This window comes from Clupea harengus, chromosome 15, assembly GCF_900700415.2.
Source record: "Clupea harengus chromosome 15, Ch_v2.0.2, whole genome shotgun sequence".
Lineage (NCBI taxonomy): Eukaryota > Metazoa > Chordata > Actinopteri > Clupeiformes > Clupeidae > Clupea > Clupea harengus.
The window spans coordinates 9,728,033-10,015,345 of NC_045166.1; the positions used below are offsets into that span (position 1 = coordinate 9,728,033).

The 287,313-nt window shown below is 43.0% G+C and overlaps 15 protein-coding genes and 3 long non-coding RNA genes across 31 annotated transcripts; 9 read left to right on the forward strand and 9 right to left on the reverse strand.

The window, feature by feature from the left end:
• The first annotated feature begins 4,385 nt into the window (after positions 1 to 4,385).
• On the forward strand, positions 4,386 to 6,942 carry actc2 (actin, alpha, cardiac muscle 2). The gene is made up of 6 exons (XM_012819298.3): positions 4,386 to 5,053; positions 5,175 to 5,499; positions 5,589 to 5,750; positions 5,866 to 6,057; positions 6,332 to 6,513; positions 6,623 to 6,942. Exons 1-6 carry the CDS (start codon positions 4,925 to 4,927, stop codon positions 6,764 to 6,766), a joined length of 1,134 nt encoding a protein of 377 aa, XP_012674752.1. The 5' UTR covers positions 4,386 to 4,924; the 3' UTR covers positions 6,767 to 6,942.
• Positions 6,943 to 7,955: 1,013 nt separating this feature from the next.
• gjd2b (gap junction protein delta 2b) lies at positions 7,956 to 10,762 on the forward strand. The gene is made up of 2 exons (XM_012819299.3): positions 7,956 to 8,277; positions 8,771 to 10,762. Exons 1-2 carry the CDS (start codon positions 8,201 to 8,203, stop codon positions 9,612 to 9,614), a joined length of 921 nt encoding a protein of 306 aa, XP_012674753.2. The 5' UTR covers positions 7,956 to 8,200; the 3' UTR covers positions 9,615 to 10,762.
• Positions 10,763 to 40,976: 30,214 nt separating this feature from the next.
• stxbp6l (syntaxin binding protein 6 (amisyn), like) lies at positions 40,977 to 47,907 on the reverse strand. Of its 2 annotated transcripts, XM_012819276.3 has the most exons (7): positions 47,680 to 47,907; positions 47,021 to 47,252; positions 46,677 to 46,807; positions 46,055 to 46,301; positions 45,763 to 45,873; positions 44,101 to 44,279; positions 40,977 to 43,144 (listed from the first exon to the last, which is right to left on the reverse strand). In XM_012819276.3, the coding sequence occupies exons 2-7, from the start codon at positions 47,172 to 47,174 to the stop codon at positions 43,121 to 43,123; spliced, it is 846 nt and encodes a 281-aa protein (XP_012674730.1). In that variant the 5' UTR covers positions 47,175 to 47,252; positions 47,680 to 47,907; the 3' UTR covers positions 40,977 to 43,120. The 2 variants fall into 2 exon arrangements, with proteins under 2 accessions (XP_012674730.1, XP_031437629.1); XM_031581769.2 differs by lacking the exon at positions 40,977 to 43,144 and having other exon boundaries at positions 43,802 to 44,279.
• A 343-nt stretch (positions 47,908 to 48,250) lies between these two features.
• Positions 48,251 to 61,551, reverse strand: ddhd1b (DDHD domain containing 1b). The gene is made up of 13 exons (XM_012819300.3): positions 60,420 to 61,551; positions 59,951 to 60,127; positions 59,214 to 59,342; positions 58,658 to 58,805; positions 58,381 to 58,490; positions 58,157 to 58,263; positions 57,720 to 57,976; positions 55,817 to 55,892; positions 55,013 to 55,162; positions 54,861 to 54,925; positions 53,706 to 53,884; positions 50,772 to 51,020; positions 48,251 to 50,620 (listed from the first exon to the last, which is right to left on the reverse strand). The coding sequence occupies exons 1-13, from the start codon at positions 61,192 to 61,194 to the stop codon at positions 50,436 to 50,438; spliced, it is 2,607 nt and encodes an 868-aa protein (XP_012674754.1). The 5' UTR covers positions 61,195 to 61,551; the 3' UTR covers positions 48,251 to 50,435.
• Positions 61,552 to 61,558: 7 nt separating this feature from the next.
• cgrrf1 (cell growth regulator with ring finger domain 1) lies at positions 61,559 to 64,861 on the forward strand. Its single transcript, XM_031581767.2, has 6 exons — positions 61,559 to 61,773; positions 62,261 to 62,397; positions 62,574 to 62,751; positions 63,152 to 63,299; positions 63,715 to 63,822; positions 64,067 to 64,861. Exons 1-6 carry the CDS (start codon positions 61,670 to 61,672, stop codon positions 64,427 to 64,429), a joined length of 1,038 nt encoding a protein of 345 aa, XP_031437627.1. The 5' UTR covers positions 61,559 to 61,669; the 3' UTR covers positions 64,430 to 64,861.
• Positions 64,862 to 64,911: 50 nt separating this feature from the next.
• On the reverse strand, positions 64,912 to 69,630 carry psmc6 (proteasome 26S subunit, ATPase 6). The gene is made up of 14 exons (XM_012819301.3): positions 69,502 to 69,630; positions 68,645 to 68,724; positions 68,482 to 68,521; positions 68,322 to 68,374; positions 68,166 to 68,233; positions 67,965 to 68,079; positions 67,772 to 67,859; positions 67,344 to 67,405; positions 67,136 to 67,259; positions 66,782 to 66,843; positions 66,396 to 66,516; positions 65,865 to 65,945; positions 65,684 to 65,755; positions 64,912 to 65,479 (listed from the first exon to the last, which is right to left on the reverse strand). Exons 1-14 carry the CDS (start codon positions 69,584 to 69,586, stop codon positions 65,361 to 65,363), a joined length of 1,170 nt encoding a protein of 389 aa, XP_012674755.1. The 5' UTR covers positions 69,587 to 69,630; the 3' UTR covers positions 64,912 to 65,360.
• Positions 69,631 to 70,199: 569 nt separating this feature from the next.
• Positions 70,200 to 88,874, forward strand: dnajc5ga (DnaJ (Hsp40) homolog, subfamily C, member 5 gamma a). 6 transcript variants are annotated; one of them, XM_031581771.2, is made up of 6 exons: positions 77,305 to 78,975; positions 79,096 to 79,309; positions 80,577 to 80,736; positions 83,668 to 83,753; positions 85,754 to 85,796; positions 86,298 to 86,412. In XM_031581771.2, the coding sequence occupies exons 1-4, from the start codon at positions 78,809 to 78,811 to the stop codon at positions 83,748 to 83,750; spliced, it is 624 nt and encodes a 207-aa protein (XP_031437631.1). In that variant the 5' UTR covers positions 77,305 to 78,808; the 3' UTR covers positions 83,751 to 83,753; positions 85,754 to 85,796; positions 86,298 to 86,412. The 6 variants fall into 6 exon arrangements, with proteins under 6 accessions (XP_012674757.1, XP_012674758.1, XP_031437631.1 ...); XM_012819303.3 differs by lacking the exons at positions 83,668 to 83,753; positions 85,754 to 85,796 and adding an exon at positions 70,200 to 70,428 and having other exon boundaries at positions 78,854 to 78,975; positions 86,298 to 88,874; XM_012819304.3 differs by lacking the exons at positions 83,668 to 83,753; positions 85,754 to 85,796 and adding an exon at positions 70,200 to 70,428 and having other exon boundaries at positions 78,857 to 78,975; positions 86,298 to 88,874.
• Positions 88,875 to 94,408: 5,534 nt separating this feature from the next.
• trim54 (tripartite motif containing 54) lies at positions 94,409 to 109,235 on the forward strand. 2 transcript variants are annotated; one of them, XM_012819280.3, is made up of 9 exons: positions 94,409 to 94,878; positions 95,760 to 95,932; positions 98,806 to 98,983; positions 100,628 to 100,723; positions 101,443 to 101,676; positions 102,906 to 102,928; positions 103,695 to 103,819; positions 104,612 to 104,713; positions 108,636 to 109,235. In XM_012819280.3, the coding sequence occupies exons 1-8, from the start codon at positions 94,711 to 94,713 to the stop codon at positions 104,692 to 104,694; spliced, it is 1,080 nt and encodes a 359-aa protein (XP_012674734.1). In that variant the 5' UTR covers positions 94,409 to 94,710; the 3' UTR covers positions 104,695 to 104,713; positions 108,636 to 109,235. The 2 variants fall into 2 exon arrangements, with proteins under 2 accessions (XP_012674734.1, XP_012674733.1); XM_012819279.3 differs by having other exon boundaries at positions 94,410 to 94,878; positions 104,612 to 104,737.
• A 429-nt stretch (positions 109,236 to 109,664) lies between these two features.
• uts1 (urotensin 1) lies at positions 109,665 to 112,495 on the reverse strand. The gene is made up of 2 exons (XM_031581989.2): positions 111,894 to 112,495; positions 109,665 to 111,544 (listed from the first exon to the last, which is right to left on the reverse strand). The coding sequence occupies exons 1-2, from the start codon at positions 112,034 to 112,036 to the stop codon at positions 111,028 to 111,030; spliced, it is 660 nt and encodes a 219-aa protein (XP_031437849.1). The 5' UTR covers positions 112,037 to 112,495; the 3' UTR covers positions 109,665 to 111,027.
• A 453-nt stretch (positions 112,496 to 112,948) lies between these two features.
• Positions 112,949 to 135,802, reverse strand: mpv17 (mitochondrial inner membrane protein MPV17). Of its 2 annotated transcripts, none has more exons than XM_031581988.1 (8): positions 135,697 to 135,802; positions 134,626 to 134,706; positions 122,365 to 122,480; positions 119,096 to 119,188; positions 117,032 to 117,127; positions 114,409 to 114,441; positions 114,233 to 114,285; positions 112,949 to 113,565 (listed from the first exon to the last, which is right to left on the reverse strand). In XM_031581988.1, exons 2-8 carry the CDS (start codon positions 134,696 to 134,698, stop codon positions 113,496 to 113,498), a joined length of 534 nt encoding a protein of 177 aa, XP_031437848.1. In that variant the 5' UTR covers positions 134,699 to 134,706; positions 135,697 to 135,802; the 3' UTR covers positions 112,949 to 113,495. The 2 variants fall into 2 exon arrangements, with proteins under 2 accessions (XP_031437848.1, XP_012674739.2); XM_012819285.3 differs by lacking the exon at positions 135,697 to 135,802 and adding an exon at positions 135,030 to 135,219.
• A 256-nt stretch (positions 135,803 to 136,058) lies between these two features.
• On the reverse strand, positions 136,059 to 155,192 carry si:ch211-243j20.2 (uridine-cytidine kinase-like 1). Of its 2 annotated transcripts, none has more exons than XM_031581987.2 (15): positions 155,049 to 155,192; positions 153,659 to 153,861; positions 152,364 to 152,470; positions 151,519 to 151,689; positions 149,984 to 150,055; positions 147,148 to 147,337; positions 146,963 to 147,024; positions 143,672 to 143,691; positions 142,518 to 142,616; positions 141,585 to 141,678; positions 141,172 to 141,234; positions 140,765 to 140,887; positions 139,573 to 139,680; positions 138,726 to 138,882; positions 136,059 to 138,396 (listed from the first exon to the last, which is right to left on the reverse strand). In XM_031581987.2, the coding sequence occupies exons 1-15, from the start codon at positions 155,135 to 155,137 to the stop codon at positions 138,320 to 138,322; spliced, it is 1,635 nt and encodes a 544-aa protein (XP_031437847.1). In that variant the 5' UTR covers positions 155,138 to 155,192; the 3' UTR covers positions 136,059 to 138,319. The 2 variants fall into 2 exon arrangements, with proteins under 2 accessions (XP_031437847.1, XP_012674771.1); XM_012819317.3 differs by lacking the exon at positions 143,672 to 143,691 and adding an exon at positions 144,810 to 144,826 and having other exon boundaries at positions 155,049 to 155,191.
• A 413-nt stretch (positions 155,193 to 155,605) lies between these two features.
• On the forward strand, positions 155,606 to 177,462 carry slc30a2 (solute carrier family 30 member 2). The gene is made up of 8 exons (XM_012819277.3): positions 155,606 to 156,547; positions 170,439 to 170,647; positions 171,715 to 171,861; positions 172,218 to 172,371; positions 172,966 to 173,191; positions 173,932 to 174,037; positions 174,425 to 174,559; positions 174,821 to 177,462. Exons 1-8 carry the CDS (start codon positions 156,468 to 156,470, stop codon positions 174,964 to 174,966), a joined length of 1,203 nt encoding a protein of 400 aa, XP_012674731.2. The 5' UTR covers positions 155,606 to 156,467; the 3' UTR covers positions 174,967 to 177,462.
• A 1,006-nt stretch (positions 177,463 to 178,468) lies between these two features.
• On the reverse strand, positions 178,469 to 209,514 carry gtf3c2 (general transcription factor IIIC, polypeptide 2, beta). 2 transcript variants are annotated; one of them, XM_031581352.2, is made up of 19 exons: positions 209,386 to 209,514; positions 208,317 to 208,636; positions 207,818 to 208,124; positions 206,767 to 207,118; positions 205,827 to 205,909; positions 205,180 to 205,257; positions 204,983 to 205,081; positions 204,331 to 204,558; positions 203,672 to 203,783; positions 202,478 to 202,595; positions 197,202 to 197,233; positions 196,721 to 196,835; positions 195,024 to 195,168; positions 187,731 to 187,892; positions 187,041 to 187,128; positions 186,555 to 186,683; positions 185,629 to 185,796; positions 183,542 to 183,649; positions 178,469 to 179,262 (listed from the first exon to the last, which is right to left on the reverse strand). In XM_031581352.2, exons 2-19 carry the CDS (start codon positions 208,576 to 208,578, stop codon positions 179,041 to 179,043), a joined length of 2,808 nt encoding a protein of 935 aa, XP_031437212.1. In that variant the 5' UTR covers positions 208,579 to 208,636; positions 209,386 to 209,514; the 3' UTR covers positions 178,469 to 179,040. The 2 variants fall into 2 exon arrangements, with proteins under 2 accessions (XP_031437212.1, XP_012674732.2); XM_012819278.3 differs by having other exon boundaries at positions 208,308 to 208,636.
• Positions 209,515 to 209,657: 143 nt separating this feature from the next.
• Positions 209,658 to 219,894, reverse strand: znf512 (zinc finger protein 512). The gene is made up of 16 exons (XM_012819314.3): positions 219,606 to 219,894; positions 218,972 to 219,072; positions 218,620 to 218,672; positions 218,278 to 218,333; positions 217,876 to 218,081; positions 215,933 to 216,016; positions 215,672 to 215,776; positions 215,441 to 215,565; positions 214,873 to 214,959; positions 214,684 to 214,782; positions 214,350 to 214,517; positions 213,842 to 214,036; positions 212,091 to 212,192; positions 211,919 to 211,981; positions 211,546 to 211,644; positions 209,658 to 211,313 (listed from the first exon to the last, which is right to left on the reverse strand). The coding sequence occupies exons 2-16, from the start codon at positions 219,057 to 219,059 to the stop codon at positions 210,831 to 210,833; spliced, it is 2,013 nt and encodes a 670-aa protein (XP_012674768.2). The 5' UTR covers positions 219,060 to 219,072; positions 219,606 to 219,894; the 3' UTR covers positions 209,658 to 210,830.
• Positions 219,895 to 223,609: 3,715 nt separating this feature from the next.
• On the forward strand, positions 223,610 to 244,559 carry LOC116223811. 4 transcript variants are annotated; one of them, XM_031581842.2, is made up of 13 exons: positions 223,612 to 223,920; positions 224,587 to 224,690; positions 225,983 to 226,051; positions 226,345 to 226,539; positions 226,698 to 226,897; positions 227,171 to 227,258; positions 231,520 to 231,594; positions 233,327 to 233,422; positions 236,752 to 236,826; positions 237,579 to 237,674; positions 242,385 to 242,516; positions 243,259 to 243,357; positions 243,798 to 244,559. In XM_031581842.2, coding segments are annotated over exons 2-13 (1,155 nt in total). In that variant the 5' UTR covers positions 223,612 to 223,920; positions 224,587 to 224,689; the 3' UTR covers positions 243,827 to 244,559. The 4 variants fall into 4 exon arrangements, with proteins under 4 accessions (XP_031437705.1, XP_031437702.1, XP_031437703.1 ...); XM_031581843.2 differs by lacking the exon at positions 227,171 to 227,258 and adding an exon at positions 227,029 to 227,104 and having other exon boundaries at positions 223,614 to 223,920; XM_031581844.2 differs by lacking the exons at positions 227,171 to 227,258; positions 231,520 to 231,594 and adding an exon at positions 227,029 to 227,104 and having other exon boundaries at positions 223,614 to 223,920.
• Positions 229,125 to 230,475, reverse strand: LOC116223813. Its single transcript, XR_004165279.2, has 2 exons — positions 229,956 to 230,475; positions 229,125 to 229,564 (listed from the first exon to the last, which is right to left on the reverse strand). It is a non-coding gene; the product is annotated as an uncharacterized LOC116223813 (long non-coding RNA).
• A 15,387-nt stretch (positions 244,560 to 259,946) lies between the features above and the next one.
• On the forward strand, positions 259,947 to 263,366 carry LOC116223779. The gene is made up of 4 exons (XR_006152838.1): positions 259,947 to 261,540; positions 261,690 to 261,731; positions 261,863 to 261,913; positions 262,962 to 263,366. It is a non-coding gene; the product is annotated as an uncharacterized LOC116223779 (long non-coding RNA).
• A 9,480-nt stretch (positions 263,367 to 272,846) lies between these two features.
• LOC122133546 lies at positions 272,847 to 275,883 on the forward strand. The gene is made up of 3 exons (XR_006152857.1): positions 272,847 to 273,566; positions 275,108 to 275,308; positions 275,835 to 275,883. It is a non-coding gene; the product is annotated as an uncharacterized LOC122133546 (long non-coding RNA).
• Positions 275,884 to 287,313: the final 11,430 nt, after the last annotated feature.

The window sequence follows — 287,313 nt, forward strand, 5'->3', positions numbered from 1 at the left end:
TGACCACACAGACAAATGTTTGCATACCAAAGACCAGTGCACCCCTCGTATCAGAACAAACAATTTTTCCTTTCTTACACTTCTCAGTGTGCATCTTTGCATACACATGGTTGTCTTTTGAACAAAATGTTTTCTTTTTTCCATGAAAAATAGTCAAGTTAACCTCCTGTAAAGTGAATCTGGGACACAGAGTACATCTTTATCTTGACGAGTGTGCTTCTCTGCCGTGCTGTAACATATGCTGAGCACACATGCGTCAACACGGGAGCAGTCAGTAGCAACAGCTGATGATTCATTATCTCAGTGCAGTCTGCTCCAAAAACCAATTGGTGGAGCCGAAGTTTTCATTTCACAGCTGAACTACACAGGGAGTTTTATTCAAAATAGTTTCCATTTCACCTTAAGGTCCTTTTCTTGTATAAACTTCCTTTCTTTGCTGATTTAAAAAAAAAAAACTTTAATGCTATTTCAAAAATGTCTCTGTAAATATATATTTCCATTGCTGAATTTACTTTTGTTCTTGTCACCTGTTCAAATGACTGAGTGCTGTCTTATGTAAGCACGCAAGTGTGTTTGTTTGTATCTAAAACTGAGCCTTGAAGGGTTTGTGTAAGCAAGGGAGAGAAAGAGAGAGGGGGAGAGAGAGAAGAGGGGAAATGACATGCAGTCTCCTCAGTTATTCTGGTATGAGCTCCTTGGCCCCCTACCTCTTCCTGCAGACAGATATAAGATTATCCGCCTGGCTGCTACCCAACATTCCCACACCACTATGACACACCGGTTCCCTGGACCTGCAGCCTGAGCCACACACCTCACATTTCTCCCTCTTGTACATATTTTCCGTCTTTTTTCACTTTTTGGAGCAAATTTCTGACATGATCTTTTTTTCACTGTAATTTCAATGTTCATTTCTAAAACATCTATTTTCAAACATTGTTTTCCCCCTGATAACTAGGCTATTATTGGAATAATTTAGTGTGGAAAGTCCTTTGCTCGTACAAGACACCAATATGATACACTTTCTAAAACCTCTCTCTATTTTAAACATAAGCGACCAATGGCCTGTGAAGTAATACAATTCAAATTGACAGACTCTTAAACGATGGTGATCAATCTGGCCTACTTTATATTTACAGGGAGGCAAGCCGATGCCAGAGCAGCAGAGTGCTGAGATCAATGTCTCTTCCTGCTTTAGGGTAAGAGGGTTTTCCCACCAGCTAAAAGTGCAGCACAGGTAAAAAAAAAAAAAAAATGGCAAAGCGTTTGTTGTGTTCCATTATTTAGAGACTCAGAACTCGCTTACAGGATTCTCTCCGCTATCAAAGGCATCGTCTGGAAGCAATGCAAGGGGGCTGCTGTGAGGAAGAGAGGGAGGCTGAAACACCAGAGAAATGGCTCTGTGTGTCTGAACAGCAGCAATGGACAGTATTTCCAAATGTATCCCAAACAGTGGAGAATGCTAAAACGGATCTGGCCCTGTTCTTTGCCAGAAGTGGACCAAATCCTTTCCAGAATCCAGCCATAGGTAGTTATTAATCCAGCTATATGGATTAATACTGCACTTAATACGTCATATTGTGGTGTAGTATTGAATATGCAGAAACATACTGTGCATTTTAATGTGTGACGTGATAAATTACATTAAGACTTAAATGATATGAGAAAGAGAGGGAATCAGAGGGTTTTGGGAGAAAAACACACACCTACACACACACACACACCTTCCTGACAGTCTTTGTTTCGTGTTTCTAAGAATGCACCGAATGTCTTTTGTCTTCCCACTCAGTTTTCCCCATCATACTTCATGAATATGCATGTGGGTGAGAAATGTATTCATTTATTCACAGTCATCAGTATTTAAGAAACAAATGGTCCTTGAGCTGATAGGGCTCCTCTGTAAAAGCCAAACATCTTTCTTGGTTACAGTTCCTCAGCCTTGATTAAACAGACGTGGAAACAAAGCGCCCTCACTCTGAGCATATTATAATGTTAATCGATTGAATTAACCCTGACATAATACTACGTGGGTGGATCAAAGGGATTTTTTATGGGTCTAGTGAAAATCAGAAAAACGCTTTCAGCTACACAGTTCTGCAATTTTTGGATCAAATGTTAAAATTGTGCTGATCTGTAACTGGTCATTTCTGTGTTTTTTCCTGTGTGTGTTTTTCTTTTTTCTTTTTTTTGTCAAATAGTTCATTTACACAACTGCAGAGACAGAAAGTATTCCATTCTATTCTATTTGTGTAACATTGTGCTTGAAGTAGAGGCTCTGATGCTCTCATCTTTCTGTGCATATGCAAAACCCTATAGACCTTACGGGTTTGCAGTAATACTTGCGTACACTACCATAAAAGTTCATGCCGAGGCCATTTACATACTCTAAACGTCTGTGACGGATTAAGAAGAGTTTGAGCTGAGTAAAGAAGATTATCGAAGTGAGGAAGAGCATGACACTGTTGCTAACATTCATAAGTTACTAAAAGGACACGATATACTGAAACAAGTATGGTCTAAATGGAAAGTTCAAAATCAATGCAACTTGAATTGTTTTATTGCAATCTTTTATTACAGGTTATCGTATTAACCATATTTACAGAGTATCACAATTCAGGCGTGAGCACTTATTTATTTTCACTATAGATATTACTTGTAATATAACAAAGAGCTTGAAAAGCCATCTGTAAGTAAAATATGACAGAACAAAATGGAAGCTTTTTAAATTCCCTTATTTATAAGCTCCTGGCTGAGGGTCAAAACTGCTGGACGGCAGCAGCTGATTACTGACAACTGTGTCACCCCCCTCTGCCTCCTGGTGCCCCAAAGACAATTCTTTAACAAACGGCAGCTATTTCTGTGTGCCCACTACCATCCCCCTCCCCCATCAGTGTCCAGTGTTTGCTCACAAGAAACCCTAGCCAACTGACAGATGCTCAGACAGTGAATGTGGGGATTATGTGTTAAAGCACTGGTGGTGACTCGTTACATCATCTGCCCGGTCCATCACGTGACATCCGTGAGCCCACCCCCACCCCCCAACTCCAACCCCCCCACTGTCCACCACAAGTCCCCCTATATGACCAGCAGAAGCAGCCTTTGAAGCAGAGTGAGGCCACATATCACATCCTGACATGGGCAAAAGGAAATATTAGCATTCCGGTGGCAAGCGGTCATCCACCAGCATAGCCTACCTGTGACCAATGCATGTCAACTGTCTCTTATCCTCGAGACCATGTTGTGGAAAGGGACATGGTTATGTTTTCCAGTTATGGTTATGTTCAGTTACTGAATAGACTTCAGGCATTTAGAGAAACTCTACAACGTCATGATTAATGTGGAACAGGCTAGGCTTTAAAATAAATAACACAAATTAACAGTATGTTTTCTTATCCATAAACATTTCGTAAACACACAACACTTTAATCACCTCACTTCTGTGCTTGTTCTGTCATTCTGCCCATGATGATCTGCCCATGAAGTAATGCCTTTCCGATACTGAAATACCAACTAATAAATATGTGCCTATACTCACACAGATGTTCAGAACTCAAGTTAACCTCAGTTAATTTCCTTGACCTCCGGAGGTTCAAATTGAAGTCTAAGTACAACAGAGATCCTGCTAAATACAGCGCTGAGAGAATGTATAGCTGCCTTGAACTCCGACACTCTTGATTGCTTGTCAAGTTGACAAAGTTTACGAATATAGAACACATGACCCAAGGGTCTGGAGATACAGTTCCGCAATAACGCCAGACATTTAAATGGATACAATGAACAAACGTGTCGACCATGCTCCGTCAAAGAAATGTAAGACCATCATCATTTAACATGGATTGGTGACACGGTCCCTCAGGCATCAACTCTGTCTTTTATGACATAATCTGGCATGACTGTACCTATTACTCACAAGAAATGAAACTCAGTCAGAAATGCGTGAACTAATCATAGACCGTGGTATTAACATGGCATACAATCCATATCAGGTAACTGCGCTAGTTTAATAAGCGCAATAATTCTTAACCATTTTTATTTTCAACCCGAATGACTGGAGGGGCATACATATTTACTTAAAATAATGTTTAAGCGGGTCAGAGAAGGTCTTTGACATGAGCCTCGGTAGTAATGTACAGCTGCCCTGCCCTTCTGATGCGATGAAAACACAGGAATCCCGCTACGCGCCCCCGCTGAGATGGCTGGGCTTCTCCCGCCCTCCTTCCTTACATGGCGTCAGTCCAGGCTGTCTCGGTGGGGCTCTTCGCTTCGGGCCCTTCCATTAATGGCCACTTTACTCTCAATGGCGCAGGAGCTACCAAATAAGGAGAAGGAGGTACACAAGTGGCGAGCCACTTGTTGAGTATATATTGGAGTGGGCCCCTTGCACTTCTACCACAGTTTACCCTCAGGAACCAGCTCTTGGTGCTGAATTGGTGAGTAAATAGACCTGATGTTTCAGAGACGTCGGCTTGGTCACCGGAAGCCAATTACAAGACTAATAGACATGACTGGATTTGCTTACAAGATACTCAGAGGGAATACTGGCTTATTCGCAGTGAACGTCTTAAAGAATACTACTTTTGGAGGCACCTATGACACTGACACGTTTACCTAATTTCATCTCGTAAACTTAATATTTTAAATGTATCCAATTGCCGGGCTGTAAAGTTGTAGTGTAGACTGCATTGTTTTACGTTTATGAGCGTTTTGGAGAAGACAGCACTGTCATGAAGGCAGTAAAGACAATTGTGGAACAATCAATATAAATTATCTTGTTAAAAAAACTTTTCTCTGTGCGAAGAAAAAATGCAAACATTGCTCTAATGTGGATCAGGGTGTCTGACAACAGCAACTCTATTTTCTGCTCATTTACTCGCCATTTGTTCAAACAGCTGTACTCTCTGTTGACATTAGATCCCCATCCGACACCATGTGTGACGACGACGAGACTACCGCTCTTGTGTGCGACAACGGCTCCGGTCTGGTGAAGGCCGGCTTTGCTGGAGACGATGCTCCCCGCGCTGTCTTCCCCTCAATCGTTGGTCGTCCTCGCCACCAGGTAATACTCGCGAGATTTCTGTGTCGCAACAACACACTGCTTAGACTGCAAATATGAACAACGACAACAGTTGAGTTCTATGCATGCTTTTATTTAATTATTTTTTCAATTTGTTCTCTAGGGTGTGATGGTGGGCATGGGTCAGAAAGACTCCTACGTGGGTGACGAGGCCCAGAGCAAGAGGGGTATCCTCACCCTGAAGTACCCCATCGAGCACGGCATCATCACCAACTGGGATGACATGGAGAAGATCTGGCACCACACCTTCTACAACGAGCTGCGTGTGGCCCCCGAGGAGCACCCCACCCTGCTCACAGAGGCCCCACTGAACCCTAAGGCCAACAGGGAAAAGATGACACAAATCATGTTTGAGACCTTCAACGTCCCCGCCATGTATGTGGCTATACAGGCTGTGCTGTCCTTGTACGCCTCTGGTCGTACCACTGGTGAGTATCTATGAGACTGGTGTGATTTTTGTCTATTTTTATTTAGGTCCTCTTAATTATTAACTGTGACATTATTTTATCCTAATTAGGTATCGTGCTGGACTCTGGTGATGGTGTGACCCACAATGTCCCCATCTATGAGGGTTACGCTCTCCCCCACGCCATCATGCGTCTGGATCTCGCTGGTAGAGATCTGACTGACTACCTGATGAAAATCCTGACTGAGCGTGGCTACTCTTTCGTTACGACTGGTAGGTCAGACACACACAAATACTTTGTTTTACAGTCGGCAAGTAGCAATTTAATTTTCCACACATCGTAGTTTCAGTCCTCATCGATTTATCATCGAATAATTTAACTTGACAGCTGAGCGTGAGATTGTGCGGGACATCAAGGAGAAGCTGTGCTACGTCGCTCTGGACTTCGAGAATGAGATGGCCACCGCTGCCTCCTCCTCCTCCCTGGAGAAATCTTACGAGTTGCCTGACGGCCAGGTCATCACCATTGGCAACGAGCGTTTCCGCTGCCCTGAGACCCTCTTCCAGCCTTCATTCATTGGTGAGTTTTGTCAACAACAGACGGGGACACTGTATGTCAAACCTAGACGGTAATGTAAAGATATAGTGATAATAAGTGTAACGTTAACAAATGCAACAAAGTCGCTCAAAATATTAAATTAAAACGGAAGTTATTCATTTATTTACATTTTATTCACTATGACCTGAAAAGATGCAGTGTATTTGGAGCTGCCCAATTCAGCACCACTTGTACTTTGTTGAAACTGTGTGCACAGCTCAGTCTCTCTGACCTCACTCTGACCTAATTCCAACAGGTATGGAATCTGCCGGTATCCATGAGACGACCTACAACAGCATCATGAAGTGCGACATTGACATCCGCAAGGACCTGTACGCCAACAACGTTCTGTCTGGTGGTACCACCATGTACCCTGGTATTGCTGACCGTATGCAGAAGGAAATCACTGCTCTGGCCCCCAGCACCATGAAGATCAAGGTGAGCGTCGTCTGTCAGTTCAACAATGGCTAATGTGTTTTATTGTTAATGAGTATTTCTGGAAAGCAAAAACATGATACTGACTATAGCGATACCATTTATCCTCTAGATCATTGCTCCCCCTGAGCGTAAGTACTCCGTCTGGATCGGCGGCTCCATCCTGGCTTCCCTGTCCACCTTCCAGCAGATGTGGATCAGCAAGCAGGAGTACGACGAGGCTGGCCCCTCCATCGTTCACAGGAAGTGCTTCTAAACCACTCGACGCCGCTGGTCTTCACCGCTTACGAATGCCAAAAACTCGCACCATTACCTCCGTCTGTTGTTCCTCAGGCAGCCCTCCGTTGCTTGTTGTTCTTGTACAGTATGTTTACACCCAAGTGCAATTTATATGTGGTTATTTTCTGGTTCATAAATGAATTTATATGTGGATATTTATTGCTTTGTAAAATAAACAAGACCCGGGACTTGTAACACAATGTGTTTCTTTAAATGTGTTGTGCTTGAATGTGAAATCACATCAGCGCATTTCATACCTCCGGTTCTAACGGCTGAACTGAGGAAGTAACGACACCTGGAACAGAGCCCACACTCCACTGATTCAATTAGCACCAGTTCTAAAAATAGATACTTTCTAGGAGTCGGTGGAAACCAATGTGAGCATACGAAATGTAAATGAGGAGGGCACAGTTTGAATTTGGAAAATGTGGCATTACATAAAAATTGCAATTTAGCAAACAACGGAACGCATGCACTTGTGCTCAGCACGCTACAGGAGATAGTCAAACGAGTTGTTTCTATTTTTGAAAGCACTCGGGCAGCCCTGTAAAGCGATTACTCACTTTGGAGACTACTCTCACTAAGACACGTTTATCTAAGGAATTATCGCGGGTCCCCTAGACAATACGTGTTTACTTCAGGAAAAGACAGCTGTTTAGTCAGGAAAGATACTAAAGTCTGAAATATAAAAACCAAGGCTATACCGGATGGGAGATTGTTGTCTAAGCAGTCGTGGAACACCACCAGGCTCATCACGAGATGAAACCTAAATCCATACATGTATCAATAGAGAATGTTTTCAATTCAATCACACCCACAAACGGACTCTCTCGGTGTTTTCTGTGTGTTTGTGCGAGAGAGAGAGAGAGAGAGAGAGACTTTGACTTTAATCTGTCTCAGAAACCGTGCTGTCATCGGTTTGTCATGGTCTTGCGTGTGCAGCGGGTGTTGAACCTCCGTAGTGATTTGGCTTCATCACCACTAATTTTGTTACCGATTAATCTGGTGCAGTTTGGCACATTCGGAGAATAAAGAAACCGTGAAATCCTAGTGCTCTGGTTAGCTCTCCAACAACCTGTCTGCGCGTGACGCGAGGGAGGGGCGGTCTACTTAAAGCAGGATTAGCGCAAGCCAAACATTATACTGAAGTCCCCGTTCATTCAGGCTCCGCGCAAACTATCGTCCTGCACGGCAAATCGAACATAGGAGGGCTTTTTACTAATCAGCATTCAGTCTTGAGCGAACAAAAGTGCTGGGTCGTCGTGCAAGCCTCTGTTGGAAGCGCGAGAGACAAGGGGGCAGCATCCGCGCGTGATCAATGCATTCGCCAAAAACAATAAGAGCGTGTGGAGAAGAGGACGGGGAACAAGAGTAGAAATATTCATTTTGCAGGGAATTTTACAGCTTCCGAATGACAATGGGGGAATGGACCATACTAGAGCGGCTTTTAGAGGCTGCTGTGCAGCAGCACTCTACTATGATCGGAAGGTAAGAGGAAAAACTGGAAAGACGCGTAAGACACCACTATAGAAACACCTGGGCAAGCCTAGCACATAGTACACCTTCAAATACAGAGCTTTACCTTGCAGCGCCTCGAAGTAAAACACACAACCTCCAGTCTTTATGGATATTACAGTTTTTACATTTGGTGTTGCCAATCTTGTTGGATGAAGTGTATTGGTAGTTTGGGCATTTTACTATTTATAATGAGAGACTAAAGCATTTTTCAAGCATTTGAGTGCACGTTGCAAGCATTTATGAAGCATGTTGCTTACGACTGAGGTTAGAGCTGTACTTCTGAGTGCTCTCAAGATGAGGTTCTTTTCAGCACTGGACAGCTCCTATCACTGATTTATTGTTAGCGTAAGGCGTCTGTTAGATTACTTCCAGCAAAGAGTGTAAATTGTACATATGTTTTGAGATGCCATACCATATCCAAATGATGAACTGACTGTTATAATCCTTGTTTGTTCACTTTTAGGATCCTACTAACAGTAGTGGTGATCTTCCGGATTCTAATAGTCGCTATAGTGGGGGAGACGGTGTACGACGACGAGCAGTCTATGTTCGTGTGTAACACGCTACAGCCTGGCTGCAACCAGGCTTGTTATGATAAAGCATTCCCAATTTCCCACATCAGATACTGGGTGTTCCAGATCATCATGGTGTGCACCCCCAGCCTCTGTTTCATTACCTACTCCGTGCACCAGTCAGCGAAGCAGAAAGAGCGGAGGTTCTCGACTGTTTACCTTTCCCTGGACAAGGATCAGGATTCTATGAAAAGAGATGACAGTAAAAAGATCAAGAACACAATTGTGAACGGAGTACTACAGAACACGGAGAACTCAACCAAAGAATCCGAGACAGATTGTCTTGAAGTGAAGGAGATGCCTAGTTCAGCCATGAGAAATACCAAGTCTAAAATGAGACGGCAGGAAGGCATATCAAGATTCTACATCATCCAGGTCGTTTTCCGAAACGCGCTAGAGATAGGGTTTTTAGTGGGTCAATACTTCCTCTATGGATTCAATGTCCCTGCCGTGTATGAATGTGATCGATATCCCTGCATCAAAGATGTTGAGTGCTACGTTTCAAGACCAACGGAGAAGACCGTGTTTCTGGTCTTCATGTTCGCCGTCAGTGGGATATGCGTGGTTCTGAACCTCGCGGAACTCAACCACCTTGGCTGGAGGAAAATTAAAACAGCCGTGAGAGGTGTGCAGGCTAGGAGAAAGTCAATTTACGAGATCAGGAACAAAGACTTGCCGCGTATGAGCATGCCCAATTTCGGTCGCACTCAGTCGAGTGACTCCGCCTATGTGTAGCGCCCATCAGGTTGCTGGGGTCAGGCATGGTGGATAACATCTGTATTGAGACAAAGCAGAAATAATGATGTGTTGGATAGTTAATCTCACCGATTTCGTTTGAAGTGGGTGGGGTAGATCCATTTTATTTGTCTTTTATGGACAAAAAAAAACAAAAAACGAACGGACCAAACGTTTGTTTGTCATATTTATGAAAAAAGGCACTGATGCAACTTTTTGGTATGGTTTATATTTTGTAATGTCTAAGATGGAGAGCCTATGATTTACGTGTCCACCTTTGTCCACGTCATCAGCTGAACGTGGGGGTAAATACGTATTGCACTAAATATGACGAGCCAAACGTACCTGATTTATGAGAAGAAGGTATTCTTACAGTGATACCACCGGTTTTGATCATCCACTAGTGACACAAACCACTCACACCATACACGTTTTCGTGACTTCTTATTTAACGAATTTCCATTTGGTATCAAATTTACAGTAGCTTACATATATAGTAGCTTATTTTCATTCTCTATGTTTTTTGGTTGCCTGTGCTCACACCATCGACCTTAACATAAGTTTCACTCCATTGCTTTAAAGCCGAGTGGCAGAACGGTAGCTGGGAGACACACTGCACATGCTAACGTCTGTGACTTGTTAATTTTATTTTATTTTAATTTTTTTATACCAAAGCGTCCATTTTGCTTCCATTTGTGAAAAAATATGTTATGTTGTTTTTGTGTATTCAAGTGCCATATATGTACATAGATATATACATATTATATAGAGAGAATATACTATTCATCATGAAAGATACAGTCCATGAGTGAATGGCAACAGATGCTATCTTCTTTCCCTTTAATTTATATTGACATGGGTAAAACGGAAATGGTAAGCTAATATTCATATTTTATTTGTATAACTGAAGAAGCCATAATCTTTATGCGTTCTACAAGTATATCTATGAAAATTGAACTCGAAAAGAAAACAGCACAATTTAAATCTGATTAAGTATTTAGGTAAAGGGGACCGGGTGATACACCCCTGGTGCTACCATTTTCCAGAAAAAAAGAGTAATGCAAACTGTTGATGTGAAAAGAAACAGAACACAAAAAAAACATATATTAATGTCCAAAAATAAAAAGAAGTGGAATTCATGTACCCAACTTTGGTGTGGCGTGTGTTGCCTTTCATTCCACACCTGTGCTTGACAAGCTCTCTCCCTTTAGTTTGCCCAAGTCGTGTTAAGTATCACCACCTCTCCTTCCCGCACATCAGGTCATAAACCAATGACCAGACATTCTGACTCCTCAGTGCATTGCTCCTGAGCACACCCACACCTCAAAAGATAAAACACCCTCCGGCACATGCCGTCAGTCTGCAGCACCAACCCTTTTCGCATATTATTCGTCTCGCATTTCCGCCAGGAGCTTAAAAAGCTTAGATCCCCTCCTGGCTTTCTCCAGCGTCAGCAGCGGAGGGGATGAACCTGATACAGGTACAGAAAGCCGTGCCTTTCATGGCTGTCCGTGCCGCATGTAGCTGACACTGTGTTTATGACAGCACCATCCGCTGGGGGAGGTGAAGGAAGAGGAGGAGGAAGAGGAGGAGGAGGCAGAGCCCAGGGCTACATTCTCCTCTGGGGTGATCCTGTCACTTGGCCTAGGATGCATCCGCCAACCCCACCCTCTCCTCTCCACCCTTTCACTCCTCCGCACCCCCTGCTCTGCTATGTTCCCCAACCCCACCCTCGAAGGTGAGGCGACGAGCGAGGCCTGCGCCTCGGCAAGGTCAGGGACAAAAGTGCTGAAGGCTGCACCCCGCAGCCCCCCGGCAGCGTTCTAAAAACCCCACCCTCACCCACCCACCCGTCACCTCCAAACGCTTCTCCTCCCTCTCACCAACCCCACACCCTCTCCCCTCCCCTACCCTCTCGGGACACCAAGATGACTCTGCAAAGAGCAAGCAGGAGCAGAAGCGGGAGGAGGAGGAGGAAGAGAATGAGGAAGGCAGGGGGGAGACAGAGAAGAAAATCGAAGCGCACGCGCAAGAGGCCTTGACAGATCAATCTAGAATTCAGCAGGGACCTCTAGCTCCACGCTGACGCCAGGCGAGCACGACAAAGTCCACCCTGAAAGACGCACACAGAACACACACGTACTCCACCTTTTCTTTCCATCAGCCATCCCTATCTGACCTACACAGGACTACCTGTGTAAACTGCGCTGTGTAGAACTGATTTCCCAAATCAGGGACTCATGTTCACTGAAAGAGGCAGTTACTCTACTGAATAAAGTATTTGACCAGGACACAATGAGAAGATTGAGCCTATACAAACATACAAACTATCTTTTGGGTTTTCAGGTCATGACCGTTATGGCTCACTTTTCTAAGGCTTTCAGCAGTTTCAACAGCCTTGAGTATAAAAGTCTTCAAAGGACATGTAAAACTGATGTTACATTAATAAACTATTCAATGCCCCACGTGGCTGCCTATAATGCTCCAGATACATTATGGATCATATATATTTACTGCAGAAAGCCCACTTTTCTCTTTTTCTTACTCTTTTGTGCCCTCATCTCTCTCTTGTCTCCCTCCCTCCCTCACTCTCTCTCTCTCTTTCTCTGTCTCTCTCTACCTCCCTCATTCTCTCTCTCTCTCTATCTCTCTGAGCAAAGAGAAGGCAGTTATACATATATACATACATTTACACTCATCATAAATATTCATGCTACACATGCTGTGGGCTGGCTGAAGGCCAGTGAGTTGTCTCTCAAGTCGCCCTCACAAATATTTGATGCATCGCTTTTGAACAGAACCCAGCATCCTAGTAGCCCTTCATGTACACTATAAGGCATAAAGCATTAGCCACACCTGATGGCTAAATGCTGTATTTTCATGCTGTTGATTGGAACCATTAACATAAGACTTGAATGTTGATTAACACATTAAGGTTTTCGTGGTTTTTGGCTTTTGATTAATGTATCCAAATGCTCCTGAGTTTATTTATAGTCTCTGGTCTCTCGCTCTCCACTGGAACAACATACAACTGTCTTGAGAGCTTTTTGTATAATTGAGTGCTTGACTGGCATGTATTTATTTTTTCAAGCATGGACTAGAACAGCATCAAAGAGGATGTTAAAAGCCCCTTTCCCCTGCATGCAGCTCTGTGCGTCTATTCTCCTGGAGCTCAATATGACTGTATTGTGTCTCTGTATGTGTGCCTGGGTGTGTGTCTGTGTGTGTGTGTGTCTGAGTGTGTGTGTGTGTCTGTGTGTGTGTGTGTGTCTGTGTGTGTGTGTGTGTCTCTGTGTGTGTGTGTGTGTCTCTGTGTGTGTGTGTGTGTGTGTGTCTGTGTGTGTATGCGTGTGTGTGTGTGTGTAGGGGGGCTTTACTATGGTATGGCAGATTAAGGAATCAAAGCACCCGGCGGTGGATGGGAGAGACGTGGGCCCCAGCTCTCAATCCCACACGGCTTTGTCCTCCATCCTCCGACAAACCTGCAACACAATGACAATGTGAGGAACTTCAAAACGATCAAAATACCTCTATGGTACGTGTCATTTATTTGATGAAATATGTTTCCTTGAGGGGTTTTGCAGTAGAGCTCAGGTATTTGAGACACTGGCCATATAGAGGGAAGTATACAAACATCACATTGACATATTTTGTGTTCTTTAAGCTCAACTGGTACAATACGGTGGCAATAACAACACTGTCATGGATTTAAAACACAAATGCATATGCATATGCTAACAGTATTGTCAGTCACTTTGGACTAAAGCATCTTGTAAATATCATGTAAAATATATTTGCTGGATACAGACTGTGAGGTCCTCTTCGGCACCTCGAGTCATCTCCGTACAAAGATTAGCGTGGTGACAAGCAAAAGGAGCAATAAGTGGTGTTCACCACACGGGCATCGTGCCTGCGGGAGTCCTCAGTGCCAGCTGGGCACCATGCCCAGGAGATTTCAGGGGTTTCGAGGTCGGAGGGACCCACTGTGACGCAGATTTATAGCTGGAGCAGCAACAAAATTACAACTCATGGCTTCCTGTAATACTGTGGGTGATAACACTGGACCACGCCCAGCGCTCTAAGGGAACCACACGCATATGGATCGCCAGTATCACTGCCAGGCATCAGTCAGGGAAAATTCTCCTCAGGTGAACAGAATCAGAATATATTGGACAGAACTAGGCTGCAAACCTCAGCAACCACAGGTCTCCTTGTCAGCATTTTACAAGTGCTTTCAGTTTTACAATGCTATATTTGCTAAAATTGGTATATTTTGATCTACAGTTACATGTCCAAGAACTCATCTCTTAACAGTGTGTGTTAGGGAGGGCTTCACACAAACACACTGCAGAGCGCACTCCCTGTGAAAGCCTGGAATTACCTCAACGCTCGCTCATTGTTAGTGTCAGTTTCAGTGACATCTGTTATTCTACAACTGAGTGTCCCAGCGCACCTTCAGCAGGTGCCAGCCCTGGCTAGCAATGGCTAATTAAAAGCCTATAAAGCTCATGTGAGCCAAGAGCCTGAGCTTGAATCACCTGCCAGTGGACTCCTACTCCTGCCTTCTCTGCCAGCACCCCCTGCGGGATTAGGAAGCCCTGCTGGGTGGAGAGGCCCCCCCCATGGGGTTCATTCTTTTCCTCCTCCGTTGGTTTTTCAAGAGCTGAGGGCTCTGTTTGAAGTGTAGCCTCAAAAGGCAGCAGCCATTTGCCACACTGCCGAGGCTTAATCTGTGTTGTGAGTCCTATCATTAGCATTAGCTTTTTTTTCATAGCGGCAAGCAGTAGCAACATCAAAAGGTGTTGATGAGAATGGCAGAAAAGCTTTGGGCTCCATCAGCTCAAACAGCTCAACAATTGTTATGCAATGCCTTTTCCCCTTACTTGTGTGCTTACGAAATGTGAGATATAGCACTTAAGTGCATGTCTTATGAGGTAAATGTGAGAGCCTGCACTGATGCTGGATTTACAGACATAATCTGCCTAGCTAATCTAGCCCAGCATCCATCCCGATTCTCCTACTCCTAAGGTCATCAGTAACTCATCAGGGTAATTGCCTTGTAGTGAGTCATTGCCTAATTTAGAGAGAGGCCATTAGGGCATTTTGGATCACACTAAAAATCTGTTTCGTGGTTAGGTTCCATTGCTAGGGGAGAAAAGTTATAACAGCTAAATTTAGAAGCAGTGTATCCAAGAGACAAGGAAACATGCTGAGGTCTACAGGGATGGGAATAAAGCAGAGAAAGGCACAGAGAGAGAGAGAGAGGAGACTGAGAGATTGACACTGAGCATGTGCATTGACACTTTTGCCCCCTAAGAATCTTGGCGTTTCAGAATTCTGAGAGCAGTGCAGTGCAGTTTAGATATCTGAAGCCAATGTGGACGCGAAGAACAGGTGTGATCCTAGCGGGCGGGAAGTTGCTAATGAATAGCTACCTCCACTGTATCTGTCAAAACGTGTCCTTACGAGTTGCGAGCGTTGCTGGTGGGACAAAAAAAAAAAAGCCCAGCGTTGTTCCATCTGCACAAAGGACTCCAAACAGCATGCGACTGCGGAGAAGAAGCGTAATTTTCTCCTTCTGGTTGGCCCAGTACCTGTCACATATGTCAAGATCATTTGCTGCTGTTTTTTTCTCACCTTTAACACATGCTGTGGCAAAGAACCACATTGCGTCTTGACAAAATAGGTCCTTGTGTTGTAGCTTTATAGGTGAGAGGAATGGTTTTTTTCCGCCACCGCCCCCCCTCAATTGGGGCACTCTGCTATTTTGAGAGAAATGTTTGTCTTTGAAGCCCATCAGCATGAAAAGACATAATTGTATATTAACAGAACAAGCTTTGTCTTTGTTCCATTACACAACATCATTAGCCTTATCACGGAGCTGGGTCAGAGTCTTTTAAATGCACTGATGCAGAAAAAAAGACCTGGACTGATGAAACAGAAACATTTCTCACTTCAATTGAAACTGTTCATTTTCTGCTACATTGCTCTCAATAAAGATCAATAACAGAATTGATGTACATTCATGTGCTCTCTCTCTCTCTCTCTAAATCCATAACTAATGCCCAGCATGTTAAGCATCCAATTTAAGGAGCCTATAGAGCCACACCAGGGCTCCATTTTGCCCCGGTGACAGATGATGGCTGGCTGGCACAGATTGCTCGTGCCCCTAGTTTGGCATGGACACACTGGCCACTTCCTCTTCCCAGTGACATTTCCACGGCAGTAATTCCCTGAGCTGGGAGCAATAGGCAGGCAGGCCCAGGCTATCCTGGAACAGCTGTGCATTCTTGTCCTGTCATTCACCCCCCATTTCCTGTGTAATCCCTGCCACATGCCACTATAGTGCATCTGATCACACGACTCCCTACTTTATCTCTGTGTCTCATAGTATGCGTGTGTACATGCTTGGGGGGTGGGATTGGATATATGCAAATACTGTATGTGTGTATGTATATACTGTGAATCCGTAATATTTTTGTTCCACCTCATACACACACCAGTATGTATGTACAGTATGCTTGTATGTAGATATATACTGTATATATACTATATGTATGTGTGTGTGTGTATTTGTGCGTATGTGTGTAAGTGTGTTACATACATGGGATATTTTTTCCTCCTCATGCTCCTAGGTGCTGTAACAGTGGCTCCTATTAGCAGTAGCATCCTCATCCCTGTCCTTCTCTATGTCTAGCCCTTTCGTTTAGAGCCCTCCTTAACACTGCCACAGCCTGAAGTCTGAGTAAATCTCTCCCATGGTCACCCCCCACCCCCCAACACACACACACAGCACCCCACAATCTCCACTCCCTTGGGTCCCTACACTTTGCTTACTGTCAGAGCTGCCACAAATATAGTTGCAGTCTCTGGGCCGCGGGTCGGGCAGCTCTTGCGTCCCCGCTGCGCAGCTTGATAGATTCGTCCCTGAGGCTGAATGAAGATTGATCTCCACTGTGCAGGGATGGAGGGATGGAGGGGCCGCCCGCTCCGGCCTCGGTGTCGGGGGAGAGAGAGAGAGAGAGAGAGAGAGAGAGAGCACCTGGTGTCTGATTTCCTCACCGGTGTCTTATTACCTGGCCGCTGTGGCTTTCACGACCTCTCATTGCTCACACCCACACGCAACCACTGTGTGGTGTGTGTTGGTAGGTGTATGTGCACATCCTCTGACACACATCACACATACCCTCAGACACACACACACACACACTGATGTGCAAACATACCAACACAGTAAGCACACAATTTTACACAAATTAAAATAAGTGTGCACACATGCACACATGGTGCACACACTGATCCTCATACAAGCATGTGTATATGATTTAATACAAAGCCACACACACACACACACACACACACACACACACACACACACACACACACACACCACTGACCAGCAAAGACACCCACATCAAAAAGAAACATGCAGATAACAGAAACTACAACCTTCATGCCCCTCACCTCCATTTCATACACAGAGGATGTACACAGGTCGTGCACATGTCGTACACAGGAAGTACGGGGGGCTGTATTGATGATGGGGAATATTACCGTAATACTTCCCAGCAGCCTATTTATAGCCATGGGTATCTGATAACAGTAGGAAATTAAAATGTAAGCAGCCCTTTAGTCACTGGTGTTGTTACAGGCAAATTACACAATTACATTATCTCTTTATCCATCTCCCCAAGCACAAAACACACACACATACACACACACACACGTACATTAGCAGGACAGTAGTCTGGTCACATGAGGACAGGTAGTTCCCTGTACAGAGCCAAGAAAAGATCAGGCACATGCTAATCTCCATTGGGCTCCACATGTAAGTGGATTATTAATTACTGCGTCACCACGCTGCAGAGGTCTCTCACACTCTCTCACACATATTAGGACACTGCATCATAAACAAACAAACGTGCTACTCATTTGGAGACATGTGAATGTATGTGTGTGCAGAAGACAAAACAAAATGTATAGGCAACACACACAGACACACACATAATTCTTCTCTGTGTCCATACGTATTGTCACACAGTAAGCAGAGTTGATGAGAGATGGGCACAGTAATAACTAAATCCCTGGATAATGAACATGATTATGTTAGGTCACTGTTTCCTCAGTGACGCCTGGCTTTGTGAACACGCTGTGTGCTTTTGCGTCATGCATGCTTTGCATGCGTTATGCATGTTTTACACTGTCCATACTGTATACATGGGAGTGTCTGCATGTTTTACACTGTACATACTGTATACATGTGAGTGTCTGTGTGTGTGTGTGTGTGTGTAAGTGTTTGTGTTTCAGTGTGTTTGTGCACCTCTGGGTGTGCTACATCATTTATTTGTTTGTTTGTGCATGTGTGTGTGTGTATGAGTGTGTGTTATTATGTTATATGTTGTATGTACTACATGTGTGCTCCTATACAGTGTATATATTATCTCTTTACAGTCTCGCAGTGGGGCGTTGGCATCTCAACTGCTCCTCTCAAGTGCCTGGATCATAGAAGCCGAGTGGAGGGCTAAAGAAGTCACACTTTATCACCTTTATTGGGTCATATATTTCCCACACACCCCTGGGGCTGGTGACGGAAAAGCACATTTTTTATACCCCATTTGTGCTCGTTGGCGTGGTAATCTCTATGGTGAGAGATGCTACTTTTGCTATGTCTTTTCCGCTCTGAGGACCAACATCATAAGAAAATAAATATAAAATAAATACGGTTATTAAAACATTTAAATTAGCGTATGATGTCCGCCATTTTCAACAAAGCATTCCTTTTTCACACCAGCGTGCAGCGTGGGCATGACCACGGCTGGTTCGACCTGGGCTGTCCAGTGTGTGAGTTATGGCCTGAAGGCCACTTGGGCCAAGATTTATGGGTGATTTCCAAGGCCCCTTCACTATACAGCTCTGATGAGAATGAGCAATCAATAAGATAATGGTGGCCAAAATAGTAGACAGGCGGAATTTATTTTATTGGGGAGCGCCGTAACTCCTGCCGCGCTTGAACGTGACATACTGTAACGTCACTGACCTTCACTGGTACACCGCTACTGTATAACAGAATCCTTCCACAAAAAATTTCAAAATTAAAGTGCCCTGCGTAGGTAAGCACATCAGGTACTGTAAAGACAATGAGGTCAAAATGAATATGCAGTGACAGTAAGGCTGCCGTGACAACACATTCCAATTGGACTGATGAATCTCTGGAATGTTGACAGGAGCCGTACAGGAGCTCATGCATAATGGCACAGGAATGTCAGATGCGATAAAGTGTTCTAATGTAGTGCACTTAGCAGGGTAGTAGCCTATGTCAGGCCAGTCTAAAAAAGCTAGAATTAGGTTAAAGCTTCTCCACACATTGTGTCTCTCACTTATGGTAGCTGGTTAGGTTAGGCTAGGCTAGGTCTACTTTAGCTCTAGCATTTACACTGACTTAATACTACCTTTGATGAGCTTAGAGGATTACATGCAGGCATATATAAGGACTATGGCATACGTGGTATGAATGCGTATACTATTAGTTTGCTCTAAAATGTATATTTGCATGTGTGTTTGAAGACAGGCTTTCATTAAATGAAGACAAGCTCTTACACAGGTATTCTTGGAAAGATAGAGCCTTCAGATTATCTAGTACAGTGACAATGAAACATAATGTCACTGTCAAACAACTATGACCCCCTTAATGACTTACGAGCTGGTCACTAATCCAGATTTAGAGGGTTAACACTGGCAGAGATTGTCTGGCTAGGGTTGTCTGTCTCAGCAAGAGGGGCAACAAGTTCTTATGGACACATTCCTCTGATTATACCAGACTTCCTCAGGGTCACTGTAATGTAGATGGATAAACAAACCTAAAGCCTCACACACTGTTGTCCCATATTGACCTATGGTAGTTCCTCTGATTTTCTTTCTTTCTTTTTCTCTCTCCAGTCCTTCTTTTTTCTCTTCCATGAAATAAGGCCATTGACATATTTTGCCGTCTCCCCTTCCCTCTGCCTGATACTGCACTTAAGGCGGATAGAGCAGGTCCATACCCCCACCCTAGTTGCTGGAGGAATGCTGGATCAGCTGGGAAAGATAAAAAGATAAAAGCTGGAGGGGTAAAAGGGGGTGGGGTGGGGGGCGGTGGGAGAATGTGAAAAGAAAAGTACATGGAGAGAGAACTCCTCTCGGAACAGAATTCCAACTGCAGACCCCCTGACAAAGACACACACAACTATGCTGTACGTCCACTCAACCTATTACAACACACTACACCCCACTGATGCCTCTTAAGGCTCTGGCTGTTCTCTTTCCTCTGTCATTATTGTCCTGTGTACTCCTCTTCTCTTCTCTCCTCTCCTCTCCTCCTCTCCTCTCCTCCGCTCCCTGGGGTGAGATCAGAGGGAGGGAGCCAGGCAGCTCATCTTACCTGAATCCTGCATTCATCCTCTTAGGCAGAGACAAGGTGTCTGGGGTGACCACGGCTCTCTTCAGGATCCCCCGCGGTGCCCGACTCACAGCGAGGACATCAGGGTAATGGGAGCTGGATTAATGGCATTGAGCTGTCGGGTCTTTGATACATGGAAGCACTAATCACTTACAGCCCAGCTGGGTAGCAACAGTGCACATACTGTTTAGTGGCATAGTACATGCTATCTAGTTATGGACAGAACTGTTGTCTTTAATACCAAACAAAACTTTACACTGAAGGAAATGTGGCCCCCTGGAACTTGATTTTTGATGTTCCTATCCATCCTTCAGAGTTTTTTTGTGAAGTCATGACCATGTCAACAGCTAAGGGAACCCAAACTCAGCGTTCATCTTTACTAGCAAGCAAAAATCGTACCCTGAAGCAAAGCTGGTTGTCTGCAATGACACGGCTGTGAAGCTCAGATGCTGTATGTCCTCCAAAAGGTTTAGAGCAAGGTCATTGTCGTTTCCAAAACATGACAACCTCCCGGTTCAGCTTTTACTTATGGTGCAAGCAAAACAATCACACCAAAGAGAATGTTGTTGGGGGTCACATCTTGGCATCTGACGTGGCTGCATGCGTGACGCAGGGTCTGTCCTCACCCACCGCCGTCCGAACGAACGTCCGCGCCCATGTGCCGTGCCTCATCCCCCAGACCCGACCTGCTGACGCGCAGAGCTTTTGAGGGGCAGCGGTGTGACGGGGCATCCTGTCACCGCGACAAATATCCGCTCTGACATCCTATAGTTTAATGTGCTGACACCTGAGTGTGCCCGACGCCGTTACCCACGATGCACCGGGATGGACAGTGAGGGCCTGTCAAGCTGGCGTCAGTCACAGAGCGAAAGAGAGAGAGAGAGAGAGAGGCCAGGAACATGATGATGTGCGCAGAGTGAGCAGAGTGTACCTCTCTGTTGTCTCTGGAGACTAGCGCTGACTGATTCATCTTTTTACTTGTCAACTTGTGATTATTCACTCTGTGCACCTTTGCCTGAATGAAACATGGATACACTAGTATTTTCTCTGTCAAAACATTCTGAACATAGGTAGCTATGAAGAACTACTCAGGCATCCAAATGGGTCCTTGTAGAAATGAACTTAGGAGACCCATTTTATACTAAGAATATTTCACTGACAGCAGTACAATTCTATTGAATAGAAATGAGCTTTAGAGTGGGTTCCAAAAGTATTCTGAAAATCAGCGGGTTCAAAGTACTACAGCCATTAACGGTTAATCTTTTCATTCATGAATTATGACTAAAATGATCCAGATTTTTTAAAGAATGCAACAGAGAAGTAAACAGAAGGCTATGAATCCACAACTGGCAAAAAGGGAGGTCATGTCTTTTTAAGCTGATGTTGAATAGAAATACGATATGTCTGTGTATGCATGTGTAAAGGTTGAATTTAATGGAATACTGTGATATTCTGTGTTACTGTTGTTAATTTGTTTGTTTATTGTCTGTTTAATTGTAATATAAACTAATTTAAATCATCTTTGAACAAATACAATAGATATAATAGCAGACTACACAAGGAAGACTTAATACAGTCCACTTAATGAGTCCACTGTTGCATGACGTCCACATACATGGACAGTTGGTTTTTGAAGTATAAAGCCTACATTTTACTTTCACTTTACTACATTTGTTTACCTGAGTTGACCTCTTTGAATGGAAGTTTTTGACAGATTTTGACAGGCTACCACTATCTGCCATCTTGGATTGAGAGTGTCAGCAATCAAATATTTTTTGGAACAGAAGACAGTGCTAGTGTTGCAACATTGCTATAGATCTACTGACACCTACTGACTTCATCATGATAAACTAACCCAAAATGGAGTTAAATGTGGACACCATGCATGAAAGGGTTAAAGGACCATTTCACCATTTTCCACAGTCATTTCTTAGCCCTTTAAATTCAGCACCTGGTTCTGTGGTGCAGAAGCTTGAAAGCCTGCTGCTGTCTGAGCCTCAGCATGGTTCCTGGGCTGAGGTTTCAGGGCATGCTTTGACTCCAGCAGGAGGGAGGTAGGGAGGGAGGGAAGATGCCTCCGTCCTTTCATCCATGAGCACGCTGGAAGGAAGGTGTGGATGTCTAATTATGCTTTCACCCAACCTGTGAATAGATTCTGTTTGTCTCATTCTTTTACACCCCCCCCCCGCTCTCTTCCTCTCTCTCTATCTTCCTCCCCTTCTTTCTCTCTCTCTCCCCCTCTCTCGTTTTCTCTCTCACTCTCTCTCTTTCTCTCTCACTCTCACTTTCTGTCCATTTTATCTCCACTTCCTCTCTAGATTTTAGCTTTTGTTTACCTCATCCTCTGACACTCTCTCTTTCTCTCTCTCTCTCTCCCCCCATTTCTCTTTTTCTCTCCACACACTATTTGTCATTTCTCGCTCTTTTTCATGCTTTCGCACTTCTTGTTCATTCCTCTGTTCTCGCTCCAGACTCTTTTATTTCACTTTTATTTCCCTATCCCTGCCTCTCTATCCTTCTCCCTCTCTCTCCCTGCCTCTCTATTCCTCTCTCTCTCCCTTTCCCTCTCTTCCTGTCTCTCTCTCTCTCCCTGCCTCTCTACCTCTCTCTCCCTCTCTCTCTCCCTCTCTCTGTCTCTCTCAGATAAAAAGCAGCCCTGCATTTAGCCCCATGAGTATGGCATGGCAGCGGCGTTGGCGTTGGCGTTGGCAGAGAGAGATGAGCTCTGCCTGCGGGCTAACACACACACGCCTGGCATGCAGACACACGAGCCACAAGCCCTCCGGCCCTCGCAAGGCTCACTTTACAGCGCGCCAGCCAGCCAGCAGACGTCTTCTTCGTGATGAGTCTGAATAGTCAAGGAGCTGTTATTCAGACTCCTGCTCAAGAGGTTCCTTTTAAGTGCATGGAGTCCCACTCATCTGTGCTGTTCAGCTAACACAGTAAGCAAGCGTCTTGTTGGCTCGCCCTCTGAGCAACACAGATGGAGGAGGCCAGCTTTTGAAGATGCTTGATCAACAGTAGCGGTACACATATGCCGCTTTGCCGCTTTGCAGACTGTTTTCTTTACTCTTTTCTTCTACTGAGTGCAAATGAACTGTGAGATTTCATAAAAGAACCTTTTGCCACATATTTTCTGTTTTGGGCATACTGGAGATTCTTTTTCATGCATATTTTACTGTGCACGTGTCTAGTGTGCTTTGAACATGTTTGTTCATGACACAAAGTATGTTGCTAGGCTAGAACATACCACTGAACCAACTGCACCGTTTCCACTGCGCCCTTACATATGTTAGGTACAGTACGGGTGGCGGAACAGTAAACAGGGAGAAAATCTCTCCAGTCTTGTCCTCTAATATCCACTCCAAGCTGATTTAGTCATATCAGAATATTTTGCTCCACTTTCATCCCATTTTCCCTCTCTCTCTCTCTCTCTCTCTCTCTCTCTCTCTCTCTGCATGTGAGTCCATTAGGAGTGTTTGGGCTTTGTCGTTATTTAAAATCGAGTGCATTATTCCAGCGCGGCTTTTTAATCATCTCGGGCCCAGAATGGGTGGATTATGAGATTTGTGGCCTCTTCTTCCGCCCTATTGTTTTGCAGGTGAAGTAGGCCAGTGGTTTGGGGACGGGTCTACGGGACGGGGCAAAAAAAAATAAAGAGAAAAAAAAAACTGAAAAAACACCCTCCTGCCTCAGATGAACCCAGGGTCCTACCCACAATGCACTACCACCAGCACTTTGTCCCTCCTGTGGGAGCCTGAAGCCCAGGCATCGTGCATTGTAAGGACGAGTTCCCCCTCTCTTCATCTCTCTCTCTCTCTCTCTCTCTCTCTCTCTCTCTATCTCTCTCTTGCTCTCTCTCTTGCTCTCTCTCTTAGCGCAACGCATAATTAATGTAGGGGTGGGGTGGGGGCATGACGGGGGTCCAGGGGGGGAGAGGATGTTGATTCATGTCTGATGGGCTCCAAAAATCTTTTGGCAAAGTCATGACGGTTGGGGGGAGAAGTTCTAAAAGCACTTCAGGTATGAGTGCCTGACTCACTTTTTTCTTGCTCAAAGTGCACTGATTGAAATGCAGGTAAATGTATGAATTCGGGTTTTTGTGTGTGTGTGTGTGTGTATGGAGGGTGTGTGTGTGTGTGTGTGTGTGTGTGTGCACAGGGCATGTGTTTGAAAGCTTCCAGCATCTCTGTGATTCTGCAGTTTCAGGCAGAGCAGCCAAAGCCAAATCACGCTGTGCCCCGCAAACTGCTGCAGAGAGGGCACTCTGGAAGCTCCAAACTCAACTTCCACAATGACCTCGGAAACTTTTTGTGCAGGCAAAAACAAAACAAAAAGGAAAATACAAAAAGGGGCAAAAAGATTTATAAGTTGGGAATGGCAAACAATTTAATAATAGGAAGCAAACTCGCTGAGCGTTTGGAGTTTCAAATCAGTTGAGATCAATTAGAGACGACAAACACAGCCTGCGGCTCTGAAAGATGTTGAGAAACAGCTTGTGAGAAGAGACAAATGTTGCTAATGCCCCTGAGACAGAGCTTCCGAGAGAGAGAGAGAGAGAGAGAGAGAGGGAGGGTGAGAGAGAGAAGAAGAAGAAGAAGAAGAAGAAGAAGAAGAAGAAGAAGAAGAAAGAGAGACCAGCCGTTTTCTGTTCATTGAGTTTTTGTTTCATAAATAAAGCAGCACATGCAATTGAAAGTTGATACGTTATGAAATATTAAACGAGCAATGCTAATAACCACATGGCCGAGAAAGCATTCTGTCTCGTTCACAAGCTTGTGTGTCATTTCATTCAACTATTACAGGGCCATTAAATGGCTCCAAGAGTAATCACAGCATCATTTGCAGTCATTACGCAAACCATTTTACATGCAAGATCTATGGCTGAATTAGCAAAAGAAAGTCATTGACATGACAGAGGGTGAGTAGAAAATGAGGAAAAGTGTTTTTCAGGTTCACAGGTTCTTGTTTGTCTGTGATGGGACAGGAAAACAGGAGAGACAGAGATGGAGAGAGAGTGAAAGAGGAAAAGAAAGAGAGAATGAGAAATAAAAAACAAATCCCCAAAATCCAAGATTAAATTTTCATCTTCAATCCATTTATGTCTGCCTGGCACACCTGTACTAATCCGTTTCTAAACTGTATGAGTGCATGTCTACCAGGGTGTTTCTGACAGATGGCGATATTCTGGAGCATTTCTAAACAAGGTCAGCCACTCCAGGGCAAGGCTCACATTACGCTTTACATTCGAGGTCGCTCCGGGAGAAAAGGTTCACGGTACAAAGGTTCTTGTTTTAGTTTTGGACCCCCAGACGACAGGTCGATGGTAGTGGAACCTTTCTGGTGCTTTTCTTGTCAGCTTCTCTCTAACTCTCTCCAACTGTAAAGAACCCATCTGGAACAAAGAACATTTTTACCAAATGAAGGGTTTTTTGTCTGGAACAGCCCCTGTGTAAGATGGTTAGCATTTTGAAACCCTCTGACAAAGACTAAATGCAGAGTTTTTAAGACCCTTAGTTATATCCACTCACAAACTAGAATGCTGAGAATGAGAAGGTAAATGAACACCTTACAGACCCATCGTGTTTCAGAGTCTCTGTGAGTCCTTAGGTTGATGATGAGTTTAGAACCCAAGATGGCTGACATCCACCCCCCCCCCCCCCCCCTTCCTTCTTCCTGCCGTCCTGGAACCTCATTATGCACAAAGTCACTGCATCTTAATCAAAGACTGCAACAGAACATAGCAGGCCAATTCCCTGTGGGCCTGTGTGCACTGGGGTGGAACTGGACATGATTCTCTTGCTCTATCTCTATCTCTCTCTTCCTTTCTCTCTCTCTCCTGCTCTCACTCTCAATCGTGCTTTCTTTTCAATTAAATAAGGACAAAACAGAGATTATTGTGTTTGGCAATAAAGAGAAGAGAAGTAGTACTCTTGGGTCTCGGGCTCTACAAACCAAAGGCCAAGTCCAAAACAGCCTTTCTATTATCTTAAAAATAAAGCCAAAATCAAGGATTTGGTGTCCTAAAAAGACCAAGAGAAGCTCATCCATGCTTTTATCTCCAGTAGGGTGGACTACTGTAATGGTCTCTTCACTGGACTTCCGAAACAGACCATTAAACATCAGCTCATTCAGAATGCTGCTTCTAGAATCTAGAGTGTTATCCAGGACCAAGAGAACGGAGCACATTACTCCAGTTCTAAACTCTATACACTGGCGTCCAGTTACTTACAGAATAGATTTTACTGGTCTATAAATCACTATATGGTTTAGGCCCAGAATACATCTGATTTAAAGAATATAAACCAACTTGATCTATGGACTCAAGTCAGCTATTAGAGCCCAAACTAAACATGCCAGAAGATCTGAGATGTGCCCCAAATGTAGCAATTTTTAAATCCAGGTTAAATACATTTCTCTTTTCATGTGCCTATGACTGAGCTCTAAAACGTGCACCCTATTCTAACTGCACTTTAATTCTGGAAGTAGACCTCTAGTCACTCCCCGGCAGGGAGTTGATATCTCAGGCTTATGGCAGAGCTCTATTGGCGGGCCTATTTTTAGGCCCTATTCTCTGGCTAAGCTTTTTGGGCCTCTCTCTGAAAATGGGCTCTATTGCGGACCCTATCAAGGGTGCTGTTTTAGCTCTTGCTCTATGGTTCTCTATTTGTTGTACTGAAAGAGGTAAACACACATTTGAGGCTACTTCCATTATGTTTTTATTCTACTTTATATGTTATTTGTACTTTCTTTTAACTATAGGACTTAGTGTTTTACTTTTACTTACTACTTTATGTGCTTTGTACTTTTTTTTTGTTAATATTTTAATCTTTAATTTAGTTTTTTCTTTACTTTTAAGCACTTTTTCTTTGTTTTTCCCTTTGGATGTCCCTTTTGCTTTCATTTATGTAAAGCACATTTAATTGCTTTTGAGTGTGAAATGTGCTATATAAATAAACCTGCCTCCTCTGTGCTGTGTTGGTTACAGAGTGAGGATTTGAACTACTCCGCTCTACTATGCCCCCCCACCCCCACCCCCACCCCCACACACGCACACACACAGCCGTGCACGCAAACACACTCACATTCGCTCACAGTCTTAATGCAGCACAATAACTGCAGATGCAGAGAGTGGATGGCATAGCATGACAGGAACTGAAAAAGAAAAAAAAACACAAACTGCACATCCACACGTGGATCAGCTTACCAGTGGTGAGTAGTATTGCAATGGAGGCGCAGCAGCAGAGTAGCACGCGATTCCCACAGAGACACAGAGAGGGGGAAAAACAGTGAGCTGGTGGTAATGTAAGCCTGGATCATAGCCCAATGACGCCATTGACCCAGCCACCCCCTGAGCACAGAGATCCTGCAAAGTGTGATCAAGTACGCAATGCAACCCCTCAGAGAGGAGAGTGAAGTGATCTACTGAACACTGATCAACACATGCAACTTCTTCATTCTAATGTCCCTGAAGTAGGGTACCTTACTTGCAGGCAGTGTTGTCTCTTCTCTTCTCAGATTTGCAGGTACTTTGCACATTATGGTTCTGTGTTTGGAGAAGTAGCCTTGTATTACTGACGTAAAATGTTGTGATGCCTGATGCTTGTCCAATCTAATGCATGCATTTATGCGTAGTTGGTGGTCCGGTAGTAATATTCTTTTGTAAGATTTAGGGAAAGGACCAATACACCTGCACTGCTGAAAGTAACTTGTACATACACCTGATCTGGGATTAGTCATGCCGACTCTGACGAAAGGCCAAAGCGCCACACAAAAAACACGCACGTGCCCCACCGAAAATACACCGCCAGTGCGCCTCGTGCTGGAGGTGGCCGACAGGTCGGCAGGTCCTTCTCTGCACACGTTGGCAGAAATCGCCACACCATACCATACCGTGCCCTCCCATTCACCCGCCCTCCCTGCCGGCCGGCCTGCCAGCCGACTCACCCACACCGCACAGCATCACTCTGTCCCATCCGCCCCTTGCACCAGATAAATCAATGTCACCCAGACAGGATTACGCTGGCATCCGGTAAACACACAGGAGACCTGACCGCTGGCCCCAGCCTCCCGGGGGTGGGGGTGGTGATGTGGTGGTGGTGGTTCAGGGGGAGGCGGGCGTTGGGACTGGACAGAAGGGAAAAGTAAAAGACGAGGCGTCTGCTGAGTCGTTGCTAGCGGATACCCTCCTCTGTCCGTCCGGTCACATGGACCCCAAGTGTCGGGTGCAGTATATGAAGGATATGGACATCAATATGATCTCCACATCCACTAGTGTGTACAGATGGGCACACACATACAGTACATGTGTACACACACACAAACCTACACACACACACACACACACACACACACACACACACATACACACACACACACACACACACACACACACACATAAACCGATGGGTTGAGTGAGACACATGCAGACCCACGTAAACATTAACAACCACGATACTTTAGACAGATGGGGACACACTCACATACGAAATCAAACAATCACACATAGATTATCACAGACCACCATCCACACATCCAAACACACACACATTTTTTAACAAGTCGCCCGCCAAAATCCCAAATCCTGCATGTTGCATCCACTCTACCACAGCCATCAAACAGGGTGGGCGGTTAATTCGATTTCAAAGATTAAGGCCGTCTTCAAGAGAACATTAAACACCAAACTCCTTTCATTGCTATCTGTTCAAACTCACTGGAGCAATTGATGCAACACATACATGACTGAATCTAAATCACTAAGCTAAACATGTCGAGGGCTGGCTGGATGGCTGGTAGGCAAGCATCCTAGCTTCATAGAACAGAAAACATGCCCTGAGATTTAGAGTAATGACTGGTGGATTACACCAGCTATAAATAGAAGGGGAGGAAGCACAATACCCTGACATATGACGGGCTGATTGAGAATCCAAAGTGCATGTGATCTTTGTGTGTAAGTGTGTGTGTGTGTGTGTGTGTGTGTGTGTATGTATGTGTGTGCGTGTGTGTGTGTGTGTGTGTGTTTGTGTATGTGTGTATGTGTGTGTATGTGTGTATGAGAAGAGAGAGATAGGGAGAGGGAGAGGGAGAGGGAGAGGGATACAGAGGGAGAGAGTGAACATGTGTGTCTTGTTTTTCATATCATGTAGATTGATGGTGTATTTACGTCAAAGCCTTGATTGCAGATGCGATGTCAATTAGCGACATTGCCTCCTGAGCATCATTAATGCAATCATTATCATTATCATGCTCAACAGCAGACCACTGTTTTTATGTCGAAAAAAATATATTTTTTTCTTCTTTTGTTCACATTTCTATTTAGTATAACTATGGTCAGTTGTGCCATTGCCTTGCAACACTTGTTTGTCACCAGTTTACACACATCAGTATATTCACACATTCTCCACACATTTAGGTCACAAGGAAGTGGTTGAAGGAAGAAATCAAATTAATGCTTTTTTAGACCTGAAGGGTTGAACTAAACATAGTAGGAGAATCAATAAGACCAATCATGGCTTAGTTTTTTTAAACTGTATCCAACATGGGTAAGATGTGCATACCCATCTTTGAAAATAACAGAAACAAAACATGGCTGAGCTAACAGCTAAAACATGAGGTCCTTGAGAATAAAACATTACACTTTTCATCAATTTTTACGATATTTTCTTCACATTACCCAAGCTGTCAATCCAGTGTGTGCCCTCAAACAAACTCTGGTGTTCCTAGACAGCCCTGGCTCTGTAAATGGGAAACAAACCAAGGGGAAGGGAGGGGTGTAATAAACCGGCTGATGAGCTCAAATATCAACAACCTTTCACCAGGATTGAGGCCTGCACCTTTAAAGCTTCTATTTGTATTACCATATTGTCCATTTTGTCGGCCAGGCTGCACAGCTTCACCTGAAAGGCTCCCTGTCTCCTGGTTTGATCCACGCATCTCATCTCATCACATCACGACAGCTGAGCAAATAACAGTGGGGACAGGACAGGGAGACTGAACTGAACTTGTGTGTTGTTAGTGTGCACACGCACACATACACACACACACACACACACACACACACACACAGACATACAAACAGATATACCCCCACGCATACACACACACACACAAACACACAAACAGACACACACACAGATATACCCCCACGCATACACACACACACAAACATATTCGCACACACAAACCTATGCACACATAACGCACAACAACCATACACGTACACACACACACAGGCATACCCAAACACAGAAGACAACAGTCTTGCACCCATACACACACACACACACACACACACACACACACACACACACAGACACAGACACAAACACGCACACACACACACACACACACACGCACACACACACACACACACAATACATAATTTAACACATACCTCAGCACATATGCACACAAATGACACTCACACACACACACACACATACACACACACACACACACATCAGCAGCGTGCCTCTTTCAATAGGGGCCGAGGGCAAGTGCATTGAGTGCATGTGAGGTAGGATCTCACCCAAATGAGAAACATTTCATCATAATCCCACGGGTTAGGACAGGTACGGCAGCGCTAAACTAAGCCATGCCAAGCATCACTCATTGAGGTGTCAGACAGACAGGCTCGCAGGCAGGCAGGGAAGGACATGGATTTCAGACACACTACATGTCAAAACCTGCAGAATGTGTCTCATCAAACAGATATTTCTATGCTACAAATACGCTACTTAGAAAGGGTGTCTGTTTTTTGGGCCACTGGAGCATTTCTGCTGTTGCCAGGATCATGGTTTGAAGAAAATAAAAAATGCTCATTCCGGCTGTGGATTCTCCATCTTGCAGTCATACATGTGCAGCAGATCAGATATCATGCCAACATGCTACCGAGCTTCATCCAGCCAAGGTTCATCCGTGCCATGCATGGAACATTTTATAAATGGTTCTTGTGTGTAGAAGCTTGACCCCAGTGACTCCCATGTACATGGTGATCTTGGCTGGGGTTGCGGAGAGGTGGAGAGGCGTCAGCACTGTCCCCTGGGTCACAGCGGACAGGGACACAGTGGACACGGACACGGGGACAAGGGGGCTCTGACGTCAGGTGGCCCTGAGCTTGGAGAGTCTGCCCGCCCGCTCAGCCGTGCTTCAATTCCCAGTGTTATAAGTCACGCCCAGAGATCATGCCTGACTGGGGGATGGTGGAGGGGGAGGGGAAGGGTCGCGATCATCATAGACCACCATCCCCCACTTCCATGTTGTCTGAGGCTTTTACACATACCCACATCTCCATTGCACGTTACAGCCTAAAATATATGTTTATGTATGTATGTATATATGCATGTATCTATGTCTGTATGTATGTATGTATGTATGTATGTATCTATGTATCTATGCATGTATGTAGGTATATGTGTACGTATGTATGTATGCATGCATGTACAGTATGTGTCTAACCATTTTTAATTGGTGGGTAATTAAGTAAGGAACAGGTGAAAGTAGTCTTTGGGATTAGTGTGGCATCGTAACGGTGTTAATTATCGGACGGCGTGTGTTATCGGCAAACGTTTGCGTTGTCATGTTAACCCATTATTAAACTGAGCATATCGATTGTTAATCCATTATTAAACGTAGCATTTTGATTGTTTAACAGAATTGCCGACACTGTCCGATAACTGACATAGCTACGCTACTGTTATTAAATGTGTTTTTACACTGAGCAGCACCAGGATGCATCTGTACCTCCATTCACAGTCAGAGAGTTAATGATGGGCTGTTGAAGACCCAGAAAGAGCATAGTTTTACTCTAGCACTGCAAGAGTGTTGCATCTCATTCATTTTTTACCTCCAATTATGGGCTCTCTGGCCATCTCTTTTTCACATTCTGTCTTACCATCTGTCTCTCTCCCTTTCTCTCTCTCCCTCTCTCTTTCTCTTTCTCTCTCTCTCTCTCTCTCTCTCTCTCTCTCTCTCTCTATCTCTCTGTGCATATCTCACCCCACATCTCTGCATCTTTGTGTTTGTATCGCTCATCCCTCTCTCCCTTTGTCTCAAGCACAATGCACATTTTGGCTACAGGGAGAGCTGAGGGCTGTTGTAGCGATGGGGGAAAGTCAAGCAGAAACACCAGCTTAATTTGGTGCTGTTACCAAACATCTGCTCAAAGCAGTGCAAAGACTGAGCCACATGAGAGAGAGCGAGGGAGGCAGAGAGAACATGGAGAGAGAGAGAGAGAGAGAGAGAGAAAGAGAGAGGGAGGGAGAGAGAGGGAGGGGGGAGAGGGAGAGAGAGAGAGAGGAAGGGAGAGAGGGAGAGAGAGAGAGAGTTGGAGGGAGAGAGAGGGAGGGAGAACATGGAGAGAGAGAGAGAGGGAGGGAGAGAGAGGGAGAGAGAGAGAGAGAGAGAGAGGGAGGGAGAACATGGAGAGAGAGAGGGGGGAGGGAGAGAGAGGGAGAGAGGGAGAACATGGAGAGAGAGAATGAGAGAAAGAGAGGGAGGGATAGGGAGACAGAGAGAGAGAAAGGGAGAGGAGAGGAGAGAGGGAAGGTGCAGTAGAGAGAGAGGGGGAGAGAAAGAAATTGAGAAAGGGAGAGAGGGAAGGATAAAGACGGAATAAGACGGCAGGAGAGAGGGGGGAAAGCAAGAGGACAGACACACACACACACACACACACAGAGGGAGAAAACATTCAAACCCTTTTGAGACCACACACACACATTCTAGTCACACTGTTTTCTGAAAATGTTAACTTTTTCTCCCCAGAGTGCCCTGCGTGCTTCTGCCAGGCTGGCGATTAAAACTGCTCCTACTCACCCTCGCCTACTCACCCTCGCTGTGGTCCTGCTAGGCTGGCGATTAAAACTGCTCCTACTCACCCTCGTTGTGGTCCTCGCACATAATAACAAGATGGGCCATGAGGAGTGGTCCTTCTGGGGCTGAGAGACAGCAGGCTTGGGACTGGGAGAGGGCCGGCGGTCTTTAAGAAAGCAATCACTCAGAACTAACGCCATGGATGTTTCATGAGTGTAGCTGCCATACACAGCAACACACACACACACACACACACACACACACACACACACACACACACACACACACACACACACACACACACACACACACACACACACACACACACACACATAAACACAGTCATCAATCTTCCACATAACCCACTGCCCACACATGCACATGCACATGCACATGCACATGCACACACACATAAACACACAAAACACAGACAAGCACACACACACACACACACACACACACATAAACACACAAAACACAGACAAGCACACACACACACACACAAACACACACACACACACACACACACACACACACACACACACACACACACACACACACACACACACACACACACACACACACACCTCTCACTGTAATCCACTCTTATGTCCTCATGTTGGCACATACCACGTCTCACCCTCCGTCTATACCCTGGCCCTCCCCCACCCAATCATATACTATCATGGCAACCGGCTCACATGCCCCCAGCTCGGTAATAACTCAAAAAACCTGATAGGCTCTTTTCTCCCCTGCACAGCCGCCACCTCAGAATGAAAGACGAGCCCAGTGTAAAACGGTCCAGCATTCTCTGTCTCTATCACTGCCGTTCACATGTCTCAGAAGGTCACTGCATCTCCCTCATCAGATGGAGGATAGTGGAAAATAGCGAAGCCAGCAGCACGAAAATACACTTAGGATTCTTTTTCATTTGTCCAGTTAACTGGATGGAGAAAACCTGTATGACACCTGTGTTACATGTTACTAAGATCAGTGACATGTTATTTATGTTTTTCTGTTATAATATATATATATATATATATATTAAGTTTTTTGAATAAATAAAAATCTCTGACACATGTTTTTTTTTTTATCAAAAAACATTTTCTATTAAGAACCCATTGTGTTTTTAGCATCTAGAGTACTTTAAATATCAGATATACAGTAACCTGGCAACCAACACATCAAATTGTTATTTTGTGTTCCTGATCTTAATTTTATCACAGCACAGCACAAAGTGTAGAGTATTGAAAATGAGAACCTGTCATGCAAGTCTGTTAGAATAAACAGATACTTGTCCTCCAAGCGAAGATAGTCTGACAGTGTATTTCACAGACTTTAACAGGCCATATCTATGCATGCCCTGCCATTTCCTGTGTTCAGTGTGCTGCAATCAAGGCTACAGAAGCTAGCGGTGGGATGGTTTAGGATAGGGCCGGGGGGCGTGAAGTCATCCCCCTGTGGGCGTGACGGCCCCAGTCACCTGGGTAATGACAGCGAGGCTGACCTCTGCCTGCGGGCGGCCTTGTCTGGTCGTCTGTCTGCTTCTCAATCTCTGAACAGCATTCCCTGGCCATGAACCCACTGTGACAGACGCACACCAACACGCAAACACACACCCCACACCCACTTAGCCAAACAGATATACTGGCACAGATGCAGGCATGATTACACACACACGCACACGCACACGTGCACACACACACACACACGCACACACACAAATGCATTGGGAGATGCAGGCACACTTGTATACTTGTGTACACATACACACATATACACACGCAAACACACATCCCACCCTGCCCAGATATGCTGACATAGATGTAAGCAGGCTTGCAAATAACAAATACACACACACACACACACACACACTCACACACACACACACACACACACAAACAAACACACACACACACACACACGCACACATATCCCACCCGCCTAAATATAATGGCATAGGCACAAGGAGGCTTGCACATGACAAATACACAAACACACACACATGCACGCAAACTCGTGCACACACATGCCCGCACGCACGCACACACCTACAGTCTAATAAATCAGCAGCTGGGAGATTACGGGGCGGGATCTTCAAAGGAGCTTAAGAGGGGCTGTTATTTACCTAAGGCGCCCTCTGGCTCCAGTGCCCAGGGAGAGAGGGGCAAACAACAACTACAGCAAAAAAAAAAAAAAGATTAAATGCACCAACTAAAAGTGTGATGTTTTGCCCAGATACAGTACTCTTGTATTCCAGGGTTACAGTGCAATTACTCTAGTGGCCACGGGTGAAGGGATGGGGGATGGAGGGTGAGGAGCCAGAGATAGTGAGACAATGTGAGAGAGAGAGAGGGACAGAGAGAGAGAAAGAGAGAGAGGGAGAGAGAGAGAAAAAAAAGGGAAAGAGTGAGCAAGAGAGAGCTGGAGAGTGAAAGAGAGAATGTGCATGTTTGTGAGAGACGAGATTAAGAGAGAGGGAGGGGGCAGGGGAACAGGGCGAGAAACATGCATTTTCCTGGAGAAAATGGACGGAGGGAGGGAGAGATAGGAGAACAAACAGAAAAGAAATTAAGGAGAAATGAGAGAGGGAGGTATAGGGAAAGAAAACAGAAGAGTAAGAGGACTACGGCCAGACAATGAGATCCCCAGGGGGGGAGGCAGCCGGGCGCTGGGAGGCTGAAGGTGACCAGAGGTGCTGGCTGGACAGGGAGCAGGAAGCTGGAGCAGAGAGAGGAACATATGGCCCCGCAGCAAGGGGCCAAGAGAGACGGAGAGAGAGAGAGAGAGAGAGAGAGAGAGAGAGCGAGAGGGAGAGAAAAGGAGGGAGAGAGAGAGCGAGAGAGAGAGGGAGGGAGAGAGGGAAAGAGAGCGAGAGGGAGAGAGAAAGCGAGAGAGAGAGAGGGAGAGGGAGGGAGAGAGAGGGGAAGAGAGAGAGGGAGAGAGAGAGAGAGGTGAGAGAGAGGGGAGAGGGAGAGAGAGAAGGGGTTAGAGGTTAGATGTATGAGAGAGGGATTGATAGAGATAATGAAAGGAAAGAGAGATGAGAGAGATGTTTAGGGGGGACGTCAGAGTGAGGGATTGAGAGAGAGAGAGGAGAAAGGAAAGGAGTGAGGAGAGAGTAGGAGTGAGAGAGGAAATATATGAGGGACAGAGGTAAGAAGACAGATTGAGAGTGTGAATGCAAACATTGGAGAGGAGAGAGTGAAGAAAAAGAGAGAAAGAGTCTGCCAGCCAGAGCCATCAGACTAACAGAAAGCAGCCATGCTTACCATCCATATTCACCTCAGCCAGGTTTCACTGTGTGAGCCCTTCTTTCCACCATCCAGGGTGACATTTCTCTCCATCCTTTCCTCTCCTCGTCTTCATCTTCATCCTCTCTCCACACGTTAGCACCTCGTCCACGCTAACGCAGCCATCTCCTAATGGTCTCCCTCTCTCTCTCTCCCTCTGTCTCTCTCTCTCTTTCCCTTTCCCTCTCTCTCTTTCCCTCTCTCTCTCTCTCATCCCCCACAGCTCTGGAGCCACTGAATGAATACCACCAATTACCTAGAGGGATTAATTAAAGTGTGGGGGTGGGCTGACACAATTGTGTTAGTGTGGGAAGGTAATGGACTGCTGATGGTGGTCCATGGCTGAGGGGGTCGTTCGTAATGAAGGTGTGTGTGTGTGTGTGTGTGTGGAGTGTGTGTAGAGGAAAGGTTAGAGGGATGAAGATCTCACCTTCTGATTCATGATGAATTCCGCTATGAGGCACACCTCAGCACGAGGTCCATGAGTCAGTGTCACATTAACACTGACAGGTCATTGTTACCTCATCTCAACCAGCCCCAGCGATCTTTATTTATTTACGTTGATTTTTCCACTAATATATGTTATAATTATATCAAATTTATATTATTTCGTAGATTGACTAAGACACCTCTACTCTTTTTCAGCTACACCCTGCCATTGCTCAGTCTAAACCTGTGAGGCAGGTTCCTCTGTCATACAGACCAGGAATATACAGAAAGTGATACCTACAAAAAGATACCTTTTTTTATCCCGTTCACACAGAGCCGTGTCAAGAAAAAATTGCGTTTACACGAAAATGCTAGAGCGGAGTGGAGTCGTTGAATCTTCTGTAAAGACGTCATGGAGCATGCGCATAAAGTGACAGAAGACAGATGTCGAGATCCAACTAGCAATCTTCCGATTTCTGAACAACTTCTCTACCACCTGAAATCACTGTTACCACAGCACTCAAACAGGACTAGTTAGAACCGCGCACTTCGCCATAACCCTCGTTTGTGTAAGCTACCATTTTGAAACTTCCAACTATAATAAAAATCTTTTTACGTCAGATTTGCTCATATAGGCTATTGCTGACACTTTTAAAAAACGGTTTTGAACAATGGTCTGATGCAAATAGATTTAACAGTGATAGATTAAAGTGTGGCTTGTTAATGTCATCCCTTTCCTAACCAGCTTCTTAACAACAGTGACCCAAAACCCTCCGGGTTCGTGTAAACGAGAGGCCGATCCAGAAACATTTCTTTCCGGATTCAGGCAATCCAGGCTCCGTTTAAACGGCCCTTTACTTGGTGGTCAAAAGCAGCATTCAATTCTTTCCTGTTCTGTCTCACATACTTATTAATAATAATAATAATAATAATAATAATAATAATAATCGGAAAATATGACATTACTGGAATTACTGTATGTGAGCCTGTATGAGAGGACAGTAGAAACAAGAAAAGAGCAACGAAATAATCCTCCATGAAATGTCAGGTTAGTGTTTTAGGGAGTGGAGAATTGGGTGGCAAATCAAGCTGGACCCTGTCTATCCCGGCCGGCCCCGACGGACGGAGCGTCCAGCTCTTAAATGGCATTCCTTCAGCACCCTGCCACTATCTTGACAGTGATCGGAGACAGGCTCAGCGAGCAGTTCTCTCAGACTCACCGTCTCTCTGCCTGTCACCATGGGGAGGGAGAGGAGAGAGGGTGGGGGGAGGGAGAGAGGGGGTGAGGGGGGAGTGGGGTAAGGGGATTAGCCTGTCCCTCTGTGGGGTCTGTCCCACATCAGCTCCAAAAAAAGACAACACCAGGATGCAGGAGTGGCAGCGGTTTGAAACGGGCGAGGAGGGGGGAGAGAGGGAGGGAGAGAGGGAGAGAGAGAGAGAGAGAGAGAGGAAGAAAGGGAGGGAGGGAGGGAGGTGGAGCTGTGACGGGGGTCGTGGACACAGATAGGGACAGACATGCTCCCGTTCCACTTCTAGTCCCTGCTTAACAAGTGTGTGTGTCCATAAGTGTGTGTGTGTGTGTGTAGAGAGAGAGAGAGAGAAAGTGAGTGTGTGTGTATGTGTGACATGTGTGCGAGAGAAAGAGTGTATGAGTGTGTGTATGTGTTTGTGTGACAGAGAGATCAAGTGTGTGTGTGTGTGTGTGTAGAGAGAGAAAGAGAGTGTGTGTGTATGTGTTTGTGTGACAGAGGGATCGAGTGTGTGTGTTTGTGTTTCTGTGACAGAGAGATCGAGTGTGTGTGTGTGTATGTGAGACAGAGATTGATAGAGTGTGAGTGTATGTGTGAGAAAGAGTATGTGTATCTGTATGAGTGTGCATTGAAGAGAGATTGAGTGTGTGTGTGTGTGAGAGAGAAAGAGAGGTAGTATGTTGTATGTGTGTGAGAGCGAGACAGAAAGAGAGGTAGTATGTGTGTGTGTGTGTGTGTGTGTTTGTATGTATGTGTGTGTGAGAGCGAGAAAGAGAGCGGTAGTGTGTGTGTGTGAGAGCTAGAGAGAAAGAGAGAAGTAGTATGTGTGTGTGTGTGTGTGTGTGTGTGAGAGTGTGAGAGAGAGGTAGTGTGTGTGTGTGTGTGAGAGTGTGTGTGAATGTGTGTGTTTCCTAGCATCTGGCCTTAATCCAGGACCTGCCGGTGAGACGGAGATGAGGCACACCCATGTTTTCCCCCTTCATCCCAGCTGCATATGGGATTTTTTTCATTTTCCGTTACTGACCAACAGCAGTCTGGGACACGACTGTGGCCTCTCTCTCTCTCACACACACACATACACACACAGCAGCGCTCCGGGGACGCCGATGAGGGCGGCATCTGCTCTGCTCCACCGTTTTTTCTAGGTCTTTGTTTTTCGCTTTTTTTGTCATCACAAAACACACAAGAGCTTATCTGAATCGAGGATATTAGAGAGGCGTTTTGTGGTCGTACTTTCTGCAGTGATTCACTGACCTGATTTCTAGTTGACTGCATGTCTAGAGCCACATACCTCTAAAAAAACTGATCTACCTGACAGTTAGGAGGTAAATTTGATTTTGTGGCCAAGACCTAGTAAATCAGCTATTGATCCTCCAGCGGGTATGAGAAGTATTTGAAATATGGCACTACAAATCAATAGTGGATTTGCACTAAAAGTTCACCTAACATGTGGATATTTAGTATTTTATCTAATGATTCATTCCCAGTTTTACTATATGTTTAATTCAGAGTCAATTCCTGGAGCTGCATTTCTTCTCAAGATTAAAATCTCTCTTCCAGAAGAGAACTGTAAGAGCCAAACCACACTGAATCACAGCACCTTTTTCTGGTGGGCCAGCCGTGAAAAAAGCAAAAGCCCTCCTCAAACACTGGAAGCAGCACTCATCTGACCAGCCTCGCCATCAGGTGGCCTACTAATAATTACTAGACAGGAAATAAAACTAGCTATAGGCTGAGGTGATGGGTCGGCTCCAGGGTAATCTCGTAAAGGTCAGTCACAGGCACATCTGCCTTAACCTCTTCCAGCTTACTGTGTGTGTGTCTGTCTCTCTCTCTCTCTCTCTCTCTCTCTCTCTCTCTCTCTCTCTCTCTCTGTGTGTGTGAGGGAGCCAGGGATGGGCCTAGTGTTAAAACCCGTGGATGCATAGGATCAATGGAGGATTTATGTGTTCAGATTATAGCCGTCCAGCAACAAAGTCACAGGGTGGCCTTCTGGTCTGCTCCTCTGCAACCTCACCAACTCCGGCTGTGCACTCATGAATGCTAAACGCCTCCATCAGCAGCAATCATGCGTGGCTGATGGAGAAATCATGTCACAATCTGTGGAGAAATGTAAGCACTGGGGCAAGGGGGCAGGGGGTGTGTGGGGGTTATAGGTGTGAGGTTGTGGAGGGGTGGGGTGGGGCTTGGGGACGGTGGAATGGGGGACAAAATCTGTGATTTTTTTTCCACGCATGAGATCTACACGCATTTACAATATCTGCCATTCAACCCCTTGTGGTGATGAATGATGGGTTTCGACCTTCATTTCGTACGAGACTCCCCACACCACCGTCACCAACCACCCCAAAACGAATAACGCATAATCCCCCAGAATGCCTAGTGAATGCTGATGGTGCATGCTATACATCAACCAGCTGGGTCATGCGCTGGAGCCAGATCACCCCCCCCCCCCCCCGACACACACACATACACACCTCACTCACACACAGCTTGTCAGCATCCACATGAGGCAGCACTTTGACAAGACAGAGCGCCCCGGATGGCGCTCTGCATGCATTAAAAAGGTCAGGGATGAAGAGATGATGAGCTGTGTGTTTTTTCCTTCTTCTCCTCCTCCTCCTCCTCCTATTCTCCTCCTTCTTCCTCTTCCTCCTCCCTGATGGCAGACACAGATGACCGTTTTGAAGGTGGACAATCACCTTGAGACGCATGATGGTGGAGATGATGATGATGATGAACATGAAACCCAACTCTGAAGAATAGATTAAAGCACAAGAGCTGCACCTACGCCGAGGGTGAACCAGAACGTGAGATTTCATACAGAAGTATGTCGGACTGGTCAAACAGAAAGCAATCAATCACCTCTAGCCTTTGAGCATTTTTTTCTTAGACACATAGACATGAAAGCATAAGAAGCCATAGATGTCCATGTAAAATGTGCATTTGACAGATTTCAGAGTCATGCAATGTCGCAATATGCTTTCTTATTGTCATTGGAGTAAGTTTCTTCTATAGGAACATGTAGAGCAGCGCCCTCTACTGTGATGTGAGAGTTATTACAGGTATATGAGATCAACCCCATGTCCCTCACTACAAATCCCAGAGCTAAACTGACTAACAAAGAAACACACAGAACACTGGATGGGTCCCGTTTCATTTACTTCACAGAAAGAGGAGTGTTAACAGCTTTAGTAGTAACAAATACAAGTACAAGAAATACAAAACTGTAGCCAAACTCATAATGAATACAGACTAAGACAGGGAAGGTCAAAAAGTTCACTGTGCATGGCTTGACTCTCACCAGCATATTTCATTAACAATTGAAAACAGCTTCTAGCTTCTTAGCTGTAATTGGTCACTTCCACTGTCAATCACAAACAAATACATCAGTGAACATAATTGGTGTACATTGTAATACAATAGGCTTAGGTTGTCAGAGTGACAAGAAACATAATCAGTTACTGTAAAACATGAACTGAAAAAGTGACTATACAGAAAAAAATGAACAGAGATTTAGACATTTGTTCAGTGTATCATTTGTAGCAGAGAGTATACACAGGCTTCTCTTTAACACAAAAGAGGTTAAGCCACCAGGCACAGCTGGGTACTTTCAGTCAGAAGACTCACTGAACACACACACACACACACACAAACACACAGTGGACTGACATTTGAAGTGACAAACACATGTCGTGCTAGTAGGTGAAAACACTGAAGTGACAAGGACCGCATACATGTTTCGACTTCAGCTCACAGTTCCTATCCACACATTTCACCACCTGGGCTACACTCGCGTACTTTCTGTCACCTATAGACACACTTTAATAACCACAAACCCGACCTTCCTTCATGCTACCACTCACCTCTTTGAAATGGGACCAACATATAAAAACTGAATGTAGTAATGACATCATATAGACATTCACATTATGTCAGCAGATGTTTAAAAATACATTAAAAAATAAAAGATAAAAGGCCTTGTCAAAGCATGACAGTGTGAGTATAACCCAATGAGCATGCACGAGCCACTGGCCACATATAAGCTCCTTAAAAAGGCTTACTGTATACACACAATACAAAATTAACTTCTTCTAAAAACGCATTAGACACGCAGTATGTTAGAGCCATCACAAGGGCCTTATGACAAGGCAATACATTACTGTGTGAAGAGGCCAATGTTCTCGTATAAATGACAGTTGTTAAGAGATACTGCACATACAAAGCTTTCAGGCCCTCCCTATTCATATGGTCAATCATACACTGGCAAAAGTCTGGCAAAGAGTCTAAATGAATGGGACAAATTGAAGAAAGTCCTAGAATGCAGAGAAACTATAGGTATATATATATATATATATATATATATATATATTGCTGTTGTGACCTACACCACTGTGTCATCATATGTCCTCGTGAAATTAAATAACCCAAAGATAATACCTGACTTCAAAACTCACATCAGCTTAACCCTCGTACCACACTAGATTGCTCCTTCATCCCAAAAAACTCACACAAACTACAAGCAGAACAAGACAGCAACCCAATAACCACACACATTTAAAGTAAAGTGTTCCAGTTCCTGCTTCAGTTGATCTATTCATAGCACAAATAACTATTTAGTAAACATGTATTGGATGGGAATATAGTCCCTGCAAGAGCTCTGTTGTCACACCAGTACTCCTTTCTACATGAACAACACACTGCCAAACCAGTGCATGTTTGGACCATTCAAGCGTGCATTAATCCAAAGAGAACAGATTTTAGGGTAATTTAGACCTAAACATACTTTTTTCAGATACAGATCATTTGGCTTGTCTAATAACCTTTGGTATTCCCTTTAAAAGATCATTCAAAAGTCCCCATGCCTTTAGTGGGAAACAAACTCCCTCAACCAACACCGGAGAGAGAGTAAGAGCATTGTGGCTCACTGGCGCCATCTAGTGTCTCAGGCCACCTTGTGGTCACAATCCTGCAAATCATGTGATCCTCCTCTTGCTCTGGCCAGCTGAGGAGAAGTCATGCTTTTAGCTGGGGGGTGATGGTGGCACTCTTTGTCGTCTGTGCTGCCTACTGGGGACAGTTCTATGCACTGATGCACTGATTCAAGTGACACAAAGAGGAGCAGTTCATGCACGGCCTGTTGACAGCCACACTAGGAAAATATTAAAATAATACAGAGCACAGCCACTCCTACAGCCAAAATTAGTGATATTGTAGATATTACAGAATTATACACACAGAGGATGGCCAGCATGTGTAATGGTAAGCCCTTCTCCAACACTCTCCCTGTCAGCAGCTGTACTTCAAAGCCAGCTGGAGAGGGGGGAGAGGGGATAGAAAGAAGGCATTTAAACAAATCATCCGCTCTGCAGTCTTTCCAAAATCCATTAAAGGTTTTTGGTACAGAGGCCGACTTGTAAAATACTATTAATAATAATTGATAAGGAAGACATGGAGGATGAGAGAATAGTAATTTATAGCTGTAGAGCCTCATCCATTACATACATACAGGCAGTGAAGAGTCAAGTAGACATTATGGGAAAATAATGTCCTCTCCAAAAAGCTCCATGGAGCACAGGCCAGCGGCTTACTTCAGGTCCAAAGGCTTGACTTGGCAGTAAAGCAGACGAATTACAAGATAATTACACATTAGAATTCCAATTGGCTCAATAATGTCATGCCGTTGTAAAGGTCTGTGTTGAGCGGTAGGGTCGCTTTTAAACGATACAGGAGGAGAACAATATATTCCCATCACAGGTTGTGAATGGCCTTCTCAATGTGGGCGTGATGAGAGCTAAAGAATACTCAATTCTGACAATGAGTTCACATAGACTCTGAACTAGATAAGGGAACAGGCATTATCTTAAATAGGTTTGATGGACAATAGGCATGCTATTAAAATATGACTGCCTTTCATTGCAAGGAAGGAAATTAGTAACTTTATATTATGACCTGACAAAGTTTTTTCAATACCTAGCCTATCCAAAGGTACCAACCTATAGAGCAACATGTTATTTCCCCAAATATCTTAATTCTTATCATTTCTTTTCCCAAAGCCCTGAGGTTAGTGTGTACTTCAGTGTCAGAAGAGAGGAGAGAAAATCAGTACAAAGACACCAATTCAGTGCAAGAGCTTAGAATAATTTAAGTGATTTAAAAAGAAAAGAGGCATTTTGGTGAGAAACAGCCACAAAAGCAAAATGGTGCTTATCAATGAAGCTACTGGAAAAGGGTGACATGAGGAGTTCCTACACCGTGCGTGTCCTAACCTTGTTTGCAGTGTCAGAAAAGAGCCTGGCACGGTCCTTCATGTGGGCAGTCTTGTCCTCGGCGCGCAACAGACGGTCCCCTCGTTCGCCCAGTGCCTGGCTAGCCCTGCGGACGGCTTTTTTCATGCTGCCACTCCGAGCAGGCCGCGCTGGGGACGGTGTCCTGGATTTGACCCCGGCTGTGTGTTTGGTGGCCGTGGGGGGGGGGGGATAGGAATAGTAATGGAATAGGAAAACAACTCAATTAAACAAAAAAAATTCACATGATTATTGAGCTCCTGTTTGCAAGGTATAACATGGATATATATATCTATATTCAGCCCCCTTCATCAGCAAGACAATGTTCCCAGTGTCTGAACTGTTTTCTCTTCCTAGTTCCTTTTTCAATAATTGCTGTCTGTTATTTTCATCCCTGGGGACAGATTCAGCATCAAGGGATCAAACTCTTTTAGTCGAGTGTCTCACGTTCTCATTTTTCTCATTTTACAACACATTAATACCATACCTTCAAGTCTCACCAGGGACCTGCCATATTGATTTTATTTCACTTTGTTCCATGTTTGCTCATGGTACAATCCAACAAGAGTGTTTGAGTGTTTGGAGCCTCCTTAAAATGATGAAACTGTGTGACGCCTGCCAAAGAGAGGAATTTCTACGTGGCCATGGTTCCCTTAATGCTGTTAATCAGGTGCAGGGTTTAAGAAATTCCAGCGGCTGAGAGTAAAATAAGCAGCACAACTATATAGAACATAATACTTCTGCAAGCCTGTAATCCGCTTTGGAGGAACACGTCTGAATGTGGGAATGTTGCACTACTGAAAACAGGTCACAACATCTCAAAAGAAAAAGAGGTACCGTATGGAACTAACACATCCCATATTATCATTGATCATTCTTGATATATAGCCCTATAATAAATGGCATTGTCGACGTACCACAATGGGACGCACAGTTCTATTAGAATCTGCCACTGTTTTACCCTCTGCTTTTCTCTATCTTTCCACCAACCTCTTCATCCCTCTTCCTCCCTCTCTCTCTCTCTCTACCCTTCTCTCCCACACTCTTTCTCTATCAATATCCCTCTCTATCAATATCCCTCTCTCTCTACCCCTCTCTGCCTCCCACTTTCTCCTTCTCTCTTTGTCCTTCAATCTCTCTCACTCTCTTCCTCCCTCTATACACCCCCACTCTCTCCACCCTTCTCTCTATCCCCAATTCTCCCCTCGCCTTCCACACTCCTGCTACAGCCTGGCACCTCCCCGGCGCATTACAACATCCTGGTCAGTCAGTTCCCTTTGTTAAGTGTGGTGCCATTGCACGCGGCACGGCTCCTGCCTGCGTCCTCAAGGCCAGCCTTTGTAACGCTGCTACCCCCTCCCTGCCTCCACCAGAACAAAGTCCCCTGTGATTTCACCGCCTCGCCCCAAAAAAGGGCCCATTCTCCAACACCAGCGCCATCAGCGCCACAGAGATCCATCAGCGTCTGACCATAACAAATGGCTGCCCTGAAAATGATCCGCTTTTGCCTCAGTCACATGGCTTTCAGGAAGAAAATAATGGTTTCTACTTGGAAATCCATAATGGACTACCAAGCAGGGTGGGTAGGATATTCTACGATGGGTGGAAAACACCCAAGAGCACATACGCTGGGGGAGTTTGTACCTGACTTCCCTTGAGCCGCAGGGCGACGCCGTGGAGGAGGTAGCATGCTGCATTTCATTCGGTTCAGGAAGATCTTACAGCGGTAGATAACCATGTTCATCGAGCAGGCATCTTAGAAGTAGAAAATAAATCAGTTTTATAAAAGGAGCAAAAATGTCTCATTTCCCATATTGGAATTTCTCAAAAAAAGCTATGTTGATCACAAAGAGAATACAAAGGATACCACCCATAGATTGAAGCCTGTGCGTTTCAGCAGTCACACAAACCCCTTCTCCAAAAAACACAGCCTTACCTTCCATCAGTTTGGACTGGCAGTTGATGAAGTTTGTCCGTGGGACGGCTGGTCCCTTGCGGCCCTCTGATCCCCCAGGTTTCTGTGGGTCTCTGACCTCACCTGGATTGGCTGGGCCTTCCTTGCACATCCAGTTGTTCTGACAGGCATGGTAGAGGACCTGGATGAACATGCACTTCTCGGCATCAGACCCAGCCACCCACTGGTCGAAGGAGCGGTCGAAGACCAGATCAAACTCAGGGCAATCCTGGAGAAAGGGATGTTTGGGATAGGTCAAATGCAGCCACCCTTCCACAATGTTCCATGACACTGCACAATGCAGAACACTTCCAATGCCTCTGATGACAGCTGTACAATTATCAAAAGTACATTTATTCGTCCATTTTCATTCCACACATGCTTTTATCAAGTGTATCGACTTGTAGTACATATATATATATATATATATATATATATATATTGTCAGTATATCTGCCTTCTGAGAGCCCAACCCATTTCTTTAGGTGCTGTTAGCAACTTGCTAAAAGACGGAGTTACATAAACACTCCATCCCCTATGTCATCCATGAGATTAAGGCAAAGGGAGGACATAGCTGTAGTAACAGAGAGGGAGTAAGGCTCACTTTGTTGGGGTTGATGCCATTGACCTGACGGAGCTGCTCCACAGTCCACTGGGACCTCTTGGCGAAGCGAGGGGAGCCCTCAAACTGCTTCACCTTTGTGATGAAGAGCTGAGCAGGGAGCTTGTTAGTCGCTGAGTGAGCAGAATAAAGGCCATAGAGAAAGTCATTAGTCCTTCAATAATTAGTGATGTATGCTAGCAAAAGAGTGCTCCAGAATAGCCAAATCATATGAACATCACTCTTTCACTAGTTTGCACCAAACTCAGAAAACAATTTCTGTCAGTTCAGCATATTAAATGTAACAGGTCCTTTGAAAACTGAGACAAAGGTAGAACGAACATTACCTGACAAGCAGATAAATGTGGCATACTTCCCCTTGCGGGATGCAGATAGAAATGGGAGTTTTCTCTTGTTCCTTCTTCTGACCTCAATGGAAACCAACAACTTCTGATCACTGGGGGCAAAGATCTCTTTGTTGATGATGGACTGGATACTCATGCTTGAGCTTTGATGAAGCTGATGTGGTTTCAGTATAAGACAGCAGGTGTTGAGGTTGTCTTTATATGCAAATGGTTCCTGTCAAATTAAATGTAGGCTATTTAACTTTTTAAATGCTCTTAACATGTAAGCAAGATATTTAGGAGAGTTTGTTATTTAGAGGTTACACAAAAAGTTGGTCATGGATTTGTTCACAGCCTCATTTAATTTCATAACATACGTTGGTTGAGCAAATCGTTTTGGTCAGCGACATTTCAGAATTATTTTTACCCAGGATAAAAAATGCAGTTAGGACAAATTGCACCAATAGCTTCATAAATAAACTGGATGTGTACATGTCATATTGGCAGACAAACAATTTAAAACTACTGTCCAGTTTTATCCGTACATCTCCTTGGCGACCACTGAAACAATACAATCACATCTGTTTAAGTCAACATAGCAATACAGGTGAAATACTGGAGAAAGTTCCGTCTAAAATCAATGACAGTGAGCATGAATTTACCTGTTTGGTGTAGATTCCTCACCACACAAAGTTGTTATTGGTTGATTGCTGTTATCTAGCCTACTCGAGTGACTTTTAGACCTCTGACAAAGCTTGTAAGTTTAGTATATCCGTTTATGGCTGATCAAGTCATTTTTGCGAATGAAGCAGTAAGGTTAGATCGCAAGTTATCCGAAACACCGAAATGCACCCGCTTTTACTGAAGAGCTTGTTAGTTGTAAGATACACTATTCACTACCTCGAGCCTTCTTGTGGTCACGTGGGTTGTATACCCCGTGCACTTGCCCTGAATTAACCCTAAGTAATGGTAGCCAGTCAGAAGTCCTGACAACGACCTACACTTTCCAAAAGTTTATGTATAAACGCTATTACTGCACATAATTAGTCTGCCTTCATATTTGTCATCTTTAAAACAATTCATACCTGGGCAATCGTGAATAATGAGATTTGACCAATAACTGTTGCTTGACTAAACCTGCGTTCACTCGACTGACTTGACAAAACAAGGCCATGATATATCTGACACCTGCTGTCGTGGAGATCCATTTCAGTGTAAAAGAGGCACACCAAGTTTCGTAAAAGTGGACTTACCACAGCATTTATTTGGTGAAGGAACATAACATGTGGAATCCATAAAAACGGTAAACAATACACGGTTTGATATGATGGGGAATGTCAACATAAAGACAAAAGTTTCCTTGTATGCTATGCAGGCAGGAAGGAAGGCAGAACTGAGGGAGCCCACAGTCTCGCTCCTCTCAGCTTTGTGTACTGTGCTCCATTGTCAAGCATCTAAAATGGAGGCTCATTTTAAATCGTTGGCACATTCAAAGGTGAGTCATTATCAAGGTGAGGTAAGGGCAAGGTAAGTGCTTTTTTTCTTGGTTGATTTTTTTTGAAGGCATAAGCATGGTGTTATTTTTTACAAAAAAAGGGACAAAAGAAATGATATTGCATTCTAATAAACACCACTGCATGAAACTGAACGCTTTTCTATTAGGCATGGATCCATTTGGAAAGGTGATGGGTGATTTAAGTGATTTTCACATATATAATCGATAAATCGATATTTCTTTCTCTCTCTCATATATCAATATATTTAAAATCTTTTGCAAGTTTTAACATCAGCCTTGGGAGAAGAGTTAAATTGTCTAAAGCTGATGTCAAAAATAGCCTGTCAAACATCTGACAACATTTCCTGTAGGGATGATTTCCCCTGGAACATGCCTAGTGCTCAAAGCACATTGCATCTAATATTATGGTGCAGGTTGCCTTAAAAGACTATTCATTCAAATTGCATCATGCCCAACTGATGAAATGCAAAATCTATTTAATATTATAAAAAAAAAGAAAAGCATTGGGTCAGTCCCAAACCAGAAGACCAAAAACTCTATATGCTTTAAGGTCTTCAGGTGGATATGTATGTATCAGCCATTCTGCATTACACATAATCAGTCATAATCAATCTCTTAAAAGAAGCCTATTTGGCAAACTGTTGGAATCTGACATTCCAAATGGTAAACAATTATGGCGGTGACCACCTTTCCCCACCTTTATCTCAGCGTCACAGCTATTGTAAACAGAAATAGCGATGACAGGCCAAGTACCCGTGACCTTATCAGATGATCACAACTGATCACAAAAATTGACACTATTTTTTGTAGTGCAAGGACTTCTGGAGGAAATAGTGTTTTGGGACGTGTCCAGATAGTACCTGTCCCAATGTCCACACCTGATCCACACAGAAACATTTAGGCTTAGCATAGAACACCAGTGTGTCCTGCTTCTAAATCAAGCCAAAAGTAGAATGTGCTTGATATCTACTTCCTCTGCATTTATGCTAAGACCACTGTACGTTGACACACAATGCAACAAATAAAATGCATCACCAAAGCATTTAGGTACCTGAACAGGCTCCTCTAAAGTGTGCACACTGAGGCAGGCTCTCATGTTACAGTTAAAAATGTAGCACTTTCATTTAACAAAGCTCAGCTACCTCAGGATCAGAACCTACCAAATGTAACGCAAAGCCTGCTTGAATAGTCAAACAGGTATTAGAAAAATCTTTTGATTTCATTTTCTGTGCTCCTCGAGTCAAGGAGTGGATGGAACATGTCTTAGACTACGCTTTTGTTCTTCACTGACTAACCCAACTGCAAGTATGGTTTTCAAGTGTTCCTGTCAAAATGAGTTTAAATTTGATGGAATCTGACATTCCTCTCTTGAGTGGTAGCAGAGGCACCTTGAGGAGCACAGGGTTGGCTCTGGACTTTGGACTCGTTTGGAGACGGATGAGAACACACTGCTCAATTTTCAACAAGAGAAACCGTGACTTTGAGAGATCCCACAGGATGTGCGAATGTATGGTAACCTTTAAAATGAAACAAGTGTCTTTGTCAGTCATGTTTGTTAAATGACTGCTGGTCGAGGGCAATGGAGTGGGGAGTGTGTGTGTGTGGGGGTAACAGTCTTCATACGAACCACTAAGGAGTTATGGCACGATGTGGAGTCTGGATGAGAGGTGAGGCTCCTTCAGCAGATTTGTGTGTGTGTGTGTGTTTTTTTTTTTTAAGGTGAACTCCACAGGATAAGGAGGAAAGGCTCTTGGATGCACAGTGAGCAGGGTCTGTCTTGCCAGTGGGCAATGTGTCAGAAGTGCACAGGGAATCCCGGGTAGAGTCAGTGAAAGGGGGAGAGTGGGAGAGTGAAGTAGGAGGAGGAGCAGGAGGAGAAAGGGGAGAAGTTTTTACTGAGGGTTAAGACTCGGCATTGGAGTCATCGGCAGGCTCCTCCATCTCATTCGGCCTGTACATGAAAGTCAGAAGGAAGAGAGCCACGTCCAGGGAACACCAGTAGGCCGTGTGGGATGTCACCGCTGACCAGTACCGGCTCTCCACCATACCTTCCCGTAACTCAAAGTCAATGCGCTCCTCCAGTTCCACTAGAATAAAGAGGAAGTAAATCTGTAACACATGCACTTTTAAATAATGCAGCAAATAGTGAGCACTGGAAAGATGTGAAGACCTTACTTTCTTACACTTCAAGTCCTATGCACAAAAGAGCCTGGAAGATGGCTAAATGTAAATGCTTACATGTAGCGCTGTCCATGATTACAGAGGTGGACTGGGACATGGTGGGTTCCTCTTTGATGGCGGCTGACTCTTTCTTCTCCTCCATCTTCTCTTCTTCTTCATTTTCCCCGCCTTCCTCTCCAGGCGCCACGATATCTGACTCAGATGCCCCGCCCTCAGAGTCCAATGGCTCCTCCTCCGCTTGGCCACTTGAGCGTGAGAACCGAGAGAAGAGAATCTCACCCAGTCCCTTCCCAATGCTGGCCGCTCCTGATGAACAAGAGAAAAGGCTCATTCACACGGACTCATATGAAGACACATATAGACACATAGCAGAAAGACACTAACCAGGCCCCCAGGATTTCGCAGGCCTTTTTTGTGATAATTGCGGCCTAAAATTCCTGATTTTGCGGGAGCTTTTCCAAAAAGTTGCAGTGTTTTTTAGGTGTTTGTTGCGATGAAATTGCGGGAGCAAGTGAAAGTTGTGATAAAAAGTTGCGAATTTCCCTCTTTGTAATTATAATTGAGTTATTTGTTGAAAAATAAGTTATTAATAAACAAACTTTCATTAAAGAACAAAACCATTGAGAAATGGTCCTCTAAATAACCTCACCAACATGCCAAACAAAAGATTACCGGGACTACAAAAATGTAGCAAAATAGGCTGTTCTGCCATCTGCTTATTCAGGTCAGCAAATGTGTATTGCTTGTATTGTTATTATGGAAACGAACACAGTAAGGTATTGGACTTTTACTTTGACATCATTCAAATGTTCGTCTCGTGGGAATGGCAACAGCTGTTAGACAGTTATCTAGAAACATAGTTATGCTATGTTATGCTAAACACGTAGCGGGAACAGTACACAGGCTCCACAACGTAGTGCACCTCTTGGTATTACTAAAGGACCACCAGTAAGACTGAATAAAATGTTATGAATATCCCAGCCTTCACATATAACGAAAAAAAAACAACTGTGTCACTGTGATCTGTCTCGTCGTCTGACGTCCTGCCTGCCTTTCTGCCGTTCTCATTCTATGCTTAGCAATCTGTTTTGCTATCCTTGTTGATTTATTTTATCCGTATAGGTGTTTATGTTGTTATCATATATTCATTTAAAGTCGTCCAATTTCAAGTAACTCATTCTTCAACACTATCTGCTACCTTATCTTCAAACAGAAAGTAACGTTAAATCTCCATTGCAACAGCTTTCGAGGGTTTGGGAAATAATCGGATTTATTACTTCCTTCATTATTCACAGCAAAATATATAATTTTCATTACATTTCATAGATCTATTACCAGACTATATGTAAAAAGGGCCACGCACACCTTGCAGAAAATTATAAAAATTGAAGCCAGATCTATTTCGGAATCTTCCGTGCGGACATTTCAGGCTTTCCGTTTCCACGTCTGGTGTAGCCATTCTCATGGTTTACAACGGATTAGAACTCTGCTAGTGTCTGCACTGTGTGCGGGAAAGTTGCGGTGATGTGTTAAAATTGCAACGTCCCGCTGAATTTGCGGGGAATCGTTGAATTTCCGTTAATAGTTGCGATCGCGAAATCCTGGAGGGTCTGACTAACACACGCACACTTTGAAGTATTTTAACACACATACAAACACAGCATTCACACATAACGTTACTCACAAAAAAACATAGCCTACACACGCACACGCACACTAAATTGTACACACACAAACACATTGAAGCATTTAGACATAACGTTACTCACAAAAACACATAGTCTACCGTAATTTCCGGACTATTGAACGCACCTGAATATAAGCCTCACCCACTGATTTTTTTTTAAATAATTATTTTTAACATAAATAAGCCGCACATGTCTATAAGCCGCAGGTGCCTACCGGTACATTGAAACAAATTAACTTTACACAGGCTAAAATGAATATCAAAAGTAATACAATAGTGATGCATTTTATTCGTTTTGCCAGTTACGATAAGTGCACTGTTGCTTTAAGAGAGCACAGTTGCAAGAGTCAATCAGAAGCTAGAACGTTAGATTGAAGACAGCGAGATAGAAGAAAGACGCTAGTTTGAAACCAGTGAGCTAAAGAACTTGAAAAGACTGGATTTGTATTGTTGTAAACTTTTTTTAAATTTTCTAAAGTGTTTTGAGTTGTGTTCTGTCTACGCCGGTAGACTGTGGTTATTTTGACATTAGTTAAGTTATTGAGAGATACTGAGAAATCGCGTGGAGCTAAGCATCCATGCGGCTGCATCCATGCTAGCATCCTAGCTCCACAAAGCCACTGTAAACACAAAGCCACCGTATACGGTCACAGGTATCATAATCCATAAATTAGCCGCGTCATTGTTTAAGCCGCGAGGTTCAAAGCGTGGGAAAAAAGTAGCGGCTTATAGTCCGGAAATTACGGTACACACACACACACTAAATTGTACACACACAAACACATTGAAGCATTTAGACATAACGTTACTCACAAAAACACATAGTCTACACACACACACACACACACTAAAGTGTACGCAAACACACGCACAAATACATGGAAGCATTCCAATACACACATACACACGCAAACATGCACAAAAATGACTGACTCTTCCCTACTACCAGAATATCACTGTGACGAAACCAAAGTGGCTTCTATTGATCTGTTTGGACTGGATGTGCTGAGTGGCGTCTGGCTCTATGCTTTCATATCCATTATATGTCACGCTTTCTCTGTCTGTCTCAGTTTCTGTTTTTCTCCCCCCATCTCTGTCAACTCTTCTTCTCTTTCTCTCCCCTTATACCGATTATAATATTCTTGCCCTTTTTCTTTCTCTCTCTCTCTCTACCGTCCTTCAGTCTCGCTACCCTCTGTTGGTCTCTCTATCCTCTCTCTCTTTTTCTTTCTCTATATACGTATATATACAGTATATCTATCCAACCATCCATCCATCCATCCATCTCTCTCTCTCTCTCTCACCCATGAAGCTGGCCTTGCCCAGGTTGGTGATGGACTCTCCGTAGTGTCTGCGGGGTTGCGGGGGAGAGGTGCCGGGACTGGGGATGCTCTCTGTGTCGGACACCGAGGCGCTCTCCTTCAGAGGGTTCAGCAGCGCTGGACGGATATGGTCATACCGCGTGGGGCTGGTTGTGTTGTACCTGACAGGAAAGAGAAAAACAATCATTAAAGGACCAGTTGTTATGAATGCTTTGTGCGAAACGACCCTTGAGAATACGCAGAAACTTTACCACTGCACTACATTTAGTATTTACTGCAATGCTTCATTGTGGAGGACACCTATACACAATATGACTTACTCAAACCCAACATCTGGAGTGGGAGGGGGAGAAATCAGGGAGGGACTCGGAGCAGCTGAACATTGTGGCGTGTTATTTATGAGGCTAGGTATATAATCCACTGGTTTAGGAAAGGGGGAAGTCAGGGGGAACTAAAGAAATAAAGTAAGTGTATATCTTCCAACTAGGGCATAAATTCCCCGAAGGGCCCTTAAGACTTTTCTGCTGCGAAGCACATCTGCTCCTTCCTCCTTCTTGAGTCTGTTCCAGGATTTGCACAGGAACGGTACCTCTGAACTTACAAGTCATTTTACTGCGTGGAGGCAAGAAAGTCTTTCAGAGACTTGTCTGAAGTCCAGGCTTCGCCATGCAGTGATCAAGGGCTCGAGCCAAAATTAACTAGAATATATCTGCATGATTATGTTTTCACTTTAACCTTGAACTTCCGTGATGTGGTTTAAAAAAATTGATGGATAGATAGATCGATAGATCAATAGACAGACAGACAAACAGACACACACACATAGATACATACATACTTACACACATACATACATTAATTAATTCATTCATTCATTCATACATACATACATACTTACACACAAGCATACATACATACAAACATACATACATACTTACATACAAACATACATACATACTTACATACATAGTTTTAACACCTATGTTCAGCCTCAGAAGTACTTTATTCTAACAGCTGAAGAAGGACATTTGTCTATGTTTAAGTTTAACTGTTAAACTTCCTGATTAACTGGGAGTTTTTCCTTGCCCCTGTCGCCATTGTTCAGGCCCTGACCTGGCAATAACTTTACTTACTCACCAGTGTATCTGGACAGGGGAAATATTACTGTAATGCTTCAGGATGAGGGGCTCCAACCTGTATGCCTACAGACAAACACAAAGCAATTACCGTTTTAGTCACAAAATGTAAATCAGCTAGTTTCATGACGTTTTCTTTTCTGTGAGGCTCACCACAGGGTCAGTTGGGTGGAAGATGTTGAAAAGGCGCTGGCAGATAGATGTAGGTAGTATGTGGTCCTGGATTCCATTGGCTCCAGGTCTAATCCCCCTTAGCGCTAGAAAAACTGCCAATGGAGAACCCATGCAGAAAAAGTTCTCGACCTGAAATCCAACCGAAAACACTTAGCTTACAGCTTAAGTACATCAAAAAGATGGAAATACATCCAAATTATACAGATTTGATTCACTATTCTGATTATTACACCTATAAATATATACAAAAATATGAGCTGTTATTTGTTTTTTTAACATGTGCACACTGCACACCTAATTTATGTGCCCATATAAGCAACACAGGCCACTTACATTTACATTTAGTCATTTAGCAGATGCTTTTATAGTGGAGCAATGGAGGCAGGAAGGAGAGGGCATAGAAATGTGTGAGTTGTATGGAGATTTATTTTTACATACAAATTTCTTAGTTGTATGGGGAGCTAATAGAGGGGGCCCTAATTTCATTGATGCATAACTGGCAACAAGCAAAGCAACTAGCAATGAGCAAATTAAGCTGCGCATGAACTACAGCTAATTTAATGACTTGGCAAAATCAATGTAATACCATGAGCTCCCACACGCCACACGATACCTGTAGTTCATGCACAACAGACTTTGCTTATTGCTTTGCTCATTGGCAGTCACTGAAATTAAGGCCCAGGAAATTCATATGACTGTGTTAACACCCAAAAAGTATGTTAGGGACAGGGTTAGCAATCATGCTAACTTTCTGAACGTCTCAGGGGCAAAACATGAGCCTACCTTAAATTTTAGAGCTGGAATAGCCTCTGAAGACGAGGTCTGCAGACCTAGAAATTGGTCCTCCAGATCTCTCAATCTGCAGACAGCCATGCAATCTATTACAGTCAGTCATTTAAATATATAACCATTATAAAAGGGGGGATTCCATAGAGCCGTCGTCCTCTTATGTAACAATATATATATTCCCCCCACAACTATTGGTTTGTAAAGATGAGTAGAAACGGTAAAAAAAGTAATTTTATTCTGAGAAAAAAGTCCCTCATAAAGAAATAATAATTTTTCAACAATAATATGTGCCACTATTCTTGGTACTCCTACATTCTTATAAACATAATGTAACAGAAGCTTTTGTTTTTGTTGTTGATACGAGTGTTAAGGAATGTTCACGCAGTAATCCATAACTTCCTGTTTCACTGGGGTATAAATACACACAGAGTCCAAATTCCCTTAGTCATTCTTCAACATGGGAAAGATAAGAGAACATTCAAGTCAAATGATGTAGAACTGTGTTGACCTTCATAAGTCAGGGAATAGTTATACAAAAATAGCCATATTCCCATATCTACTATTAGGGGAATAAGCAAAAAGTTCAAATCAATTGAAACTTGCTTGGAAGAGGACTTAAGAGTTACAGAAAAAGTAGTATCTTCACCAAGTCTCCAAAATCACCATCAGACTCCTTCTCTGTGGCAACACATTATTTGAAAACCTTTCCTGTCATTTAACCACAAGCGTAAGCACCTGGACTTAATGCGACTGGGACTTTGACTGGAACCTTGTTCTATGGTCAGATGAAACAAAAATGTAGCAACAAACACTCAAGGTGGGTTTGATATATAAAGAGGGATGGCTACCGTTATACTGAAAAAAACCTTATCCTCACTGTTAAGTATGGTGGAGGGTTTTTCCTCTAAAGGCCCTGGGAACCTCGTTAGGGTACATGGCATAATGGACTCCATGAAATGCCTTCATTTTTTCACAAAATCTGGCTAGCTCTGCCAAGAAACTAAAACTGGGTCGTAGTTGGATCTTCCAGCAGGACATTGATCCAAAACACATGTCCAGATCAACAGCAAAAAAAGTTTTACTGAACACAAAATTAGGCTTCTGCAATGGCCATCTCAGTCCCCTGACCTAAACTAGGTGAGCTAAAGAGGAGAGTGTACAAGAGATGACCTAGGAATAGTTGTGGCACATGTGGTTTTATTAAAAACAATATTTTTTTTTAAATAAATTCAATTTTAGTTTCTCAGAAAAAATTCAAGGTTGGATTTTTTTTTCATTTTTTCCAATGTGAGACTAAGATAATTCACCAAAAGGGTGAATATTAAAGTCCCCTCCATAATTATCGGGACTCCTGGTAAAGATGAGTAGAAAGGGTTATAAAAAAATATTCACATGCATTCTATTTATACTATTCCCATCATATCATGACAGTTTTTTGCTCTACGTATGGCAAATCGCTTTAAAGGGAAGCATTGAGGATGTAGATCTGATTTAGCCACATAATCTCAGATCAACATAGCAGTACGCAGTAAGCAGTTTTAAAAATGCTTCATATCAACCATGAAATGTCATCTGACGGTACCCAGTCAGTCACTATCTTGGTAAGACACTGACCTTTGGCTTGTAACTGAAGGTACACTTTCTTCTATCAGCCTAATAAAGTGGCATTCCTTAGATACAATGAATTCACCTCACAGAGATAGCAATGAATGCTATCAGGAATTGATCTTAGACCTAAACAGGCTCACATTTATCCCAGGGTTGCTGCCATCAAACCAACCTTTGACTTGTGATCAGAGGTACTGCGGGTTTGTCCCCCCCCCCCCCCCAACCTGACGTCAAAGCCATTGCAAAATGCCTGATGTCAAGCAATAAGATCTTCTTAGAGATAACGTACTTGAGCCGGGTGAGACGCAGTTGCTCGAGCAGTCGCCGCTCCTCGAGGCCCGGCCTGCCCATCTCCAGCTCCTCGGGGTCCGGCGTGACCATGTGGTGGAACCGCACCGGGTCCCAGCCCGTCATGATGTCAAAGGTGATGACACAACCCAGGGAGTGTGACACTATGGAGACCTTTCCCTTCTCTTCAAACGAGGGGTTCCGCTTGCAGAACAGCATGTAGAGCCTGTTCAGCTCCTTGGTAAGACCCCTAGTGATCTAAGGTTGAAGCAACCAGTAAAACATTGGTGTGTGCTTTTAGTTTTCTACAGTAGTGCATATGCTTTAATCATAGGCTTTGATTTTTTTTATATATAGATAGATATATATGTGTGTGTGTGTGTGTGTGTGTGTGTGTGTGTGTGTGTGTGTGTGTGTGCATGGCTGTGCATGGCTGACCTCATCTCGGTATAAAGGGCTGGTGTAGTACATGATGTCCATGGCACTGCTGTTTAGCATGTCTCTTAGTCCTCTCACTTTGTCTGGGGTGATGGAGTCCACAGTGTCTGAATCACAACGAAAGACCACATAAAAAATGACACTTCATCTGATGACTTTCACACAAATATCCTACAACAGTCTTGATGTCCATGAGTACAGTTATGGTAGTTGTTGTTCAGTACCTCCATCCAGGCTCAGTTTGGACCTCCACTCAACAGGTAAGAATTCCACATGCTCATTGGTGCGATCCGAGAAATGCTTCTCTTCCATCTTGCGGGCTGCATCGCGCATCCTTGAAGTGAACAAACATACACACAATTATTTGCCAAAAAATACACCTACAAACACACACACACATACACACATACGCACGGACACAAACAAATCACTCATGTTAACTACAGTTATCAGCCTTGCGCTCGTCTCTTTACAGGTCTCAGCCGCAGTAAGAGAACTCACATGCTGGTGTTCCTGATGATGCGACCCTGGTCCATCTTCTGGCCAATGCCGTGCACCACGAACACAATGTGAGTCGTCTCAGGGGGCGTGTCCTCGGGGGCCGCTTCCTCCACATATCCGCGGTGAAGTCGCGTTCCGCTGCTCGAGGCTAGAGAGATATATATATATACAAGCTCAGCCAAGTGAACATAAAGGCTTAATAGCACTCTCGCCTTTCACTGACTTACACAGCAGCCCTACTTGATGTCAGAGCATTTGAAGACAGTAAATAAAAAACAGATTATCTGATTCTAGAATGACCTTAGCCTGAACTGAAATCAACCTTCCAGGTCATTGATGCCTCAACACCGTACCTGCCCTCTGCTGTAAGTGATGTAAATACATGTTATGTGAATGTGCAGCACTGAATCATATCTGACCCCAAAGACACCAGCAGTAATCCATCACTGGGTTACAAGCAAAGAAGTGATTTACACAGCGTCAGGCAGGCCTGTCCTGCTTTGATAGGGGGGTCAATAAAAATCTGCCAGTCTCTGCCAGAGCTGACTACACAGACCTTTGGAGAATCCCAGCCTTTGAGTGACAGTGCGTGAAATCTTGGAGGTGATGGCGTCACTGTAGAGGTACACCTCGTCTATGCTGTGCCAGTCCACATGGCTCCTGCTCAGCTTCAGGCTTTGGAGGGCTGAGGGAAAGAGAGAGAGAGAGAGAGATGGCTCAGGACGAGGAGTTTTAATGAGTTTCATTGATTGGGTTCCCCCTGTGAGAGGAAGATGCGTTGTCAGACAGAGTAAGACAAAACTTGTCAGGTTGCTGCGTGTGTATGAAAGAGATTGAAAGCACGTGTAAGAGAGAGTGAGTGTGTGTGTGTGCCCATATTCTCCTACTGCAGCTACTCCGTCTGTTTAGCATTTATACCCTGTACAGCCTTTTATGTTTAATAAGAACATAAATAAATGTGCTCATGTAGACATACTCTCTCTCTCACACACACACAAACACAAACACAAACACACACACACACACACACACACACTCTTTCTCTCCCTGTCACACTGAGACCACATAAGCAAGCTCGCATGTGCATGTTGAAGGCCCATATAGCGTTCAGCTGAACTCAGCTCTTAACACGGCACACCCTGACCCTCATTGTGTTCCTGACCCTGGCTCTGAATCACAATGCCAGCCCCCTGACCCTTTGCCCCGGCCGTTCACTAAATGCCCCTTCACCACGACCCTACCTCGCTCCACCCCACCACACCCTCATCACCACTGACTGACTGTGGACTTTACCGTCCTTGATGTCCACCGTTGTGGTCACCACTTCCGTCTCAAAAGAGTCCCTCATCTGCTGACCCCGGAAGCGGGCCAGGTGCTCCAGTTCAATGAGGTCGCTGTCCTCCTCCTCCAGGGGTAGCCAGGTGCCATCAGTGAACCACTGCCCTCGCATCACCGGTATGCGGTCTTGCTCTGTGAACAACATGAGGAAACCAACTTATGGCGGCTCCAAGTAGGCTACAGCTATATCATAATAACTGTACTGATGTGAAGAAATGTTTGCAATTCAGGACATGGTGTAAAACAGGCATTTGCTTGTCCTTCATAATCACTGCAGAACATAATTTAGCTGATGCCCTGCATTTAAATGGTTAGTATTGCAAATCGAGCTTTATATAAGGTGCCCATATGTCAGCAACAACTTAGCGCAGAATCATCGCAATAACGGACAAGTGCAGATCAAGGGCCTTGGGAGCTTACTTACGATTCCAATAGACCGGGTAGCATTCTTTCTCTTTAATGTCAACTTCATATAGTCCCCCTCTGACACATACGGCGTCCACATCAACGTCTATGCTGTCCAGATCTACAGTAGAACACGCGCTGTCCCCTCTGTCACTGACGGACAGCCTGTCCGCATCGGAGACTCGTCTCTCAGTTTCACCCCCCGCTGGCTCAGACCCCCCAGTCGACCCAGTTATATCCTCTGATTCAGACGGTCCCCGGCGTCTGACCTTGTCCGGATTAAGTTCGCAGAATTTTCGATAAACGACCTCGATTTTCAGAGAGTCGTGTCCAACGAATGGTTTCCAGGTCCTTTTGTCTTCCTTGTAGAACCACCGCACTTCCTCTGGTCCAAGATCCGTGACAACCTCCCCGCGGTGTCTGGAACTATTGGAGCGATTTCGCTTTTTCGTTGTGATGCTGCCATCACTTTCGCTGTAATTTGGGTCGCCAGTGATTTCCAGATACCCTGTTCCAGGATCAGAACTAAGTCGAACATGATAGTCGGAGTAGGCTTCCTCCAGGCCTAAAATCATGCCGTCCTGGGATAGCCCACGTCGGTCTATTAGTAGCGGCAAATGTCTATCCATACCCGGCTGCACCGAGTCCATTCCACCGTGTATAGCATCGCCCATCGGCTGTTCGTAGCAAGACACAAACACATCACTTGCCATATCCCAGTCACTACCGCTCACACTGTTGTCCGCGCTTTCAGGTGGAGTGTTAAAGGACTGTTTGTCCCTAAAACTGCTCATTATTGCAAATTAGAGAGCCAAAATATTAGTGTTATTAGTGTTATTTCCCTAATTAGCTAGCGATGATAATAAAAGTAACGGTTTAACGTTACAAACCTCTCCCTCCACCTTGCCTACCGCAGTCAGGTGAACTGCCCACCGGACCTCAAGGGGTCTTTTCTTACCTCAGTTCTGTCGCATTCTTGCCTTCAATTAAGTTATTCGAAGGTAGCCTACCTGTTCACCTATAGTCTAAAATATATTCCACTTCTAGCCTAATGCTTGCGAATCTTGCTTGGGTGACAGCAGTGCAGTGGTTGCTCCTCCCAAATGCGTGCCAGCGAGCGCATGTACCTTTCAGCCACCGTACTTGAAAAGCGGAAGTGTACAGAATCATGCGGACGTGATCGAAGCTGGGAGCTAAGCTACTGAAGTTTTGTAGTGTTATGTATTTAATTGCTATTGTTTTGACATGTGAACAGAACCTTGACTTAAAATGGCTGCAGTGTTTTTAGTTATGTTATATGAATATTCTCCACTGTTCTACATCAGCGTGATATCACTGTGTTTCATCATTACCGCCGCCATGGTGTTGGGCTGGTAGGTGAACTGTCAACAAAAACTGTTAGAGAAATGTCACCACTGCGATGATCAAAAGGATTACGAACATTATGAAAGATTTGAAGCAAAAACAATGTCTGTCTGTTTTCGATTAAATAGGCGAATGAAATGAAATCCAATGTTTGCAAGTGGTTTCAGTTCCAGCTTTCTGTCGTTCCATTGTTAAACCTCTTCTCGAAGATCGTGTTTTTACTTACCCTGTCACGGGAGAGATGATGTCATTAAATAATGTGTCGTTTCATGTTTACAACTGCGTCATCATGTCCATTTACACTGACACATCGTCTATGAAACGCCTCCGATGTCCTGTATATAACCAGTCAAGCTTATTGTGTTTGTAGCATGGCAAACAGGTTTTATCTGAGGATATTAGAGCATGACTGGATATTTGTACCTCTTAGGCTAAACTTAAAATGTCTACGATGATTTCAACACGTCCTATACTGATCTCTCATGCCTTTGACAGGTTCGGTTTTGATGTTCCCGTCATTCTGCGAAGTTCTGACGAGGCAGAACCGTTTTCAACTGCACCAGAAAAGAGGATGGTCCAGGTGACGAATCCTTTTTCGCTGGAGTTGGGGACCACAACAGCCTTAGTTACTGGTGAGTACCATCACTACATATCCCTTTATTAGTACCAAGTTCTTGATTCATTAACTGAACGCTCCAGCACAAGAGGAGGGGCGGTTACATTTGATTAGACTCCCAACATATTTTTAACAACAATGGAGATGATGAGATTGCAATGACTTGTTTTCTCTTCGTGGGCTTGGTTTTAGAGGGCGTCACGCTGCGCCCAGAATGCTTGGAAGAGTGCGTCCTGACCTGCTTCTGGGGCTGTGGCATCCAGGCACTGCAGCTGGCAATGCAGAGTCACCAGCATGGGCCCAGGCTCACCACCCCACAGCTGCTCCAGGAGGCCCTTCACTTCCAGTACTACCACTGTCAGAGCTTCATGTATCCTTTCTTTCAGTAGAGTCAGACACATACACAGTGCAAACACTTGGCGTTTTGTTTTCTACCTCTGACAGGTGGTAGGAGGAAAGTTTATTGATCCACAAGGAAATTTCAAAATTGATCTTTTGAGGAAAAATGCTCACGTAATGGACAATCAGTAATGCTGTTAGATGCAGTAACTGCTTCCAGTATGTGAAAACAACACTAGTCATTGGACCTGAGGTCCAGAGTTTTCCTTTTCATCATAATATTAAAAGACAAATGCAAGCAGCAATCATTGAGGTTTATGTACTGAAGTAAAGCCACTGATTCAATTGCTGTGTATGTCAGATTTATTATCCCTCTGGCTCTGAGTCCTAATGCCCTCGGAGAGTTTGGTATCCTTCACTCCAGGTCTCAGCATAGACAAAGAGAACAAAGATGAGCAGTTTACCCAGATCCCTGCGGACCTGGGTATTACAGACTTCGGGCCAATGCCACGGGAACGCTACCCTCTGGTGGCTGTGTTGACTCTTGCAGAGCCTGAAGCCAGGGAGACTTACAACATTGTAAGTACTACAGGAACTGTGCTGTAGCTCATTTAGTACTCGAAAGAGGAGAGGCCATAAACAACAGGGTTCACAGCATTATGTTCAGATGGAGTGAATGATTAAGTCAAGCTAGATTAATTAATTAATAGGATGCTCCTGCTCGCTTGTGTTGTAGATGAGTGCAATAGTGCAGAATGCTTTTAAGGCCTTGTCAGCCATTTTTATTTCAGTATCTTCACTGAGCAACATGTACTGTGTACTTTCTCCCTAGAGTTTAGCATTAAAATTAGCACATCCTATAACACACATCCATTGATGCTCAGTAATATAGAAGTGCAGTGGAATAATGTACTCTAAGTGCTAATCAGCTTTCAAATGCCTTATCCTGCCTGCATCATGACCTCAGCACATCCTTGTTCATTCACCCCCTCAGGTTGCTAATGTCACCGTAGTTCACGTTCCTGACGACAAGAACAGGCTCTCAGCGCGGGTCCTGTTTCAGTACCTCCTCACCGCACAAGGGAGCATGTATGAGTTGAAGGTATCACTGGGGATATTTGTTTACCCTCTAAAATTCAGTTTAACCTTAGTACTCATTTTGAAAAGAACCTTGGTTCACCCAGTCCTCTGCCTGACTTTAAATAATGCTTAGCAAGTCAAGTCAATGGCTGTCCTCTGAGAGAAGCTGCAGTAATTATGCAAAGTTAAATGTGCCAGGGCCTTGTTTGAAAAGGAGGTATCCAGAGGAGTTTGAAGACTAAACAGTGTCCGCTGCTTCCCCACAGCCTCTCTTCATGTCAACCGAGAATGAGGGGTCGTCCGATGCAACTGACTCACCCTCCGGCGGAGGAGAAGGTTCCGAGGCACAGGCCCAGGGACCCGGAGAGGAAGCGGAGGAGGATCCGGAGTTGGAAGACGAGTGGTTGGAGGTGCAAGGGAAGGACTGCGTGGTGTGCCAGAACGCACCCCTGAACCGCGTGCTGCTGCCCTGCCGTCACGCGTGTGTGTGCGACGGCTGCATGCCCCGACTCCAGCACTGCCCCATGTGCCGTGCTTTTGTCATGGAGTCCTTCGTCTTGTCCCAGAGGCCACCAGCAGAGGAGGAAGAGGAGCAGGAAGAATACAATGAAGAAGTAGGAGATGAGTGATTTAGGTCTGACCTGGAGGTGATGCCACCTCACTGTAGTCCCTGTGGGATACTGAAGGAATTCAGATACTGGACAGCAAGATTGATTGTATTTCATCAAGGTTTGCAAATAAGTTGTAGTCAAGAACTCTATTTTATATAGTTCTAGATCTTTTATGTAGATATGGCAGGGGTTGTAAGGCATGGTGTTATTTCAGTGGATTGCTTTGTTATGCATTTTTCTTGCATTCCTTACCTAACCCTAGGTTTGAAGTATTAGAGGACTAAATCTCCTCCTTTTATTTGTGCAAATGTAGACGATTCCTATTTTCTTTTGGAAACATGTCCTGTAACATATGTCAATGTGTCCTAGGTCTATTTATTTGTCTACAAGCTGTGCCATACAATGAAGTGTATAATGAAAGTGCTAAAATGAGTAAACATTTACAGCAGAGATGTTTCAAATGTGTGGTGGGAATAAACTTACCCGAGACTCAAAACCTCTCCGGTATCACAAACTTTTAATGACATAGTAAGACGCAAGCCAGGCACACTGTTTTTCATATGCTCAAGAGGGGTAAAAGTTTTCAATTTTTGGGGGAATAGAATAGCTCTAAATACTTGGCCCATGGGCAAAATAATGATGATAAATGTGAATAGCAATCTATTAACATGTCTGCTACTGTATGAGGTAACTTGATGGTAACTGCAGAAAGAGCATGTCTCTACAACTTGCTAAACTGGGGACGCAGAGGATGATGCCTACCGCTTAACATGCTAAGGAAGCAGAAACAAAATGCCAAAAAATAAACAAATAAAGAGAAGAAAAAATAAAAATAAAAAATACACTGGATCAATAGATCTATGATGGTGACATTTCGTAGTTATGATACAGTACAACTCTGGCAACCTGTTGAGGTTTTCTACAGGTGGTTGGACAGAAATTGGTTTTCTTATACAGGCTTGTAGTCCAGCTTGGACTCCAGTTTCTTGGAGTCGGCCACCTTGCGGACAGCCTTCATGAAGTCCTCCTGAGTGACATACTCATGGTCCGCACGGATCGCAAACATACCTGCAAAGCCAAACCAGGAATTTCACTGCACTATACTGACAGGCATTGAACTTGCCACTAATTACAGATCTGCCCACATAGACTTGTAAAAGTGAGGAAAGGACCTTTATTTGTTCTTTGACTCGTGATAACGTTAGACAAACTATCTGTATAAAATGGTGGTGGTGCTTATCAAAACACACAGGCGTTACGTGGAGTTCTCACCTGCTTCTGTGCACACATTTCTTAAATCAGCTCCATTGAATCCATCAGAGAGCTTCACGATGGCTTCGTAATCTGAAACCAAAAACATCACGATGAACCACAGAGCTGGTTGAGTTACAGGTCCATTTAGAAAACCCACATATTTAAAAACAGACTTCTTCAGGACAATCATCAGACAAACCCATGTCTCCATGCTTGGTGATAGGACCAGAGTGGATCTTCAGGATGTCCAAACGAGCCTGCTCATTGGGCAGCTCTATGTCTGTTGGGGGATAAAGCCCAGTTTTGTTACACAAGTTAAGTAATTTTTACCATTGTGGGTATGACTCAAATGTACGAATAAGGCTTGGAGAAACATTCCACATTTCCCGCTGCAGTGATATAGGCAATATATACATAAACACTGTTCATTGAGTAACTTTACTGGAATACTCTGACCAAAACATTTTGCAGGGTTAAGAGAAATAAGCACGTTTCAATTATGCTAGGGAATTTGATTTATAACTAGATGGCATCTACTGTCAACATTAGAACTAGTACATACTACATTAGTTTGTCTTGTGACGCTTCACTGATTTTCAATAAACAATGATTTTTTATCTCGCCCAAGTTACAAACCAAAACCAAAGCTTGAGAATGCCTCAAATGGCATTATAAACGAGCACAACACCACTCTTTAAAACAACTTAACAACTTAAGCAAAGGGACATACGAATCTTCCTATCCAGCCTTCCAGGGCGAAGCAAGGCAGGGTCCAGGGTGTCTGGCCGGTTGGTGGCCATGATCATCTTGACCCTGTGCAGGGTGTCAAAACCATCCATCTGATTCAGCAGCTAGAGGACAGAGGGACAAACACAGATATGAATTTGTAATGTCAGAGGAACACTGTCCAGTGCCTTAAAGAAGAGGGCTCACATTATTGTACTTTTTACCAACAATTTAACTGTTTTAAAATACATAGAGCCCCCTTCCTTTCATGATTATGCTCCACTTCAGCAACACACCAACATCCAGGGATCTTTTGAGAGGCTTTTTATGATGCTTATGCATAAAGTTGTATTCCAAAGATCATAAGATACGTGTGTGTACTGTGCTTACCTCCATCAGTGTCCTCTGAATCTCTCTGTCAGCAGAGGTTCCCTCAGAGAACCGACGACCCCCTGAGGTACATAAACATATGTGTCAGGAAAAGGGCCGTGGCCAGACGAGGTTATCAATGGTTTGTTTCACCATCTATATAGACGCAAAGACTGAATGTGCCACGATTAGGCAACTGATAGTTCATCATCCTATGTTCAGCTACTAGATTTCAGAAAAATAGGTTGATTATTTATAAGACATACACCAACTCTCAGACTGAATGCACAAAGTTGAGGGTAAATAATCTTCTGATTCTTCGATCTAAAGTTGAGCACATGGTGTGATCTCTACAAAAAACATCCTTATAGTTACCAATGGCGTCAATCTCGTCCATGAAGATAATGCAAGGCTGGTGGTCCCTTGCATAGTTGAACATCTCCCTGATGAGACGGGCACTCTCACCAATGTACTTATCCACAATGGAACTGGACACCACCTGTTTGAGGAAAGACTATTAGGTCATCACGGTACCAAAACACACATTCTCCACAACAACTTTCGTATAGAGAAGAAACCTAACCTTGAGGAAGTTGCAGTCAAGCTGGCTGGCCACTGCTCGGGCCAAGAGGGTCTTGCCAGTGCCTGAGTAAACAGACTTTAGGTTACACATGTAGACCAGAAAAATAACACTGCAGTCTCATATGTATCAAATGATCAAATGATATTTCCATACACCCATTCATGTTAGAAGTGGCTCAAGAATCACACATTGTTGATGTCTGACATCTACAAATACATAGTTAAAAATGCATAAATATTTTCACTTAATACCTGTGTCATGTTTCTTAAAATGTTTACATTTGAATGTCAGAGGTGGGAACACTGTAACTCAACATACTGAGAAATATGGATGACTAATTATTGCAAATGAATGCCATCCACCTATCTGAACATCACATATCTGTGTTTATGAAGAGACTGTGCAAATCCTAACAGTAAAACCCTCACCTGGGGGCCCATAGAGCAGACAGCCTTTGGGAGGGATGATGCCCACCCTCAGGAAGAGCTCAGGATTGGTCAGAGGCAACTCAATCACCTACAATGGCAAACCAACATCCAATCATATTCATCTCTATGTCACAGGAGAATGGTATGGCTATGCCAATTACTCAAGTTTTCAAGTTTACACAACCTAGCTTACCTCTCTAAGTTCCCTGATCTGCTCAGAGAGTCCACCAATCTCTGAGTATGACACGCTGCCTGGGTCTTCATGAGACATGTTGTATACCAGAGGATCCACCTCTCTGGGAAGGTACCTTTGAAAGAGACGTGGAACAGGTTTCAATTAATCAGTCAAACAAAACTGTGGGATTAAAAGACCACTTCCAAAGGCCTTATTTACCTCATGATGGTCAAAGTGGTCATATCCAGAGCCACTCTTGTGCCAGGTTTCAGCTTAGTTTTATCCAGCTATATAACACACACAGAGGTATTATACATCCTAAAAATATCAAATGAAGCAATTCACAGATGAGACAATCTTGATAAGGGTGCATACCTGCCTGCGGCATCCCACCACATAACGAGGCCCATTGGTTGCCTTCACAATGACTGAAAACAAAGACTTAATTAATATGAGGACATACACTACTTACAAGTACATTCAATACAGAAGATTTCATGTAAAATAGAGCAGGCAGGTCAAAGATCAAACTTACATTTCTCTTCAGTCAGTTGCTTGAGAACCTCACCAACAATCTGTGAGAAAGATGCAGTTATACATTTGTACACATTTAACTTGTATACAGATAGACTTTTCCAAGATATGAGCCAATTGCAAGTCAGTCACTTTAGCAATAGGGCATGAGAATTATTTCATACCTGCCCAACACTCTGCAAGGCCTTTAAGTCATTCTCGGACTTTTCGTACTGCTTAGTCAGCTCTTTTAGCTGTTCCCTCACTGTAAATGATGGAAAAAATTCAAGGGTGAGTAGGATTTCGTGAAAAGAGCAACCAGCCGCACCACCTAGATAGACCATGATACTTTCCTTACTTATGAGCTCGATTACTCAAACCCTAACTTGTTTTGTTTAACTCCTTAACTCCATTGGCATTGAGCCTGGTTGCATCCAAATTAATATATGGAGACTAATATACATTACATAACATATACCTCAACATTACCTTAAAAAAAGGCTAATCAACCGGCTACCTGTGTATTTTCGTATAAGAACTAATCTTAAATTGAGGTGTAAATTGAAGTTAACAAATGCTTCAGCTAACAGAGCTTCAAGTCAACAACCGACAGCTAACGTTAGTGTTAGCCTCCAAACAGTCTAACGTTAGTCATTGGTCGTCAACCAACTTCATTTGGAGGCTAACTATTAGCTAACGTTAACTGTTAGTTGCTCCAGTTCAGTTCAATACCAGGCCCTAAGGGGAACTAATATCGCCAATTCTATAACTCGCCACAACTGCTTACTAGGCTAAATGTAGTCAATTTGTTGATTTGTTGATCTAGATATAGCCACAACCTTGCTAGAGTAATTCGGCTAGCCGAATGCAATGCTAGCTAACTTTCTTCTCGATAACATAACTAGAGCATGACAAAGCGTCTTGCGTTTTAGCCTGTTAGCTAGTTCTCTAGCACCCAATTTTCAGTTAAAATGACAGAATCGGAATTCAGGATACAATTTTTTACAACATCCTCCAGTTACAGTTTTAAATTCCAACTTACACTCTTTTAAACGTCCATCAATTTCCTTGTGTTCCAACAATTTTTTCCTATAGTCTTGCAAACCCTTCTCTCTAGTGTCAGCCATGTTTCCCTACTGAATGAACCACAGAATATCTGGGTTTGACGTTATGTTGTAGCTAGAGGACTAAGCACAAACGTACTGCCCTCACTAGGTCTGGCGGACAGGAAGGATGTCATCCAAAATATAATGTCATTGCATTATGTCTGTGATCACGCATCGCTGAACAATAATAGTGATTTTTGCTTTCTTCAATTAAGGTGACAAGTCTGGTGTCTTGGATACACAGAAGGCCTGTAATTTGGGATACACGACATTGCAGTTCACCGCCGTGTCCCTTATAGCAGCTATTCTGAAGTGTTTATTCATGTACCAGAAGTAGTTTACTTAGCGTATGTGAATTACAAGGTTTTACATAATATTGCAATGAATGTATATCAGGATTGTTACATTTTCTACTTCAGTCACAATGCATAATATTGCAATGAATGAATTTCAGGATTGTTACATTTTCTACTATTTTCTAATATTGCAATGGAAAACAACTATTTGGGGGAAATAATCAATTTTAATTCTAATTTAACAGTAGACTTTGTATCATAGATATAATAGGAAAGTGTCTGATTTGTACACTCTGGCCCTTTGTGGCGACATCAGACAGTGGGCTACGGGCTACACCGGTTTTCACTTTACCCACAATGCATCGCCAGCGGGTGTGACAAGCAACCGCTTTTCGTGAGTAGCGGTCGCTCGCATGGTACTACCAGAGTACCTGGTACTTCAGCAGTACTTCAGACGGGAGGGTGCTTCAGGCAAATAGCGGATACTTCTGAGGGGAATCTAAAATACATAGCGATTGTCTCTATGCTCCTGCTACAGTTTAAATCAGATAATCTAATTTGCACAAGGTAAGTGCCGTCATGAGTCGTGTGTGTTCTTCAGATGGAGCGCGCTAGCTAGCTTAATTGCTAGAATCTTAGCGTTCGTCAACCGGGTAGCCGTTTCTGCAGCTGAACGACAGCTAAAACTGCTCACCATTTTAGCCAACAGTGTCGGTGTCTTCATAATAATCACAGGCTTAACTAGCTAACTAGTTACCTCGCCAGTTTGCTACTTTATTTATCTTATGCGCAGTTACAATTCAATATTGTTGTAGCCACCCATGATGTTAGAAGGTTTTTGCTAATTAGCTAGCCCAATAACCAGTTGCCAATTGCTAACGTTAAACAAGGCGGTGTGTATTGCATGTGATTTACTAGCCAGTTCTCTGCCACATAACTAATGTAGCTATCTTGCTAGCTAGTCAGTTAACTTCGCGGATTATGCTGTTATGTCACCACCTATGTGTTGTACCTGGTTGCATTGTCTGTGCTTTGATTGACTGTTTATGCATAGCTATGACAAATGAATTAATAGGCGTCTTAGACCTCTATAACGTTACATTCCGTTCTCCGATGACTATAAATTCAAGTTGACTAACATTACCTAAAATAATAGCTTGCAAGCTAACCATCTATGGTGGTCTAATGTTACAGTTGAAATAAAAAAAAAAGAAGCTTATCATTAAAGTACAAACACACAGATTCGGGCAAGAAACAGGATGTTAAATAAAGCAATTCCCGATGCGAGGATTAGCGAAGGATTATTGTTCTGCAAGGGCCACCAGTGTTTACAAGAGCAAGGAGGCTAAATTGGGGAAATATTATTGTCATCCTCCACCAACAAAAACCCGTGTAATGTATAGATTAGCATGTTTGACGGGTTCACGTGTATGCACCATATTTTTAAAACGTTAAATCTTTTTTTTCCTTAAAAGAAAAAAAAATGATCTCGTGTCTAATCTCGCAGATATCTCCACACTGTTTGTAATTCTCTGGTGCATTGTCAAACCTTGTAGCCGTCTTGAATCAGACAGATGAGAGTTCCAGACTAAGATTACCACTTTGTCCAAATTGTAATCTGTAATGGTTGTTGGAGGTTGTACTGCTGATCTGAGCATCCAGGAATGAACTTTTGTTGCTCCATCAGATGTTCCCTGTCAAAGACTCCTTGGTCACTTGATAGACTGTAGCAGAATATTTCTAGATGTAATATTTTACGGTATTACAGTATGTTAACAATGATTCAAAAGTCCAAAGAGCAGCCGCCAAACGAAAGTGGACGTCTTACTATTTGCTTCTGTGTTGGCAATTATGTGGCAGTCATGGTCTACATGTTGATGGTAGGAATAAAATGCCTTGATTTTTAATGGAACTATAATGGTATTTATTCAACAGAAGGATAGTAAATTCACTCAGGATCATGTTTAGTATGGAGAACATCCACTACCCTAGTGCCTGGAGAAACCTAGGGGTTTTTGACTCATTGAGTTGTGAGTCTCTGAACAAACAACATAATTGTTGGAGCATCCAATAGGCCCAAGGTTATTGCACAGGCTATGTATAACATAGAATCACATGGCAAATAAACACATGAATGATAGAGTTGAGCTCACTATCTTTTGATGCTCTCCCTATTACAATAATTAATTGCTTGGGAACTGGTGTGGTATGCAGGTTAATACACAGACCCAAGCTTTGCTCAGGGCGGTTTTATTACTGTAACATGTGGAGTATCATCCTGATTATTATCCTGGATGACATAAGCTGCTCAACCTATCATCGGCGATTGACCAATGGGCTTGGAGGTAGTGGATGATATGCAGGCATGGCCGTCTTTGAATTAAAAACAAGTTGTTATTATTGAGGTGTAGTTGTGTAATTAATTAGTCAGCAGGCCCTTATGGTCCATAGTAGGGGTTGACTGATATGTTTTCAGGGCCGATACGATAATGATTAGCTGTGACAAAAAGAGGATGATAACCGATTTTCAGGCCAATATTTAAATGCTTTTAGTTTTAACACGTTTTGTATTTCGGTGTGAAAAGAAGGCTCTGGCGACATGAATTCTTTGAATGTACTGCACTAACCTTGGCCTTGGATCCATCTCTAAAGGTTTGAGAAAAAGGAAGGTGGATATGCAATGAGTGTTTGCATGGGCAAATTGCATTTAAAATTTATAAGCCTACAATTCTTCCTACTATTATAGGCTACATTTCTGACTACATTTGATTATACAGATTATCTGTGAAGGTCACATTTGGTCTGTGTTTAAGGACGTGCATGTTGAAATGAGATAGTGTACAAGAGAAATACGGGGCCTACTAAAAGGGGTCTAATATTGACAGTGTGGGTACATTTCTCCAGGGTTATCTTATTTTGGCTATGCAACAGATCCCTGACGCTATTTCATGAAGCATTCAATTATCGGATGAACAATAGGAATCACTGAATAAGAAATAAAGAGAATTGATACATCATTTAGGCTGCATTTTCAATATCAAACCCTAAAACTAGCCTGTGCAGCCACACTTTTTCTGAAGCTGCAGGAAGATTCTAGGAACCAATTAGCTTACAAGTCATTTATGTGAAAAATCAGCTCATACTAAAGTAGAGTACCAGGCGGAAGGACTCTGATAAAGTTAGCGAAAATACTCTGATCAAGTGCAAACTGTGTGCTGCAAACTTTTATGTTAATAACTCAACTTCCGTGATGATTATGAGGCCAGATGATGAAAACATACTGCCGCATACTGGTACCGTAATTAACCATAGCCACTAGACTATTAACCATGGTTTGTACATTGATTTTGTAACATTTCTGCAGCCCTGCGGTTAATACACGGACACAGTCGTAAAGCTTTTTTTTACCTGGAAGTTGGTAACGAGCATTGTGAGGTAGAATGGGTCTCTCTCCCTCTTTCACATACAAGTCCCATTAATGTATCAGGTGAAAACAGCATTAATTCACACTCAGTCTTCCATAATAGTAAAGAAACGGGTGTGTGTATTCCCACCTAACTGTAGCTTATTTAATGAAATGAGATTTAGCTCAAACCTCCGCTTAAACGACTGCTGTAATTCAGAAGGGCTGTACTTCAAGATGCATTTATTTGTATTATTTATTTATTTTGAAAGATTAAATATACATTAGAGTACTATTTCTTAAATGTGCATTGTCAAGTTGTTGCAACTTATAGCATACGCACTGTTGGGGAAGCTGCTCTGAAAGCATAGCGTTACAAGCTGCTAATTACCAGTGGTGTATAAAGTACCCAAAAGCCATACTTGAGTAAAAGTAAAGATACCTTACTGGAAAATGACTCAAGTAAAAGTAAAAGTAACCTTTTAGAATACTACTTGAGTAAAAGTATTAAAGTATCTGATCTTTACTGTACTTCAGTATCAAAAGTAATTTTCTGATATTAAATGTACTTAAGTATTGGAAGTAAAAGTACAAGTAAATGCTGTTAATAAAAAAGCAAAGGGTCAGAATTTTGAGAATTATGAAGTTTATTCTGACTAGAATGAGCACACTTATAAACTGGGCCTTATTTGAACACAATTTTAACACAATAGGCAATACTAAATCAGCACAGACAGTAACAACCCAGTCATTATTTGAAACTGAAAAATGTTTTGTTCATCTTCAAACAAAACGTCCCAAAAAGCCATTATGAATTTTTTTAAAGTTAGTATCCCAAGTTATGCATAAGGCACAACCTGAGAGCAATAACAATAATCTGGCGATCTGATACAAAGCCATAGCATTACATCAGGATCATCAGTTTTACAAGCAAGTTATCGGTACAGTGACTGTGAAATACTTTTAGCAACATGCACACACATCCCTTGAACAATAACGTTACTAGCAGCTATTTTGCTCCACACTGCTACGTTACTGTACTGTACTTTAGATTGTCATCATCCTAGCTAGCTAGCTAGATACCTCGCCAGAGATGGACCATGACTTGTCTACAAGGTTGTGCTGGTGGCATTTAATGAAGAGGTTGTGGGGTTTCTAATTTTTTGATTGAGACCTGTGCTTTTGCTTCGATTATTGTTGTGTCCCCTTCGTTGTTGATCTTAATGTTTTTGGATATATCCTTCCACTGCATATTGCAGTCCATTTCGCCTTGATCTGGAGGATATCGCGGAGATATTACTCCAAAAAGAATCACTGACACTGACAGACAGTATAGTGCATGAACGAGTTCAAAAGACGTAGCAACAGTAACTAAGAGGACGGGGCTTTTGCTAACAGTCAATAGCGCATTAACGTGAGCTAGGACCACTGATTCGCCAAACCTGCTTGCAGTCTGTATTCTACCACAGTCCCTGACGTTGGTCTCGTCACTTTCATGACAATTTTTAAAGATGATTTGATTTTGTAACGAGTAACGAAGGTTTCAGGGGAAATGTATCGGAGTAAAAGTATCAGTTTTCTTTGCAAAATGTAGCGAAGTAAAAGTAAACAGAAATATAAGTAGTAAAGTACAGATATCCAAAAAAAACTACTTAAGTACAGTAACAAAGTATTTGTACTTCGTTACTATACAACACTGCTAATTACTTCTCACTGGTAGAAGATGAACAACAGCAAAGCTACCCTATGGAGAAATCTAGTTTGGTTAACTAAAGCTACTCAGGGAAAGTAGTTCAAACTACTTTATTAAAAAAGAATGTGCATATGATACTAACTTATAACAAAATATAATTTAAAAAAGTCAAATGGCAGCAAATATGTCACTCACTTGAGTTGGTTGTAAAAAAAGCCTACTTGTTCATACATAAACCAGAAAAATAAAATACCCCGCTATTCATGGGAGAGTGCAAGGAAGGTCAACTTTGGTTTTGTATACAATGTCCATCAGTCATCTGCCTTTGAGAACCTAGACTCCAGGGGGGTATTGTACCAAGCAGGATTACTCAGTGGTAAAATGTAGGTTTTGTCGGTGGAGCTAGTCAGTGTCATATATTTGCTTAAGTGTGGCCATGTTGATTGTTCTTAAAGTTGAGATTCGGGAGGTTTATCCATGGTGATGTTGTCGCCGTGTGAGCACTGAGCAACGCCTGCCCTTTTGAACATGTACTACACAAAGGTCAAGTGATGTGATGATGGCTGCCTGACTAATGCATTGCCTGGGCATGCCTTTACAGCGATCAGGATGAAAGATAAAGGGGGCAGGGATGGGCAAAGGGGCTACTATTATAGTAGAGAACCAATGGTAAAAACAAAACAAATAATTATTTCCCTTTTTAGGGCCCATAATTGAATTTTCGGTAGTTAACTACACAAAAATGGCAAAAGAGTAATTGAACTGCTTGAAGCACGATGCAAATATGAACGTAGTTGAACTGCTAGCAAGCTACTGCAAAATATAGTTTACTATAGTCTACTAGTTTAGTCTATAGTTTATAGTTTAGTTACACAACACTGAGCATAGGTGCACCAATAAGTCCTGATCCTTGTTTTCACCAGCAGATCTAAGAAAACATTTGATATTCAAGGGCAGATAATGTCTTTAGCAAAAGTGCTATTCGATAATCTGTCTGTGTCTGTGTCTGTGTCTGTGTCTGTGTGTGTGTGTGTGTGTGTGTGTGTGTGTGTGTGTGTGTGTGTGTGTGTGTGTGTGTGTGTGTGTGTGATAGCTGTCAAGTAAACATGACTGAAATCCATGAGGTCAGTGATAGAAATCCGAGACTCACCCCAAAAAATATTTCACATCTATCAGCCACATCTGAGCCTGAATGCATGTTTATTAGCAGAGATGGACAATATAGGCCTAATGGAGATGGCAGCCATGCCATGTAATGTGTAATCTATGGAGCCAGAATGTAACGTTAAAAAGTTGGTTCACTAGTAAAGTGTCTTGTGTATCCATGGTTTGGAAGTACAAATACATAGATACATCTTAAGCCTGTTTGAAATCGTTCATTTTTGCCTTGACCATGTCCAGTCTGGGGCAAAGGTTTGTTGCAGACAGAATAATTGGGGTAAGAGTTAAAGACGACCATGCTGACCCATACTGTCCCATTACCTGCTCTCAGGATTGTGTGAAGCCATTTAACATCATCCAAAAGTGGTTGTGATTAGGGATGCACGATATTGAATTTTAGCCGATATCCGATATGCCGATATTTACAAGCTCATTTTGGCCGATTGCCGATGCCGATACCGATATATTACACCTCTGCTTTTTAATTATTGAAAAGTCTCTCCTGTACTAGAATTAATCTGTTATTATGATAGGGTATTGCTGTAGATACAGGACATTTAATAACTTGATTTGTATCATTTTAGAAATAGACATTCACTCATGAAAACTATTGAAATGATTTCAAATATGGCAGATTTATTTATATTTTCACGTCACAATTTTCATACTTGAACAGTACCTCCTTGAACTTGAACAACTACACTCTGGAAATGCAACTTGGCAAGCTAACGTTGGTTAACTGACTTACAGTTTAATAACATCCCTTCTAGGATTTCTAGACTAATCTATGTAACCTTATTGCCAAGTTAGCTATATAAATTGCATATATGCAAAAGTAAGCCATGTACAGATAGCGTGGGCTGGTAATGTTGCAAAGCATTGCACGCGGGTGGTCTGCATCTATGCATGCGACCTACGTTACGGCCAAGCTGTCGTCTCCTCTTCATTCTCCTGAAAAGTTTCCTGACAAATAGCATGTCAACATCCTCTGATACTTTGAAGTACTGCCACACAGCCGACGTGTTATATTACGTTGTTGGCGCTCATAGTAACCAAAACATTTGCTTAACGTGCGCATAATTTGAACGTCACCTTATCGGCCAGGTACATCGGCAGAAATGTTCATATCTGCAGATGCCGATAATTACGTTTTTAAGCTTTTATCTGCAGATACCGATGTCGTGCCGATATTATCGTGCATCCCTAGTTGTGATCACTTTGAACCCTCTTGTCTTTGAACACGAGTTCATATTCACACATAGACATAAGTCCAGCTTATGAGCAGCGGCCAACTGTTAATGGTTCTCCGAGCTAGAGATAACTTTTATAGGATGGTTAAAAAGCTACAGTAGGTAGACATTCTCTGATTGCCTGTACAGATAATTTCAGTGAGTATATTAGTGCTGTGCAAAGCTCTCCTGTGATGCCAACACATTGGTGCCCTCATTTCAGCCACAAGCATTGCGTTTAAGTGTGTAGAATTTAACGATAGTCTAAATTCCCACCAAAACATAATTTCTCATGCAGTTTCCTTACTCTGTATTTCTGACACTACTATAGTAGCAAATGTAGGTTTTATTAGGAAGCAAACATGGCTTGATGACGCATCTAAACGACTCCTTAATAACAGACATTCATGGTATGCTGAGGCTCATCTCTTACCCCTGCCGCCGTGTGCCCCCCTCAGTGTAAAGATTTGCTTTCACTGATAGATCTCTGAGCAGCTCAGTGTGAAGGTGTCATGGAGGCTAGTGTGGCGGTAACCCTGCGTTGACTTGGACAAGTAATCTGTGAGGTCAGCAAAACGTAATCGTCTTTACCTCAGGCTTTACAAGTGTTCCCTGGCCTTAGCCCTTGTGCCACTCAACAGCATTTCCTGGTTTCTGTCCCACTGCCTGGTCTGACTATGAACAGGTTGAGCTTATTAGTGTGAATTTGTGTAGTGCTGCAGAATACCATTTTTGATAGGTTTCCAAAACCGTCAGATAGAATGCAAGATAGCATCCTGTGTTTATGTGCCAGATATGACCTTGCATTGGATAGTTTGAGACAGAATAATGTAATGTCTTTTGCATGAATGTTGGGGGATAAGTATTAGTGAGGCTTCTGAGTTCAGTCCAGACGTTTTGATTTGCAGCTGAAAATGTACTGGTTATAAGTTGTGGATGATGAGTGAGTTGGCCTGCTTCCACCCATTCCTGATTCTGGCAGTGATTTTACAGCAGATAGATAGATATACAGAGACAGAGACAGAGACAGAAGGTTCTTCTTGGCATTGCACTTTGACTGCCATGTTTGCTTGACCTTTCTATAAAAGTGCCACATGGCTCACTGGACTGTTTCCATCACTTGTCCTGCTGAAACACCTTCAGCACATCTCAGTTTGATTAGAACTAGTTTGGCCAGTTGTGACTGGCAATGAGGGCAATGATGAGCTACAGCAAATAAGCGCACAAGACACCGGGTGAGGGGAAACCCGTGTCACTTCATGTAGTGTGTAAACCACCACAACTTTAAGATTACACATCACAAGACAGCAAGTTGTGTAGTTTGAACGGTACAGCAATCTGACAACTTTGAAAGGCATGTACTATGTCCGTGGCATAACTCTCAGCAGATCTCTTAACTTGCAGTATTTTGACAGTCCTACATCACTTGTAACTTAGTCACTTTGTATGAAAGTGTGCTAAATGAATACATGTAAATGTGAATATAACACCCCTCTGGTTTTACAGCAGTCAGTCATGGCAGAGCCCAACCGGCCCCAGCGAAAATTGTCCACCTCGGGGGACAGCTTATACAAGGTGCTAGGACTGGAAAAGGGGGCGTCTGCTGATGACATTAAACGAGCCTACAGGTAAGATTAGCCATGGCATCCTTCCGACTCGCCTCTCTAGGAACTATTTTGTCTTCAGTGTTGGCAAAGTCTGGGTCGGACACTTCTTCTCTTAACGTCGATGTTCCCCCGCGTGTAAAGGAAACTCGCTCTGAAGTACCATCCGGACAAGAACCCAGAAAATCCAGAGGCGTCAGAGAAGTTCAAGGAGATCAACAATGCCAACTCTATACTCAACGACGACACCAAAAGGAAGATCTACGACGAGTATGGCTCCATGGGCCTGTACGTGTCGGAGCAGTTTGGTGAAGAGAGCGTCAAGTACTACTTCCTCATGTCCAAGTGGTGGTTTAAGGTAGGAGGATTCTCCTTGGAATGCATCATTTTCCTGTCACCTTTTCAAACAGTACTCTGGACCAGTTATCACTGTTGTTTTGTACTGTGTGTTTTTGTGTGTGTTTTAAGGTGTTCCTAAGAATGCTGTCAACTTTTAAAAGTTAAGTTTTACACGGCGTGTGTGAGAGTGCGTGTTATGAGATGGTTCATTGAGGGGTCTCCCCTGATGCTTGGTTCTAGATTGGTAGAGCTCTGAATAAGGGGTTGAGTTGTGAGAGCTTCTCGTTTCTTCTATGAGCATTATGAATTTGACCGTAAATATCTCAACTTTCTGTTCAGGATGCCTATGGCCTGTGTCACTAAAGTAGCTCAGGTGGTATAAAGAGGTGATCACATCACTAAACTGGGTTTGATTCCAGGCATCACACACACTGATACAAATGTGCACTAGGCTCGGACAGTATTTATTTTTTCATCCCGTCATGCCTGACATTTTTCCGGTGTTTACGGTATATGACTGTAATGTAAAAGTGTCTCCATCAGTTCAATTGAAAGAAGAGGGTCTGTATTTTGACGGTATTGATAATCATACCTTTGATTGACAGATTGACTCAACTATCTAAGGTGCTCTATTTCAATTGATTTCTATATAATTACTGGCCATGAATGTTCTCTCAAGGCAGTGTACAGAACCCAAGGCTCTTTATTGTGGTCGATACCAAGGCTTTTAAATATTGAACTTTGGTTGCAGAGAGGACAGCAGGGTTATTGTTCCCATGCTTGTCCATTCATGCCAGAGGACTGAGCCATGTCTCAACGGGGCTCTATTTATAATCTGCTTTGTTCCTGTCAAAATGGAAGTAATTGAGGGACCGGCGTATCATTTCTGCCCTGGTCGTGATGAGCTGAAATAGCAGCTAGTCTTTGATTTCTGAGTAAAAGGGGGCGAGACGCACAAGAAGAGGGAGAGCTTATGATGGATGATGGGAATGATTCCACTGAGCTTTGATGTATAAAGTCACGACTTAATAGCACCTGAGAGGAAGAGGAAGAGCCTAACTTAGGCGTAGAACATCATCAAGATGCTCTGCGTCTCTGTTGCGTTTCACCTGATATCCCTTCAAAAGACACTTTGGCTGAGGAACTTCAGCGGCTCAGGGGAAGGTCTTGACAAGAAGGTCTCCTCTAGCTCTTCACCCTAACCCCCAAAGAGGGTTGTTGTTGTTGTCATGGAGCTGCAAGAGTTGACGTGTCATGACGACCCGTGCGCTGTGTTTCTCCCGCAGGCACTCTTCTTGTGCTGCACGCTCTCGTCCTGCTGCTGCTGCTGCTGCTGTTGCTGCTTCTGCTGTGGCAAATGCAAGCCACCGGAGGACGACGAGAACTACCAGTACGTGAACCCCGAGGACCTGGAGGCCCAGATCAAGGCTGAGGAGCAGGGCGGAGGTGAGTGGAGAAGAGAGAGAGAGGCAGAGAAGACGGTTGAGAGGGGGAATCGATTCAGTTTAGTACAATGATATTTTTTTGTGCCAAATCCCATTACACACTAGAATTGATCTTTTAGGTCTGTAATTGGTAGTATTTTAGATGGGACTTGCGTAATTACGTGATGGTGATTTTCTACACATTTTTTTGGGGGGGGAAAGATCCATATATACTTGAAAACAAATGAATATTGTATAGTATTTTTAAACAAATGAATATTGTATAGTATTTTAATAGGTTTTGTTTGTGTGTTCTTTTGTCTTCTTTTCATGCAATGGAGACATACGAACACTCAGTTTAGATGCGTCATCTGGTTCCAAATTTCTGAGAACTTTCACAATGATACTTGTGAACTCTTTCAAAATCACACGTTCTTGTTAATATTCAGAACAGCAATCATGGGTAATCCTGTGCTATTGTTTAAAGAAAACTGAACAGAGAAAATGATTATTCAAAATGTGTTGACCATTCTTGACCTTACTCCACTAATATTCTACTCATTTAAATTACCCTATGCAAGAATTTAAGAACGGCCTTTTATTTTGAAATGCCATCTCTGCAAGTCTGAATAAACAGTAGGACAGAACAATATGCTTAAGTTTAATATTATATTCGATCGCTGTTTACAATTTCACAACTGAATGAAACGCAGAGTAGCATGTCTAAGTAGTTAATTTAATTCATAATTAATGAGAAGTGTTATATCCAGCAATGTCCTGAACATAAAGAGAATACCAAGTTAACTCGATTGCGGTCGTCAAACACCTGTCACCAAACGAGTGGGACATTAGGCAGTGGCAGTGGTTGAGACAGACTGCATAACCTTATACCCTCATCAGGAAGCCAGAAGCAGAAATGAGTTGCAGTTTAACACCAAGGCTTATTTACTGGAATTCTATACGCAATGTATGTGCTAAATAAGAAAATATGCAGAGTCGTGAAAAAGTAAAGTGAATTTCTGATTTTGCTTTGAATTTGCATATCACGGAATCATAAAAAATTGTAGTGTGTAGTGGATTGACTCTATTGAGTCATTACTAAAGGATGCCTTTGTCCTAGGGGTCAGTCCAACACTTGATGAAGAAGCAGCTGTAAGTACCTGTGTGTACTCAGAACAGGAAAGTCCAATAGTGAATCATAGTCTGGTTGGGTTGTAGGCAGGCGGGTTGGTCGTCCTCAGATGTGTCCTCTTGTCTGACAGTGCCGTAGCCACGCCAGATCCTGCCAGACTTGTGCGGGTTTGACGACACTACCGTAGGCTAGTAGTGGGCTTGGAACATAGAGGACTTGATGCTCTGTGGTGTGTCCTAGTGTTTGGACCTCACCGAGTGCACCTTTGGCTGGCGTCCCATAGTCAAAACCTTTTTCTGGCTGATGCCGGTTTTTCCGCTTCACTCGTCACTGTCACTTCGACTCCGAGAGGACGAGCCACAGAAGAGTGGCCCAAAGGGGGAACGCAGATGGGCACTGAAAGGAGTGTGGGGGGAAAAGCACAGAAACACTGGTTTGTCATTTTGCTGTGCTGTCAGATCCTTTTGCAGGGGTGCATGAAACGGTACACCTGATATCTCCCAAGTGGAAGAAATACTAGGCCATCTTACAAATTACCCTTGTCTGACTGATCTAGAAGCTAGAATTATGGGTATTTATGTAGCCTGGATGTCTCTCCTAGCTAATGATGTTTGTGCCAAACTCACTGATTCAAAAGTACATTTGTGTTTACCTCATGAATTCTGTTAGCCTTCGCGTACGCAAATATGTGTTTATGGAATCAGTGCATAAGGATTTCATCATCTGAAGCGTAAACTTAGGGACGGGTGTTAGGACTATCTTTGCATACATACACCAACCAAACTGTGTCTGGTTAACCAGTGTCATTACAACTGTAATATTTATAACGCGAATGGTACAGTGTTGGACATGGGAGGCGCAGGAAAAACTGAGGCCCATCAATGCTTTGAATACCTCAGGCGCCTGACTTTAAGCCCTGATATCCACTACAGTCCTCACCAGTGTCTACAGGTGTGCTGTGGAGTCCATCCTCACAGGGTACATATGACGATTAACTAAATAATTCTATATACAACACTGCTGGACACTGTGCTTAGCTTGAAATAACAATAGGACATTAAAGTAGCTCGGTTTTGAGGTAATTTACTGCAGCATGACCCAAGCGGTGTTGGTAAAACTAGCTCTGCACACAAACATTCAGAGTTCATTTAGAGTCTTAATCATGGATGACTGTCAAATTAGGCTCTTCCAGCTGAAGTTTGTTGTGTTTTCAAATGCTACGAGACATTGTGATGGCTCATCCTAAACTCGTAATCGCTGCCCCCCCCCCCCCCTCTGTGGATTTGTTCACTGAACTAACTCCCCGGGGTTTAAATATTGATGAAGGAGCCTGTCATCTCTGAGACTGCCCTTGCTACACACAGCGGGGGGCCCTCACTCACAATGACCCACTGGCTTATGAGTCACACTCCAAGTCCCGATTGATGGTGAACTCCGTCCCGAGCCTTTGGTGACTGTTCACTTTCATCATGGGAGCTGTTCTGACACAGAGCGCACACAGAATGTCCTTGTAATGGTGTTTTATAAGTCTCAGAGAGTAACATGGTTGTCTCGTAAAGAAATAGGTCTCATACATCTCTTGTTTCTCTCAGTGCACTGCTAAAATCTGTTCGATGATGTGCAAAAAGTAGCCCCATCCACATACTAGTTATGAACAAGCCACAAATATAACTTAGAATGTAAGTGTCATTTTAGAATGAGATCGTAAGATCTCAAACGTGGCAATTGTATGTCTACAGTTGAAGGCTACAGTTTGAAGACAGTAGTTATTTAAGTTATTATACGTAAATGTTGATGTATTTATTTTTGTCTCTTGCTCAGGAGGTGAAACAGTAATCATTGTGCAGCCAATTCCCAGTCCAGGCCCAGAAAACCCCAGTGAGACTCTACCGGAGTCAAAATGACTCGTAAGGCACCCCGCCTCGTTTACGCGCCATCTGTTTTTCCTGGATGGTGATTTTGTCTGCACGCTCTTTCGCTCATTAATACCCACAGTCTGTTTCAACTAACCATTCCATCTCTCTTAACCACTACATTGTTTGCTCATTTTCTTGCTGCTCACTAATCATTCCACCTTTATCACCTCTAGATGTCCTTCTCCGCATGGCATTTCATTATTATTATTATTGTTCTTTTTATTATTATTTTGGACCAAGTGACCTGGCTTTGAATGCTCAAATTCAATATGACTTGTTCTAATCAAAATTGTGTGAATGCATTCCTAATTCCAAATGGTGTGAATGCCTTGTAAAAATGTATATGGCGGTCATGTCACTTGCTTGCAGTGATTTTATCATCTTAAGACTATGCTAAGAATTGGAGACTCGTGCCAGAATTAGTCTAGTGCCAGGTTGCTTGAAAACATGGCGTTTCCTCGTTTGCATGCAATGCAGAAGCATTGACCCACAATGCAACATGGGGTATGACACCTCCGTGTGTGTGTGCACAAATAGAAGGCCCTTTTGAACTCAGAGGTGAATGACCGGTCGTGCTCTTCGCCTGCTAGGACCCCAAGTGTGTGTGTGTGTGTGTGGGATTGTGAGTAGGTGTGCCAGTGTATGCAAAAGGTTTGAAGCTGGCCCTTTAATCATACCAGCCATAGTCTCCTCTTTATTCAAAACTAGATTAAAAGCTGTGTCTGCCTTCCTATTTATCTGTGTGGACGTGGTCCTGGATCGAATGTTTTGTGAGTTGGGTATGGTTAAAACAATACAATACTAAAAACCATACTGGTGCCTGAACGGTACCTGGCGCTGGTCGGCAACATTTAAGAATGCCTTCTCTTTTTTTTTTTATCGCTAAGACAAATTTGAACTTGAAATTGAACAATATGTTAACTGTTAACAGTTTAAAGTATACTTAAATACATAAATAAAAAACACTTTACATAACAAATTCAGATAACGCATCAAATCGAACCTAACTACAATTACTTAACACAAACTAAGCTCACTAAGCCACATAACTAAACACATTGTGTGGCTGCTAGTTATATTTCACAGGCAAATATTGCTGGAAAAAAAACAATTAACCTGGAATAGTATTTTTAAACATTTTCTCTCTTTTATTGTGAGTAAATGTATACTTGATATATATGTAACATGGAATTTACTAGATTTTAACCAGCCATGACCGCACCACTGCTTGAAATTTGCATAAAATCCTCTAAATCGACTAGATTCACTAGAGGGGGGCGGATTAGCTCTCGATTCACAGAGGGTATAACAAAACTATGGTTAATGGAAACAGGTTTGCATGCATCAAATTGCATTTGTTGAGCTCATTACATGTTTCTGTTAATGTTGCCCTGACAACCTCAAGTTTTGAATCCACTGCTGTGTACAACTCCTCCCTTGTTTAAGAGAGTCAATTTCTAATTTGCTTAACCCGGCGGTTGAAAATGTGCATGGACTCTCATTTCTTTTAGCCAAATTTTCATAAATGCGTTTAAAATATGCAAATAACTTGGACGGAAACCCAGCTATAGATTTTCCACCAGTCCGTGTGTGCATCTATTTGCATTGCGTCTTTATCTGAACTCCGCTTGAACTTGAGTGTTCTGGAATGTCGCGATGTGAAGAGAAGCTTGCGTCAGTGTCACTATAGCTTCACCTGAGTTCAGAACAGCCCAGCTGTGTGAGGGTCTCCCTTCAAAGAACAAGCCCCTTGCTGTTTGCTCTCTCGCAGGCAGGCAAACCATGTGTTGATGTCAACCTCATCTCACAGCTTGTGTCATGATTCTTCATTACCTGCTGTTTTCACAAGCAGCCACCATCTCTGCCCACCCCCACCCCCACCCCACCCTCCTCTCCTCCTGTTCTACTGTTGGTTCAATCCAAATGAAGGCACTAAGTTTTGATCTCTCTGATTTCTGTCCCTTCTGCTGTGCCCGGATGTCCGTTAACAGGACACAAGTGACTGTGAGGATGACCTGCATCAGGGAAGGGGAGGTAGGTTTCTCTCAAAAACCAAGAAAATAACCCTCAGAGCATGAGGGGGGGTTCTCTTCAGTTCATCTCCTAGTGTCAAAGCAACATATAGGAGGGATTGAGGGTAGTGCTTGAGTCATCATGCATGCATGCCCTTGGCACCGACCTGTCACTCCAGTGGCCTTGGATGTATGCTGCCCTTTGAGCCTTGCTTGCATGGATGTAGTGTAGTCGTATAGTCTTGCCACAGGCACAAGCAGAAATGCAAAAAGTCTTGTTTGCATGGCAAATAATGAGAAGCTTGGCTATACACCTTTCTAAAGTTCCAAAGGACAGCTTCCTTGTCCTTGCTTGTTTCTGGTAAACACCTTTCACCACCTAAAGAGCATGCAGTGTTGTTGAGACAGTTTTTGTCTTTACTCGACATCAGACAGATGTTGAGCATTTTCACACCCTAACACCTCTCTCTCTCTCTCTCTCTCTCTCTCTCTCTCTCTCTCTCTCTCTCTCTGTACTGCGTAGGCCGTGGCGCCCCTATTGTGATCCAGCCGCATTCCACTGTCAACACCTCGGAGACCACCCACTTTGCAGCGAGGCAGCCCAACTATGCCAACCAGCAGTGAGACACACCCACCCCCACCCCATCTGTGGCCTGGAACCAGGTCCTCCAACTCGGCCACAGCCCCACGCCAACCTACCCCACCCCACCCCACCAATGGACATGTGTGGCCCCTTTACGAGTCTTATGGTGTGGGGTGCCCCGTTGTCCATGCCAGTGTGGGCACCAGTGCCATCTTCCTCACACTAAGGCACTGGATACTGAGTTTGCAGTATGCCACAAGAGACAGGGACTCTTTATACTGCTGTGCTCACTTCCTTTCACCCACATGCATGGACATACGAACACACACACACATACACACACACACACTCACACACACTTGCGTACACACACTGACATGGAACATACACATAGTGTATGCAAACATGCAAAATAACCTCTCCCTGGTCTGACTATTCTTAAATGTTTTATTTTTCTTCCACCGTACCCCACTAAGTATAGCTGCTGTAGGAGGCTATGCTTGATGGGAGATGCTCTCTTTTTGCATTGTTTTCTTCCTCCCTTCTGTTCTCCTCTTGCTGCCCACGGTGGGTCTGACTGGTGAGGCCAACCTGATTAACTAGCATGGATGTGACAAGAAAAATGAGGGCTCGCCAAAAGTGCATGCATTACATATAGTGCATGCTTTTAACTGTACAGCTCTGGTTCATGCTCAAGCCCACACACACACACACAAACTCTCATGTCACCCATCTATCGCCCTGTGCAAAAGTGGGGGTACCAGCAAATTGAGCGCTCTCCCTAACAGAGAGAAATAGAGTGATGGGAGAGTAGTGAGAGTGACTGGTCATTATTTCAGATCAACACCCTTCTAGTGGACCAGTGTTCCCTGTGTCGTCTTCAGAAGGTGTTCGGTTTTACCAACCATTCAGGAGCCGCGGCCAAAGCCTCCCTATGTCTCGGACAAAGCTTTGATTCCCAACGCATTTCAACGGAAGTCTCCTTTTTAACACTACACATTAATTAATTATTTTTTTTTGTTACGACATTGCACAGATTTTATTTGGTTCTATGTGGTTTTGGAATTTAAATCTTTTATTGATTAGATTGCAAACTGACAACTTTTAGCCGTCTAGCAACTGTAGCCATTCGAATTTCAGATTAGTCTGTAGTTTTTCACAGGTGTAGTTGGCGACTGAAGAGGTCAGAGGTCAAAACCCCTAGAGATACCATGCCAAATTCCAAAGCACTGCTGGGTGTTGCTTTTCTCGGTACATTTTTAAGACAAACCTATTTATTATGCAAGGACTTCCTTGGTTTCTCTTGAACAAAATGCAGTTGTTTTGGTGATCTTAATGTGTCTGTGTTCACGCTTCCCTCTTTGTTTTTGGTTGAGGTCCTCTGTCGTGTCTGTAACCTTGAATCAGCTGTTAATTGTTCAACTGGTCTCTTCGTCCATGTCGGTGTTGTAGAAAAACATTATTTACCCCCACTAATTGACTGTTGAGTATATATTGATATCACGTCAAGCCAAAAAATATCATTATACTCAATTGCAATGTATCTGAATAAACAAGAGACAGACTAACTAACCCTACGTTACATCGGTACTATACACATGTATGCTAATATTGTTGTGCTAATCATCTAGAAGCCGTTCCGATGAGGGACTGGATGTATCGCCATGTCTTACTGTGCAATGCGAGAGACCCAGTTCATCAGAAGGGAGTGCATTTGATCCTTGCATCCAAGGGGCCATTTATCTGATTGGGGTTTTTTTTTTCGACCTAAAGGTAACGTCTTTTTTTTCTTTTCTTTTTTTTTTACCTCGTTGCAACTTGATTTGTGAGCGTCTTTTCAGCGGGGGCTCGCTCATAAGCTCTCTTGTCATCAATCACCATCCCTGTCTCCCGCTCTCATTCTCCCAATCTGATCCATTTGCTATTTGGCCCGTGGGATGTAAATCTCATCTTTTACACAAACAGGCCAATATCTTATCCCTGCCAATCTGCAGCCGCTGTAAACGCTCCCCTCTGTGCGTAAGCCACTAAGCCACCGGCAATGCCATTTCAACCCCTGTGGAAACGATATATTTTTTAAAGAATCGTGCTCATATTTTAAATACATGTTGATTTCTTAAACATCGAAATTAATCTGTTTTGTTTTTTTGTTAGTTTTTTCCCTCAAATGCAATGCACCCATACTAACTGCGTATGTGTATATGGGGGTAGTGCAGACATGACCCCAGCCAAATGCAGGCATGCGACTAGACTGCCCTGCTCGAACGCCCCAATGGCGGCCCGGCTCAAGTCATGAGGACTGAGGCCTCTATAGGCTTCAACGCCAGGGAGAAAGAGTGCAAGTACTCACTGTAGGGTCCTCGCCCACTAAAATCTTTTTTGTCTTATTTGTCATCGCTTTCTTTATGTTACTGTTCATAACATTACAAGTCCTGAGTGGACAGAAGACCTGTAAATGTGTATTTATAAAATTGAAAAATCTAAATGAATAAAAATGTGGGGGGATTTGTAAATGTTGCCTTTGTTTGTGTGCTCATTTGAAATGTGGTATGGAAACAGCAGGCAAGTCTGAGACGGTGTCAGTTACAACAGAAGAAGTGGCCTTCAGGGAGTGTTTGCCCCCCCCCCATCTCTGCTTGGAGCTTGAAGCAGGGAGAAGACTGCTTATTTATAACCAGGCCCCTGCAGGCCAGAGGCTGCTTTGGTTGGCTGTCATTGCTTATCACTGCTGTGTGAAGTTGAGCTCCGAGAAGCCCTGTAAATCTAGCAGAGAAACACCCTCATTAGCTCCTTGTTAACAAAGGGCGGAAGGAAGTGAGAGCGGGACAGAGGACTGGCAGAGGACTGTCTGTCTCTGTCTCGCCTGCCTGCCGCAAGGCAGTATATTAAGAAAACATCAATTTGACAACACATGCGCAGCATTTAGAAAACACACTGCAAATTCAGACATTACACACATTACAAAAACACGCCGCAATTACACCAAATGACGATGGAACGATTTACATCATAGCCCATTAACAGCTTGTTTTACAATTCAGATGTGTTCATCGAAATCTTAACTGCATGTTTCTGTAATGTGTTGTGATGTCAGAATTCGCAGCCTGTTTTTAGCGTGTTTGATTGCACAAATTGATGTTTTCTTAATTTGCTTGTGTTTTGTCTATTTACAAAATTGCACAAATTGATGTTTTCTTAAGTTTCTGCATGTTGAGATGTCAGGGCCACTGTAATATATTCTATTTTTATTTAAAGAAAGCGTAGATAGTCATTAAATAGATATTGTAAACATAACATACGTGATATGTACTTGCAGTGAACTCAGACAGATCAACAGGTGCAAGCAAGAGATAATCAGTATAGGTAAAGCATCAATGAACGTTTTCTCAGAACCTCTCTGAATTGGTCTATACTACTTGCACAGTGTGCTATACTTAGAACAGCTAAGCTCATTAAGTTCTTATGCTCAGCTCCCTCTGGATATTCATTATAGCCACCTTGTCACGGAGTGTCTCCGAGAAAGTGATGCCCATGTTACTACAAAGAACTGATCATTAATCCTTATGTCTAAAACAGCTGAATGTAATTGTTGGTCAAGTCTCAGGAGGCGTTATAATCTGGCACAAAGAGGGTCTAGTCGGTCACATACACCCCGTCAAAAAGGGGAAATCTCACATCTGGCTCAAAATAATGAACAATGGTGTTGAATCTGATCGGGCTTTATATTTATGTGCCATATACGTGCCACCCCTACATTCTCCTTATTATAATGAAGTGGCATTTGATTATTATTATATATTACACTTCCAAGCACAAGGATCAGTCCTTTGTGGAGATTTCACCGCCAGAACTGGGAGAGAACCTGATTGCATGTGTTCAGAAGGAGACAATCACGTCTTTGGGGGAAATGTGTTGAACACAGAGCTTCCTTATGTGAGAAGTTTTGATAATACATACAACAAAAGTGGAAGTGCAAATGTCCAAAAATCTAGGCTTGTATATTGCATTGTATCATTTTGTGTTTGAAAATGTGCTTTTATCAAAGAATCCTCCATTTACAGCCTTTATAAAGTATCAATCATAACAGCTTGCCTGCTGCTTCGCTAAACAGGTCCTGCATAATTTGGAGCGATGCTTTGGGTCTCTGTCTTGTAGGATAGAATTAGCTCCCGTCAAGTGCCGTCCACAGGGTAAGGCATGGAGATGGAGTTATGGTAAAAAGCAGCACCAAAGCCCCCCCCCAGACCATCACATTTTCTCTGTTGTGCTTGAGAGATGGTTTCAAACAATCCTCCGGCATATTTTCATTTGTTCTGCTCCTCACAAGGTTTCTTCTCTGTGATCCAAACACCTCCACCTAGATGTGTCTGTCTATGAGATCCTTTCAGTAATCTTCCATGTCGTCTCTGTTTCCTTTAGCCCATTTCAGTGCTTTCCTTTCATTGGCCAGTCTCAGATGGGGCTTCTCTTTGAAACTCTGCCCAGAAGGCCAGCATTCCAGGGCCTTTGCACTGCTGACGATGAGACTGGTGTTTTATGGGAACCATTTGATAAAGCTGCCAGCTGAGGACCTGTAAGGCATCTGTTTCCCAAACTCAAACTGATGTTCTTATCCACCTGCAACCATGCCTGCCAATCAAAGCTGGGGAGGTTCCTTGGTTCCTACTCCTTGACAAAAGAGCCTCTAAAATTGATTACATCTTGCAAAATGTGATAATAATTCAAATACAAATCCCACACCAAAGAAAGCAGCTCCTTATATCACATAAGGGGGCGGGGACGGGGGGACACTGACGAAATACAGAGTAAGTGGTCATAGCCTACAGATAGAGGTTGGCAGGCATAGAAGAACACGGGTGACCAGTGATATGCCAACTTGTGGATACTGTGTACAAGAGAAAGAGCTGCATACCCAACTGTATATGATATGCCCCAATTTGCTAAATTTGAAAAAAGTGAAGGAATTTGAAAATGTATCTCTCAAATAAAAAATAAAACCATACTATTGGGAAAGGACATCAAATACACAGGCATAGCTGCAGAATATATGATGGCCTGCCATAGCAAACAAACAACCCTGTTACTCATAACAGAAGTACTTGTGTATATACAGTGGGGAAAATAAGTATTTGAACCCCTGCCGATTTCGCAAGTTTGACCACTTGCAAAGAAATGTGTGATCTATAATTGTAATAGTAGGTGTATTTTAACAGTGAGAAACAGAATATCAACAGAAAAATCCAGAAAACTGCATTTTATAACATTTATGACTTAATTTGCATTTAATGCAGAAAATAAGTATTTGAACCCCTAGCAAAACGACTTAGTACTTGGTGGAATAACCCTTGTTGGCAAGCACAGACGTCAGACTTTTCTTGTAGTTGGTCACCAGGTTTACACACATCTCAGGAGGGATTTTGGTCAACTCCTCTTTGCAGATCCTCTCCAAATCCTTAAGGTTGCGTTTTCAATGGGAGGGAATGAGGTTCAAGCCCAATATTCCACGTTACATGGCCCCATCCATAGTCCCCTCGATGCAGTGGAGTCGTCCTGTACCCTTGGCAGAGAAACAGCCCCAAAGCATAATGTTTCCACCTCCATGCTTGACGGTGGGGATGGTGTCATATTCAGCATTCTTCCCCTTCCAAACGCGGCAAGTAGAGTTGATGCCAAAGAGCTTGATTTTGGTCTCATCTGACCACATCCTGTCACCCAATCCTCCTTAGAATCATTTAAGTGATCATTGGCAAACTTCAGATGGCCCTGTACATGTGCTTCCTTGAGCAGGGGGACCTTGCGAGTGCTGCAGTACTTCAAACCATTACGGCCTAGTGTGTTGCCAATGGTTTTCTTGGTGACTGTGATCCCAGCTGCCTTGAGATCATTCACAAGCTCCCCCTGTGTAGTTCTGGGGTTATTCTGCACCTTTCGGATGATCACCGATACCGCACGAGGGGATATCTTGCATGGGGCCCCAGACCTAGAGCGATTGACAGTTGAGCGATTGACAGTTTGGTGTTGCTTCCATTAACGAATAATCGCACCAATAGTTGTCTGCTTCTCACCAAGCTGCTTGCCAATGGTTTTGTAACCCATTCCATCCTTGTGCAGGTCTACAATCTTATCTCTGACGTCCTTGGTCAACCATGGTGGTGAGGTTGAAGGTGTGAAGTATGATTCTTTGGACAGGTTTCTTTTATACACGTCACCAGTTGAGATCAGGTGTACCTTGTTAGGCCTAATGAGGACTAATCTGTGTGCTTCTTGGGCACATAACTGGTCATTGGGAGCCAGAATTCTTGCTGTTTGCTTGGGGGTTCAAATACTTATTTTCTGCATCAAATACAAATAAAGTCATAAATGTTATAAAATTCAGTTTTCTGGATTTGTTTGTTGATATTCTAGTTCTCACTGTTAAAATACACCTACCATTACAATTATAGATTGTACAATTACAATTATAGATCACACATTTCTTTGCAAGTGGCCAAACTTGCGAAATCGGCAGGGATCCTGTACGTCAACATTTGCAGTCAATACCGCTACATTTTTAGTCGCTAAATATTGTGGCTAAACTACTTTTTCCCCGGTAAATAAAGTGTTCCATTCTAGCCGTTTACATCATCATTTGCATTTCAATTGAAATTGTTTCAAGTAGAAATTCGATTTATAAAAAAGGTTTAGCTGCTAGCATCTCATTAGCGATTAGCAATTCTTCCGTTGTGCTGCTTTAACTATTTGACTTGAGACACGTTTGTTCTTGGTTCACCAGCTCATAAAAGTTTACACACATAGCAATAATACAAGGAAAACATGTATCTGTAATCTATGGTCAAGTTTATTTGTAATCAATGGGAGGTGGGCTATGGGACTACATCTCATGATATCCATGCTGCATCTGGACTCCTTTTCTAGCTAGCGTTAGCTATTTAACGTTCTCTTTCTCACGCCGTGTTTCTTTGCAAAGGATGTAGCTAGCTATTGTAAACCAAATTGACAGAATTAATGGATTTGTGTTTTATATTTCTCTCAACCCGACATGATCAAATGCGTCAAATGAAAGTCCGAAGTTCTCTTGTCCGAGAAAGCACGCTGTATCCATCATCGATTGACAACGCGAACAGGTGACTGTATTTGTAGTCCCCAGAAACAAAATTGTCTAGCTGGCAAGTGGCTAACGTTAGCAATTCTAGATCTTGCAGCATGGTTAAAACAACCCGATTTAATGCAAATTCAGTTGAATTTCAACCCTGCACTGTGCATTCCTCCATCACATAAGCAGTGCATGCTTCCATCACATGCACATATAATTCCCAGAATTGTTATATATTGTCATATATGACAAGGTAAATACAGTTTGTAAAAATTCCCATATATTCCCGTTAATTCCCGTATATTCCCATGGAAAGTTTCCAAGTTTGAATATTCCCGGAATTTTGCAACCCTAGATATAATACAGGTGATCTGTGTTTCCCAGTATTCCTGGACATTGTGTGCATCCTGTCTCTATCAGGCTTTTAAAAGTTTATTTGTTGACATTTTCGGCCCTGAACAATGTGAACACGAAACATGCATTCAAATCAGCTGGTGGACATTATGAATTGCATCATTACTGTGGGTTGTAAAGCATTTAATGTAAATTCATTTAAATTCAAACGTAACGCGTGTTAAATATTCCATCTTAAATTGTGAAATGAGACTTTGAAAGGTAAGAGTTCAGAATTACGTAAAAGTAAAACCAGGCTGAAAGAAGAACCGGTGTTGTCTCCGGCCGTCCAGCGGTGTGCTGTCAGCGCGTCGGCGCAGTGTGGCCTGACTTGTTATGATTTTGTTTTTAGAGGCTGTTGTCTCCGGCGCTAGCTCCAGCACTCCCTCATGGCTCCCCCGTGACTCAGGGCCCCTCGGATCCAAAAGCACCAAATGTTCCCCTCCTGCTCCTGCCAGCCAACAAACCAAGCGGACAGCCGGCCTTTCTCTCCCCCTATCAGGTTACAGGAGATAAAAATGGAGAGAGGAATCTCTGGCCCATGCCATTCCTCCTCCCATACCTCTCCTAACCCAGTGATGGTGGAAGCCCAGTTTTGTGTGTGTGTGTTTGGGGAGGGGAGGGGGGGTTGCAGTTTTGACAGTAACTTAACCTAGAGCAAACAGCAAACTAAAATTATCCCACTAGGGAGGGGTCTGACTTATCAGCGGGCGCACAAGTCGGAGAAGCACTGCGACACAAAAACAAGCCGCAGATAACCGGAGGAAAGGTACAGCACGACTGTTAGCGTCCCCCAGTCCTCTTTGACGTGCTTTTTGATTCTCTTCTCGTGGATTAAAAGGGGCTTTTCAGTGACACCCGGAGGCGATGAACTTTGCGTTGGGCTTCAAGCCGCCCGTGGGGGAGACGAGCACCATGGACAACCTGGAGAAGCAGCTCATCTGCCCCATTTGCCTTGAGATGTTCACCAAGCCCGTGGTCATCCTGCCCTGCCAGCACAACCTGTGCAGGAAGTGCGCCAGTGACGTCTTCCAGGTAGGCGGCGGCTCGTCGCGGGCGAGGTGCCCGCCGTGTGGCACAAACCTTTACATGTGTGATGCTGGGTAGGGAGAATGTTGAAAGGTCAGGGGTGAAAGGTCAGGGAAGTGATGTGATTTCTTTTAACTACTGTTTTGGTGTTGGGTCAAGGAAAGATGAAAGGGAAGATAGGGAAAACGGGAAAGGGTGTAAGGTCAGGGTAAGGTCAGGGAAGGGATGGTGTTGTGTGATTCTTATAACTACGGTATGTGTTTTGGTGTTGTTTTGCATCTGTCTCAGTGAGGGTCTTTATTAATAGATTTGGAAGTCATATTGTTTTTTTCTTTTCCATTTTCAAATGGAACGTGGTGGAAGAGTGATACAGATGTGGAATCAAAGGCCCCGTTTCTCTCATTTCTCATACTTCTGCTCTGTTATGCTGATCTCCTTGTCCTTGTTTACATTTGTAGCAATATACAGATACGCAGAATTAAACCAAAATACATGATTTGTATATTATGAGAAAAATTTCAGATGATAAATGCATTCACTGGAATTAGCCATCAAAGACAACTGTAGGTACACAGCATCATATTTCAGTGTGTAGGTATCAAGTCTCAATCTCATACCTACTCCATTGTTTGTAGGGTGTAATATTTTTTTTTAGGCACATACAAATGTATTATATAATAATGTTAATATTTAATAATATTAATGTAGCTTAAGTTAAATCTAATATGTAAGGGACAGTTACCACCATTCTTTTTTAGTTTTTTTTTGTTTTTACAAATTCATTCAGCCTAAGTTAAATCTGATAAGTGAGGGACAGGTACCATCCTTGCACTCTGTCTCAGTAATTCCAACCCAACCACCACCCCTCCCTGAACCTCCTCCTCCAGGCCTCCAACCCGCTGTGGCAGAGCCGTAGTTCCTCAGCCATCTCTACCGGGGGGCGCTTCCGCTGCCCGTCCTGCCGGCACGAGGTGGTGCTGGACCGCCACGGTGTCTACGGCTTGCAGAGGAACCTGCTGGTGGAGAACATCATCGACATCTACAAGCAGGAGTCCAGCAGGTCAGGGCAGCAGACTCTGGCTAGATGGCAGTCTGGTCATGTTTCTTTAAAAACCTCACCAGGTGCAGACAGTACAGAAGACACTACATAGTTAGCTTTTATTTGCTTCAGTGCTGTCTGATACACTAGGATGTTTTCTGTATGGTTCTGCACATGGTTTCTGTAGTCTTTTGTATGCTAGATGTTTAGCAGTAGTTACAAGTATACATTAAAAGCTCCCATCTCACTGCGGTTATTTTATAGTACTAGCTATGCTTTACGCTCTTTAAGTTCTCTTCAAACCAACAGATAGTGGAGTGGTGTTGACACTGGCAGTGGAGTTAAAAGCCACTGCTGGTAACATTTTAACACTTGGCAAATACTCATTGTGCACATACCTGTCTTAACTATGCTATATTAGTATTATGGTAATGTGGTTGATAGATTATTTATGAATGCTGAAACAGTTATATGTAATGATGATTCTGATGTGGTTCAGACTCTGTCCTGGCTAGCTAATGATTGACAGATGTGGTATTCTTGAAGAGCAGAAGGGCACTAATGGAGTCACTGGTGCCCTTTAGCCCACTAGTTTAGTCCACTAGTTTATGAGTGCAGTCTTTATTCCACTAGTTTATGAGTGCAGTCTTTATTCCACTAGTTTATGAGTGCAGTCTTTATTCCACTAGTTTATGAGTGCAGTCTTTATTCCACTAGTTTAGTCCACTAGTTTATGAGTGCAGTCTTTATTCCACTAGTTTATGAGTGCAGTCTTTATTCCACTAGTTTATGAGTGCAGTCTTTATTCCACTAGTTTAGTCCACTAGTTTATGACAGCAATGTTTTGCAAAAACACATAATAAAACTTGACATGCCCTCAGGTTCAACCCGTGCAAACGCACTAAATATAACCAGGACACTTCATCCTAGCGGAAGTGAAACAAAGCCCGTCACAGGTTCTCCAGTGCCACTAAAGCATGCCTCTGTGAGGGACCTGTATTTATACCACACGAGTCAGTGTTGTTTTTTTAAACTCTGTGCTTCCACTTTTGTCACTGGAGCATGAATCATCACGATGTGAAACAAGCATGTGTCCGATGGTTTACATAAATGTTATTGTCTACGAGTCCAGATTTTGGAGAACGCAGAAAAAAAGGAAAGAGGGAGAGAAGAATGACAGGGGGATTGTGTGACGCAGTGTAGTAACATCAAACATGACATCAGCAGGTGAAGGCTGGAGTGTTATTTGCCTATTCATTCTATGTTGATTTATATTACAAAAACGCCTTAAATCACGCACACAGTGTGGCCTAGTCTCATTATTGGCTTCTATTGAGATGCATACTGATGTTTTGTTATATGAGGGGTACTACACTGGTATGTGCAAGCACGCAAGGGGTCAGATAGCATGGAAACTATGCTATGTGATGTTTGCTAATTTGCTTGGTTTCACTGCTCCATTGATGCTCTTTGAGCCTTTGAATCACACCCCTTACCCCTCTGAGCTTCACACCACTGTTGGCCATTCCTCTGTAATAATGCAAATGTGTGCACTTCAGGATGCACCTATGAGATTTAAGTGCCTGGAATAGTACAAGGCCTTTGACCATGGAAGGGTTTTAGAGGCAGGAAGATGTAAGCACACCTCACTATCAGTATCTTCCATACCAAATAAAGGGAGTAGTTCACATATTCACCTTCTAAAGTGGCTGACTAAATAGCAGTCAGTTTATGTTTATTCACAAACATATATCTGCAGGGAAAACGCAGGTAGTGTTATTCAATCTATTGTTAGTGACATTTTACCTGTGCATTTATTCAGCAATGACAACTAGCAAGTGTGATGATGCTCAAGGTTTTGTCACTACTCCGGACATCCACCAGATGGCGCTCTTTCCCAACTCGTGTGTCAGACGCCTGAAGGCTCGCGCCTCCTGATACAGTGCTCACATCATGCTGACACGAACCTCACATTTCAGCACAGATCGCTTGACAGGGCCAGAGATTAAAAAGCCTGGTGATAAATTGAAAAGGTCCTCCGTTTTGAGCAGGTCTTCTTTCATGCATGAGGAGGGAGCTGACAGTTGGTTCGCCCCTGTTCGCCGACAGATCGCAATCACATCACTCAATGCGTCTATCCAGGAAAAGGTGCCCGCAGACGCGGTGTTGGTGCTTTATATATAGACGGCATCGAGAGGTAGGCCGAGTTCGAGTTGTATCTTTATTCTCATGGCTGCAGGAAGGCCAGGTTGATCATTAAGCCTGACAAAAACTCCACATCTTTAAATATTTACAAAGCCCACAGTCCAGCACAACAAACTTTTCCAGCAAGGTCATTATTACAAGGCAGATGTCTGTGTGTTTTTTTTTTCTTTTATGCTTATCTCCTTGTGTGACTGATTTCAATCACATACAAAACCTACAGAGGAGTGGAATGTCAATGCGAGCGAATCACAGCCATAATCACCTCTGTCTCCTTACTGCCCTCTCTGAGATCACTTACCCAAGGAGTTCACAGAGGAACCTGCTCAGGCTGCTAAAAGATTCCATGCTGGAGAAGATGTTCTAGGTGTATAGAGCTCTCTGTCAGGCTTAATCACTTCAACATGAATAAAAAAGAACAAAAATGTACCACCATCGGCCACCATTCCTGCCACTCAGGTTGGCTGTGATAAATATGTATAGTGAGTGAGTGTGTGTAATCCCTCAAGTGTATATTGCGATACATCCAGTCATATTCCATTGCAGGGGCAAAGCTAGGAATTGTAATCCCCCCCCCCTGAAAAAAATCTCTTCTCTTCCTAGCCCTACTCTCAGAAGTGGGTGTTGCCTGGGGCTGAATATTGACTTTTGACCTTGACCCTCTGACCTTGACCCCACTGACCTCTCCGCAGGCCCCTGCACCCTCAGCCAGAGCAGCAGCAGCAGCTGATGTGTGAGGAGCACAAGGAGGAGCGGATCAACATCTACTGCCTGAGCTGCGAGGCGCCCACCTGCTCCATGTGCAAGGTGTTTGGCGCGCACAAGGACTGTGAGGTGGCGCCGCTGCATAATGTCTACAAGCGGCAGAAGGTAAAGGGTTAACAGTGATGGTTGTGAGGCTGGTGTCATCTTAGAGCCAATGGGGGGGGGGGTCGGCATTAGAGGACAATAATTTATGCCACAATCAAATCGAGCTAGAGGCGTTTTTTATGTGTGTGTGTGTGTGTGTGTTTGTTTTCAGTGGCTTTGTTAATAGAGCTCTTCACAGCTTGCGCACCCTTTAGTTAAAACATATTCACATCACCACGATTATTACAACAGCTGGTTGTCCGCGACCACTGCGAGATCAGAGAAGAGATCGCTGGACAGCGATGACAGTTTCTCATTCACTGCGGACAGATGCGCCGCGTGCCACCCAGCAGGGGCTCTCGCCCGCATGCCAGCGTGTGTCTGCATCACACCCCTCCGCCCGCCCCAAACATCAGCACTCATCCTGCGCCACACGGCACCGATTGACGCGGTGCAGCCGCTCGTTCCATACCCCGTGGCGGACTGTCGCTCTTTGTTCTTTTTTTTTTTTTTTTCTGCCGTTTAATCGCGCCTGTCAAACTCAGACGTGGCCAAGGTGTTTTTGCACATCGCGTCACATCTGGATTTGCACTTGCCAAAATCCGACACATCAGTCTCTACCTTTCTCCGGGAAGGTGATGACTGAATTAGGGCAGCAGCAGCAAGTTATCTGAGGTGAATAAATGGAAATGCCACACTTGTGACCGACACCACTGGGCCAATTTGCTGGGCGTGCTCCCTCTCTCTCCTGGGACTGGCAGTAGTTCCTGATATCCATGCGAGGAAATGAGACACCAGTGTGTCTTGCCCGGCTGGCCCAGAAGCCTGTGAGTTTTCCCTGGCAGAGTGACTCATTTTTCCCTCTGTGTGTTTGACTCGTGGAGAGGGTGGGAGTGGGGGTGGGTGGGGGGGGGGGGGGGGGTTGGGCGGTTGAGTATTAGTGGGGTGGCTACCCAGGTGGATAATGACTCAAATGATTTCATTTGCGTCACCATTTCTGCGAAACAATACCTCAGTGGACACCATATGTTTCTGTTCTCCGCTGCGGTTCTGCTGAGCCGAGGCCACCTTGGTTGCGTGGGGGAAACGGCTGTATGCGGCCGCGGCGATGCATAATCGGAGATGCCGATGACTGCGCGAGTGGCTGGAGTGGACTGTGGAAAAAACACGCGAGGGAGGGAGAATAGCGGGGTGTTACAGCGTGAGGAGCCCATGACACTGAGCAGGTGGCCAAGCTGACATTTTCATCTCCGCTGCCCTTTTTCCCACGTTGGTTTCCCGACGCTATGAATCACACCACAATTACAATGCAGATGAGTGCAAAAGTTTTCACCAGTCATTGCGGCAAATGCCGGCCATGCCATTTCCCCGAGCCGCCATAGTTCACAATCTGGCCCCGTGTTGGTTGATTGACCAAGGCAGCTGGTGGCCATGACACATCAGGTCTGACAGCACTGTTGTTTGTGCCTTAACACAGTCATGCCATTAAAGCTTTTTTGGAATTTGTGTAGGGCAAGACAATCGTGTAATGGCCTGTGACTATGGTTATTTTTAGGCCCTGTGACTTTGTGATAGGTTTGTTTTGGTGTTTTTTTTTCTCTCCTCATGCTAGGTATCAGATCTTTTTTATTTGCTTTTTGTTGTTTTTGTCTCCTCTTGGTTTAGACAGAGCTCAGCGATGGCATAGCGATCCTGGTGGCGGGAAATGACAGGATGCAGGCGATCATCTCACAGATGGAGGACATCTGCAGAACCATCGAGGTGAGAGTAGCATCTGACAGTAGAACAATCGAGATGAAAGCAGAACAGTCATACTGACAGTAGGACCATCGAGGTGAGAGTAGAATCATCCTGCCGACAGTAGAACAGTAATGCTGACAGTAGAACCATTAAGATGAGGGCAGCACCGCCACTAAGGTGAGAGTAGAACCATCACACTAACAGTAGATCCACCAAGATGAAAGCAGAACCACACTGACAGTAGAACCATTGAGGTGAGAATATAACCATCACACTGACAGTAGAACCATCGAGGCACACAGGAGAGCTTTTGTCAGTGTCTTTGGGTAGACCTGACCTTAATACCACATCACAATCACAATCAGAACAGAATTACATCAGAATAGAACATATATACAGTAGTCTACAGTGCATCACAATCAGAACAGAATACCCTGAGAATAGAACATATATACAGGATTATGTGGTGCATCACAATCAGAATTAGAACAGAATTACATCAGAATAGAACATCTATCCAGTAGTCTACGGTGCATCACAATCACAGTCAGAACTGAATGACATCAGAATAGAACATGTATACAGTAGTCTATGGGGTGCCATTATCAGAACTGAATGACATCAGAATAGAACATGTATACAGAAGTCTATGGGGCATCATTATCAGACATGGCTAATGATTTTGACTAACCTAACTCTTCTGACACATGGCTGATGGTTTGGGCTCTGAATGTCGGCAGGAGAATGGGCGGCGGCAGAAGCAGGCACTGTGCGACAAGTTTGACGCGCTCTACACCATCCTGGAGGAGCGCAAGAAGGAGCTGGTGGAGAGCGTGAGCCGGGAACAGGACCGCAAGCTGCGCCACGTGCGCGGCCTCATCCGTTGCCACGGCGACCACCTGGAGGCCGCTGTCAAGCTGGTTGAGGCGGCCATCCAGTCCATGGAGGAGCCGCAGATGGCTGTGTTCCTACAGGTAAGTGTGAGGATGCTCTTAACATGCTTAACTCGCTGGTGTCACCTGGGCGTGCGCAACAGAGATATCAACAAACAGATTAATTCATGAATGCACAGTTTGCAGTCCATTCTAGTTTTCTTTTCTCCAGATGATTCCTGAATTAGGTTATTTTGTTGTGACTCTTTTGCCAGTGAAACATTGAGTGATTCCCACTAGCACCCAAACTGTTGTTAGACTCCCCCAATGTTTCCTTGGGTCTGGCTCTTGGAAATCCATTGCAAGCTATTGATCAATGGACAGACCAGGGCTGTATGTCACTGTGTGATGTCACTGGACACAGTTGTTCAGTACAGAGGGGATGGATGGGCTTAAGGAACTGTCAGATATCAGAGGACCAATTCCAACACGTGCTTGTAGTGACTGACAACATCTGCGTGTCAGTTCATTACCAGCATCTGTTGTTTCAGAGCCCTGAGAAAGGAGGTGTTGATTAACGGTCAGCCCTTGTAGCCAAGGTCATAGCCAGAGCCCTGCTCTCATCCCCTCCAACCAGAATCAGCCCCGACCATCAGCACCGTCCTCTGCATCCAGGCCAGCCAGTGACTCAAGCCGCACTTTTTTTTAACCCCTGTGTTAAAAAAATAAAGTTAAAAGCCAAATGGAGGGAAATGGTTGTAAAAAAAGCAGAAGATTGAGTGATGAGAGGTTGATGTTGTCATCACCAGCCATGCAGCCACTTTCCCCCCTTTCCAGGCGAAGTGGGTTTTTTTGGGGGGTTTTTTTCCGCTGGTGTTTATATTTAGCTTGTCATTTATGGCCTGGCCTGATGCGCCGTGTAGCAGGTGTGCGCTCTCGCTTGAGCGCGCGTCTTACTTTAAAAGAAAAGATTGAAAAGGGTGAGGAGTGTAAACTGAGCCTAGGAGCAGGGAGTGCAGCACTTTGTCTTTTTAAAAGGTGACGCCGTGGCGGGTGGAAAATGTAGTTGCTTGTGTGATTTGCCCCCCCCGTCCCCGTCCCCGTCCCCGTCCCCGTCCCCTTCTCTTCTTCCTCTTCCCCTTCTTCTCCATCTTCTTCTTCTTCCACTTGTTTAGTTCTTATTCCCTTTCTTCTTTTTTGTCATGTGAGTTGACTTGTCCTTTCCTCTTTTCAGTGTCTTCTTTATTTCCCCTCTCTGTGTGTTCCTTATGAGATTTCTCTTCTTTTTGTTCTCTCTTTTTCTCCTTGTCTCCCTTGTTTTGTTTCCACAGAGTGCCAAGGACGTGTTTAAGAAGTAAGAGTGTGTGTGTGTGTGTTTGTGTGTGTGTGTGTGTGAGGCTGTTCCAGCGCTGTTTCGCGCTGGGTTTGTAGTGCTCTGCTCTGCTGTGCTGCCAAACAGAGAGGTGTCACTCCTGACTCAGATGTAGCGAGCGTGCTAACGCCGCTACCGCCACTAACTCCACTGGGGTGGCATTATGAGCTATAGTTGTGGTGTTGTTGCTAACATTGCCTCCTGGCACCCAGCTCGGGTCGTGTGATAAGGTGACTAATGACTCATGACCAAAAAAACAACAACTTGCTTGTGAGAACAAAATGACCAAAAAGAAGTTGTTTGGGAAAAGAAATAAAAATAACACGCTTGCATGAAGACCACTGCTTCGTTTGTGTGTGTTTGTGTGTGTATGTGTGTGTGTGTGTGAGTGTCTGAGTGTTTGTGTGTGTGTATGTGTGTGTGAGTTTGTGTGTGTGTGTGTGCTTGAGTTTGTGTGTGTGTGCGTGTGAGTTTGGGTGTGTGTGTGCGTATATGTGTGCGTGTATGTGTGTGTGTGTGGCTTTTGGCTGCCTCACCAGCCTAACCAGAGCTTCACCTGTAGAGATGCGGGGGCAGCGTCTCACCTTGGCCTCACAACTCACCTCGGAGAGACAGCAGGGGGACGGGGGTGACTATCCTATCCACCCGCTTTCACAGTGGGGGTGGGGGTGGATAGGAGATCTGCGGTTGTCCCCATCACTTCTGACGTAGCGGGAAACCTTAACACCATGTGCCATGTCCTTGGCAGGATCACCGACACGGCGAAGGCATCCGACCTGGAGCGGGCTGAGCCCGGCTATGAGAGCATGGCCCAGTTTGCCGTTGACACGGACAACGTTGCCGACATGATGAGGAGCATTGACTTTCAGACAGGTACTAAAGATAACCGAACAATACACAAGCACAATACCGTCTCCGCTGCCCGCTCAAAGCAATACGCTTGAGAAGAAGAATCTATTGGCTATAAGCTATTATTATTATCATGCACACTTTGAATATGGTGGTTGAGATGTACTTTTTTTTCAACCATGATTTTGACAGTATTGATGCTTTGTAATAAGTTGGCATTACTTAAGTAGGCCGCCCATTTCATGATGTAGATAAATCCCAAAAGGTTAACTCTACATCAGCATTGGCCTTGTAAGGTCCAGGATGATTTTTCAGCCATTTTCAACCCTTAAAAAAAACTATTTTAGAGTGTACAGGTCAAAAGAACACATTGCTAGGGGCTAGGGGAGGTGGGCTGCCCATTTCGTGATGTAGATAAGTCCCAAACGGTTAACTCTAAATCAGCATTGGCCTTGCAAGGTTCAGGACGATTTTAAACAGTCGATGGTGTGTTGAGCCATTTTCAACCCATACAAAAAAAAAAAAAAACATTTTAGAGTGTACAGGTACACATTTAAGGGCGCAGTTACACTTTAAGTGACAGAAAGCACACATCTGTTCTGCCTCATATGTGTCCAGTGATTGTTTCTGCCTGCATGGGAATAGGGTAGATAGTAATGGGGTGAGGAATCTGGAGAACACTCTTACCATCATGCACACATGCTTTTTCTTCAGCCATGATTTTGACAGTATTTCTTTGTAATACGTTGGCATTACTTCTTTTTGCCTGGTGCCCTAGTGTCTTTTAACGCAGCAATTGTTTTTTTCTTCTCACAGGCTCTCAAAATGAGGATGATGATGATCTGGAGGAAGATGGCGATGGCCTTCCTGGTGTGGATGCAGAACCTGGCAGACATTAGACCCCACTGGCCCCATCAGGTCTGAACACTGAACAGACCCGAGGCAGGTTAAGATTGATGCTCTTGACTGACAGTCTGCTGAAAGACTTGTTGAATGGACTGAAAATGGATGTTGTGTCTTTTATTTTAAATGGCCTTTTAGTTTGTTGAAAGTGGCAAAAACAAATGACAGAATGAAATGAACTGAGAAGCGCTCTAATGCTTCTATTTTTATGCTTTGCTTTTTCATGTTAAAATAATGACAAAGTGGCCTGACTACTCCTGTGTGTTTCTGTAGGATTATATATATGGACCCATATACAAGAGAGTAGTCATGCCCCCCCTGCCCCCCTCCTCTCAAGTGATCAATCCTCTCCCCCTGTCACACTTGTAGTACGTGAATCATCTTCATCAAAGGCACATAGAACATATACATGACAAGGAGCTGCTTGCAGACACAGAGGAGGTGTTCTCTGCAGTCTCTAAATACTGTTCAGATAGCATGGAGCCACTGCTGTACAGTCTATGCAGCAGCTTGGGTCCAAAGAATATGGGTTAAGTTGTAATTGCATTGTTTGATGCATAAGTCCCGTCTTAAACAGCACTGTTGTGAGACTGTGAGAGATGCTCATGTGGACATGGGTCTGACGTGAGTTTCATGTTTCTTTTTTGTGTAACGTTATAAAGTAGGGGCAGTAGTTCACGATGCAGTGTCCTGACCTTACTTCACTCAGGGCTGTGTGACAGAGGACATGAGAGGGCAGAGAGAGAGAGAGAGTGGGGAAGTCCGGATGTGTGTGTGTTTGAGAGTGAGTGACTGTGTCTGTTGATGTGCTTGGGTGTGTGTGTGTGTGTGTGTGAAAGAGAGAGAGAGAGAGAGAGAGAGAGAGAGAGAGTGTTTGTGTGTGTGTGTGATGGTGAGGGTGAGAGTGTGAGTGTGTGTGGGCACTCCTGCACCATTTCACCAAAGGTCAGCAACCACTCTGAATCAACAGGGTAGCCGTGGTGATCCTGGCACTCCCCCTCCCAACACACACACACTTCCACACTCTCACACACACAGACACAAACACACACACACACACACACACACACACACACACACACACACTCACACTCACACTCACACACACACACTCTCAGTCTTTCTCACACACACACACACCTCCCCGCCTCCCATCTCTGTTCTTGTGATATGCATGAGGCTCAGGTCCAGGCAGGACAGTTCTGGGGGGAGGCAGACTCTGCTGTGGCCAACTGTGAGCAACCCAAACCCAAACCCAAAGCCCTCGTCCTCCTGGAGCGCAAGCATCACCTGCAGCCTCCACATATCTGTCCCAAGAAGAAGAAAAAACAAAAGAAAAACTGAAACCCCAGATCCAGATCCAGCTCCTGCGAAGGATGCCCGCGGAGAGTGTGATGAGCTGAATCGGCCCGCAAACTCGGGAGGGGGGGGGGGGGGGGACAGCCGAGAAGAAGGCTAAAGCTTAGAAGAAGGCAGCTAACTCTTTGAGAGGAGAGGAGAGGAGAGGAAGGTTGGCTTAGTTGATCGCTTCCTCAAGTCAAAGCCCTGCTCTCTCTCCCTCTTCCTGTCCCTCTCCCTCTGTCTCTGTCTCCTACTCTCTATCTGTCTGTCTATCTATCTATCTCCTTGCTTCTTTCCTGGCTCCGGGCTGGTGTTTGAGTGGTGTTTCTGTCACCTTTCATTACTTAATAACCGCTCCAGGCTTTATGGCCACCACAATATATGGCCCTGGGACTCAGTGGGAGTGTTCACAGGCACCGACCTTGTCAGCATGCCTGTCAGCCCCCTGCCCCGTCCCACCCCACCCCCACCTGCCCTGGATGAATTGATGGGTGCCGTGCAGACGGGTAGAGCTGACGTAGAAAGAGGGATAATCGATGGGCGTCTCTGGAGCAGGCGGATGAGCGCACGTTCACGTGTTCACAGCGTGGTCTATGCTGAGAGTTCCTCAATGGCGACTGTGACTGTCTGTACGAGTGGCTCAGGGTCAGCCAGGAGCGCTACCGTGTAGGAGATCTTATCTGCTTGAGCCCATGGCTGATCTACGCCTATGTGTTCATAAGCTCTGGGTTCATGAAGCATGAAAAACAACTGGAACCTTTGGGAATGATTAAAGTGCCCCCCGCACTCACGCACACACACACACAAATCCAACTACCCTGTGAACCCATTTGCTAGTCAGACTGTTTTCTTTATTTTTGCAGAAGAAGTAGCTGCGGTTCCTCTGTGCGGTTCCTCTGTGTGGTTCCTCTGTGCGGTTCCTCTGTGTGGTTGCTCTGTGCGGTTCCTCTGTGCAGTTCCTCTGTGCGGTTCCTCTGTGCTGTGCCTCCCAGCGCTATATAGTCTATCACCTGCTTCCCCAGCAGTTGTCCAGTGTCTCTGCTCCACTCAGTAACCACATCACACAGTAATATTTAAGGTCCAGTCAAGCCAGCTCAACCGTACTTTATCACAAGGTAAATCAAGCACGGACTGTTTAACTGGATCGAGGTGCTGGCGGCGATTACTTTTGCGGTCACTTGCAGATGATTGGCATTTTAGAATGCCCACACATGTTGTGTAATTACCCAGTCAATAAGCACGTGATTAGATTACGCTCTGTCTGGGGAAATCTACCTGTCTGCTGCTTGGTGGCTGCAGAGTGACTCAGCTTCATTGAGAGTGACTCGACTATTTGCATATCTGCTACATTAAGGATACAGTTAGCATGGTGCGTTACAAAATGAAAATAACTCCATGGGTTTACCCAGCGATCAGCCAATCGTGAGTGTGATTGCTGATGAATAATGATTAGGCTGCGAGCAACACAAGCAGGCCGTTAGGGATTTGATTTACTTTTAATTCCACATTTCATTGACCTTTAGTGACCTTTAGTGTTGGCTAATCGTTTTAGATTTTTAAGGGCATTAGCATTCATAACTATGTCTAGTTTTATAACATGAGCTGAAGTCAATTTGTAGAGTTCTCATTCCAAAATATACGCGTCATTATGGAAAATGACAGTCAAAGTTTGATAAGAATGCATCTAAATGAAGCAATGACCTGATCATGATGTCTGTCATTGTTCTTCAGACAGCAACAAAAAAACAGTTAAACAGATTTTTTTTAAAGGGCAAGGAGAAGTAAACACAATAGTCATAGAAATAACCTAATAAGGAAAGGAAAGCAATCAGTGCAGCATTTGTTCAGTAGGACGTGGAATGAATGAAGAAAAATTGAACCGCTGCATACTTAGGGAAAAATGAAATCAGTATGGCTGTTAACATAGTCAGGTCACACACAGTGGTGAATAATGCCTTATGTACTACACACCTCCTACTGTAATCCTCTCTCCTCAGCAAATGGAGCAGTCTCTCTCTCTGTCTCTGTCTCTGTCTCTCTCTCTCTCTCTCTTTTGGGGGAGAAAACAAGTGACTGCTTTTAGAGAGAGAGAGAGGATAATGATCGACACGTCTTGAGGTTGAGACTTGGCTACCAGTGCCTCTGGCGATGCGATTTTGCCCATGTGTCATCAGTGGCTGACAAGAACCTCCACATGAAAATAACTCCTTAATAAAGAACATTTTCAAGGCAGAGACGTAATGGTGACATTTCAGATGTGTCTGTGCTCATGTTGAAGCTCAATATGCAGGTGCCATTTGTCTGTATTGCTAGAGTGTGCTTTTGGCGACGAGGGGGCCTTTTAGAGAGTGAAATGTTCAGTGAAATGGTCTCTAGGACTTTATGTAGGACTTCATCCTTAACTGCTCCCAGTCTAGCAGTACATAATTAAGGCAAGACGAAGTATATTCATGCAACGCCTACTGCCCTCTCCCCCTTATTTCCTTAAGACAAACAAACTGTAAAAATAGATCATATTGAACACAGAGGACAATAGTGTTCCCCTCATTCCCCTCACTTGAATGCTATCCATTCTTTCCTCTTGTTTACCACTTAGGGCATCTCCTGTAAGGAGGACAAAGGCACTATGAGGGAGGCTTTCCTTAATCCCATAAGCGTACATGCTGGAACCTTCCGCTGCTGTTTGGCGAAGCGCAAAGATGAGCCTCAGCACCACACTGCAAGAAAAGCATGATTCAAGTGTTGTTTTGGTACATGGAGATTCTATGGTATTCCCCTTGTGCACCTGCTCTGAGGTCCAGGTTTGCTTGACATTTATGCGCACTGTCTGTGGTAGTTACTGATTACCTAGTGGGTTTAACTGAGACGTAGGCATCCATTTCTTCACCTTTGTAACAGGTGGCCAAAGACCATGAATGTTTATTTATTTAAAAAAAAATTCCCATAGAACTTCTCAGAGTGTCGATGATGAAGATAGAACAAGAGGGTTTATTGGATTGCTTATCTCAATATTGCAGTTAGGCTTGTTTTTTACACAACAAATATTGGAGTTAATGTTCTTGTAATCATGATATAAACACAAGCGTATTGTCATAAACACTATAGTCTCACATGGTATGTACGTTTGGTTGTCTGTGTGATTTGATCCTTTATAAGCTTATACTTTTTTATCAAAAAAAATAAACTTTAAATTTCACAACATTGCAGCTGTTTTCATTTATGTATAACTAAATGTGGCTGACGCCAGTTGGCGTTGCAGTTTTTAAAGACCACTTTGGGTGTTTTACCCTTAAAGTTTAAAACTGAACAGTAGAACAAATATAGGAAATGAATGTAACTTCTTTCCAAACCCAAAGGTAAGGCGCCTCAGGGAAGGGGTGCCCATCAATCAACCAAATGACTAATAAGATGAGAAGAACTCCAGTTCCAAACACTAGAAGAACGGGCTGTAGATCAAATCCCATTTCCTTTCATTCTCTGCTATGTCGGATAAGGAAAGCTTTTACTTCCGAATGTGTGTAGTGTAGTGTACACAGCATGTGGAATCTGTACGTCTTGATCAAAGATTAAATGTCATATTCTTGGAGCTTTGCTGACCATCAGACTGATGTATCACTTGTGCATCTAGTAATAAATAGTCTTATTTTATTTTTATATCATTTTCATAATAAAATTACAAAGTCATGTTCAGCATTTTTTTTCAGACATGTGTTTTACAGCATCATCAGCAATATACACTATATATACGTTTGTACAGCATTCCTGGGCAATTTACAATGGTTTCTAAAGGCAATTTGCCATAAAATGTTAACATATTTTGGTCACTGCTTGCCATTTTAATAGCTATTTGCGTATTTCAGGTAAGTCTATACTGAGGGTGAACACAATGCAATGATTCATGTAGAGAAAAGAAAGTTTGAGGTGGAAATGGAGGTTGTGGGGTGACTGTGTCAGATCAGAATATGAATCATGTCAGAAACAAACAGCTCTGTACCTCAAAAACAGGAAGCCTACCACTCTGGGGATATGAACCAGATCAATAAGTTCTGAGCATACATCTGCCCAGTGCAAAACAGGTCTAAAGGTCTAGAATCATTTTATTGGGTTATTTTGCTGTGGCTTTTTTCATAAAGAAATCATAAAGATGTTGACAACTGTTGCTGGTGACTGGAACGGGTCCTTCCCAGAATCAGGTAGGCTACTGACTGGGTTGGACATAGCCACCTGTTGCACTTTAATTAACCATCACAACATTTATTTTTTGAATATCCAACACAAAGACTGCAGATTACGCAGCTAGTGTGACCTGCTTTGACAAACCATAACAACAATTTCCCAGCAAAACGCAAATGCTGACAAATATTTTTTTTCACTCATCACATTAACATACCGGTAATGACTCATCTGATTGTGGACGCAAATGCTGCGCAGATTTGAAGATCGTGTTAAATTTCTACTTGGACTGATTTATGATAGTAGAGCGTAAATATGAAATGAAGAGACAATGATAACACATTTGGACAAAACTTAGATTGTGACGCGCCTGTTAAACACAAAATGCAATACAACGATTTAACTGCGTGAGACATGAGACACTACATCAATGAGCTATGAACAATGAGCAATACCCAATACGCTAGTATCACCAATATATCGTAGGCTACATCAAAAGCAATGTGAGCTTAAGCTAAAGACCATAGATTCGAAATACCGTTTTGTTCAGAGTTCTTTCTTTACTTTTGTATTATAGTCCTGTCCGGGTCCAGGGGAGGAACTATGTAGCCGTCTCTCAAGATGGAAAGCATTGTGAACAAGCGCTGGAGCGCCAGATGATGAGCGACGTTTCTTTTCATGTTGATTCGAGTAGGAGGAATTTTGACAGAACAGCAACAATAAGTTAAAGTATTGGGGATATGACTTGTTTCTCTCTATAATGCATTTATCTGAAAAACCTCATTTTCATCACGGTGTCAGTTAATCAAGCGTCATCACTTCCCAACTTCATCTAGATACTTGCGATTCAGCTCTGCTTGTTCCCTCTGGTTCTCGTTCCGTGCCATTTCAATCATGTTTCTCAGCAAGTGGAAAGTGAGATCAATTGAGATGGGAGGATCGTCGTTTCTCTTGGACAACTCCAAAAGATCTTCCAGACTGTTTTCCTCCGAGGAGTGACTATCTACTCGCGGCGTCAAACTGCGCGTCAAGTGAGCAAGTCGCTCTGTGGCGAGTGGAGTCGCGATCCTGTCAGCATGAACACGTGAAAAACCTCTTTGCAGACCGGGGTTCTTCTGCAAGTACTGCAGAATTTTTTCTCCGATGAGATAAGACACTGCAGAGTCGCCTGCTTCTAACAACACCTCGTCCAGTTGACTCTTGTACCCGTGGCCGTCAAAAATGCTCAAGGGTCGACAAACATTAGGATGAATGTGGCTGGACAACAGAACCGTAGCAATTAGCAGGACCAAAGGAGTAGGCTTCATAATGAACAGACTGGTTGAGGGTAGCCTGTGAAATGCAAAGACGCATAACCATTAGGCTTATGACACTAGAAAAGGACAGACAGAGATACGTCCTGCCAATGTTCACATAAACAGGACACTTGCGTTGGGATGTATCTTCATGACTCATGAGTAGTCTATGCTACAAAACAACGATTTATAAACTCAATGCTTTTTAAAATACACAGATTAATATAATTTCAAAGACAGTTTCGTTGGAGTTGTGAGACAAAACGCTCAATTAGATTAAATTATCGCATATTGCGCAATGATAAGCTTTTGGATGAAGCATCAGTCTTTTAAAAAGCAGAAAATATATAACTGTTGAATAAAAGTACTAGCACTTAAATACGTACCAAGTTGTCTCCTGTATTTCACAAGTTTCGTCCTCGTTGGTTAAGAGAGGTTTCGTCCGAGACCCGAATCGAAAAGGTCGGCCAAAGAGACTGGACCCGCTAGCACCATGCTGAATGGTTATATACATCCAAGATAGCACCATTGACGTCAGTCCAAGTGCATAAACTGCTTGTAAATTAGGAGACTGTTTGAGACTACAGGGAAGTATTTCAGGGACAATTGACGATGTCCATGGACCCAACGGTAAAAGCCACGGTAGTTTTTCCTAAAATGTAGCGGTCACTTTACTGGTTCCATCCGATGTAATGACTGTGTTGAACGCCTGGAATCGTAGCTCAAGAAACTGCTAGATAGCTCCCAAAGATAAGAGCATGGTCCTCAAGCAAGCATTTTATTGCAGGAACAATTGCTTTACTGTATACGTGGAGGAAAGTTTGATTTGGTCTTAAGCCAAATTAAAAATACATAATACCAGCTGAATATTTTCAAAGCATTGAGAAGAGAAAACAAAATAAGGAATATTCTTTTTTGTAGCGCTGGTTGTCGTGATGCCTTTATGCATGGCTAAGCATTGCAAGGAAGGCAGAAGCGCGCAACAGGGATACTGTATGTGACTGTCTGTCCGGAGAACTGTCCATGGTCCTGAAGTGATTTTACAACATGCGTTGCGTGTTTAGGCTTTTCCCCCCAACTTGGTATTTGGTGAAAACCCATAACATTAACTTTCTCCCGCATTTTTAATACCTTGGCTTTAGACATATTAATACATATTCATTCATTATCATTTAATTGACAATCATGTTTGCTAAGGGTGTTCAAAAATGAAGATGGACTACTTCAGGTCTATGTGTAACTGCTTCGGTGAGATTAGAGTATGTGTCTCTCGCGGCACAAAATAGAGCGAAAACAATAGAAGGCTACAAAGGTGGGCCAGAGCACCTGACGTCATGCATATTTAGGGATGGCGAAAAGGGTGTCGTCAGTAATGTTCAAACACGTGAAATGTATGATGATCTTTGTCCTTGTCCAAGATGCACACTTCACAGACACTTGATATGTTTTATAACATTTATTATAAAATGTATTTAGTCATAATTAATCATTATTACAAATAATAGTTTTAATTAAATGCACATACATTAACAGAGCCACATACACTCATTCAAAATAAAAAAATTAAAGTATGGATACCTCCCTGTGCTCAGGGAGCTATACCATCCTTAAAACTGGCATTACTGGTGCAACCAAAATTATTTCTTCACTTGATAGAGACTTTAGATCACAATAACTGTGTATTTTATGTTCCTTACATAGCAAAAAGAACACGTCTAAGTGTGTATTGACAACTCTTGTGAATTATTTTCATGAAGGTTACAGAGTGAAGGTTAATTACAAAAATAAGCATGATCTTTTCTATGATTGATTAATCCATTAATTAATTCATTAATTAATTAATTAATTAAAAATCAATTGCTCAAATACTAGATTGCCATCTTTGTCTTTGCAGAGATCTGCAGGTGACCACAAAAGCTGTCTACAATGACAGTCTAAAACACATTATTGTCCTGCAAATGAGGTAGCGCCGTTTATGTAACCACCTGTCAGACCTGGTTGGCTTTCCAGGAGAGGTAGGAATTCCAAATCACTGCCACAATCTGAACCACTGCCAATCTGCGAGAGGGTCAGAAGAGGTCAGGTGTCACTGATACACACACACACACACACACACACACACACACACACACACTGTTGCGTGGCTGTGTCACCACTCTGGATTGAGAACACTGTTCAGACATAACATAGCTCCTACGACAAATTAACCAAGAGTCTCAAATAAACACAAGTAGATGAGGTTGTTTAATTAAAAAGGAAAGATGACTAACTGTGATGTAAATGTCATTAGTAAGCCTTTCTTTCTTTGGAGAAGGTGACAAAGAGGGTTAGAAAGCAACCTGAAGGTTATGTTTATGTTTTTTAAGGACACATGGGACATCTGAGCAAAATGAAAAGCCTTTGAGGAAATCTGGAAGAGTTATTCATGTATGTAGCTATGTAACTCAAGTACTTGCCTAACTGTAGAGAACATGAGGTTCTCCAAAGATCATGAGGTTCTCACACTGTAGAGAACAGGAGGTTCTCTAACTGTAGAGAACAGGAGGTTGTCTAACAAGTGCACACATACAGAAAAAAAAAAACTAAACTCTGAATTGCATCGGAGTTACAGCGAGCTGCTAGATTTCTTTAGCGATCTTACATCAGTCAAGGTCTAACATATCATTACCAAATGGCGCATGCATGACACAACTATGCCATTACGCAACTGGTAAGTTGTGCTTACCTGTGGTGCAGTGGTACAAAATAAAAGTTGGCTATCTGGACCGGGGGCCAGAGCTGGTGAAAGGGTAGATGATAGAAAAACAGAACAGATTCTGTTAGACAGCCGTGTTCACACAGCATACACAGTCATTCAATAGCTCATCCAGAATGTACAGTCTCTACTCCAGATCAACTTACATAGTAATTTGCGATCAAGGCATCTCCATAGTCCTTTAGGTAACAAGATAAAGAATCACATCAGACAATCTACAGACACACGTCAATCACAGTTTTGCAGCTTCCTGTGGCTTGGGACTTTTATTGTTTTCAGTCAGAAAAGCTGCAAGCCAGTGAAATTCATAATGCTATACATGTTTGTAATCGCTAACAGGTTACTGAATAGAATGTAAGAAATATAAACAAGAAATACATTTAGACACAACAGCAGTAGTAATAGCAGTCATTGAAAATGTGGAATGGAACTAACATTTTCATTTTATTTCATTCAGAACGGTTATTCAGTGGTGCCGTTGGCTTCACCTCTAGTGGAAACAAATACAAGTCTCACGTTGACCTGCACAACACTCTTGTGCACGAGTACCTGCTGTAAGGTCTACCACTATGGATATGCTCACAAGTTGGCTGTGCCTGCGCTATACTTGGTTTCATTCACACTTTGGCTGTGGCTTAGTAACAACGGACTCCAGTCTTCTGGGATGGAGGCAAACATATGCTGTCAGCGGTGCGTCTGCCAACAGGCTCTCATGTTAACAGCTCTGGGTCATTGGGCAACGTATTCACTCATGCGTTTACCAGCCCTCTTTAAAAAATTACATATACTAAGAAAAATAATAATAAAAAAAAACCTTGCCTGGGACATGTTTCGAAAAGGTCACCATTGCCTATTTTTTTGGTGTATAAAAAGAACTGAGAGCCATATCAGTGAAACTAGACATGCTGTTAAAATGTCCATGGCCTGGGGCTTTGGGCTGGGGCAGGTTAGCGTAACTGAGAGCGAGCGGAATAAAACTCGCCCTACCTGCTGAGAGATCGCCTAGGGATGGGGAGCCGGACACGTCACCACATTGTTTTCAGCATTTTGACGTAAGACCAACAAAAAAAAATATGTCCCCCTTTGGGCAAAGCCTGCCTTAGTTTCATAGCAATGGCAAACAGGAACTTCACTAAGAACCTCAACAGGAATTGCTGGGACACACACACACACACACACACACACAACAAGAGTGAGCGGCGCTTGCGCTTGCTGATTAGGAACCATTCCACTGAGCAGAGCACCATTTTTCTGTCTTCTTCATTAAGCCATGCCAAGCTCCACAATAGCACCAGGCCTATCAAGCGGCACATAACGCGAAGGGTAATGGACAGAGGAGTGATTAGCACTTATATTTGTTTATTTGTCCTGCAGCATAATACCCACTTGACCTTTCTGTTTCATGTCAACTACGGGGAATTACTGAAGGAATAAGACACTTTCAAAGCCGGTCAATCTCCAGTCAACCAGATCTAGTGACACAATGTTGTATAAAAACAATAGTAGTTTATGGATAAAAAAAAAAAAAAAAACTAAACCCCAAAAAACAGTGCTGATATTTGGAGTGGCCCTTAGAAGGGGAAACCTGGTGCCAACAGCGGGGAGGAGCGGAGCGGAGCCTCGTTTCTCTTAGTGTTTTTTAAACAGACTAATTGCTGCTGCTCATGCATCAGACTCCCGTTAAGGACCAGCGTGAGCTGCGGGCTGCCGTGGAGCGGGTCTCTTGAAGCAGTTTCCGTCTGCTAACCACCCTCAACCCCACTCCCGGGATCCGCCGATTGCTCTTTGCCGGCTCCGAAGCGGGTTCCAGCTGGCTCAGAGAACACAGCCCTGGTTATTGCCTTTCACCTCACATTTATTTTACATCACCAGGCCGGATTAATGAGCGCATTCTTCATTTGTTTTCTGTCTTTTCTGACATTTAGGTGATTGACCTTTCAGCCTCATTTTAACTCTGCCACCTACCTTACATAAATAATAGATGACTCCCGTACCAATGTCACTGCTGTAACGAACCCTACCACCCCCCCCAACCTCAAATCCCCCCTACCACCACTGCCCCCCACCCCATTCAGAAGTCCTGTTCTACAAGGCATGAGTCACTGTTCGCTGGTTCAACCCGGCCTACTCCCATGGAAATAGCTTCTAATTACACCGGGCCAAGATGGAGGTCAATGGCTTTTGCTAAAGCACTACGACACCCTACAAATGGGAGAAAAAACAGGCAGCCAGAAAGAAAGGGTGCAAGGGGAATAACACAGACACCTCCGCAACAAAAGCAGCCGTCGCCACGCTTTGTGAGTTGTGGAGATTGGACAGAGGCTCTGTTCCTAATCCTCATTGGTGCATCGGGCGAGAGGCAGGATGTCAACACACACGCGGCTGCATGAACCTGTCAGCTTGTGTAATTTTCTACGAGAGCAGGGTCCACACGTGACTTTTTGGTGTAGACATCATACATAATAATATGAGGGTTCGTTCCCCTTCATTAGCTTGCCGGAGCATTGGAGAGGTGCATTCATGCTAGATGTAACAAATTGGGGGGAATTGTAGAAACTTTGCAAGAAAGTTTATAACATTCCTATTTCTTTTGTATGAATTGCGCAAATGAACTTTCTAATGAATTATTGTCTGTTACTAGTCATTTGCTCCTTACAGCCACATATGATCCATGGACTTCCCGAAAGTTCTGTCAGAGGACCATTTCTACCCTCTGCTTTATAATGGTACAGAAATATGGTGCCCAGTCGTGAGAATGGCCACACTTACCCTCTTGAGCTTGGCCACATTCTGCTCCAGTGTCAGCCCATTCAGAGTGCCAGAGATGCCCAGGAACGCCCCCAGGAAGCATGGGGCGAAACCCACCTGCGGACCAAGAAGAGCCAATCAGGATCGACCGTTCGTTCCCCAACAAACAACTATCTGATCACATCTACGCCGATCATACGCAGATGCTCCTGAATGAAATTCGGACTCTGGTGGATGTGATATTTATATTCCCCTACCCTAGGTCATGGTCTGGGGATTTGACTCTGGACATGCTGCATAGTGTGCATTAACAGCAGAGATTGAAAATGGGATAATTGGACATACAAGGAGCGTGTTCTTACTGGAGTGGACTGGAGTGGAGTGGTGAGAGAGAGAGAGAGAGAGAGAGAGAGAGAGAGAGAGAGAGAGAGAGAGAGAGAGAGAGAGAGAGAGGCACGTGGCTTTTGTGCTTAATCGTGTTGTATATGTTTTTGCGGGTTTATTTTTTTTAAGGTTGCTAGCATAAAACAAACCATAACAAATTCAAAATAAACAGCAGGAACAAATTACACCGAGAACAGAAATATCGTTATTCATGGAAAATTAGTCATGAAAGCATTAGCTATTCCGGACACAGAATATAAAAGCCAACAAACGAAGCACAATCAAAAGAAAAGAGATCGTTAGAGATCGTCCTTAGCTCCATGCATCTTCGGGAGTTGGTTTAAACAAATAACACTGTAATAATATCAGATAAGATGGACAGATACATGCTTCATTGATCCCAAAAGAAATGTAAGGTTTAATTAGTTTAATCAGTTAAAAAATTGCAAATGCTCTTGGTGCTGCAATCATTCGCACCCTCATTTAGTCTTCATTTCACGGTCTTCAGATATACGTGTTAATATACGTCTGGTGACGCCAAGTGAGACGCCAGCACCATGTGTACCTTAACTCAGTGCTATGGATCGACCCAGCTTCTTTAAAGTTAATCATCATGCTGAACGCCCCCCTTGGAAACCTCTGCCGCACACACACACCTTATCACAATCACCTTACCCCGAATCCTGAGGGTAGAGGGTATTGACAAAAACTGGGTCTCTAAAATTAGCCATTGAATCTCATCAAATCTTTTTTTGTGGGGAGATTTGAGGGGGGGGGGTAGCCTGGCTTTGGAACTGAGAGTTGTGTGTTTTAGCTTGCGTGTTGATGTAATCCCCCCACCCCCCCGCCCCCCTCACTGGGGCCACACTTGCTTTCCCTTTTGTCTGTCTGTCTCATCCTGTGCATTCATCACACTCTCATCCCCAATCACGTTTCCTTGTGTGAGTGTTCACACCGGTTCCCCTGTCAGGGCTGGATTACTGCATTAGTGTGTGTGAGAGTGTGTGTGTGTCTGTGTGTAATGTATGTGTGTGTGTGTGTGTGATGGGAGAGGGTGGGGGCAAGGGGGGGACAGAGAGGACAGGCGACTCAGAGGACACCCCCTGCCAACCCCGCACACACACACACTCTCTCTCATACACACTCATACTACATCCTCTCCCTCTCCCTCTCTCATACATACATACATACAAACATACATAAACACACACACACACACACACACACACACACACACACACACTCCACTGTGGGAATTTACAAAGTGGCTGATATGAAACGGGAGAAAAATCTCCTCCATTGCACTGACGAGTGTGTGTGTTACAGCGGTCAACAAGTCCTGTCCACCATGCGGCTTCACTGTGTGTGTGTGTGTGTGTTACAGCTGTCAACTAGTCCTGTCCACCATGCGTCTTCACTGTGTGTGTGTGTGTGTGTGTGTGTTACAGCTGTCAACTAGTCCTGTCCACCATGCGTCTTCACTGTGTGTGTGTGTGTGTGTGTGTGTGTGTTACAGTTGTCAACTAGTCCTGTCCACCATGCGGCTTCACCCACAGCAGTACAGAGGGCCGGCATCCGACACAACATCAGAGACCAGAACACCACTTCTGTGTCACATGCCTGCATTCACTTGGTACTTGCTGTGTGTGTGTGTGTGTGTGTGTGTGTGTGTGTGTGAGAGAGAGAGAGATCTTCACTCACCTGGTCCAATACCATTTTCTTCAGAGCAACGCTTTTGGTCTCTCCCACGACCAGCCTATCCAGGACCCTGTACCAACCTCCTATCACTGGACCCTAAACACACACACACACACACACACACACACACACACACACACACACACACACACAAACACGGAGAGGGGAGGGTGTCAGAATTTACAATAAGTGCCCTCATTTGAAAAGCCTTTATTTCCATCCAATCTGAAAAGAAGCTTTTGGTTTACATCGGTGAACAGTTCTGTGTGTGTGTGTGTGTGTGTGTGTGTGTGTGTGTGTGTGTGTGTAGGTGTTAGGCTCTACATATATGTGTGTGTGTAAGGCTCTACACTTGTTTGTGTGTGTGTGTGTGTGTGTGTGTGTGTGTGTGTGTGTGTGTGTAGGTGTTAGGCTCTACATCTATGTGTGTACACATATTGACATTTCTTTTTTATTAACACTATACAAGATATGACTAAACAATACAGTTACATACATAAAGCTATCGCTCGCTCGCTCACACACACACACACACACACACACACACACACACACACACACACACACACACACACACACACACACACACACACACACACACATATAGCAGAAAGCCATATTCTCTGAGGGGTTTTGTTTTCTCTAGACATCTATGCGGTGAGAACATATAATTCCTTCCTTTTCAATTTCCCCGTTTAGTTGCATAACATAACATAAAAAAAAACACAAAACACAAATCACTTTCTAACACACATAAGGAGATTACTGTCACAATGACACTTCGCCAACAGCAGGATGACAACATGACAAGATGCTGACATGGCTGATCGAGAAAGAACAGCACCTAAAAATAACATGTTTCAAGACCGCGGCATCAAAGAGTTTTAGCTGTCGTGTATCTTTGATGCCAGTGCACAGCTTAACAGATTCTTTGGGCCTAGTAACTGTGTTTGTACATGTCAGCCTTCCTATTTTGGTGTAAATTGTAATTTTTTTCCAACACTGCTATCTCGGCTACTGCTTATTGAAGTCACCAGGCTGCCACTGTCTACTACAAGTGTGTATACATTTGAGTGTGAGTGTGTGTGTGTGTGTGTGTGTGTGTGTGTGTGTGTATGTGCCTCTGCATGTATATGTCTGCACGAGCGTGTGTGTACCCCAGTGTGCGCGGAGCAGATGGGCTATGGGGGCCAGCGCTGAAATGCCAGACAGAAAGTCGGTGGACAAACGCACACTATACACCTGTGGATCCACACACACCCGGGCGTACACACACACTCGTGCAGACATATACATGCATTTGCATGCAGAAGCACACACACACACTCACACTCTCCATCCTGTGGTCCTCTGCTCAACCCTCTCCTACGGAGCAAGAAGACACGTTCCCAGCTCCACTTCCGTACGCATGCCAAGCATGACGTCGCCCCGCTGCGCGAGGCACGGCGAGGCGGCCGTTTGGGTAGTGGAAGCCCTGTCCAACGGGCACACAGGACTCGCTCAGCTTCCCTCGTTATGGAAGTCACATCTCAGGTTAGTTTAGCTTATCCGAGTGCCACGATAATAAAGAGACTGACTGGACAGTTATAGCGTGTTTCTGTCAATGGTGTATCGTAGAAGTCATCCAACACCTGCACCCTCAGGTCTTCAAAAAGCTTGCTCCTCTGCGTCCCCAAAACCAAGCTCCGCACCATGGGCGACCGGGCCTTTTGCTCGGCAGCGCCACGCTTATGGAACAGCCTCCCTGACCACCTAAGGGCAACGCAGACGCTGGACTCCTTTAAAGCTGGACTAAAAACATTTTTATTCAGGAAGGCATTTCTGGCCTTGTGTTAAATCTTATGTTAAAATGTTAAAAAGTTTTCTATTATGCTTTTTATTTTATTGTGTTATTATAGTTAGTTTCTAATATGTTGGCACTCTGAGATTCTTCTGAATGAAGAGTGCATAACAAATAAAATGAATTATTATTATTATTATTAACACACACACAATAATCTTGGTTATGTCCATTCCTGCTCTTAATGTCTTATGGTGTGAAATCTAAGAATGAATACAATACGTTAAGTGTAAATGAGTGCGGTCAATGGATTAAAAAACATTAACTAAATAAATCACACAATTTGTTGTGATTAATTTGCGATTAAGTAGCTTTTTTTCTTAAGGCTGAAGCTTGCAATAGTGGATATTTAAATTTAAAATCATAAAATAATGTAGAATCAACACAAAGGAAGCATATTTAAATTCAAATACTATTGTTTAATAGCATCTTTTAAAACTTTGGAAATCTGTAGTCCACAGGAGAAAATCTCTGTTCAATGTAAACATCAAGGCCATCAAAAATGACTGACAGACTTTTGGGGAGGGAGATACATGCGGGGCAGCGAGCGACTAGGTCAGCTGGTCAGTAGTGAGAATGTGGTATGCAGCCTGCTGGGTTAGCTGTAAGTTGAAGTGCTCAATTAACTTGTCAGCTTGTGAATTCAGCCAAGCTCTGTGTCAGGTGTCCGTTGGATGCCCCCAGATATTTTAACTATAACATATGCACTAACAGAAATAAAAACAAAACCCAGGCAACTGTGTTAATTGCGTTAAGTTTTAAAAATGTGTTAAATATTTCAAATTAGTCGCAAAAAACGTTCATTTTGACAACACTAGGGTTAATTAGTAGACAAGATTCAAGTAGAACCAAGTATTAATATACACTATATATTAAGTAAATAATTATAAGTAAGTATACTAAATGTCTGAAAACTAATATTATATACATCTACGTCCATGTATGTACTACTAAATGAGTATATATGAGTTACTTACCCTGACCTTAAACCTAGCCCTAAACCAGAATCCATCTTGTGACCGCATGTACTAATATGAAAGGTACTTTGTACTAATTACATAGTACCTGCAGTCAGGCAACAAGCAAAGCAACGGGCATGAACTAAAGCTAATTTAATTACTTAATTTTGCTAATTTAATACCACAAGCAAGATCCTAACCGCAAACATGGGTGGGTCAGTGCAATGCTCCTACACGCCACGAGATACCTTTAGTTTATGTGCGACGGCCTTTGCTAATTGCTTTGCTTGTTGCCAGTCAATGAAATTAGGGCCCTTAATAGGAAATCTGGACAAACAATAATTTGCCACACAGCCTGAAACCCATAACAACTGCAGGCAGGCACCTGTGTGCTTGTGAAGGGCAAAAGAGCAGAGAGAGAGAGAAAGGAAAGAAAAGAAAGAAAGAGAGCGAGAGAGAGAGAGCACACTCACTACAAAGAAGAAGCCAATGCTCATCATCTTGGCGGTCCGACGCATGCTGTGATTGGCCAGGCCTCGCCGCTCGATCAGCTGCTGGGAGATGACATCGCCCACCCCCACCAGAGAGCCTGGAAGAGAAGGGGGGAAAGAGAGAGGGAAAGATGGTGAGACGGAGAGAGTGAGGAAGAAAGAGAGAGGAAAAGAGAGAAGGAGACAAACAGAGAATGGAGAGAAAGAAACAGCTAGCATTAGAATAAGAGAGAGAGAGAGAGAGAGACATACAGAAATAAAAAGAGAGGTGGCAGAGGGAGAGAGAGAGAGAGAGAGAAGGACAGAGAGAAGGATGGCAGTCAGGGCATCTGCTTGTCCTCAGTACCTGGCAGGAACACCCCATTCCCCCCACCCCTTGGCCTTGGCACCAGCGACAGCGAGAGGAGGAGAGAGGAGAGCGAGGAAGAGGAGGGGAAGGGAAGGGAGGCGCAGTGAAAGCATCATTCAGACAGCGAGAGGAGGAGAGAGGAGAGCGAGGAAGAGGAGGGTAGGTGAAGTGAAAGCCTCATTCAGACAGCGAGAGGAGGAGAGAGGAGAGCGAGGAAGAGGAGGGTAGGCGCAGTGAGCCTCATTCAGACAGCGAGAGGAGGAGAGGAGAGCGAGGAAGAGGAGGGGAAGGGAGGGGAGGCGCCGTGAAAGCCTCATTCAGACAGCGAGAGGAGGAGAGAGGAGAGCGAGGAAGAGGAGGGTAGGTGAAGTGAAAGCCTCATTCAGACAGCGAGAGGAGAGAGGAGAGCGAGGAAGAGGAGGGTAGGCGCAGTGAGCCTCATTCAGACAGCGAGAGGAGGAGAGAGGAGAGCGAGGAAGAGGAGGGGAAGGGAGGTGCAGTGAAAGCATCATTCAGACAGCGAGAGGAGGAGAGAGGAGAGCGAGGAAGAGGAGGGTAGGTGAAGTGAGAGCCTCATTCAGACAGCGAGAGGAGGAGAGAAGAGAGCGAGAAAGAGGAGGGTAGGTGAAGTGAAAGCCTCATTCAGACAGCGAGAGGAGGAGATAGGAGAGTGAGGAAGAGGAGGGGAGGTGAAGTGAGAGCCTCATTCAGACAGCGAGAGGAGGAGAGAGGAGAGCGAGGAAGAGGAGGGGAAGGGAGGCGCAGTGAAAGCCTCATTCAGCCTCGGCTGCTACCCCATTCACCACAAAGGAAGGGAATGCTGGAGCACCGACTGCTATAGATCCCAGTCCTGCTGGACCACAGACTGCTATAGATCCCAGTCCTGCTGGACCACAGACTGCTATAGATCCCAGTCCTGCTGGAGCACAGACTGCTATAGATCCCAGTCCTGCTGGGCACACAGTCATCCCCACCAAATGACCCGTACTACCATTAACAATGTCAGAGGATGGCCTTCTCTCTCTCTCTCTCTCACTTCACTCTCTGTCTGGCAAGAGACATCAGCTTTGCAGCCAACAATACTTCTCCTATATATACACATACATACATACATACATATGTGTGCAAAGAATATATATATATATATATATATATAAACATAGCTCCTATATCTTCCCCTCTCCTACATTTATGTGAATTTAAATCTTTTCTGAAGAGATGTCCCTGAGCAGAGTGAAAACACAATCTCTGTGGGATGCTCGGCCCTGCCAAAGAGGGGGCTGGTCGATACGACAAACATAAGTACAGAGACGTATCAACATCTACATTTGCATCCCATCTTCTTTTCCTCTTTTGTTTTTGAGGTTGTTGTCGTCGTTAACGCAGTTTGTTTATTAGTCTCTGTCCACCCACGCCGAAGGGCCGACATCGTATCCCTGATGTGCAAGAGCATCAGGAACAATACATCCCCCTACAGCCAAGCCCACATGACAGCATAAAAAAATTGTTATGTTATGAGTCACTGTATAAGATTATCTGAGAGCGCCTTCCTTAAAAAAGGAAGAGCAGATTTGGACCGAAAATATCTTCAAGACTTGTGCCTCCAGAGAGAAATATTCTTGAAATGTTTTTTTTTTTTTTTTTTTTTTTTTTTTAAGAAAAGAAAATACCACCAAAATGTGACCTTTAAATGTCATATCTGAATTACCATTGCGAATTCAGGGGATTCAAATGGATGACTTTCAGAAGTTAAGCTACCCTCCAATTAGGGGCAAGGTAGTACGGCTATCATTATGGCCATCATTAGTGTGAAAAGGTGCTGGTTAGTGCGGGTGAGAATGTCGGGAGGACCCTCTGAGAGAAAGCTGGCCAGGGTGGATTTCCTCTGGGATTACAAATCTGGGAGATGAAGTTGAGGCGTGTGCTGGAGTGACACACCACTGTTGTGTTAGCTTCTGTGTGACTGTGTGTGTTGGGCTGAAGTATCATGTGGAGAACGAGGCAGACATATTCAATCAGGTTCTACTTTCCAAGGAGAATTCGCACAGGGGACCCATTCAGGATGAAACAATTTGAGTGACTGAATGAATTTGATTAGATATTAGCGTCTATTATCCCCCATGTCAGATTTCCCTAACTCAAGCCAAAGTCTTCCAGGTGTTACACATTATAGCAAATGAAACTAGGCAAATCTGGCCAAAAGACAAACAATGGCGATCTTAAGTAGAATTCCTTCTCTCCACCTTGCATGGCAATTCAGTTTCATAAATGTGCATGTCTTTGCATTTAGCACCTCAGCTGCATCACTTATAACACTAGTGCATCAGCTACCATACCCAAAACCCCCTGCTCACAATCTAGTTCAAACTCAGAATTCCTGTGGGATTAAGCCATTGGTTGGATTAGCTACAGTTGTTCATGTAATATGCTTGGCTCTGCAGCCCCACAACTTCATATTACATATTAGACAAACAACAATTCAATAAACAATTACTTTTAGGGAAATTTCACCAAACTGCTTATCGCCCAACCATAAATAGAATGCTGTCATCAAACAGTTTCTCTGCCTTCCCCAACTAATCGGGCCAAACAAGCGAAAGAGTAGCTTTGTTTGTAACACGGAGAACATCATATCCTGCACTCTCCTTTGCCTGATCTCTGGGGAAAGTGTGACTCATCAGCAAGCAAACAGGTCCACCAGGTCATTGTCTTTCAGAGACCTTCCATCCGATGTGCCCGCCTGAAAAAGCACTTTCACTGACGCAGTGTGTTGATGGCCCTCTGCTTGTGTGGGTGTTTGTGTGAAAAGGCGGTAGAGAGAGTATTTGTGTTTGAGTGTGTCCTAGCAAATCAATGAAGGGTCAAATTCACCATCCACAGGGCAGTTGCATGCCCAAACGAACCACTGGAGTAGGAGTAGAAAGTGGAGGACGAACTCTTGTGCATGTGCCGTTAATGATCCTTCCGCAGTCATTCGGTCCCAGCTCACACTCCCATTCATCAGACCAGCTGGGCTGAATGAAGCGGTGTCTCTGCTTAACATGAACGAGCAACTGACTGATGCAGACGCCGCCACAGGAACATCATTGTGACCACTCGCACACACCGGCTCGTGCCAATCAGATAGACCGAGTTGTTCCGTCCTCATCTCCTGGAAATGTCAGGGACCCGCAGCCCCCCGCTCCAAAGTGACTGGCCGTGGTCCAGAGGCCATCGATCGGCCCGCTAATCAAAGTGTTAGAGGAACAACCGGGGTCATGCATTATTAATGCACACATAAACAGGACCTGTGGGCTAGCACCTACGGCGATGTATTGAAAAAAAATCCACAAAAAGATGTGGTGTGTTAAGAGACGCGTGGTGTAATGGTTTTCATAAGACGATAACAAAAAACATGGTCTTCACTGTGCACGGGTTACGTGTGTGTGTGTGTGTGCGCATGACAAGGTTGTTCAATATGCGAGTGCTCCAACCAATACCGCGCACAGAAATAAACAAGACGCTAAATTGGTAGGAGACAACTTTTGGAGGATGTATATAAATCCTTTGACACAGTTGTTCTCAAAACACAAAGACTGCCGCGAACGGAGGCAGACATTAATTTAGCCTGCCTCGCAAGCTGTCATAATATTACAGCCACACAGACAAATAAGCACTCCAGGCAGTTCTCACACTCCTCGAAGCAACTGCGTATGCATTATGCTCCAGATATGAAAATAAGTCTATTTCAAGTTGGACTTAGCTTTCACTTTGGCAAGCTTACATCATCAGTCCTGGAATGTCAGATTAATGCCAACTCACATGCTGCAGACAAAGGCTGCTTGACAAAGGAAGTGACTAATTTAAACACACATATCTGCCAGTGAAGAAACAGTTGTACAGTCATTGCAGTTATACCCTGGACACCCTAGACTGTAAGTTTCCTTACGCTATTGGTTAGGGACCTCACAAGAGAGGCGGCTACCAGCAGGTCCTCTTCAAAACCATCGTCTGAGGAAAAACTGCTGGGATTACAGGTGTCTCAGAGCTCCAAACAAGAACAGTTAGGGGTAGGTACGCTGAGCTGAGCAGATGTCATCTTAGAACAATAGGGCAGGAGGACAGCGGGAGGACGTCAGGCACAAAACGCCTGCGAAGCAATGGATGCCTCTGCGGTTTCACAGGAGAGCGGCGACAGCTGTGCCTCGAGTTAGCGTGCAGAGCGGGATGAGACAAACTTTATCTCACCGATATGAGAGAGAGAGATACAGAGAAAGGGGAGAGAGAGAGACAGAGAGAAACCTCTTGACATGTGGTAAGATACACCTGCTACACTGTTAATGGAACAAACTTACACACTCAGTTCTGGGCCCAACTCAGAGGAGTAATGAAGGGTGGAGGGACGACTGCCGGTGATTATCAACACAGCTAAGAATGACTGGCAGTCCTGTCTCTGGTGGAGAGGAAATTACATACGTTTCCACTTATAGCTGGATACGTCATGTTTTGCAGAATAGCCTTTTATTGTCACCTGCGGTCCGTGTTCGCGGATATAATCAGATATGCGGCATTGAATTACGGCTCACTCTATATGTTTATTTATGTTTATGTCACTTAGCTTGCTGATGTTTTCTGGCTAGCTTACCTTGTGATTGTCAAATTGGTTTGCTCAGGCCTAAAAACCCTTTATTCAGTCAATCACACCATAGCCGGTCTCATAAGAATGCATCATGTCTGTAGTATTCAAAAAAGTAGCTACACCCATATATGGAGCACTATAGCCAACCACTGACCATTCTGGATATTGATGGTTGTAAATAGAAACACTTGTACAGTTAGCTGGACTGATGAGAAACCTTCCTGTTACTCACCTATCAATTATTCAATGGTAAATAGGCTTTCCTCTCAGTCTAGAAAAAAATAAACACCACAACGGAATGTTTGTCTGGGTCAAGGTATAAGTTTTGCTCTCCATCCGTCTGGTCGGCGTGTCGTCATATCCGGAAACACATGTGATGACCCACTCAGCAATCACTCTTGAAAAACACCCATGTTACAAAGGTGATTTAAGATATCTGTCCATGCCCATAGGGGGGGTGTGTGTGTGTGTGTGTGTGTGTGTGTGTGTGTGTGTGTGATGATGCAGATATTAAAATAGCCTATTGGCTAATAAATTAATTGAACAGAGAACTGCAAAGCGTTGCATGGCCCACCTGCAAACAGGTAGCAAGTAGGCACTGGATTAAAGTTATTTACCTTAGACACCCCAAAACGTCCATATTGCATGGACATTCATGGAGAGCTTCAAAGTGATTCCACACAAATATTTAATAACAATATTAAGTGCTTTCCTGTATGATTTTCAATGCCTTGATTGTTGACACTTCATGTTACAGTTTTTCTCAATTGCTAAAACGCTAAAACCCATTGGCTGAACAAAGTTCTCAGTTGCCTGAACTCATGTAGCTAATTGTGGAGTCTGTTGTCAATACCTTAAACTATTTCACATGGTAAAACACAATTTGCAGAACTCACTTAGACTTTTCAGCAAAACTCTAAACACATTCTCAGTCTCAAAACACATTCTGCACTCTAATGCACATGTCATCCATACTGGTAAACACAAGTGGCAACAATCAAATACAAATAGAGAAAACATGTCATTGATTAAACACCACCACTCAAAATTGATTTCACTTGTATCAAATGGTGACACAACCAATATAAGCCAGTTTAGAGAGCAAACAGGTTGTTGAAGGTGGGAAGGAGAAAGTCTGAGAATAGATAGAAGAAACAATGTGAGAGGACGAGGACGAGTGCGTATGCGAGGTGGGCGACGAGGAGGAAGAGGGCAAGAAAGAGGAAGAGGAAGACAAAGAGTGGAAATATCTGATGAAATTAGAGGCTTCTTCCCCCGTTGCCTCAAGAGAGAAAATATTGCTTGTGATGTCGACGAAGTGCTCTGGCCTGACCCAGCATTGATGACATGTTGACTCCTTTGATTTTTGTCCCTTTTACTGTAGTAGGCCTACAGTGCATTGTAGGCTGTATAATGTACAATAAACAAGTTGTATGGCCCTGAACATTGGGCTTTCTATTTGTTACAGTAACAGTACTGACTGCTCAATAGATTTTGACTGGTTGCAGGTTCATATCAACAAAGAACAAGAGTGAGTGTGAGTAGTGAGATGCAGGGTACAGTACTATAGGGGTACAAGGAGGAGAAAGAACCAACAAAAATTAGAGCAAAGCAGAGTAGTAATTTCTGATACATTTTTAGCTACTATGAGAGAACATGTTTTCGTTCATCAAAAGACAATGACGGATAAATATGAAATTTGTTTTGAGATTAAAAATGTACTTCTCCCTGAGAACTATATATTTTGAACAATGTGTTTTCTATTTTTTTGGTGTATTGTTTACTGACTGCTTGAAAGTGTATATCATTTTGATCACTTTGTTTATGATGAGGTTTTGTGTTTACAGTTTCGAGAAAATGGGTGACTGTTTCAAGAAATGTGTTTTAGCAATCGTGAAAAACTGTACGTTGGGGGACACTGTGGCGCAAACAGTAGCCCCGACCATATTCGGGCTTGACGCCCATGGAGGACACAGGTTGGAATCCGGCCCGATGTCATTTCTCCTGTCCACTCCCCACCTCTTCTCCCTCTCATTTCCTGTCCCACTCTTCACTAATCTATCAATTAAAAGGCATAAAAGCCCCAAAAACAAAATCTTAAAAAAAAAATAAAAAAAAACTGTACGTGAATCTAGCTAAAATGTGAAGCAGATATAGCTAGAATGTGAATGATGGTTCTCATTAAAGTGAAACAAAATTTACATGCATAGAAATATTGCCAAATTCATGTTTTAAAATTATGCCACACATTTTTGCTCAACTGTTTGTTTAAGGCTTCCTTTTGGCAAGATATAAATGGACAAACACATACCTGTTCATCCATCCATCCTCATACTTTGGTTCCAATCCTAATACTGTAATTACTAAATAAGTGTTCGTAATTGGAAAGAAATCAATACTTCTGAGTAATGCTTTTCGCCAACATACCTAATAAAGCCCTTAAGATAACACCACAGTTGTTTTCAATCTAACCACACCTGAATGGAAAAGCTAGCATCCCCCGAAAAAAAAAAAAATTATTGTAGCATTTCCCAGTCTGTAAATGAAATATATTTTCTGCTACAGTGGACTGTCTCTGTGGCAAGGGCATTATGCATTGTCAATGGAGTCACTTCCATCATTGAATACATGTCTGACTGATTGTGGTCATTAGTCTTCATTGAAAGGGTTGAAAGAACCCATGTGGGTTTAAGTCAATCCCTGATACATTCCTAATGAAAGACTTTGACATGAAAATCAGATATGTAAAACCAGACAAGGATGAGTCTAACACTATGTTACATTTAGTCTATTAGTAGCTTATTCGGTTAAGTTCTCATAACTTGGTAACACACTGCTGAAATGGCTTTAACATCATTGCCACCTAAATTGGTAGTTTAGGTCATAAGTTTAGTCTTTAAGGCTATGACGACAATACAGAACATATGAGAGCTTAATACTTCGACGGAAGACACACTGTTAAATAGCTGCAATTGTTTTTGGGCAGTTTTTCTTAGGATTTCTAAGTTACAGGGTTTGAAGACTGCAAACCACCTCATTAGGTCACCAACATTAGCGGGATGCTATTGCAAAACACTGAAGATACAGTCACAGCTGACACCCACTCTTTAGGTCCTCTTGGTCAAATGATTAAATTCAAATTGTACCTTCTCAAGAGTTGGTTAATGTGACTGGCTAAAGCTTCAACGGTGGTCGTCTTTTTTTTATTGAATGACCTCATGGTCTGGTACTGAAAAACTAAACAAGTAAATAATACATAAAAAAAAAAAAAAATCAGAACACTGTTTCAACATTTAGAGGGTGGCGACTGTCTCTGGGAAATATCATGGTTTACAAAGGACAACTGTGTCTTAATGACGACGCACAGAAAGGCGAGGTACCCTGTTTTATGCGATCTAACCTTTCCTTGAAATGTCAGGAAAGCTCTTATAAAGGCAGTCAAGTCCAGAATAACAGGCTATGCAGAGACCAAAACCTTTGGCAGGCTTTTTACTGGGTCCTCTTACTAACCCATCTACCTGTCATCATGGTGGGTAGTGTAGCACAAGGTCCAGGTGGAAATGGCGGCATGAGTACACCATACACTTTTCTGGAATAATAAATCCATCTTGGCCTTTAAAGGATCCATTAACTGCCAGTAAAGCGTTTTAGTAGAACAACCTTGAAAGTTGGGCTTAATCGGCTCCAATCTTATAGTACATTAACAAATCCCAGCATGTCCTCCAAAATGCCCTGCCTTCGGAGTGAGAACCTGTAAGAGGGTCGGTGAAAATCAGTCGCAAACTGGAATAAAGGAGGCTGAAACTTTTGTAAAGAAAGATGAAAAGATCCAACGGAGAGAGAGATGGGAACGCACAGCATCGTCATGCCAACTTCCAACAGTCTTGCATGGAACATGCTGCCAAAAGGTAACATGATGATCACCAAACAGCAGTCCACCAAGAATACATGTGGTGCCCCCCCTCCACACACACACACGAAAAGTGCTGATGTCAGTGCAACAGCCTGCAGATCTTGTCCTTGAGGGAGGTGGGGTGGACTCCAGGGACTAATAGCCCTGATTGACGCATCTCTGGCTAAGTGAAATTATCTGTGATAAATTTGGCAGGCTTCCTTCCGCCTTGGCCCTGCACTTCTTCCTCTGAGGCCAAGAGCAAGTGAAGCCACCCCTGAGCACTTCCCTGATGAGTGTGCCACCGCTAGGGTACTGTCCTGGGGGAAGCTGGCAGCTCGGGCAGGAAATCCCTCTGCCGCAGGACCAAGAGATTCACCAACTACGTTCATGAATAAGAATGAATGCATAGGATGGATCTCCATCCATCTACCAATCAATTAATTTATTCTTACATCCCATCCATCCATTCATTCCCTTATTCATCACGCAAATAAAATCAGACCCCGAATTCAAACTCATTTGGAGACAAGCCACTGAAAATAAGGCCGCTGTTCAAAAATGTTGTACAGTTTTACGGCAGAATGCCAACCATTTTGCAAAAATAATAGAGTCCACTTGAAGAAAAGGAAGAAGAAAAAAAAGAGATCTTAAGTAATAGCAAGTTCAATATCCTTCAATAAATAAACTTGCAGAGTCAACATTTTTCTCAGTATCTGGACAAGAATCCAGCATAGGTATTTCCACAATACAATTCAACAATAGAGTAGTAATTAACTGTGGAGCCCTGCATAATGTGTACTGTTGAGAGCACACCTGTATGGTCTCAAAACAATGCAAAAAGGAATTACTGTTGCTGTGCACTGGCTCAGGTGAGCAGACGGGTGTTGTGATTAGCCAAAGTCCTATTAGGCAAACAAATCTTCATAGCCCATAATAAACAAGGAAATGTCAACCTCCACTAAGCCGGATTGAAAATGGGAAAATTGTACCATGTCCACACTGGTGAAACAGAAATCCAGCATGGCACAAAAGAGACTGATGTAACAAGGAGATAAGAGGACATGTTACATAGTTGAGTGGAATAATACAGAAGGGAACATTCAGCATGCATAAAACTATTCAGTTATCATGTCTATCTGGGAAGCAATTCAAGGGTTTAAATGGCAACATCTCTACAGCTGTGAAGAAACACTGAAACTTGGTGCAATTCATACAAATAGACAACTAAGCTTCAATACCCATTGAATGCATTTCTTTGGTTCTAAACCTGGTAAATCCTTCTGGTATTTTACACCATGGCTGGCCTTCCCCCCTAACTGAAGACTTCTGCCGCTGTTCCTTCATGACCCAGCTCCACACACCGGAGAAGGATGATGGGGGGGCGTTTGGTACGGAGGAGGTTCCCCCCAACAAGCAGAAGGCAAACGATGGCCGTCATCTCAGCTTTGCAGCAACCCTGCTCTATGTCTTAAAAACCCATTCACTGGAGAATACGCATCCAAGCGCACATATTTTCTCTCCATTTCAAGTGGCTATATATACGGATGTGGATGTGGATAACAATGGTGGTGAATCACTTCAGTTCACAGAGACAGTAATCTTGATTATGTAAACTCTCGACTATCCCACTGGCCAGCCAAAGGCCACTTTCAGTCCATTCAGACAAATGGCCAGGTGTGTGGCTGGACCATTGCCATAGAGCTACCGGGAGGATCCAAACATCAGATAAACACTGTAAAAATGTTGTCCATAATCACAAACAAACACAAAATGAATAAAAGTGTGTGGGGGGGCAACTTAACTCAGCTTGTGGGTGAACTGGTGACGCTCACTCCTTTTTAGGGCTGAACGATTTGGGAAAATAATCTAATTGCGATTTTTTACCAAAATATTGCGATTGCGACTCGATATGCGATTTTTTTTTTATCCTCTTTTTTTCCCAACAAAACGTAATGAATGATTTAAATATGACCAACACAATATTAGATACATTTAGTGTAAAATATTCTTTCCCACATTTTACATTTTTATTTAACTGCTCATTACAGAAACAAGAACAACAAATCGGTGGCTTTGCCACTGTGCATTTAAGTAATTTAAAAAAAGTAATTTTAAGTATAAAGACTAGGCATGCACTTTTTAAACACTGTGTGCAAAATGTACCATCTTAAAAAAAAAAAAAAAAAAATTATTAATTATTTTTAAAATTTTTTTTTTTTTTTTTGTGACCACGTTTTTTAATCGCGAACGTTGCGGTTAGAAAATCGCGTTCTATCATATCGCGATTAAATCGCAAATGCAATTAATCGTTCAGCCCTACTCCTTTTCATCCAATCATAATTTCGATAGCAGGGGGAGTGGGCTTCTTTCTCACTGCTAAACCCTTCATCATTAAATATAGGGGGTTCGGTAATGAGGCTTCTACCAATGAGAGGGATGCCTTAAGACACATCTAGACAACTGCTGATAGTTTGCACACCCTACCTTTCACTTTTGTTAAAAAGCATTATTCATAACAGTAATAGGAAATGTCAACACATGACAAACTCACTGCTGAATAGATTTGGCCCTTCACAAAACGCTTTGACAGTTTAAGCAGTGCTCACACTACATAGCAAAGAGTGAGAGACATGCAGGGATCCTCCGATTCCACAAAGCAACCAGCCCTGCGCAGTTCTGCTGAATCTGGGGCCGAAGCCTGTATTGGCCCTGGGAGCCTAGTGCGTTACTGCCATCTTGTGTTTGACATTAGGATTAAAGAACACTCGCACAAGACGGACCATTAGCATATCACGGCATAAAGGTAAATAGTACAACAGACATATACGTCCATATTTTTTATGCAAATATGTGGTATAAAGAACCAAGCCCATATAAGATGCCTTCACTGACGTGAGAGACAGTTTTTCACCTCCCCATCTTGACAAAAACAAACATGTATGCAATTTCTCTTCAGTCACAATAATAGTAGGAGTAAATATTTACAGGTTACACCTCCATATAGATGCTGAAGAAGGAATAGAACATAGAGAAGACAAAAACTGCCTGACTCCCAGTGGGCATCTGGGTCTGTAAACACTGCCACTACAAGGTTTCTGAAATTAAATTGACCCAGTGTATACATCCGGGGTTCCCAGTTTTGAAAGCAGATATCTTTTAAAAGATACAGGGATTTCTAAGTTACTGTGTGTGTGGGTGTGTGTGTGTGTGTGTGTGTGTGTGTGTGTGTGTATGTGTGTGTGTGTGTGTGAATGACAGAGAAAAGAGAAAGAGAGGGAGACAGAAAGAAAAAGAGAAAGAGAGAGGGATTCTCAGTTTCAAACTTAAAATGTGTGTGAGAGCGAGTGAGTTAAAGAGAGAGTGGAAAGACATTGCGCTCACCTGCTGTGATAATCTGTACTGTCCATGGATGCTTGGATATCAGACCCTGGTAGGACCTCCAAAGACCTGCCATGGTTCTGTCTGTGCAGTAAAGGCAAACGGGTTTGTTTCATCTCTTAGAGGGGCCATGACATGTTTTTCACAAAATGGAAAGAAAATAAATCCCCACTGGATTTTGAATGACATAAAATAAATGTTTCATTGAAGTTGAAAAAGTGGTAAAAGTTTTAAGAAATGTTGAAATATATTTGAAGTAATTGTGAACGACTATAATAAAAATTATTGTTGTCTTTACATCACATGTTTTGGTATCAATAGTTGGGCTCTGGCTCTAACCCTATTCAAAAGAGAAGAGATGCATAAACCACCTGATAAAACAAAATGTTAAAAACCGAAAAACTGACCAATGCTAAGCAAGCCTATTCCAGTCTTGCCTATAAATGTCGAAATTTCTGAGAAGTTGGTCCCCTGTTTAGGAAGCTAAGTAAAAACACGTGCTAGAAGTGCGCCCTGACGTTAAGTTACGTCTTGAAATCAAGCCAAGTCCACCGTTAACCAATTAGACCAAGCAAGCTCATAAAATTTCCTCGTCAGACTCTTCAGTATATTCGACTATGAAATCCCCGGTGACTCAAAAATATAGCCAATGTTATATTGTAGACAACTAAAACATACACCCCCCCCCCTGCCCCGGCTTTTGTGATCAAAGTCCATCTCTCTTGATTAAAATGTTGGACTTTCGGCACATTTCTTCATTAACCAGTCTTAACGTTGTCATTGCTCAATCACTTTAGCGAGGCTACATCAAAACAACCAACATATCGCCTGTCACATGTCACGTTTTAAGCTGCCAAATTTGCATCTATGAATCCCTAGCTACCTAACGTTAGCTAGTCATAGCATCATAAAGTCTGCTTCATTCACTTAAAAATAAGACCAATACTCCGCAAACCGGGCACGTAGTCCTTGACGAACTAACTAATTGTACCGTTGACTGTTCATTTGTCTTAATGACGCAAGTTGTAAAATTTAAATGGGGAGATATTAATATAAAATGTTAAAGTTACATGCCTGTGCGGTCAGGTCCACAAGCAGTTGTCAAGCAGCTCCTGGCGACGTCACTTCCACAATAAAGACAATCTTCATGAAACGGACTTCGTCGCCCTCTACTGGGGAAAAAACCCCACACCATACCACTTAATTCAAGTGTATTCTTTAGAAGTGCCTCTGCGACCTATTCAGGCCTGTCCCGATGGACAAAACAAAACCTTTCTTTGAACTATCCGCCATCTTCGCATGATGGTACCAATCCCGTCTCCTACATATCTTGGACAAGTAAATATGGGAAGGCACCACGTACAAATGACTGGAAAGTAAAGCCATTAAGTTCTTAATTTCTGTTTCTGAAAATATATCACCACACACAAGTAAAGTCAAGTTTAAATTTCCTTTATTGTACTTTTTTCATAGGATATGAACGTTTATTGTTTACCATGGAATGACCTGTTGCATTCAGACAGTTTATAACAGAATGGCTTGTAGATCATTTGGACATAGTAACACGCTGTAACACATATTTTGTGTACACTGTAGGTGCTCTTTTGCCAACATACTTACAGGTTCATACAAACGCCCTTCTACTTTTGCAACAAAGGGGTAGCCTGCTTAAATAAACACATGACCAGAAATATATATTTTTTTATTATCATTATTTCTATACATGCTAAGTGGGTTGCCCAAGATTGTCAGGGTCTATTAGTGTAATGAAAGATTGAGATTGATTGGGGCCTTCATTCATTCTCAAAAGCATCAAGCTATGGTAAAATACCAAAAAGGAAATACATTGCATTTAAAAAGGCAAGCATTTTCTACAACCCCTTACATTCGGGCATGAAAGCAGATATTTTTTTCTTGCAGGCATAAAACTGGCAAAGCAAATACAGACGTATGCTTTGTGCTCAAAGCGAGCGAAATTGTAAACTTTTTTGGCATTGTACAGAACAAATTGGCAAAAAATGTTGAAGAGCAAAAAATAGGGATTTCCTGACAAATTTCAGAAGTGTGCTAAATGGATTAACTGGGTATTCATTTTGTTGAATATATAGTGTGAATTCTTCACACTCCCAGTGCTCAGGGTTGTAAAATATCTCCATTTGTAGCAATTTTAACTTTAAATATCGCTTAGACCAATCCGTAATATTTTAGTATGCAGCAGATGTCCTTTCTGATACAACCATTATGGTGGTAAAAAATAAATAAATAAAAAAACGGATTCAATCGTGTAGACAGTACATCACAAATGTAGTAACCTGCATGTCAACATACTGAAACATCCTTGTGAACATGTTATAATGTAGCATTTAACTAATTTGAGAAACTAACCATGTGATCTTTTCACCCCCTTTTTTTTTCTGCAGCCACAATATGCTGAACTTAACTTCACTCTCCTACACATCTGCTTCACATAAAGGCAAGTATGTCAGTGAGAAGATGCATGATGCCCTTTGACCTTTCACCAGTGTGAAAAGGAGGAAATGCATTCCTTGCACAATTCCTTATTCCGAGATTCCAGATCGATTTATTGGAAATGAATGGGGTAATTCAGTCACACAATTCCATTCTAGCCTGGACGCTTTGTGAAGACATATTTAATAAAGTCTCAACTACACTGCAGGCTTGAACATATAAAACAAATAACTCTGGTGAATTGCCACATGAATGTGATGGGGGCGGGGTTCATTAGACTTTTAAAACCAAAGAAAGATTTTCGCCTGGACAACATTAAATACACACAACAATATAATTTACAAAACAAAAGTATCATTCAAGTAGGTAATCAAGAATAAAATGGCTGAAAAATTGAATCCAGAAGTGTTTCCATACCTGAAATACATTTGCCACAGCTGAAATACATATCAAAAAGGAGGAGGGAAAAAAAGTTATCCTTCGGACGAGATACTTTCCTGAATTGATTCCCTTTGATACTAAAATAACAGGCTATCCCCTTTCAACAAGACCTTTTCATTAAAAAAAAAAAAAAACATTGTCACTCACTTACAACTTCAGTTAAGACTTAATGTCTACATAAACGAATCACAAGGACATCACCCTTGAGCATAATGAAAAGATATACTTTCTAAAAAGGAATTGAGAATCAAGCTGTAACAACTTCTTTTCACTTGTGAAATTCAAGCACTTTTGGAGCTCACACCTGCACGCCTCTCAATGTCGTACCCGAGCCATCACGTAGAGCATTCTATGCCATAATACTACCAATCACATCCTTTCCCTAAAAGATCAGAAGGAACATCTATAGGTCAACATATCACGACTATCAAATACCCTCCATTCTGTTCCATCTACCACCATCGTCAGGGAAAAGATATTAACTGTTCTGATCGGAGCCCACTGAAGTCGTCTTCATCTGCAGAGTGGACCCCTGTCGAATGCTTCTGATTGGCGATGGGAGTCAGGATGAGCTCTGGCCTTGTGATGAGAGGGGACACTGAGCCTCGGGAGGTGTGGGTATAGCAGCAGAGCCTGGCATGGCAGAGAATGACTGACAGAGAGGTGAGAGCAGGTTGGAGGATTGGAGGGCTGGGTGTTGATGGGGTTTGTGAGTATACATTGAGTATAGGTACGTGCTCAATGTGTGCCTCCCCCCTCACACCCTCTCTGTCCACCCTCACGACATTCAGTAGTCCATCCCCTCATCGCTCTCATACCAGTCCGAAGGGGCGTCGGTCCCGAAGTAGCGGTCCCCAAAATTACCTACAAAGAACAAGAACTCATCATCTACAGTAACATCTCTTCACCTAGGAAACGTTTTAATCTCAAAGTCAATGGCTGTACCAGCACCAAGACATTCTTATTCAACGTCAATAGAACACGTCAAATCAATCTCCCATGGTGACAGAAAACCCAGCATGTCGATTGGTTGAATTAGTGAAGGACATGAGGTAATAATCACATTGATCTCCAATAATACATCAGAGGGTTAGTCCACTAACATACACCTGTAATGAGAACACAACACAACATGTTGTCTGCTTGAATGTCTATGGAGGTGTCAGGTCAGACAGAGGGGAGACTCTACTCACCTATTCCTGGGATAATGTGGAAGTGGTCGTTGACCCTCTTGTCCACGGCCGTGGTGATGATGCGCACCTTGGGGAAGGCATAGGCCACCGAGTGGACACCCATCTCAGCCATGAGGAGGGACAGCAGGAAGATCTTGTCTTCCTGGACGTCATGGTCCTGTAGAAAGAGAGGACATTTAGGCATAGGCTTTGCCTGAGCGTTTCTAGGAATTTGTTTCCGTCCTATATTTCCCACCTTAGACATCCTACATATATACCACTGCAGTCAGTCACCTGGCATACCCTGTTCATCTACTCACCACTCTGCATGGCCACTGGACTACCCTAGTGGTTACCTGCGCTATTCTCTACCATGTCAGTTTCAAGAATACCACAAATCTAGGATCACAAACCATCTACTGCAAAGGAATCAGTGAGGTAATAGCAGCACAATATTGTTACAAGTTAGAGTTTCAAAGTTGTTCTCTTCCATCACCTTGATGACCGCCTTTGTTTAGGTTAATGATTCAGTGGCTACAAAAGGCCATCAATAAAAGCTCCTCCATATTTTTCGATCTTGGCTGAATTGGCTTAATAATTTTAAATACAGTCTTAAATAACTTTAAGGACATCAGAGTCTTTGGCTCTACCTTCAGACAGAATTTACCCCCCCCCCCACCTACTTCGAAATATTCCCTGTGCGTGCTGCCCAATGCCCTTACAGGCAATAAAGACAGCGTGCACCAAAAACTGTGAAAGCTAAAAACGAATTAATTTAGAATTGTGTGAGGTTTGAAAGTGTTCACTTATACTGTGCACTGTGCGTTCACTACATATCTGACTGTGTGCATGGGGTGAGTTCCCTCACCAGAAGCACTCTCACGGCCATCATGGCGGCAGCCCCAGTGGACACGGTGCTGTCCATCAGGATCACATAGTCCTCACTGATGTCCTTAGGCAGGCGCAGGTAATGAAGCTGCGAGAGAGACACACAACCAGAAAGCCACATTAACACTTTACTCTAAAGCTCCATTAACTAACATTCATTAAATGCCTTCGTTAACATCGTTAACTACAGTACTTAGGTAATTACAGTAATACTACTTATACCATGGCTTGTTTGAATTCCCCTGTATGCCTCCACTTCTTGTTGTGACCGCATTACCACCTTTGGAAGTGCTTTACTTTCTGTTACCCAAATGCAGTGTCTTCAGTTATCCCTTTACTTTATGTTACAAATTGCTTAGGTTAATGGTTTATTTAGTATTACATTGATATATGTTATGGAAGTGGTCTTGGATATAACCTCAAGAAGCAGAACAAACCATACAATCCAGAATTGAACATGTTTTAAATGACTAAATTAATGGTTTTATGTAAAATACAATACTGCAAAAAAAATCTTCAAATCCAGTGCAACATCTCAAAATTTTCAGAGAGGTCTTTCATATTACACCTTCCCACACTGAATTCAAGGTTTTCCAAAGGCCTAAAACTGTTGCAAAGTGTTTGTATTGCAACTGAACATAAGGTCATCAGTTAACCATGGGCTTGACAAATCGCCTTGACTGAGGACAAGGGCTAATATGGAACAGATAAGAAATGCATTGGACAGATGTTTTATGACCTGGAAAAGTATGCGAGTGTGTGTGTATGGTATGTGTGAGTATGTATGAAAAAGTGTGGAAGTGTGTGTGAAAGTGCATTTTTAGGTGTGAGGTACAGCATGAATCTGTAGGCAGCAGACAGGTTGTGTGTTATGGTTAGTTTGTGTATGTTGGCGCTCTGGGATAAATCAGACTTGTCCCCTTTTTCAAGGATGACAACACAAGGACACCTGTTTACATGTAAGCTCTGTGCCAACAAAAAGGGACGCTGGTGTAAAAGCGCTTGGATATGGGGCCCTAGTCATGTCTACTGTAGCAAAGCTAAGATCATAAAATAAGCTGACCAGCTCCCTCTAGTTCATGGTGTCAAAAATGAGAGAAAAAAGAACAATAAATCACACAAGAGAAAACTCTCCTCTATAGTTTTCTTTGTTAAAGTCTGTGGTGAGGTACCTCAGGCTCTCCAGTGTCGTGGTTGGTTTGGATGAGGATCTTCCCCAGACGAATGTCTTTACAGACAGCCATCAGGGCCTGCTCCATGGTCTCCCCCGCTCGCAAAATGGACACACCGCTGATCTATACATACACACACACACACACACACACACACACACACACACACACACACACACACACACACATTAACCTGCTTAAAGTGGTTACATTTGTTTTCTTTTTAATGCATAGCCATCAAAAACAAACAGCCTCAAACACACACATGCCTAATCATAGGTCTAAAACACAGTACAATTTCGTTGGATTCTGACCCACATGATCACTACAGACCCTTACCACTGAGACTATGCCACCATCACTGGCAAAAGAACTTTTCAGAAAAACAAACAAACAAACAAACAAACCCTTTTGCCACTGAGCCGCTTCCCCTCATAGATGGATCCTTGAGGCGTCTCCACAGACACAGGCTGTGAGAAATACAGAGATCGCCGAGTTAGCGAAACCTTGACTAAGCAATGGACACAACCTTGACATGCTGACTGCTGTTAATCGAAGACTTTTAACATCCCATTAAAATTCCTCGTAATCATACATCATCGCCCCCATCAAAGACCCATTAGGTCTGACGAAGCCTCAGCATAACAACATCTTACTAATTGTCATGGCTGCCCTATTGACAGCAAACAAGACCTCTCAGTCCCCTCATGCAAGCAGTAAGGACTGAGGGTGATTGGTGTAGCGTAGAGCTGTGGAGTACTGTAGTATCGCGGAGGTCAGCAAGTTTGAGGGATGCTTCAGTGAGTGACAGGCCGCTCACCTTGAGAGGCAGGAAGGAGAGAGCTCTCTCAATCAGCAGCCTCATTAATCTCTTGGAGTAGAAAATGAATTCATCCCGGTTCGTGTCCTTATTCCTGTGAGGGGCAGAGGGAACGGGTAGAGACAGGTGAATAACCACTGCAGGAGAAAGGGAGTGGTGGTTTTGTGGGTGCTCATTTTTAGCCTCTGTGAGGGGTCAAATGAGGACGGTGCGGGCAGAGGGGTGGGGCCTGAAAGTGGCCACACTCCCAGTCTGTCTGTTTCCTACCAATGGTCATCCTCTTTGATGTTCTCACTCTTTCCCTCTACACCATATCCTCCGCATCATGGCATGAGCTACGAGGTGCGATCAAAAAGTGCAGCGACTGTTCCTGTGCATTCAGCAGGGGCGAGCAATACCTTTCATTAGTCAGTATTCTGCGTTATGTCACCGCTTGTAGGTGCATATTTGCGTTTTCACCATGCGCCTCAAAACTTGAGCAAACATCATATTCTGTCAAACTCGGGAAATCTGCAACAGTCAGTCTCGGAACTTTTTGTATCGCACCGGCCAACACTGAAACTCAGGCTAACCTGTTTACCTGGACACTGAAATAAATTAAAAGCTGTGAGATCTTAATAGCTCATGCCTGTCTGGGCGTGGGGGTGCAATGATTAGTGTCACCAAAGCGGTTGTCCCGGGTTTCGATTCCCGATTCGCTTCAAGTTGACTGTACGTCGCTTTGGATTAAAGTGTCTGCTAAACACCTGGCTTTTGTACCTTTACATTCCACTCACTAGCTATATGTCTGAAACCTGTCTACCTGTTCCTCCAATGCTGTATTTAACACTTAGCCATTCTTGACCCCCTGTAACCCTGCTTCGATGAACAATGAGCGTACAATCGTAGCTCTTCTACTTTAACTACCACCGATGGGCGACGTGGGGGTTGTACCTGATGATGGTGTGCATCCCGCGGACCTGCGGCGTGTTCTCCAGCACTGTGAGGGTCTTGGGTAGTGGCTGGCCTTGATGGGCAGTGGCCAGGGCTGACCTGTTAGCACATGTTGGGCAGAAGCAGGATGATTGATGGTTGGTTGGTTGGTTGGTCAAAGCCCAAATCAAATGCTAGGTCACACTATTTTTCACAGCAAAAAGAGTGTTAGGTGGTAATGACAGGTCAGGTGCAAAATAAAGGGTGTTAATCTGCTAGAGCCGACAACATTGATGTGCCACACTGGGGTTGTAGTTCACAACGGTTTTAGGTTTAAATGTTTGTATGTGACATTTTGATGCAGTATAAACAATTTTATGTGGCTGAAGTTTATGAACAAATGTATGGTTTTAAGTGTTTGGTTACTTACAATACACCACTTAACATAGTTCCAAACACATAGTCATTCTTATGAATGACTACTGTATTAAAAGTGCTTTGTTTAGGTCATGCATTACACATTGTTGATGCCAGCACTCTCAAACTTTGACCTACTCCCTCGAGCTGTAATACTATATGGTAGTTTCATAGACCTACAATCAACTACTATCACTGCAGCATGTCTTATTCTGTCCTCAAACAGGTTTCTGATATTCCCAGCAGCGTGACCCATCATATGCTCCTGGACTTGTGGGCTGCGGGCTGAACCCAGGTCAGACCAAGCAGCCGGGGGGCGTAAACATTTTAGACAACTTCTCACTGAAGGCAGTAACATAAGTCATATAGAGGTTATATGTCCTCTTAAAAGCTCACCCCCACCTTTTCAAATGTATGGCATAAGTACAGAGCCATTAGTCATGTCAAAATCCAATGTCATATTTCAATTCATAATTGAGGAAATTGGTAATAATAAATCAAGTCCTGGAGTATTTAAACATGCCTCAAATAGGATATAGTCCATCATGCCCATGAAACCACCATTAAGTATCTGGCAAAAAATATTTTACTAGGTAAAAACAAATAAGCAATAAGAATTCAAACATCTGTGTTGTTAGATTCACAAATAAATGTAAGAATGTCTCATAGGTGAAACTGGGTTAATAAGATAAGGAAAGTCACAACAACATAGGAAAAAAAAAAAAAAAAAACACAAAGATGCAGGAATTTATCCTCACATATCCCCACGCTGCTTCCTCTGGAGAAGGTGACAAATATTCATTGAAGAACATAGGGAGGACAAAAGACAGAAAGAGACAGGGAGGGAGAGAGAGAGAGAGAGAGAGAGAGAAAGAAAGAAAGAAAGAAAGAAAGAAAGAAAGAGAGAGAGGGAGGGAGGAAGGGAGAGAGATAGAGAAACAACAAGTGGGGGGAAAGAGAACATCCCAATTAGAGCTCAGTCACTTGGTTGTGGCACCGAGTCCGTCGCCGCTTTGAGAGGGGGGGGCCCCCAGGAGCCACTGGGGGCCCCCCCCTCTCGCTTTGGGGTGCAGGGATGGTTTGAGGGAGGAGGAGGGTTGTCTGTGTCTCAGACTGGTGGTGAACAAACAGAATTTGGGGCTAAAGCTTCACCACATGATTAACTGGTGACAAAGCCATTGAGAAATGTATAAATTAAGAATTTAATCTTCAGGTATGGAGGTCATCAAGAGGCTTAGTCGAAGAGTCCGAAGCTTGGTGCCTGCTTGCCAAGATAACATTTTCAGATTAACCACCACAAACTCTGAAACACACATCCGCTCCTCCCTCATCTTAGCGCCAGCTGTCAAAAACAACTGTTCCTTCAGGAGAGACAAATGGACTGTCGCTCTCTGGCCAACTCAGACTTTTCCACAGCTCCCTAACCCGTCAGCTCTTTTACAAGTTAGTCATAAATTAATTCCAGCTCTCTCATTAATGACGCAATAACAGACTCATCATGGCTGCCGTCGCCATAATCGTTAAATACTTCTCTCTGCTCAGCTAGAGTCGCCATCTCTACACCACCCCACCCTCCCAACACAGAATTCTAAGCTGAGGAGACCATACAGGGCACAGGTCCTTTATGTCTCTCCTGTTCAGGAGGGTGTTTCCTGAAAGCATCATTGAACGACCACCATGGTAGCAAAGAGAGAGTGTTTAAGTGAATTATAGTCACTTTATCTTTTAACGGCAGAGGTCACTTAATGATGCCGACGGGACACACCCCAGAGCCTGGTACTTAAAGGCAAATGAACAGCGAGAAAGTAGGAAGAAGAACGGGGGAGGGAGGGGGGCATTAGAAGCCAGTAGAAGAAGGGGATAAGAGAAGACAAGAGAGGGAAGTGGCCACCATACCTCACTGTGCTTTCACGCTGAGATGGTTAAGAGTGCGATCGGTCGAGTGGGGGAGTTTAGCAAGCGGTTCGTTACAAAGGGTACACGCATGGGGGGGGGGAATTGGGGGATTTTGGGCGGGAAGGGGGGGGAGAGAGAAAATAAAAACCATGAGAAAAAAAAAAAAAAAAAACAGAAGTCATGAAATGGAGTGCAGAGTGAATGCGAGTCTTAACAGTGATTCAGTTACAGCACACCCCCACTCTCCCCCACATGCCTTCACTGCCGCAGGACACAAACGACGCAAAACTTCGAGTGGACGCTGGGAGAATTTGCCTGTTCAACATGAACTACTCTGTGGCACTCCATAACAAAGTAGCTAACAAAGTGGCTGTCCTTTATATTTAAATCACAGCTGACGTGTAGAACCGCTCACTCATAAAATGCCTTGACGATTGCACGAGGCATGTAATGCAACACTGGAACAGTTGGTACAGGAACACTTTACCCTGTTCTGATTGAAATGACACATAGCGCTCTGTGATGGCCTTGAGTGTTAAAAAAAACGCACTGATAAATGTCTCAAATTTGTTGCAACAATGCGTGCAGGCTTTTCCCCAGTGTTTATCTAGTTCTCTTGGCTAAGCCACACTGATCGTTGCTGCCTGTTATTAAGTTGCAAAACATGGAAGGTCGTTGCCTCTTGCAGGACAGGGACCAACGAAGTCCAGGATGATGAAGGCCACACTTGAATATAGTTGAAATTCTACTTTGATTCCTGCATTGGGGGAGAAACCCCCTTCTTTCGAACAGGCCCCCCAAAATCGCGCAAACGTGGCTCTGCAGTGCTAGTTTATGGCATCTTTCTCTCCGTCAGGACAGGGCCACGCCTCATTAGCCATAATCAGTCCCCTCGTCCCTCAGCATGATCGATCCCCGGAGCAGCATCGCCACCGCCGCACTCTCTCACTCTCTCTCCATCATGGGAGATAATACATGACTTTTATTCACACCGTCGAGCAAGGAATGGGATTTCATTTCGGAAGAGTCTTTAATCCCCTGCTTTTGTCAAACACAATGAGTATTTGTTAGCGCGTATGCATAGAGCATATGCGTATTTGTGTGTAAAAGGGTCAGTCAGATCCTATGTAAAGGCACCGAATTGACGTGCAGTCTGCTCTTACGCAGGCCTTGTGTTCGACGTTCCCCTCCACAAGGGGCACGGACAGTGATTAAAGACGACAGGAAACGGCCCTTTTCATGAGGGACCCTCGTCCAGACGTTCCATCTTGTCTTTAACTAAGAGCTACAGCCTGTCGCGTTAGGCCTCTGTGATGGATGGCAGAAGAGGGCGAAGGCCATAAAAAGAAGCCAGCGTTCCAGGGATCGCACAGGACAGGGGGCTGATAAAAGCCTTTCAGAGGACAGCCTGAAGAAGACACAGGCAGTACAAGGCATCATTGATGGGACATAGTAGAGAGGGGCATGCAGCTCTATCTTGTAATAGTCAATCCTTATGATCACATTGTGTACCATCTACTAAGGTGTGGCTCAAGTAGGCGTCAGCGGACTTGTAAATCCTGTGTGTGACTGTACGGTCAATGAGGGGCCGAGGCCACCAGGGGGAACCTGTACCTCAAGGATTCTGATCACAGCCAAGGGAGGCAATGGGGGTGCGTTTGGCAAATGTTGCCATCTTTGCTGTGCATGTCATTCACATGTTGTACAAAACTGATTCAGAGGCATGGATTTATCAGTGGCAATGACATGGACAACAGATGTTGATATTTACAACATGGTTCTGAGGGCAGACTTGAACAACTGGAGGACTCGTTTTTGGGACACTTTTTTGCCTATGCAACGAAACTGATCTAGAGACATCACATTAGCTATGATCTACGTGTCAGACACAAAAAGCACTGGAGATATGTACTATGCAATTCTCATCACAAAATACATTCAAATTCATTCGGTCATATAAGTCGCCAGCAATTACATTTGAGTTGATTGTTACATCACATCCTCATATAATGTTATGGTATGGGTTGCATGGAGAAAAAAAAACATGCATAACACAAATTCTGGTGCAGGTCAGAGGTTATATTTGGGTATCAACACTTCATGATGTTATTATAAGAAACACACAAGGGCAGAGAGGAATTCATGTGACATACCTTTTCCAGTTGACTGTGCACATGCTGTACAATTAAATCCAGTGCAACAAAGTTCTCACCCCCTGCGGCACAGACAACCACGTATACGTATGAGTATTTTGGCTGTAAGCTTTAAGACTTCAAAAGAGAAAACATCTGTTAAAATGTTGTTGATGTTGGGAGTTTTTGTCTTTTCCCTGACGTACCTCTGGGAACAACAATGTCTGCCACCTGCACGGAGGGCTCGATGTATTGCTCAAATGACGGCTTGACAAACTTATTGTACTGCTTGATGACACCAGTGATGTCACGACCCCGCTCCGAAATGTCCCTCTTGAGACGCCGTACCAGGCGAATGTCTGAATCAGTGTCAACAAACACCTTCATGTCTAGCAGCTGTTTGAGGGAGACAGGGGGGGACAATAACAGTTTTCATCCAAAGTTTAAGACTTTTGACAACACTCACCCAATGCACATGTAGTATTTTGCAATGAGGTTGATACTGCAACAAATTATTTGCCTTTCCAAACAGTACAGTTTCAATGGACACAAAACAGCAAAAGACCCACTCCGCTTTCTAATGTTTATCTTCATGTTTAATTCACAATTGATTTTAGCTTTCAACATCTGTCGTCAGCTGTGTTGGATCAGAACTAGACGCAGAGCGGAGGTGAAGAGCTACATTTTTTTACCTCAGCAAAAAAAGTTAGAATCAATGGCTGCAATGTAACGCTGAATTAGGAGGGGGGGGGGGGGGGGGGACAAAAAAAATGTATTGATGGCAATGACACTGAAGTAAATCAGGGATGCAACGAGACGGCCAAAACTCACTAAATCTGAATCTAACCGTCACACACACACACACACACAAACGGCAGTGCAAGCAGACCTGTCAGCTTACGAGAGGGCCGGGATGAAGGGTTTGCTGTGCACCACGAAAGGTGCACATAAAAAGAGCCTGACTAGCAGTAGTGGCCACGGCAGTCCATCATGCTTTTATGCTGGTCCCCTATTCACCGTTCACCTCAGCCTCGCCAATACCGCCCCCGCCTTTCATAAGAGGGATGACCCCAACATGCCCCCGTTCACAAGCCACCTCCATTCTACCGCTGCCAAAGGAGTTATAGACGAGATACTGACGGCGATCAAGTGTAGATAGCACTGATTTATGTGTTTTCATGCATGTTCACAGCCAGCATTGGGGAAGGTCGTGTCGAAAAACAGGCACTTAAAGGAAATTGTGAGCTATGTCTGGGGCAACCGTGTTGAAGAAAACAGCCCTCGAGGTAGGGGGTGAGCTTCCTGTTGGCCAGATGAGGAAAAAACAAAACACGATGCATTATCTCAAGTAATCCCTAACAAAAGGTTGGGTGATGAATCACTTCTAAGCAGAACGACTTTGCAGAGGCTCGTACAATTACTTGCTTTTTTAATTCGTATGGATTTCTCAAAAACGCCCGGGCTCAAAACAATCGATCTACACAAAGGAGCCGGTCAAGTACTGCTGTGGGTGAAGGGGGGAGAGGAAGTAAAAAAAAAACCACACAACCTGCTTGACTTGGAATGCGATGAACTTCGTTTGATGGCTCAGAGAGCAACTGACACTGATTTATCAGCCAAGAGGCACTTTGACCAATACCAATGGATGGGGGATATGATCTGAGCCTGTACTGGAGGTGGACCAGGACACCAACATCTTTCAGTGGATGTTCAGAGCAAGAATAATCAAACTAAGAGTTGACTCAACTCAGTATAGTACCATGTGGAGAAATGGCCTCCCCTTTTTTTAATTATTAGTGTACAAAAAAAAGGTGCTTTGAACATACCAATACACTACTTTGGTAACCAACTGACCTAATCCGCTGGTGAGCCCATTTTGTTCCTAAGGGCTAACTTATTTTATTTCATCCTTACATTTTCATGCCAGTGCTTGGTGTTTCTCAAACGTTTCCAATACAAGTATTTTTTATACAAAAGAAAATCCCCCCCTCCCACACCAACAAAATGCATTAAATGTCAAATATAAAAATTGCAGCATATCACAGTCATGGTGATCCAGTCGAGGCACATCCCAGAGCTCACGACTAAATGGAAGAGTCAGATTAAATCAGGCTAGTGATTCCCAGCCTTATCACAGGCTAGTGCAGAGCTGAGGCCAGAGCAAATCATTTCCTGGCGGTTCCTCCAGTGCTGCGGTGCGGTTCCATTCATCAGAGGTGCCGCCATCTCCGCTGAGTGGCAGGCTCATTAATCAATCGCAGAGCCGGGCAGCAATGGCAGCGGCGGCAGCAGCAGCAGCGGCGCCAACCGATGGAGAGGGATAGCGCCTGCGTTCATTCACTCCTCTCTCCCTCAGAGCATTCACACGCTCATTCACCCGTGTCTCACTCATTCTCTTGTGTGTGCTTAAATACCTGCTCACCCACTGCTTCAGTTCCTTAGCCATCCTCTCCCCCCTCCTCCACTCTTTTCAACATGTCCTGTGTGACACCCCTCACTCTTCAATTCATTTTTATTTATATAGCGCCAAAACAATCAAATTGTCTTGATTGTTGAAAAACAATCAAGAGCCCAGGGCCTGAACCCCCTTAGAGCAGTGGCGGCAGGGCCAAGAAGAAAATAAAAAAACTCATTTGCTTTTACTCAACTCCACATCAATCAATCCATTAAACGGTGCTTGTTGTGTAGAAACAATACTCTTTGCATTGTTATATCTAAATGATCACTGTGTAACAGCATTTATACATCTACACTGTCAAAATTTCATCACTATAATTTTAATCCTAACTCTAAACCTGACCCTAGGTTCCAACGCGTCATAACACCTCGGCACAGTCTCTCCTACACCATTATTAATGAAAGTGTTATACGGACTAGAACAGTTGCAATGCAATTGAAAATGCAGTCCACTTTTGCCTTTCATCATCTTCTCTTCCCACTCCATCATCTCTCCTCTTTTAAGACCATCCTAGATTCCAACCCCCACCCCCTTGCTGGGGACTCGTATGATAACGAGTGAGAAAAACCAAAACAGACCCTTACCTTCAACAGATCCTTGTTAGCCAACGCCAGGATCCCTTCAAATATGACAACATTGGCCCCGTACACAGTTTTCTGTAAGACAAGAGCACATAAATCGAGAGATCAGCGTGGGACTCGTTCAACCATTTTCCACCTGCATAAGGCCGGCCTGCACTCCCAAGCTGGCATCGGAATCAACCCCCTGCCACAAACGGAGGAAGAGGGAGGTGCCAGGGGAGGTACTGGGGCAAGACTTGATTTCTGTGGGCATAAAATTCCTGGAAGTGAGCTCCATACCAAGCAGTCCTTCATGCCAGGACATGTTTACAACAAAGCCAAGACTTTATCCTCACCATTCCTTCTCCCTCTCTCTGCAACCTGGCTCTGATTTACAGTGCTAATCTAGGCGATGCGCTCAGTGTAATTACCCTCCACCACGGCTATCTGATGGGAGGATAATGTGATTCTCTCCTCTCCCCCCCCCTCCCCTTCTTTCCTCCCCCACTCCTCAGGAGGCAGTTTCCTGAAACTCTTTAGATGAGCTGTGCTACACCTCAACTGGCATGAGAGGGAGAAGACGTGGGGCCAACACGCTGCCAAGCTGCGTCTAAGGTGGCAATGGGTAAGGGGCAACTCAGATTAGAAGATAATGTACCCCATACAGTCACTTCTCATGCTTCTTTTTTTTGCTGTGCTGCAGAAGCATGACTTTAATGGCGTCACGATCCCAGTGAAGGTCTGCCATAAGCAGAGAAGAGGGAGAAGAACGGTCAATGGGCAGTTCGTCTTCCTATCGATCCTTCGGAAGCGAGGGGCAGAAGACACAAAAAGGTGCATAAGTGCCACTGGCGCATTCTGTTCGAGTCCGGCTCATAACACACCCCCAGGAATCCTAAAGGAGTTTTAGAGACTGCGGCTCGTCAGGAAGGGGACCCCTGTGATACTGCCGGCTGGGGGGGCTCAGCTCACGCTTCTTCATGAGGAGGCGATTAACATCAGAGCGGGCCATAAACACATGCCTGGGGCCCCCTGAAGCCACTGGCTTAGTTTATAGCTCCTCACAGGAAAGTGGAGAGAGATAATTACATTTACATCGCACCTGGAAAACAATCATAACATGAATCTGTCTCTGTGCCAACATCTTAGATTTCGATTCTCAAAAAGAAAACGACTTTGGTTCTCTCAGCCATGAAATTGCATTGAGATGCGATCACATAAAGGCAACGGTAGAATTATTTTAATGCGCATATCTGACTGCCCTTTTTTTGCCACATTCACAAGCCTGGAACCATCGTGTCTTATTGTTTTACATTTAACATTTTATAAGAGAGAATTTACAAGACATTACAGACCATTGCTTAAAATACAAAGTTAAAAACTCAATCTCGATGAGTTATGTCTATATATTCTTACCTTGCTTATCTGGATGAATTCCATCAGAACATATGAAAATAATAACACATTTCAAACATGACTACAGGGATCTAAATCACACACACCCCAGCATTTGCCCCAGACCCAACCCAACAACCCAACAAGAAAAGCCAGACTCTTACCCACTCCTTGCGGCGGCTGTGATTGGTGAAGTCATAGACTGGCACCTTAACGCTTTTGCCCTTCTTCAGTTTCTTTAGCACGTTCACCAGCAGCTCGAAGTCGAAGGCATCTGGGTGGTCAAAGTTGTACTCGTTCCTGGCCGCAAGCTCCTGTTCGTCTTTGGTCAACACCTGCAGTGAAAGGGCAAAAGAAAAAAATTGGAACAAAAAGAAAAACAGGGTGTTTAAGACGCCCACTACCCCAAAGCATGGATTACTGACGTTAGACATCAATCACCACACCCTGAGGTACCCTGAAGCAGAAAGAAAAAGAATACCAACTTAGCCACCGTGCTAAGGACTCTTTACACAAAAATGTGCAACGCCCCTCTTTTGTATTGAATTAAAAAGGTGGATGATGCGTGAATGAGTCATTAGTCTGCTAATCGCTGAGAGTTAAGGCAATTAAAGACCGACATGGGGATTGATGGTAGGCCCAACAGAGGCTGAGGATGGAGCCAGAGAAACCAAGGGAACTGGCACACTTTGTTGCTACGCTCCGCTACCCTCTATTGTGCTCGTAGTTCTCTTATTAAGATAGCCAACAAGATCACTAACAAAATGTACTGGATAACAGAGTGTGTAATGGATAACTCAAAGTGTTTGATCAAGTGCTTGAACACACACACCTGGCAAGCTGTACTTTCTTCAAGAGTGTGACGCTAAGAGCACTTTGTGGGTTAAGAAAGTCAGTCCCTGTAAGCTGAATAGCTCCCTGCAAAACCATTCACTGCTTTGATCCAAATGTATCGAACGGTTATCTGTAATCAACCATCATCTTCTGTCGTAGACAACTATGAGTTTACCTTGTAGAAGGAGTCCATGGACAGGAGAACTACCCACGGTACATCCAGGGCTTCAATGATCTTATTGGCCACAGTGGTTTTCCCAGAGGCACTGCCGCCACAGAGACCTGCAACACCAGCAGAGAGCACCAGATTCATTCACAGGCACACTGCAAGACTGACTCAAGGAAGAAGAAAAAAAGTCTCAAAAGTACCTTTGGTTTGATAAATACTGTAATACGACAACAATGCTTCTGATGACGACAAACACTCAGTATGATGGTACACAGTTTAAAACTATTCTTGATATGACAGGACATGACTGAATACAAACCGAAAGCAGCAAAACCCTTCCAAATGCATCTCAAAATACAATAATCATGAAAGTCCACGCCAGGATTCACTCAATACAGAAGTTAATGTAAGAAAAAACATTGACACCATAAAGGATTTCTGGCTAAAGGGGATACTGAAATTGTTGCTTTGTCAAAGCACAAACTAAATGTAAATGCATGACTGTTGCATGACTGCATGAGCTGCTCTGATGGATCTATTCCTGCTTCCCCTAGACTGAATAAGTTGGGAGTCTCAGGCAGAAGAGTCTCTCTTGTCTGCCTGCCCCCCCCCTTTTAAAAGCGGAACAATCGACCTGGAACACCCAAGTGTGAAATTGTAACCCGTCAGCTGGATACAGTGAGGCAACATGCTGAATACTAATGACTTCGGGGGCCGTCACCGTGGAAACACCTCTGCCAATTACCATCAGTGCAACAGAGTCACTCGACCAAGCAAGTCTCTCTCACTCACGCATCTTTTCTTGTCTACAGTTTCTTTACAGATATTGAAACAGACATAGGTCTACCTCTTTAGGGATCCTTTCCATGTTGTCAGACACCTATAAACATTTCTGCAAGCAGTTTACTTTGACACAGATACTTGCCCCATGGAATTACATAGTATAGCCGTTTTGAGGTTGCCAGTTTGAAAGAAGTAATAGCAGACTAGATTTTCTCTTCACCCATCTCTGAGCAGGGAATTCAGGTACCTCCAGGGACACACACTATAAACTACTGCCACCATCCTCTCTCAACACAAATCTTTTCTGTTCATCACTCCTCTCCCTGTGCCTACTTCACATCAACCAATGTTAACTGATTACCTTCATGATGGCTCTCCTCTTTAAAGTTTTTCAACTGGTTAACATACTGGGGATGATTTGCCAACATGCTTTAAGCCTACAAGCCTAAAAAGTTCAAGTCGTCTTAGAGAGAAAAAATATTCAACATGTACATGTAATATAAGGTTTTTGGACCAACCTATGACGAATGCCTCCTTGAAAGTGGTCCCAGTGACGTTGTACCAGGGTGGACGGCCCGCTGTGTAAATGGTCCTCTTGTTGGTCCATAAGAGAGGTGGTTCCGTTTTACTCTGACTCGTGGTCCGCTTCTGTGGGGAGAGTGAGGGCGTTGGAGGGCATCTGTGTTTCACCAGACCATCCATTGAATCGTCTCCACTACCACTGCAGTAAGAGACAACAGATTAAAGACAAGAGAGGTGTGATACAAACACAGCCTGTACATATCTGACACTATGCAAGTTCAAGTATGCAACATGTATAAGGATGGGTATAGTAAATTGTCCCATATGCCATCAGACATGCCATGTGAACTCACTGTTTACCCACTTGGACCTGAGCCATTTGGTTATTGAGGAATGTCCAGTGGGCAGTGATGAGAGGATCCATGTGCTTAAGGATTCCCTCATGAATAAGTAGCTGCCCACCAGTTTTAGTTAGTATCCGTGTGGGATGAGGGGAAAGGTTTGAACTCTCATAACCCCCTTCCAGGAAACCACACAATGGCTCAGCCAATAGTGGATACTCGTCTGAGTAAGGCCATCATCACTTGGAGTACTGAATGATGAAACAGTGATAGCCCTATCAACCAAGGCTAGCCTGCACAGCCGTTTAACCCAAAGGCCAAGGACCTCCTGTTCTCATTAACTTCATCTTAGATATTAAGTGTTATGTAATGCAATGTTAGGAAGTGCTTCCGAACTGCAAATACATAGGATAAAGATAGCTGCACCGCTTTGAAAAACTTCGTTGATGTGGCAATGTCACCTACATGCCATTTCAGATGGCTAAAACGTATCCCCATCAGTCGCAGTGCAGCCATTGTAAGGCTTTTAGCAAGTTAGCTAATGTGCTCAATGCAACAGCAACGAGTGCAGCTCAAGTTTTCCAGATTTGTAATAATATATCCATTAACGACTGGTTTGCTTGGCATCGTTGAATGTAACAACACCACTATCACCTCAACTACCGACAACTAGCAAAGTGCTAATGTTTCTACCAAGAGACGAGCCACGCGTTACCACGCCACGTCCTACTTGCACTGACATTAGCCTTACAACAAACTAGCATAACATACGCAGCCACTTGTACCAAATTTGGATGTGTTGGTCATATATAAACACTTTGCCCATCAACTACACACAAACGACAGTCAAATACGGCAATTTAGCTCGAATCTCTGGTCCAGCCCATTCCTTTCACTTGGTTTTCAGACCAGGCTAGCAAGCTAACGCCGCATACAATGGGTCTAACGTTAGCTTTCAAAAACATACCACAGCCCATCACATACTAAACAAAAGACCGGTAATTTAGGCATCTTACAGAAATATTAGTTTTTGCATGATAATTACCTATCAGATCTGGGCATTGGTCGATCATGGTCCTCTCCCTCTTCCTTTGGCTGTATTTGCACATCGGCTTGGCTCATTGTCACTGCCATGTTTTCATATCAGACAGTGTGTATACACCGACGAAGCGGAAGTGTGTTGACGTCATCGAGCACAGCTGAGTTTGCATGATCTCAAGTTTAACGTTACTGTCTGCTCCAAACGAGTGTATTCAGGGCCAGCCAGGAGTATTTTCTTTAAAGCAACACTATGCAACAATTTGACACTTTTTGAGGTATGGTTTTATAGGCGACTGGTTTAGGTACCATCCTCAAATTAATTTTGATAGCCTATGGTCATGTGAAGGACAGATAGACACCTCTGTCTTTCCCATAGCCATCCAGGATATGCACTATGTAGTTTTGGGTTCCGGGCTGGAACACCCGGCAAAAATGGAAGAAAAGCTTACACAGCATGACATTGCCAGCTATACTGCCAAAAGACACCAATTCGTGTGTTGGCAAGCTTCTATCAGTGCCAACTGGGTTGTTGGTGGTGTTTGCAAGGTTTTTGCATGCCTTTTAGGTAGTTATCTAGATTGCTAGTTTTGGAACAGAACTACTTATTGCTGCTTTAACATAACATAGGCTACCCAAGGGCGAGGAGTAGCCTATGTACTTCAACAACAAACCTGTACTGATCTCGCTAAATGAGATTTAATGTTATTTGGTAAGTCGAAAATCGTAAACTCATAAAATGGTAGAATAGGCAGGAATTAACTTCGTTACCTATCGACCAAATGCAGTCTTCCAAAAATCTATTTCTGCAGAAGAAAGCCTGTATAATTTATAACATATCGTTACTAAAATAGAAATATCGCCCAAACCGCTCGTTTTCTGATTGGTTACTTTGATTAAATCAGGGATAATTAGGAAAACTGACACACCTGCAGAAAGTATGTTTTTTTTTTTTTTTTGCCAGTACATTTATATTGAAGTTTATCTCTAATTAGTTCATGTGTTTGCCTTAAAAGGTAAAATTACCTTATAGTAAAGGAAAAGGAGAGAGATGGGGAAAATAACTTAGATGTATATTGGTGTCATATTGTCGTACAGCCCATCTGAAACACAACTGCACAATCTACGTGGAGGTGTGCGTCAAATGTTTGCGTGCTCGTGTAGGCTCGGCTACTCTCAGCCAACTGCACCAAAGCCACTTCACATCCAGGCTTTACACTAGCAGCAACGGAACTACTCGTCTTCAGCCTTCGTTTTTCCCTGCATGAGGAATAATTGCTTTAAACATATTTTCCAACTGGAATGAAATGGAGGACATTTCGTTTGATGAAACAGAGCTTTATTATTCATGCCACTGTCTCGAAAACTCTTAAGACTTTAGGATAGGATATCCCCACTGTAGATTCAGGCAACCACGGATGAGACCATGGATGCTCCAGTGAATTCTGAGAAATCACATCTTATGAATGAGAAGAATGCCAAAATGTATTCACTAAAACTGAAAAGGTAGGCTAACTGTTTTTTTTTTTTTTTTCATTGTAACTGGCTACATGAAGCTATAAGTTATTGTAGCTACTGTATGGTATTATTTAGCCTACTGCTGAGTCTAATTTTGAATTAAATGACAGCAGCCTTCTGCAACCGATTAAACTATTTAATGTACCCTTATCTTTATTAAACATACACAGTGGAGTTTTAGAATATACATTTGGCGATATATTTGTGTTCAATTATAATTTTGGTAGCGCTGACGCCATTCCTTATGTGAAGCGGGTTTTTGCAACCGCAAGACCTGCAGTGGTGTTTCACTGGTGCTTTTAAATTAATACAAATATATATATATGTACAGCACATATTGTTATCAACATCAAACACATGGAGTCGTTAAGTCTCACAAGATTCAGTTTAGGCTAATTCTACAAGATACTTTCAACACCACATCAAAACATAAACCGTCAGAGTTCCAGTGCCCTGAATATCAGAGACATGTAAGGCTTTCCACTATTCCAAAAGAAACCTTTTTCGTATGCTCCCGACGCACTTCCATTAACCAGACTGTGTGTGAAATGTTTTATGTGAATGAACAAATTCATTTTCACGGCTCACTTGATCGTAGACAGTATTTGACGAATGGCCGCAGGGAAGTTGTGGGACTAGCCTGCAAACCTATCATCTCTTATTATGGGATACGATGTAGAAAAGGGACCATCGGTTAAGATGCTGAAAATAAAATGTTTAAGCCACATAAATACATTTCTGGATAATAAAAACTGTTTATTAACTAAATGTAAATTGTATGTTGTCACGTAGCCTAATAATGACGAATAAAATAAAACAAAACAAACAAAAAAAAACACCAATTACTGCTAATTAAAATCGCCAACTACTCTAAATAGGTTATGTTTGTGTTTGAACATTTTTGTTTTATTTTTTTTACAGTTGACAATGTTTTGCATTTAGAAATGTCATATTCTGTCAAAAAATTGTCTACGGACCTATATTCTGCGCACTTCATTAAGTAAAAAAATAAATACATTTGATCTGTACTGTTTTTTTAAAAGCGAATAATGTGAGAACACGCAGATGCTTATCAAAGGGAAGGTTATTACGTTTCAGCACCTTGGACAGGGTCGCCACGTACATTAACTGAGAAGAGTTGATATTCTGTCTGTGAAGCCGGCCGATCTTCTATAGCCTGTAAAAGCGATATTGCAGGGTATTCGGGTTAGAAAAAGTATTTGGGGGGCTCCAGTGTGTTTGTATATGCCTGACTCAGTGACTCGATTTGGTGCATAGGGTAGGCCGATTTAGCCGTTCAGCGTAGATTTCAAAATATTTGACTTGCTTAGTTGAAGTGTGTGGCAATAGTGCCCTGTCCTGGTCTCATTGCATAATTGAATGGTTTGCTTAATTGCGCCATTGCCTTGTTAGCCTATGTGTATGGCGTGTTTATACCAGCCTTTAACTGCCAAAGTTGATTTCAGTCATGCTGTGGCAAGTGCTTCTTTTAAAGGTCTACACATTAATATCTAGGCTATTTAATGATTTTAATATAATAGGCTACTAATAACGTGCCTCTAAGATACAGGCTATTCATTGGAAAAAAAATTACTTCCGATTGGGCTCGGGAGCATGTTTGATGGAGGGAATAGTTATGAGAAAACAGGCCTAAACAAAAGTTTGTTTCACAGAAAAAAATATAAATTAACTCTTTTTTTCTGTCTTAAATCGTAAGTTGTCTTTCCGCGTCACTTACATAAATGCTAGAGACAAAAGCAGCGGTCAAAAGACAAGAGGTTAAGCTAGTTATTCATTTAAAACGTATTAGTAATGCTGTCTTTGAGAGATGGGTCCTGTCGCTAGGGTAGGAGAATAGATCCTGTCTAAAACACTTGGGTAATTACGGAGATATGTGACTTCTTCTTTCATGAACGTAACCATAATACCGCCAAGGGATATTGTCTTTTACACATTCAAAATTAAACTATTGTCGATTATTTAATTATTGGTATGTCAAATGGTATATATTCACGTACATACGTAGGTGCGAGTTAAAAGTCTGAAAAAGAGGATGATGCAGGGAGGAAAGATTAAGAGGAGAGCAAGGAATAGAGCAAAGCTTTAATTTTTAATTAGGCTATACAACAGCATAGCGGCTAATTGCTAGCTTAGCTTAAATCAATGGAGTGATTGTATATGACTTTAGGGCTTTAAACATGGATATACGTGCAATAGTCTGAAAGAGGTCAGGATCGTCTCTCTCTTTCTTTCTCTCTCTCTCTCTCTCTCTCTCTCTGCACATGAGATGGGCAGAGCATGTACTGACAGTCAAGGAGGGTGTACATTCACATTTGGTGTGTGTGTGTCTGTGTGACAAATCTCCATGAATGCAAGGGGAGGGAGATGGAGAGAGAGAGAGAGAGAGAGAGAGAGAGGGAGAGGGAGAGAGAGAGAAAGAAAGCCACGCAAAGCGATATGTTGCGCAGGACTAAAACCCACCCACCCAGCAACCATATCTCCTGTGAGATGAGCGCTTACAGATTTGCCTTAGTTCATCCACATGAGTCTATGGGGAATGCTTTATAGCTGCGCAAGGCAACAAGAGATAATCAGGTCCATGGAAATAAAGTGTGACTCTAAAGAGAGGGACACCATACATGGTTCCTATACCAAGTCCTGTTCTGTCATTTAGTGTGAATATTCCCTCTATGTCATCTATTATGAGCTATTGAATGTTAATGCTTATTTTAATTCTTTCAAGATGGCAGGCCTAAACTCAAGTACACTAAATGCTTGCCCTAACCATAGGCGTCATTTATGTTGGGGACACTGGGGACATGTCCCCACCACTTTTTGCAATCATGAATTTAGTCTCCACCACTATTGACATCTGAAAATAAAACTCATCGATATCAGTGGCTGACATCCTGATAAAGTCATAAATTCAACTCTTATTCCTTATGGTTGTTTGCCACATAGACGCCACATAAAACAACTGGCAAGGAGTTCAACAAATGCTGCAGTGTTTTCTGAGCTCGGATGATAAACGTGTGAAAACGTGTGTGAAGAGCTGCAACTGCTTAAAACGTTCTGAACTGCTAAACTTTTTAAAACTTTCCGTGGCTGCAGTGAATGTTGGCTAGCTAGCAGGCTAGCAAGCGGCAATTTCAAAGAAGGGAGGAAACCAGACAACACACGAGCGGTGAAGGAAGGAGAAGTAAGTTAAATAAACCTGAACAAATGGGAAGGAAAATGACTGCAAATAGAACTAAGTAGTCGTGAGTAAACTCTGACAACAGTGAATGGATGAGTCTCTAAAAGAAACAAGGGAACAGGGGCGGCTTGTCCATAAGGGCGATTGGGGCGACGCACTGCCTAGGGGAAAAGGAGGAAAAAAAAAAAACCTCCTGATGTATAAACGCAATATCCTTGTAAGTCGCGTAAATGACATGTACATTTAAATGTAATAATTTGTTTTCTGTCGGATTCTACCATTAGAGCGTCTGATCTGCCTCTGTATGTCATTGCCGAATCAGGTAACAGTCGTTCAGTCAGCCTAAAGTCGTGCTTCAAATGGCCCCGCCCCTTCTGGGGCGATTTGGGGCGAAATGAAAATCACCCCAGACCTCTTGTCGCTACCGGATGGTAGTCCTCTACCGGATGGTAGTCCCGCACATCGCGCATGCTCAGACACAAACGGTTTACGGCAGAAGGCTCAACGTCAACATATGGGGTTGTCTTAACGCATAATGTGGGTATATTTAATGTAATATTTAATTATTAAAAGTGTGGAGACGGAGTAAGGGTAAAGGCAAATAGTTTGTATTATGAAGAAGTGAGAAAATATAGCAGTAGGTAAAACAAATAAAGCATTGATGTGCTAGCCAATATAACTTGACAGGGAGAACAAAAGAGAATATCCAGTATATCTTTAACTTCTTCATTATACAAACGTTAAGAACTTACAGCTGTATACAATGACCAAACTTCTTAAAGTATACCGTCTTTCGCAAACTTCCATCAGCTTTAGCCAGCGATTGTATTCCGCTGTCTACAGTGTCGCAAAGTGGCGCATGATCGGGTAGTGCGCATGCGCGACTACTATCCGGTAGAGGACTACCATCCGGTAGCGACACCTCTCCCATTGACTCCCATGTTAAATCAATTTTTTTCACAAAACAGAGCTCTCAATGCATTCTCTATGGCTTCCGGGAGGGCTCGCCCCTCCATGTCGTGTCATAAGTAGTGGACGTAAAAGCCTATACGAACGTCATACAGCTTTGACGGAGGCATATTCTGTCAAGAAGGCTGCCCTGTTCAGTGCAGTAACTCGATTCGCTCTTTGACAGAAACTCCTTTTTAGTCGGCGTACTAATGAAGATAAATTTACAACAAAACAATTAGGACTTCCTAGACCAAATGCATCCATTCAACATGTTTCTACAAAGGGAGGGAAATCCTACATCCAAGAATTGGAACGAAAGAAAATTGCGGTCGTGAAGTGGCTAACGCGGTAGGTATTTCATATACCACTGTCACTTTTTATAGGTTTCACAGTGGGTTTCACAGTTCGCTTCTTGCACTAACACTGAATAATTTTTTATGTGATGACTTATTTTGCTTTTGTAAGCCAATACTTTCAAGATCAGTCAATAAATATTGTTGGTTTTGACTTATGTTACCCAGGGGGGGCCCAAATAAAAAATATATTTTTTTCCCCACGAAAACAGAATTGCAACTTTCAAACGCTATTTTGCCCTGTAAGACTGCATTTCTTTCACATAAACACAACAGCGATCGCAACGATGAACAAACATTAATTCAAGAACAAATCACTGAGAAAATGTCACGCCTGTGCTGGACTACGCTCCGGCCACGCCCCCTGTTCAACTGTTTATGGACACACACACACCTCCACGTCATCTTCCCAATCGCCTGCAAATAATGTTTTCTTAGTCTTCTAAAAGTGAATCTAAAATGATATAACAAAAGTATGCAGTATCATCATTTGCTATTATGTAGTTATTAAGCATTTTGGTGTATTTGGACAGCCTGACATTTTTTTATTCCAAGATGCATAGCTCTTGATTAGTTGAATCATGTCTAATTAAACTGGCTAGCTCACTCCACCAAAACTAACGCTGTTATGATTATTCAAATTTTTATGACGCAAAATGACGCAAATTGCGGTACAGCTGAACTTGAACTGATGTTTCGACTGAATGGCAATAACAAGGAACGTCACAAGTCACTGGCTAGCTAGTGTTAGCTAACAAGCAAGATTACATACAATCCATTCGCTAAAGTTGACAATACAACACTTGGATTTTTACCAGTATTCCTCACTTGTTGACAAGTTGCCGCATTTGGCTTCCTTAATGGGTGTGCTATGCAACGAGTAAGATATGTTTATGTTGTTGCACTGGCTATTGGCTTTATATGGTCGCCCCTATTTTAATCATGTCGTCTTTTGTATAATGTAGAATAAATGGACATATCATTTTTTATATACCCGCCTCTGTAAAATCCTTAAAGAACTATGTGACAGGGAGTAGGAAAACTTTCAATGATAAGGTACATCTTTTCTTCTTAACTCCACTAAAGTGCCGAGGGCAATTCACGCATTCGTGAACGTTTTATTATCTGGAATTCATTCTAGGCTAGAACAGGATTGAAGGATTTACCTTTCTCCTTGGCACGCTTCTCTTCTTCTTCCTTTCCTTTCTTCTTAAATTGCGCCCCGGATGGCTTTTACCTCTTCATTATTTTGTTCTTCAAAGTTTCTTGAACACACACACACACTCTAACCAAACGCCTCACTGTGCTAGCATGTTCTGACAACACCAAGGACGTACGTGTCGCTACACGATGGTAGTCCTTTGGGGGATAGTAGTCCCTCGCATTGCGCATGCTCAGACACAAACGGTTTACGGCATAAGGCTCAATATCAACATCAACATATCTGGCTTGTCTTAACGCATAATGTAGGTTTATTTAACGTAATATTTAATAATGTTGTAAACGGTTTAAACGTCAACATATGGGGCTTGTCTTAACGCATAATGTGGGTATATTTAATGTTATATATAATTATGTTGTAAACGGCTAACAGCATAAGGCTCTACGTCAACATATGAAACGAAACTGGGGAGAGACTTTTTGATCCTCCACCTCATTTGTTTTGTCCACTGTGACATCTTCTTTGTTTTTAAATAAATAGTCATGTTTTCAAAAAACTGGCTTTCGTCGCTTTTCTCCATGATTGAAAACGGATCTGTCGTTGTGACAGCAGTCGACAGTGTCGCAAAATGACGCATGCGCAATGTGAGGGACTACGATCCCCCAAAGGACTACCATCGTGTAGCGACAGTACGTACCCCTTCCGTTTTCGATTTTTGGCTCATTTTACCCTAATGCGCCTATACCGCCTGTAGGAAAAACCGCCCCTGATGTTACCCCTTCTTTAGGATGTTACTGGACATATCATGTGTCCTGTTAAGCTATGGTACATCATACAACATTTGAGACACGTGGATAATGAAAAAGTGGGATCATTTAATGTGGAGCCACATCATGTTTGCTTATGAAGGCTCCTGGATGCAACTTTCTTCCATAGCTTTCCACCTGTAACTTGCTACTCTAGCTATGTAGCAAGAGGGGACATATTACTGTTGTGTGCTGCCAATAGTGGACAAAAAGGTATTGCTGTATGAGTTAATCAGTTAACTTAATGTACCTACTAAATGGGTCGCCTTAATCATTATCAAAAAAATTGCCCCCCCTGAGATTTTTTTCAGGAGCCGCCACTGCAAGGGAATCGTGCATTTAGAAATGTATTAGACTGAAAGGACAAGCTTAAAAGCTAGAAAGAAATGGCGGGAGCATTGGTGCTTTTGATGAACAGAATGAACAATGGAGTGGGTATACAGAGTGTTTTGAGTACTTTGTCAAAGCCAATGGCACAGATGAGGACCATGCTGTGTCAAATCAAGTGGACGTATTCTAGTTCCAGCACATGTATGTTAACCTTACTGGCCCGTTTGAAGAGAGAATGTTGCCGGGGCCTATTGGTGCACATAGTGATGGCCAGATGTCGCAATCATGAGATCAACCACAGCCCAGAAAAACATTGAGAGGCTTCAGGAAATGTTCAGTCGTTTCAGCTTTCTGGAAGAGCTGGGAAGCAACAATGGTCCAAAATGGAAGAAACAGCCGGTAGAAACGTCCCCCAAAGGCCTACTTTTTCCTTTCATACTTTTGAGTACATTTCAGAGCCTGTACGTTTTCACTGGGGTGGGGCCAGTAGTCACTTCCTTAAGATTGCTGTGCACAGCTTTGAAGATATACAAAAAAAGAAGAAAAGCATAAAAAGAGGGCAAACGCATCATATTAATGGAAGCTGAAGTCGATTTCAGTGGCTGATAATTGCTATTGGCCACTTTGACTTGCCTATTTCAAGATGTCTCTCTTGATAGGGTTTTTTGGTAGAAATGTTGGTGCTATATCCCACATCATTGACAAGGTCTTAAGTGTTTTTTACCCTCCACATTGAACTCACAACAACCACCCCACCATCCTCACTGTTGGCCTGTGCTTTTTCTTATCTCACCCTGCCCAGCTAAAGCCTGTTGGTGAATTTGTAGAGTTGTGGCTTTGAAGATTTATTACATTTCATCACAGGCCCCTGGCTCACAAGGTGTCATTTTATTCCAAGTGTCCCATCTGTAACCATCTCAGTGGTTTGCATTCATAAACAACTCATGGTGTCCCATTCAAATTCTCATTTCAGGAGATCTGCTTTATTATCTGGCATTATTGGCCTAGCAACAAGGAATCCCTTTATCGTTGTATCAGTGTTTAATATTGATTGATATTCCAATTAATTTGATCTTATTGAAGAACAAAATCCTTGTATGTTGTGTGCAGCCACCAAGGCTATAAGACACAGTCACAGTGCAAATTCCCATTCAAACAACCTGCTTTTACAGATCCGAGAGTTTTCGAGCCTTTGGGGAATAAACTGTCCATGTATCTCACACACTCACACACACACACACACACACACACACACACACACACACACACACACAAACACAAACACACACACACACACAATTCTATGATGATGAGATACATTGATGCTTGAGAAATTATTATGAAGCCAATACAAAATAATGCCATGATAAATAATGATTCCCAAAAAAATATTTTGGAGAATGCACAGAAGAACACTTCAGCTACTGGTTTAATGCTTTGCTGGTTCCAGACACTGCCTCCAAGTGTCTTGATTTGAACTTTGTGGGTGGTCAACTGCCTCTGTAAGCATCCTTAAGTAGCCTTTCAATTCCTACCCATCAGAATGAAGTTATTAATCTAATTGAGCCATTGACCAACACTTGACTGTAAAAAAAACTGTAAAAAATCCCAAAATATATTTCAATATCTTAAAATGATTGATCATCTAGACCAGTGGTTCCCAAACTTTTTACAGTCCCGTACCCCTTCAGGCATTCAATCTCCAGCTACGTACCCCCCCCCCCCCCCCCCCCCCCCTTTCACCTTTTAGGTGAATTCCGTTTTATTCCGTTTTGGCTCATTTGGTTCACCCTGAGGTAGTATTTTGAGTTAGCCTGACGATGTCATACTCAGAATTCTAGTCAGAATATGAGTCTGATATCGCTCCATTGGGCTGTGATTATGGGGCGTGTTTCAACCGAACCAGGAGAAAAAATGCCTCTTCGCTCAATTGGTTACCTACAACCAATCAGAACAACCTAGTATGTGACCAGGGGCAGCTGATACATTACACTTTTACCGGATCCCGTAGGAAGGAAGGCAAAAACATCTTTTCGATTGACAAATGCCTTAATCGCGTTTCTCTTTTCCTCTTTCAAAATAAATGCACTGTCAATGTCTAAATGGACTCGAATCTATATATTTCAGCTCTCCAGCGGCAGCCATGTTTGTTGAAAACGAATTCAACTCGTGTGTTGGTGACGTGGTTGGTTACGTTACTGTTGATCATCTGTCCATCATCGTATAAAGCCCGCCTTAACAATTTGATTGGTACGGCCGATATCGAGCCGCAGATAATTTCTCCTTAATGGAGTAATGCCAGACCGAACTTCCCAACCAAAAAATGTGTGGGCGGGGCTAAGTTCGGTCTGGTATCCAGGCTAATTTTGAGTGGCTTAAAATGAGTGAATAATATGTGCCAAAAGTGACCCAAACCTTCTAAGGTTGTTGTTTGCCAGCCATCAACAGAACAGAAGACTAAAAAAACATTATTTGCAGGCGATTGGGAAGATGAGCGAATTAATTTTACAGGCTGTAGCGGAGGTGTGAGTGTCAACCGTTGAACAGGGGGGCGTGGCCAGAGCGGAGTTCAGCACAGTTGTGACATTTTCTCAGGTGGTTTTGTTTTTTAATTAATGCTTGTTCATCGTTGCGATCATTGTTGTGTTTATTAGAAATAAATACAGCCTCGCAGGGCAAAATACAGGGGAATTTGGGCGATTTTGATGCACAAAATGATGTTTCCGTCTGAAAGTTGCAATTCTGTTTCAAAGGGTACATTCCGCGAATTCCGTCCGTTTTCCGTTATCGCGGAAATTTTCTCCCCGCGTATCGCCTGAACCACTTTGCGTACCCCAGTTTGGGAACCGAGGATCTAGACCATCTGCTGGAGAGACATGTTTTATGAAGAAGTAAAATGTTACTGCCTTGTGAATAGGAGCTGTGTGTGTGTGTGTGCTGTGTATGTGTATGTGTATATCACTGCCTTGTGAATAGCAGTCACTCCATAAGCATCCTACACTTATATTGTGCCCTGCGGCATCTAACACAGAACTAGTTCTATTCTGCAACGTATTTCACATCTCTAACCTCTGTGGAGGACACAAGACTTGGTTTGTCCATCCATGACAGCCTAACATCATCAGGGGTATCCTTCTATTGCCCTCTTATAATGATCTGGGGTATCCTCCTATTGCCCTCGTGTAATGGTCAGTGGTATCTACCTATTGCCATCATGTAATGGTCAGGGGTATCCTCCTATTGCCCTCGTGTAATGGTCAGGGGTATCCCCCTATTGCCCTTGTGTAATGATCTGCTTTCCTTTAAACTGCCTGGCCACTGAGCCCTGAACTATAAAATCCCCATCTTGGGTACTGGTACTGTGTGAGTGTGTGTGATTGTATATGAATATATGTTAGTAATGCTGCATATGTGTATGTACAGTGCCCTCCACAATTATTGGCACCCTTAGTGAATATGAGCAAAACAGGCTATGAAAAAATATGTCTTTACTGTTTATCCTCTTGGTCTTTCCCTCAAAATATTCACAAAAATCTCACCTTTTCATTGAAGTAAAACATTTTTTTTTACATTAAAGACATATTTTTCTCCAAAACATATGTGCCACAATTATTGGCACCCCTAGAACATCTTATAATTAAAATTTAACTGAAGTATATTTCCAGTCATGTTTTACATTTTTAAGTTCACGTGTTTGATTAGGAATTCTAAAGTGTTTCCCTTGTTTCACTGGGCTATCAATATGAGCTGACACAGGCCAAATTCCCTTAGTCATTTATCACTATGGGAAAGACCCAAGAACACAGTGAAGTGCAACGAAAAGTTGTTGAGCTGCACAAATCAAGAAATGGACATAAGAAAATCTCTAAACAGTTGAAAATACCCATTTCATGGAAAATACCCATTTCATGGAAATAATTAAGTTTAAAGCGACAGGAGATGTTAAGAATCAACCTGGAAGAGGACGTGTGTGTACATTGACCCCATGCACCGTGAGGAGGATGGTTCGACTGGCAAAAGAATCTCCAAGGATCACAGCTGGAGTATTGCAGAGGTTAGTTGAGTCTTGGGGTCAGAAAGTCTCCAAAACTACCATCAGGCACCACCTACATCACCACAAGTTGCCAGGAGGGTTGCCAGAAAAAAACTTCTCCTGTCAATCAACAACAAATGAAAGCGCCTACAGTTTGCCAAATGTAAGTCAGACTTTCAATGGGACCGAGTTATATGGTCAGATGAGACCAAAATAAAGCTTTTTTTTTAAAGGTGGGTTTGGCGTAGACAGAAAGATAGAAAAGCACCTCATACCCACTGTGAAGTATGGTGGCGGATCTTTGATGTTGTGGGGCTGTTTTTCTTCCAAAGGCCCTTGACATCTTGTTAGGACACATGATATCATGGACTCCATCAAATACCAGCAGATATTAAATGAAAACCTAACAGCCCCCTCCAGGAAGCTTAAAATGGTCCGTGGTTGGACCTTCCAGCAGGACAATGATCTGAAGAACACCTCAAAATCAACACAAAAATGGTTCACCGACCGCAGAATAAAGGTTTTGCCATGGCCATCACAGTCCCCCGACCTTAACCCCATAGAAAATCTGTGGGATGAGCTGAAGCCGAGTCTACAAACGTTGACCTCAGTATCTGAAGGATCTGGAGAGATACTGTATGTAGGAATGGTCTCAGATCCCGTGCCATGTGTTCACCTCAGACTCAGAGTTGTTATCTTGGAAAAGGGAGGCTGCACAAAACATTAAATTAAGGGGTGCCAATAATTGTGGCACACATGTTTTGGAGAATAATATTTATTGTTTATTTATGTCAACATTTTTTTTTCTTTCAATAATTTGACTTCAAAGATTTTCGTGAATATTTTGAGTGAAAGACCAGGAGGATAAACAGCAAAGAAATATTTTTTCATAGCCTGTTTTGCTCATATTCACTAAGGGTGCTGTCATGGCAAAAAGTGAGCGGGTGCCAAAAAGAGCCCGGGTGATGTAATATTGGCTTTCAAACGACTTATGAGTGACAGTTGCTATACCAACACTAGCATTACGTAACCCGGACACTACGTAACCCGGGCACTTTTTGGTCAGTCTCAAGAGTCGTTCGAAAGCCATCAGCTACTTGTTAGTCACTTAATATTGTGCCTACAACTATTAAGTATTCCGTTTTAGCTACACCTGCCGGTATCCTGTACATCAACATTTGCAGTCAATACTACTTTTTGAATGCTATATATTGTGGCTAAACACATTTTTACCCGGTAAATAAAGTGTTCCATTTTAGCCGTTTACATCATCATTTGCATTTCAATTGAAATTGTTTAGAGTAGAAATTTGTTTTTATAAAAAAGGAGAAAATATACTGATATACGGTGCTTGTTTATCTACCGTTTTAGCAAGCCAGCCAGTTAATTTGATAACATCTTAAATAATATACGGTGCTTGTTCATCTACCTTTTTAGCAGGCCAGCCAGTTAATTAATTTGCTCACATCTTAAATAATATACGGTGCTTGTTCATCTACCTTTTTAGCAAGCCAGCCAGTTAATTTGCTCACATCTTAAATAATATACGGTACGGTGCTTGTTCATATACCTTTTAAGCAAGCTAGCCAGTTAATTTAATAACATCTTAAATAATATATGGTGCTTGTTCATCTACCTTTTAAGCAAGCCAGCAAGTTAATTTGCTAACATCTTAAATACTATACGGTGCTTGTTCATCTACCTTTTTAGCAAGCCAGCCAGTTCATTTGCTAACATCTTAAATAATATACGGTGCTTGTTCATCTACCTTTTTAGCAAGCCAGCCAGTTCATTTGCTAACATCTTAAATAATTTAAGATCTACCATTATTTGTTGATATAGGCCTATTTAGAAAGACTTGGGAGAGTTCATACTAGCTTGCTAGCTATACACTAAGCAAAATAATGTGCCCCAGCTAACGGAGGAATTGCTAATCGCTAACGAGATGCTAGCGGCGAAACCGGTTGAAATTTACTTACTTTGACACTATAACAAACTTGTGAGTCAACAACTTTCCTAACACAGTCAAACATCAAGCACATGGTTGTTTTGCTTGGTTTATTGCAGGTAAAATACAGGCAAGCTGGTCTCAGGTAGCGAAGTATAATGCAAGATGCTCTGGGGTAAATCGCGTTATTGAGGTAGTCTGACTTCCTAAAAGAGCCCGGGTGACGTAATGCTAACGTTGGTATAGCAACTGTCACTCAAGAGTCGTTCGAAAGCCAACATTACATCACCCGGGCTCTTTTTGGCACCCGGTCACTTTTTACCATGACAGTGCCAATAATTGTGGAGGGCACTGTATGTGTGAGTGTGCATGTGTGATTGTATTGTATGTATGTGTGAGTGAGCATGTGTCTGTGTGTGTGTGTGTGTGCGCGAGAGAGATAGTGTGTGCATGTTGGACAGGGGGCTGTCCCAGTGGTGTAATTAAACAGCCGCTCTTTTCTACTTGGCCGCTTCCTTAGAGTTGTGTGTATGTGTGTGTGTGTGCGTGGGTGGGGGGGTTGCATGACGGAGGTGGGTTCTCAGACTCACTTTTCCAGCCCATTAGTCCCATCATAGAGCTCCTCATTGGGACAGCACCTGGGCTGGGGGGAGAGTGGGAGGTGAGGCGGGGGGGCGGTCACCAAAATGTCCAGTCAGCAATGTTCACATTGGCAGGAGTCTAATCCCAGTCTGTTTTCAGGCATGGAGAGTGAAGAAAAAAGGAACAGGTTCTGAGGCAGAGATTGCTGGGTACATCTTGTGCTGTGGTGTTTTTTTATTATATATACTGTATATTATTTTTGTTTTTATGGTTCTACGGTGAATATGAAATGTTTAGTTCCATATACATATTTTCCTCACTCACTTAAATGAAACAGAATGCAAAAAAAATCCCAAAACATGTTTACATTCTTTCTCTCCTTTCAAGTTATAATACAAATGAGGAAGTGAATCATCATCACCACCTACCACCACCCTTTCCTCTTGTGTTTTCTGGAGAGCATTCTTGAAGGAAAATATTGTCCCCTAATCAGATGGTTTTTTTTTTGTTTGTTTTAGTGAATTTCCTGATTCCAAAGACGGCTATCCCAGCATGCCCTTGGAGAACGGTGACGCGGTCGGGGCCATCGAGCTGAGGCAGCCCGTGCGCGCCCATTGTCATGGCCACAAAGCATCCGGAGGGGAGAGCGGCGAGAGGCTGCTGGCTCAGAAGAAGCTCTACATCGCTTCCATAGTCTGCCTGGTGTTTATGATAGGAGAGGTGATAGGTGAGAGGCTTGAGGCTGAGACATAATCTACTCCCCCCCCCCCCCCCCCAAACACACACAGGCTCACACACATTTACTCATTTAAGAGGTCATTGAGGACACCATATCATCCAAAACATGCTGACTTGTCTCTTTGAAAATATGGTTTAGACAATGATTTTTTTTATGGATAGATAAGGTAATCTTTATGTCAAAACATGTGTAGAGCTATAGAAAACTTTCTAAAAAATGTAAAATTCAACTTGGAGTCAAACTCTTGTACTGCAGATAAGTTCTGAGTTCTGCACACGAAGCTCGTAATTGCTTAGATTACGATGTCATTCATTCTCGGCTCTTCAGATTTAGATAAATGCGCTCAGCCATTACAGACCGCAGTCACAAAAAAAAGTGTTTAGCGCTGTACAACTGTTCACACATTCATCTTTATTCAATGTTAGGGTCTGGGCGTTAGGCCAATTTATGAATCATCTGAGAGAACCATTCAATTTAAATCCTGCGGGCTTCCACTGGTCTCCGGCCTCTGTGGTAGTTCTGAGTCAGCACCCTCAGTAAGAGCAACCAGAAACCAAAGGAAAATAAGAACTATTTCCTTTCTGTACACTGGCAGCTCGGAAATTGGATTCTGAAACACTGCCTGCGCCCACTGAACTCTTACGGTGGTCTAAATTTGGTTCCTGAAGTTCCACCATGCACCTAATATCTACTTTTGAGGTGAAACTTATCCATTTCTCAGACCCTTAAAGAAACACTGTGTGAGGCTTTATTGTTTTGTAAGGTATGTTTTAGTGGTTAGCTGTGGTTTTTGTCACATTCTCAGATTCATTGTGAGGGTATGGAAAGTATAGATTAACATGCCTAGCCTCATATTTTTTTCACATGGGTTGGAACCCCCTTAAACAGCTTTTACAGAATGTTACCAAATATGCTGCCAAACCACATCAATTAACAAGCTAGATATCTCTTATCGGTGCCAGATGTCTGTTGGATGTTAGCTAGTTAGCTCGCTAGTTTTAGGCAAAACATCATAATGCTTCTTTAATTACACTCCTTTTTTCGTTTATCGTTAGGTGGCTATCTAGCTCACAGTCTGGCCATCATGACAGATGCTGCTCACCTCCTGACAGACTTTGGCAGCATGATGGTCAGCATCTTCTCTCTGTGGGTCTCAACCAGGCCGCCTACAAAGACAATGAATTTTGGCTGGCATCGGTCAGGTGAGACTGTCTTTTGAACTACTGTTTCTTTAATCCAAGGCCTGTGGTATCCAGCCATGTTTTCTAATTTTGTAGCATAATGCAGAGAATTCTTTGATCGGCTACTTGATGACATAGAATGAACACAGATTTAGCATTAGATGAAATGTGCTTGTCTAGGAATAAATTGATCCCCTTGCCATCAACTATGATCAAAACAACCTAAAGGCTACAGCGGAAGGTTGACTTAGACATCTTAGCTCAGAGAGACTCAGAGAGGGCTAAGACTTGGCTCTAATGCGTTGAATCACAGTTAGCACAAATTTGAATGGAAATGTTATTCGGTCACATCATGGATTTTCTCTTTGTGCGTCCAGAGATCATGGGAGCTCTGGTGTCCGTGCTGTCCATCTGGATTGTGACGGGGGTTCTGGTGTACCTGGCCATTGACAGGATCGTCAGGAATGACTATGAGATCGAGAGCCACGTAATGCTACTCACCTCGGGCTGTGCTGTGGTGGTCAACATCATGTGAGTGCTGGGGTCTTTTAGTTGATTGTTTTTATTTTTTAACCCAGTTTGTTTTTGGCATATTATGTATAGCACTTTATGCTGAGACAGATTACAGCCTAACCTACCTAAATCCCTAAAATTAACTACATAACTTCATACAAATTATACATATATCAAAACTCTACGCTGTTACACAGTATGATAGTGTGTAAAAGTATCATATTTTATTCTTAAAATCTCCCTTTTTATAACTTTTGCTGCTTGTAGTCATGTTGGTAACAGTAGTAGTTGGTGTAGGAACAATGGTGGTGGCAGTAGTTGCACTTGTCGAAAGCGACGTGCTATTTTTGTACCCCTTCTACCGCACCTCTGTGGAGTGAAAGTGGTTCAGGAGGTAGAGGAGTCGTTCGGTAATCGGAGGGTTGCTAGTGTGTCGAAGTGTCCTTGAGCAAGACACTGAACACCGAACTCTCGATGTGCAGGTTGGCACCTTAGATAGTAGCCTCCGCCATCGGTGTATGAATGGGTAGATGTCTGAGACATTAATCTGTAAAGCACTTTGAGTGCTCTATGAGTAGAAAAGTGCTCTATATTTACCATTCACCCCTGCAGTATGGCCTACATCCTGCACCACTCCACCACCTTCCATGCCCACGGCGCCGGCTACCACAAGATTGATGAGAACGGCGTCAGTCTGAGCCCCGTGGCCCACGGTCACTCCCATGGCCTGCTGGGTGGCCACAGCAACGCCAGCGTGCGGGCTGCCTTCATCCACGTGCTGGGGGACCTCCTGCAGAGTGTGGGGGTCATGGTGGCTGCCATCATTATCTACTTCCGGGTTAGATCAAAAAGACGTTTTTTGTCACATTTTTTCTCTCTCTTAGTTCTTTGTACATGTATATTTTTATTGTAATTTTATTTACCTTGACCGGAATGCACTTTGGTTCAACTTATGTTGTTTTCAAAATGGAAGTGAAGTGACTTGATATTAAGATGCTTGAAGTGATTTTTTTTGCCAGACAAAACCACAGTGAGAGCCCTGCCCTTTCAATGTGCAGTGAACTTTAAATATGATTGACCAGAATGGGCCAATGTTTTGATGTTTCTCAAAGCATCTATTTTTTGCATAGCTTTTAGCCAGCTCTCTAAAGTATTCCATGTTATCACGTAGAACAGATTCTATACAACTGTGTCAGATGGCTGGCTAGCTATTCATGCTACCGAATGCTATCCTAAATCCGACCCAAAGTGAAGCGAAGCCCAAAGCATTGCAGATCCTCAGTTTCGTTCAATTGGAATACACTGAAACTGCTCAGTGGGAACTATTTAAACGGAAAGATAAATCGTTTCCACTCAGCTCTCTGTCACGTATTGCAACTCCCCACCCTCACCTCCACCACACACAGACACCCGTCTGAAGGAATGGAACTGGAAAACTCACTTTACAATAGTTATGACCCTCCATCTGCAGCATAATATAAATCAGACACTAGATGTACACACCATCTGATTTCATTTGCCTCTGCGTTTTCGTTGTCTGCTCTCTCTGTCTCTCTCTCTCTTGTTGTTCTCCCTCAGCCTGAATACAAAATAGCCGACCCTATTTGCACCTTCCTGTTCTCTGTGTTCGTGCTGGCAACTACAATCACAATCATGAGAGATGTTTTTCAGATACTCATGGAAGGTACAGAGACTCTAAAGATCCTATTAAATATGTGATGCTAACTGTCATGTTCATTGCTGTTTCGTTAGAAAATGAGACGTTGAATGTCCATTTGAATTACATTATTTATATTTACAAGTACACATCACACATGTGCAATATTACATTTCTGACACGTTTGAGTCACATTTCTATATGGATATTTAAAGGTGTAGTGCGTGATCCGGTTTCGCAAAAAAACATTTTTTTGTAAACAGACAGCTAAAGGACCATGGAGAGCTATTTCTTTGACATTTTTGTTGACAAAAAGTGTATGGGATTAGAATAGCGGACTGTACCTTTAACCTCTTGCTGTGCTATGTCTGGATTGAGCTTCCTGTGTTTTACATGAATGCGTTCTCTCCGCAGGGGCGCCAAAAAGCATTGAGTTTAACTCTGTTAAGGAGGTGCTGCTGTCGCTGAAGTCAGTGAAGGCCATGCATAGCCTGCACCTCTGGGCTCTCACCTTAGGGCAGACACTACTGTCTGTCCACGTGGCCATTGGTGAGGCACAGCCTAGTTCATGATTCCTGCACAAGTTATACATGGAATGAATACATTTGGCTACCTATGCCAAACTGTATTAATACACATTTTCTTGAGGGCGTTTGAGAAACGGGCCTTCCATACTTACCTCCATACCCCATCTAGAACTAGATTTGTGTTAATTTGTGTTGGTTTGTGTAGTTAGGACACAGATACTGGATATTCTGGAATCAAGTAGGTCTGAGAATGTGAATCTTAAGTTCTGCTTTGTTCCTTCAGAGGAGAACGCCGACCCACAGGTGGTTCTGAGGGAGGCCACCGACCTCCTGCACACCAAGTTCGGCTTCTACAGCACCACCATCCAGGTGGAGCCCTACTGCGAGGACATGGTCCACTGCACCCAGTGCCAGGACCCCACGGACTGATGGCCGCCGCCCTCCAGGCCAGCTGGAGAAGGTCGGTACAGAGAGGGGGCAGTCGAGAACACATGCGCACATTAATGGCATCACTGAGGCCTAACGCTGCAAACTTCATGCGATGCAGAGGGATCCGAGATGAAGGATGGTGCTCAAAGCCATCCTCCACATGGAGATCACTCATAATTATGATTTGGTACACACAGAATACACTATGAGCAAGTGGAGATTCCGTGCTTCGTGCTTTCATATAATTCCGCAAGTAGTCTGTTCACTTATTGTTACAGAATATGATTGATGTCATATTTCATATTAATTCAATTAATTGCAGCTAAGCATAGATGGATGTGGAAAATGGGATATCAAAACATAAAGCATTCTGCGACGTCCCTAAAATGTATACGAACAAATGTATACGAACCTCATTGTAATTGCCTGTCCAAACATTCCTGGAGTGAGAGAGATGGTATCGACTAAAGAGAAAATAAAGTTGGGTTTCCAGTGCCCTACAGTTAGGGTTATTTCTCTCAATTTGTGGGATCAGTGACTGGGTTTGCCGGACTAAAGCTTTGTGGCTTCACATGGATGGGCCAATATGACGAGGGATTGAATTCTTCACTTAATTTCATCAAGTGCCAAGGTCGAGAGATCGAACAAGTGCATGTCGCAATAAACCAGGAAGACTCTTAGAAGCAAACTAAATAATTAATAATAATGAAAAACATAAGACAACCAGACCCATCAGAACATATAGTATAATATAGAGATAAGACTTCCCAGATGAATCCCATTAATCAAACTGGTCTTTTTATTCATAGCCCAGAGTGGCATCTTCTCAACACTTCTCAGCACAACAGAGATTATTGTTTACAGCTGAAACAGACCAGAATGTTATTCATTATCCAGTTCACTGATCATACTGCTAAGATAATCGTAACTGAAGTGAAGCATGCTTGGATTGTTCTATATCATTACATGGATATCTTGGCATGTCAGTGTTGTGGATTTACACCGCTATAGTCTGGTGGCTTATCCACGCCATAGCCCACAGTTGGTTTGTCCTATCTGGTTAGTTGGCCAGCACACTGCCGTTACAACCTTCCAGCACTACATTCCAGGAGTATGACCAGATCAACATCGGTACGAGGTCTATACAAGCCACTTCAGAGATCTTTGTGACATATGCATTACATGCAAGGGATCAGCATAAAACATAAAGTGACGTGGCTATCAACTTCAAAGGAATCAAAAGTGTTAACGAGGAACAGAATGAAGTCAGGTGTACAGCCATAGGAAGCAGAGACACTAAAAAAGCCAGACCCATCATCAGTGTTGTGTTTGAATGTTTCAATGTTTCTTGCAAACTAAGAATTGTGGCTGAAATTCATTTAAAAAGGTTCACCGTTGCATGGATGGGTCTCCCTCATTTAGCACAGTGAACATCATACAGCTAAGGCTGTATCAAAATGTCCTCATACAAATCTATATTTTGCCAACTTTGATAAAATGGAAGTATATTTTACATGTAAATATATCATCATTTGTAAAGCCACGTGAGAAACGAACAAAAATATCACTTCAGAGTAACCAACACCATTTTTGCTATATTTTATTTAAAATTTTTAATGGATGTTTTGAGGAGGGAACTTGAACTTGTGGCGTGTGAACGGTGAAAGTAAGTGGATAGCGATGGCACGCATAAGACAGTACTTTTAATCTTGGGTTGTCAGTGGATACCTGTCGATAATCACAATAAGGTCTTAAATCTTTAGTGTCAGCAATACAATCACTGCAGCCCATAGCTGTGGAACACAAATGAACATTTTACTGCCAAACCGAGCCTCATATGATTTCCCTTAATCAATAAACAATATGACCACTGAGGCCTATATGCCTTCTTTGTTATTTTAATATTAGATGTATCTAAAAGAGATTATTCTTAAAAGCCATGGGAGCTCATATAATGGGAGGTATAATACAAATAATAACAATAATAACAATAATAGTAATTATAATACTAATAGATAACAAAAATAACTTTTATTGCACCAATTTACAGTCAGTTGGAGAGAAGCACGCACACCGTATCACAGTTTGGTTCTTGGTTCTCACCACTATGGTGAGAATGGTTAAGAGTGGTGAGAGGGAGAGATTTGGGCTGCCTACACACACACAGTCCTGGTACACATCAACCTTAATGTAACTGTCCTGTAACCTGTTTATCTGTCCTGTGATGTTTCCGAGTTCTATGTTGTAACGGTCGTGTGAAAATTCGGTAAATGCTCTAAAAGCGACGTATTTTCTGTGTATATTCACTTTGTGAATGTGTAAATAAATTTGCTTACTGTTAACAAATTATCTGTAAACGTCGTGTATAAATGTTGTATGGTGATAATGTGTGTAACAATATGAAATCTCTGGCAACCAACATGCTGTTTGATATTTCATTTCTATTTGTGTGGTGGGACTTTTGTAAATTGCAATAAATGTGTGCAAACGGTAAAATTAGAGTTTGTTTTTCCTTTTCCCACTAAGCTATCTGAGAAGTAAGGCAAACACCTCCATCATGTGCCTTTTTAAAGTTCTTTCCCCCGTGTGTAAAAATAAACATTTAGCTGCTGACACAATGACGAATGTCGCTTTTAAAGCGCTACCATCCAGTAGGACCCACGTGCCTCGCGGAGCAGTAATAAGGCTGGTTATTAATGTCGCAGGATGGGAGGGAGTGACATTAATCTGTCTGGCAGTTCTCCAGTCCAGGATGACCGGGGGCTAATTAGCTACGTCCACTAGGCATGAAATACAGGCAAAGTGCTCCAAGTGCACGCGGTGGAAAGTTTCTCATGGAAGTTCCAAGGGTAGAACGCTCAGAAAATTTGGGAGGACTTCAGTGTCTTTGCACTGTTATGTATGTGTGTATGCACTGTGACTGCTTCTTCATGCATCAGAGAACATAAGGTGATGAAGAATAGAAAACCCAGCTGTGACAGTCTGCCAAGCAGGTGTGAAAGGTTGACAAAAAAGCATCCATCTATTTGACACCTCTGTGTTTCTGTTTAAGTGGTACCAGTTGACTGGATATTGTAAATGTATTATCCTTAAATATAGGTGAATATACACAATAAAGACGATATAGCTACAGCCATCTCCCCAGTGGCTGTCAAAAAGACACACACACACACACACACACACACACATCCATTCTGAGCAACACAGCCATGTTGTCATCTAAACCTAAGATGTATCAGGTAATTGGCGATTGAAAATGGACCATCCCTGGATGATTCAGTGCTTTCAATACATTTCTGTGATCTCCGGACCCCTAATGGAGACTGATGCAGTGGGTGACGGGCAGAAAGGCACACACCCATCAGACAGTGACTGATACCTGCAGCAGAAGAAGGCGGCGCAAACATGGACACTATCCACACACTGACCATAACTAAGAACTCCACAGCAATCATCATTCTAGCCACTGACAGGAAAACAATAAGCAACGCGTACAAAGGAATGGAAAAATGTCATTTTTAATAAAAGTTCAATAGTCCATTCAAAATAAATAACATATAAAAGTCCTTAGTGATTACTGGAAAAACTGACCCCTTGATTGGGACAAACTGAGAAAGAAGTTGCTTTCCAAGTGCCTCTTCCAAGAGTGATTTGGCCCATAATTATTTACAGCACAAAACTGTACAAATATAAAAACAACTATGGCACATGATGCCTCATCTTGTTTCTTTACCTGTTTCTTTAACACCTGACCACTCAGTGAAAGGGACTAGCTGAGACAGGAGGCCATCTTGGTCTTGCAGAGATGAAAATGGATCCTTCAGTCTCTTTTCTCATTTGTGTCTGTCTACCTGTGTGCCTGTCTATCTGCAGAGGGCACCGAAAGGGAATCTGTATGCACCTGTATACCTGTCTGTGCACCAGTCTTGCCCTGTCTGTCTCTCAATTTCCATATTCTTGCTTTCTGCCCTGACTCATGTAAAAAGGGGGTATAAATCAAGTCCCCTCTACAGCTCGTGCCTCTGTGGTGACCAGCGCTTGCAGCTGTCTGTCTGTAGCTGCTTCAGCGTGGCGCTAGGAGACCAGTACGGTGCCCTCTGTGGTGCTCTGGACAGTGGTGGCGGCGTCCGGGTCTTCCTGAGAGGGGAACATGGCGGAGAACTGGACCTCGCTCTCCCGCTGAAGCTTCTCCATGATGGAGCCCTGCAGGCAGCGCAGGCAGTGGATGCGCACCAGGCCCGACTGCCCGGCAGACAGCACCCACGTACTGGCAACCAGGTTAGGGTTGATGCGCACCTGTGTGAAAGGAACATTTAAAAGGGGGTTTTAAAAGCCTGAGAAGGTGCAGGAACTTGCAGGAATTCAAGGGGCTTTTAAAAGGCTGGACCGGTGCAGGAACTTGCAGGAACTAGAGGGGCAATTCAAAGGCTGGGTAGATACAAGAAATTGCGGTGACCTAAAAGGGCCTTTAAAAGACTGGGTAGATGTCGAAACTTGTAGGAACTAAAAGGGCTTTTATAAGGCTGGATGGGTGCAGGAATTAGCAGAAACTAAAGTAGCTTTTAAAAGCTTGGGTAGTTGCAGGAACTACAACATCAAAGGCAGTGAGGTGACGTTTATTAACATTTTAAATCTAGGAATTTGTTCTGGGCTAGTTCGACATGATCCTTTTTTCGTTATGCATATATAAATCAGGTTGGATACACTGGGGACAAGACATGGTTAGGGTTGAAGTGTGTGTGTGTGGAGGGGGGGGGGTCAGAAGGCTGAATGGATACTGGAGAGACAGCATAAGCAACGGAGCAAGGCACTGACTGCAGAGAGTCCAAACGTGGCAAACATTCTGGGTTAGTTACAACTCTGGCAAATCTTAGCCAAGTCAGATAACTGAAGGCAACCAGGTTGGGGTTTCTGAACACCTGTGGGTGGAGGAATAAAGGGACTTTTACCACTACAAATGTGAGTAGATGCAGGAACAACAACATCCTCCATTCTACGCAGGATACCACTTAAGTTAAGAATTTCTTATGAATGCATTATGCATGTATCCACTTCTATATACATGTATAACTGTATATAGTTAAGTATGATTATGTTATCCACACACACACACACACACCAAGGCCAAGTATTGCTGAAGATAATATTTTGGATATCTGTTATTTCTCTTTTTTGCTAATAGTGGCATGCTCTATTTTCCATTTTCCTCATTTAACAGTATGTAAGTATATACAGTATGTTTTTATCATCTACAAAAACACGCACACCTAGGCCAAGTGCAATTGAATCATCTAGATTATTTGTATTTTTCTAATAATGGCATGCTCTGTTGTTCATTCATTCATTAATTCTCTCATTCATTCATTCACTCACTTATGCGCCACGGTTCTGCTTGAGGTTTCTTTCTGATTAACAGGGAGTTTTTCCCCTTATCCCTGTCGCTATTGTGCTTGCTCTATGGGGGTTCAAGACCTGGGCTTGAGACCATTTTATAAATAAAATAAAAATTCATACATTCATTCAAGCATTCGTACATTCTTACAACAAATCCCTCTCCTCTCTCTCCTCTCACTTCTGAGACCCCGGGTGACATGTTCATTTAACAGCCCATTACCCTCTTGTCCATCCCCTCCACCTCTGCCCATCGGGGCATCACTCCACAGCCCTTCTCTCCATCCTAGCCAGGGCCAGAGGGGAAAGGGGAGCAGCGCTCTTAAAGGAGCCGTTCTCGATCCTGGCCAAAGGTTGTTTATGTTGGAACTCAACAGCCAATGCAAATGCTGCCCATCCTTCAGAGTTCCTGAAGCAGTGTTGTTGATTGGCTGGAATAGTATGTGTTGCTCGGGTCCAAGACACTTTTTTTTGTTTTAAACCCTTTTATAGAGCCAGGACACACACACAAACAAACAAACAAACACACACAAACACGCACCGTCGGGGACAAAAGCAGTCCATTCCCAACATTTCTGCTTGCCAGGCACCCAAGAAAGAGGGGGTGTATACGCATATGTTACAGCATGGGGCGCTGTGACGGTCGTGGTGCGACCGCACATGAACTGCACACTCCTGCCCCATATTTGCAACCACTGGCACACCCAAACAGACATGGTTTGCACACACACGCACACACAAACACTCATACCACTGATTACAATTGGATCCACCTCATGGACACTGCTAATTGCCTAGACTGGCAGAGGGGACACGAAAAATGGTCTGGGCCAGACCACCTGGATAAAGTGGTTGGTTTTACAAACCTTTCAGACATTATTTTATTACATACACGTAGTTATCTCTTTGTTTTATGATTGTGAAGAAATGCTATGTTCGTGTCTCGGGGGCTATCTTGTTATTGTGTATCGTTTAGTGTTTGTGTCTACTCCCCGTGTGTAAAAATAGTGCTGGCCGCCAGATGTATATATGTTCAGTGTTCTGTCTAGTTTGGTAAGTCTAGTCTTGTCAGGTATGTGTTTCGCTGTGGACCCTTTTTGACTGCTGAGTTTTGACCTCTACCCCATTTAGAGGCTAAGCAGGTATTTTTTATTGAGCTTTGTACTGCTGAATATTGTCCTCTACCCCATTTAGAGGCGGAGCAGGTGATATGCCTGGAGACTGTTGCTGTTTGTCCTCTTATAATTGAGATGCTTAGCAATTCTCCAGGTTATTTAAAAGATATTAAAACTTTATATTTTGAACCCTCACTCTGTCTCTGAGCTTTTTTGGCCAAACCCACATTTTTGACACACGTATATTACAAAACAGCACACCCGCATCATCAGGCAGGGAAACAGTAGTGTATTAGTATGGAGATGGAATGGGGGGGGGGGGGGGGGGGGGGAGAGGTAAGGACACTAACGTGCGGCCAGAAGCCATGTCTGCTCACACTGTGCTCATGACCGTGTCGTGGGAAAGGCTTGTCGTGCGTTCCCATTAACTCGGATTCAATTTCAGCCCTGATGACTTTGTTCCCGGGAACGATAGGTTGTTTAAAATGGCGGGGGGGGGGGGGGGGGGGGGGAGAGGCACGACACGCAGATTTGTTCGATTAAGTCTGAAGAGGAGGAACAGCGTGAGGTCAGAGATGAAATTAGTTTATAGATTTATTTATTTACTCGAGAAGTTTGTGTCTGTGGTGTTTACTCTTGTGGTACGTGGGCTGGACGCTGATCTGGGATCTGATTTAAGTGGAAGATCACGCTCATGCATACCATGCTCTTAGAAACAAACATGCTGATCGTGTCTGATCATTCACAGGGGTTAAAGCAAAAAAAAATCCTGAGCCTGAACTTTTTTGTGTGTGTGGGAGGGGGGTGGAGGGGGGGAGGGGGGGGTCGTGTCCCGTGGCATGGACACATTCGCAGGGTCAAAAAAACAAACAAACAAACAAACATTTAGAAATGAATGATTGCAGATTATGGTGAGACTTTTGAAACTGCAATCCCAAGAAAGGTCAGCAATAGTACTCCACCTCACTACAATATGGTACTAACACATTCGCATTCACGATTTCTTTTGATATCAAGTTTTGCTGCTAAGCTTTGTCCTTGAAAGGTTACAAGATGACCTACAATCACAAGGTGACATGTTATAAGGGTATGTCAGTGGAAGAAGATTTGATTTGCAACCATTTCATTGAGGATATGAAAAAGGACAGCGATTTACTTAAAGTGCAACAGTGAACTGTAGATAATAATGTAGTTTTATATTGCAACATTTCCATAATTATTTTGTTAATAGAGAATGTATCAATAAAATAAATAACAAACAAAACATTAAAATGTTACAAGAACTGGTAACTTTAATGTTGGGAAATAAATACAAAACAGGACTTAGTCCATGTACTTGTTGGTGGCTTCGTCGACATTTAAGGAAAACATGCCGTTTTTTTTTACTTTTCCGAAATACGTCTTTTAAACTCTGGTATTATGCCGTGTGTGTTAAAATAGCGGCATGCCGATTGGATATTGACAGTTTAGTCAAACACACGTCACACACACGGTCAGTTATTGATGCCGGTACATCAGCTGTGGATGTTGCTCACAACAACGTTGTGTGTTGGAGAGCTAGTTGCATATATTAGCTTTCTCAAGCACAATATACTCATTACACCAGCTACCAAAAGGCTTACTGTCCTTCCCTTCCCATCTCTTCTATCCATGCCCAGCGCCATTTACTTTCATGAACTTACTTTCCATCCTACTCTCCTTTGGTGTGATGTCTCTCTACTCGGGCATCTACGCTAGGCAGAGCGATAGAGAAAAGTCGGTGTTTGAAGCACATTTTCCCAAGACCCGCCCCAATCTACTTCTGATTGGCTAATAATGTTATTTTGAGAGCGGGAGAGTTGTGCTTCTTTCATTTCATTGGCAGACGAACTCATAAACTCGAAAGTGATGGTGATGATATCGAGACGTGTTTAAAAAAATAAAAATAAAAATGTAATAAAATATTTTTTTTCGCAACCAAACGCCGCACGCCGGAAATCCGGCACGGTGCCGGAATACTTTAATCCCTGCATTCAGTTGATGAGCACTAATGGGAAGACGCGCACACACTCACACTCACACACACTTACCTTGTGTATTGAAGTGAGTGGCATTCGGTCAATCTTAATGGCCCCCTTCATCTCTGAGCTGCGCATCAGTTTGGTGCTGGGTCGGCTCGCGGCGCCTTTGAAATTCCTCTGCAAAAGAAGCCAGAACCATAGAGAGAGAGAGAGAGAGTGGGATAAGGACGAGTCAGGCCAACCTCTACTCAACCAGAATGTTTCCTGAATGCATTACTGTGCAATGACCACCCTCAGATAAGAGGGACCATCACTTTGAACCTCCTTTCTTTGTTACCTTGGTCGATGATTTCAGGAATCACACTCCTAGAGCGACTCCACCTAATCACTTCGTGCAGACAATTATGAAAAACAACTTTGCAGACTTGTATAGGCTAAACCAACCCTAGGCCTAACCTTAGGCTTGTGTAGGCTACATCAAACCCAGGCTAACCTAGGCCTAACCTTAGGCTTGTGTAGGCTACATCAAATCCAGGCTAACCTAAACAGGCACAAAGGGAGCCCTGGTTTTTATGCAGACAGGAGCCCTGCGTGTGACGGAGTTGTTCCTAGACGGATAATACATTGAGGCTGCCAAGGCTGCCATAAGGGGACCCGGCTGGCTATGCCTGTGTATGTGTATGTGTGTGTGTGTGTGTGTGTGTGTGTGTGTGAGACAAGCCGATTGTGGAGGGCCATACTGTGGAGCAAATGTGGCTCCTGTTTTTCAGTCAGGAGGTGTGGAGGTGGGGGTTGACTGAGGAGAATTCAATTAGCAGTCCATGCCCCCCCCCCACACACACACACACACACACACAAACCTCCCATCCTTCTGTCAGGGAGATCATGGGGGGGGGGGGTCCTGGGTGCTGGAGCCATGTCCTGAAGGGGGGTTTATGGGTAATGGACATGCTCAGTGGGCTGTGACAGTAGAGAGTGTGGAGGGGAGGGATGGTGGGGTTGTGGAAGGGGGGGTTCACTGAAGCGAAAAGCAGGGGAACAGATGGAGGGGCCTGAGTGGTAGGGACAGGGGGGTGGGTGGAGAGGGAGGAGAAAGGGTGGGGATGGCTCGGGTTTTTTAAATTAATGAAGGGTGCAACACTTAATCAACACAATATCCCTCACTGTGGTGCAGTCACCGGGCAAGATCCTAATGCGCGTGTGTGTGTGTGTGTGTGTGTGTGTGTGTGTGTGTGTGTGTGTGTGTGTGTGTGTGACAGTGTCTCTATGGCAACCCCAGGGCCCTCTATGCCCTTCTGGCCTTGTGCTCGACGGCTCGCTCAGGTGTGTCTGAGGAATGGAGTCCCGGCCTCCGCGCCACACTCAGAGGACGCGTGTTAGCGGCGTGTGGGATGGGGCCTAGTTTACTTACACGGATGAATACACACCCACACACTTAACTCGAATCACAAACATACAGACTAAGATCACCTACACACACACACTCACATTCTTACCTACCCACACACACACACACACACACACACACACACACACACACACACACACACATAAAAGGACAACAAAGGACCCTAGCTGCTTTAAACAGAGCTCTGTTTACACAGAAGCATCATAGTTCGGATAGTAGGATCTTTTCTACAAAGACTGCAATTTAAAAGAACCCCTCTCACTCTTTCACTTAAAGATAACGCTGACGTGCCTTTTGTGGTACTTGTAAGAAATAGGCCCCTGATAGACTGGGGACCATCCTGGGAGTGGGCAGATACCGGGGCCCCTCACTAATAACCACTTAATTAACTGATGAAATGAATGATTAATGTAGTGAGCAATGGGATCTGGGAACGACCACCTACCCGCCCCCACAGGCCATTAGAGAGGCCAGCAGGTCAACCACATCCCCCAGCAACTGGGGGAGCCAGATAAGGGGCCGTAAAGGGAGATATCGGTGTGTGTGTGTGTGTGTGTGTGTGTGTGTGTGTGTGTGTGGAGAGTGTATGTGTGTGTGTTTGTGGAGAGTGTGTGTGTGTGTGTGTGTGTGTGTGTGTGTGTGTGTGTGTGTGAAGAGTGTATGTGGAGAGTGTATGTATGTGTGTGTGTGTGTGTGTGTGTGTGTGTGTGTGTGTGTGTGTGTGTGTGAGAGAGAAAGTTCAACCTACCATGTCCGAGTCATGGAAGTGGATGTGGTACTTCTTGACCGCCTCTCGGTAGGTATTGGGTTCCGCCTCTGGGTCTTTCACACCACCACCGCCGCCGTCACCATCCTCCTCGCCCCTCTCTGTCTCTGCCTCAGGACTGAAGCGCACCATCTCGCCCCTGTACACTGGCTGAGGAGCAGACGAGAGCGCGGGAAAGTTCAGATGTGACAGCGAGGATTAGTTAACGTACACCACCCAACATTCTCCTGCTCACTAAGGTTTAATGCACCCAGGGACTATGTGAGTGCTCCTATCAAAACAATGAACGACGTGGATCTCCATTTTGATTAGGCCTATTTAAGGTCCAGGGCCTGTTCAAGAACTGTGTAAGGACTATGGAACTGCGTTAGAACTGTGGATTCAGACACAGTACAACAACCTACTGTCCGCATATTAACAAGCGGCCTAATATTTAGTCAATAGTCGGACTAAAAGCCAGATTAGAATGAAGTAGCAGCGGAAGTGTGCCATTGATATAATGCAGAGTCAAACAGAATACTTTAGAATGATTTCAAAATCCTGACATGAAAACGTACGGCGTGAATGCATTACAACATTCAGTTGGAAAATAGAGGCTGAGCGGGATGATGGTATTATGTGCGCTATTAGCATTGTTCTACTCACTCATTTTAAAAGCACCTACTGAGTGTCTGAAAAATCTTCAGTGAAAATTAAAGATCTACAAATCATGTGGTATTTACTTATCGAGTTACGTTTAGCCTGAGCTTTACTAAAGATGCAGGGCGTGCACGCTGTGTGCCACAACAGATTGTGCATGCATCACAACGATCAGCAAAGTGTGGACACTTCAAAAGACAGACACATAAGACAAAAAAAAGCAGTTAATCTTTTCAACTTGACAGAGCCATCTTGGGCGTTCTACGTACAAATCTGCGGTCAGAGGTCTTCTTGAGGTTGATGCCGGTCATGCCCAGTGTTGGTATCAGGACCATGACCATCTCGCCAATGCTGTCCGCCGTCACGCAGCTGTTCAGCCACTCTGACAGGGACAGGCTCTGAAAACCCGGAGAAGGCAGTGCAGGGGGTGTGAACAATTTGAATTACAGACATGGAAAGTGTCACTGCATATAAACCAGGATGGAACACTATGCTTGGATTAACATTCATTAATGCTGGCATGGAGTCTCCAAAAATTCCACTCAAGCTTCCAAAAAAAAAAAATGCAACTGCAACTTAATACCTGTTCTGTACAGTAAATATGAAACTCAGGTGTCCACGATTAACAAAAGACAATAGGCAGTAACAAAAGAGACAAGCGAAGAGTTCTGAATGGAACATACAGGATTCCTGGAAAAGAAGAACACAGAGAACACAGAATATCTAAATCAGTCTGTAGAAGTGAATTCCCTTACCCAAAGGGTGGCTTTCCTCGGGAGCACGAATAAGTGCTTGAACCCAACGAACCCTGAGTCCACAAAATGGATCCCTTGCTGCCCATGCCTGCATTAAGGAAACAAAACATCGTTATACAAACTGTAAATAACGGTTTACCAAGTTCATGCATGTTGTGCTTTGTCGAGTCTTGCCATTTATGTTGAGGAATGTAACAGACTAAGTATGTGTGTGAGGGAGAAAATCTGTGTGAGAGAGATAATGACTGAGTACATGAGCAGAGGAGAGATGTGACATGAAAGAGAAGATGTGACAGAGGAGAAGTTACAGAGGAGTTCATTATACAAACTGTACATAAGTGTTTACCAATCTCGTTACAATAATGTAAGGTGAGCTGTGTTGTGTTGTGTCTTGGCATTTATCTTGGCAAAAACGCTGAGGAATGACAGAGTGTATGTGTGTGTGAGAGTAAGTCAGAGAGGGCAAGATATCCAAGCAGAGATGTGACCGAAATCACATGAGAGAGAGAGAGAGAGACGAGACAGAAAATATATCAAAGAGATGATGGGACGGAAGAGACATGAGGGAGGAGACATGACAGAGGAGACGTGACGGAGGAGACGTGACGTAGGAGACGTGACATAGGAGACGTGACGGAGGAGACATGACGGAGGAGACGTGACGGAGGAGACGTGACGGAAGAGACTCACGTGGCGAAGGAACATTCCTGAGACATGAGCACGCCGGACCAGCGCAGGGGCCAGATGGCCTCGGTGGTCAGGAAGCGTTTGAACGCACAGAGGGGTGTATGAGTTCTCTGCAAATCCCACATCTTGGTCATGCGGTCGTCTCCGGCTGTCACCATGTGATCACTACAGAGGGGAGGAAGCAGAGAAGGGAACAGTGTTAGGCTTACGGCACACTAGGGGTTTGGGAAAATATTGATATATTGAGTATCACGATATTCTGTTTTGTGATACTGTGTTGATTCTCAAGAACTCTGTATTGAGTTTTATTTTTTTCTCATATAGGGAAATCATTTTGCTCAGATTGCTCAATAAGTAGTACCATGATGTTGGATGTTACACGGACTGTGATAAATGTGTATGGTTGTGTGTTCTTTATACTATGACAGCTTTCCTAAAAAAATGCTTACAGTATAACAATATATCGTGATACGCATTATGATTCAGTGTATTATATCGCCAGATTCTTGCCAATACACAGTCCTAAAACACACACTCCGAGGCCAAAAGAAGCATACTGAAGCATACTGTCTGTGAAAATCAAACACAGGCACCAAAGTGAAAACAGAAACGTTTGTTTTGGCATCCGCTGTGTTAGAGCAGTGGTTCCCAAACTTTTTACAGTCCCGTACCCCTTCAGACATTTAATCTCCAGCTACGTACCCCCCCCGTTTTTTTCACGTTTGTAACCACCGCCACGCCCCCCCCCCGCCCCGTCAAATTGTCCGATTGGAATTGCTTAAAAATCCCGTCCTCCAAACACAATCGCAATTTGAGAATATTTATAATATCTAGGCCTATAATGTGCACTGCCTTTATTATGTTTTAAAGGAACAGGCTATTTTGCTGCTTGAAAGTTATTAAACAACACTCATATGCTGCATTTTAAATAAAGCGCAAACCGTCGATTATAAACAAGGAGCGAACTGAGTGAAAAGGATCAAACATGGCCAAGCAGACTAGCCTTAAAAGCTTTTGTCAGAGGCCAAACGCAACTGATGAGGGTGAACCGTCTGATGAGGATGAACCTGTAATACCTGAAGCCATAGATGTTCGGACAGCTCCACCAGAGAAAAGGCCGAAGTGTCGGGCGTTTAGGTCGGAATGGAGTGACAAGTTCCCTTGGCTAATGTGCGAGGTAATTGATGGTAATGATAAAATGTTCTGTTCGAGACGGCAGGACGACGCAACGGATTCACAAGAGGGTCGAATAATTTTAGAATCTCTGCTCTCATTGAACATAGTCAGAGGAATTACCATGTTGCGGCGCTCAATTTAACGCCACAGCTGGTTGCGATTAAAGGCCACTTATTGACACGCATTAGACATTCATGTTTTCTTTTTTTATTGTAAACTTAGGCAAATAAACATGTTTCATTCTATACGACCTGATTATGTCATTCTTTAAGCTACATAGTCTGCCTTCAGTTTTCTCCAATAGGCTAATTTATAAGCAGTAATAGATATTTGACCGGCTTATCATTAAAATGTCACTTTGATCAGCAACATTTTTTTCTAGCGGAACCTCTGCCCCACGCACATATTCAGCATATAACACTTGAAACTGTGAAATTGTCAGGGTAGGTCACTAACCGCCGCTTCCACGCCCCCTACCCCCGCGCGCATATTCAGCCTATAACACTTCAAACTGTCAGGGTAGGTCACTAACCTACCTGTAGCTATTTTTGGCAGTGTAATTGTTTCGCTGAACATGGGTATACATGAGTAGCCTATTTCTCGCAATGCGACTTGGCTATTCGGACTATTTAAGATTCCATGTCTATTTATAGCTCCGTTTGAAAATGTAATGGGCTTTTTCACTTTGAAAACGCAAATCGAATGTTCTCCCCGCGTACCCCCTGAACCCCTGGGGGTACGCGTACCCCAGTTTGGGAACCGATGTGTTAGAGCATGCCTTGCTTATACGAGCCTTGATCTAAAGTCGTTTCTAAGGCCAACACAGCAAGAAAAAACGCAGCATTCATACAATAAAATGGTTAGAGCATAATGTTACCAATAAATAATGCATGGATGTCTAGCAGTTTAAACATAAGTATTATCGGCTATTGGCCAGTTGTTTCAATGCCTTTATGTGTGTGTGAATCCATAGTGGTGGGGGAGAGTAGTGGAGCTGACAGGATACAAAATGGCATCCCCGATGCCTCGGGCGCGAATGCCTCCACAAACCACTCTAAAGTGGGTGTGCAGTGAGCAGTATTCCTGCCAGGTGGCCCTACCTCAGCAGTTTGGCAAAAACATAAAGCAAAACTGCCAGGTTTGGTCCCTGCTTGGCCATCATAGGGAGGCTCTGCTAAAGGGAAACCTTCATGACAACTAACATAATTAGTTTGTAGGGCCAGAAAGTAATTCAGTAGAGTACATTTAAAAAAAAAAATGAACATGCCTAGATTTAAATATTGTGTAATCAGAACTGATTTTAGAAAGTTTTGTCCAATACAATTACACATAGGCACTGATGAATTATTTTCATATCAGTACATTGCAATTAGCTACAGAAGGCCAACAAAGAGCAAAGATGGCGAAGTATGATGCATGTGAAACACACACACCTCTGAGGTGTCATGTCCTGCAGAACTACAGTGCCCTCCACAATTATTGGCACCCCTAGTTACACCAAGAGGATAAACAGAAAAGAAATCTTTTTTTATAGCCTGTTTTGCTCATATTCATGAGCAAAACAGGCTATAAAAAAAGATTTCTTTTCTGTTTATCCTCTTGGTCTTTTACTCAAAATATTCAAAAAAGTCTTACCTTTTCATTGAAGTAAAATTATTTAAAGAAAAAAAACTGATGAGATTAAATAAATATTTTTCCGCAAAACATGTGTGCCACAATTATTGGCACCCCTAGAAAAATCTTATAATTCAAATCTAACTGAAGTATATTTCCAGTCATGTTTTACATTTTTAAGTTCACCTGTTTGATAAGGAACTCTTAAGAGGTCAACCATGACTTCCTGTTCCACTGGCGTACAAATATGAGGTGATACAGGCCAAATTCCATTAGTCATTCATCACTATGGGAAAGACCTAAGAACACAGTGACAATGTGCGACGAAAAGTTGTTGAGCTGCACAAATCAAGAAATGGACACAAGAAAATCTCTTAACAGTTGAAAATACCCATTTCTACTATCATGGAAATAATTAAGAAGTTTAAGCGACAGGAGATGTTAAGAATCAGCCTGGAAGAGGACATGTCTGTACATTGACCCCACGCACCGTGAGGAGGATGGTTCGACTGGCAAAAGAATCTCCAAGGATCACAGCTGGAGAATTGTAGAGGTTAGTTGAGTCTTGGGGTCAGAAAGTCTCCAAAACTACTATAAGACACCACCTACATCACCACAAGTTGTTTTGGAGGGTTGCCAGAAAAAAGCCTCTACTGTCAATCAACAACAAACTAAAGCGCCTACAGTTTTCCAAATGTAAGTCAGACTTTCAATGGGACCCAGTTATATGGTCAGATGTGACCAAAATGAAGCTTTTTGGCAACAAAAATCAAAGGTGGGTTTGGCGTAGACAGAAAGATAGCCATACAGAAAAGCACCTCATACCCAATGTGAAGTATGGTGGCGGATCTTTGATGTTGTGGGCTGTTTTTCTTCCAAAGGCCCTGGACATATTGTTAGGATACATGGTATCATGGACTCCATCAAATACCAGCAGATATTAAATGAAAATCTAACAGCCCCCTCCAGTAAGCTTAAAATAGGCCATGGTTGGACCTTCCAGCAGGACAATGATCCGAAGCACACCTCAAAATCAACACAAAAATGGTTCACCGACCGCAGAATAAAGGTTTTGCCATGGCCATCACAGTCCCCCGACCTAAACCCCATAGAAAATCTGTGGGATGAGCTGAAGCCGAGTCTACAAACGTTGACCTCAGAATCTGAAGGATCTGGAGTGATACTGCATGTAGGAATGGTCTCAGATCCCGTTCCATGTGTTCACCAACCTCATCACGCATTATAGGAGAAGACTCATAGCTGTTATCTTGGCAAAGGGAGGCTGCACAAAACATTAAATTAAGGGGTGCCAATAATTGTGGCACACATGTTTTGGGGAAATATATTTATTTAATGTCAACAATTTTTTTTTCTTTCAATCATTTTACTTCAATGAAAAGGTAAGATTTTTGTGAATATTTTGAGTGAAAGACCAAGAGGATAAACAGAAAAGACATATTTCTTCATAGCCTGTTTTGCTCATATTCATTAGGGGTGCCAATAATTGTGGAGGGCACTGTACATGCTATTGTTTGCTTACATTATAGTCCACAGATTTAATGACGGGTGTATGGATCTCTATAGCTTCAGCACCAGATAGAGGTCACATGCAGAGAGACAGAGAGGAAGAGAGGGATAACAACGTGGGTGTGAGAGAATTATTAAGAGAGAGAGAGTAATGTAGGGAGAGAGAGGGAAAATGAGAACTAAAGAATGAGAGAGAGAGAGGGAGAGTGAAACACAGAGTTACAGAGAGTGATACAATGGGAGACTAAAAGGAAGAGGGGGAGAGAGAGGGAGGGAGAGAGAGAGAGAGAGAGAGAAACACAGAATTACAGAGAGAGATACAATGACAGAATAAAAGAAGGAGGGAGAGAGAGATAGAGATAGAGAGAGAGAGAGAGAGAGAGAGAGAGAGAGAGAGAAACACAGAATTACAGAGAGTGATACAATGACAGAATAAAAGAAGGAGGAAGAGAGAGATGGGAGAGAGATAGAGAGAGAGAGAGAAACATAGAATTACAGAGAGTGATACAATGAGAGAATAAAAGAAGGAAGGAGAGAGAGATGGAGAGAGAGAGTGACTGAGGGGTGTGAGGCCTCCTGGGGACATTGCCTCTCTATGGAGCGGGCGCTCATAATGAGTTTTTGCCGCTCTGTTACTCTGCAGATTAACTGTGCTTTCCGGGCGCAGTGTCCTGTAGCCTTCACCACAGGTGTAAATGATGAGTTCATTAACACGTGCAGCACTGGGCCTCCTGTAGCAGCCATAAATATGATTTGGGAAGGGGTTACTGACCGCACGGCACAGGTCCAGAGAGGAACAGGTGAGCGTAGCGGTGAGGGCTAAACACAGGGAACGTCAGGTGACACAGCGCAGGTCCGTCAGGATGTGCTCACAGCAAGATCCCCTGCCCCCCCCCCCCCCCCAAGTCTTAACGTAAACCACTGTATGGTCTGGTGGTGTATACCGAAACTCTGCCTAGTCTTTGGATAAATCACATGTTTTTACCAGAGACACTTGAGCATGTTGTTCTGCATCTAGGACTAGGCTTAATCATAGGATCGAGAATCATGACTACCAGTCCTATGTGAGAGTACGCAAGTACGCAAAATGTAGTTCCAGAGTGGTGGTGTTGTATCAGGATATGGTGATATCTACACAAAGGTCATTTATGAAGACATGCTCACATTGTAAGAGTAAGACTAATCATACTTTCCACAGTCAGCAGTGAGTATCAACAGCTTATGAACAAAGATAAATGGCCATCAAAAAACTGCAAAAGCCTGTGGATAAAGGCTTCTGCCTAAGCGACTGCGTGTAGTGATACAAGCAATATGTGTGTAACCGCAGTGTGGATCTGAGCAGTGGAGAGTTCGGATGTCATGTGCAGAAGGCGAGAGCTGCGACTGATGCTATGCGCTCTTGCTCCAGGCGGGCGCATGCCCTCGCCCTGACATCTGGACCGGGGAGGTGGGGGTTTGTTGAAGAGGAGGGGGGGGGGGGGGGGATGCGGCAGACAGCTGAGCCCCCCCCGGCTCCTGACTGCGGCCTGCTGTGTGTGTTTACACACAACTCAACATGGCTGCATGCTCCAGCCCCTCTTACACAACGCCTGCGTCTTTACCGCACAACCCCCACCCACCCCCCTCCCGCCATCTGCTTGGTCTGAGCCACCCTCAGCCTCCTTAAGTCTGCTGCTTGTGTGTACAAATATGTGTGTGTGTGTGTGTGTGTGTGTGTGTGTGTGTAACAGGGGGGGGGATGTTGTGTTTGTGTGTGTATGTGTGTGTGTCAGTCTCTCCCCCACTCTCTCTCTCTCTGTCTCACATACACACAAACACAATCCACAGTTATACTGTATACAGTGTGTGTGTTTGCAGTTACACTGCCTCAAACACCACCTCATACACACACACACTTTGTATACAGTATGAAGATGTGTATGAAGAAGTGCAACAGCATGCATATAGGTGTGTGTGTGAGTGTGTGTCTATACGTGCTCATTGAAATTCCGGACCTGTGGCGCTGGTTCTGGCAGGCGCCGGAGCACTGCAGGTTAGCTTCTCTCTCCCAGCCTCAATGGGCTACCGCCGGGGGCCAGGATAGGCTGTCATTTACCTAAACGAGCTTTTATGACACGGCCCACTGGAGCATCCCACAGCATCCCGCAGCCCAGCCCAGCACAGAGCAGAGCGGCGGCTATTGCAGCACTCTCCCCACATAAGGTCATCACTGTCCGATACGCTGTGCTGGGATTACATCAGGGAAACTTTCTGAAGTTATTAGACGGATTTTAACATTTCGAAACCGTTTGTCAGGCAATGGAAATTGAATGAATCCATGACAATGTGTGTGTGTGTGTGTGTGTTAAGTGAGTGTGAGTGTGAGTGTGAGCGTGAGCGCCCGGGCTAGCATATGTACCATTATGTGTGCTACATGTGTGCACACAGACATGCTTTAGAGGCTAGTGTCTATATAACTGTACAGCAGGGCATGCATGAAGGAAGACCCTGAGATGATACTGTGGGTCGTTAAGGTGCGCTAATCCTGCTGGGCTTTGTAATTGGCATCGACTCCTCACAGCACAATTCAATTCCCTCAGCAGTGATGGAATGGGAATGAAATTTCAGCGCAAGTCACTGAGTGAAAGCATCTGTCTCTGGCTGACGGTGGTTAATGTACTGAGAACCTTCTGCACAAGGATCTGTGAAATCCCTTCAGGCAAAAGGTAATATAAACACACACACACACAGATAAAATAAGTAAAAAGTACGAAAGCCTCAAGTAGCATGGTGTATAGAGCTGAAGGACTGTTTGAAACTTCCTGAACACACACACACACACACACACACACACACACACACACACACACACACACACACACACACACACACAGTGACTGGCTGCATTGTGCATGAAAGGTAATGAAGGTACAGCCTTCCCAGACAGTTTCTTTTGGACAGGTGTGTTTTGGACAGGTGTGTTTAGCTGTGTGTTCTCACCCAGAGGCTCTGCACCAGCTGACTGACCGCACCACATCATCGTGCGCCAGGAAGCTGTGGAATGGGTGGATAGAGGGAGACTTGCCCGGAGCGCGAACCCGGAGCAGAGAGGACTTTGTGCTCAGATCCCACAGCGCCACCATACCTGTGGGGGAGACAGAGCAACACCTGCTTTAGATGTACACAAACACACACCTGAGAGGCTCTCTCCCGTGCGTCGGCCTCAAAGCCATGCATAGCACCTGATGTTTCAGTAGACAAAAATCACAACCAAACATAGCACCTGATGTTCAGTAGACTGATAAACAATCTTTACTGTTACAGGGCCTCGCAAAATTATTCTACCCCCCTGAAAGTAATCACCATTTTCACAATTACAAAAGATACTTAAACATATTTTCCCAATCAGCATTTTTACTGCGAGCATTTATGCTCTAGTACATTGCCTTTGGAAATAAAAAAAATGAAATATAACACTTGCATAAGTGTTCAAACCCCTGTGCTTTTGAGTTCCAGATTAAGGCAGATAACAAATTGACACAATTACCATAGCTGATCTTAACTAGGTACTACCTATGAGTGGTTTCAGTAGAGATCTCCTGGATATGAAAAAAAAAAAAACAGTAAGGGTCTAAGGGTCATCGACCAGGTGAAATACGAGAAGAAATGAAAACTAAAAAGACAAGGTGATTCAAAGGATTCGAAGTGAGGAAAAGAGATCCCGTTTTGATGTCAAATTGAGCACCACTGGATCCATCCAAGAAGAATGTGGAAGTTGCACCACACCACCCACGTGGTTTGTAGAAAAGGCCGTCCCCCAAAGCAGGCAACCAAGACGGGTATTAACAGGTGTGGGTGACCACCAATCCAGCCTTCACCCTGAAAAGTCTACTAAAATCAGTGGCTGGAATTGGGGTGCAGGTGTAGGAGCCCACAATCTTAAGACCTATCCATACAAATGCACTCGATTGGAGGGTGGCACAAAGAAGCCATTGTTTTAGGAGATCAACAACTAAACATGTATGGAGGTTGCTTAAGATATGGGGAAAGGTTTTTATGGTCGCATGAGACCAAAACAGAGCTTTCTGGCCATATTCTAGCATGGCTCAGTCAAAGCCCTGATCAAAATCCTACAGAGAATCTGTGTCACTACAGGCCAGAACCGCCATCCCACCAACCTAAATGTTCTATACAAATAGAAGAATGAGGGAAAATAATCTCGGAAGAATGAGGGAAAAGAATCTAGGAAGAATGAAGGAATAATGAGGGAAAAGCGCTGCAAACCTGGTGCTGTGTCGCTTCAAAGGAACCTAACTAATTAATTAGGGGTTGAATACTTATGAAAGCAGCATATTTGAGTTATTTATTTATTTATTTATTTATAGTAGACAAAGCTTTTAGAAACAAACTACAGCATAAATGTTTAACAATCAAAATGCAGGCTGGGAAAATATATGTAAGCACCTTTTGTTAATCAGAGAATGGTCATGAATGCTATGCAAGTCACTGTATTTCTACCTCAACAAAAACTACTACAATACCTCGTAAAACTCCAGAAAGCACGGAAAAAGACCATTTAGACAGATGGACTGGTACATGCCATTAATATAGAAGCTGTTGTATAAGCTCATTCAAGACTAGTGACTAGGCAAAAACCAGTGGAAATTGAAAAGGGGGAGTTTAAGGTGCATAGGTACCATCGTAGAAGCCGGCCGCCAGCAGGTTGTGTGGTTTCACCGGCATCCAGTCCAGGGTGAGGCACTGTCCGCTGATGCTGCTGGAGCCCAGACACAGGGTCAGCACCGGCTGCACCTGCAAACACCACACCCAAACCCAGTCACCAGAATGAGGTGTACCTGCAATCTACTCAAAAAGTCAATTTCAGACGAACAATCCTGACAGATTTCTAAGAACAAAACAAAAAAGTTAAATGAATTAAAAAAATGAAGTCTCAGGAGACTTAATATCAGGCACACAATGAGAACTGAAGCTGCTGTGTGATTGAGCCATAGCATAACAGTGTAGCAAAATCAAAAGTGTCGTGGCTCCCCACTGTCACAGGAACACGGCGCTGCTTGTGGCCACAGCACTCTGGGCAGAGAGGTGACAGGTGATTGGGTGGCAGGACCAGGACCTTATCGGGGAGGATGAAATGCTGGAGAACGGTTATTGACCTACCCGACAGATCAGAGGCCCTTGGCTGGCTTCACCTATTGGGAAAGACATAAATAGTGTTTATAAGCTGTGCATATTTATCGATAAGGGAGAGACTATAATTCAACAGCAGTCTACGCGTTTATTAGAGGGGACATTTGAAGGTGCTGAGGCGGTGATTTGGGACGTGTCCCAGCCCGACTATACTGTTGTGCTACATCACAGGCCAAAACCTCAATGAACAGTCTAATGGCAAATGGCAGCTAATTAATAGATGCTTTTAGTTTTAAAAAAGGAAATCAGCCTATGGACTTTTAAACACAGATTGTAATTATTGTATTTTTTTATATTAATTGTTCATTAAAAACAATCCAAAACAACCAAATCTCAACTTCAATCCCATAATAGCTAAATCGCCTGAGACAGTAAACTGCGCCTGAGTCAAACATTCAGTCACACCTCCAGTCGTCCAATCATGAAACTCAAATAAGTCAAAGGGCCGCCCCTTTCTTCAGAAGCCCCTCCTCCTGGGCTGACTAGGCCCGTTCTGAGTGACAGCCACTAGGGGGGAAGGCTGTCAGGAACTCGGCTGAAATTCACGGCTTTAAACACTAACAACTGAGTAGTGATGCTTCTTTTTTGTCATTTCAATTATAGATCCTTGTCTGATGGAAACAAGTTAGTAAATTACCTCCATTGAGCGAAGAGAAGCTTCAGACAGCCCCCTCCCCTTTCCCTCTCATCTCCCCCACTCTCAAAAAGCTATTTATATGTGTGTGTGTGTGTGTGTGTGTGTGTGTGTTGCCTATAACCATTTCACTGCTAGTCCTGACAGTGTGTGTGTGTCCCCCCCCCCCCCCCCCCCCGTCTCGGAGACAAGCCTGCAGCGTGATACAAAGAAATTCATTGTTATTCGACTGCATGCTTGTTTAAGTGGAGTGTGCTCTGGTTCTGCAGGCAACATCACACTGTACAGTTTGTGAAATGAAATAAGGCGAGTTCCTCTTGCTCTCTAGTGCTGCACCAAGACACACAAGCACATTGAAAGGGTTGTGGATCAGAATCGTTATTCTCACGTATATTATATTCACATGTCTCTTATAATCATAAGGTCTCTGGTCAGGTCTATGTCCCTCCATTCTGGAGGCCTGTTCACTAGCTGATAGGCACTCAAATGTGTTTTTGACCTTGCAGGTGACTGACAGCTCACAATCACTCTCTCTCACAGCTAGAATTAGAGCTCAAATATGAACTAGTCTCCAAATGTATGTGCTCTGCCTTAAGACTGGCTGGAATGTGTCTTCTGGTCTTGGGTCTGCTGACTGTTCAGTGCCTGCCTACATGGTCAAGGAGTGATGGTTTTATTTTACTCACGATGCTTACTTGAGGATACTTAAACTTGTTGGATGTGCATGTGAAACCTTTATCTCTCCCTTGATGTGCATCACTGTAAAGACTAAAACCTTGTTCCTGATGGTATTAAAAATTCCCGCACACACACACACACACACACTCATTTATTGAGCGAGATAACCCACACAGAAAGCATCCCCCTCTCCAAAAACACACACAGTGAGACACCCCAGAGAGAGACAAAAAATAAAAAAAATACAAATACAAAAATACAAATACAAACACACACACACACACACACACACACACACACACACACTGGTGCCAGCCAGCCAGGGCACTCCGGTATGACAGTGTCATCTGTTGTCTGTGGGTGGGGGGGGGTAGGTACATTTGTGGGGGGGGTTGGGGGCGCCCAGCTCTGTGATAGAGGTCACCTCCCCAGAGGCCAATGTTGCCAGCAGTAGAGCGGGTCACTGAGCCAGTGAGTCCTGAAACCTTAACCCCCCCCCCACACACACACACCCCTACCATACCTGACCCTCATCATTGCAACCTTTCCAGTGCTTTGCCATGGGACCCGCGTAAGGCACAGTAACATTTAAGTCAACCTAGCAGTGCTGCAGAACAGGCAACACTACAACAACGGGACCAAAAGGTTTTAACAGAATCCCAAAGCAGACCATGACGAGAAACACCCACTCCTTCCTGTTCACTTAACATTGCTTGAGTTTCTATCTTAACTATTGGTGCGACAAACAAAGACAAAACATTTGTAAAGTGACCGAAAGACAAATTAATACAGGTAGGGTACAGTGGAGATTTGTCAACATTAGTTACCCTTGAGCATGTCTCCGGGCAGCCCAGGGTGCAGTGAGGTAGAAGCGTCATTAGGCGAGCATTAAACTCTCACACAGAATCGATAAATAAGTCTGACTGCCGGGGGAGAGGAGGGAGTACAAGAACAAAGAGAAGAGAAGAGAGCTGAGCTGAGCTTGTTTGTGACGAAAGTGTTGTAGTAAGCATTCTACACCTGCCAAAACCACGCTGTTTACCAGATGCCAGATATCATTTGACCTCCCCTTCCGTGCTTGACATGGACCAAAAAATGGCTGGGAATAAAAATGTCCATTCTGCTCAATCTAATTCTTTGTTCTAATCCACACACAAACACCATCACAAGAATAATGAGAAAGCACCTCAGGCTACAAACCACGGAGTTCAGGATTCTCTACCAGTCACAAATGATTATGGACTGGTGTAATCCGGCGGTCCCCCTAAGGCCACCATTTCCAAGCCGCCAGTTGTAACCAACAGTTGGGAAAGGGATGGCGTCGAGTTTGGCAAGTTATGTTTCTTTTGTTAGTTTTCCCTTCCTGCTGAATGAGGACCTCTGTTGCATATGTAAGGTCTTTCATTGACGAGTGACCTACAAGACATAACCATGTCCACCACTAAATCCCTCCAGTAAGTGACTAATGCAGTCTCGAACCATCAGAGGAGTGGTGCGTGCATTCGCTCGCAAACGTGACGGACAGCGATCTCCAAACCGCCCATTAATCTAATGCGCACAGTCTTTACCGCCGCGACCCGAGGCTAGCACTCATTCTACAGCACGCACGTTTGGGGCGCCATCCATCACGGTGCGCGCGGCTACGAGCGTTCTACTGACAGCGGGCCTCTTTCCACCCGCTGGTTTATGCATCATGCACTCAGCATCATCCATAACGGTGGCACGTATTCTCCATTGTCCAGTCGCCCCCATCCGACATCGGTGCTCCTGCCTCCGTGGCGAGAGGTCATTAGAGCAGTCGCATTAGATCATATCCTGTCACAACGGGGGTGCGATGATTAAGCGAAGATCCTCTGGGGATGACAGCTCCTAGATAAACGCTGCGCCGTGATCGATGTGTCGTCGGACATATGCAACTCAGGAAGCATTAAATTTGATGGGACTTCGGACGGTGGTATCGAGTTTGTGCCTGGCTCTAATAGAAGCCACGGTCAACATATTTGCTGAAGGAGACACCCATACAATCTAATACAAATGATGCAAGAAAGAAAAGAAAGAGAGGAAAAAAAGGTTGAAGTAAAAGCATGGGAGGAGAGAGGGGAGGATGAATGAGTTTTGAAATGGACTCCGTGCTTCATCCTTTTTACATTCACTCAACACCACTTCCTCTCCCTTCCTCTATCTATCTCTCTCGCTTCTTTGTTGCTCCCTATATCAGCTTCTCAATCATCTCTCTCACCCCTACCCGTCTACCTGAATCTAAGAGGAAGAGAAAACACGCAGGACACACACACACACACACACACACACACACACACACACACATATGCATGTGTGCATGCCAACACACAAAAACAGACACACGAGGAGGAGGAGGAGGGGCCAGAGGTTCTCCGAGCATGGGCTAGAAGGCGTGAGAATAATGCGGTGGTCTCCTCTGAAACAGCCCTGCTGTGAGAGATGAGCGGGTAATGGCCCAAGCCCACCAGACACAGGGACAGACACGCTGCAAGCACAGTGCCCATCCATTTCAACCTGAATGCTCCTCCACTGTTACAGAGGCACCTGATCGCCATACAATCTGGACAAGCCTCAGCACAAGACACAGCTACTCACAACTATACAACATGGAGGAGCTTTGTGTTACCAATGGCAACAGGCTTTCCCTTCAAAAGCATCTGCTATATAGCCCTCCGAATACCTTTTGAATGTTACTAGCCATTTCATATACAGAGATGCCTATTTGTCTCTTCTTAAGAATGACGGGCATTCAATTGTAACTGATAGTGAACATGTGACAATGAACACAGATGTGTGTATATTAATAAAGAAGTCTCTCACAAAGAAACACATGTGGTACTATAATGAGCGAAGAATCTGTGGAACTAGCCTGACATCTTCTCATCACTGCTGCCCCCTTCTGGCAAGGCTAGTAACTGCAGCCTTTAATAATCCGATCCGCACAGACAGCACATCTGTTCCCACTCATTATTGTTAACTCAATAATTTTTTCCCCAACAATTCATCATGTTATTTTTGTGCAAATCTCTGATGTAGTATGAGGTGATGTTTTGATTTGTTAGGATTTATACATCACCGTTGAAAGGATAGGGGGCACTAATATATAAAGAATTTGCTTCTTTTTGAAAGAAAAGCAAATGGAGGATTCTTTGACGAAAGCAAAGTTTGAAGGACCCAATTATTAAAATTAAAAATAATTATTTCTAACCTTGTCAATTACTATGTTTCCTATTAATTTTGCTATATTTCCAATTCAAACTCATTCCAGGAAATTTCAAAGTACGTTAGTGTACTGAATATTTTGTACAAAACACAGTAATATACAATGTACACTTTTCTTCCCCACTTTTAACCACAATGGGAATAACATATTCAACATAAAATTCAACACAAAGTATGTCAATTTTCCTTATCACATTCCTGCCAGGAGAGACTCGATAGGAACTACTTAAGCCCCAGAGCTTAATTAACACCTGAAGCTGGATCTGAGGTGGGCTGCCATACTGCCATCTCCCAAACTTGTCGATTTTCATTTCTGTCAGATCCAGCCAGCTAGACGCATGACAGGGGATGACAGGCAGCCTAAATAATTGCCTGTTGCAGAATGCATGTGGGATTGTTTTTAAAGCACTAAATAACTTTCGTTTTCATAGCTGAGCTGTCGATATGTCCACCAGAATGCACTAGGGGTGAGGAGAGACAGAAATGTGATTTAAAAAGTGGCAAAGCTATTGCCTTAACTTAACTTTCTATGACTTTTTTCCACTTAAGTAACGTAAGAATTCTACAGTGTAGCGTGTTCTAGTCGCATATGGGTCCGCAATCTGTGATTCTGTTAATAAATCAGCCCCTTTGTGTTTACACAGGCACAGTGTAAATACCCCCCACCCCCCCACCCCCATAAATGACCTACCGTCTGTTTGGCTTCTCCTGTGCGTCAGCAGGGCGTCGGGATGTGGGAGGCTGTAAATGACGATCCTGCCGCTGGAGCAGCCAGCAGCCAGCAGACCCAGTCTGGGCATCTGGGGGCTCTGGAGGGGAGAGGTTGTTGGATCATTGGAGGACATTCACAGTGGCTGTTTTTCAATTATGAGAAGTGATGATTTACTAATGAAAACATCAGTATTTTGACTGTCTGGGCTCAATTGCTGGGGATTACAATAGTAGTTGCAGTCACAATACCAAGATCATGGGTTCAATAGACAGCACAAGAAAGGATACAATATTGCAAAAATCCTATTTGCTCAGATTAACCCCACCGCCAAATCAATAAAAGGAGCCGTATGTTAGCCTGACAAGCTGTCAGATAGCGAGCAAAATGATCCCATACTCCTCACCCCAAGCAGACAGGGGGCAGTATATTACTACGTTTGCACACCTCTACCTCCTCTCCTTTTGAAGGAACCAAAAGGTCAGGCCTAAGGGGTGGAGGATGAAAGCTACAGGTAGCATGAAAACATGTAAATGACTGAAAGATATCTAGGCTACCACTAGTGTCTCCATCAAGAGTAACTGATATTTATATGTTACATTAACTTAGTCGAGGCAAACAGACCCTGTTGGTCTTCATTTAAGCACTCAAGCTTTAGAGTTAGCTGATGTTAGAAATGCAGCATTCCATTTCTCCACAATTGACAAACACTTTAACTGTCATTATTTAAGCGTCTGAAATAGGACTTTTAGGAGCGATTCAAAACACCACTCCTGACAGCGTGGGCTTATGCCAGTGACAGAACCCTTGCTTGGCTTTGCGGTTTTCACTTCATCGACTCACTATCACCTCTTGAGGTACATAGTGGTATTATGAGCGAGGATAGGCCAGTGCTAGCTGTTTTCCATGCAAACGTTTGTGGATAACTGGGCAACACAGAGCATGGGTGTTTTTTGACAATGTGTCAAAACGGTTATGTCTTCACATTTTGTTGCTATTTTTTTTTTTTTTTTTTTTTTTTTAATGTTTTCTACAAACATTCTTACATATAGCATCTTTAACTATTAGAAGAAGGATTGTAACACCTAGTCCTACACAGGTCAATGCTCTATTCCCTTTCTACTCCTCCTCCGCCTCCTCCTCGTTACAGCTGAAGACTAAGATATGTGCCCCTACCTTCCGAGCTGTGCAGGGCAGCTCCCAGGCCCCAGAGGGGCACCACTTCAGGCTCCACACACAGCCCTCATCCTGGGCGAGACAGTAGGACAGCTGGGCCTCTCTGGAGGGCCTGAGGGAAAACAGGGATATAAGCAAGGCAGTGCCATTGGGACGGTAAGGTACACACACACACAGACATAAGAACTTCAGATATTACCACTTGCAATGTCTTTACAACATGCATATTGATTAGATATTTTTGACTTTACCATAAACCAAAAAAAATTATACTTGAAACGGGTTTAAAATCAAGGTGTGGTACTAGCAGTAGGATTTGGACAATGATACTTGCCATAGACGCTTTTTATATTAAACACTTGCTGGTCAAAATGTCTGGTAATAATGCGCATACAAAACATAAACCATATCCTTAAACAGGGTCACCAAATATACTTTGCCAGCCATTAATTTACCTGGGCAGCCTGCCCAAGTAAAGTCTATATGTGGGAAACAATGAAATATTCACCCCAGGATGACATCCTGGTAACAGTCAAACTGATTTGAGGGCATGGTCATTATACAGGCTACATTGTTTTTCGCGTTTGTAACAGATTCATGTATCAAAGTTTCGTATTTGTCTGGCAAGGAAAAAATGCTAGCGGAAACCAAACCCTGACCTGGTGCGGTAGTTCAGGTCTCCCAGGTCCCAAATCTGCAGCAGGCCCGGCCCCGTGTGCAGGCTCTTCACTTTATGACGGCTGTCCATGTCTCTGTTGCAGTACATGGCCACGTACTGGCTGCCAGTGGAGCCGTCGGGGCAGGGGCACCACTCCATGGCCCACACAGGGCCACCCACAAAGAAGGTGGCGTCCCAACGCTCACCGTGGTAGGGCATGGACTCAAATCTGGAGGGGAAGAAAGAAAAAGACAAGGAAATGGATGCTGTGTGTTTAATAATGAAGCAATAATGGCAACTTTGAAAGGCATTACAGAATTGTTGTCTGAAACGAGCTAACTAGTTTACAGCCAACAGATTTACCTGGCAAAACAGGATAGTTGCCATTGATAAAAGGCTATTTAGCTTCTTAACTTTGAGGGATTTCCCACCAAGTGCACATGATTACATAGTGAATGGCCTTGGCAGAACAAACAGTGTTCTCCTTTTCTCCTCCTCACAAATACCATCAAAACTAATCTGAAGACGTTATACAAACTACTCTTGTTAAAAATAGTAAAAATCAGCCTAATGTCGCTTTTAAAAATACCACATTTCTTATATGTTCGTCAGGGACGAAATGGCGAACAGATAATGAAAGGATTATATTTGACCTCTTCAGTCGCTGAAGGGTATTTCCTTTAGTCAGTTGCTCTCGTGAAAGCATAAAAGCTGGAGACTCCGTCTCTTGAGGTAGATATGCTTCAGCCTCACTGCAGAAGAATGACATTGTATTATTATAATATTGCAAAAAGTGACTATATTATTATTTTTCAGCTTATTGGAAGTGTGGCACGATGACTTCACACACCTTGTGGCCAGAAACTGCCAGTCCTTCAGCGAGGGTATCCATTCAGGGAAGACCCACGGTAGCAGGTTATCATTACGGCTGAAAGCAAAACAAACACTTAGTTATGCAACACAGATCCTCTCCTACATTTCCTTACACGAAGCTCTTCATACAAGTGAATTTCTAAGCCAGCTTCATTACTAAAATAACCCCCTCTTCAAAGGGGCTCCTAGGAAGGCCCATGGGAATATGATACTGTAAACAAGATTCCTCCAATGCAAACTGATCCTACACTCAGAGGACCCTGTCAGCGCAGTTTATACTACACATGTGAGTCGCCTAAGGACAAGGACCTCTTATTGCAGTACTCCAGCCAAACATGCCCTGATGTTGCTTACTGATGATTATTGTCATGTTCGTTAAAAGTGTCTAAAATATGAACTGAAGTGTTTAGTTCACTGGTGCATTCCAGCATGTCTAATTACAATGTCTCCCCATATCAGCTACTGACATTGCAGAAGCACACTGTGTTGCAACGCATGACAAGAGCCCCAGAGGAACCCCACTGGACAAATCAATGGAAAATGAAAAAGGTGTCCAGACACAGGGAGGACATCGCCAGTATGCACTGAGGAATCCACTGTGTGACGCAGAGACCATAGACTCACAATTCCTTGTGGACAGGGAAAGCAGTCCACACAGGGGACATCAGCCTATTGGGGAGGCCATTGCTTGCAGTGCCATACACCACCTGAGGAGATGCAGAAATACATCATGTTAAAATAAACAAATACATTCATATAATAACCTGAATAATTATAAAAAAACACACTCTTTCCATTCAATGCTTTGTGCATATGTGTGTGTGTGTGTGTGTGTGTGTGTGTGTGTGCGTGTGTGTGTGTGTATGTGTATGTGTATGTGTATGTGTGTGAGGAGAGGCGGTAGATCACACAAACAGCTTATGTGTTAGGAGACGCAAACATGGAAGCTTATGCTCCAACCAAGGGCCAGAGGAACTCTCCAGTTGTGGTTAAAAATGATTTACTTATGTTTTAAGTAACCCTAGTTTAAAGAGTACTTCTTTTTTAAGAAATTATTTTTAACAGTATATGGTGTGTTCATTTTCAACCCATAAACTACAGATTTTTATAAACAATGGGAACCTTGTTAATATTAACACCAGCATTGAAGTGTTTCAGCACAGTTCAGTCATATCGTTTAGTTAAGAGATTAAAAGTTAAAGTTAGACTTTAAAGAAGGTCAAAGAAGCCCAGATATACCGCCATATCTCACAGAAGATGGCGCTGAATGGAATCTCATTAAATCATAAGACTTTGGGTCTTCAGTGTCCTGACCGTCCTGAGAAAAAAGGTCTACAATCCATTCACTTCTCCTTCCATCTATCTATATCCATTCATGTTTCCATCTATCCAACCATCCATCCACCTTGTGAATTGTGTGTGCTTGAAAGGGTTTGAAAAGTTAAGTAAAGGCTCATTATCATTTTATCAAGTACTTTTTCACCATATGTGATGAACCCCTTTGTGAGCTTCATGCAAATGATCTGTATTTAGCCAAGAGAGCTTAACTTGAGCCTGCACTCACCTGGGGAGGTCGACTTCTTTTAGTGAACTCTTTCAGAAATCCTGCACCCCTTTTGCGAGGCTCGCGTTGCAAGGAAAAATCCTTATCCAGGTCATCGTCCTCCACTTCTTCGCTGTCCTCCTCCTCATCATCATCCTCCTCCTTTCCCTCGGGGACAAAGTCAGAATCTTCGGCCGGGTCGCTGTCTGGCTCAGGGGCCTTCCTCTTTTTCCCTCGGCCCGTCGCCGCTTTCTTTGGCGTCTTCGTCTTCGTCTTTGTGCTTGGAGCGCTGTCCGTTTCATCGTCTGTCTTCTGGGAGTCCGCATGGGTGTCGTTCAGGCTGTTGACCAGGCTGTGAAGGTACTCAATTGCGCTGCAAACGATTAAAAAACATACAAAAATGATTAATGTACATTAATTAATAATACATTCCAAAAAATTGATTAAAAAAAACGAAACAAAATCAAAGCAGAGCAGAAACGTCAATGCATATCGATCTTATCAATCAATCATTCATGTGAAAAAGAACCTTGGTGACACAGTTCTGTCAAAGATGGCAGAATGCACTGAGGTGACAGGACGAGAAATTCAGCGCTGATTTCTTCACAATTTGAACAGCAACCATACTGGACTTAAGTGTTCTTCCAGGATTCAATTAACAGCATTAAAAGCAACAAACTTGAAACCAAAGCTATTATTGTTCTGTATGTGTGTGTGTGTGTGTGTATTTTAGCTGGTAAAAGATGGACATCAAAGACCATGCTGCCCTCAGCTGGTCACTGACCATATTGACAAGCCTACTGTATACTGAGTTTTTGTCTGTGCTGTTTTCTTTCTCAACTTGACCAGCAATACCACACTGGTCTGAAGTATTTTCAGCAGCAAAAAGCTCCTATAGCGAAAATACTACTGCTGGTGTCTCTCTGTGTGTGTGTGTGTGTGTGTGTGTGTGTGTGTGTGTGTGTGTGTGTGTGTGTGTGTGTGCTCTGTAGAAGTTTTTATATGTAGGGAGTTTTCTCAGCAAAAGTGGTTGTATATGCTGCAATGCCGCAGGGAGCAAAGGACTACATACGCCTTGGCCGCTCTCCTCTTGGGCCGACCGCCCAGCGTCAGCTCCGGAGTGCCTGGGGATGATGGGGCCTCCAGTGGCGCTGCGATCTTGCCCATGGGCGTACTGGTGGCCTGTGGGGCCGACCTCCGTCTCTTTACCGCGGCCTTCGGGGTAGCTGGGGCAGCTTTGGGGGTTTTGGGGGAGGTCTCCGCTGGTTGCTTCCTCCGGCGCTTGCCTGTAGACCAAGCATGAGCTTTGCGTTTGGTCTTCGTTGGCGTTGCATTTGTGGACCCTTCAGACGTCAGCAGAGTGCTGTCTGATTGTATGCCTTTGAGGATAAATTACAGCATAAATTATGTGTCATTACTGATACATCACACAATTCACAATTATTGGCAGGCCCACAGAAATGATTTAATGATAACATTTAATGGTATTGTTGACATAGTTTTCTAAGTACTTAAAGATCTCATCTCAATCTCATACAGAGACCTAGAACTAGTTGTGATACCTTTCTCACAATTATCTTGACCCGTTCCTTGAGTGGAGTTGGTCATATCAGATCCGACCTCTGCCGCCAACTCAGCCTCTTGCAGGTTGCTGTCAAATGCTTGTGATTCGCACTTCACAGGCGCTTTCGATGAATCCCCATTTGCGCTCAGAGACGACTTGTTGGCACTCTGACCACGTCGCCGCCCCGCTGGCTGTACCAGATCCTCTCCTTTAGGCAAACCCATAACCCTATTTCTGCATCTGCCCAACTTATGGGTACCAGATGCCATGAAACAGCTACTGTGTCCACTCTCTTGTGATCTGGTGCCAGGTTTTACCTATGCATACCTAAGAAAACAAGGAAGGTGTACTGTAATCCATACGTAGAAACATGATGAGAAGTTTGTGATAAAACTGGTCGTGCGAGTATTTTTGAAGTTGCTAGAGTCGTTGGTAACCAAAGGTTCAGGACCGTCTGGTGCTAGACTCGTGTTCGCGTAACGTTTCACGTTAGGTGTCATTCATTAAACGTTAGCTAGCTAACTTGCCATCTTTAAATTACTTTTGAGCACTGACATCCAAATCAGTGACAGTAAGGTACACATCTAGCTACATAGCATAACAAGAACGGAGAAAGTAGATATCGGTGAAGTGATACAGATTAATGAAAGAAGTTGGCTAAGTTCAAATGAAATGTACTCATTCTGACATCCTTGTAAGCCACGTTAGCTAGAGCAGGTCAACCGGCTGCTTAACGTTACATTGCCACTTTATTTGTAATGCTAGCCAGCTACATTTTGCAACGTCAACTGACACATAACTGAGATATGTTAAGGCTTACATAATACAAAGCGAATATTTATGTTAAAAACACTGGGCACATGAAACACTGGCTCTCTGCAGACAACACAAGAGACTAGGTCTTATTCACACGTAAAACACATTAGTTTGGTAGCTCAAGCTTATAAGCCATGACCACAAAAAGGCCCTTCCTGCACTGAATCACCGGTTCGAACCCCTGTCGAATTTCCGAAAAGTGGACCATAATATCGCTCTAAAAACTCTGGAGGTCCATCATAACATTACAAAATACTTACTTTCGTCGTCTACCTGACGGAAAATCGGGAAATGCACACGATCGATAATATCTGCTGTTCAGTACACATACTAGCACCACGAGCCTTGCACGACTATGTGCTCCGCCATGTTTGTTCAGGCGTTTTATACAATGTAACTTTACTCATTGCTGCCCCCCACTGAAAGAAAGCTCTTCCAATATGATGTTGGAGTTGTAATTCAACATCTCACCACTGGGTGGTGCCAGATCATATTTTCTCAGCAAAAATAACAACCCTGAAAATGCAATCTGTAACAGTACACAAACCTTTAATTACACATGTCGAAAGTACATTTCCTTATGTTGCTGAAAAAGTTACATATGTTCTAAATAAAAAAAACACAAGTAGTATACAAGTTGACTAATCTAACAATATACTTTCATATAAATACAGCTTGTTACAAGGCGAGTAAGTTACTCCAGAACCATCTGTACTAATGTATACCATGAGGTTACGGTGTTAAGCTGACAGCAACCTACGAAAAACAGTACGTTAACTTCAATACAATTGTCATCTACTGTTACTTTGCAGACGAAACAAGGCATATTGGGAAACAGATTTACAGAGTACAGTGGAATGATTTCCCTCTCTCTGCACAAGTTAATGCATGCATTCCCTTCATCATTTGCAGAACACAGTCATATAGCATGAACTAAACTTAGTAATGTCTAGCGATGTCTGAAGACTTTTTTTTGGTCCTTTGTGTTAAAAAATATTATAAATGACAAATTGAAAAAAAAAAAGTGTTTCATCACTGTGGGACAGTGCTATATTCTGTCATGCACAGTGTCAGTCAGAAAGGAAGTAACCCATGCAATACTCTGCACCCTACTCCTCTTTATCATGAAGGAATCACTCAAACTTCATTTCTAAACAAAATGCACATCCAGAGCCACGCACCAATCTAACTACTGCTCTCTTATGCAGAAATGAATGATTAGCGTTTATAATGTTATCTGTACAAAAACAACACCACCATCTTTCCTTTTTTTTTGTACAGTAGCAATCATCACTACCATTCCGTGGGTTCAGGAAGAAGCATTCAGTACAAGAAGACCACATCACATGCAGCTGGTTAAACACATATTGAGCAGAAGTCTACAGTTTGTATACAGGTGGTGGCAGACACAGTGGTAAGGTATAGCCCACTTTCCCTCGTGTTCCACTTGTTCAATGTTTTGTGTTGAGGTCAACTGAAAAAAAAACAAAAAAAAAACAACAAAAACAACACTGGCACACGGATGTCACAGAGCCGATGTGTTGAAAGTAAACACAGTTACTCTAGTAAGGTTAAAGTTCACTGTTGCTGTACTACTTGTAGTACATCAAATGTCAAACACACAATTTGTGTGAAAGGACAGGGGTTGGGAACCCAGTGATGTTGGGTTGGTCCGCGAAATGCTGGGCAAAGGCAGGACGGCAGGTTAGGGGTTGGCCCTGGGCAGCTTGGCAGGAGGAGGAGGAGGGAGCGCGTGATGGGGATCGGCGATGGGCGGCCTCTTCAGGGCCCACGTGTCGTGCCCAGTCTGCACGGCGTCCTCCGTCTCGGACTCGCTGCTGGAGCTGCCTCCGCTGCTGCTGCTGCTGTTGCGGCTGTTGTTGTCGCTGCCTTCAAAGTCGTAGCAGTCCTTCCCCCGACTCTGCTCTTGCCCCGGCTCTCTCTCCTTCTCTCCGTCCTTCTCCCTCTCCTCCTGCCTCTTGCCCTCGGCCTCCGTGGCTCCGGGGTTGGCCATGATGACGGTGGAGGGGGCAGCCAGGGGGCCCATCTCCTGCCAGGTGCTGAGGCCCGGGGTGAAGCGGAGATCCGGGTTCTGCTCGGGAGTCGGCTCTGGTCCAATGAGTCTGGGCTTTGTCTTTAGCAGCTTCTCGAAATTCTTGGAGGCTTTTTTGCTCACCACAAACCACTCCTGGTGATGTAACAGATAGGGAAGCCAACAGTGGGTAAGGACATTTCCAGACTTTGAACACTACTCTTGGTAGCAGTACCAGTGCACAACATTGTTGGGTTTGGACCCTACACAAGAAAACATTGGATGCACAGACAAGTTGGTGCGTAACTGCATACAATTCAGAGAGACCTTTAGCCAGTTATTCCAGGTGTTCCACCTATTCATTCTGCTTCTGTAGATAATTACATACCTGAGAGTGGACGGAGTTGATGTGATACTTCACCCCACTTTCTGAATTGAACTCCTTACGGCATATCAGACATTTGTATTTTCCAGCTTCAAACTCTCCCTTTGCAAGCAGAATTAAAAAAAGACATCTGGATGAGAAATTTGAGCCTTCCATTATAACCTTAATTTAAAAAACTGGCTTTAGATTTGTATATAAAAAAAATTCAAAATGGAAAAAAAAAATTCAGTCACTGGAATTATTTTTCCAATTTTTTTTTTTTTAATTTCTATTGGGTTTGGTCACAGTTGCAGAGTAGTCTGATATAATCTACAATTTGTAGCAGCATGTTTTTAAAAACAGATGTTAAAATGACAAAATAAAAAAAGTCCCTCACCATCGTGCAGAGGCCCAGGTGAGCTTTGAGCCCAGACACACTGGTGTAGACGGCCCCGCATCCCTTTGGAACAAGGACAACGGTTGTTGGTATGGCATTCACATATTTCACAGATATGGCACTCACATTGAAGAGTTTAGTGATCATTAAAATATTTTTTTACAGGTCTGACCTGATTAGGGCATTGCACTTTTCTTTGCAGTTTGACTTCATTCTTCCACTTTCGCAGAACCTCCTGACTGAAAGCTGGCAGTCCAGGACGGGCATATTTGAGCTGTCAAGACACATAATGAGATAAGATATTTCTCCAAACAAGCATGTAGGCACATTCCACAAGAGCACGTTTAGCATCCTGCTAGGATACTTAAACTTAGTTCAATAATCTGCATTCAGGTATAACACTTCAGATGGTGCCTGTGGGCTGAGCTGAGGTGGACAGAGGTGTCAAGAACATCATTACAAAATCACCGATCTGAACACTATGGTGACAAACTACAAAAAAATGAACACATTGTTCGACCGGATCAAGCTGTTGTATAAATGGAAATAATGAAATGCCAATGTGAATATTACACAGGCTTGAGAGATACTCGTCTCTGATTAGTCAGAAACAACAAACCATCTAGAATCTAGATTGACCACTTAACACTAAACATTAACACTGCCATTGGCAACCACTGTCCGTTACAGCAGTCAAGTTCAGTTTGCAACGTGATCAGCAGGCCATCCATTATCCCTAACATAATGGATGACTATACCTGGGGGGTATTCGTCGTAGCTCGCTAAACGGTTTAGCGAGCTAATTTTCAGGCTAAGATAAAAAACGCCCCTCTTTTTGGTTCGTGGAAGCAACTTTTGATAAATCACCATAGTTACATATCGATTAGCACTAACCTGCTCCAGGGCAGGCTAACTTAAGTGTAGCTGGATAAGCTTGCCACACCCCCGGAAAAAGGAGGGATCCCATTGACCAAGGACTGATATTAGAGTTAGATTAGCGGAGGGAGAGAGTTCTTTGCGATCGCCAAGATCCATTATTCTTGTATGAGCGCTACCGATTCAGCCGACAAGGAATCATTAATTTACAAGACCTTCTCGAGTCATTTATTGCAAACACCACATTGACTGTCTTGCACTTTTTTGCGAGTGGTACATTTTTGTAGTGTCGGTGATGCGGAGAACAAAGCACTCATAATGATATGAGTGTTATTAGTACACCATAGCATATCATTATTGTAGAAAATGATTACGGTGGACTCATGATAAGAATAGAGAGAAATACAGACAATTTATTTTCACTGCTTCAATGTATTGCATTTGTTATTAATACATTTAGTCATTTAACAGACGCTTTTATTCAAAGCGACTTCCAAGGAAATGTAACACTATATCGAGGAAGGAGGTGAGGGGATTTGAACTAGCAACCATGCAGATTCAAACCGGTAGAGGAAACCTCTGTACCAGCTGACTCTTGCCGTTAGGTATTCATACATAGATATCACCCTATAAACATCCCAACACACCTTGCTCTCACAGCGGTGGTGGTGTTGAATTTTGCCATGATTATGGTCTTGTATTCTTCATAAGCGTTCATGTTCATCTCCTACTCGCCAGCGGAGAAAAAAAGAGCCCTTTTCTTTGAGTTTAGAACCATTATACCGTTAGAAAATCATGGTTTTGGTGATCGACCTTTCCTGCCTTTTGAAGTAGGACGTGCACGCGCAAATGCCATGATAACTTTAGCCTGGTTGAAATTAACCACATGATTAGGATGCGGATCAGCCGTTAACGAACCGATATTTGCTGTTCTCAATCAGCTCGCTAATCTTAACGGGCTAAAAGGCCAATTGATTAACTTAGCTTCAATCCTACGACGAACGTACCCCTGAAGTAGCTCAGCTCATAGATGGCCATATGCTGTACCTTCTTATCGTCCGGGACCAGGTCCCGTTGAACTTTCCTCTTAGGCCACTCCTTACTAAGCTCATCATTGGCAATCTCCTGCAGGTGGTAGACTGCCACCTGGGCGGACATGCGCTTCACGCGACCGCTGGGTGTCCTCTCTGGGCTGGGCTCCTGCTGGGTCTTCGACTCGTCCTCGTCCGTCTTCTGGGGCGTCTGTGGACAGGTCACAAGCGGGAGATGGAAGAAGAATTATGCGTTACATTTTTGAGAATCAACAGGATTCCTTGATTTTGGGGAAGAAGGATATAGTTGAGAACACTGAATCTTGTGCATGGTCTTCCACCAAATCAAACAAGAAACAGTTCTTTTTTGAACAGTTGCTTACTGAAACGTATACAATTCTTGGTTTTTGTTTTCAAATTAAACGTAATACCCATGCATGAAATGACTAGCAATTGCTTACCGTCTTAAATGAAAAACACTATTATTTGCGAATGGATCTTGACCATAAAGGGGAAAGACTCACCGGAGCGTGTTCAGATTTGAGGTGATACTCCAGGCCAGCCCTTGAGCGGTAAGGTTTCCCACAGTGCTTGCAGTTCAGCAGCAGTTTCTCCAGCTCTGACTCCTCCTTGCCACACTTCTTGGTGTGGTACAGGTAACCCATGATGCTAGTGAAGCTGCCACTGCATCCCTGGAAACAGTGGGAAAAGCCAAGAAGTAAACAACAACAAAACTGCAACAACAACACAAATAACAACAACTATTCCCCTTACTACAACTTCTACCTCAACCACATTTCTGAAAATGACTACTACTACTACTACTACAGTTCTGTTGAAGGAGGTCACAAAACATACCTCTTTGGAGCATTTCAATTTACCCATTCTTTTCAGAATCTTCCGGAGCTTCTCTTTTAGCGCCTGGTCGTCCATCCCATTACCTTCCTCAAGTGAGGGCTGAGAAAAACAGGACAGACAAAGTGAGACAGAGGAAAGACAGAAACGAACACACATGTAAAATACAAACACATAGAGCGGAAGTCCTACCAGGTTGTTGTGGTCAGCCATGAGGTGGTACTTCATCCCCGTTGAGGACTTCAGTTGTTTTCCACAGTGCGGACATGTAAAGGGGTGCTGTGGGGGCACACAGCCTTTAGTGAGCAACAGGACATTTGTTACACACAAGACGGAGTGGGTATGTGAGGGGAAGAACAGCGAGTAGTGAATAGTTTTCATCTCTTTACTAAGAAAACATGGTGCTTTGCAATCAGTGGAGAGATGTTATTCCCATAGACAATATGTGATGGAAAAATATGGAATTCACCTTCCTGAAGGTCACTTTGAATTGCCTCTGTTATTAGTTCCAACTAATTAGAAGTTAACTATTCAAACTAATGTTACTAATGAGTACCGTACCATATTACAACTAATGACACTGTAACAGAGGTCAGTGCATTATAGTGTTGCACCGATGGCTTCCAGGCTCATTGCAAGCCAATCTACATCCAATCCCTGTAGTTGCAGGTTTGACCCCAGACCAGAGGTTCTGGCAACCCAGGTTACATTAAAAGAGATGTAATGTTCTCACAGGGCAAAACGTGTTCGCAGGGCCTACCATATTGCAGGATTCCATGTGTTTCTTTAGGCCTTCCACTGTCTTCCTTCCGACCGATTTGCACTTGGGACACGTGACTCTTCCCTTTCCCAAGATCTGCAACTGCCACCTCTCTTCTTGGCTCCCTATTCCATAATACATACAGCACAAAAGCAAGTATTTCACATCTACAGCGCTAAAAGCATTGAGTAAAAGCTATTCAAGACGCTTTGGATTGGTGCTTCAACGCACCTGGTGGGTAAGTTGGCGGCTCTTTCTTGGTGGTGAAGATCCTTGGCCTCGGCTCTTCAGATGGCAGAACCAGGTGACTGCTGTCGGTACGCTCCACCACAAGAACTGTGAATAAAGCATTCAAACCTATCAAACACTATTCATCCATGAGTGACTGAAGATAAGCATAGGAAAGGGAGAACAAGTAAGTCTTCCTAAACAATATAATATAATATAACAAAATATAATATAATGTGTCATTTTGGCCTATATAAAGTATACCTGACTCTCTTATAACCCCAGGAAGGCTTGTAGCTGGGGACCTGCATGGCTCCTCTATTGGTTGCTTCCTCTTCATGCCATAACCTGCAGAAGAACCACCGCCATCAGAGATGAAGATTTAAAACCATTTGAAAAAGTAATGCTAGTTCACTGCAGCTAATCCTGCACTAGATTTTTGTGTTTGACTCAACAAAGAATTAGAAGGAAGTGTGGGATGTATACAGTTTTAGAGATAGTGCACCTTTAGTCTTAAAAAAAAAAAAGATTTGTTACTTTGTGCTTTAATTTGTGCTATTATGAAAATGACAGGCAAGATGGTTCCTCTATACCAGAGGTCTTCAACCGGGGGTCCGCGACCCCCAGGGGGTCCGCGGAGGTACTGCAGGGGGTCCGCCAAATGATTTCATCTGAAGCATTTTTTCCCTCTTCCAAAAATTAAAAACGTCCAAGACTACATAAACATAAACAGAATGTAAAAATTGCTTTCTATTCCTTAAAAATAATACATAGGCTACCCATGAGTCTTCACGCGATAATTTGATCATAATGGCAACATATGCACTTTTAGCTACATTTAGCTATCTGGTGCCAAAAGACGTTACCTGCAATAACCATACAATTTGAAATACTTGATCGTTTTGTAATTTCTCGGAACAAAAGCTCCTCGTCAGACACCACTGATGGCGGTTCAGATGATCTACCTTCAGAGGATGCCAACACCCCTTCCATGAACAGCGAAAAGCGCCAACGGGAAAAGACACGTAAATATTCAGAGAATTATCTGAAGTTTGCCTTCACCTACAAAGAGACCGATGGTGAAGAATTAGCAGTGTGCGTGGTTTGCTCTTCCGTGCTATCAAACGAACCTATGAAACCATCAAAGCTGCAACGACACTCAAAGACAACCCGTGCTCACTTGAAAGAAAAAAAAAACATTTAATATTTCCCGTTTAAAATCTTGAGGGACAGCAGACCTTGATGAGACAATCAGCCAAAGTGTGCGAGCTAGCTTTAAAAGCCTCTTACCAAGTTGCATTATGTGTCGCTCAGACCAAACAGCCATGCGGAAAGTTTAATATTGCCAACAGCTAGTGATATGTGCAAAACAATGTTTGGGAAGGATGAGTACGTAAAAAAACTGAAAAGCATCCCAATGCCCGCCCTATGAATTGGCAGCTGATGGGAGGGCACTACTAGTCGCAAAACTCCCGAAGGCAGATTATTTTGCACTACAATTAGATGAATCCACCGATGTGTCAAACGACGCTCAGCTTTTAGCTTTTTTGTGATTTGTCGACCAAAATGAGATGCAGGAGGAATTTCTATTCTGTAAGCAGCTGCCTGGAGGTAAAAAGATTTTCAAAGTGATCAACAATTTTTTCCGTGAACATGATATACCCTGGCCAAAATGTGTCGCGATGTGCACAGACGGTGCAAGAGCCATGTATGACGCACTGCATGCTTCATAGGGAGAATGTTGTTGCGAAAGACATGAATGATGAATTCTCAAAAGATGTCAATAATAAACAGAATAAATTTAAACGAGTTGTGTGTCACAGATGATTTGTAATTCTGTTCAAACATGTGTAGGGGAGTGTTTGTGTGTGACTGACACTTAGTTCCAAATAAATTATATGAATATCAGGCCCAAATTTGGGGCGGCGGGGGTGGGGGTCCCTGCTCAGTGTCTCTCTCAGCCAAGGGGTCCTTGGGCTGAAAAAGGTTGAAGACCCCTGCTCTATACACCAAGTATTCTAAATGTCTTAAAGTAGTCCATATTAAAAGATACTAAAATGAATCACACTGTTCCCTGAAACCATACCACATGTTTATTCAGAAGCCATTACATAATAGATCTCTATCCTGAATCTATACCTGACACGCATCTGCCTATAACCTTCAGACTACTTCAGCAGAGACCGTATGTGTGCGCGACACCTTACCAGTCCCCCTAATGCCCTCCAGCCCGTGGCAGCACGGCTCTCTGCCCTGCATCCTGTAGGCCATGTGACCCATGTGACTCATGGGTCCCATGTGGGACTCCTCCGTCCCGTTGATCAGGCTGGAGGCAATGACCGAGCAGGAGGACGAGGACTCGCTAGCCGGATCCTCCGTAGGACTCATGAAGACAGGCTGCAGGTCGTGGTATCTGTAGGAGACACCACAAACCGATGTGGACCAGTCATTCTCTTATATCTGGGTGCCTAGGGCAAAGACAGAGCATACTAAACTAAGCTCACTTACTCACTGTTAGAGGCTGGGAGATTTCACTTCCTTTGAAGCCTTCATAAAAGAACACTTTAAAACGTATTTAAAGGTTTAGTGGTTAAAATATTTGCACTTACTTTTTTCTTGCATATGTCCTCTTTATGTTTTGAGTCTTCTGAGAACATGCCTCGATCTGGAAAACAAAGGCTGCAGTGGTTATGCTCTAGAGGGGTTGGGTCTTCCTTTGAACACCAGAATATCTCAAACAGCTTTGTTAATGTCATAAAATGGTTGAAAAATCATAGAAGGGAAGTTTATAATAGGATATGCACCTATGAAAGACAACTTTGTCTGTGTCATCTTTGTCATAGCTGCCATACCACCAGTCAATTCAGAGGATCGATGCTTTTGACTAAATTACAGTTTTGGGGACACGTGGATATTTCTGTTCTAAGTCTTCAGTAAAGTGGGTAATTTACCTTGGATGGTCCAATCCCCCCTAATTCGAAGTCTCGGTCCAATGCCTTGGTAACTATGGTGAAATTGACAACCATTCAATTTTAGGCAGATATGATAGATTTTATGTATATAGACATATAGATAGATAGAGATATACAGATATATAGATTTCTGATGTTGCTAAGAAATGTATCTATGCATGAATACATTAACAATTGAACAAACATCATTATTTTACAAAAAAGAAAATACAGGCTTGGTTGACACTCAGTCAGGTCCGGATTCTATATATACACAATGTTATTAATTTTCTATATATCCAAAAAAAAAAGCATTCATAAACAGTTAACTAAGACTACTGCACAAGATTACCTTGTGTGTTGGGCTTTAATTGTGGCCTGGGGATCTTCCTTTTTGTGGTCACATACGTGACAGACATGTTATTGTGCATGTGATCCATGTTCTCTTTGGACCTAAACAAGTGAGTAAAGGTCAGTGTATATCTATCTTTGGATTAAAATGTCATTGCAAAGCATTTTAAAGCAATCCAACAAGTAACAGTTACAAATCCCAGCAGAGTCTGACGCTGTGCATTGTCCTGTTTCAAATACAGGCCACCGCATAGAATAAAATCAGCTTGTCTAAACTTGACTGTCAGACAATGTATGCAGTAATCAAACAGCCCATGACTTCACAATCCGAACTATTTTTATTCCGTTGCAGAACGGCGATCACGGTGTAACGTTTGAGGAGAGAGCTCAGCCACCATCATTGTCCGCCGACCGAGTAGCCTTTTCGTTAGGATCCTTGCAGCGACATTGGGGTTCACATACTGACCATTAGCTTACACTCCCTGGAAAAAAACCCGTTGGTTCCCTATGTGCTGCAGCAGAAGCTAGCAATGCTACATTGCATACAACCAGAAAAGAAACACGTGCAAATCGCTGCAATCGTTTCGGGGGAAAAACAGAGCTAGGTTAGTCACAATGTGACATGTCTACCCTACCTCACGCCTCTTAAGTGGCAAAGGATCCTGTCGTCTTTTTGTGCGACCGTACATTTTCTCTCTGGCAGCGCATACTGGTAATGGTATGCTACCGAGTGTATGTAAAAAATAAACAACAACAATTGATCGTTGTTGCTGAAGCCGACTTCCTTTCACCGTCGCTCGCCAAATCCAGAGGAAACCATTAACAGCCCCTTTGCTCGATTACTTCATGCTGGGGACGCCCTCTTTTTCCGTGGCAACAAATGAGATGCATGTTCCTTTCGCTCCCGAGCAACACGGTTGTCAGCGGTGGGCGGTACATGTGGCCTAGGAACGCAGTTTCCTCCTTCAGGGCGAGTTCACTAGGATCATCGAAAATGAGCACAACTTTTAAACAGCTGTATGCTTGGAATTCTACGAGTTGCAGCCAATTTGGCATTTAAAGTATTTTCGTTCTATTCATATTTTTAAAAATGGAGACAACTTGAAAGAAAGGGTGTGGGAAGAGCACATTTGTGAAGCATAGGGACCGCTAGCTTTGGAAAAGGGAGAAATCTGGGTTAGTGGAGTTTAGGCCTAGGCTACCTATGGTTATTTTGTTTAGGTGATTTTGTGTTATTTTTTGCATACACCACTACACTATGGAAACAGACAGGACAGATTATTGGCCTGTTTGGATCTGGAGACATTAATGTATTTGGCAACTCTAACAACGAGCACACTATGGATTGCTGCCACAGAAAGCGTATTCACGAGGATGACAGATTCATTGTACAACTACAGTAGGGCTTACAGTTTTTTCCGATCATTTTCACACTTGTCTCAATACCATGTACACTTTTTCCAAACTCTTCACACAGTGGGCTTCACAGATGCACACCTCAGCATATCAGTTTGGTGCAAAACGAACGCAGTACAACCACCAAAACACTTCATACTTCACCCCAAAGTGACTCATGCTGCCATTACTTTAGCAAATGTCCTCTTTCAGGAAGACTACTTTGTCACTCAAAGTACAATGACCTAAAAAAAACACAGACAACTTGAAGCATTGCAAAATGCATATATTATGTGTTGCTGTATCCTCCATTTTTGCACAGTTTAGTGTTACATTGCAAAGGAAAAGAAACATATATGACACCTCGTACACATAAAATATGTAATATAAAATGAAATATAGTAAATATGAAATTCAGCTATATGCCTCCAGACAGCTCCATGCTAAAGTTTCTGTGGTACACTATTGCACAAAAAAAGTGTGCAGACACTTTTCTTTTCCCAGTACAGTAAGTGACAGCAACATATGAGACTACCACTAGAAGTGTCCTGGATCCCTAATGCTGATCCGTGGTGACATTTTTTTAAATTTAGAATTTACAGTACTACAACATTCTCCCTTGCCTTGAACCTTTAGAAATAATCTTAAGCACATCTTATCCACCCCTAAAATCATATTCCACAAATATTTCAAGGCAAGCTGTTGTCATGACACGAAGAGCAAACTTTTCTGTTGGTTTGCCTGTCACAATACTATATAGATACCAGTTTTGTGTGGCAGGATTGCCAGGTGTGGTCAGTGGTACAGTGGTTAGTGTTGTTGGCTAACAAGTGGCTGACCTCGGTTCAATTCCTGGGCAATGCACGATGCTGTTGACTGTGGTGTTCCGATCTGTACACTTAGGTGTACAGCTCTGTACTGGGGTGTGCAGTTTGTTTCTAGAGTAATTCCAAGTAAAACAGCTATGTAAAGGAAATTTTCAATCTAGTTCGATTGCCATGGACTCTAAGTGGTCTTTCTTTTTTTACAGGCTAAAGCTCACATAGGCTGCCCTGATATAACAATATAACAGTCAGTTTGAAGAGATGTGGTAGGGTGCATTATGTTTCAACAAATGTAATTGTTTGAAATAATAGAAGAAGCACTAGGGTTTATTCCTTCTAAAACTGTCGATATTGCAATTTGCCATTGCTGTTTTGTAAGGACTATGTGAGGATGCTGTTCATTGATTACAGTTCAGCATTCAATACCATAGTCCCCCTACTCCTGGTCGTCAAGATGAGGTCGCTGGGGATCAACACCCAAATGTGCAACTGGGTGCTCAGCTTCCTCACTGACCGCCCCCAGGTGGTGAGAGTGGGTGGTGGTGTAACCTCTGGGTCGCTGACCCTCAACATAGGTTACCCCAAGGGGTGCGTTCTGAGCCCGCTGCTCTACAACATTATAACATATATGACAGCACAGCCTCCGGAAGCGCTACCTCAATCATCAAATTTGCCGACGACACCGTGGTGCTGGGTCTAATCTCTGAAAACAATGAGCAGCCCTACCAGAACCAAGTGGCAGACCTGGCACTGTGGTGTCAGTCCAACAATCTGGCCCTAAATGTCAACAAGACAAAGAAAATGGTGGTTGACTTTCGGCGGAAGCAGGACAGCGAGTACACCCCCCTCACCATCAGCGGGAGGGAGAGGGAGAGGGTCCCCAGTTTTAAGTATCTGGGGGTGCACCTCACTGAGGAGCTTACCTGGACCCTTCACACACAATACCTGACTAAGTCATCTAGGCAGCGGTTGTACTTCCTCTGGAGGCTGATGAAGTTCAAGGTCTCCCCTCCCATCCTGAGGACCTTCTACTCCTCAGCTGTGGAGAGTGTCCTCACAGGATGCATCTCCGTCTGGTACCGAAGCTGTACCGCCCAAGACCAGGCCAACCTACAGAGGGTGGTGCGCTCAGCCGAGCGGACTATCAAAGTGTCCCTACCCACCATGCATGATATTTACCACAAGAGGGTGGAGTCGAGGTCAAGAAATATCATGAGGGATGACTCCCCTTTACCCAAGAGACACAAGAACACACGGAGTAAATACAATAGGTAATGATGAACAGGTGCAGACAATCAAGGCGGGACAGACAATCACCAAAGGTGGGGCACACACAAGGGTAGGGCGTGAGCTGACTGAAACGAGGAGAGATGAGAAAACAAACACAACACAAAACTGAAGAATAATTGGTAAAATAAGTAAAACAATCTAAGAAACAGGACGGGACTTAACATGTCTGTAATGGTTCACCCCATTCATTCTTCTGGGCAGCCTAATGCCTCGTCTGGGTTATGCTCACCACATAATATTTCTTGCCAAAGAAGTCCTGAATCTGCAGGAGGTGTTACCAGCTTTCTGTCCTGTTATCACCCATGCAGAGTTTAGACACACCCTCCAGAATATTCCAGGTGAAATTATATTCTGGTAAAAATAAAGGTAATGACCACGTGATTTGCCCTAATATTTTTCTAAAGCTAGAAAGCAAGCTTTCTTTTCATTTGGACAGATTCTAAACCTGCTATTATTCTGGTTATGCTCTCAAATCAAGGCCTCTGTGTTGACATTTTATTATGTTCAGTTACTGTTGGATGTACTGTATGTATTTTAACGACCATAGCTTAGTCTATTTTATAAAATGTCTAACTTGCCATTTAGAATTGAATGTGTTATTCACGTTGTTCATATACACGTATTCAAAGCCTTTTATCTGTTAGTGTCAGGTATTGGAGTGAGATTATAGTTACAGTTAAGGTACTAAGCAGATGCTTTTTTAAACTTATAAAACATGATATTAAAATAGTATGAATCCAACATCGAGAAGCATAATGCATCATATTAAAGTAAACCGTAAATTATTACAATAATAATAATTGCACTGAGAAAAATATCATGGATGTTATGTCTGTCATTATGTCTTTTCACTTTTGCTTTCACGCATCTCTCACACACTCGTTCTCCCTCTCTCTGAATTATTTGTCTAAAATAACAGACATGCATGTTACAAGGACTTGGTAATTGTGTTTGATGAATCATTTTGACAATTCCAAAATAGGTGGTTGATAAACAAATGAACAAGAAAAATAAGGTGTGTTGCTGTTGCTGTGTTATACTACATAAGTCTTTGCGCTCTCCAAAACTTGGAACCACCGTGAGCTGGTTTTAGCTGACGAACTACGCCTTCTACTGTCCAATATTGCACACCACGACCTTTTCAAATAATATTTCCCAGAAACACAGGCTGCCTGCGGGAATGTGAAAAGTGAAAGTAACAACCTCAAACGAAAATAGATGCGACATTGGGAGATACTCGTGTCTTGAAGTAGCCTATTAGCTTTTTATTATTTTGTCGACTTATGCACCTCACAAGACTTTGCGGTTGTTCAGGCGGAAAGCTCATTCTGATCTGCTGGACTTTGCAGTGTTTCTCCAGTATAGGTTGAACCGATATGGCATGCTGAAATCATATAGCACTGGGCGTCAGGCTGATAAGTAGCAACCATACTCCATGCAGGTGAGAGCTTCTCGCAAGATTTGGGGTAATCTCGGTAATAGTTAAACTAGTTAATTCAGAAAAAAAACTGGTCAAGACATAGCTCTCAAGTGCATTATGCATTATGCTTCCGTATATTTAAACATCTACTCAAAAGAGATTCGTCACTGTTTATTATACAGTGGTTGTTCGGCTGATGTAAATACATTTAAAAAAAATATGCCGAAATTTTCACTGCATGGGTCTCGTTATGTCTATGGCTCACTGGCTCAGCAGTAGCCTAATCTGTCTCTGACGTCCAAGACTACTTTGTATGATTGAGAAAACATCTAATATAAAAACGGTGTCTTTGACAGGCCATCTATTTTTGATAGTTGCTTCTGTATTTGTGCAAGATTTCCAGGGACTGCACGACAAGTCCTGGGCTAAGTACGATTTCCGAACTTGGAGGATCTTATGAGGCAGCATAAAGTGGGCTTGTGGTGCCATCGGAAGTATCGTAATTACGAATTCCGAACACATAAATGGTCAAACTAAGTCGTAATTACTATAGTGGGTAACTCGATTAACGTTGACTAAATAATTGTCAAAATAAATGAAAGTTTCAAGAATGGGGCAACATTATTTGGCCGTTCTTTTGAGGGTTGTTCGTGGTTTGAAAATAGTTTCTCAAATTTCCCATTGCAGGTGCACATTGATTCGGCACACAGAACTTCTACTGACAATCCCACTGGAGCAGAAATAGTGAGTCTTCTACGTGATATAAAAGAGCCTCCTACGTGATAAAATAAGTAAGTGGCACACAGTTAATCCAATCTACTATGTGCTATTAATGAAAGATTTTGCTCTGCAAAAAGAAAAGAAGAAAAACAAAAGGGGGACACAAAGTGAGATTTGTTTCCTTTGTGATGAGAATGTGATCTGTAATGTTGTTGATGATTTTGAAGGCAAGACTGTTCAGTAGACTAAGCGTTATCTTCAAGTACAGGATATGTACTTTCTAATAGTTTACATGATTGAAAATAGTTTTGGGTCCCTATGACCCAAGGATAACCAGGAGGTTAATAGAATGACAGCAGTCAATTTTTAATTTGCATGTGTACACCCAGAGGAAAGTCACAGGGGAAGGACAAAAGACACAGTTGACGTTTTCTTTAATTTGTTATTTTTTTAGTAACATTTAATTTGAACCCTGCATCATAACACACAAAACCACGTCTGTTAGGTGAAAATTGACTCTTAAGTTATCTCAGGACTCCGGAGTTGTAGGTCAGTAGATTTATTCAATAACAATTGAAATCGGGCTCACTCACAGCACAAGGATGATACAGGGCTTATATACTTTTACGTATCTAATATATCTACTCTGTATCTAACACTGACGCCATACATCATTCTAACGTCAGCAGGAATAGCCACGCTCGACTCAAAGTCCCTTTGCGTCATCCCAACTGCTGAGATACAAGGATGTCAGTTCTACGCAGGGTTGAACTGGCACAGTTCGACCCTTCTTATCACCTCTGAGCTCACCTAAAGAAAGACAAGAGGTTCCTTCACTTACGCATGTAGATCTTACACATATGCAGACCAAGTGGCGCCAGTAACTACTAATCAAAGTTACACATATACACAGGAACACAGAAAAGCCATGTCCCTGCTTACATAAGCATATGATTCATACAAAGTAATTATTAATACAATGCACTTGATTCATATATTTTTAAGTCATTAACAGTGTTTGGAAATGATCTCCATCAACGTCGTAAGCCAATGTTTATGACATTTTTATGTTAATCTTAGCAGGGTGAAAGTAAAGTGTTCTTTTTTTCCCGGAAACAAAAATGCTATGTCAAAGATAGCATAGTGTAGGATTCACGACACTTGAGTCTCAGATTTTGTGTATTTTCTCCATGTATCTGTCCCAGTCGCTTTTAGACATACATTTAGGCCAACGAATGAACAACTCTGAATAATCACGTTCTATGGCTCTGAGTAAACTTCTGCAGCAATTCATGCTGTCATTAATCACAAGTTCCTATTGAATAATCTTCCAAATTAGTTTTTTTTTGTCTTGTATAAAAAGTGGAGGATGACAAGCGGAACACAGACACTCAGACTGATGACCCTGGCGAGAAATATCTGATCCGAGCTGGTAAATTAAAGAGTTTCACGTAGAAAACACATGTCAATCTGATTAACTAAATACACTTAAGGTCCTGTGTTATATGTTGTGCCATTTGAGCCCAAAGGTGTCATAAAATAACCTGAGATAATTTAAGAGCTACAGTGCAGTATGCAATAGTATTCTATCCATTTTCTATTATTATATATATGGCGATATTAATCTGTCAATTTGATGAAACACTTGATACCGCTTGAAATTTGTCTTTTAGTGTTTCATATGTACTTCACATGTCTTTACATTATGCCATTTCATCATCTCAGGGACCAGAACAATCAAACTCTACACTCGAGTGCCAGGGAATGTGAAGGACTACTGTACAACTTTGTTGAGTTCACTAGATGCTAAAAAGCAAACTGAAAAGACGTCAGTGGAAGAGTGTGATGTCATCCTGGCTTTCTGCCCCGTTGTGTCTCGGCTTGGAACAGATGTTGAAGCAGCTCTTGACAAGATTCCAGGTATATTTACAAATTACAGAGTAGATCTCTAATAAATCCCAATGCATAATGACCCTAATCGTTGATGCTTGTCATAACTTTGCGTTTATTTACTGCTTCATGGTGAGTTTTAATGTACAGTAATAACCATTTTCTTTTATATCTAATGCCTCTGACAGATGCAAAGCCTTGCATCCTGGTGGTGATGCATATCACAGTTGATCCATATTTTGTTACGCCGAACAGCAGTAGATTTGCTAAAGGCAGGGGCGTGGACACTGTGGACTATCTGTGCTATGAAGACGGGGGATCAATTAAGAGTGAAAAAATCTCTGAAGCAGTTTTTCAAATCCGCAGACACCTGGAAGAATATGCTAAGGTTTGAATGTGTTTACTCATTTTCTTAATATTGTATCTTGTCAGTATAACCTGTAGCATCTCAGTCCTCTGTTTCCCAGGCAGCAACACATCAATTCACTGTTAAAACCTTTTCATTTGTGCTTTTTATAGAAGGATCAACACATGCAGACACATGAAGCTGGAACAGGAAGGATTCCAGCCATCATGTCAGTTTTGTCACAACTCTGTAAGTTTCTTTCTGTCCTCTCTCATTCTCTCTCTCTCTCTCTCTCTCTGTCTCTCATTTACACAGGGCCTGAGAGGAAATGCCAGGCAGAGGGGTCCAGTTGAAATGCTAATACGTCTCTCTCCAACCATCTGGCGGCTGAAGCTAAAAGGATGTGGGTTTATTTCGTGGGTTTATTATCGTTTCTATTTACTTGTAATGTCTGAATATTGTAATTGACCTATCGCGAAACTCCTCCCTAGAACGGCCCTCGTCCAATCATACCTTAGCAACCGCTACTAAGAGAAGAAGGTCCGACAACTTTGAGGTCTGAGCAGCATGGTGAAACAGTGTGCCTACGGGACTTGTAGCTCTGATACAGAGATTAGAGGGATCCGTGGTTTTCCCCCGCATTTCCAAAGCCCAAAACACAGGAGGAAAGGTACCGGCGGTGGATTAAACAGTGTGGGAGACCCCACTCCCAACTCAATATACCGAAAAACACACATATGTCTGCTCCAAAGTAAATGAAGCTGCTTGCAGATAGCTATCTATCTAGCGAACTACGCTATCGCTAGGTATGATAACTAACTATCTTGTTGAGAGAACATCCACAAACAGTTATGGTTCATGACAACTTGTATTATTACCACTACAAGTACATAACTAGTCTCTCCAACTAAAGTGTTAATGTTAAAATCAAAATGTTAATGTTACCGTCAAAATGTTAATGTTACCGTCTGTAAAATTGCACACTGATCTATCCTAGCTAGCGATAGCAAACGCCAGCATTGAACAGAACTTTTAACGAACACTTTGTATTTATGCTTGATACAACATTGAACAGAACTTTTATCACACACTGTATTTATGCTGCTGGCGTTTGCTATCGCTAGCTAGGATAGCTCAGCGTGCAACTTTACAAACGTAACATTAACATCGCTAGCTAGGATAGCTCAGCGTGCAATTTTACAGACAGTAACATTAACATTTTGATTTTAACATTAACACTTTAGTTGGAGAGACTAGCTTGAGCTTAACATACTGTATCAATGTTGAACAAAAGGCCATTATGAAGTTTTTTTATTTTAATCTTTGTAGCATTTTGTGAATGGGCAACCTTACTCCTGAGTATCCCAAGGTATGCATAAGGCACAACCTGAGAGCAATAACCTGGCGATCTGATACAAAGCCATAGCATTACATCAGGATCATCATTTTACAAGCAAGTTATCACTACAGTGACTGTGAAATACTTTCAGTAACATGCACACACATCCCTTGAACAATAACGTTACTAGCAGCTATCTTGATCCACACTGGTACGTTACTGTACTGTTCTCTAGATTGTCACCATCCTAGCTAGCTAGATAGATAGATACCTCCAGAGTCTCTCACCAGAGACGGAATAAATAATAAGAATAAAGAATCGTTGTAGGTTATTAGCTAGCTTAAAGTATTATATACAGATCTTACCCAGTGGTGAAATAACATGACTAGTCTACAAGGCTGTGCTGGTTGCATTTAATGAAGAGGTCGTGGGGTTTCTCATTTTTTTTTATTGAGCCCTGTATGCTTTTGCTTCGATTATTGTTGTGTCCACTTCGTTGTTGATCTTAATATTTTGGATATATCCTTCCACTGCATATAGCAGTCCCTTTTGCCTTGATCTGGAGGATATCGTGGAGGTATTACTCCAAAAATCATCACTCACACTGACAGCTATAGCGCTTGTCCCCGTACTCGCCATGGCTTTTGGCTTGACAGTTCCGGGAATTGTGTCGGACGTAGCAACAGTAACTAAGGGAGCGGGGCCCTGGCGATCGGTCAATTGATGATTTTTTAGGGGCTCTTTCCATGGTTCCAAGAGACATTTTTTTTATGGGCATGGGGATGGATTCAAGCCATCATTTCAGTTTTGTCACAAATCTGAAAGTTTCTTTCTGTCCTCTCTCTCTTTCTCTCTCCCACATACACACACATACACACACACACACACACACACACATACCAGGGGCGTAGCAAGCTTTTTAAAAGTGAGGGGGATGGATGTGATTTGTTTATTAACAATAGAAACGATGGATACAATGACAGAGGTGTACAACATGTATCAGAAATACTTTAATAATCCCAGGGGGAAATTATTTTTGTTACAAACTACAAATATACAAACAAAATATATTAAGAACCTTCCTGTGCTCTCTCTGAAACTGATGCCTCCAGCAACTTCCTCTCCTAAAGTGGTAATAATGGGCAGTGGTAAAGGAATAGGGCCAAACAGTTACAGCTGTGGCACTAGCAAATCTCAGTGAATATTGAAAAGTAATATCATGAAGTAAATGCAAACAATATCTAATGGAAATAGGCTACTGTTGTTTAATGTCAAACATTTTCAACGTTCAGCTTTCAACTTCACTTACAGGATTTCTCTTGAAAAAAGTGTCAATATTCTCCTGCCTCTTTCTTTTCTGCATCTTGATACTGCGTGACAAAAAGACGTTGCTTGTGAAGTTAAAAAGGTGCAGTTACAGTACCTTCCATCCTGTAGTTACAACTGATAAACACACCATTTTCTAAATATCTGCTAACGTTACGCATATAGCTACAGTAACGGCATATAAAAAGAGATGAAAATGCCACCGGACATTAAACTTTACGAACACAAATGGCAAAAGACAACCTAGCTACTGTAGCTAGCTAGCTAACAGCCTAATGTTAAATGATAGGTTCAGTTAGCTAACGTTAGCTCAGGTTGTATCTACCTAATTACGGTAGCAATTTGTACCAGTATTAAAGAGTTAAGCTTTACATTGATGTAACACATTAACGGTGATAACACCTGTACGGCAAACACTAAAGATACTTGCATTACATTTCTTAAAAGTACTGGACTATTGGTTGAATTCCAGTGTAGAATGCGGTCTGTTAAGACCGCTGCGAAGTATAACACACCGTTGCCATGAAAAACAGAGCGTTGCTATGGACGCAGTTCTGTTCACTCAGGCAATATAATCGCTACACACAGCCTACGACGTAGCTACGGCGGCAGTTCGACGCAAGGCGTTTGTGCAAAACTGTGGAAAAACTGCAGAAAAAGTGTGGGTGTTGAACCCTCTCACCAGGAAAAGTGTGGGTGTTAAAACACCCACATCCCCCACGGGTGCGACGCGCCTGACACATACACACACACACCATAGGATTCACCATCATGGGTGCTCTTTAACATTACACCCTCTATTGACCATCCTGAATTACTTTCATAAGTTGAGACATTGTACACATTGCACAAGGAATCTGCACATTAATGTCTTTTCCTATTGTACTGTCATTCTGGTGTGGGACAGTCAATGTGTGCAAGGTGTTGTTGGACGGTAATAAAAACAAAAAAAGGAGGAAAGAAAAAAGAAAAGCAGCTGTTAGTTGTAGCTACAGCAATTTTGGTAGGCCTTGAAAGAGAATGTTGTTCTTGGCGCATCTTTGATGAAACGCCAAAGTTGGTTCCTTGGTTCAAGTTAGCTTGGAGGCAGTAAGAGACTTGGGAAGACGGCTTAGCGAAAAAAACATTTTTTCGGACGCGTAGCCCAGAAATCTCGGATAGCACGGTCGCAAGTCACGAGAAAAGTCTTCTATGATCTTACAGAAATGCGTAGGTTATATAGAGTAGAATTAATAATTAACGCAATGGCATAATTCAATTATCCATTGGTATCCGTCTGGAGGAAATGTTGGGGTGTGGGCTATTCGGGACCCTTTGGCAAGGGGGGGGTTTAATTAAGTATGTGGGGGTTATCTGATGTATATGTGTTTGATGTCACTCTTTAGAGGATGTGGACGATATGTCAGCTTGGGGGGAGTTTGAGGTGGTATGTGTGTCTGGGGGTCAAGGTGTGATTGTGGGGGCCTGAGAGGAAATGCCAGGCAGAGGGGTCCAGTTGAAATGCTAATACGTCTCTCTCCAACCATCTGGTATGGCTGAAGCTAAAAGGGTGTGGGTTTATTAACATGGTCTGATATGTGAAATACACCAAAATCGAACAGCCTGTTGCTAAAAAGCAGCAATGCTATCCCTGACAAGATAAGGAAGATCTAAAAAAAAAAGAATTTATATATGACCTAAATAAGGAAAGTTGAAGAGCCACTTTCCAGACATCATGAGGTTACTATTCTAGAAAACAAAGCAAGACGCCAGTAGGTACCCAGACGCTGCTGTAGCCATATTCCAGCACGCTTAGCCTGCCCCTACCGCTTAGTCAGAGTCATTTAGTGACCTCTTTAGTGCAAACTGTGAAGGCCTACAAACTGATGCACCTACAAACCTTATCCATACCCCTGACATGTTCCTCTATCTTTAACTGTCTCCTTAATCCTCTATCTTATTTCTGATTTCATTTATATTTACTTGTAATGTCTGAATATTGTAATTGATGATTTTCTAGGGGCTCTTTCCATGGTTCCTTTCAAAATGGCATGGGGAAAGATTCAAGCCATCATTTCAGTTTTGTCACAAATCTGTAAGTTTCTTTCTGTCCTCTCTCATTTACATTACATTTACATTTAGTCATTTAGCAGACGCTTTTGTCCAAAGCGACGTACAAGGGAGAGAACAGTCAAGCTAAGAGCAATAAAAAAGCATGGTGTAACAATAAATACTACTTTACATGAGAATTAGAAAAACAACAACCTAGAAAAGAGGAAAAAGAAGTGCAGGAATGTAGCTGCTGAAGTGCAAGTTAAGCGCTAGTCAGGTGCCAGTTAGGAGGGGAGGTGCTCTCTGAAGAGTTGGGTCTTCAAAAGCTTCTTGAAGGTAGAGAGGGACGCCCCTTCTCTGGTAGTACTAGGCAGTTCGTTCCACCAACGTGGAACTACAAATGAAAATAGTCTGGATTGCCGTGCTTGCACGGACGGCAGTGCCAAACGACGCTCACTAGACGAGCGCAGCGTCCTGGGTGTAACATTTGCCCTTACAAGAGCATTTAGGTAGGTGGGAGCAGAACCAGTAAGCACTCTGTAGGCAAGCATAAGTGACTTGAACTTAATGCGAGCAGCTACTGGCAGCCAGTGGAGCTCGATGAGTAGCGGGGTGACGTGTGCCCTTTTCGGTTGGTTGAACACCAGACGCGCCGCCGCGTTCTGGATCATCTGTAGTGGTTTCACCACGCAAGCCGGCAGGCCCGTTAGGAGGGCGTTGCAGTAGTCGAGGCGGGAGCTCACCAAGGTTTGCACCAGCAGCTGGGTGGCATACTGGGTTAGGTACGGCCTGATTTTGCGGATGTTGTATAGCGCAAAGCGGCACGACCTGGAGACAGAGGCGATGTGGGCCGTGAAGGTCAGTTGGTCATCAATAATGACCCCGAGGTTTCTTGCTGTTTTGGATGGAGCAAGAGATAAAGAGTCAGTATTGATCTTGATGTTGTGGTGGATGACCTGTTTGGCTGGGAAGACCATCAGTTCCGTTTTGGCCAGGTTCAGCTGAAGGTGGTGATTTTTCATCCATGTGGATATATCAGCGAGACAGTCCGAAATCCGCGTCCGAAATCTCTGTCTCTCTCTCTCACTCACACACACACACACACACACACACACACACACACACACCATAGGATTCAGCATCATGGGTGCTCTTTAACATTACACCCTCTATTGACCATCCTGAATTACTTTCATAAGTTGACCCCAGTTAGGCACACTAGTGTTCTAGTGTCATCTTGGTGTGGATCAGTCAATGTGTGCAAAGTGTTGTTGGACGGGTAATAAAAACAGAAATAGGAGAAAAGAAAAATTGACACATGATGGGGAAAAGCAGCTGTTCGTTGTAGCTACAACAATTTTGGTAGGACTGTTGCTAAACAGAAGCAGTGCTATCCCTGAGAAGATAAGGAAAAACCTGAAAAAAAAATGTTTTATATATGACCTAAATAAGAAAAGACAGTTGAAAAAGTTGAAGAGCCACTTCCCAGACATCATGAGCTTACTATTCTAGAAAACAAAGCAAGGCCCCAGTAGGTACCCAGACGCTGCTGTAGCCATATTCCAGCACGCTTAGCCTGCCCCTACCGCTCAGTCAGAGTCATTCAGCAACCTCTTTAGTGCAAAATGTGAAGGCCTACAAACTGATGCACCTACAAACCTTATCCATACCCCTAACATGTTCCTCTATCTTTAACACACGAAACATGTTTTTTTTTTCTGATTCAATTTATATTTATTTGTAATATCTGAATATTGTAATTGATGATTTTCTAGGGGCTCTTCACATGGTTCCCTTCAAAATGGCAAGAGACATTTTTTTCTGGGCATGGGGAAGGATTCAAGCCATCATTTCAGTTTTGTCACAAACCTGTAAGTTTTTTTCTGTCCTCTCTCATTCCCTCTCTCTCTCTCTCTGTCTCTCACTCACTCTCACACACACACACACACACACACACACATCAGACTACCACAGGGGTGTAGTCATTAAGCCCCAAAAACGCTCAAAAGTGCGTTTAAATCGGGTGCGCAGAGCCCAGGCGACCACACACACACACACACACACACACAAAATAGGATTCAGCTTCATGGGTGCTCTTTAACTTCAGCACACAGAATATGTACAACAACACTACACCCTCTTTTGACTCTGAGGAAAGTCACAGGGGAAGGACAAAAGACACGAGGGGTACTGGAACAGTTGACGTTTTCTTTAATTTGTTATTTTTCAGTAACATTTTATTTGAACCCTGCATCATAACACACATAACCACGTATGTTAGGTGAAAATTCACTCTTAAGTTATCTCAGGACTCCGGAGTTGTAGGTCAGTATATTTATTCAATAACAATTGCAATCGGCCTCACTCACAGCACAAGGAGGATCATGAAGCAATTTCACTAACATTACACAGGGGTTATATACTTAGGATTTATTTACTCTGTATCTAACACTGACGCCATACAGCAGGAATAGCCACGCTCGACTCTAAGTCCCTTTGCGTCATCCCAACTGCTGAGATACAATGATGTCAGTTCTACGCAGGGTTGAACTGGCACAGTTCGACCCTTCTTATCACCTCTGAGCTAGGAGTGGGCGATATACCGGTATGATAGTCACAACCGGTATTGTGCTGTGCCATGATATGGATTTTGCAATACCGTGGATACAGTGATATATTCATAAATTCTAATTTGGCATTCATATTGTTTTGTTCAAAATTACAATTGAGTGATAGTAGTTAGTAGCTACATCTATTTTTTATTTGAATCTAACCTCTCTAGGTTCTTACGAAAAAAAGAATGTATGTTAGTGGCATTATGCAGTAATTGTGCTTTAGGGTTAGGGTTAGGATAAGCAGTTTTACCTTAAAATAACAGCTTAAAAAAATTGGGGCGCTACAATGACTTTTAATATGGAGAATCGCTTCCGTGCCATTGCCATTGTCGGCAGAGATAACGCATGGCCCTGAGATACCGCATTGAAACCGGAAGTGGGTGATTTACTCCGTTTGATTAGCTAATAACAGGACCTTTACTTTTTCGTTGAGAAATTATGTTGATCGCCTGACATTTAAACGATCGGTTTTCTTTAAATTATAATTTTTTTTGTGAAGTTATACAGCTCAATACTCAATTGACTTGTTAATCGAACTTTTACGAAGCTATATGACCAAACACAAAGCTAGCACTGTTAATTCCGGGACGTCATAGGCAATTTCGACATCTTACGTTTGACAGCGGGCTTACCAAACACCGTATAGTACAGAGCTAGGTCAATTAGCTCGCCTAAGATACTGTAATTTAAGCTAACCAATTACCTCATTCCCCCCAAAACCCATCAATTGTGTGTGTTTGTGATGGGTAACATATATCCTTTATCAGTCATTCAAGTTATTTACGTTTATTTACCGCTAGTGATTGCACCGACACAAGTGTAATTCAATTGCTAGCTAGCTAGCTAGGTAAATTAGCTTGTGTAAGATACTGTGAGCTTGAGCTAACCAACACACCAGCTTGAGCTTCCCAAACACTGAATAGCTAGCTAGGTCAATTAGCTCGCCTAAGATACTGTAATTTAAGTTAACCAATTACCTCATTCCCCCCAAAACCCATCGATTGTGTGTGTTTGTGATGTGTAACATATATCCTTTATCAGTCATTCAAGTTATTTACGTTTATTTACCGTTAGCGATTACACCGACACAAGTGTAATTCAATTGCTAGCTAGCTAGCTAGGTAAATTAGCTCGTGTAAGATACTGTAATTTTTAGCTTACCTATTACCTAATTATCACACTAAAAACATCGATTACGTGTGTTTGTGATGTGTAACATATATCCCTAATCAGTTATTCAAGTTATTAACTTTCATTTACCGCTAGCGATTACACCGACACAAGTGTAATTCAATCGCTATTAATGTTGAACTTGAACTTGACACATACACACACACACCATAGGATTCACCATCATGGGTGCTCTTTAACATTACACCCTCTATTGACCATCCTGAATTACTTTCATAAGTTGAGACATTGTACACATTGCACAAGGAATCTGCACATTAATGTCTTTTCCTATTGTACTGTCATTCTGGTGTGGGACAGTCAATGTGTGCAAGGTGTTGTTGGACGGTAATAAAAACAAAAAAAGGAGGAAAGAAAAAAGAAAAGCAGCTGTTAGTTGTAGCTACAGCAATTTTGGTAGGCCTTGAAAGAGAATGTTGTTCTTGGCGCATCTTTGATGAAACGCCAAAGTTGGTTCCTTGGTTCAAGTTAGCTTGGAGGCAGTAAGAGACTTGGGAAGACGGCTTAGCGAAAAAAACATTTTTTCGGACGCGTAGCCCAGAAATCTCGGATAGCACGGTCGCAAGTCACGAGAAAAGTCTTCTATGATCTTACAGAAATGCGTAGGTTATATAGAGTAGAATTAATAATTAACGCAATGGCATAATTCAATTATCCATTGGTATCCGTCTGGAGGAAATGTTGGGGTGTGGGCTATTCGGGACCCTTTGGCAAGGGGGGGGGTTAATTAAGTATGTGGGGGTTATCTGATGTATATGTGTTTGATGTCACTCTTTAGAGGATGTGGACGATATGTCAGCTGGGGGGGAGTTTGAGGTGGTATGTGTGTCTGGGGGTCAAGGTGTGATTGTGGGGGCCTGAGAGGAAATGCCAGGCAGAGGGGTCCAGTTGAAATGCTAATACGTCTCTCTCCAACCATCTGGTATGGCTGAAGCTAAAAGGGTGTGGGTTTATTAACATGGTCTGATATGTGAAATACACCAAAATCGAACAGCCTGTTGCTAAAAAGCAGCAATGCTATCCCTGACAAGATAAGGAAGATCTAAAAAAAAAAAAGAATTTATATATGACCTAAATAAGGAAAGTTGAAGAGCCACTTTCCAGACATCATGAGGTTACTATTCTAGAAAACAAAGCAAGACGCCAGTAGGTACCCAGACGCTGCTGTAGCCATATTCCAGCACGCTTAGCCTGCCCCTACCGCTTAGTCAGAGTCATTTAGTGACCTCTTTAGTGCAAACTGTGAAGGCCTACAAACTGATGCACCTACAAACCTTATCCATACCCCTGACATGTTCCTCTATCTTTAACTGTCTCCTTAATCCTCTATCTTATTTCTGATTTCATTTATATTTACTTGTAATGTCTGAATATTGTAATTGATGATTTTCTAGGGGCTCTTTCCATGGTTCCTTTCAAAATGGCATGGGGAAAGATTCAAGCCATCATTTCAGTTTTGTCACAAATCTGTAAGTTTCTTTCTGTCCTCTCTCTGTCTCTCTCTCTCACTCACACACACACACACACACACACACACACACACACACACACACACACACACACACACACACACCATAGGATTCAGCATCATGGGTGCTCTTTAACATTACACCCTCTATTGACCATCCTGAATTACTTTCATAAGTTGACCCCAGTTAGGCACACTAGTGTTCTAGTGTCATCTTGGTGTGGATCAGTCAATGTGTGCAAAGTGTTGTTGGACGGGTAATAAAAACAGAAATAGGAGAAAAGAAAAATTGACACATGATGGGGAAAAGCAGCTGTTCGTTGTAGCTACAACAATTTTGGTAGGACTGTTGCTAAACAGAAGCAGTGCTATCCCTGAGAAGATAAGGAAAAACCTGGAAAAAAAAAGTTTTATATATGACCTAAACAAGAAAAGACAGTTGAAAAAGTTGAAGAGCCACTTCCCAGACATCATGAGCTTACTATTCTAGAAAACAAAGCAAGGCCCCAGTAGGTACCCAGACGCTGCTGTAGCCATATTCCAGCACGCTTAGCCTGCCCCTACCGCTCAGTCAGAGTCATTCAGCAACCTCTTTAGTGCAAAATGTGAAGGCCTACAAACTGATGCACCTACAAACCTTATCCATACCCCTAACATGTTCCTCTATCTTTAACACACGAAACATGTTTTTTTTTTCTGATTCAATTTATATTTATTTGTAATATCTGAATATTGTAATTGATGATTTTCTAGGGGCTCTTCACATGGTTCCCTTCAAAATGGCAAGAGACATTTTTTTCTGGGCATGGGGAAGGATTCAAGCCATCATTTCAGTTTTGTCACAAACCTGTAAGTTTTTTTCTGTCCTCTCTCATTCCCTCTCTCTCTCTCTCTGTCTCTCACTCACTCTCACACACACACACACACACACACACACACATCAGACTACCACAGGGGTGTAGTCATTAAGCCCCAAAAACGCTCAAAAGTGCGTTTAAATCGGGTGCGCAGAGCCCAGGCGACCACACACACACACACACACACACACAAAATAGGATTCAGCTTCATGGGTGCTCTTTAACTTCAGCACACAGAATATGTACAACAACACTACACCCTCTTTTGACTCTGAGGAAAGTCACAGGGGAAGGACAAAAGACACGAGGGGTACTGGAACAGTTGACGTTTTCTTTAATTTGTTATTTTTCAGTAACATTTTATTTGAACCCTGCATCATAACACACATAACCACGTATGTTAGGTGAAAATTCACTCTTAAGTTATCTCAGGACTCCGGAGTTGTAGGTCAGTATATTTATTCAATAACAATTGCAATCGGCCTCACTCACAGCACAAGGAGGATCATGAAGCAATTTCACTAACATTACACAGGGGTTATATACTTAGGATTTATTTACTCTGTATCTAACACTGACGCCATACAGCAGGAATAGCCACGCTCGACTCTAAGTCCCTTTGCGTCATCCCAACTGCTGAGATACAATGATGTCAGTTCTACACAGGGTTGAACTGGCACAGTTCGACCCTTCTTATCACCTCTGAGCTAGGAGTGGGCGATATACCGGTATGATAGTCACAACCGGTATTGTGCTGTGCCATGATATGGATTTTGCAATACCGTGGATACAGTGATATATTCATAAATTCTAATTTGGCATTCATATTGTTTTGTTCAAAATTACAATTGAGTGATAGTAGTTAGTAGCTACATCTATTTTTTATTTGAATCTAACCTCTCTAGGTTCTTACGAAAAAAAGAATGTATGTTAGTGGCATTATGCAGTAATTGTGCTTTAGGGTTAGGGTTAGGATAAGCAGTTTTACCTTAAAATAACAGCTTAAAAAAATTGGGGCGCTACAATGACTTTTAATATGGAGAATCGCTTCCGTGCCATTGCCATTGTCGGCAGAGATAACGCATGGCCCTGAGATACCGCATTGAAACCGGAAGTGGGTGATTTACTCCGTTTGATTAGCTAATAACAGGACCTTTACTTTTTCGTTGAGAAATTATGTTGATCGCCTGACATTTAAACGATCGGTTTTCTTTAAATTATAATTTTTTTTGTGAAGTTATACAGCTCAATACTCAATTGACTTGTTAATCGAACTTTTACGAAGCTATATGACCAAACACAAAGCTAGCACTGTTAATTCCGGGACGTCAGAGGCAATTTCGACATCTTACGTTTGACAGCGGGCTTACCAAACACCGTATAGTACAGAGCTAGGTCAATTAGCTCGCCTAAGATACTGTAATTTAAGCTAACCAATTACCTCATTCCCCCCAAAACCCATCAATTGTGTGTGTTTGTGATGGGTAACATATATCCTTTATCAGTCATTCAAGTTATTTACGTTTATTTACCGCTAGTGATTGCACCGACACAAGTGTAATTCAATTGCTAGCTAGCTAGGTAAATTAGCTTGTGTAAGATACTGTGAGCTTGAGCTAACCAACACACCAGCTTGAGCTTCCCAAACACTGAATAGCTAGCTAGGTCAATTAGCTCGCCTAAGATACTGTAATTTAAGTTAACCAATTACCTCATTCCCCCCAAAACCCATCGATTGTGTGTGTTTGTGATGTGTAACATATATCCTTTATCAGTCATTCAAGTTATTTACGTTTATTTACCGTTAGCGATTACACCGACACAAGTGTAATTCAATTGCTAGCTAGCTAGCTAGGTAAATTAGCTCGTGTAAGATACTGTAATTTTTAGCTTACCTATTACCTAATTATCACACTAAAAACATCGATTACGTGTGTTTGTGATGTGTAACATATATCCCTAATCAGTTATTCAAGTTATTAACTTTAATTTACCGCTAGCGATTACACCGACACAAGTGTAATTCAATCGCTATTAATGTTGAACTTGAACTTCAACAACGTGACACAACATTAAAAGTCAGGCATCGACATGGTTCCTAAAGAATAAATCAAAGGTCCTTGTCCATTTCTGTTCAGGACATGTAACCAGTTTTATCCAACCAGAGACCGGAGTAAAGTGACGACTTCCGGTTTCAATGCGGTATCTCTGGGCCATGCGTTATCTCTGCCGACAGCCATACCAGGGTCCGTAGGCATATTACTGGTTATGTAGGTTTGGCTGAAGCTGCCGGGTTTCTACTGACTGCCGAACTAGTAAGTAGCTTATTTGCCGTCTTGCTTTGTCTTGTGTTGCACTTGCTTGATGTTTGACTGTGTTAGGACAGTTGTTGACTAACTAGTTTGTCATAGTGTCAAAGTAAGCACATTTCAAGAGGTTTCGCTAGTTTTAGCCGCTAGCATCTCGTTAGTGATTAGCAATTGTTCCGTTATGCTGCTTTAACATGTTGACCTATTTTTATGAGCGGATGTTGCATGCAATTGTTGTACGCATATAGTGCTAGCAACAAACACGCGTGCAGGCAGCTGCAGTTAGAAGGTAAGCTACGTACTAATCTATATTTATATAGCTTATTATAAGTGCAAAAGTGAACAATTGAGGATGAGCGAACACGCAGAAAGTGATGTTAATGTGTGTGAATATGAACTTGTGAATATGAACTTGTGATTAAGAACTCTTTCCTATGAAGTTGCATAGGCATCTTGAGGGTTCCCATACCTTACCCCATTCTAATTTGATGCGTTAAATCGAGGAGACTGTAACATCAGCTAGATAACTAGCTATCATTTCATGCAAATTTAACTCTCGCATTTAAATCGTTTAAGGTTATTAAACGTTTCCTTAGCTAGCACAGCAGCTAGATACCCATAACAACCAGGAAACACAACTTTAGCTGCAAAGTTTAATTTCTCAAAATCAGCTCACCAATAAAAAGCAGTCTTGGGTTCAAAGCGATTACATCCACTTGTGTGATGTTAAATGGCTTCACATAGACATTAAACAATCCTAAGAGAAATAATGGGAAATCGACGGAAGAAGGGCTTACTCTGATATCAATGTAATGTTAGCGAATATTGCTATTGCTAATATTTAGTCTCCGCTGTTCGTCCAAAGCCAAATCTATTCTTGAGGTCGATTGAGTTATATTTTGTCCTGTCCTTTGAAGCAAACCTTTTAGCTCCGGCATTGGTCTCTCATTATTTAACATTTCACGTTTCGATTGAAAGTCCAGTTTCCAGGCTCTTGGACGCCCCCTTCATTGAGGCAGAGTTACTATTAGCCTCCCCTCTGTGCTTTTTCACTGCGGTTTTATGTCAGATCAGCAAGACTTAATAGGTTCTACACATACGTGAAATACATTACCTATTCTATGGATAGAAAGGACATAAAAGTGCCCACAAATATTACAGCGGTGACAAACAATAAGAAAGCAAAAGGCATGCGCTCAACCCAGTTTGTGATGGATTTGCACAATCTGAGATGAGGAGCTGCTTGTCGCTGCCTCACCTCGCGTGTCTCCTCTCTGTTTGAACAGGACATGCGCAAATTCAGCGATTTTGATTATAAATTAATATTTATTTTATTTTTATGATAACATATTTTGCCGTAACTAATGTAATTTAAATAAGAAGGGCTATTAAAATGTGATTCAGAGTTTTTTTCCTCATATATCGTGATATCATATCGATATCGTCTGGACAATGAAAAATATCGTGATATGAATTTTAGCTTATATCACCCACCCCTACTCTAAACTCACCTAAACAAAGAAAAGAGGTTCCTTCACTTACGCATGTAGACCTTACACATATGCAGACTAAGTGGCGCCAGTAACTACTAATCAAAGTTACACATATACACAGGAACACAGAAAAGCCATGTCCCTGCTTACATAAGCACATGATTCATACAAAGTAATTATTAATACAACGCACTTGATTCATATATTCTTAAGTCATTAACAGTGTTTGGAAATTATCAACGTCGTAAACCAATGTTTATGACATTGTTAAGCTAATCTTAGCAGGGTGAAAGTTAAGTGTTATTTTTTTCTTCGAAACAAAAATGCTATGTCAAAGATAGCATAGTGTAGGATTCACGACACTTGAGTCTCAGATTTTGTGTATTCATGTATCTGTCCCAGTCTCTTTTAGACATACATTTAGGCCAACGAATGAACAACTCTGAATATTCATGTTCTATGGCTCTGAGTAAACTTCTGCAGCAATTCATGCTGTCATTAATCACAGGTTCCTATTGAATAAGTCTTCCAAATTTGTTTATTTTTGTCTTGTATAAAAAGTGGAGGATGACAAGCGGAACACAGACACTCAGACTGATGACCCTGGCGAGAAATATCTGATATGAGCTAGTAAATTAAAGAGTTTCACGTAGAAAACACATGTCAATCTGATTCACTAAAAATACACTTAAGGTCCTGTGTTATATGTTGTGCCATTTGAGCCCAAAGGTGTCATAAAATAACCTGAGATAATTTAAGAGCTACAGTGCAGTATGCAATAGTATTCTATCCATTTTCTATTATTATATACTGTATATGGCAATATTAATTCCTACTGTCATCAATCACAGGTTCCTATTGAATAATCTTCAAAATTAGTTTTTTGTCTTGTATAAAAAGTGGAGGATGACAAGCAGAACACAGACACTCAGCCTGATGACCCTGGCTTTGTCTCTACGGATCAACACATGCAGACACAAGAAGCTGGAACAGGAAGGTTTCCAGCCATCATGTCAGTTTTGTCACAACTCTGTAAGTTTCTTTCTGTCCTCTCTCTCTCTCTCTCACACACACACACACACACACACATACACACCATAGGATTCAACTTCATGGGTGCTCTTTAACTTCAGCACACAGAATATGTACAACAACACTACACCATCTGTTGACCACCCTGAATTACTTTCATAAGTTGACCCCAGTTAGGCACACATACATGTGCAGACATTGTACACATTAATGTCTTTTCATATTCTAGTGTCATCCTGGTGTGGGACATTCAATGTGTGCAAAGTGTTGTTGGACGGGTAATAAAAACAGAAATAGGAGAAAAGAAAAATTGACACATGATGGGGAAAAGCAGCTGTTCGTTGTAACAATTTTGGTAGGACTGTTGCTAAAAAGCAGCAAGGCTATCCCTGACAAGATAAGGAAAAACTAAAAAAAAAAAATTATATATGACCTAAAAAAGGAAAGACACTTCCCAGACATCATGAGGTTACTATTCTAGAAAAACAAAGCAAGGCCCCAGTAGGTACCCAGACGCTGCTGCAGCCATATTCCAGCACGCTTAGCCTGTCCCTACCGCTTAGTCAGAGTCATTTAGTGACCTCTTTGGTGCAAACTGTGAAGGCCTACAAACTGATGCACCTACAAACCTTATCCATACCCCTGACATGTTCCTCTATCTTTAACACACTAAACATGTTTCTTTCTGATATCATTTATATTTACTTGTAATGTCTGAATATTGTAATTGATGATTTTCTAGGGGCTCTTTCCATGGTTCCTTATAAAATGGCAAGAGACATTTTTTCCTGGGCATGGGGAAGGATTCAAGCCATCATTTCATCAGTTTTGTCACAAATCCGTAAGTTTCTTTCTGTCCTCTCTCTGTCTCTCTCTCTCTTTATCTCTCCCACATACACACACACACACACACACACACACCATAGGATTCAGCATCATGGGTGCTCTTTAACATTACACGCTCTATTGACCATCCTGAATTACTTTCATAAGTTGACCCCAGTTAGGCACACATACATGTGCAGACATTGTACACATTGCACATGGAATCTGCACATTAATATGTCTTTTTATATTGTACTGTGATTCTGGTGTGGGACAGTCAATGTGTGCAAAGTGTTGTTCGGCGGTAATAAAAAACAAAAATAGGAGGAAAGAAAAAACAGCACATGATGGGGAAAAGCAGCTGTTAGTTGTAGCTACAATTTTGGTAGGCCTTGAAAGAGGATGTTGTTCTTGGCAAATCTTATCAACCTGTTTTGTTGGTCTGCTTTCTTACAGGATGGGCATATAATACCTTCAGTAGATAAAAGTGTAGAGGACCACCACATGGATTTGGACTGAGAATATGGACCTAACAATAAAACAGTCATATTACAGTTGCAGATGAAAATTCACGTTTCCTTCAGATGAGCTAGGACCTAGTATTGGTCATGTGGCATTGCAGAAAACGCTGATATGAACAAATACATCAATATGTCACTATAAGTGAAAAGAGAGGGTTTTGTTTTTTGAGGATGAAATTGGATGCATGGAGCATGCCGACGAAAATGTGGAACAACTATAAAGTATGACAATTATCAGATGAATTGCCTAAACTTGCACAGTAATTGCAAATCATTTTGTAAATTTCCATTAAACAGTTGGTCAAATATTGTAATCGGAAAGATGTTTTTTTATGTGCATCAATAGACCTGTCTTAATTTAGCAAAATTGATGAAACAAGAAGCAAGTATACCAAAGGAAATAGATACATCTGTGTGAAACTACAGTACCAATTCCTGTGATATAAATATTAAAACTACGCAAATTGCTCAAATGAAATAATGAGATTTAGAATGTTTTGAGATGTGATTATGAGGAAGGAACTAGACTTGCTTTTATCCATTCATCACCCATGTGGTTTCTTCTGGAAGTATTTCTCCATGTATCATTACTATGGAAGTGTCCTTAGAATTTGAATTTGAATATGCACGTGAATATGCACATGAGCTTCACACTTATTGAATATGTCCTAATTTGCAGAGGCAGAAACACCATACCCCTGGCAGGTACTACCAAGCCAGGCAGTTTTCAGGTTAGAGGACAGTCTAAAAGCAGCATTGCCATCACCCATTGGCAGTAGGATGATTGGATGAAGATTGGGCCAATGTATTTGTCATACGAATGGTGTTTCTGCCTATGCAAATTAGGACATATTCAATAAGTGTGGAGCTCATGTGCATATTTTATTTAATTTCAAAAGAAACTTGTAATACAAAAAAAGTTACTTTTCATGTATACTTTTACTATGTAAAGTTTTATTGTGGTAAGAGTAAAGAAAAACATTAAGCCTATTTGGGTGTATTTTGGGCATATTCGATTAGTGTATAGCTCATTTGCATATTACAATTAATTTTCAAAGAAACTTGTAATACAAAAAAATTTACTTTTCATTTTTGGGGTGTATTGTTGCCTGGCATTATTAGCACACATCTCAGATTGATGAGAATTAAACATATTTCCTCAACTAGGATTTCTTTTAGTATGTTGTTCTGCACATCTCATAGAAATTATCTATGCTGAAAAAAATTATTTTACAATTAGTCTGTCGTAAAACGCTACTTTGCCTGGACTATTAGCCCCACAGGACTTTGGATTTGTTACTTGAACCTTGTGTTGTTTGTAGCTTTCCCCAGTTCTGTGAATAAAGCTTCTGTCTCACACCTGTCTTGCCTGAGAATTTCTATCACATTACAGTGTAGCTCTTTTTTTCTTGCATTGTACTAGGGAGGTCTCATTTTGCATATGGCACGGGATGGGTATTTAATACCTTCAGAAGATAATACTTTATGGGACCACCACATGGATTTGGACTGAGAACATCCAGTAATGAAAACAGTCATGTTAAAGTTGCTGATGAAAATGTACACGTTTCCTTTAAATGAAGTGAAGGAAAGACTATGAACAAACTCGTGCCACTATAAGCGGAAAGGTAAGACACTTCCACTTTCGATTTCAAAAGGGAGGAGGGGCAGGTGTCGAGAACAACTAATCTACGCTACTACTGAACATTTTCGGATTAAACCTGCATCTACTTTAAACAAGTATGTTACGTTGCCCATATCTGAACAAACGACTCTTCTTTAATGATAAACAGAAAGGAGTTATACGATCGTTTTGGATGTAACGTTAGCCTAGAACTACGTCGTCAAATAAATACTCCTGCGCTCTTCTAGTTCAAGAGAAACCTCTTTTAAACTGTCAATCAATGAATCGTTTTTTTTTTTTTTAATTAAAGATGTTAAAGGTAGCCTATATGTGAAGTTACATTATCATTATTTTGTTATTCCCATTCTAGGATGAAGAAGCATAAAACAATATATAAAATATATGTGACCAAACACGGAAATACACTGAAATCCCACAAGGATTTTCTGGAGCAACTAAAATTAAAACGCCATGTAGATGAAGTGGACGCTGCTAATGAGTGCAATGTAATACTGGCATTCTGTCCAATTGTTTCTCGAGCGGGAACTGACATTCAAGCCGCACTTGGAGACTTAAAAGGTACCTACACGCATTTTCACGCAGTCTGAGACAGAAACATAGGCTCAGCCTAATGACAGCTCATAGCATGGAGGGTCTGTCGTCTGTCTGATTTACATGAACATTAACCCATACATTATACCACACTGCTTGTCTTCGTGAAAACACTTTTATGCACACTGACAGTGTAGGACATGCAGACCCTACATCGCCATTGCCTACCCATAAACTTTCGTTGAGAAGGGAGAAAACATATACAAGGTTTTTATAGACAGAAATGTATCATACAGTTTGAATATCAGAAAACACAACGCCAGCCTTTGTTTAGTAAATCGGCCGACAAAGACTGCTGTCTGGAGATCGATTTTAAACCAAATATTAAAGCAGTGATTCTTGAGGTCTGGGACAAAACTTGTTCGCCATATAAAACAGTTTTTGAGTAAATGCTCAAAATATTATTCCAACAAATAACCAATAGACTAACCAGGACAATGTTAGCACAACAATATATGATTTAATGTTGTGCCTGGAACCCCTTGTCCTGAAGCAGGTGTCATGATGATCACAAAAGCTTAAATGTCAAATTAAAAATAGAAATGACTACAAAAAAGTAACAAAAGTTTCAATTTAAAACGTATTCTAATGTATTATTTTATCGATAAAGATTGTGTCCTGAGTTTTTGTCCACACCGTCAGACTTTTCTTTTTAATTAAAAGAAATTCAGGAATTATTGTGGGCAACATAAAATCGGAGGACCAACAAGCACAGAGAGAGTCAGGAGAACGCAGGAAAACAGCACAGGAAGGTCAGCGAGATCTAGATACCCCGCAACAGAGTCAAGATCTAGATACCCCACCCCACAGAGTCCTTTAGACATCTAGATACCCCGCCACAGAGTCCTTTAGACCAGGGGTTCCCAACCTTTTCTTCTCCAAGGCCCACCTTTTCGTATTTGTAACAGGCCGGGGCCCAACAGACAACCCGCTTATTTTAGCTAATCTATATTCCATTCTTATTAATAAGCGATTGTTATGTGTCACAAAGAGCAACATCAGCACCTGCTACAGGTGGGAGCCTACTAATTAATACAAGTAAATCTTCCTCTAGATATTGAAATCAAAATTGTATTGTGCACCAGAAAACAACATAAAACCACACAGAGCATTTTCAGTCAAAAGGGATTTATTATCCAAAAGAGTTTTGAAATAAAGGAACTTAATTGCAGCAACAGTGCACAGCAAACAAGCAAGGAAATAAAACCAGAATAGACCCAATAGAAACATGCAAACAAGACCACTCTGGTGATGCTTCAGACATGCAAACAAAATAGGTTCAAATAATGTTCAAATAAATAGGTTCAAATAGGTCAATATAATGATACAAAAAATTGAAATAATGATTTAAATCTGTGGCTGCAATCTATTATCAACATAAATAGAACCGAGCATTCCTGGGTAGTAGTGTAAACCTTGATCTCTTCGGGAATAGGTTCTTGGTGTAGTAGAAGTATAAAGAATCATGGACACACGAGTTCGAACTGAGAAGACTTTACTCAAACTCCAGCAGCAACGAATAACTCTCCTTTTCCTTGCTTTCTTATATATCTCCAATTACCCGCAAAACATTATGGGTATTCCAGTTCTTACACTACTTCCCCCTTCAGAAAATAAAACGTCCTCGTTTTAGCTGATCCACATCAATTATTAACATTACTGACATAAGAGTAACAAGTGAAGCCTGTGGGGGGGAAACACATACACACACACAAAAACATCCCACAAAATGCAGTTATACTATATTCTGCCATATATTGTCGCTATCCATGCTGGGCCCTACCGCAGTGTACCTATAACCATCCCAATCTACTGGTATTTCCACTTTATCCAGAAAGTTAGTCGGTTCACTTTAAAACAGGTACAGTATAAACCTCTGAAAGAAAACTAATCAGGTAATTAGGCAAAACTCAACTGTATAACTGAACAAAATACATGTTGTAGGCCTATACAATATGTGAACATACAAAACAGTTGTGAAATTCCTTAAGTGTCATCTCTAAAACGTTGAGGAGGGCGCACGATCCGACCTAACCTGGTTCTCCGTTCCTGAGGGGTGTGTGCTTCAATGGCAGGTGTGTTTGCCACAGGATCTGGGGCATTGACCATTGTTGGAGATGCAGGCTCATTTGCCCCAAGCTCACAGCTCCGATAGACATAAGGCTGTGAAGCTGAGAGGGCCGTGAGCTGGGAGCCAACACCCTGATTGGGCTCAGCCTGGATGTCCTCAAGAGTAGTGGGGGCCAAGTTACAAGTCCATGGTGAACAGTAGGGCTTTAGGCGATTATAGTGAACCACCTTAGGCTTTGCCCTCGGGTCCAGTTGGTCTTGTAGGTTGTAATCCACTCCAATTTCCCCTGAGGATGAGTCAAGGCGTTGCAGTACTTTGAAAGGTCCAGTCCATCTGGGAGATAACTTTTGTCTGGCAAGTGCAGGAAGATTGACCCACACAAGGTCACCTGCTTCATAAGCATTGTGCCTCATGTGGCGGTCATAGTAATGCTTCTGTTTAGCACCTTCCATAGCTATGTTGTCTGCTACCATGTTAAATGCAGAATAAAGTCTGTGTCTCACAGCTGTGGCATATTTACTAGGGGTTCCAGGTGTAGCATTTGTAGCCATTGGCACGTCCCCAAGTATGATGTCTGCCGGCAAACGAGCTTCTTTACCATGAGTCAGAAAGAAAGGCGTATGATTAGTTGATGAATGCACACTTGCATTATATGCAAACTCAACCTGGTGTAGATGATCATCCCATTCACCCCCTTTGCTGTAGGAACTTGGCTAACTGATTTTTAATAGAGCGGTTGGCCCGCTCTAGCATACCATCTGACATAGGATGATAGGCGGTTGTCCGTGTCTTGTGAATTCCAAGGTGACTGCATAACTCTTTGACCAAATCCGAATCAAACTGGCGGCCTTGATCTGTGTGCAGACTGCGTGGTACCCCATGTCTACTGATGTAGTCCTCAAACAAACATTTTGCGACTGTTGTTACTGTTTGGTTAGGTAGTGCATATATCCATGAAACAATCCACAACTAGTATGTAACGGTTACCTTTATGACTGAGTGGCAGTTCAGTGAAGTGAGCAGCAATTTTCTCAAAAGGCCTACTTGTCACTATGTTTTGCATTGGGGCCTGCTGGTGTGGAATCGGTGGCCTGCGTGCCTCACAAGCAGTACACTGGAGACACCACTGGGTGATGTCCGTGCTCATATGGGGCCAATAAAACCGAGTCACTGCATTTTGTAGTGTTCTTTTGCTGCCAAAATGTCCCGATAGTGAATGTCCATGTAACATCTTAAAAACTTCATTCTGCAACCTATTTGGGACCACCACTTGACATACAGGGTCACCTGGTGGGGGCCGGACCCTATGACACAAGATGGAATCCACAATGACAAGTCTGGGAAACTCTCCAGTAGTGGCGCAGCTCAGACCGCTCGCCCTTCAGATGTGAAAAGGGTGGTCTAGTGTCATTCAAGACCCATTCACTGACGTTTTTTAGGATAGGATCTTCCTTTTGGGCATCCTGAAGGGTGTTTCTGTCTATGTCATAACAGAGTGGGTCACTGGGCACAGGGTCAGCCACGACAGGCTGTACTGACAAAGTCAATGCAGTATGTTCTGGTGACGCAGTCGTAGAACTGACACTCTGTGTTTGAACCGACACAGAGTTCACAGATACAGTCTCCCTTATAGGCATACTGTCTTCGGTCCTACATGGACGCCGTGATAGGGAGTCAGCATTGCAGTGTTTAAGACCTTGTTTGTGTTCAATTGTTCAGTTATATGGGTCGATTTCCAGTGCCCATCTCGCTCTGCGCCCAGTCGGATCACCATCCAAGGCCATCTTTCTCAATCCTAGGAGAGGTTTGTGGTCTATAATGAATCGGAATGGATGACCCGTGAGGTACTGGCGGAAATGGCGTATGGACCACACAATGGCCCACAGTTCCCGATCAAACGTAGACCACCGTCTCTCAGTTGATGTGAGGGTATGGCTACCATACCATTTGTAGTGGTGGTACCATATGACATGTTCCCTGCTGCTATCATTTAACTGTGAGAGCACACATCCAATAGAGATGTTAGAGGCATCAGTACAAAGCAAGAATTCTTTAGAGAAATCTGGATATGCCAGAATGGGAGTATGTGTGAGGGCATGGCGAAGAATGTCAAATGCCGCTTGTTCCACATCAATCCATGAAAAAGTTTTTCCTTTCTGAGTAAGGGCATGTAGAGGCTGTGAAATCTTGGCAAACTGATGTATAAAACGTCTGTAATAAGAACAGAGTCCCAAGAATGCCCTAACCTCAGTAGGATTCTCAGATGTTGGCCAATCCCTCACTTTGTCAATATTCTTTGGGTCTGGTTGCACACCTGAAGCAGATACAACATGTCCTAAGAATGTCACCTGAGATTGCACAAAGTCACACTTTGACGGTTTCAATTTAAGGTTTGCAGCTCTGAGACGTTCAAACACCTCCTTCAAATGCAGCAAATGAGCAGAGAAGGTCTTACTGTACACAATTATATCGTCAAGGTACACTAAGCATGTTTTCCAAGACAGTCCCTGTAGTACAAGCTGCATAAGATGTTGAAATGTTGGGGGTGAATTTACTAGTCCCATTGGCATGTCTTTGAAGTGATAGAGAGAGCGGCCAGTAGTAAACACCGTTTTTTTCTTGGTCTTGTTCGTCGAGTTGGACCTGCCAATAGCCTGATGACAAGTCCATGGTGCTGAACACAGCAGAGCCACCCAGTGCATCTAGTGTGTCATCGGTTCTGGGCAAATGGTGCGCGTCTTTGACAGTGACTGAATTTAGTGCCCTGTAATCAATACAGAATGTACAGAATACAGAATACAATCCATCTTTTTACCGCACCATAACCACTGGCGCAGCCCATGGGCTATGACTCACTTCGATTATCTCTTGTGCCAGCATGTCTTCCACTTGTGACTGGATCACAGACCGCATGTGTGGTAGGCACGCTTTCTGATTGGTGAGTCTGAAGTTGTATTGATTTTGTGTTTGACTAAATTAGTTCTTCCAAAGTCATTTGGAGTCTTGCTGAAGGAGGTATGGTGGTGCATTCAGTAACATGGGCAGAGCAGCTGTCTGGTGTCATTTCTGTGGTGCTCAGCAGAGGAAGATCTTGATTGTGAAGGTGGCACAAACCTCTGCCTAAATCTAGCACAGCAAAATGTTGTTGCAAAAAGTCCCAGCCAAGTATAATAGTCTGACTAACATTCCTAATAACTTGGACTTCATGCTGTAAATTTAGTGAGCCTAGTCATAGTGCAATGTTCACAGTGCCAAGTGTGTCCAAATGTTGCCCTGTTACCGATTTGGATAAGACAAAGTCCTTTTTGAGAGGCCTTCTGCTCGGTCTATGATGGCTTACCAAGCCCGGCAAATCTCCACGTCTGGGGCAAGATCGAAACACCATCTTGCGGGCTGTGCTCTGGAAGAGGATTCCTCGAACATATCCTCAGCAGCTGCCCAAAGGCACTTGCAGATGGTCGCTACCGCTGGCAGCATGATCAAGTGCTCAAGGCAGTTGCGGAGATAGTAGCTTTGGCTATAACGACAAGCAAACAACGTCGTCCAAAGTCCATCAACTTTGTCGACTGGCAGCTGAAAGTAGATCTGGGCAAGCAGCTGCGCTTTCCAGAGCACATCGCCTCGACAAGACTGCGTCCAGACATGGTCATCTTTTCAAATTCCACCAAACAGGTGATCATGATGGAACTCACTGTACCCTGGGAAGAGCGCATGGATGAAGCTCAAGAGCGTAAACGTGCCAAGTACCAGGAGTTGACAGAGGAGTGCAAGAGCCAGGGCTGGATCACTCGCTGTGAGCCTATTGAGGTGGGATGTCGGGGCTTTGCAGGCCAGTCCCTCTGCAGAGTTCTGACTAAGCTAGGCATCTTGGGCTTGTGTAAGAAGAGGGCCATCAAATCAACCATTGATGCCGCAGAGAGAGCCACTAAGTGGCTCTGGCTGAAAAGGGAGGCCCAGTGGTCAAATGCTGCTGGGATGCAAGCCGGGGACTGATCACCCCTGGCTGGGTCGCCTGGGGGAGGGTGTCTGATGTTCGAATAGACCCAAAACACCCAATGACCCCAGGATACATCACTGATGATGCATCCCAGCGCTTCCGCAGGAAGTATTCTACAAACAAGTGCTCAATGATGGAAGTGTAGGTGAAATTGGTACTAGCCTCACATGGGAGTACCAGACTATGTAGGTAACTTACCCTGTGAGCAGGCGCCGGGTGAATGTGGGTGCAATTGTGTGTAAATTGTGATACCATCTTTGCGAGGCCCACCAAGACACACTGGTGCTGTCCTTGCAACAGCAACAATATGTTGGTAATCTCACCCGATTGGACAGGCATCAACCATTCAACACAAAGGCAGATCAATTAAATTGAACACCTAGGGGGCGCCACACAAAGTGTAGTGTCCTCCACGGTGGTCCAAGTAAAGATAATCCACAAATCAGTCTCGTTAAATATATCAGTCTCATAAAATATATTATACTATCAATTCGGAACTCTGATTAATAATTAAATGAATAACTACAACCAAAGTTACCTTATTAATAGTATGGTTGAAGGTCATTGGAATTCTGAATAGAAGAGGTTGGCAAAGTCCATTCTTGTGTAACATTAAATAGACCAGCGTATATAATCAAAGTATTTATTTACACAATGATAAAAAATAACACACAATATGTAATCTAGCTAAATGTAACTAACTAATGAATTAAAGGAGTGTGGGGATGTGTAAGAGAGAGGGAGTGTGTGTGTGTGTGTGAGCCGGTGGGCTCGGGGTTGCGCGCGGGGTAGCGCGCCAGAAAGAATATGTGTGTGTTCCTTTGTTTGATCACTGCAGTTCCGCGTGCATGTGTGTGCACGTACGCGAACATACATGTGATGTGGAAAAGGACGAGCCTATATGCAGCGCGAAGTTCGAGTATTCTCTTAGCGTGTGTGGCTATGTGAAGGCCAATGTATATGTAATCGTGCGCGATTAAGATGCCATGTTAGAAGAGGGAAATGGTTAGTGATGCATGCAAGACCCGATGTGTCTGAGAAGCAATCCTAACGATAACCCTTAGAGCATGGGTCGGCAACAGGCGGCCCACGGGCAAATTGTGGCCCGCCAGTTAATTTCTTGAGCCCGTCAAATTATCCCGATCGTAGCAGGTTTTTTTTAAAGAGACAGTTTTTATACTACAACATTAATTCATGAAATAATACCCCGCTAATGGTTAGATTAACATTTTACTTTTATTTTGAAACCGGAAACTGGGTTTCCTGTCATGAAGTTTTTTATCGCTACATCTCACTACTGACAGATCGCCTGAGGAGAAACAGTGTGTTTTACAGTTATGGCTAGTAATCCTAAACGCCCGCGTCTATTCTCACTGGATGAGACAGTATTTATGTGCACCAACGATGACGAGCCACCACGTTTGGATGACAGACCATGTTGATGTCAAATTTCAAAAACTTATTAGAAATAGTAATATTATCTAGCATCCTCCTGTTTGTTCTGGCAAGGCAACCCTCTCGTAACGTCTTCGTATGGCTGTCACAGAGAAGTGTCGGTTGGTTTATAACTAGCATCTCTGAATTGACATCGCTAGATCAATGAAATTTAAACGGATCGTAAACCCATGACACTTTTATTAGGGGACTTTTGTAGGACGTTCAATAAAGCTAATTTTAACGTTACCTCACTCATAGAAATGACAAGTCACTTTGTTACTACAAAGCAAGCACCAGTGTCAGTCAGTGAGAGCTGTTTTTGTGCACCAATAATGACAATGTGGGTAATCGGCTGTGTTTTCTGTTTGTGGAAGTCAGACAAAATTTATTTTAAAATTTGTATCGTCATCTCGTTTTGTAAGACTATTTTGCCAGCTAACCTGCTAGCTAGCTACCTGGTCTGAGGTAATGTTAGTCGATAGCGAGCTATTGAGTGCACCAGCCTCATCACTCCTTAAATTGAAGAGACATAGCTAGATCATTGACATTGTACCCTTTGCAAACCACAACAACTTTGTTGCAGATGAGACACATGGGCTTTCCATTAGTGAAGCCGGGTAAGATAAAGGCAAAGTTTAATAGGCTCTGTTGTCGTTGTCAACTTTCCTCTTCAGACCTTTTGACAAAGACATTGTATGCAAATTTTTCTCTGCACGCTATTTTCCCAAACAATAAACATTTTAAGGAGGTGCGTCAACCAACTATTTCGAAATAAAAGTAGTCTAAGATGGACTCTAAGTAGTAGCCTAGGTCTAATTAGGAGGCTCAATGTTGAAAAAACTTCGTCATTGCTATTATTCAAAATAGGCAAGGCTATATTGACAGGGGGATAAGACAGAGTTCGTTAAAATAATTAAATTATTCAAACAGACAACCAATGGGCTCATTCACATGGTTTATTATCATTAGTTATTTGTAGTAGACCTATCCATTCTCCATGTAGACCTAGTTGTTGCGAGTGCACCTATCGCAGCGTCTTAATATGCAGTAACCCAGACTTTGGCCCGCCACCTAGTGGCGAGGAAAACTACTGGCCCGTGGCCCAAGTTATTTGCTGACCCCTGCCTTAGATGGTGTGGTGAAGCCAACTACCAACTAACAATGAAAATATATAAACAGTTACGTTCAGTAAAGAAAACATATGAAACACATGAACAATGGCATGTAAACAGTCTTATGCTTAGCCAGGTTGTGAATAGCTAGGATAGCTAAATGCCCAGTTAATGTCAGAGTTTACCAGTCCTTTGGGAAAAGGCGTGCGGATCCAACGTAGATGAGGCAAAGAGATGATGCTGTCCGTAGATGGAGAAAGTTGTCCTTGCTGTGATGTCTCTGTTTCACTGCAGTTTAGGTCGGAGGGTTTGATCGCTCGGAATGTTGCAGTTTCCGTGAATCTGTTGCGGTTCCCTTTGCAATTCAGCTAGCAGGTCTATTGTTAGCTGCTTTCGCTAAACTTACTTCGTCTCACTTAGCAGTTCGTTGACTGAGAGATCTTAGGCGTGTGTCGGCCGTAAGAAGTGAGAGTGGTCTCTTTGTTGCGAGAGAACAAAGAGAGTTGTTCTTCACCGGTTGACGGTGTGCTCCAAGCAGTGCTGGAGGTGAGGAGAGGTCAAAAAGTTGCGTGTGCCTGGCTGAAATGCCGGCGGAGAGAGAGGGTCACATCTGGGGAGATGCGGCTATTGTCCACGCTCAGGTGGGCGTGGTTAAGAATTGCATCAGGTTACATTTTTATGATAGGCGAAAGCTTACGTAGGTACCGGATGAAACCATACGTAAGTTACTGATTGAAGTCAAACACAATGGACGAATTCCAGGTGTACCTACAGAAGTGGCATTCGTATATTCTCACTAATATATGAAATCCAGTATCCAACATAATATGCATGTCAGAACCTTCTACTATTCCCCTGATGTAGGCAGTGAAAGTGTTGCAGTTTTCGTTGTCTGTAACAGCAGAATTATTTTGCAGTGTATTTTGTTGGCCACAAGACCGCTAGTTGGAGGATAGCTGATGGATGCCCCCTTGCATCAGCTAGTTGAAGTTTCCCTGCCGATAGTCATCCTGATACCCATGGTGGTCATGTTGATCACCACCCCTGTCATCTTGGAAAGAGACACGCTTGCGTACTGGACTTGGGCTGTAGCGGCGGTTTCTGATGTTTCCACTTGGTCTGCCATAGTGAAGTTGTGGCATGTCCTCATTGGAGTAGTTTGGGTGACGATCAGGGGAGAATTTGTAGTGGTGGTAATCTCTAGACATCTCCCCCGTGTGGAAAGTGTGGTCTGTCTCGGTCACGTCTGTAGTAGTCCTGTCTGCGATTGTCCATACTCTTGCGTGCAGAAGAATTTTGGTATGTCTCAGGAGACAGATGACGACGACCCATGTGACTGGTAGGTGAAAAACTGCGAGCATATCTCTGTGCTCCCGGGGAGTATCCTTGGTCTCTGCCACGTGGGGAAGGGGACCCCTGATGAAGTTTTGGTGAGTAGGCATTGTGGCGTGATGTCAGGGTTTGGGCATTAAGTGTCAGTTTTAGGTCAGTTAGGTCTTTGCTTAAGTGTCTGACTGTGTCGGTGAAATCTTGAACAACTTTATGAAGAGGTGCAGTACTGTCTGAGATTGTGTTGACTGACAGGGTTGTGGCACCGCAGCTGTTTGTATGAGGGGTAGTTGGTGGCATAAATTTAGCAGCCTGCCGGGCACGCTCTGCCTGATTGGCAATATCAAAAGCCTCTTTGAATGTTTTTACTCCTCTCTCATGACACTTAATTTGAAGTTCCTGATCCAGCCCTGCCAAAAAACGTGTGAGTTTCATATATTCTGCAGCATTTGGTTCAAAAGTCTGGAAAAGCCTCTTTCACTAGTCTACATACATCAGCAGCATACACTTCCATGGCCTCATTGGGCTTCCTACTACGCGAGTTAGTAAAAGCCTGGAAGGACGCAATTATGTCCGTTCTGCCAAAAGTATCTTGCAACTATCTCTTTATTGCTGCAAACGAACGTCGTGTTGCGGATGACAAATTATCCCAGACAATGAGAAGTTCAGGCGGTAATCAAGTGGGCAACTCTGTCGCCATTACTGCATCCAGATTCAGACCAGTGTCTCTGTAGCGTGCCTCCTGAATTACCTCGTAACGTCTGGCCCATAACTGGAAAGACTCACTGCCATCATTCCGAAATGGCGGGGGCAGAGGGACATTCCGAGCCTTCTGAGGGACCCGTGCGGCGGCGGAAGCAACGGCAGCTCCATTCTCCTCTACTGACATTATTCAAATGTAAACTAGACTCACTTAGCACCAACTAGCAAACGTAAAGGTGCGCCCTAGCAGCTAATCCTATCGTAGCAACTAATACAACTCACACTTCACAGCTAGCAGTAGTCAGTTTCGTAGTGCTGGAGAAAAACTTCAGACGAAACTCGAACGTGAAGAACACCGCTGCCACCAGTGTAAACCTTGATCTCTCCTGGAATAGGTTCTTGGTGTAGTAGACGTATAATGAATCACGGACACATGAGTTTGAACTGTGAAGACTTTTACTCAAACTCCAGCCACAACGAATAACTCTCCTTTTCCTTGCTTTCTCGTATATCTCCAATTACCCGCAAAGCATTATGGGTATTCCAGTTCTTACAGTAGTTCGAGTTGGTAGCTCTCCACAGAAAAGCATGTCCTCTTGTAGAATACCACTCCAATGATAACGCACAAAAAACAGCACTAATACAGCTTTATTGACGTCCGTCGACTCATCTAACTTGTTTTAAAATGAACAGGCTACCTTTCATCTTTTCCAGGACCTGGTTCTGTATGTGAGTGCTGGATGTCGCGTCTCAGGTTTGAGCGCCTCATTAGACAGCTTTAAAACGCACTCGACACACTGCGCCCTGGGCTCAACGACGTCACCTCCATTCACAAAACCAAATCTAATATAATCAGGGTTGTATTTACGCTGAATTTTAGTAGTTTTCGGTAGTATGACATTACCAGTGCTGTCATTCTTTCGCTTAAGAAACGTCTTAATTTTTCTACAGCGTTGGTAACCTTGGTTGGTCTAGTTATTTTCCTAGAGAAGTCGTGGAGTGTCGGTTGGCTACCATCTAACCTGGGACTGCTTTCTGTTGGGTGCTTTGCATTAAGGTGATAACTTAAAGACGAGATGCTTCTGTGATAGCTAAATTCAGCTTGACAAATGCTACATACAACTTTAGTTTTGTCGATTGTTCCGTCATTTTGCCTCCTAAACAGAAACTTTCCGCCCAACAATCCCTCAGCTCTCTCCATCTTCAACTACCGTCTCAGTCTCTCCTATGTAAAGCTATGTTTCCATTTGGGCGTTAATCGTCCCGCTCTCATTGGGAATGAATGGAGACGATAGCCCGTATGTCGAGCAACGAAACGCCTCCGCTGCCCTTTCAAAGTTGACGATTGTTTAACTTTATGCAAATGCGGACCACACGGTATCCAATCAGTTCGGCGTGTGTGAGAATTGGAAGCCGACGTTGTGCAAAAGGGCGGGAGTAATCAAAACAAGATGGCGGAGTCTCGGGAGTCTGTTAGTGGGACATATTTTATGTGAATAAAGGTGAATACAGGTGTTTACACGACTTGTATATAGATAGATAGATGGATACTTTATTAATCCTGAGGGAAATTTATGTCATCCAGTAGCTTGTCTATGTCTATGTCTACATCGACTTGGTTTGTTGTTTATATACTACACGAACACTGTCAGGGCAAACAGAATATTGTAGGTCTTAACTGAAGCGCTCGACCATTATTGTTAGCTTGCTGCTAACACTTTAATTGAAGATCAATGTAGAAGCTAGCTGGTTTGTAACCTGTAGCCGGCGGTTTCGTGTCAGGGGTCAAAGCACACCGGAAGTAAACAAAGTTGCGTTACCTGCGTTTAAATATTTTATCGCATTAATCTCGGCCACAATAATCTCATAGATTAACGCGTTAATTTTGACATCCCTAATTAATATTGTTCTCAACTAAAAATCCATTCTTCGTGGAAAATTCGTGGGGGAAAAAAAAAACCTGAAACATTTTTGCGGCCCACTGGATGGTGCTCCGCGGCAGAGTCCTTTAAATATCGGTTTTCAGGAGCCGAAGAGTGGTAGGCAGCAGGGGCGGCTTGTCCATAAGGGCGATTGGGGCGACGCACTACCTACGGGTAAGGGAAGAAAAAAAAAAATAATCAAAAATCCCGATGTATAAATGCAATTTCCTTGAAAGTCGCTTTGGATAAAAGTGTCTGCTAAATGACTACATGTAAATGTAAATGTTATATTTTTTTTTGTCGGATTCTACCACTAGACCGTCTGATCTGCTTTTGAATGTCATTGTCCAATCAGGTAACAGCCAAGCTGTCAGGCAAAAGTCGTGCTTCAAATGGCCCGCCCCTTCTGGGCGATTTGGGGCGAAATGAAAATCGCCCCAGACCTCTCTCATTGACTCCCATGTTAAATCAATTTTTTTCACAAAACAGAGCTCTCAATGCATTCTCTATGGCTTCCGGGAGGGCTCGCCCCTCCATGTCGTGTCATAAGTAATGGACGTAAAAGCGTATGAGCTCGACAGAGGCATACGCCCTGTTCGAAATGTCTTTAAATGCCTCCTTCCTTCCTTCCTATTAAGGGAGCAGGGACTGTTCAAAATGTCTTAAACTTTCTCTTCCGCTTTAATAAGATACCTTGAAATACGTCACATAACGGTCATTTTTCAAGAGAGCATATGAGCTGCCTTGATGTCTCGATGGCAGCAGCTATTACCCATAACTCTCTGCGCCACTCCCTAACCAGAGACAAATTAAAAAAAAGATGGTGGATGAAATCGTCGAAGTTCCACAAAAGTATTCACCGATGTACGTTTCTTTGCTTTTTTTGGTAATTTTTTTTTAAGTTATCGAGAAATAAACAGTGTACTATGTAATTATGTCATGATTGATTACCAAAAATAGTCTGATTTCGTTAGCGATGTATCCGTTAGCCAGGTCGCTAACAGTAGCTGCTAGCTAGCAAATAAGCACACACAGCGTGATGACATCACATATTGCCGTACATGTTGCCATACATGCTATCTTAATAGACTGTTCGAAATCAACGGTTTTCGAGATACCTTCCCCCGAAAGGACGTGTCTCGTCAGACACCTGTCCAATAAGAGATTAAGGATTAAGACGGCTATCTAAGAATTCGAACACAGCCATAGTCTGTCAAGATGGCTCCTGTTCAGTGCAACAACTCAATTCGCACTTTGCCCCCCCCCCCCCCCCCCCCCCCCCTGAGAATTTTTTCAGGAACCGCCACTGGTAGGCAGCTACTTGCTGGTGAGAGGGAAAGATGCAAAACTATGAAAATACAGTCCAGAGAGATTAAAGCATTGAAAGACAAAGTTGACAAGTCAGCAAAACAGAGGGACAAGCTGAGAAAGCAACTTGAACTCTGAAAGCGTATTCTAAATAAGACACAAGACTCACCACGGACCCAAGCAGAGATGATGCTTCAAGGGAGCAAACTCAACTTGCATCACAGCATCCAAAACTGGCTTTTCCAGCAAAGCATTCTCAAGAAGTATCGCCTTATCCATCGGGTTAATGAGTTTGGATTGACTTACAAAACAATATGAGAGAAGATACAATAACAAAGGGATCCCAGGTGCCTCCAGACCATCTCCTTAAGTGTTCATATGTTTTTGGAAAACAATGCAAGGATAACGACAGACAAGCAAGGCACCATCACCAGGAAAAAAGTTAAACGTCAAAGAATGATTCTGACAGACACTATGCAAAACCCTAACATTAGACTTAGTTATTCATCCTTTTGTGCATTGCGTCTATTAAACATCACATCTATCTTGTACGTCGCTTTGGATAAAAGCGTCTGCTAAATTACCAAATTACATCTTTAGGAGCCTCAGATCGAAAGACATGTCAATGTCAGTACCATGAGACTGCACCATTGATGCTTCAGGTCCTGAAGTCAATCAATGCTGTGGCAATTGAAGAGACTTGTGTGTTCATCTCCAGCAAGTGAACCTTATCTTTTACGTACCTGTGCTGGATTTCTATACAAATATTCAGGTCTTTCTGCAGAGCAAGGGAAAACACAGGTGTGGTGTGGTAGCAGTGGAGATGTATCGAGGAGCGAACAGAACATGGAGCTCACTGTCACACCATATTTGGGAAACACACAGGCACTCAATAAAATAAAACCTCATTTAGCAAAGATTTATATATAGGTTTTTAAAATATTAAAAATAATTTTTAGAGAATCAAAACCTGTTTTGTCTCTGATCTCAAGAATCACTGAAAGTTGTGTCTAAACGGTTCTTATAAATTCATATAAGAATTTCTGGCTGGTAGGCTCAGGCTCTTGTTAACTGTCGTTCGAGCTTTACTTGAAACTGGACGTTTTAGAAATCACTGTATGTCCTTAACTGCTCATTGTATGACAGAAATATAGCTAGCTGAATATCCATAAGTGCTAATTGTATAACAAAAAGATAGCTGGCTGAATCACTGAATGCACAAAAGAAAAGGAACTCGCATCTAACGTTACCGGCGTGCTCAAAAATGAATTTATTACAAAACCAAACATAGTAGCATAGCTTTTTGGTTAGAGTCCATGTCTGAATATAGTGAGTTATTTTTCCCTGTTTCAATGTAGTTCACCATGGATCTGGAAGAAAACCCATCATTGTAGTGGGGCTCTACCACACATTTGACAAAGAACATGTTGTACCAGCCAGTAGCAACTATGATGAATCTACATTCATAGTAAATTGTCTGTTCTATGAAGACAGTGGAATTCTCAACTGTGATCAGAATACCGAAGCAATCAATCAAACATCAAAGAAACTAAAGGCATTCAAGGTATGCACTCATCAGTTGTGTTGGACATTTGTAGAAGTAACTTCTCTGTGGCATATGTAGCTAGGTATGCAATGCTACAATTGAGAAATTAAAATCCTGGGAGAAGGGAGAAATGTTGACACAACATGATTCAACATTTATCTCCGCAGAAAAAGAACAAGAGTCTTAACGAGTCCAAAACACAAATAAAGGTAAGTTCATGTATTTCATATCCATGACTGTATATTTTGAGGTGCATGTTCTGTATGTGTGAAGAACATGTAGGAATAATATGGTAAAAGGGAGAAATGTTACACACATAACTAAACATTTTCCTCCTCAGAAAAAAGGGTTCAAGGGTTCTCGTGAAAAGGAGTCCAATACAACAGAAGAGGTAAGTTAATGTATTTCATATCCATGACTGTATATTTGGAGGTACATGGTCTGTATGTGTGAAGAACATGTAGGAATAATATGGGAGAAGGGAGAAATGTTGACACAACGTCAGTAAACATATTCCCCTGCAGAAAAAGGAGAACAAGGGTTCTGGTAAAAGGGATAACAATGTTTAAGTACTTTAAAAGGAAATTGTATAAAATGTCATGATTTGTTGCTTGCTCATGAATAAACAAATGCTTTTATGTACTGACAGTCAGCAGCGCTGGTTACATTGGCAGCATTTAAAGGTGCAGTCTGCAATTCCAGTCCAATACAGTGCTCAATACGTGTTCACTGTGCATGCTCCACATTTTGTTCTGTTGCTGTTACTATGGCAACAGTGGAAATGAACAGAGGTTGCATTGGAGGAGAAACGTCAGTGTTGCCATTATACAGGGCAGGACTCCCAGTTACAAATACGCCATGTTTAGCGTTACGGATTCCCTCCTATGTCCCCCATTGATTTTCCTGTCAGTGATTTGTCTCCTCTTACAATGTCTGGCTCAAATATCAGCAATGTTTCACGTGAATTGTGGACTCCATCTTTGAAGAAAATGTGGACCATTCTAGTGCAGGCCACACAGCAGGTGTCATAGTTTTAGCACTTCCTGTTTAATTCATTAAGTGGTACAGTGTTATACAAACAAGATTACAAGATATTTCAAGACAAATGTAAGACCTTAATTACTGAAGTATATGTTGTTTAGAAAGGCTTGAAGAAACGTTTAATTCTTGATTCCTAGCTAGGCGTTGTCAATACTTGCTTGTAGTATTTGCTCACGCAGCCTCCTGTAGAAAGGTTGAGTTCAGTTAATCATGGTTGTTTTAGGAAGGAAAGACTAACCATGTTTTGCATTTTACACAAAGACACTTTGGGGTGAATTATATCTGCAGACATATCTGAATTTTCTTTTAAAAGATGACTGAGCAAGAGGAGTTGGAGATGTATTCATGCAATGCCTAACTACATCCACTACATCCACTATCTGTCACCTTTTCCATAGAGCACTGAGAAGGTGGAGGAAGTCAACCCAAATACTGCAAACACAAGGGGGGCCCCAAAGCAACAAAGAAGAAAAAATACCAAAATGTGTTCAATCTTATAATGCTATCTTAGCTTTAGCATAAGAAAGTGCACTGTACATACAAAATGTTGTTTTTGCTACTATGATGTAGTTGGGAGCAATGAGACAGTTGTGGTCTCGGGGCAGGAGTGGTCCAGTGTAGGGTTTGATCAGAGGAAGAGGGGTCTGACTCTTCTGCCGCGCTACTTCCAGAAGAAACTGCAAGGGTAGAAAGGTCAGGGGTTTTGAGAGTGTATTGTAATGGTACAATCTAGTCTTATATAAAAGACACTTGCTCTGTATTCATGTTACAATAAATATTTGTTCTGTATAACATTATTCTAATCCCATGATGTCAGTGTTAATCTGTTTTTATTTATTTTTGTCTATAATTTGTACAGCTTTCATGGAAATATGAACAAGGTCAAAGACAGAGCTAGCTATTGGATAGACCTAATGCTAGCTTCAAGGGCACTATGTGACACAATCTGAGGCTAATCTGCCATCCGACATAAATATCACCAAATAAACTCTGATGCAGTACAGTTAATGCATAATATGGTATTTCGGCAAAATAGTTGAATATAAATCAATATTTACCACAATGTTCTAACATTAGATCAAGGATGGCTTCCTCACATTTAACGTCCGTTTAGCTAACGTTAGCTACCATCATCAGACAGAACTGGCTACATTGGATAGACCTGATGCTAGCTTAGGAGCACCTGTCAGTTAAGGATGGGTTTACCACAATGTTTTAACTTTACATCAATGATGGCTTCCTTCCACAGCTAACGTTGGGTACAATCAGGGGACAAACAGCTAGCTAGTTAACATTCTGGTATTAGTTGACCTTACCTTGGATGTGTTTTTTGGCTAGCTCGGTGAGTTAGCGCACTTTTGCTGCAACCTGTTCGTTCGTTCAGTTGTGACAGTTGATCCAACGGATGACAGAGGAGGAGTCTGTCGCATGGGGTTGTGTTGATAACGGAGACGTTATAGTGAGATTGGTTTGTTGACCTGTCAATCACGCCACTGGCAAGCTGTGTACCTTGTAAGTAGTAGTATGCTAACATTATAGGTGGCTCAGACACCTCGCAAATCCTATCAGACGTATTTTTCAGTTACAATAACGGGGTTTTTACATTGTACAGTGTGTATTTCTCTGTAACTTTTAAAAAATCTAAGCAAAAAAAAGTAAAACAATCAACTTTTAGGTACAAATACGACTATCTACGGAATTTGGTCCGCCATCTTTTTTTTTGGAATTTTTTTTTGATTATGGGTAATTAAATGTATTTACTACGGTGATATACTGTTTAAGATTTTACGGTCTTTTACTGTTGCTATTTCAGTTTTTGACCGTAATTTCTACAAATATTTTTTACAGTGTATCAGTTGCCGTTTCTATACTGTGATATATTTGTATGCAATAGGAATGGAGACCTCAGTCAGGCAATGGTAGAAAAATAAGGAACAAGAGTTTATTTACAATTAGATTAGATTCAACTTTATTGTCATTGCACAGAGTACAAGTACTGAGTCAACGAAATGCAGTTAGCATTTAACCAGAAGTGCAAAATCAGAAGAGTGCAGAGTATGTGCAAAGTGGTCATATAAAAATAGATAAATAGAATATATACAGTATGGTATAAGACATAAGTAATATGGACAGTAAGCAGCAATAGTGGTGGTCAGTGCAGATGTGATATAGATATATGATATAGATATACAGTATGTAAAGTGCAGGTGAAGTACAGGTGAAAGTGGCAGTAGAAGTTATAAATGAGGTAGGAGACATAAGATATAAATACGGTGAATATGGATATGGACAACAATTTAAAATAAATAGATATAAACAAATGAACAGTTTTAGTGCAAATGTTCAGTGGCAGTCAGGCCAGGGTAGAGGGGGGAATACAGTCACTGTAGGAAGGAATGTGAGGGGGTAGCCAGGGGGGCTATCACCGTGATGCAGAGTTCAGCAGGGTGACAGCCGCAGGGAAGAAGCTGTTCCTGAGCCTGCTGGTCCGGGAACGGAGGACCCTGTAGCGCCTCCCTGAGGGGAGGAGGGCAAACAGTCTGTGGTTGGGATGGGAGCTGTCCTTCTCGATGCTGCGCGCTTTCCGCAGACATCTTTTGCGCTGGACAGCCTCGATGGAGGGGAGTGGGGAACCAGTGATGTGTTGGGCAGTTTTCACTACCCTCTGGAGAGTTTTGCGGTCCGCAACAGAGCAGCTGCCATACCAGACTGAGATGCAGTTGGTGAGGATGCTCTCAATGGTGCAGCGGTAGAAGTTCACCAGAATCTGAGGAGACAGATTTGCCTTCTTCAGTCTCCTCAGGAAGAAGAGACGCTGGTGAGGCTTCTTGATTAAGGTTGACGTGTTGAGTAGGGTGACCAGACGTCCTCTTTTACCCGGACATGTCCTCTTTTCGAGACCTAAAAAACGCGTCCGGCAGGGATTCCAAAAACGTCCGGGATTTTACCTCGTAAGATATTTGTGTTTCTCTGGGTCTTTCACAAACTAGTTATTACGCCCTTACACGTTTTGGAAAGGTATGTCCCTTAAGTTCCACCTTCTTGCGCGAGCTCTGACTGTAGAGAGAACTGTCATTGGTCGACCGCCTTCCCAGTGTTGCCAGATAGGAAAATTATCCTCCAAATGCGATAATTTTATGCCTTTGATACTGTGATGAATGTAGCGTCAATTACGTGATGGCTGGCATTTGGTTGGTGACGTGATTGAGGATGTGAGACACCTGGACAGAAATTTTAAGAATGGCATGGTGCTTAACCAGTGCCGTATATATCCCTAGATAGAGCTAGAGCTGGAGCCCCCCCAAAAGTTTCCTTAGCCCCCCCCAAAAATATATGTATATTTTATTTTTATTTTGAGATTGTCAAATTAACACCTAACAACCTATTTAGTGAACTTATTTTGTTTAATTTTTAGAGTTAGAAATAAAATAGACTCGAGTAGCACAGGAATCCCGCCTGTTTGAGACTGTGGTGGCAAGTGCACGGCTCTGTTTGGTCGTGAGTGAGTGAGTGAGCGAGCGTGCAGACAGACAGACGGTGATAACGTCTAGTAAACAGACTTGGAGCGACCGTCCGACCCAAGCTGGTGAAAGCTGCCATAATCAGCTGCTGGGTGTAAAGGTATAGCACATGAAGTTTTAAATAGTAAAAGAAACGAAATGGTTAAATCACGAGTTAATTATAGATGTCGTGGCTCTCTTTTATCATGCCGGTTCATTGATCCTGTGGGTATGCTACCCCTACTCAGTAGTTCCGCCAGCTATAACTAGCTGGTGAACTCTAGCCTACAACGTTAACCTACTCACTTGAGCTGCAAATCCCTACCATGCTACAGTATAATTAGCACCTATCTCAGCAGATGTCTTCAATATGTGTATTGGTGTGCCATATTTTAAATCTAAATTAGTTAACTTCTCTTCCTAAAGCCCAGTAGAGGACACTATTTAAAAGGATATTTTCAAAAATGTGACATCTGCATGTAAAAAAGATGTCAAAACTTCGTCGCGGGAAGGGGGCGGGGTCATCTGCATGTGAAAAATATGTCCAAAAACTCCATCGAGGGGGAGGGGGCGGGGTCCCGCGACAAGTGTCCTCTTTTTCACAAACTCAAATCTGGTCACCCTAGTGTTGAGGGTCCAAGAGATGTGGACACCCAGGAATTTAAAACTGGCGACACGCTCCACCTCCGTCCTGTTGATACAGATCGGGGTGTGTGCGCCACCTTTGGTCCTCCTGAAGTCCACAATTAGCTCCTTGGTTTTCATGGTGTTGAGAGCCAGGTTGTTATTAGCACACCACACTGCCAGGTGCTGGACCTCTTCTCTGTAGGCCGACTCATCGTTGTTGTTGATGAGGCCAATCACCGTTGTGTCGTCTGCAAACTTTACAATGGTATTAGAGCCATGTACAGCTGTGCAGTCGTTGATGCACATTCAGGAAGAGAGAATATGGGTTCACACAATAATTCACCAGCTTATCTGATTAGAGCAGAGTAAGTCTCAGTTGAAGTATCCTAGGTCTGATAGGAGAGGGGGGTGTTAATCACAGAGCTCGGATCACGTGGAACACCCTGAGTCCAGATACCAACTGACCCAGGATATGCACTCAGGAGTTAGAGCGATCGGATGAACTTCGAGACGTAACCAAAACACCCCAGTGCTTAAGGCCCCGTCACACCATGACGTTCTGGTCAACGTTCTATGATGTTAGAGGAAACGTTGGTAATCATCCATGGTCGCTGGTATTGCGCCAGAAGAGCTTTGTGTGAAAGCTGGTGAACGCTGTAATCGTCGGTGATCGGAGGAGAACGCTGGTCCAAAAAAAAAGTTTTGAACATGCACAAAAGTTCTCATGGAGATCAGCATTCTTCAACGTTTAATTTAAACGCAGGAGAACTTTCGTGGAACGTTTTATTAACTTTGCACGCGTTTGGCTATGGTAGTCAGTCGTTGGTAGGGTAGACTGAGTACAGTTGATGCACCCGAAATAACTTATGTGCGCAGCAAAAAATCCTGAGACGTGAATTTTAGTTTGGACATGCCTACTAACATCCTCTTTGATCCAGGGAAATTTGAGCACCTAACCCATCTCTCGTAGGAAGATATCGGCGAAAGTTTTTTCACCAAGGGAAGATCTTGATTTTATCATGTCCCTTCTACAATTAATATGTTATTAACCATACGTGATCAACAAACGCAACTTACATCATTGCAAACGTTATTCTGTGCACTATACATCGACATATGCAATGCTATCATGTCATGCAAGGTCATTGCATAATCTAGCGAAAAGCGGAGTGAAGGGTATATATGCTTGCTTGAGCCCAGCATGAAGTAGATGTACTGAACTTGAACATAGCTGAGCACTGTTATAGCTGGTGCTGTTCCATGGCAGATGGATATGATACGAAGACTCTTGTGACATGGACAATGTGTGTGGATGTGTTGATGTTTTCTAATAATAAACATTGAGAAACACAAATTCAGTGTCAAATTTAAATCATTTATTTTAATAACATAAAACCCCAGGAATAACGCTCGTTATTTCGTAAATCACAGTAATAATAACAGTAAATCTTCGTCCGAAGACATTGCTAGTGAAAGAGGCTTTGTATTCTTATTACTTTCAGCAGCATTTATCATCTTCTTACCTGCAGCAGCGCTAGTAGCAGACACGTCAGCACACGTTTGTCGCGCACCAGTGTCGCTGTTACATGCTCCTCATGCGTGAGTCCCACGCTAGTAGTCATGCGTCAGTCCTACGCTATTCTTTCGTTAAGTCACACGCCAGATGTGTCCACATCGCCCTAGAACGCTCGAAATTGAACGATTAGAAAGTTCAGAGAACGTTGACCAGAACGTCATGGTGTGACGGGGCCTTTAAACACAGAAGCACACAGTTAAAAATCAAACATTCAGGAACACATATCATAAGACTTCTCTCTCAACTCTGAACATAAAATGTACTGATATAGTCATTGACATCACAATACTAATTAAATGAAATAATAATATAATAATTATGGGTGATCAAAACTAAGTCCATAAAACTTCCACACACTCAAACAAATAACCTCAATATCTCAATATCACGTTATTACAGACATTAATAGACAAGGCAATGCTTTCCCAGGCTGACTCTCTCTAACAGTATGATAGAGAGCAACAGTTTAAACAGGAGTTTACACATCAGATATCACACATCAGATACTCCAATCAGCTGTTGCCAGGACCAGATCTTTCTTACTCTTTACATTTACATTTACATTTAGTCATTTAGCAGACGCTTTTGTCCAAAGCGACGTACAATGGAGAGAACAGTCAAGCTAAGAGCAATAAAGAACATGGTGTAACAATAAATACTACTTTACATAAGAATTAGAAAAACGACCTAGAAAGGAAAAAGAAGTGCAGGAATGTAACTGCTGAAGTGCAAGTTAAGCGCTAGTCAAGGTGCCAGTTAGGAAGGGAGGTGCTCTCTGAAGAGTTGGGTCTTCAAAAGCTTCTTGAAGGTAGAGAGGGACGCCCCTGCTCTGGTAGTACTAGGCAGTTCGTTCCACCAACGTGGAACTACAAATGAGAATAGTTTGGTTGCCGTGCTTGCATGGACGGCAGTGCAAAACGATGCTCACTAGACGAGCGCAGCGTCCTGGGTGTGACATTTGCCCTTACAAGAGCATTTAGGTAGGTGGGAGCAGAACCAGCAAGCACTCTGTAGGCAAGCATAAGTTACTTGAACTTAATGCGAGCAGCTACCGGCAGCCAGTGGAGCTTAATGAGTAGCAGGGTGACGTGTGCCCTTTTCGGTTGGTTGAACACCAGGCGCGCCGCCGCGTTCTGGATCATCTGTAATGGTTTCAGCACGCAAGCCGGCAGGCCCGTTAGGAGGGCGTTGCAGTAGTCAAGGCGGGAACTCACCAAGGTTTGCATCAGCAGCTGGGTGGCATAGTGGGTTAGGTACGGCCTGATTTTGCGGATGTTGTATAGCGCAAAGCGTCACGACCTGGAGACAGAGGCGATGTGGGCCGTGAAGGTCAGTTGGTCATCAATAATGACCCCCAGGTTTCTTGCTGTTTTGGATGGAACAAGAGATAAAGAGTCAATATTGATATTGATGTTATGGTGGATGACCTGTTTGGCTGGGAAGACCATCAGCTCCGTTTTGGCCAGGTTCAGCTGAAGGTGGTGATTTTTCATCCATGTGGATATATCAGCAAGACAGTCCGAGATCCGCGCCGAGACCGTGGTGTCCTCAGGAGGGAAAGACAGAAACAGTTTCTTCTGTAAATGGAGAGTAAATGTATTTTCTCTAATGTAAGTGAAACCTTTGTGACTCACCTTTGCCAAGCCAAGTAACCGGTATTAATACACAGTAGCAACAATGTTTTTTTTTTTTTTTTTTTCAAATAGCACATGACAATGATCAGACATATTGGTCAATAAATATGTGCCTACATGAATTATCCTTTCTTAATCAATGTCAGTCTTTTCGTCAACAGCTTCATCAATGTAGTGATGTGATGTGTATAAAATTGATACCTTTTCATCTCATCCGTGGTGGTGTGATGAATGTGAAAGACACTGAATCACAAATATGATTTTAAAACATAAGGCATGAAACATTCTTTAAAAAAAGAATACCAGTTCAAAATGAAAATCGATACATGGCTCTCATGGTATATACTATCACTAAGAACTTCTGCAAGGAGAGTTCTAGAAATGTGTGTCAGATAAAGCTAACCTCTTCCATTAGTGCATATATTTCCATTGATTTTATTTATCTGTTGTTGTTCTTCCTGAACCTGAAAACCGTTACAAAGTCATGAAATCACAACATTAAAACCAGATCACTGTTGCATGCAATGCTGTAAACCTGAATATGCAGAAATGAATACTTTCTCTATATGCAAAAAGCCTCTGTACTGTACAATATACTGCTCAGAAGAGATGTTCATGGCAGTGACGTGCGGTGAGGTTTGTGGCTGGTGAGGCACTGACTCTTTCAGAGTCAAATTTACAAGTACATAAACCCAATAGAGTATCTAAGATCAATCAACTGGCAGCTTTCACATTGACTACTGGTTGTTTTTCATATCAGCATTCTTTACACACACATAGGTAAGGTGCATACAGTAGGCAGCTGCTAGCTTGTGATGAACTCATGTGTAAATATTATGCACTCATGAACATGAACTCGTGAATATGAACTCTTACTTACGAAGTTGCACAAGCACCCTGAGGGTTTCTACCTTTTCCCATTATCATTTTAAAAGGTTAAATCGAGGAGACTATAACATCAGCTAGATAACCAGCTATCATTTCATGCAAATTGAACTCTTCCGATTAACTCGTAAGGTTCTTAAGTGTCCATAGCTAGCTAATTAGCTAACGTAGTGTGGGATATTTTCATATGAATAAGGGATAGTTTTACCAGATACCTGTTGAATAAGTGTAAAGATTAGCTTTGGGTTACATTTCAGATGAGGTAGAGATTTAAAATAAGAGGGCGTAGCTTGGAGTGACCTAAGGTAAAAAATGGGTGTGGTATTATATACCATGGAAGTCTTTGATTTGGGTGGGGTCAGAATGGAGAGGTCAGGTTTAATTGGCTGGATTGGTCAACCAAGCAAAACATAGATGGGAGGTGCTAATTACAGGTTTAAAGATGTTGGCGCGAATGTAATGTGGCAGATCTATTTCCGGAATACATCTCTTTGCTGTGGCTTAATGTACTACAGTAAATCCGTTGGAACAACACGTCCTTTGTCTTGACTTTCTGATTGTGAAAATAGTTTAAGACTTAGTATTGGCCACCACAGTAGCAACAGGATACCCATTGCAACCAGGGAACACAACTTACCTACAATATAAGTTTAATTTCTCAAAATCAGCTCACCAATAAAAAGCAGTCTTGGGTTCAAAGTGATCACAACCACTTGTGTGATGTTAAATAGCTTCACATAGACATAAAACAATCCCAAGAGAAATAATGGGAAATCAACGGAGCTGCCGCTGTAAGTTCAAAACCAAATGTATTCTTGAGGTTCCATTTACATTTACATTTAGTCATTTAGCAGACGCTTTTGTCCAAAGCGACGTATAAGGGAGAGAATAGTCAAGCTACGAGCAATATTCTTGAGGTTCCAAACATGTTCAAAGCAATTTGGCTTTGAATGTGAGAAGTCGATCGAGTTATCTTCTGTCCCGTCGCTTGAAGCATACCTTTTAGCTCCGGCATTGGTCTCCCATTATTAATCATTTCAGGTTTGGGCTGAAAGTCCAGTTTTGAGAACTGCTTCAGTTTAGCAATAAAATCTTCCATTTTCGCCGTCAAGGTCAAGTAGAAGTGTAGCCTGACGATGTCATACTCATAATTCTAGTCAGAATATGAGTCTGATACCGCTCCGTTGGACTGTGATTATGGGGCGTGTTTCAACCGAACCAGGAAAAAAAATGCCTCTTCGCTCAATTGGATATATCTAGAACCAATCAGAGCAACGTAGTATGACCATAACGTAGACCATGGGGCCAGCTGATACATTAAACTTTTACCGGATCCCGTAGGAAGGACGGCAAAAACATCTTTTCGATCGACAAATGCCTTGATCGCGTTTCTCTGTTCCTCCTTCAAAATGAATGTGCTGTCAATGTCTTCTAAAACAGACTCGAAATTTCCACATTTCAGCTCTCCAACGGCAGCCATGTTTGTTGAAAACGAATTCAGCCCAAAAGCTCTTTGGTGACGTGGTTGATTACGTTAGGGTTGATCATCTGTCCGTCATCGTATAAAGCCCGCCCTGGCAATTTGATTGGTCTATCTATCTCCTCACAGATTTTTGTGAGGAGATAATTTCTCCCCAACGGAGCGACACCAGACCGAACTTCCCGACCAAAAAATGTGTGGGCGTGGCTAAGTTCGTCTGGCATCCAGGCTAGTAGAAGTGTAGAAGAAGAGCAAAGTTCCCCAGCATAACCCCGACAGGTGCGCTCACGCCCGCCCCCTTCATTGAGGCAGAGGTACTGTGCGCCTCACCTACATGATTTTTCAATGCGTTTTGAGCTCAGATCAAAGGTTCTACGCATGCGCACGCATGCGCACGCATGCGCACGCATGCGCAAAACCCAGTTTGGAGCGATTGCGCAATCCTAGGTGAGGCACTGCCTCCCCTGTCTCCCACAGACAAAGGGCTGAAACACACCAAACGCGTTTTTAAAACGGCAGACGCTTCAAAAACGCCTTGGCAAAGTGGCAAAGCCTTTGGTGTGTTTCGGCCCAAACTGTGCCTCCCCTGACCGCACGTCCCTTGTTCATGGGCTTGTTTATCTCCACCTGATAACAAATGCCTTTTCATTTTGTCACACAGATTGTATAAATTACCCATTAACCTTCATTTCATGACCTTTAGACGTAGGTGTGCTTGTAAGTGACTTTGCTCATCCGGACCAAAAAGCAAAAGCAGTATGTTGTATGTTAATGGTCACTGAAGATTCAGAGATAGTGGTTTAGCTTAGTTACAAAGCTAACTAGATTAGATAGGCGTTGAAGAGTCTGAAGTAGGAGAATGTCTCCAGGGCAGAGTCTCAAATACAAGGGAGTCCTCTGTTTTTAAATTCCTTTTTCATGTTACTGGAATAGAATACTGTACTTTCGAAGTGTATACCTACCTTCACACCAAAAACCGAAAATAAAAATGTAAGCGGAACTAAACAAAAGTTCACAAGACTTTTGCCGCTGGTCATTTGTGTGTAGACTAATAGTTATCGATGTGTTTAGGCAAGATTCTCCAAGCCCTTCAAATCCCTGATTTTCATTAATTTGAGAGTAAACACGTCATGCCGTAAATTTCGCATTCACATAAATTGCGGCGCGTGGGAGAGGAGGCTTAAAATGAAACCAAAAACCTAATTCGCTAACCCGAAGCCTGAAATTCAGTTTCATTCTTCGTATTATTGGTGCCTGCTTGAGGAAGAAGTGACAAGGTTCTGTAAGGTTTTGCCCAACAGGTAGGCTAGACTTTTTGGTAAATACTTGTTTTAAGGAATGTGGAAACCATCACGAGCAATTGTCAATAGAGCTGTGCAGGATATGTGTGTTTTTAACTAATGTTATAGCTTTCACTTTTGTAGCCTACATTAAACTCGAAACGCAGAAGTAGGCTACTGACATAATGCTCAAAGCAAGCCATGGAATAATAACTGTTGAGTTCTTATACTCAAGGAATAGTGAAAAGATCTTGTGTCCCAACTTTTGTTCTGTGGTCTTTGCGTTTTCTGTAAGTGTAAGTGTCTTCTGCATTGGTTTACATTTTGTAAGGCGGGGATAGAGAAAGAAAGGGGCATGGCATGGTCTTTTTAATCACGTCTTCTTAATTGCATCATTGTTTTAGGCTATGTTATCACACATTTACATTTTTGACAGCAAAACTACTTACTTACTTAGACTATAAATTAGTGCATGCACCCGATTGCATAGAAAGGCAATGCCAACACACTCATTTTGGCTGTGTATATCTGAACTAAAGGCATCAGACCAAGGGAGACAACTCTTAAATCTAGTTCAAAATTACAGAAGTTACGGTTAAAATAGTTAATTAAACACTGACAAAGCCCTTAGTTTACCCATGCTGAAAAGTATGACATTGAAATAAAGTCGCGATGTCAACGCTTATCAATTTTCAAGATCTAAACAAAATTCAACAGTGATTCAGCCTTGATCCATGACGTTGATTCTACCATGAATAAACGTTGAAATGCCGACTGGGTTTTCAAATTTCCATCTCAAGCCCTTCTTTTATCCTTTAACTCCCAGCTGTTACACTCGGCTCTATGCTTGCCAAGATTAACAGATATGTAAATTAATTCTTGAAAACCGGTTGGCTTTAACTGAGTAAGCTTATCACAACTCACTGATCGTCTGTTTATGGACAGCTGTTAGGATGGAGAGGAATGAGTCCACCATGTTGTGCCCCATGTTTCTACAGTAATCCAGAGCGGAAAAACCGAAAAACTGTCTCGAGATAAAGCTTTTCGCATTTTTTACATTGTTTTCCCTGTTGTGTATTATAGTCAGAACTTTTTGACATTGTTTTCCCTGTTGTGTATTATTGTCAGAACTTTTTGATATTATTTAGTATGTTGATTTTATGATTTAGACATAATTGTATTTATGGTTTATACTGCAACATGCCAGACATTGAACCACTATGTGCTTTATAAATGTCATGACAAAAACAAATAATAATAATTAATTAATTCACATATTCAAACAGGTCTTTGACTGCTATGTAAGCAGACATCTGTCATGTGATTATGATATTAAAAAAGTAAAAAATGTAAAAGTGTAGATATTGTGATATTAACAGAGAAGTTATACATGTATGTATGGACATGTCTGATTACAATTTTAGCATTGTAATGACTTAGTCTTTTAATGTTATATTCCAAATATTTACAACTAACTTCATTATATTATTGCTTGTTATTTACCAGAGGGATGGAGAGGTCCAGTAACTTACATTAACATACATTTCCATGTCATTATACAGAATATAGAATGGTGAAAGTATTTTTGGTCCTTGCTGGAAACACTCAGAACACCCAGGCAAAGTTTTGGCAGCGCCTGGTCAGAAGAAGTACCAATGCGGTGAAAGTGGCCAACGTTAGAGACTGTGATGTGACCCTCACATTCTGTCCAATCGTCTCACGAGTTGGAACTGATGTAGAGGCAGCCGTCCAGCTGATCCCCAGTGAGTGTTTGCGGAAAGGAACATACATGCAGAGAACATTTGTAACTGGCATTTTCACATTATTATCTTGACACTACAACTTATTAGGATTATCCAATGTGTCTGTGTCTTCCAACTAAGGTGAACATTTTGAAGGCTTCATTATGATGAGGTCAGCATCAAGAATGAAGTCAAAGAACAACCATAAATGCATTAATAAAGCATAGCAATGGGGGATGTAAAGTTTTTAAATGTTAATGCAGAAATAACACATACAGTACACTGAAATCCCTCCTGCCACTTAACTGTAAAACGTTTTGTGTCATGTAGTGTGTCTCAGTGGCGTTCACGAGCTATGCACCTGAAAACAAGTAGTTCAGCAGAGCAAGGGATTTCTAATGATCATACTGTAACTACCTGTACTGCACTAGGGAGAAGATCAACACATGCAATGCTCTGGTGCCTCCCTCTACTATACTGTATTTATGTGTCCATACTTTGTCCTCATGTAAAACTCCATTTTGAAACTCAATTTTTCTTCTTGTAGCAACTAGACCTGGAGTCCTGGTATTACTGCACCCGACCTTTAACCCAGAGGAAATAGTCCCAGACGCCAGCAGATTTGTACGCCGTGATGACATCCTGACTGTCAACTGCTTGTTCCACGAGAGCGAGCTACTGGACAGTGACTGCAATGACAAAGCGTTTGAAAGTGTTTCCCGTTACTTAATGAGCTTCCAGAGGGAAACTGCCTCCCAAAGACCAAACCATCATGTTGTCTATGATATTCCTCTTCTACCTCAGAATCAAAACAATGGTTACCTTTATTCAATATCACAAAAGCTCCCCCACATCCTGCTGATAGTTGGCATAGTATTCATTATAATCTTGATTATTCTCTGGCTAGAGTTATTGCTCTAAAACAAGCGACATTATGGACGTCTCATTTTGTTAAATGCTCTCAGAGGAGCAGAGGAATGAGGTGAGATGTGAAGAAACAGTGGAGCATTTTCAATTGGAATGCCTGACATATGGCCAGAGGTGGAAATTCCCCTTGTCTTCACATCTGTCAACCTACAATTTAAAATAACACGTAGTGGTTTATGAACAAAAATAAATGATCAGTCAAACCAATAAAACATCTTCATACTCTTGAATCATCCTCAAATACGGCAACTTTAACAAAAGTTACACGATTGTGTTGCCTACAAGATTGTGTTTAAAAAACAATATACTTATACCATGTCATATCACACCTCTTGAGCAGGATTTGTTAATGGTGAACTCTAGCAGATTTGACCAGCTGTAGTATGGTAGGTCTTCTATCTCAGAATTGTCTGAAATATCTTAAAATAGGCCTAATTCAATTCAGAGTTTGTTTGAAATAACTGAAGCTTGTTTTTAGTTGGTTTATATGAATAATCCTTACTGGGGTGCAATCTTGTCTCTGTTTTGCACTATAATAACTTCTGTTCTGCTGAACCATGTTTAATTTGGATTTCATGTACTAACAAATTTTGTTTAAGGATTTAAAAGGAGACCTTAGCAATTGTGATGTTAGCATGTGGAATAAAGAAAGTAAGGATGAAATGAATGAACTTGTATTTTAGAAGGAAAAAGAGGAGAAAGAAAGAAGAAAATGTGGCTGTTTCCGCATCCTTATCTTTTTGATAAATGCCTAACTGCTTAAACACCCATAGGAAACTTCTGAATGTTTTAAATTATTTGGACACACCGCAGACGGGATACGAACTCACGACTGTGGAAATTCTAAGTTTCGTTTTATCCGCATCCGCTCCGCGGATATTTACATCAAATTAAGAGTTTCATAAGTGTATTTTCCCTAACTTACATAACACATAAAATTTGTATAATTGACACAATAGGATACAAATCAGCTACATAAAATAATACAAATAACAATGAATGAGAACAGATAACTGTTCTCATCCATATATATGTATATATATATATATATGTCTCATACACATATATTCATGTTCTTTATGTGTAATCATTCTCCCACATACCTGTACCTGAAGGACCAGAATGTCCACTGCCAAGGGATCATCGCATGCAGATCTTTCCATTTCTTTTCATCATTTTCAGTGTTTTTATAATTTGTATTGACTTGTTAATAACATGCAATGTTACTTTTATTATTGTTGTCATTGACATCATCCCCGTTTATTATTTTCAACATCATCATTATTACATCATACACCCCCTTGTACAGCAACACTCAGGTCACAGACAACACTCAGAATCAGAAATGGTTATACAAATGTTTATTTGCCACAAGGAGACTGGATACAGGAATGTAGGCACAGAGCCACTGTACATAGAACCCCACTAGGCGATAGGCATAAACCCCACTAATGGCCAACCATGTCTAACATGAAAGCCCCCACACAATGTCCACACAAAAGCAAGATACACGCCTTCCCCCCAAAAGGTATCATCAGTTTGCAATACTAAAACCACGCCCCACATATAGAATCCACAGAAACAAAAACAGCAATAGATCAACCCACACCAAAGAGGAGTCATCCCAATCCAGACAGCAAGTCGCTACCGCGCAGTGTGGCAGGGACCCGCTTTGTCACTTTCAAGCGTGGAGACGGTTCTGCGCTGGCCCGTCCACCAGGAACGCTCCCCAATAGCACTCCGATGACGCGCAGCTCTTCCCCCCACGAGGAATTTCCAACTACAGAAGGACACAATACAGACAAACAAACAAACACTTAGAGCAGTCCACACGCCATTAAGTTGGGAGATCCAGTGACAAACTAAATTACCAGTGTGGTGGAAGAAAGAACCTCCCTTTTGCCTGGCAGCTGGAGAATGTTGAGCAGTGTGTGAGTGTGTGTGCATCTGTGTGTTCTACCTGCATCTCTGTATTTTAGGCTTTCTCTGTGTAGAGAGTTGAGGTGTGCGGGATTACCTGCGTCTGTGAGTGTGTGCGTGCGTCTGTGTGTCCGTGCCTGCGTGTGCGTGCCTGCCTGCATGTGTCTGTGCTTGCCTGCCTGCATGTGTCTGAGCTTGCCTGCCTGCTTGCGTGTGTCTGTGCGTGCGTGTCTGCCTGCGTCTGTGTGTGCGTGCGTCTGTGAGTGCGTGTTATACCTGCATCTCTGTCTTGTAGGCCTACTCTGTGTAGAGAGTTGGGGTTTGCATGCATACCCGTGTCAGTACATGCGTGCGTCTGTGTGTCCGTGCCTGCCTGCCTGCGTGTGTCTGTGCGTGCCTGCCTACCTGTGTCTGTCTGTCTGTGCGTGCCTGCCTGCCTGTGTCTGTCTGTCTGTCTGTGCATGCCTGCCTGTGTCTGTCTGTCTGTCTGTGCGTGCCTGCCTGTGTCTGTGTCTGTGCGTGCCTGCATGCGTACGTCTGTGTGCTTGGTGCCTGCGTGCGTCTGTTTGTGCGTGCGTGCCTGCCCGCCTGCATCTGACACGTGCATGCCTGCTTGCGTGTGTCTGTGCGTCCCTGCCTGCGTATGTGCGGCGATTGGCCAAAATGTTTCAGTATGCGCGAACGTGATTGACTGAAGCTGAAGTGCAGCCGCTTCTGCTGCACCTCCTATAGTTACGCCCCTGGTGTGGACACGAGCACTTCTTATGCTGCTTATCATCTCAGTCTGCACAACTGAGTTGATACATTCCACAAATTCAAAAGCATAATTTTTGCTTCTCCAACTCTGAGGTAGGTCTACGTATTTTGCCATATGATCGTGTATATCCTGAACTGATAACATGGACATGTTGGTGTTAATTGATAGCATCACGTTGTCAATCAATATTTGCATTTGTTCAGGATCGGATCGTGCTCTCTGAATTCGGCTCTCTCGGGATTTATTAGTTTCGGTGAGAATTTGATCGATAGAGTTCCTATGTCTAAGTCTTAATGTTTTCAATGCGTCTACATGGACTTTCTGTGTCAGATGAGGCTTTAGGTAATCAAGCTTCCACTCGGACCAAGTTTTCCCACGAGCGAACTCTCCTTTCGCTTTTGCCTCCGAGCAGAATTTGCAGATCACGCCACTCCTTTCTTCATTTGTAAATATGTCTGAAAGTTTTATCCTACCTGTGTCAGTTTGGACTATTTCATCTAGCCACTCATGTTTAAACGTTAGGACCTTTTTCTGGGGCACCTGCTCTGCCTTTCTTTTCGCCATGGTAGCCTATAACTGCTGGAGCCAGTGTTGCCAACTTTTCTGTAAGGAAAGTAGCTGTTAGCTCTCCCAAAAGTCGCCAGAAGTCGCTAGATGATGTAATCAACTAATTTGCATAATATGCAAATAAGCTGCGCATGCACACATTCTGGGAGAGGTAAAATTTGCTAGCGAACACAAAGTTCTAATATTTTGCCCGCGAATACAAAGCTCTAATATTTTGCTGCTAGCTAGTCAGACTGGCCGCGCAGGCGCTGTGTGAATGGAGAGGAAACTTGCTGTACTCAGTTCTCGTGAGATCGGTTGTAAGGTGAACTGCAGAACGGGATATGTGAGATGCTTTTTCAGTGCTTTGTCAACACAATAATCCACCAAATGACAGAAAAAAGTCGCTAGATTTGTCGCTAGTCGCTTTTTGCTAATAAAGTCGCCAAGGGGGCTGGAGCAGGGCCCGCCAAGAGTAGCCTAAAGGATACTTTGTATGTAAACACTCTAACGTACATCCGGCTTGTTTGTCAGACATGTCAGTATTTAAAATGTTTATTACCTAGCCTACATCGCCTTTGATGCTCAGATTTTTAACCCCTGAAAAAAAATCGTTTGTGCGGTCTGAAAAATCTATTGCGCGGCCACTTTGACTGGCCTGCGCGGCCACGTTGTCCCCAGCTGAACAACACTAGTAGGCTCTTTGTATTTAAAAAAAATAGAGCTTTTTTTCCTTTTTGGTTTGTATTTCCCCACCTTTACATTTATTGTACCCTTGGTAGCACATACAGTTTGTTTAAATTAGAATTTCTTTAATACATTTTTCATCCATTTAAAAGTAATTAATAAGTTGAGACTGATTTTAAGAAAATGACGAATGGTGGCAACATTGAAAAAAAAATCTTGTCGCTGGCTACACGCAGCTGTGCATAATATATAGGACAGCGTAATTTATCAAAAGTTAGGCGTGATGCAAACTTTCAAAGCTTATTTGGCGTGAGATTGACGTTGATGACTTTCGGCATCTGGAAAAACTACAAATCTCTGTGAGACAGGGATGACACCGATAAGGTTACAGCCTACAACGCATTCTTTCATAAATAACATTGGCAGGGATGTTCATGATGAAATACTAGCCAGTCGACAACTTTCCTAATACATCCAAACATCAAGCAAGCACAACAGAAAACATAGCAAGACCGCTAATACGTTATTATTTACTAGTCCAACAGAAAGAAGGCCAGCCCAATTCAATTCAATTCAATTGTATTTATATAGTGCCAAAACAATTAAATTGTCTCTAAGGGCTTTACAGAGCCGCAGCCTGGACCCCCTTAGAACAAGCACAGTGGTGACAGGGGCAGGGAGAAAGTCTCTGTTAACAGGAAGAAACCTTGAGCAGAACCTCGGCACATAGGGGGGGGCCATCAGCGTGGAGCCAGCCAGGTAAAGAGGTAGACATAGAGAAAGAAGGGTGGCTGGGGGTTGCTTGTAGAACAGCTTAGAACTGTAAATAAACTACTTTAAAAAAAAAAAAAAACTGTTGAAAATCGATACATGGCTCTCATGGTATATACTATCAAGAAGAACTTCTGCAATGAGAGTTCTAGAAATGTGTGTCACATAAAGCTAACCGCTTCCATAAGTGCATATATTTCCATTGACATGATGTCTCTGTTGTTGTTCTTCCTTCCTTCTTTCCTTTACGAATTTATGAAATCACAACATTAAACTTAGATCACTGTTGCATGTGTTTATACCCCCAATGCTGTAAAACTGACTATGAACAATTGAGTATTATACTTTCTCTATATGCAAAAGCCATATAAAGTACCTGTCAACATACTGCTCAGAAGAGATTGTTATAGGCTTGTTTATTTCCACCTGATAACAAAGATTTAGCTTTTTCATTTTCATAGCATTTTCATTGTGTCATACACATTGTATAAATGAGTCATTAACCTTCATTTCAAGACCTTTTGACTTTATGACTCAAATGTTAAAAACATAAACACTTTTTAAAAATGTAGGCTACAGATGTAAATCATTGTTATGATTTAAATTTCTCATCAATTCTTAAATGATCTCTACACAGCTGTGTTTTTTGTTCGTGGAGTGTCATAATGTGAGGTCGATATGAACGGATAGCCAAAGACTGGTGTTTAAGTATAGAAAACATTTGATCTTTAATTTACATAAATACACTATTCAGAGACACGTCGGCTCACCAACAGTACAAAACAATATGCGGGACACAAACAGTACAAAACAAAATGCGAGACACAAACAGTACAAAACAAAATATGAGACACAAACAGTGGCGTACACGATGCCTACAAATCAAACAAACATACAAAACATTACCCGTCACACATACATAGCACAAGGCCCATGCCAACTCACCCAGTTTCTCCACTACGTCACTCAACCCGTCTCCAAGATAACACGCCACGGCACTCTGTGCAAGCTACAAATCATATATTCCCATATTACCCGAATGCTTCAACGTAATATCTTAAAACCCAGTTGTACAACATTTCATAAAGAAGGGCGTCCTACCTTGGATCTCCAACACAACAAACAAATCACTCAGCTGAATGTCGATGGCAAGGGACTCGAGCACACAAAAGACAAAAGGCAGCTCTACCGATAGCTTACCTGACGGGGCTATATCCAGGTGAACTAATTAGCGGGTCTCCCTCCTTCACGTCACCACGTAGAGACACCCATGGTACGTCACTAATGGGGATACACCTCAACTATGCCACACTCACCCCCCCAACAAATAAAATCAGTGCCCCACTGATTCGCTCTCCCAACTTTACACAACAGCCATGTCCTAAGGTAACCCCCTACCCCTACCCCGGTGGCTGACCGATGACTGCGGAAGATTGAAAGGGTTTGGGTGCTGCCCAGCATTACTCCGGGTGGTCCTTCTCAGAGATCTGGGTTCAGGTGACGCTGGCAGCTCATCTCCCTCTTCATCCGTCATTGACCAAACTTCTTCTTCTGACTGACCAGCCTGTACTGGGAGGCTCTGACCAGGGCATGGACTGCCAACATGAGCGCTGCCTGGCCGCACCCTCATCCAGGCCCCAGGTGCCTCCTCTTCACTCCCACTCTCCGAGGTCTGCTCTGTCCACTCCTGCTGCACCCCAGGACCACACGGTCGCAACTCTGTGCGGTAAACGTTCCTAGGGGACTTGGAGGCATCCACTGGGACTACAGAATAGACAGGCTTATCTGGGCCAGCCCTTGCCAACACTCTGTGTGGCACTGAAAGCCACATGTCTTGGATCTTGTGCCTACCGGCAAACTGTCTATTCCGCACATACACCAACTGACCAGGATGGAGAACACTGTTCGTTGTTGGAGGGCCTTTTTGTCGGCTTCTTGGCTTCTTGACTTTTTGTCGGCTTCTTGACTCCCCTGCTTGCTGGTATGCTGCTTGCAGCCGTGTCTGGTGTGACCCCACCCACTCACTCTACTCCACCTGGGTATCAACATCACTACCACCAAGGGCTACATGAAGTGGAACCCCAGGGCCACGGCCAAACAGGAGAAAGTAGGGTGTGTACCCAGTACTCTGGTGTTCAGTTGTATTATAGGCAAAGACCACCTCCGGCAGATATTGCACCCACCTCCTCTTCTTCTCCGGGGGAAGGGTGCGAAGGAGATCGTGCAGCGTTCTATTGAACCTTTCGCACTGCCCATTCCCTTGAGGATGATAGGGGGTGGTTCTGCTTTTCTTCATGCCATACAACTGGCACAATGACTGGACGACCTCTGCCTCAAAACACTTTCCCTGATCAGAGTGTATACGCTCTGGCACTCCATAGGGCTGAATCCAGTGCTTGACGAGGCATTTGGCTACGGTCAACGCCCTCTGGTCATTTGTGGGTACTGCAACGGTGAACTTTGTAAAAACATCTGTAAAAACGAGGACATTTTCTCGCCCATCCGAAGAGGCTTCAAGTACTGTAAAGTCCATCGCCACCACTTCTAGCGGCCTTACTGCAAACAGACTGCCCATCTTGGTCACCACCCGGGGTTGCTGTGCTTTAGACACAATGCACCTTTCACAGGAATTGCAGTGTCTCTCCACATCTTTATAGATTCCAGACCAATAACAGCGACGGCACACCAGCTTGAATGTTCTCTCTATTCCCTGGTGCCCGTCATGCATCTGCTGTAGAACCTCTTTATGCAATGTTTGGGGTAAGATGAGCTGCCTTACTTTTCCCTCCGTCCGGTCTTGGCTCTCCCGATACAGTACATCTGCGTCGTCCACCACCCTGTCCCACTGCCTCAGCAGTTTGATTGTTTTGGGGAGCTCTCTTGCCCTCTCTTGCCGACTTGGTTTCTGTCCTGTTCCCCAATACTTAAGAAAGGCGGAGATCACCCCATCGGCCTTCTGCAGAGTTGTCAGGGAGTCCCTGCTATACGATAATTCAACGTGACGTCACAACAACAAATAACTTACTTCCGGGTGGCTAACGTCGCCCCTGCCCATAGTAAACCTTAACAAACCAACAGGATTTTCCATGGAATTTAACCAAGCTACAAACACGTTTAATCATAATTGTGAATATGATAACAACACGTTTTATGAGTATGATCTTGTGAACTGAAAAAAGAGACGTTCCCGATGTCGTTGCTGTTGATATTTGTTAGCGAGTAACGGTCATATTGTAACAGTTTATTGTATCAAACTCGTAGTGACTGAGATCGCTACAATATACAACTTAACGATGAACAATTTTCAGGACTGTTTGTAGCTTTCCAGCTATCTGTCTGGACACAATAATTTTTCCATACAGATATTAATAAAGTACCTATCTATCTATCTTATTGACAGTATTGAAAACTTTGTCATTGTATTGTAGATGAACAGTTTTGAGGGTTTGTGCTCTCTTAGCAGATGTGGTTGGACTGGCGTTAGCTAACTCAGGTCCCAGGTGTTGTGATTGGGCAAAATCAGTGTGGTCAGCATCATTGGCCGACCTGCATTATAAAAAAAGATTAAGTAACCGTATCATAGCCAAGCCAGATCACGCCACTGTATGTGGTTTGTTTATTTACAACAACGGGACTAGCATTCTCACGCTAGCAAGCTTGCACGATATGCTACCCAACGTTATGCTACCGTTATGCTACCCAACAGCAACCCAACAAAGACGTTTTATAAATGACCTGTGAGAAAATGTCTTCCGCAAATCCGGTCATGAGTGGTTGGTTGCCAGCCTGTCCACAGTTTGGTACTGTTAGATGCAACGAGACCGCCCGGTAAACGTACTAAGGCTGGATCTGTGCTAGCGTTATTCACCCGTCTTAGTCTCTGTATCCAGATGTTCTGTTGGGTCGATTTAGATTTTACCGTGGGAAAACGGAAAAAGCCTAAACCTAATCCTTTACATTCCTTGGTACATCTGGTATTACAACCCCAAACACAACACGTTTTCGGCATGACGTTAATCGATTCGTAAATGAACTACTATTGTACTGTCCTCGTTGAGGTGTGATAACTTCAACTAGACAGCGAGCTAAACTCTCTTATATTCATAAAGATGAAGAATGGCTTGTATTCTTGTTTGCAGATTTATTCTTCAAATTGTACTGAATCCACGACAATAAATTCAAGTGATCAAAGGGTGAAAGAGTAAACTAGAACACAAAAAGCTAGATGTTGCAATTAGCCAAGTCACCTAGTTCCATGAAGTAAAGAAAGCACATGTTAAGCTAACTGTTAATATTTCCTAATAGCATCCACTTTTTAACATTGCCTTTTTTAGAATTATAACTACGTTTTTAAACAATGAAATGAACTTAGTTATAACAAGATACAGCGATGCCTCTGCTGGGGAATCAACCTGTAAGAAGGAATCTCTCCGGTGTAATGACAGTCAGCCTGCCGTTTCTACATTATTCTGAACAATTTTACCTGCCTACTTCCTGCACGGCTCAAAATTACAACGTCAAAATCAAAGTCTGGATGAAACTGAAATTTTTACAAATTCGACAATTCAAATTAAATGCCTGGAGGCAGAACAACTATAAACTACTATGCTATGCTACTATACTAACAACTGTTGACAGGATGACAGTTAGCCACCCGGAAGTACCTTGGCAACCTTTGTTTACAAACATTCTGATTAGGTCTATACACAGGGAAGCAAGAGGTTGAGGTGTTCAAAAATCACTCCGCCCACTTCAGAGGGCTCCTTCACCGGGCTTTCTGAGGTGTGCCTGCTGGTATACTGTCTCGAGAGTGCATCCGCCCCGGCATTCAAACGACCAGGCCGGTAGACAATCTCATAATCAAACTGAGCCAACTCTGACACCCATCGTTGCTCTAAGGCCCCGAGCTTGGCAGTTTGGAGATGACTGAGGGGATTGTTGTCCGTGAAGACAACAAACTTGTTACCCAAGAGATACTCACGGAATTTGTCTGTAACCGCCCACTTGAGGCCGAGCAGCTCGAGCTTCATGGCACTGTAGTTGCTCATGTTGCGTTCTGAAGGTCTCAAGCCCCTGCTGGCATAGGCGACCGGGCGCCTCTTCCCCTCGACCTCCTGAGACAGGACTGCTCCTAGTCCCTGGTAGCTGGCATCGATCTCCAGAAAAAAGGGCTGGCTGAAGTCAGCGTACGCCAGGACAGGGGCCGAAGTCAATTTCTCCCGCAATGCCCTGAAAGCATGCTCACACTCAGGATTCCAGTCTGGCTGAAGGCTGGCTGTAGAGGATTTGGCCCTACCCTTTACGTGCTCCCCAGTACAGAGTGCATGTAGAGGGGCTGCCATACTGGCAAAGTTCTTCACAAAGCGACGATAAAAACTTGCAAACCCCAGGAAAGACCTGAGTTCCTGAACATTCTGTGGCCTCCGCCAGTCTGCCACGGCACGGATTTTTTCTGGGTCTGTGACCACCCCATCGGCTGAAATCACGTGCCCTAGGAAGGTCACCTGGGATTTTAAAAAAGAGCACTTGCTTAGCTTGACTTTTAAGTTCTGATTGGAAAAGCGGGCTAGGACAAGCTCCAGACGGGCAAGATGCTGTTCAAAGGTGGCGGAGAAAACAACCACATCATCTAAATATAACAATAAAGACTGATGTCGCTGATCTCCCAAACTGCGCTCCATTAATCTTTGAAATGTCCCAGGCGCATTGCATAGCCCGAAAGCCATACGATTAAACTCATACAGGCCAAAGGGCGTGCAGAAAGCAGTTTTGGAGCGGTCTTTCTCCACCACCTCTACCTGATTATAGCCGCTGGCTAGATCTAACGTCGAGAACCATCGAGCTCCACCCAGTGAGTCTAAAGATTATTCTATCCTCGGGAGAGGGAACGAGTCCTTCCGGGTCTTTGATTTCAATTGCCTGTAATCCACACACATCCTCATGGAGCCATCTTTCTTTCGGACAATCACCACCGGGGAGGAGGATGGACTACAACTCTCTCTAACCACCCCCTGTTCCAAAAGCTGTTTGATGTGTTACTTTACCTCTTCATACTGGGAGGGGGGGATTCTGCGATACCTCTGACGGACAGGCGTCTCATCTACTAGTGGGATTTCATGCTGAATAAGTGTAGTACACCCTAGATCATTATCAGATGTTGTAAATACATGAGCATATTTTTGAAGTCTGTACCTAACTTCACTCGCTTGCACACTGGTCAGCTCAGGCAGTTCTAACTGAGCTATCTTGGGTGCTAATGCTACCCCGGCACTTGGTACAGCTTGCGGTTCAAGCACAGTGACCTGTTCTTCCTCTGGGCTTATTCTGTTAAAGACCACCTCAGCCGCTCTCCCCCTTATCAATTCGACTGGCTGTAAGGTAACATCAGAGGTGTAAAAAGTACTGAAATGTTGTACTC

Bases quoted from the DNA above. Each gene is read 5' to 3' on its own strand.
- actc2 (XM_012819298.3), top strand. From the start codon at position 4,925: ATGTGTGACGACGACGAGACTACCGCTCTTGTGTGCGACAACGGCTCC. The intron at 5,500-5,588 runs GTGAGTATCTAT...TATCCTAATTAG, and splicing joins CGCCTCTGGTCGTACCACTG to GTATCGTGCTGGACTCTGGT. The intron at 6,514-6,622 runs GTGAGCGTCGTC...TTTATCCTCTAG, and splicing joins CCAGCACCATGAAGATCAAG to ATCATTGCTCCCCCTGAGCG.
- gjd2b (XM_012819299.3), top strand. From the start codon at position 8,201: ATGACAATGGGGGAATGGACCATACTAGAGCGGCTTTTAGAGGCTGCT. The intron at 8,278-8,770 runs GTAAGAGGAAAA...GTTCACTTTTAG, and splicing joins CACTCTACTATGATCGGAAG to GATCCTACTAACAGTAGTGG.
- stxbp6l (XM_012819276.3), bottom strand. From the start codon at position 47,174: ATGAGTATCCAGTCCATCATCAACAAAGAGATCTTTGCCCCCAGTGAT. The intron at 45,874-46,054 runs GTAAGGCTGTGT...TCTACTTCTAAG, and splicing joins CCAGTCCAAACTGATGGAAG to ATGCCTGCTCGATGAACATG. The intron at 44,280-45,762 runs GTACAAACTCCC...CCAAACACACAG, and splicing joins TGCGGCTCAAGGGAAGTCAG to CCGGGGTCAAATCCAGGACA.
- ddhd1b (XM_012819300.3), bottom strand. From the start codon at position 61,194: ATGAGCAGTTTTAGGGACAAACAGTCCTTTAACACTCCACCTGAAAGC. The intron at 54,926-55,012 runs GTGAGCCTCACA...GTTTGTCTGTAG, and splicing joins TCCACCCAACTGACCCTGTG to GCATACAGGTTGGAGCCCCT. The intron at 53,885-54,860 runs GTGAGTAAGTAA...CTTTCCTGTCAG, and splicing joins TCCCCTGTCCAGATACACTG to GTACAACACAACCAGCCCCA.
- cgrrf1 (XM_031581767.2), top strand. From the start codon at position 61,670: ATGGCTGCAGTGTTTTTAGTTATGTTATATGAATATTCTCCACTGTTC. The intron at 62,398-62,573 runs GTGAGTACCATC...GCTTGGTTTTAG, and splicing joins CACAACAGCCTTAGTTACTG to AGGGCGTCACGCTGCGCCCA. The intron at 62,752-63,151 runs GTATCCTTTCTT...TCCAGGTCTCAG, and splicing joins TACCACTGTCAGAGCTTCAT to CATAGACAAAGAGAACAAAG.
- psmc6 (XM_012819301.3), bottom strand. From the start codon at position 69,586: ATGGCTGACACTAGAGAGAAGGGTTTGCAAGACTATAGGAAAAAATTG. The intron at 68,375-68,481 runs GTAAGTTTGATC...CTTTGTTTTCAG, and splicing joins GCAACTGACTGAAGAGAAAT to TCATTGTGAAGGCAACCAAT. The intron at 65,946-66,395 runs GTATGTCCCTTT...ATCCCCCAACAG, and splicing joins AAGGCTGGATAGGAAGATTC to ACATAGAGCTGCCCAATGAG.
- dnajc5ga (XM_031581770.1), top strand. From the start codon at position 78,809: ATGAATACATGTAAATGTGAATATAACACCCCTCTGGTTTTACAGCAG. The intron at 79,310-80,576 runs GTAGGAGGATTC...TTTCTCCCGCAG, and splicing joins TGTCCAAGTGGTGGTTTAAG to GCACTCTTCTTGTGCTGCAC. The intron at 80,737-86,297 runs GTGAGTGGAGAA...TGTACTGCGTAG, and splicing joins GGCTGAGGAGCAGGGCGGAG to GCCGTGGCGCCCCTATTGTG.
- trim54 (XM_012819280.3), top strand. From the start codon at position 94,711: ATGAACTTTGCGTTGGGCTTCAAGCCGCCCGTGGGGGAGACGAGCACC. The intron at 101,677-102,905 runs GTAAGTGTGAGG...TTGTTTCCACAG, and splicing joins AGATGGCTGTGTTCCTACAG to AGTGCCAAGGACGTGTTTAA. The intron at 103,820-104,611 runs GTACTAAAGATA...TTCTTCTCACAG, and splicing joins GAGCATTGACTTTCAGACAG to GCTCTCAAAATGAGGATGAT.
- uts1 (XM_031581989.2), bottom strand. From the start codon at position 112,036: ATGGTGCTATCTTGGATGTATATAACCATTCAGCATGGTGCTAGCGGG. The intron at 111,545-111,893 runs GTACGTATTTAA...TGCATTTCACAG, and splicing joins GAAATACAGGAGACAACTTG to GCTACCCTCAACCAGTCTGT.
- mpv17 (XM_031581988.1), bottom strand. From the start codon at position 134,698: ATGGCAGGTCTTTGGAGGTCCTACCAGGGTCTGATATCCAAGCATCCA. The intron at 119,189-122,364 runs GTGAGTGTGCTC...GTGTGTGTTTAG, and splicing joins GCATTGGCTTCTTCTTTGTA to GGTCCAGTGATAGGAGGTTG. The intron at 117,128-119,095 runs GTGAGTGAAGAT...CTTGGTCCGCAG, and splicing joins AGAAAATGGTATTGGACCAG to GTGGGTTTCGCCCCATGCTT.
- si:ch211-243j20.2 (XM_031581987.2), bottom strand. From the start codon at position 155,137: ATGGCAGTGACAATGAGCCAAGCCGATGTGCAAATACAGCCAAAGGAA. The intron at 153,862-155,048 runs GTAATTATCATG...CTCTTACTGCAG, and splicing joins CCAATGCCCAGATCTGATAG to TGGTAGTGGAGACGATTCAA. The intron at 143,692-146,962 runs GTATGTCACATG...CACCTTCTCCAG, and splicing joins TGCACAGTCAACTGGAAAAG to AGGAAGCAGCGTGGGGATAT.
- slc30a2 (XM_012819277.3), top strand. From the start codon at position 156,468: ATGGATGCTCCAGTGAATTCTGAGAAATCACATCTTATGAATGAGAAG. The intron at 170,648-171,714 runs GTGAGAGGCTTG...GTTTATCGTTAG, and splicing joins TATGATAGGAGAGGTGATAG to GTGGCTATCTAGCTCACAGT. The intron at 174,038-174,424 runs GTACAGAGACTC...TTCTCTCCGCAG, and splicing joins TTTTCAGATACTCATGGAAG to GGGCGCCAAAAAGCATTGAG.
- gtf3c2 (XM_012819278.3), bottom strand. From the start codon at position 208,578: ATGGCATCTGGTACCCATAAGTTGGGCAGATGCAGAAATAGGGTTATG. The intron at 208,125-208,307 runs GTATCACAACTA...TTATCCTCAAAG, and splicing joins TCAAGATAATTGTGAGAAAG to GCATACAATCAGACAGCACT. The intron at 205,910-206,766 runs GTGAGTGCAGGC...GCATCTCCTCAG, and splicing joins AAAGAAGTCGACCTCCCCAG to GTGGTGTATGGCACTGCAAG.
- znf512 (XM_012819314.3), bottom strand. From the start codon at position 219,059: ATGGATCACATGCACAATAACATGTCTGTCACGTATGTGACCACAAAA. The intron at 218,673-218,971 runs GTAATCTTGTGC...ATTTCACCATAG, and splicing joins ATTAAAGCCCAACACACAAG to TTACCAAGGCATTGGACCGA. The intron at 211,982-212,090 runs GTCAGACCTGTA...CTTGTTCCAAAG, and splicing joins AAGTGCAATGCCCTAATCAG to GGATGCGGGGCCGTCTACAC.
- LOC116223811 (XM_031581842.2), top strand. The intron at 226,898-227,170 runs GTTTGAATGTGT...TCATTTACACAG, and splicing joins ACCTGGAAGAATATGCTAAG to GGCCTGAGAGGAAATGCCAG. The intron at 237,675-242,384 runs GTAAGTTTTTTT...TTGTATAAAAAG, and splicing joins TTCAGTTTTGTCACAAACCT to TGGAGGATGACAAGCAGAAC.